Source organism: Microcaecilia unicolor, chromosome 4 (assembly GCF_901765095.1).
Source record: "Microcaecilia unicolor chromosome 4, aMicUni1.1, whole genome shotgun sequence".
Classification (NCBI taxonomy): Eukaryota; Metazoa; Chordata; class Amphibia; order Gymnophiona; family Siphonopidae; genus Microcaecilia; species Microcaecilia unicolor.
Genome location: NC_044034.1, coordinates 217977843 through 218266200, shown reverse-complemented (window position 1 = coordinate 218266200; position 288358 = coordinate 217977843). Strand labels below are relative to the sequence as shown.

At 42.4% G+C, this 288358-nt stretch overlaps 2 protein-coding genes and 1 pseudogene across 2 annotated transcripts; all 3 read right to left on the bottom strand.

Moving 5' to 3' along the window:
- Nucleotides 1-65317: 65317 nt before the first annotated feature.
- Nucleotides 65318-65822, bottom strand: LOC115469012 (annotated as a pseudogene).
- Nucleotides 65823-81472: 15650 nt separating this feature from the next.
- LOC115469672 (mucin-2-like) lies at nucleotides 81473-106067 on the bottom strand. Its single transcript, XM_030202459.1, has 14 exons — nucleotides 104286-106067; nucleotides 104066-104195; nucleotides 103049-103350; nucleotides 100342-100516; nucleotides 96421-96452; nucleotides 94107-94284; nucleotides 93478-93582; nucleotides 93156-93196; nucleotides 90738-90866; nucleotides 88850-88948; nucleotides 87535-87663; nucleotides 86333-86378; nucleotides 85859-85970; nucleotides 81473-82591 (listed from the first exon to the last, which is right to left on the bottom strand). Exons 1-14 carry the CDS (start codon nucleotides 106065-106067, stop codon nucleotides 82342-82344), a joined length of 3510 nt encoding a protein of 1169 aa, XP_030058319.1. The 3' UTR covers nucleotides 81473-82341.
- Nucleotides 106068-106183: 116 nt separating this feature from the next.
- Nucleotides 106184-199154, bottom strand: LOC115469670 (mucin-5AC-like). Its single transcript, XM_030202458.1, has 32 exons — nucleotides 199091-199154; nucleotides 187093-187164; nucleotides 185101-185169; nucleotides 182317-182578; nucleotides 180871-180985; nucleotides 174881-174971; nucleotides 170429-170535; nucleotides 166868-167078; nucleotides 163010-163135; nucleotides 162808-162925; nucleotides 161473-161611; nucleotides 159989-160099; nucleotides 159733-159802; nucleotides 157820-157957; nucleotides 157553-157717; nucleotides 153971-154065; nucleotides 148262-148388; nucleotides 147581-147836; nucleotides 144453-144505; nucleotides 142016-142116; nucleotides 140445-140596; nucleotides 139780-139918; nucleotides 139428-139535; nucleotides 138234-138413; nucleotides 135948-136187; nucleotides 135414-135570; nucleotides 129350-129478; nucleotides 127786-127930; nucleotides 127520-127563; nucleotides 127210-127419; nucleotides 116316-116985; nucleotides 106184-111077 (listed from the first exon to the last, which is right to left on the bottom strand). Exons 3-32 carry the CDS (start codon nucleotides 185159-185161, stop codon nucleotides 106184-106186), a joined length of 9414 nt encoding a protein of 3137 aa, XP_030058318.1. The 5' UTR covers nucleotides 185162-185169; nucleotides 187093-187164; nucleotides 199091-199154.
- Between the last annotated feature and the right edge of the window lie 89204 nt (nucleotides 199155-288358).

Here is a 288358-nt window from a genome sequence, read left to right as displayed (position 1 = left end):
CTTTAAAAATAAACTTTTTCTTGGACTGAGAATTCAGATTTTTCCTGATGTTTCTAAGGAAACCCAGAAGAGGGAAACCAGGTGTTCTTCAATTGGGGGGCTACATTCTTTTTAAGATATCCTTGTAAATGCGTCATTAAATACCAGACGGTTAAGTATGTTTTTTTTTACCCTCCCCAACTTACAGCTTTTTTAGCAGCAAGAAGAATTATTGGGGGGTCCCAATAATAGCTCTCCTTATAGAAATTTTCTGGAATCTTTGGGGTTGTCGGATGTAGCAAATTCCTATACTATATCTTATAATTTGAATTTCCATTGTTAAACACCTTGGATCTAATATAGTGGACTTGAGTAATGTCTGGCGGGAATTCTTCTATGATTTTGTAAAATAAGTATTGATGAGTCAGACTTTACTTTTCTTTAGAAGTTGTAGGCTTGATTGTAATTGAAAATTTGATAAATAAAAAATCAAAATTGGCTAAAGCGCCAATTGTGCTAATTGGGTACTAACAATCAATTATTGGTGTTAATTGGCATCAATTTTGATTTGCACATGCATGTTGCTAAGCGCTATTCTATAAAGACCTGCGTGCAAACCGTATAGCTCGCAAATCAAAATGGGCGTGGCCATGGGAGGGGTGTTCACTAAAGATGCGTACCATATTACTGAATTCCGGGGATCCGTGCTTAACTTATGTGCCAGGATTTACACTAGGTTTCAACTGGTGTAAATCTTCATGTCCACAGTTTGGCATGGAAATCAGCTTTAAGAGCTATTCCTTAAACGGCGTGTAACTTGGAGCACCATCTATAGAATTGCTTCATGCAGATTTTTTGAGGCACTGTTTTTTTAACAGCATTTCCTGAATCTAGACCAAAATGTATTAAGTCTAATAAAGAAGGTATCATCTTATTTTCATTTTTTGTTTTATTTCTATTTACAACCTACAGTGAGTAATTCAGATTCACTCATGGCAGCTTCCCCCTCTGCCCTTTACCTTATAGTAGATGTCAGGATCCACCACATTGTGACACAACGAAAAAGGCCCTGTGGAGTTGACCAGCAAGGAACACCAGTGCTGTGCATAATTCTCTGGTGAGTGAAAGAGAAAATTCACTGGTATTAGTTGATCAGTACTGCACACTATGGGCTAGATTCTATATATGGCATAAAAAAAAATCAGCCCTGAAAAAAGCACTATTCTGTAAGCCACATTTAAAGTTAGGTGCAATTCCCTGGCATAAGCACTAAAGCGTGGCCATTTGCACCAACTAAAATGTAGTGCAAATGTACACGCCTACATAAGACGCGTATCACTGTTATACCACAGCAAAGCACATTAATTTTAGGAATGCCCCCATTACGCCCATGGCCTACTCATTTCCACATCCTCTTTTTCAAATCGCGTGTAAATTTTAGGCATGGATGCCATGCCTAAATTTACACACATAAAGTGTAATTAAATCTAATTAGTGCCAATAATTGTTTGTTAAAAAGCCAATTATTGCAGCTAATTAGCTTGTTATTTAATTAAATTGTGCATGCAAATTGGGCGCATGTCCAAATTTGACATGCAATGTTTGGTATCTTGTACAGAATTAGGGGATATACTGCTATGGGGGGGGGGGGGGCGGTAAATTCTATAAATCCAAAAATGCCCTTATTTGAACCCGATTCTATAAAAATAGACATCTATTTTCTTTATAGAATACTAGCTTAATAGGTCAAAGACGTGCCTATAGTTTAAACACAAGCATGTATACTAGCTGTAGAGCTGCTGTAAGTGTAAGCACCTAGATTGTTAAAGAAGCCACGTAGATTGTAGAGTTTTATAATCTACATATGCAAATGTTTGCCTCACAGATGCTCCGCCCAGACTCCCATGTCAACAACCTCCTGCAAAGTACCTGCCATCACATCTGAGTTCATTTTTCAGAGAATAGCACTTAATGGAAAATATTCATTTGCATACATATTTTTCCATATATTTGACTAGATTCTACAAAACATGCCCAAATTTGAGCACCAAAAAACATGTGTGCTGAACGCTATTCTATATAAACAACACTCCAATTTTGGCGCCATTTATAGAGTAACATGTTGCATTGGGATCTGTGCCTAATTTTGGGCCTGAGGATTTACACCAACTGAAACCTGGCGTAAATCCTGGCACACATGTTAGACGCAGATCCCCTGAATTCTATAATACTGCACACATCTTTAGTGACCTGCTCATGCCCCTCCCATGGCCAGTTGAGTGCTAAAAGATTTGAGCGCGGATCTTTATAGAATAGTATTTGCAAAATGTGCATGCAAATTCTAACTGGAGCCAATTCACTGTAGTAATTGGTTGTTGATGCCCAATAATACTATGCCATACTTTGTATTGTTAGTTGAATGTTTTTTTACTGTTGTAATTGTCTATTGCTTATGTTTGACTTATTCTTGCTGATCACCGTTTTGAATGAATTTCTTCTAAAAGGCGGTAAATATATCCGAATAAATAAATTGCTAGTTATCAGCTTGTCATACAATTAAATTGTGTGCACAGATTGGGTTCACGCCCAAATTTGTGTGCGCAATTGAATCTGGGGGTCAGGGCCGCCGAGAGACTGAACCGGGCCCGGGGCAGAGCCACCGCCCCCCCCCCCTCACTGCTGCGCCCTCCCCCAGGATCATTGCTGCCTGCCCCCTCCCAGATCACTGTTGCCCCCCCCACACACACACAATCCAATTACCTTTGATGGCGTGGATCCCGAGGCCCCGCCAGCAGACAACGTGTTCCTCCAGCGCTGATCTTGCGCCAATTGCCTGCCCCCAGCTGCTCAGCTGGACAGAAGAGCAGCGCTGGAGGTGCTCCTCTGGGTCCTCTCCAGCCTCCAAGGGGGGCCTGGCCACAGCACCAGAGTTTTCTCTCTCCTGCTCAGGAGCAGGAGAGAGAGACCCCGGTGCCAGGCCCCCCTTGGAAGCCCGGACCTGGGGAGATTTGTCTCCCTGCCCCCCATCTCAGCGGCTTTGCTAGGGGTAAGCGCATATGTGACAAGACTACCGCCATTTATATGCAATGCCTACATCTAGGTGGCTTCTTATAGAGTTTCCCCATAATCAAAGGTCCATCTGCTTTCACGAGAAGTAGACTGGAGAAAGTACCTATCCAATTCCAAAAGTTCATGGACTCTTTGCTCATTTATGTGTTAGAAATAAAGGTATCAGAGCCTGAGATAAATGCAGCATTGTTTGTCATGCCATTTTGATAAATCCCGTTTGCTGTGAGGTACTTTAGCATTTTAATGCTGATTTTATGCTACTCATTTTGAGCACTTTTCACTGAAAAGGGATATAAATTGCTTGCATAGACAGGTAAATAGCTTATATACCAGATTGTAACCCATTTGGTTGTGGAAAAGGTGAATAATTAAATCTAAAGTCCAAATACAAATAATACAGGGGTAGATATTGAGCTTCCACCAGAGTTATTCCCGGATATTCAATGTCAGGCACCAGCACTGAGTATCTGGGTTTTTGGGTCAGCTATCTCTTATGCGATTAAGTGCGATATTCAGCACTTAACTGTCTAAGTGAAATTGGATAAAGATAGGTCTGTGTTTTTTGTGGTCTGACATGGCCACTTAACTTAGGGGTCCTTTTACTAAGCTGCGGGAAAAAGGGCCCTGTGGTAGCGGTGGGAGCCATTTTTCCTGTGCGACAGGGCCCTTTTTACCGAAGCGGGTAAAAAGCCCCCCCTCCCCCACATACCATGTGGTTATGCGGGGGAGCATTTACCACCACCCATTGATGTGGTGGTAACTAGGCAACACACGACGATGCCCGATTACTGCCAGGTTAGCACCATGCTATAAAATAAAAACATTTTCCGGCGCATTAGAACTACCTCCAGTGGTCACACTGGGCTAGTGATAATTCCAGGTTAGCGTTGGTAAACCCGCATTGGGCTTACCAATGCTTTGTAAAAGTGCCTCTTAGGCAGTTAAGTGTGGAATATTGGCACTTAACCACATAAGTGCTGACTCCGCCCCTGGACTGCCCACAACTAGCTGGTTATGACTTTAATGGTCTGTGGTGATATTCAGTGGCACTAACTGGTTAAGTACCACTGAATGTCAGTAGACAGCCCCACATGAGTAATTTAACTCACCAGGAGCCATTTCTGGGTAGTTAAATCACTTTGAATATCGACCCCCTAGAGAACAATATTCAGAGTCACTTAAACAGGTAAATAGTAATTTTCCTGGAAAGCACTGGTTTGTCTGAAAGCTGCTCCCTCAGAGATGCTAAAAGTACTTGAAGGGCTCACAGTGCTAAACTTTGCCTTAAAAGAGGCCCCCCCCCCCCCTTTGGTCAGTTTAGGTTGTGCTATGCTATGCTATGCTACACAGTTCTATTTTGCAATACCAAAAATAGTTCAATGCGGATTACAATAATAAGATAACCAGATAAATAATCTGGGAATTTACAAAAGATACAAAAATAGGGGGCGTTACCAAGATGGCGGAAGTGTGAGCGCGTTCGGCGAAACCGCTCCTTGCTGCTCGAGGGTGAAGTGATTCCCTTATTCCACAATGCCGAATACAAAACGAAAAGGAGCTGTGAGGCTTCCACCGCCGCCCGCAGCTTCTTCTTCTCCACTTCGGGGTAGCATGGTCCGCTTCCTGAAGCGCCCGTCACAGAGTGAAGAGACGGGGTCGCCTGCTGCAGGGGCAACCGGTGGAGCGGAGCCCCTGATGGGCCTAGAAACATCTTTATCCCCGCCTCCTGATTCTAAATGCCCTCCGTGTCCGGCTATAGATGTGGTGAGGGGAGCAGGCATCCGAGAGCCCAACAAGGGGAACAAGGAGCCAGCAGACGGAGGATCCATGCCACAGAAAAGTAGCCAGGAGAGAGAGGTCCTTGGGCTTAAAGGACCCGTAACAACTCCGGAGATTAATCTAGAGAGGATCTGGCTAAAGCTGAGTAAAATGGATTCTACACTTCAAAATGCTTCAGAAAAGGTAAATACTTTGTCTTTGAAAATTGAGGATATGGCAAAAAATTTAGAAACGGATAAAGAAGACCTGACGACTCAAGTAAAAGACTTAAAAAAAGATATGGATCAATTGCAAGACTTTAAAGTGACGGTGATAAAAGACAATTTGGCAATTTCATAGAAAAATTGAACAGATTGAGAATTTCAATAAAGGACTAAACCTTCGTGTTCTGAATTTTCCAAAAATTCCTGATAAGACGCCTATAGAGTTATTTAAAAAATACTTGCAAGAAAATTTGAAAATGCCTCAAGAACTTATTCCGCAGGTGGAAAAGAAGGAAAGAAAGAAGGTTTGGATGGTATAGACTTTAACAATCTGTCTGAAATTCTAGAACAATCTATTGAAATAGTTCCGCAAAGAGCCACCCTTTTGGTTTCGCTGGTATTTGAACAAGACCTCAATGCAATATTAAAGTTATATTTTAAATTTTCAAAGGTTCCTTTTTATGGAACAAAAATATGGATATTTCCAGATGTTACTAAAGTAACCCAAGAACGTAGAAAATTATTTCTGGCATTGAAACAGGATGTTCTTAAACTGGGTGGCTCATTTTTGTTAGTTTACCCTTGCAAATGCCTGGTCAGACTCAGTGGGATAAAGTATGTATTCTATGACTCAGAACAGCTAAAATCCTTTCTGGATATGAAACAGCTTAATGTAGAATTAGTTAAATGATATGTGACGAATTACACACTTAAACCGCATTTTCTATATTTGTGTTAATATACCTGTACAAAACTCCACTAAACTGTAATTCTCCCCTCAATTTGAGGTCTAAGGAAGCATGTATAATTTTTCCTTTGTTATTTTCTTTAACGCTTGTATTATGCTGTTTTTCTGTAACAAGTGATATGCTTGCAAGACACTTGGAAACTTTATGAATTTAAAAAAAAAAAAAATACAGAGAATACAGTAATTGTAATATTAAATTACATTATGAAAGGTATTTGTTGAAAAAATACATTTTAATTTCCTTTCAAAAAAATGAAACAATTCAGTAGAATGCGGATCTGTATTGGTAACAAGTTCTACACTGACACTATCTGATAATGTATCGAAGAGTCAAACACTTGCCGCTGTTTAACTTGCTTTACTGAAGGAAAACTGAATAGCATTTGATTGCGATTTGTGCTAATAATTGGGTACACCCAATCAGTCAAGTATAGCGGGGCATTTCCATACATGATTTTATAGGCTAGTGTACAAAGTTTAAACCCTACTCTTGCCTGTATAGGCAACCAATGAAGTTATTTCAACAACTAAAATGCTGAACAAAAGCTTGTAGCTGAAAATATTAACCTAGCAGCTGTATTCTGAACAAGTTGGAGGCGTTTTATCAAAGTTAATGAACAGCCAATATAAATGACATTACAGTAGTCAAGTCTGGACAATATTAACACCTGCACCGGCAAGTTAAATTTCTCTATCTCAAAATACTTTTGACAGTACCATAAATACAGAATAATTTCAAAAGTGTATGTACTATTTACCCCACCTCAGTCACCCATTCATAAGACAAGGTGCTAACTATGCAAGTATATTTAACACAGGACTTTCTGTAAATTTACAAAGGGGAATAGCCATGTGGTTTCCCTTTGAACTTCCGAGCAAAGTGGGAGCATTAAAACTGCACATAAAGGGGCCTTTTTATAAAGATGTGCTAAGCAGTTAGTACATGAATTAGGACATAGTAACTATTAGCACACATCTGTGGTACCATTGCCATGTTGGCATGACAGGGCCCATTCATCCATGCGTTAACTGCATACTATGTTATGCAATAGGAAATGCCCTGCTTTGAAGAAGAAAAGTATCTGCTGAGAAAAGTGGGTTCCAATGTGTGTGGACTCTTTTCCCCTAGGCAAGTAAAGATCTGCAGTTTAAAGTACCCTTGTGTACTTTTCCAAGATACATGCACAGAGTTCACATACATAGATTTGCAGCATCCTTTGAGATACTACAAATCTGGATGTGATCTCTCACCTGAATAGCCTCCCCTGCAGACCCAGACCTCAAAATTACTCTCATAAGTACCCTTTTGTTCTCCCCAAGGTAAACGTGGAAGACCCCTTCTCACCACCCAGACCCCAAAGTACTCTTGAAAATACTTCTCTGCAAGCTTACACCCTGAAGTACCCCTCTCCCCCTATACACACATACACAATGCCTCCGTAGCCCTCCTTGCCTACCCTGTCTTCCTCCCAAATATCTAAGGCAGGATGAAGGATTCAATTCCAAATGCTGTCAATAGAAGGCTCTCCTATTATCAGATCGTAAGACTTAGGGGTCCTTTCACAAAGGCATGCTAGCATTTTGAGCGCACACTAAAAATAAGCATGTGCTAAATGGTAGAGATGGCCATATATTCCTATGGGCATCTCTAGCATTTACCATTAGCTAAAGCTAAAAATGCTACAGCACCTTTGTAAAAGACCCCCTCTCTGTTAGAGCAGGCAGGAGCTAAGAATACTTTCTCTTGCCTTTTGTAGGAGAGCTAGGGAGTCATCACTGAGAGGGTTGGGCTTCCCATCTAAGTTTTTATTTTTTTTTATTTGTACCCTGCACTTTCCCACTCATGGCAGGCTCAATGTGGCTTAGGTACTTATTTGTACCTGGGGCAATGGAGGGTTAAGTGACTTGCCCAGAGTCACAAGCAGCTGCCTGTGTCTGCAGTGGGAATTGAACCTAGTTCCCCAGGACCAAAGTCCACCACTCTAACCACTAGGCCACTCCTCCACTCATGATAAAAATTAAAAAAGAAGCTTGGGGTCTGGGCTTCTGAATTTACTTTGATGTGTATCTGCTATGATGGAGACTTTCAAGTGCACTTCAGGGTCCAATTCTGCGAGAAGGGCAGTAGCTCATGAAGACGAGCCAGCTTTTAAGTTGGAGGTTGCCCGAGGTAATACAATTGCTTCCTTAGTTATCTGAATATCAGCAGTTTACATTTTCAATCTCATTTTCTTTAGAGTTTAAATTTCAGCCAGGTCAATATTCAGGCAGTGGTGGTTGACTTACAACTCCTGGCTAAATTAGATTGGCATATTCAATGCCAGACCACTTCCGGGCACTGCCACTGAATATCCAGGTCATCAGTGTACCCAGAAATTAAGTGGATGTTGGCCAATATTCAGGCTAGTAACCACATAACTAACTGGGAAAAGATAGGACAGTTTTTTTTATGGGGTCCTGTCTGCCTGGTTAGCTATGCAGGTGCCAACACTAAACATCAACAGTGTCTGTATCTCCTTTGGTTCTGCCCCCAGACTGCCCCAGTACTGCCTGGATTGTGCCAGGGCTATCAGAGCTGCTATTCAGTGCACTACCCAGTTAAATACTGCTGAGTATCAGTGGATGGCCAGCTCAGTGTGTTTTAAGGGGTCAGGATCCTCTCTTGCCTACTTAAGCCATGCTGAATATCAACCTCATCACTGTTATTTTTTTTAATGTGTTTTCTTATCAAATGTTTAATTTGCTGAGTAAAATAATCCCATAAGAAAATATAATTATAGCAGTATAAACATAAGTGGAGCATATACAGCAGAACAAATCCACCTACCTGTTTCGATATTGAAGGCACAAGGATCCTCAAAGATATTTTTGATATTGGGACACTTAGCTTGGGTTTTCCAGGAGTTGGCAAAGGCGACTGCAGTCCCTTCCACCACACCACTCATAGTTTTGAAGTCATCTCCTTGAATATTATTGAAGTTTCCACACAGACCTTTTTCCAAAAAAAGTATGCATGACTAAATCATTCATGTACAACTAAACAACAGTAATTCCACTGAAGGAGAGGAAGATAACTAGTTGGATGTTCCTTACCGCACATCTTTGCTCTGTAAGAATGATTCAGTCTTATATAAAGTTGTAGGATGGGTGTAATCTGAACTTGGAGCTGGAGGCCAAAGTTTGTATGCACAACAATAAAGAAGGACGAGGGTTTGAAGATGGTGACATTGGCTATGAACAGAGAACACAATTGACAAGGAAAGAAGAAATGCATTGATCATGAGTCTGGGAAGCATAAGGTCAATCTCAGGTAAATATATTCACAAACAATTAGGGGACATATTTTTGTTGTTTATTTTTTAAATTTGGCTCTTTTTCTTTTTTAATTTTTATCAATTTCTTTCCATTTTTAGCATACATTAGTTTTAGTACATAACTAAAATGAAATAACAGACTCTTAACACAAAATAATACAAATTAAGTGCAACAGCATGCATCATTACATGTTAGCAAGCATCATTTCAATTTAGTGTGCACTAAAACATAATGAACTTGGCCATGGGGTTGAATGGAAGAACTAAGGGTCATCATGTTTTCTAATGATTGGGGGGGAAAAGGGTGTGTGGAGAACCACTTGTTGATTAGTACTCATTGGGATTGGTGTATAGTTGAAAATGGAATCCACCATCTTGTACAAATGAGCCCGCAGACATCAGCAATGAATTTTGAGCTCCTTTTGAAGCGGGAGGGGGGGTAGTTGATTGATACTTTGAAGATTTCTAATTATATTTCAGTTTTGCTAACCTAACTGTATTCTCTGTTGTAAGAGACCCGCAAATCCCTGATACAATGATACGAAATGCTGGCCATTGTTGGATGGTGCAGAATGGAGCTGCTGAATTTGGGCAACAACAATTTCAACTGTATTTAAGTTAAATACTTCTTGCAAGACATATTGAAGATTGCTGTAAAATTATTATCACTGAAAATTAAAAATTTAAGGACTGAAAAGCCTTAATTACGGGAGGCTTTTTACCTATGACTGTGCTGAAGCTGTGCATTAGATAGAATTAAGTAGGTCTTGGCTTACTGAGGCTATTTTCTCCATGTATATCCATGGGTGTGTTTTTTTAAAATGTGGAATGGTTTTTGTAGTCGTATGGTGAATAACGTTGGGTACCTGCACTACCTTCCATTTTTTGAATAGGGTATACTCACAATGACATCTAGTGGCCATACCAAAGTCCATGCTAGCCAGGTTCTGAAAAGAGGCATGCTTTGTGTCTCCTGGCTGAGGACTGTCCCAGCAATAACTGTGCAGAGTCAGGAGATGGATATAAAAAAGGGGGAAATCTCCTAGTATTTGCACATCAAAGTTTATAACACCATAACTCAATAGACACCAACTCTGATTGAGAAGAAAGCCCAAACAAACATGAGGAAACTTATTAGCAAAATTAAAAAAAAAAAAAAAGATGACAGGGAAGAGCTGCCAGCAAAGAAGATCAAACAAGGAGATTGTGAGGAAATAGTGAGAATACATTGGCTTTGAATGGAAAAAACTTACTCAGTAAAACAGGCAGCTGAGTGTCCACCGAGTTCACTAAAACATCGCCAAATTGTTTGATCAAAATGGTCTGGAAAGGAAAGGTGGTTTAATTCTCTATCTATTCAGGCACCACGACCAAATATCAGCATCTTCCCTCCTGGAGGGTTTTGTGCATTTCAGTTCTAGACATTGTACTTACTAGTGATCTAAGTTAAGACAAAACCTGAAAAACTCCAACTCTCTTAACAGCTACTGCTACATACTAAGAGCTAAATTCAGTACACGGCAACAATAAAATGAGCACAGATTGCAAAACAAAATTAGTTGTATTGGCATCTAAAATCCTTTGGCAAAAAGTTCACAAAAAACACCACTGAAAGAGTGTTCAAGCTGCCCACGTATCTGTAAAGTCTACGGGTAATTTTTACCCACATAGTTTGCATTAATGTTCAAAGACAAAATACGCACATCTTTTCAAAGTGAAAATTGACTAAGAATGACATACACAAACACATTTGCACCTTCTTTTTCAGTAAGTGCTTTTAGGCCTCTAGGTACACTTCCCCTTCCTGTGGCCCTATGCACACGTATTTGCCTGCTTATTAGGTAGATAGCTTTCAAAAAAGCCATTTTCATGGGTAAGGCTTTGATTTACATGTAGAAATATAAATTCCCTTCTAAATAGGTAATTTTATAAATGTTTTTTGTGTACATATACAGTACCTTTGTATATATTTAAAAGGCCTCATAAAATTACCCTCTCCACCCATGTACAAGGATACATTATGACAAATAGCCACATAATAGTGCATGACCCAAATGTAGTCAAGTTCAGGGGCGTGCTTTGGGTAGAGTGTAGGCGAAGTCACCAGGTACACACATAGGTTAAAAATGACACATATATTTACGTCTACACAGCTACATTTCCGATGCAATTGTGGTTGCTTTTCTGGCAGAATTTAGAAAGACAACATGTAGGCCCATTTTACATAGTCCCTGGATTCTATATAAGGTGTGGCGAGTAGCATGTGTTAAATTGTGCACATGGCCAATTTACACGCACTACTCAATTGAGTAAACCTCTTGAATAAACTGGATGGGCTGAAGATAGGACCCAAAGTGGTGAACTGGATTAGGAACTGGTTGACGGGCAGACGCCAGAGGGTAGTGGTGAATGGAGTTCACTCGGAGGAGGGAAAGGTGAGTAGTGGAGTGCCTCAGGGATTGGTGCTGGGGCCGATTCTGTTCAATATATTTGTGAGTGACATTGCCGAAGGGTTACAAGGTAAAGTTTGCCTTTTTGCGGATGACACCAAGATTTGCAACAGAGTGGACACCCCGGAGGGAGTGGAAAACATGAAAAAAGATCTGAAGAAGCTAGAAGAATGGTCTAATGTTTGGCAATTAAAATTCAATGCGAAGAAATGCAAAGTGATGCACTTAGGGAGTAGAAATCCAAGGGAGATGTATGTATTAGGTGGGGAGAGTCTGATTGGCACGGACGGGGAGAGGGATCTTGGGGTGATAGTATCTGAGGACCTGAAGGCGACGAAACAGTGCGACAAGGCGGTGGCCGTAGCTAGAAGATTGCTAGGCTGTATAGGGAGAGGTGTGACCAGCAGAAGAAAGGAGGTTTTAATGCCCCTGTATAAGACGTTGGTGAGGCCCCACCTGGAGTATTGTGTTCAGTTTTGGAGGCCGTACCTTGCGAAGGATGTCAAAAAAATGGAAGCGGTGCAAAGAAAAGCTACGAGAATGGTATGGGATTTGCGTTCCAAGACGTATGAAGAGAGACTTGCTGACCTGAACATGTATACCCTGGAGGAAAGGAGGAACAGGGGTGATATGATACAGACATTTAAATATTTGAAAGGTATTAATCCGCAAACGAATCTTTTCCGGAGATGGGAAGGCGGTAGAACAAGAGGACATGAAATGAGATTGAAGGGGGGCAGACTCAGGAAAGATGTCAGGAAGTATTTTTTCACGGAGATGGTGGTGGATGCTTGGAATGCCCTCCCGCGGGAGGTGGTGGAGATGAAAACGGTAACGGAATTCAAACATGCGTGGGATATGCATAAAGGAATCCTGTGCAGAAGGAATGTATCCTCAGAAGCTTAGCTAAAATTGGGTGGCGGAGCAGGTGGGGGGAAGAGGGGTTGGTGGTTCGGAGGCGAGAATAGGGGAGGGCAGACTTATATGGTCTGTGCCAGAGCCGGTGATGGGAGGCGGGACAGGTGGTTGGGAGGCAGGAAAAACTGCTGGGCAGACTTATACGGTTTGTGCCCTGAGAAAGACAGGTACAAATCAAGGTAAGGTTTAACTTGGGCAGACTGGATGGACCATGCAAGTCTTTTTCTGCCGTCATCTACTATGTTACTATGTCTTAATGTAGACAAGGTTTATAGAATAGCGCTATGCAAGTTATTCCGATGCGCTTACATTTTAGACACCATTTACTGAATCTGGCCCCAAATGTGTAGAGCTAATGGTCACCATATTGCACATGTATTCAGCACCACAGCACATAAGGGCAGTTCTACAACTGAATGCCTGTATTTAGGCAACTCTTGTGTGTAAATTTACAGAATACTTGCACTTTCGTGGGTAAGTTAACATTTACGTAGAATCCACTAAAATAATATAACACGTTGGGTGCGGGTATGCTAGTATCCTAGAAACAAATCACAAAAATATCCACTGCCAAAGAAATGACTATAAACAAAACTCTATTCAGAACAATATGTCCTTTGCAAGAAAAAAGGCCTCATAGAGCTCCTAGTTGATGACAAACATTTAATCACATAACTGCCAACTCTAGACTTCGCGCCTTCTGTCTCGCTGCACCCTACGCCTGGAATAAACTTCCTGAGCCCCTACGTCTTGCCCCATCCTTGGCCACCTTTAAATCTAGACTGAAAGCCCACCTCTTTAACATTGCTTTTGACTCGTAACCACTTGTAACCACTCGCCTCCACCTACCCTCCTCTCCTCCTTCCTGTACACATTAATTGATTTGATTTGCTTACTTTATTTCTTGTCTATTAGATTGTAAGCTCTTTGAGCAGGGACTGTCTTTCTTCTATGTTTGTGCAGCGCTGCGTACGCCTTGTAGCGCTATAGAAATGCTAAATAGTAGTAGTAGTAGTAGTAACTGCTAGCAGAGTGCCTTAGTGCTATTCTGTAAGGGAGCATGTAAGTGGCATAGGGCTACATTCTATATATGGTACCTAAAAAATCTGTACGGAAAAGATTTCCACCTAAGTGTATTCTATAAGCGGTGCCTACACTTAGGCTCAGTATATAGAATGCTCTTAGGTGGAAATCCTAGCGCCTTAAACAATGCACGTTCATTTAGGCCAATGAAAACATGGCCTAAATCCCTGCACATCAAGGGCTTAGCCAGACCTGGAGGTAGGAGGGAGCCAGACCTGGATGTGAGAAGGGGGTCAGAGCCCAAAGTGGTGGTGGGGGGGCATATTCTAAATAAAAGGCACACGTAAATTCCAATATGTGTAGCTGAAGAGGGTGCACAGCCATGGGAGGAGTGTAGAGGTGTCAAGAGTGTCAATCACATTTATGCACATTGTTATACAATTCAGGGGAATGTGCATACATTTAGGTGCGGGCATTACACCAGGGGCCCTGTTTACTAAGGCGCACTATTGTTTTTAGCGCATGCTAAATGCTAGAATCGCCAGTATGTTCCTATGAGTGACAGCGTTTAGCGCGCACTAATCATTAATGCATACTAAAAACACTAGCGCGTCCTTAGCACGGCTTATTAAACAGAGCCCCAGGTTTTCAGTGGCATAAATGGTTGTGCCTAAAATGTACATGTGTTCCCCTAGCCTATGTGCTATTCTATAAACTCATGTTATTCTGAAACGCCTACATTTAAGATGCCTTATATACAATCCAGCCCAGAATGCCAAAATCCATATTCAGGTACTGAGGTTAGGCTGTGCTCAGTTCCAGCAGTATGTCACAAAAGGCTCTGCTGAACCTGGAGTCTATTGTAAAATATCTTTAAAGACATACAGGGGTGGGCATGCACAGTGGAAGCAGCCATTTTGAAAATATGCATATGGAAAAGAAAAGTAAGCTGCACAAACCCAGCAACTTCATAATGGAAGTGCCAACTTTCAACAGATTTCTTCCATGATGCCAGGCCTTATCAAGGGCACTCCTGAAACTGTCGTTTCATTTTATTCATAAACTCTGTCTTTTGCTACTGTCATCTGAGTTCTTTCCTAACCTTGCTACATTACCCACTCTCTTGATGTTTTGTGTACTTACAGTTGTTCCGCCGTTGAGATGGAGGATTACGCTGTCCAAACATGTCCTGCTTCCCTTCATTCCACACTTGACCAGTTTTCCCAAAACAATGAATGAATCATCTGTACAAACCTGAGAAATGGAAATTTGTAGCAATCAAAGTTTGCAGCTGAGGAATCCTAGGTAATAGCAATTTGTAGACATAGACTGAATAGTACTAATGTCTTCGATACTGAGTTTTCAAACCTTGTCCAACACGTTTCAAAAATGGGACATTCAACATCAAGGGCTAATCTGCAAAACCCTGTTTCTCAAGAGCACTAACATTTAAAGGAATCACTCCCAAGGATTACCCCTACTCATATGTGGCATGCTTGATTCGCTTCCCACAATCTCCTCAGGACAGTGGTGGCCCTACCATTAGGCCAACTGAAGCGGGAGCCTCAGGTGGCACACTTCACGGAGTGGCATCTTACTCCCTTCCACCCCCTCCCCCACACCAGCTGCGGTCTGGCTTCTACCCCCTTCCTTTCTCAACCACTTTCCCCAAGTCTTCTCTTTTTTTTTTCCGAAAGTCAGCAGTGATTCCTATATGCTGCACTTCTACAGGCACCGGCTTCCTCTCTGTACTGTGGCTGTCCTCTCTGATGTAACTTTCTGTTTCCTCAGAGGCGGGTCACAGTAGAGAGAAGAAACTGGTACCGGCAGTAGGGCAGCATATGGGAATCACTGTCAATGATGACTTTTCAGAAACAAAAAAAGGAATGGGCAGCGTTCTGGGGAAAGGGGAGCCTTTTCCAGAATGATGCATTCCACCTTAATCAAGGTGAGCCCAGGCTGCTGACATCAGCATTTATGATGGATGATTTAAGAATTGCTTTTCAGTTTTACCTTTGATCGATAAGGATGGCCTTGAATCAAACAAACTACAAATTCTGCAGGACACAAAACACATCTTGTAATCCGTATGGATTGAAATTCCATATGTAAAGGGGAAAAAGGTAGTGATAGGAGTGTAGTACCGCCCACCTGGCCAGGATGAACAGACGGATGTAGAACTGTTATCAGAAATTAGGGAGGCTAACAAACTGGGGAACACAGTAATAATGGGTGATTTCAATTATCCCGATATTGACTGAGTAAGTATAACATCAGGGCATGCAAGGGAAGTAAAATTCCTTGACAAAATCAAGGACTGCTTTATGGAGCAGCTGATACAGGAGCCAACAAGAGGAGGAAAAATTCTAGACCTAGTCCTTAGTGGAGCACATGATCAGGTGCAGGAGGTAATGGTGCTGGGGCCGTTCATAATAGTGATCATCAGTTCTGGAGTACGTGCATACAGGAAGTCCAATACGTTAGCATTTAACTTTTAGAAAGGAGACTATGATAAAAGGAGTAGAATGATAAAAAATTTACATCAGGCGTGGATGCTGTTCAAAAATACCATCCTGGAAGCTCAGGCCAGTTATATTCCATGTATTAAAAAAGGAGGAAGGAAGGCAAAACAACAACCAACATGGTTAAAAAGTGAGGTGAAGGAAGCTATTACAGTTAAAGAAAATCCTTCAGAAAATGGAAGAAGGATCTGACTGAAAGTAATAAGAAACAGCATAAGGAATGACAACTCAAATGCAAAGTGTTGATAAGGAAGGCAAAGATATACTTTGAAAAAAAGATTGCATTGGAGGCAAGAAACCATAGTAAAAACTATTTTTAGGTATATTAGAAGCAAGAAGCCAGCAGAAAAATCAGTTGGATTGCTAGATGACCAAGGCATAAAAAGGGCACTCAGGGAAGACAAAACCATAGTGGAGAGATTAAATGAATTCTTTGCTTCGATCGTCACTGAGGAAGATTTGGGAGAGATATCAGTACCAGAAATGGTATTGAAAGCTGACGAGTCAGAGAAACTGAATCAAATCTCTGTAAACCTGGAAGATGTAATGGGGCAATTTGACAAATTGAAGAGTAGCAAATTGCCTGGACCAGATGGTATTCATCTCAGAGTACTGATAGAATTGAAAAATGAACTTGCAGAACTATTGTTAGTAATATGTAATTTATCTTTAAAATCAAGCATGGTACTATAAGATTGGAGGGTGGCCAATGTAACACCGATCTTTAAAGAAGGTTCCAGAAGTGATCCGGGAAATTACAAACCGGTGAGCCTGACGTTGGTGCCAGCAAACGGGTAAAGACTATTATAAAGAACAAAATTACAGAGCATATTCAAAAGCATGGATTAATGAGACAAAGCCAACATGGATTTAGTGAAGGGAAATCTTGCTTCACCAATCTATTACATTTCTTTGAAGGGGTGAACAAACATGTGGATAAAGGTGAGCCGTTTGATATTGTGTATTTGATAAGGTTTGCTAGGAAGTGGAGATGCAGTATTGGTGTGTCTCAGCATGCTGCACATCAGCGTTTTCTGACCGTTAAGGTTAATCAGGCATTGGTTCCTAGGTTTGTCCCGGTAAGCTGCCGTTATGCAAAGTTTCAGAAAGTATTGCACTGATATTTTAAATGCTGCTTATTGCATAATAAGGGTGTATTTATATTTTCTGGTGAGTAGGGTTTAACAAGATGTTTGATGGTGGTGGTTTATGTATATATTTTAGGGTGAACTCTGTTCCTCCTGAAGAAGCCAAGTGGTGAAATATGGATCCGTGAGGACAGACTTTAACCTGAGGATTTTATCACTGACAATAGAAGATTTGGTGGATTTTTATAGCCTATGGAGCATGAATGAGGAGGGGATGTTACCCCTTATTGGCCTTTTACACACAGATTCATCCAGGTTTGATTTTGGATGCTTTGAACACATGGCAAGATTCTGGTTTGCTTAAGCTGGTTTGTGTTATTGAATTTGGAATTTTAAACCATGTGCACTTTATTGACTCCAAGTACATCATTTTCTGGATTTTAGCTTCATTTGTCATGGACTGTATTTAGGTCTTAGAGACTTTTTTATGTGTTAGATTACCTCATTTCATTTCTTGAGTGTGAGATATGTTATGAACAAGTTTTTTTAATAGTATTACAAATAAAAGTATTGTATATTCTATATAAGTGTAAATTACCAGCTCCTTCTTGCCCTCTCAATCTAGGTAACTTCTTATAAAATTACCCCTTAGAAGCCTGTTCCAGTGGATTCCAGTATTTGTTTTAAGTTACTCTTTTTACTTAATTCCTTGCTGCATTATACATTTTTTCTACTACCTCTTTTTGTTATGCAGGTTAGTTTGTGTAAAGGTATTGAACCTTTCCAGAGGACTTTACAGCCTACATTTGAATACAAGTGAATAGGTGACTTGGCCAAAGTCCCAGTGAAGGGTGAACAGCAGACTATATGAAAGATTTTTAGGCCAAGAGCTTTGTTTCTTAACAATGGAATACTTGAAACCAGTTTTGTGAAAAAGTTGAAAGAGGAGCAATTTACCATTTTTACATGCCCAGTAGTGTTACCTTTGTCAGGACATAAACACAGTCTCCATTGAAGGTATAATGAACCTCATCAAAAGTGGTAATATGAGACCCTCCATCCACAGAGCAAAACCCAAAACATGCAAGCTCTTTGCATTTCCACTGGCCTCCAAAGCAGGTGCTAGAGAGAAGGTACATAACGGCTTGAGGGAACTTAAAGAACAATCTTGAACAAGCACATTTCATATATCTCTATGTCTATATAATTTAGGGGTCCTTTTACCAAGCTGTGGTAAAAAAAAAGCCCTACAGTAGCGGCGGGGACTGTTGGTAAAAATCCACCCTCCCCCCCCAAAAGTGGCCATGCAGTAAGATTATGCTTACCATGTGGCCATGCAGCAGGGAGCACTTACGTCACCCATTGAGGTGGTGGTAAGGGCTCCAGTGGTAACGCAGCGCTGCCCAATTACTGCCGGGTTAGCGCCATGGTAAAAATTGCAAAAATAGCTTATGGTGCACCAAAAATGGTGTGCACTTGAGACTGAACTACCACCAGTGGCCTCATTAGACCAGCAGCAGTTCCAGGTTGCCACAAAGGCAACTCTTTTGTAAAAGGGCTCCTTAGTGAACTAAGGGGCACTTTTATTAAAGTTTAGTGCTAATTCCAGTAGCACACGCTAAGCTTTAGTAAAAAGGCCCCCTACACAATAATCACATTATTTTATTCAGTATAACTCCATGTTAACTCCAGTAAGCAATGATGTCTGCGAGGACATGGAGCTATGTGTACACACAGTATATATAAAGAGATGTGGAGCAGGGGTGTAGCCAGACAACAGATTTTGGGTGGGCCTAGGCAAGAAGTGGGTGGGCACCAAGTGTTCTCTCCCCCCCCCCCCCCCCCCCCCCACCACCACCAAAAATATATCTCAGCTGGCAGGAAAATGCTTCTTTCCATCATGGCAGTCTACAGCAGGCATGCGCTGAAAACTGAGCATGCACAGGTGCCGGTATCGTGGAAAGTAGCTTTTTCGTTACCATCAGAGGGAAGTCTTCAGCTGGCGGAGCTTGAGATCCCCACCAGCTACCGCTAAATGTGTGCTACTGTTGGATGGGCCTGAGCTCTAAGTGGGTGGGCCGTGGCCCACCTAGGCCCACCTGTGGCTATGCCACTGATGTGGAGGGGCATTTTCGATAGAATGTCTAAATCAGAATTTGGATGTTTTACAAAAACGACCAAATTCTGAACAGGAAAGAAGGTCATTTTCGAAAAAGATAGATGTCTATCTTTTGTGTTTGAAAATACTATGGATGTCTTGTGATTTGGACTTTTTTTGCTTTTGGTCCATTTTCGAACAAAAAACATCCAAATGCAAAACATCAAAAACAGAGGAGGAGGAGTGGCATAATGGTTAGTGCAGTGGGCCTTGATCCTGGCAACATGGGCTCAATTCCCACTGCTGCTCCTTATGACTTTGGGCAAGTCAAATGCACAAGGGGAACTTTTGGATATGACATCTAAGTCTGAATTTGGACATTTTTTTAAATGTTCAAAATCAGAACAGGACAGGTCATTTTCTACAAAAAATGCTGTTTGGAAAAAACATTTTGTGATTTGGATGTTTTATTTTTTTAGTCCATTTTCAAACAAAAAACATCCAAATGCAAAACGTACAAAATACAAAAGAAAATCCACAATAGAGTGAAGCCATTCACATGTTCTATGTGTGGTAAGAGCTTTGGTTGTAATGTAAATCTCAAAGTGCATCAGAAAGTCCACACGGGAGAGAAACTATTTGCATGTAAAGAGTCTGGTAAAAGCTTTGATCAGAAGGTGAACCTCACAATGCACCAGAGAATATACACAGGAGTGAAATCATTTACATGTCCTGAGTGTGGTAAAAGCTTTGGTTGGAAAGAAAGCCTCTCATGGAATCAGATAATCCACACAGTGATGAAACCATTTACATGCACTGAGGAGGTAAAAGCTTCAGTTGTATTGGGACAGGTAATTAGGGAATGTACACTCTTGCTATGAAGTATGGAAAAATAGCACTCTGGTATTTAGATATATGTAATGAGACCTCCTTTTCATCTATAGATCTGAATTCAAAGCCCAAATCTAATGATAAACAATAGGCACAAGGCTCAGATGTTATAAAAAAAAATAGAAAGCTTGGCATCAGGTAGAATAGTGGAAAAGTAACATCCCAGGAAAGCAACAGGGCATCCTTGGGGGCACTGCAGTGGACTTTATAAAATGCTCCCAGGTACACATCTCACCATTGCTCCCTTACCCCCCAACTGTACACCACTACCATAGCCCTTTCAGGTGAAGGGAGCACCAATATGTGGGTACAGTGGGTTTCTGGTGGGTTTGGGAGGGCTCACAGTTTCCTCCACAAGTGTAACAAGTAGGAGGAGGTAGAAGCCTGGGTCCACCTGTCTGCAGTGCACTGCATCACTACTAGACTACTCCAGGGACCTGCATGCTGTTCTAATGGACCTGAGTATAACATCTGAGGCTGGGATAGAGGCTGGCAAGTAATATTTTTAATCACATTTTTTGGGGTGGGAGGGGGATAGTGACCACTGGGGGAGTAACGGGAGCTAATCCCCAATTCCCTCCAATGATCCTCTGGTCATTTGGGACAACCCTTGTGTGGAGTAGAGTAGTAGCCTAGTGGTCAGTGCAGCAGACTTTGATCCTGGGAAAGTGGGTTCAATTCCCCCTGTAGCTATTTATCATAAAAATAGGTCTAGCTCAAAATGTTTTAGTCTTGGACGTTTTTGTTTTGTTCCATTATGGCTGAAAGATGTCTGAGTCTTAGGAACACCCAAGTCCCACCTTGAGCATGCTCCCTTGAGATTTAGATGTCCTTCTGACGGTCTTCAGAGAAAAACATCTAAAAAGAGGTTTCGAAAATACTGATTTGGACGTTTTTGAGAGATAAACATCCAAATGCAGACTTATGTCACATTTTAGATGTTTTTCTCTTTTGAAAATTAGCCTGATAGACTATGTTCTAGTATAAGCACAGTGCACTAATAGGTTGCTTTCTGTGGAGATCAGGCATGAGGAAGTGTCTGATCATGCTACATTATGGATAAATTGGGAAAAGCAGGTAGAGTCACAGCAGCTGTGGTGCTAGCCTGCCTATCTGGAAGAGGATTCTGACTTTCATGGTTGCCTAAAGAAAAAGTGGGAAGAATGTGTATTATGTAATAGTGATCATATAGATCAGCCTATATTAAGTTGGGAAGGCAATGAGAAAGGTTATCATTGCATATCTCTTATTTCAAATTTGATCTCTTTATACCTGTTTGCTTAATTCTACCATATCACTTATGTTCTTTATGTAATACCACTTGTATCTTTCACTCTGGAATGGCAATCGTCATGACAGATCAATGTAAGCCACATTGAGCCTGCAAATAGGTGGGAAAATGTGGGATACAAATGCAACAAATAAATATGTGGAGAAGAATGCAAACACATGGATCAGAGTATTATCGGGCTAGAGAGGAGCTTGTTAACAAAATCCTCAAAGAGTAATCAGGACAACCCAATGGCAATGCAGGTTCTTAAACACACTATTACTTCACAGAGCTACAATAGCACTGCAATATTATAATCTTATGTTTTTTTTCATTATGGGAATAAGTCTGGGCAATTTTTAGCATGGGTAGTATGGACTTGGGAAGAGGGCTAGATTTGTCAATGTTTTGAGTAGCAGAATTATATGCCATGTTTTGGAAACTTTTATTCCCATCTGTATAAAGTAGAAGAATCAAGTATCTAATAGGGATGTGTCCTTTCAACAAATTGAATTGCCTAGCCTTAATCAGGAGCAGATACAACAGCTTCATGCCCCAATCAGTTATTCATAAGACTCCAGGGCCTGAAAGCTTTGGTCCTAAATGTTATAGTGTTTAGCAACAAGTGGAGACATGTTTCAGGAGATCTTACAGGTGGAGCAGTTTTCTAGGGATTTGTATACAGCTCATATAGTGGTACTGCCTAAGTTAGGCAAAGACCCCTGAGAGCCAGTTTCCTATCACCCCATATCTTTGTTGAACCATGATGTTAAGATATTGGTATCAATACAAGCTGCTAGGCTGTGAACTGTGATCTTAGAGTTAGTTTGAAGGAACAGGTAGGTTTTGCTCATGGAAGGATAATATCAAGTATATACAGGGTAGTAGTAGCTGTGGAGAACTATTAGATACTGAAGGCATGGATACTGCTGGTCAACTATGATGATGAGAAGGTTTTCAAAAGAGTGTCTTGGTCACATATGTTTAATACCATCTGGGTTTGAGGGGGACTTCCATGGATAGATCCAAATTTTATATTCAACACCTCTATCAGAAGATTGGGTCAATTTCAGTTGTATAGGATATGCAGCAGGGATACCCCTCTTCACCCCTTCTTTCATATTGACACTGAAGCCCTTGCTTTTGCAGTTGAAGAAGGGACCTCAAGTCATGGGAGTCAAAATGTGAGAAGAGGAAGAGAAAGTTACTGTATTTACGGATGACTTATTGTTGAGTATGACTACACCACAGAATTTCTGAAATGTACCACTGTGGATGATAGAGAAATATGAGGTCATTTCAGAATTCAAGATAAACTGTTACATGCCCTTGGTGGTAGGGGAAATCCTATTATTATTGCCGTCTGTGCTGTTTTTTTTTTCTTCTTTTACTCTTTCTTGTCCTTATATGAGTATTGCAATTGTTCCTTTTGGGGGGATACATTTTAGCCCCTGACGCAGCCCTCTGTGGGCGAAGCACGGCCTGTGTCGGGCAACTTTCTTATATACGATATCTCTAATAAAATCCTTTGGATGTCACTTTGATCTGCTCGTTTATTCTCCACGTGGCCTTAAATTTACATGTAATGCGGTGATTATGTCGGCACTATCCATTTAAAAAAGGTGCTAATGTTTATGTACAGATTATATGTGTACATGTCATTATTCTGCCAAAGTGCTATTCTATAAACAGGGGTGCATTGTGTAAGGGTGGCCATGTACAAGGACGGAGTCTGGGCAGAATGCGAGCGGGCACACAATTACGCATATAAATTATAGAATTTTGTAATTTATGTGTATTTTAGCAGTTGAGGCACAATCATTTATACTTGCTCCATGGCTAATGTAGAGAGGAATTTGACCTGTTACAATAGTATTCTATAATGCCTATTTTCCTTTATAGAATAGGTACCACATTGGCACCTTCTAGGCACCTAATTATAGGCACACAGTTATAGAATTGCCCTCATAGCATCTGGCCATTTATCTAATATTATCCATACACCATTCAATAGTCAGTCAGCAACAGGAAGAATTAGGCCCCAATCAGAGGCATAGCTAGGTGAGTCGCCAGGGGAGCAGCCACTCCCTCAAACAGACTTATGATGGCACCAGCACCTATTTTTCATGTGATCCATCGCATTTAAAATATGTGCCAGTGCCATCAGCAGTCCACTACCCCTGCGCCCTTAACCTATATATGCTACTGGCCCCAATATTCAATGCTATGCCATGTCCGGACATCAGCACTGGATATCGGGGTCTGGCTGCACTGAAGATAGCCACTGGAACTTATGCAGGTCCCAGATGATATTTAGCCAGGTCCCACATAAGATACTTATATGGGTCCCTCCTGCTGAATATTGGCCAGGACCCACATAAGTGTAGGCCACACTTCCCACAATCAGCATAAGAACCTCCCTCCCACCCCCCTGATCAGCAATGGCACCCCCTCCTGTCCTAATCATGAGCCCTGGAAGCCCCCCACCTCCACCAGGCCTGCCATCATCCCCTCATGTCCATTGGCCCATGGGATAGCAGCTCACTCACTCGCTCCTGCCCCTCATGGTTTTTCTAAGAAAATCACTGCCTTGATCTCTAGCATTAGTACTGCACTACTAGCAGTAGCAATATAATACTACAGCTAGAGAATGCAGTGGTCATTTTCTTAGAGGAACCATGAGGGGCAGGAGAGAATGAGGTTTGCTCCTACCCCATGGACCACTGGACCACCAGGGATGTTAGGTAGGCCTGGAAAGGAGGGGGGGACTGCTAGGATTGGGGTGGAAGGGGATGCTAATAATTGAATAATTTCGGGGGGAGGGGGGGTAATGAACCTGAGGCCACTGTGTGGGTGCCATATGTAGTGCCAGCATCCACAAAGCTAAGCAGGCAAAGTTAAGGGTACTATTTGTACATTCCTATCTGTTTGCTGATCAATACAGGCACCAGCAGTGAACATTCCCAGGACCCTCATAACCCCAGCTCCTCCCTGACTGGAATGCCCTTTTCCTGCCCACTTTTTAAATGGCTGGTTAGTGCTGATATTCAGCAGTATTGCCTGGTTAAGTGCGACTGAACATTGGTGGCTGGCCTGCTAAGTGCAACATAAGTGGACACAAACCTATCTTACCTGGTTAAATCGCTTTGATTGTTGACTGGATAATTTTGAAAAATATAGGGATAAGGGACTTATACATCAGCCACATGACTCCTAATGAATATTGCGCACTTTCAAGCTCATTTTCAAAGCACTTAGCCTCCCAAAGTTCCATAGAAACCTATGGAACTTAGCCTCCCAAAGTGCTTTGAAAATATGCCTCTTTGTGACTATGAATTGCTTAGTACATCTATCCCAGTTCTGGCTCTTGTGCATTAAGTAATACATTTAAAACAAACTGGAGAAAATATTTTTTCATTCAATGCTCATTAAGCTCTGGAACTCATTGACAGAGCAAGTAGTAAAACTAGTTAATGTAGTTGGGTTTAAAAAAGGTTTGGACAAATTCCTGGAAGAAAAGTCCATAAGCTATTATTAAGATGGACCTGTAGAAAGCCACTGCTTATCCCTGGGGTCCAGTGGCATATTTATACAATGTTCGTGTATTGCATGCGCACCGCCTTTCAGACCCGCCCCCTACCTGTACCTTAAACTCATCTCTGCTGCTAGTCTTTGCCTGGCCAATGGCAGAGGCAGTCATAGGGTGCCTTTAGCCTGCACCAGGATGTCCTCTCTGAACCATCCTGCCCCTTTTGATGCAACTTCCTGTTTTTGTGAAGGGCAACACGGTTCAGAGAGGAAGTCCTGGTGCAGGCTGCAGACAGCCTATGAGTGCCACTGCCCAGGTGAAGACTGCAGCAGAGATGATTTTATGGTACTGGGGGAGGGGGGCGCACAGGAGATGGGGGGTGGCATGGGAGATATACACCCTGTAAAAAGAAATCCTGGCTACACCACTGCTGGGGTCGGTAGCATGAAATCTTACTACTTTTAGGATCCTTGCAGGTTGTGAACAGGATACTGGTCTACATGGATCTTTGGTCTGACCCAGTCTGGCAATTCTTATGTTTTATAATGATTTTTCCTATGCTACTGGCGATAATCACAAAAGTGCAAAACAAACTACTTTAGAAATCATGAAACATATGATGATATCTAAAATATTTATCAAATATAGTCAGCTACCAGTTCTGGCATGATGTAGCATAACCTGTCCCTGGTGCATAGACCTTGCCATTGTAAGTACAGGGGCATTGCTTCTGGAGCACACAACCAGAATTGCTGATGTCATCAAATATAGTACCTAAAACAAAAGGGAAAGACATCAACATATTACAAATGAGGCAACCTGGACTCATATCAGGATTCCATCAGTGAGGTTAGACTGCCCTATGTATATTCTTCAAAATGTCAAACATTTCCCTAGATCTCTAATAAATTACCTTGATTCTCCATCAGTTTCAAATTGTCCCCTTTCATAGTGCATTATTGGTTTGCTACACTAGGGGATTTTTTCTATGCTGTGTCCATAGGGACAATGCATAGTTACATCCCATTAACAACAACATTGAATCAATTGAGAATAGGTTTCTATATGGATACCCATATCTATAGTCTACCCAGAGTGCTAGTGCTGCTGGTAATAGGAAATAGCTTTTTTCTAGGGTTTTAGGCAGTGGTGTGTTGGCAAATTTTTAAGATGGGCTCTCTCTCCAGGCATAGCCAGTTCTGCAATTTGGGGGAGGGGCAGGGTAGACTGGGGAATCGATGCATTCCTTTCTCTCCCCTTCCTCCTCCCCCTATGCGGGCATGCAAGGCGTACTTTTGCTGGCAGGGATGTTGAGCCCCGCCAGCCAAATAAATGGACTGCCGCCACTCCCCACTGCATGCTGGGACATCTTGCACATGCTCAGAGCCAGAAACATGAAAATCTATTTATTTGGCTGGCGGGGCTTGGCATCCCTGCCAACAAAGTAAAAGGGAGTTCAGGAGGGGACCCAAGCCCAAATTTTGGGAGCTGGTTGTTAAAGTAGCCACGGGGAGCCTACTTTAACACCTGGCTCCCAGTATTCTTAAAAACTTAACCAATGGCTCCCGTAGGCCAATGCAAGCTGGCTCTAGCACACCACTGGTTTTAGGCCACCATGGTCCCTACTATTCTTTATACCAGCGTTAAACAAAATTCTAGTAGGGGGCTCATAATATGAGGTTCAGATAGGTTTAGATTCATCAATATCATAAGAGATCATTTCTTCACAGAAAGGATGGTGGATTCTTGGAACAGAAGTAAAGAAAGGGTGGGGCAAACAGAGGGGATCTTCAGAAGCAGGGAAGCAGGAGAAAGTCAGAGGCCAGGTATAGTCTGCTTTTTTTCTCTGCTGTCTTATTCTATATTTCTAAGTAAAACCAAGATATGCAGAATAGGGATGGGCAGCCAGAAAGCTTCTGTTTTATGTCATTGTTGCAAATGTTCATTTTATCCATTAGTCTTGGGCCATTTTTCATCACAGGAAGCAAAGACATTAAGGGGCACTTTTACAAAGCGGTGGTAAGCCCAAAGTGGGCATACCGCATTCTACCCCAGAACTACCGCTGGCCCAATGTGGCTGATGGCAGTAGTTCCAGCTCAAGCGTGCCCCATTTCTGGCGCGCTGTAAAAAAATGTTTTTGCAGCATGGCACTTACCTGACGATAATCAGACATCACCATATGCTGCCTGGTTATCGCCAGGTTACCATGGGAGCCTTTATTGCCACCTCAATGGGTGGCGGTAAGTGCTCCCTGCCGCATGGCCATATGATAAGAGTTATCTTACTGCATGACCATTTTTTTAGGGGCTTTTTACCTGCTGTGGTAAAAAGGGCCCTGGCAAGTGGGAAAAAACGGCCCGAACTGCTACCACAGGGTCTTTTTTCACGCAGCTTATTAAAAGGACCCCTGTGTGCACTCTTTTCAAAGAGTGTGCACTATGCACACATGCATAATGGTTCATGCATGCATGATAGTCAATGGGCACCCTCTTTGCAGAGTGTGCACTTTCTTGAAATAGTGCTCACTATTATCGACAAATAAAAAAAAAACAAATGTTCATTTTTTTCTGCTGTTTGCATTTGATAAGGACATGCAGTGACATTGGATATCTGTTGAGATTTTTCATGTCGTTGCAAATGAATGCCCATCCCTAATGCTGACAAATTGATAAAAAAGTCTCTAAAACACAAATTAATGTCTCCCTGCTATTGCTGTCCTACATTCCTTGTGGCCTCTCACCTTACACTTATTCTTTCTTGCTTCATGGGATCTAATCAAGTGAAATACTCCACCATATCATTAGTAGGCTCTCCTGCTTATAATCGAACGAGAAAAACGCCCAAGTTCCGACCTAAATCGGGAGATGGGCGTTTTTCTCACAAAAACAAATAAAGCGGTATAATCGAAAGCCGAACTTTGGACGCTTTCAACTGCACTCCGTCGCGGATGCGGACAAAGTTGACGGGGGCGTGTCGGAGGCGTGGTGAAGGCGGAACTGGGGCGTGGTTATCACCCGAACAGAGATGGGCGCCTTTCGCCGATAATGGATACGTTTGTAGCTAGAATTTAGGGCACTTTTCCTGGACCCTGTTTTTTCACGAATAAGGCCCCAAAAAGTGCCCTAAATGACCAGATGACCCCCAGAGGGAGTCGGGGATGACCTCCCCTGACTCCCCCAGTGGTCACTAACCCCCTCCCACCACAAAAAAATGATGTTTCACAACTTTTTACTTTCACCCTCAAATGTCATACCCTCCTCCCAAGCAGCAGTATGCAGGTCCCTGGAGCAGTTGTTAGGGGGTGCAGTGGACGTCAGGCAGGTGGACCCAGGCCCATCCCCCCCCTACCTGTTACAATTGTGCTGCTTAATGCTTAGTCGTCCAACCCCCCCAAACCCACTGTACCCACATGTAGGTGCCCCCCTTCACCTCTTAGGGCTATAGTAATGGTGTAGACTTGTGGGCAGTGGGTTTTGAGGGGGATTTGGGGGGCTCAATACCCAAGGGAAGGGTGCTATGCACCTGGGAGCTCTTTGACCTTTTTTTTTGTTTTTGTAAAAGTGCCCCCTAGGGTGCCCGGTTGGTGTCCTGGCATGTGAGGGGGACCAGTGCACTATGAATCCTGGCCCCTCCCACGAACAAATGCCTTGGAGTTATTCGTTTTTGAGCTGGGCGATTTCATTTTCCATTATCGGTGAAAAGCAAAAACGCCCAGCTCACACCTTGGCGAATAAAACATGGGCGTCTATTTTTTTTGGAACATACGGTTCACTCCGCCCCTTCACGGACCCGTTCTCGGAGATAAACGCCCATGGAGATAGGCGTTTCTGTTCGATTATGCCCCTCCATATGGCTTACCCTGCACAGTGAGTGATGCCCAGATGCTAGGGACAAGAAAATATATGCTGTGGCTTCCATACTTCACTAGCAAGGAGCCAGTTGAAAAAAAAATCAAATTAAAACATTTTATTAAATCTTATGGTCATCTTGTTCTAATGTGAATTAAGCAATGCATAATGGAACAAAATAAACAGCAACAGGGAAAATCAAAGGATCAGAAACCATATTTCTGCAGACAAATGCTGGTTTATCACTCAGAAAAAAACCCTCTGAAAACTCCTTCCTCAGTGTCTATAGGCAAGAGCTAATCTAGAATCCAAGATGATCCCTAAGATTTTAATCAATGAGATTTCTATTCCTGTCAAGCTGGGAAAACCACTGGGAAATTCACATGATTTTCCTCCTACCCAAAGAACATTTGTTTTCAAAGGGTTTATCTTTAATCGATTTATCTTCATCCATGTATGTACCTGATCAAAAATGTAACTCATAGATCGATGTCTCTATCATATCTGTCCTCTCTCATCATAGAGTCTGTCCACATATGCTTCATGATGAAGACAAATGACGACTGTAGTAACCGCCCTCTGGATGGAGTCCATCCTGTTTCTATCCCTTTGGAGGGGCAGTATCCAGAATTGCACACAGCATTCCAAATGAGATCTCAACAGAAACCTATACTACCCTTTTCTACCCATTTGACTAATATCATTAAATCTCGCTCTTAATTCAAGCATAGAAATACTTCATTCACCCCCTTCTACTATACTACTGCCTTGGGTTTTTGCAGCCCAGTTGCATGACCCTGTCTTTTTATCAAAATATCTTAGCTGTCATACTCTAGATCATTCCTCAATGTTATCCACACCTTTCACATTATACTGTCCTGATAAAATTACATGGAGAGAGGTTGAATTTCACTCTCCAACATATAACATTTGGTTCATCCCAAATTAGACCCCAATTTAAACTACATAACTTTAGCCACATGAATAATGGACCAGATTTGATTTGAAATGCCTATTGATGTTGTTAAATTCTCATTTATATGTTGAATAGAAACAGATACAGAGCTCCGGTGGTGAGATTTCATCAAATTGCCCTGAATTATACTGTTGCGGTCATCACACTGAACTGTTTATGTGTTAGAAAGGCTTAGGTTGCACCAATTTAGAGAAAAGACAGTTTATATGTTCTATCTATACATTTAGAAAATACACTGCACTGTAGGAATTGAATTCACCTGTCCTCTCGAGCTAAAGAATACATGGAAGACAGGAAGAACTTGCCTGGTGGGCAAAAGCAGCCATGAATGCAATGCGAATCGCAGAACTGTGAACGCTGGGAATCAGAACAACTGTCCACACAGGGAAAGCCACATTCATGGTACACCATGTTGAATGGACATATGTAGGCTGCAATTAGAAAATAAAATAAATCATAATTGTTATATTTTGTTTCCATTGCTGCATTTCAAAAGTGATATATATTAAGCATCGGCTATTTGGGATATATTAAATAAGGATGAAATGTGAAATGTAAATAGAAAAGGTGCACCTTCTGCTTCTTTTCAACTTAAAAGGAGAGTTTCCATGGCTCATTTAAAGAGGTAGGTTATCAAGGTGCATTATAGCAATCGTGCATGTTATTTGCCCTTTAATGAGTTTTAAAGATTAATAATGCACATCATATTACCATCATGCATGTTTAAGTTACTGTCGGTTAGTGAGATGCAAAGCACCCAATGCATGCAAAACAGCTCATTACTCTTTGAATTCAATAATGTAGCTTGCAGTGAGCATGGCAAACCATGTTATTCCTGGGAAAATACCACCAGCAAAAGGCTGATGGTATTTTTCCTTCCTAGGAGCATTGGACCTCAAAGCCCTGGCCTGATGCTCTTGGACCTCTGCTTAAAGGAGCCAGTGCTTGCAATGAGTAGCTTTCTTCCCTTCTTCCACCCAAATGTTGCCACACTTATAAATGGAAGATTTTTGAAAATTGCAAATCTAGGACAAGCTAATTAAGGAGCTGAGCTCAATAATTTATTTTTTAATTTGAACATGATTGTACACAGAGGTAAGCACAATGATTGATGCAAATCCCAGATCCTAAAAGACACTTGGTTGACATGCCTGTCTTGGTATGAACATCGACATCTATATTTTGTAATGTATGTATGTATTCCCATTATAAAAATGAAAATTCATACCCACTTTTATTCATCCTGTGGTTTTTACATGTGTAGTGGCTTTGTAAAATCTCAACTTATGGACAGTAGATACTCTGTTATATCTTATTAGATCCGTGTTTCTCAACCCAGTCTTCAGGACATGCCTGGCCAGTCGAGTTTTCAGAACATACACAATGAATATGCATGAAATAGATTTGCATGCAGTAGAGTTATTGCAAGCAAATCTATCTCATGCGTATTTAATGCGGATGCCTTGAAAGCCAGACTTCATTGGTGTGCCTCCAATACTGGGGTTGAGATCCCCTGTATTAGAGCATCACTGCACATACTTACAGCTACAAACCACTATCTTCCTCATTGTACTTGTCTTCTGACCCTCAAAGTTAAACATGCACACAATGACAACTCATATCTATCAAGAAAGAAATCTGATGGCACAGATTAACTTGTATATTACTATTATAAGAACATAAGAATAGCCATACTGGGTCAGACTGATGGTCCATCTAGTCCAGTATCTTGCTTACAACAATGGCCAATCAAAGTCACAAGTAACTGACAGAAACCCAATCAGTATCAGCAATCCATGTTACCAATCCCAGGGCAAGCAGTGGCTTCCCCCATGTCTATCTCAATAACAGCCTATGGACTTTTCCTCCAGGAACTTGTCCAAACCATTTTTAAGCCCAGATACATTAACCGCTGTTACCACAACCTCCGACAAATGAGTTCTAGAGTCTAACTACTTGTTCAGTGAAAAATATTTCCTCCTATTTGTTTTAAAAGTATTTCCATGTAATTTCATTGTCTCCTAGTCTTTGTACTTTTTAAAAGAATAAAAGAATTGATTCACTTCTACTCATTCTTCACTACTCCGGATTTTGTAGACTTCAATCATATCCACCCTCAGTCATCCCTTTTCCAAGCTGAACAGCCCTAACCTCTTTATCCTTTCCTCATATGAGAGGAGTTCCATCTCCTTTATTATTTTAGTCGCTCTTCTTTGAACTTTTCTAATTCCGCTATATCTTTTTTAAAATTATGGCGACCAGAACTGAACGCAATACTCAAGGTGAGGTTGCAACATAGAGCAATGCAGAGGCATTATAATATTCTTGGCCTAATTTACCATCCCTTTCCTAGCACTGAATATCAGCCACTTTATACCCAAATATTCAATGCTGGAATCCAGCTACAGTCCGGCACTGAATAATTCGGGTGCAAGCTTAAACAACAGTCAGCATTTTAAAGCAAAACCAACTTGGGGGGGGGGGGGAGGGAGGAGGAGAAGTACCTAAAAATTTAAATTGCACACAAATAACTTACTTACGTGTATACTTATAAATTAGTGTGCATATAATTGATTGCATGCATTTTAAAGTCTTGTGGCCCTGTTTAATAAGCCACGCTATAGACAAACTAGTGTTTCTAGCGCACGCTAAAAAAGCTAGCGCACTTTAGTAAACAGGGCCCTTGGGCACTTACAATATGCACCTACAAAGCTAACATGAGAAAATGCATGACAATAGGTAAAAATTCATTTTAAATAAGCACAAACCAACCTTTTTTTAATATTAATAATTCTGATTTCAGTCTATTGAGAAATACAGCACATTCTTATAGATCTACTGACAAGGACTAGCATTTGTTTCCTGTAGACTGACGAGTGCAGAGTAATTACAAATTAAGCTCCACCATAAAGACACATACGACAAAAATCTGATGTCCTCCAATCGCCAGGATGTCCTCCCGCAAGAGCACATTCATGGGAGTATTCAGTAAAAGTATCGCACAGGCAGGACGTCATCATATCCGAGGCATGACATAGACACAGGTCCTGGATGCAAGCTTCGATATAGGGGGCAACATTAACAAGTCCGTTGCAGATTGAAAATGCTGAACCAGTCAACACTGCCTCACAAATAATTCCCTAATAATAATGCAAAACAAAAATGGTTATTGGTAAGTTCACAGCTGGTGTTCAGTAACAAAGTCCTTGCAACATACTCAGCTTTCATGGTGATAAATGGGCATCTTCTATCTTTTATTCAAACTCTTTCTTGCCTACCCAGGAAATAAAATCTTTCTTGCCTATAGATAGAATAGTACAAATTTAAGCAAAAGCCAAATAGTCAGACATTAGATTCTCACAGTTTCATTGCAGATCAAGGGGGAAGGCGTTGGCTCCTCACATTCTTCTGGTCCTTCCAGTTTCTGCAGACTTCCAAACTGAATTGGAGACAGAATGATCCCTAGAACAAGCAATAACAGTGCATTTTCCTTTCCTGTAATTGTGCAGTGCTTTTCACTCTGCTCTTAATTGGACACACCCATTCACATCAGCACCAGAAGCTATTACTCTCCTTTCTGAAATAACAATATATAATGCCTGATCCAATCTAGAAAGTTCCAAGAGCCTGAGTTGTCAAAGGCAATCAATTTTAAGGAGAACAAACTCCTTGAGGTTTCACTGTGTACTTTCTCAAGCAAGAAAACCACTGCAGAGCAATTCCTGTATTCATTATGAGTATTTTTTTTTACTAGATTCATAAACCCTCAGGTTACCCCACATCTTATTTTAAAATGGCTGAGCAGGAAAAGGAAGCAGAGCTTCAAGGCTGGTAACTATTAGTGACTGGAAGTACTGTAGAATGGGTGGATATATACTGATAGTAGAGTGAGATTCTGGGAACTGAGTGAAAGATTGTAAAGGGAGGGGGTTTGTCTATAAATGTGCTTATATTGGATGTAATTTAAGCACATTTTTTTGCTGCTTGTGCATCAACATTATATGTTTTGTTTGATTTCCAGCAATCTTTAATTTGGACGCTCTGCAGTGTGGTTCCTGAGGAAGCAAAGCGAAACGGAACCATTGGGACCGGATGTGAATTAACACGCAAGCTGGAGTCAACATTGTAAAGATAAGGCTAGTTAAATTTATCTTTTTTTTAACTCTATAAGATTTGGAGGAACATTGATGCATAAAGACTTGTTTTTCAAGACGTATATATAAAAGAGACAAAATATTTTTTAAACATTTTTTTTTAGTCTATGATGACTTTTTACTGTTCTATCATCCATTGAGTTTTTGCCACAGTTCGTTGAGACTTTTTCCCCCTATCCAGTATAGACACTGTTTCACTTCGAGTGTAATTATTAACTTACCCATGAAAGTGTAAGTATTCTGTAAACTTACACAAAAGGGTTGCCTAAATGCAGACACTCAGTTGTAGAACTGCCCTTTGTGCTGTGGTGCTGAATACATGTGCAACGTAGTCACCATTAGCTCTACACATTTGGAGCCAGATTCAGTAAATGGTGTCTAAAATGTAAGCACGTCGGAATTAATACGCATAGCGCTATTCTATAAACCTTGTCTACATTGAGACGCGGTTTATAGAATAGTGCATAGGCCGGGGGAACGAGTGTATATTTAGGCACGGCCATTTATGCCGCTGGAAACCTGGTATAAATGCACGCGCCTACATGTACACACGTTCCCCTGAATTCTTTAACAATGCGTGTAAATTTGGTTGCTGCCCCCAACACACCTACATTCTTCCCATGGTCATGCCCCCTTTTCAGCTACGCATGTTGGGAATTTACACACGCCTCTTTTTAGAATACACCTAAAAAGAAGCACATGTAAATTCCAATGATGATGATTGTTTTTCATCAGCCACTTATCACTAATTGGCTCATTACTTGAGTAGCGTGCATAAATTGGCCACTTGTACAATTTAATGTGTGCTACTCGCCACACCTTATATAGAATCCGGCCCTTAGTTGAGGCCTGAATAACTTATCTGGATAGCTGCTAAATATCACCACTGTCCTGATCATTTTGCAGCCCTCCCAGAACCCCTTTTCTATACAGATAGCACTGGGCCATTCAGCTGGAGATTTGGCCTGATATTACCACAGATAAGGAAGTTAGATATTCATCAGCCACTGGTGAATGCACTACTTCTTTTGAATATCAGCCCAAAAGATTTGTTTGGGTAATTTGTAAAGTTACTTAGGCAAATCATTAGAACCTCAGAGGTATCATTAGAATATCAGAGGTAGATATTTTAAAAGATTTAACTGTGCAGGAAGGCTCTTACTTGGTTAAATCGTGCTGACCTTCTCAGAACACTTATTCAGCACCGCTTAACCGGGTAGTGCTGTTAAATATGTGCTCTGGTTAATTTTGGGGTGGTCCAGGGGCGGAGTCAGGCAGGGCCACCGAGAGGGGAGGCAGGGTGCAAGATTCCCTGGGCCCAGCCTCCCACAGGGGCCCAGTGCCGGCGTCTGTCTCCTGCTGTTGTGTTGGGACTCAGGTGATTGTGTTAACACGATAACCCGAGTCCCGGCACACAGGAGCACCAAAGTGACAGACCAAGAGAGGAGAAGAGAAGATGCAGGAAGGTAAGGGGGCAGGGGGCGGCATCTGCTCAAGCAGGGGGGGTATGAGAGCGGGGGGCGGTGGCAGCCCGAGTAGGGGTGGGGTGGTGGCAGTGGCCCTGCCCCGGGCCTATCTCACAGGGGCCCTGGAGTCACGGAAGAACTAGGACTTAACCTGGTTAGCAGTGATTTTCAGTTCTTTAACCACATAAGAGCTTACATAAAGTTAGTATAGTAAAAAGGCTGCCTAACGTTATCTAGGCAGTTATCCGGGGATCGGTCTGAATATCAGCTGGGATGTGGATAACTTCTAGTGGCCACTTATGACCTGAAAATTAATGATGGTGCCTGGATTAGGGCCAGCATTGAATATCCAGCTCAGATTGAGCCCATGCTGGTCAGTAGTTTATAGTTTATTAAAAATTTACTATACTTCTCAAAATGACTTGCAGAACTAAGTGGTGTGCAAACTAACTAAAAGCGTTGAAAGGAACTCCAGGTTATAAGACAGAAAGGTGACCAGTCATACTCACAACACAAATTATTGAAAGGAGGAGAAAATAGAGAAGGGAATCCAGATACAGAAATGTACAGTGTCTCTCGAGGGAGACTCTGGGCTTACACATTATTAAACACTTGGTGAATAACCATGTCTTAACTGCTGATTTAAAAGCTTTGAAGGCCTGCTCACGGCGGATAGACAATGGAAGATTATTCCAAGTGAAAGGGGATAGAAAATAAAAGGCACAGCATCAAGTAACTTCTAGTTGTGCACTCTTGGGTCCTGGGAGTACTAGGCATTGATCATTTAAAGAATGTAGAACCCTAGTAGGAGAGTAGGGAATTGGAAATGATAAGTAATCTGGTAAACCTGTTCTAAATGATTTGAAGATGAGGATAAAATCATTGTATATATATATATGTCTTTGTTCTACTGGTAACCAGTGATGTTTTATGAATAACTGACTAATATGTTCAAAACGACCATTGCGGCAAAGAAGTCTAATGGCTATGTTTTGTAGAGTTTGAAATTTCTTCAAAGTAGAATGAGCAAGTCCAGCATAAACAATATTACAGTAATCTAGCCTTGAAATAAAAAGAGAGAGTATAAGAGCATGGAAATGATCATGATCAAATAAGTGTATGATGGAGCGCAGCTGACAGGAAATAGAAAAACGTATTCTAGATAAATTTGAAACCTGGAGTACAAAGGCGAGATTGGAGTCCAAAATGATTCCTACTTAACGGAAACTTTCCACAGGGGTAATTGGGGACCGACATTGAATATCCAGGGTTTTTTTGGCTGGTTCAAACTTAACTTGCCAAGCTGATATTCAGCGCTGGTCAGTTAAGTTTGAATTGACCAAAGATAGGCCTGGTATTCATGCAGCTGAATATAGCCGCCAAACTTATGCTGAAAACTGGAGGATAGCTGGTTATATCGTGCGATATAACCGGCTATCCACTATCTGCAAATTTTCAGCAGGTCATGGCCGGCCGTGTACTGCTAAAAATTCATGGATAGCCAGTTATGGGTGTTTAATCGACCAGGTGCCAATCCTGGCCAGTTAAATGCTTTTGAATATCGGGTGGGGGGGGGGGGGGGTGTTAGTATTTATGCTGTAGCATCATTTAAATATTCCTTTCAGCCTGAAGTACCGGTAAGTTGGGATATGCTTATTTCACAGGTCAACATATAAATAAATAAACAAAGAAAAACAAAACCACAACAAAGGACACAAAATTAGTCCAAAAAAGTCCACTAAGTAATGCCAATGCTAGTGATATAAAGTGAGAGGATAAGGTCTCAGCTCTTGGCAGTTTACTAATAAATCAATACCATACTGGTTGCCGTACTAACTTCACTTCAGTGGTTCTGGCTTTACCGAAAGGCAGTAAAATCTCAATCACATACCATATACCTCTCCATATAAAGTGTCCAATGCAAAGTGCGAATAATACATAACTCAACATATACTTTCAAATTCAAAAAAATATAACAATATATGATAACATCTAGCTGGCACAGAGATAATAAAACGTCACTTAGCTTTACCGCTGGCAGGGTTCCTTCAATTCCTTGTGCCTTTTATTGCCCCTGATATCATGTATTGTTAATTTTTTTGAATTTGAAAGTTTATGTTGAGTTATGCATTGTTTGCACTTCACATTGAACACTTTATATGGAGATATATGGTCTGTGATTGAGAGAGCAGATTTTACTGTCTTTCGGTAAAGCCAGAACCACTGAAGTGAAGTTAGTACAGCAACCAATATGGCATTAATTTAATAAGCTGCCAAGATCTGAAACCTTATCCCTTCACTTTATATCATTAGCATTGGTATTATTTAGTGGACATTATTTGAACCAATATAATTAGAGCAGCATTGAGATGCTATTCTCAGACTGGCCATTATTCAAAGCAATTTAGTTGGTTGCTGACCTGTTAAATCACTTAGTTGGGGCTACTAATTTTCAGCAGCATTTAACCGGCTAAGTGCCACTGAAATTCGCAGTTAGTGTCTAACTCAAAGCTGGCTATGTTGATAGAGACAGCACTTGGCCACTTACTACTACTACTTATCATTTCTACAGCGCTACCGGACGTACGCAGCGCTTCACACTTGAACATGGAGAGACAGTCCCTGCTCGATAGAGCTTACAATCTAATTATGACAGACAGACAGGACAAGTAACGGATAAGGGTTAGGACAGACAGGACATATCATGGATAGGGGACAGTTGAAGGGTTAGGTTTAGGTTTAGGAGTTAAAAGCAGCATCGAAGAGGTGGGTTTTTAGCTTAGATTTGAAGATGGCCAGAGATGAGGCTAAAGCCAAATTCTATATAAGGCACCTAAAAGATTAATGCAGTGTACATTTGTGCTAAGCGTATTCTATAAGCCGTGCCTATATTTAGACTTGATATATAGAACACGCTTAGTCGATATCCTCGCGCCTAAAACTACATGCCTCCATTTACACCAGCGAAAATGTGGCATAAATCCCTGTTCATAGATTTACGTGCACTGGGTCATAGTCTATAACTACACATGTAAATTTTGGAACGGCCACGAAACGCTCCCTCCCATAGCCATACCCCTTTTTTTCCATGAAATATTATTAAAGTTTAAAAGTTATATCAGAGAGAAAACCAAACATGAACAATGTATAGATCCAATTTAAGTACAAAAACGAATACACATCAGAGGCATATATTAGCAACATAAACCACTTTTTGACATATTAATAACCATTGCACAACAACTCATATGACCAACTGGAAAAATTCCAAGCTTTTAAATGAACATTTTTGGTGGCAATCAATCTTATTATAGCCATACCCCTTTTGAACTGTGCACATTAGAATTTAGGTGCAGTTCATTATAGAATACACTTAGCGAGTTGTGCATGTAAATTCTAATTATTGCCATTTAGTGCTCATTATTGCTTGTTAAGTACTTTTATCAATGTTGATTAGCTTGTTAAGCCAATTGAGTTACACACGTTATAGAATACGCTTGGATTTCGGTGCAGATCTCTAAGCACGCTATATATAGAATCCGGCAGTAAGCATCCAGGTTTAGAGCATAAATGGAACCTCATAAAAGTCTATCCTATCTTTATGTGCTACCCCATGGACACTTAAGTGCTGAATATGTGTTAGCCGACTCAAAAATATACAAAGTCAAGGCCTGGACAGGGCCTGGCTTTGAATATCCAGGAATAACTCCGTCGGCGGTGAGCAAAACACTTACTGCTGCCAGATGAATATCGGATCCAGAGTTCTTTATGACTGCATGAGTTTCCAAATGAACACCTGTTGACACTTATAAATGTCAACATTTGGTTTGAAATCCCTTAAAAAAAAACGCCTAAAGATACACAAGGGAGATGCAACATGATGCTGTTTCTGACTCATACCATTTAAAATGAGTTCGTTGTAAGTCTTCTGGCCATTAAAATCTCCACAAAGCCCACAGGTCTGGTTGGCATACTTGTGATCCAGTTTTAACTACAAAAATATGGGAATAAAGAAACAATGAGGCAAATAATAAGGCATACCTAACAAATTAAACAAACAGTATGTCCAATGCATTCGGTGGTCTATATAATAAGGCATGCCATACATTTAAATTATATAGTGCATGATCTACAGGCGAATTCTCATAATAACTGGAAAAAATGTGCAAACTTTTCATTTCAATAAGAAGTGATGGAATGGTGATTGGTTTTTCACTCTGGCCAGTATTCAAAAACACAAATGCAGCTGGCAGCATCACATTTCTTTATGCCATTAAAAAAAATGCACATCCTTAATTTATAGATATGTTAAAAAGCACCTATTCCAGTTCAGATTCCTAGGGCTATTCAGCTTGGAAAAGAGACAGATAAGGGGAGATACGATTGAGGTCTACAAAATCCTAAGTGTTGTAGAACGAGTAGAAGTGAATCGATTTTTTACTCTTTCCAAAAGTACAAAGACTAGGGGACACTCGAGGAAGTTACGTGGAAATACTTTTAAAACAAATAGGAGAAAATATTATTTCACTCAATGAATAGTTAAGCTCTGGAATTATTTGCCGGAGGGTGTAGTAACAGCGGTTAGCGTAGCTGGGTTTAAAAAAGGTTTGGACAAGTTCCTGGAGGAAAAGTCCATAGCATGGAATGTTGCCACAATTTGGGTTTGTGCCAGGTACTTATGACCTGGCTTGGCCGGTGTTGGAAATAGGATACTGGGCTAGATGGACCACTGGTCTGAACCAATATGGCTACTCTTATGTTCTTATGTTATGTACCTTTCTCCGCTGAACCCCCCCCCCCCCCCCCCCCCCATCATTTAGTCCTACTCTGTTTCTTGTCTTCTAGCCAGTTCGCAAACCACAGCAGATATTTGCCTTCTATCCCATTATTTTAGTTTTCTCAGTAGTCTTTCATTAGGGACTATATGAAATCTCTTCTGAAAATGCAGACATACCATGGTCATTTTCAGACGGCTGTTGTTTTACCCATGAGAAAGGTAGTTTTATAACAGGTTCCCTAGGCTGGGAGTCCAAGCAAGAGTCTATTTTGAGGCTATTTTATAAAGACAAATAAGACCATGTGGGGCTCATTTTCAAAACAAAAAAATGTTCATAAAACGTTATACGGTGGCAGAAGGAAGTTTTGCTCTCAAAAACGTCCAAGTTGCAATTTTTGACATCCCACTTTTAGACATTTCACTCCACAGTTCATCCAAATTTCAAGGGGGGCATGATGGGGACATGTTTTGGACTGGACCTGGGTGGGACTTGGGCATCCCCAAAAGACAGACATTTTTCTGCAATGATGTTACAAAATGAAAAACTTCTATGGCCAAAATTAAGACATTTTTGGCTAGACCTGTTTCAATCATGACTAAGGCACTGATTCAATGAGATTTAAGTGGGTAGGAGATGCTCCTGCCCACTTAAATCATTTGTTGCCAGCTATCCCCCAATATTCAATGGCACTAAAACGGGCAGTACCGCTGAATATTGCCTCTGACCGCCGCCAAGAAAAGGGGCAGATCAGGGTCAGCATGGGACGCAGTGTTAGGGAGGAGCCCAGGGTTATGCGGGTACTGGTAATATTCAGTGCTGGCACCTGCATAGCTAAGCGGCCAAATTTAGGACTGTTCAAAAACTATCCTAACTTTGGTCAGCCTAGCTATGCGGGTCCCAGCTTTAAATATTGGACTGGAGCCTGCATAACTTTTGTTTTATTTTTTTTCTTTTTGGAAAAAAGACTCTGAGTCCCCTCCCCCCCACACACAATATGGCCCTCTTTCCTCCCCCCCATCGCCCCAGCCTACAGCAAGAACACTCCCTTCCCGGAATGCCCCCAGCCGACCAGGTAGGCCGTCCTCCCGAGCCTACCTATAACCCTGGTGGTCCATGGTGGCCATTGGGGGCAGGAGCGTAGGCCTCTCACTCGTGGCCCTTGTGGCTGTTGAAGGAAAATGGCTTCCATGACCTCTTGCAGCAGCTCGCAGTACTGTGTGGTACTGCGAGAGGCCATTGCAGCCATTTTCCCTACCCGGAGGGCCACCTGCCCTCCCAGCCATCCAGGTAGGCTAGTAGGGCCTACCTGGATGGTTGAGGGGGCAGGTGGCCATCCAGGGGGGTCATGCCACTGGTTGGGGGAGGGGAAAGGAAAAAGGGCCAATGTCGGGGTCTTGGGGACTTTTTTAACAAAACCAAAAAAAAAAGTTTTATGACCTCTGGATTTGATTCTTTCAGTGGATGACCTTTGGTCCTTCCCTACTCCTTTTCCCTACTCACATATATTTGGAACAGCTTGGAAGCAGGTGTAAATGAATGCTGCTTAAGTTTGGAGGTGAAGGTGTATTTTATAACCTAAGTGTTCACTTCATCACTTCATCCCCGCTTTCCTTTCAATTACTGTAGTTCCACAACCTTCCCGCTCACATGTTTCCTTCTATCTTTCTCTTGTTTCTTATTCTTTCTCTTCTTTTTAGATTAATGTGTAAGCCTCTCGGATATTTTTATTTATTTGCTGCATTTGTATCCCACATTTTCCCACCCATTTGCAGGCTCAATGTGGCATACATTATGCCGCAATGGCAATCACCATAGCAGAATGAAAAGATCAGATTGATTATACAATTAAGGCAGTGGCGTTCCTTGCCTGGATGGCACCCGGGGCGGAGCGCCGATGCGCCCCCCCCCCCCCCCCCCCACTAAATTACACATCCCTCCCCTCCGGCGAAATGACACCCCCCCCCCGGGTGCACGCCGCTGGGGGGGGGGGGTGCCGCGGCGCACGCCTGCTCCGAGTTCGCTAAACTTCTTTGCTCGTTCGCTACAGCTCCCTCTACCCCGGAACAGGAAGTAACCTGTTCCGGGGCAGAGGGAGCTGCAGCAAACAAGCAAAGAAGTTTAGCGAACTCGGAGCAGGCGCGTGCCGCGGCACCCCCCAGCGGCGTGCACCCAGGGCAGACCGCCCCCCCCCCCCCCCCCCCCCTTGGTACGCCACTGAATTAAGGTACTTAAAAATTAGATAATAGGAATGAATGAATAAATAATTCACATCGGGTATATGATATCAAGGACAAGGTATAACATTCAATAATAATAGTATGATTAAAGTATCTTAAAATAAGACTTCAATATTGGTTAGTTCTGGTGTAGTTTTGAAGGTAAGTCGTTTATGTAGGATTCACTTCGTAGGTCTCTTTAAAAAGACTAGTTTTCAGTATCTTCCGGAAGGTTGTCAGATCATGTGTTGCTTTTATGACATTCGGTATTGCATTCCATTTTTTCGTACCAATATAAGAGAAGCTAGATGCATGTATAGTTTTATACTTAAGTCCTTTACAGTTGGGATAGTGGAGGTTTAGGAAAGTGCGTGATGAACTTATTGTATTTCTTGCTGGTAGATCTACTAGGTCTGACATATAAGATGGGGCCTCTCCATGAATGACTTTATGGATCAAGGTGCAGATTTTGAGTGTAATTCAGTCTTTTAATGGGAGCCAATGTAATTTCTTTCTAAGGGGTGTGGCGCTTTCATATTTCGCCTTTCCGAATATGAGTCTGGCAGCAGTGTTCTGGGTAGTCTGGAGTTTTTTGTGTTTGATGGGCAGAGTAGAAGTCTTGAATAAACTTGGTACCCACACTCTGCCCAAATTATGCCCCCAAACTTGCCTACAAATGAGTTGCATAAAAGTATTTCTCTCTTTGGACGGGGTGTCAGAAAGGGGGTTATGCCTTCTTAGTGGATGTTGGGAGTGGATTATTGGTGTGTTGTGTCGACTAGTGAGGTTATTGCTATCTTGGGAAATTGTCGGGGGAGGGGGCTATTGCTGTTTTTTGATACTGCACAAACATCTGTACCAGTATGCATGCTAACCTCAATGCTGTTTTCCTGCCATTTGAAGACCAGGCCCTTCTTATCACTGACAGTCACAAACGTGCCAGTCTTCACAACTTGGATTCCCATATGGCTGTAAGGGAGTTGGACTCTAGAAAGAAAGGAAAGAGCAAGACTATAAGGGGGATCATAGACTATTACAATTTATTATTTTGATCATGCAACATGCATGGAAAAAGCAAGAGTGACACTAGAGATAAATAAAAAAGAATAACCATATGAATGGTGATATTGATTGATTGAATAAACAAGTATTTTAGTGTTCATGGAAGGAAGCCTTTAGTCAAAAGCAGGTAGATTCTTTTTCATTACAACATGGATTAAGACTACCGTAGTCAAAGTACCAACTTGCTAAGAGCTGCTGCTGTTGCTACACAATAAGTGGACTGAACAGATCAGGGCCGCCAAGAGGGGGGGGCAGGTGCTCAAAATTCCCCTTGCCTCCAGGGGGGGGGGCCTGGTGCCGGGGTCTCTCTCTCTCTCTCTCTCCTGCTCCTGACAGGACCCAGGTGATCGCTTCCCGAAAGGAGCAGGAGAGAGAAAACTCCAGCGCCGGGCCCCCCTTGGAAGCTGGGGAGAACCCGGAGAAGCAGACTCTGCAGGACTTCAGTCCAGGGCCTCTGGTTTGGCTGGCAGGGGTCCCCCCAGGCCCTGCCAGCAGAAGAGGTCTTTCTCCAGCGTTGCTCTTCACTCTGCCCATTGCCTGCCAAGCAGCTGCTTTTCCCCTCAGGCCGTGCATACTCGGTTTTGAAACCGAGCATGCGCTGAGAGAAAAAGCAGCCGCAGGGGCAGGCAATGGGCAGAGTGAAGAACAGCACTGGAGGTATTTGCATTTCAGTTGCAGCAGTGGCAGCAGTAGCGATCCAGGGGAGTCAGCAGCAGCGATCCTGAGGGAGCAGCTGCGGCGAAGATCGAGGGGGGCAGCGGCCCTGCCCCCGACCCAGCTCAGTCTCTCGGTAGCCCTGGAACAGATTTGCTTATGTATGGGTTTTTCAGGAGATGGGAAGACCCTGAGTGAGTAATATTTCAACTCTCTAGTGTAAGCCACTTGGAAATGATTTTTAGAAATTGCCCTCATTGTTGCTACTTATTTTATTAAGGTATCTGAACTTACTCGTTGCCATTGCACACAGTGGAGGAGCTTTTGACTTCGATGACCACTCCACTGATTGTTATCAGGATACAGCTGATAGTGGCAGTACCATTCACCATTGTTCGCCTAATCTGAATATTGAAATCTTCATATTCACCACTGCAGTGTGAAGCGAAGAGGTAGTTACAAGTTCCTGGAAAGTAAAAGATGTCTCCATCGAAAGTTTTGAAGTGGAAGTTTCCCCAGCTCGTACAAACTTGATCATTTTCTGCAGGAGGCATGGCTGTAATTTTAATACAAAATAAAAGAATGAACTTTAGTTTCTCTTAGTTGAACAGCCATATATCAGTATGTTTATTATTAATATGCATTTGAATGTATCATCTTTTATTTTGTTTGTGTCCAAACTCTAATCTATATAACCAGCGTTTGGGTTTTACACTCGATGCAGCCACTTTCAGCACAGCGGTAAAATGGCTGCCTTTCCATATTTTTTTGTAATGGCCATGCGCTAATTTCCCCATTAGCACGTGGTCATTACTGCGGGATCCCTTACTGCCACATATTTAGGTGGTGGTAAAGGCCAAGGAAGTTTAATGACAGGAGACAGCTTGAGTTATCTGGCTGATTATCTGGGCTGAAGCCAGTAGGCAGAGCTTGCTGCCATATTAGTTTGATCAGAACCATAGCAAACACTATTGAAAACCATAGAAAACTTATGAAGTTTACATTGCTTTTGTGGGGGCCAAATCAGTGCTGCAGATTCAGTAGATGATGGTGTATGCTGGTAGTGTGCTGATCAAGGGGTTAATTATCTACAGGCAGAGAGCTGTTTTATTTTTTTCACTTCTTTTACTGTGGGATAAACCTGACTGTAAAAGACAAAGGGAAGGAATTCACAGCATGACACCAGAGCTACCTTTCACCCCCCCCCCCCCCCTTCATGAAAGATAATGAAAAAGGTAATGATTCAGGGGCCCTTTTAGAAAGGCATCTACGCGCGTGCAGCATGCACCAAAATTAGACTGCCGCCAGGCTACCATGCTCCCTGGCAGTAATTTCAGATTTGCCATGTGCTGTAATGCCTGGAAGATTTATTTCCTCCCATGCATGGCGTTTCCAGCGGTAATCGGCAGTTGGCATGCGTTGACCAGTCACCGCATGTGTAGTGCGTGAGCCCTTGCCACCAGACCAATGGAGGAGTGGCCTAGTGGTTAGAGTGGTGGACTTTGGTCCTGGGGAACTGGGTTCAATTCCCACTGCATGCACAGGCAGCTCCTTGTGACTCTGGGCAAATCATTTAACCCTCCATTGCCCCAGGTACAAATAAGTACCTGTATATAATATTTAAGCCGGATTGAGCCTGCTATGAGTGGGAAAGCGCAGGGTACAAATGTAAGAAAAATAAAATGGGTAGCATTAAGGGCTCAGGTTGGTTTTAGGCACGTGCTGCTTTCAGTTTTGCCACATGCTCTTTTCCTGTCCCATTTAAAAAAGCCCTTTTTTGCAGATGCAGTAAGGCTTAGTAAAAGGACCCCTCAGTTCCTTGCTATCTACGTCACCTTATGGCACCTGTGAAGCCACATGTGAGGCAAGAGGATGCAAGAGTGTGTCTTTATGTGTTAATTAACTCTGAAAAATGGGATGGGAGGGGTTTGAGGCAGAGACCAGAGAAAGCTTGGGAAGCTTGAAGCAATGGAGAAAGAAGCATCATTTATTACTTGTGGGAGTATACCGGACCCTAAAACTTCTTTCTTGGTATGAAGTGAGATATAAGAAGGTAGCAAGAATGTGTAATTAGGATAGCAGGAAAGAGAGAAACTTTATAACTTTATGTACTTTCAGTTATGCAAGACTTTGTCTTTGTTTTCACTTTGAACTGAGAAAAGAATACTATAAAAGACAACAGCAAGGGACACAAGGGGAGGCCGAACATCTCTGATTACTGGGAAGCTAGTGATCAAATATGCCTCTCTGAGTGCTGGCTATTTTTCCCTGACTGTATCTCCCATCCCTGCTTTTGCTTTGCTACAACAAACTAACTTCTTATTTTTCCTAATTTTGTGTAAAAATAAAACTGTACTAACATCAGAAGATTCTCTTGTTTGCATTTTTCTTTTGTGAACCAGACTGACCAGTTTGTTGCTTGTCAGGGCTCCAGAGCAGCTTAAGGTAGACGAAGGATACTGCAGGATCCTCGGGATTCTCCCTTAAACCTTTAGAAGTTCACTTTTTTGTTTTACAATCATTGAGATGCAGACTTTTTGTATATAGTCCCCTTTTGTTTTGCTTTTTTAAATACCTTTAGATGTTTTTATCACCATGGACTATTCTTCTGGACTCTCCTGTTATCCCGTAGCATTCTTATACTCCTTAAAAGTCAAATGTGGCGACTGTTTTTTGTCATTTGCAATGCTGTATTGTGGATTTCAGTGCTGCACTATATGCCTTTATTTATTTATTTATTAATTTTCATCAAAAAAGACAGTGACTGCAGCAACCCATGGCCTGGGTGATTCTTTCTATCCCAGGACTAGACTACAACCACCTGATTCAAAGCGATTTAACTGCGCAGGAAAGGCTCCTGTCCGGTTAAGTCACTTGTGGTGTGGGCTGCTTATTGACCAGCAAGTTTCTGTCTTCCTTTCTCTCCTCGACTCTGCTCATTGTCTCACACATAGAACCCCCTTCCTCTAGGAAGTCTTTCACCACTTCACATGCTCTCTGACAGCTTTTTTAATTATTTGAAAGCTTCCCATGTGTAGTTCTTCTGTGTACATCCCTAAGCTGCACAAGCTGGCATGTTTCTAAATATAACTGAGATAAAACAATGCACAACAGCAATGTGGATGCAGCAGCTGATAGTTTGTTTTGGACATACCAAGATGGCAGCTGCTGGAGGAACAGGCGTCAACATTTTGACATCATGCCGTCTCCTGTCATTAAACCTCCTTGGTAATGGCTACTGCACTACTCTCGCATTAATCAGGTATCATGCAATAATGTGCCCACGCTACCCGATTAGTGCAAGCACACCTCATCTCCGCGCATGGACACGCTTCCCACGCTAGAAAATAAAAATATATTTTCCAGTGTGGGATTAGCATGCGCTAAGCAGTAAACTACCACGGGGTGCCTCAGCGCCTCCTGCAGTAGTGCGCTTTTAGCGAGCAGTAGGCCCAGTTAGGCCTACTGTGCCTTGGTAAAAGGGCCCCCAAATTTTGGTCATTTTTTGTATGTGCAGGATGTCAGACTCACAGAAACAGAATGAAGCCTTGCAGATTAGTAACGCGGCCGCGCCGGAGAAGAGGACCTCGGCTGGCGGGGGTTGGGGTCCCCCGCTAGCAAAGGTACCCAACAGCGATGGAGGTGGCGGTGGCAGCGGTTTGGCGGCGGGAGGGGGGTCAAGAGGGTCATTGGCAGGGGGGGCCAGGGCCCCCATGACCCCACGTACCTACGCCCCGGCTTAACACAAATAAGTACACTTCTATGTGTCGGCACTTACCAATATATACTCTGAAATACCAGCACACACTTGTAAGTGTCAGCACTTAGATGTGTATCAGAGATGAGCTGTCATTCACAACAACATGGAAAATATCAACATCATATCCCATGTCTTGCATGTTGTTAACAAATGAAAACAAGCAGGAAAAAACCCACAATCTTTTTGTGTTTTTCATTTGCTGATAATAGTGCAATATCTTTGTTCAGATCTCTATCCAGTTCCTCTACATGAGTTGGAGGTCTGAAAACCACATTAATGTTGATGGAAGCACCATCTCCTCTTTCCAAATCTATAGTGATTCCTGTTTTCCCCACATCCCCTGCATTTTAGCTGCATTAATATGATTTTTGATGTTATTCCTCCCCTTTTTACACCATCTATATGTACCTTACTCAAGTTCAATAAAGAGATTTTTGGACAAAAAGAGGGGCATAATCGAACGGGGACGCCCATCTCTAAGGGCGCCCATCTCTAAGGACGTCCCGGTGAAGGGGCGGGGAAACCCGTATTATCGAAACAAGATGGGCGTCCATCTTTTGTTTCGATAATACGGTCGGGTACGCCCAAATCCCAACATTTAGGTCGTCCTTAGAGATGGTCATCCCCGGTTTTCAGCGATAATGGAAACCGAGGACGCCCATCTCAGAAACGACCAAATCCAAGCCATTTGGTCATGGGAGGAGCCAGCATTTGTAGTGTACTGGTCCCCCTCACATGCCAGGACACCAACCGAGCACCCTAGGGGGTATATGCAGTGGACTTCAGAAATTGCTCCCAGGTGCATAGCTCCCTTACCTTGGGTGCTGAGCCCCTCACCCCAAAACCCACTCCCCACAACTGTACAACACTACCATACCCTAAGGGGTGAAGGGGGGCACCTACATGTGGGTACAGTGGGTTTCGGCTGGGTTTTGAAGGGCTCCCATTTACCACCACAAGTGTAGCAGGTAGGAGGGGGACGGGCCTGGGTCCGCCTGCCTGAAGTGCACTGCACCCACTAAAACTGATGCATACTGCTGTCAGGGAGCTGGGCATGACATTTGAGGCTGGCAAAAAAAAATTTAAAGTTTTTTTTTAGGGTGGAAGGGGGTTGGTGACCACTGGGGGAATAAGGGGAGGTCATCCCTGATTCCCTCCGGTGGTCATCTGGTCAGTTCGGGCACCTTTTGAGACTTAGTCGTGAAAAAAAATGGACCAAGTAAAGTCGGCCAAGTGCTTGTCAGGGACACCCTTCTTTTTTCCATTATCGGCTGAGGACGCCTATCTGTTAAGCACGCCCCAGTCCCGCCTTTGCTACACCTCCAACACGCCCCCGGGAACTTTGGTCATCCCTGCAACGGAAAGCAGTTGAGGGCGCCCAAAATTGGCTTTCAATTATGCAGATTTGGGTGGCCCTGTGAGAAGGACGCCCATCTCCTGATTTGTGTCGAAAGATGGGTGCCCTTCTCTTTCGAAAATGCCCCTAAAAGTTATCAATATGCCCTCGTTAGGTGCAACTGCGTTTGGTGAGTGTTTTTAAGGGAATAATGGTACTTACCCTGGTTTTCTGCTTCTCTCTCTCTCTACATACATCCTACAGCATCCTGTACTATACCTCATATTACAGAACACATACATCAGCTTTTCTACTCAGTAACTAAGTCCACAGCCCTTCTTAGTCTGAAGAGTTGGACTGAAGCAACAGACTGTCCTGCTTATGGAAGCATTTCTGATTCTTCTGCACCTTCATTGTAGACATTTATTTAATTTATTTGTATTAAAAAAACAGTTGGAATTAAGAATCGAGGTGTCCTATTACTTAGCTGCGGGAAAAAGGGCCCTGCAGTAGCAGCAAGGGCCATTTATCCCACATGCCAGGGCCCTTTTTACCGCAACCGGTAAAATACCCCCCCCCCCCAAAAAAAAATGGCCATTCGGTAAGATAATTCTTACCAAGTGGCCATGCATTGGGGAGCACTTAACGCCATCCACTGAGGTGGTGGTAAGGGCTCCCACAGTAACCCGGCAGTAACCAGGCCACGTGCGGTGATGCCTGATTACTGCCAGGTAAGCGCCACACTATAGAAAAAACATTATCAGAGCGCCAGAAATGGCAGGCACTCCAGTCAGAATTACCACCGGCAGCTGCATGGGGCCAGTGGCAGTTCCGGATTAGCGAGCGGTAAGCCAGCGTTGGGCTTACCGCCACTTTGTAAAAGATCCCGAGTCTCCTGGTGAAAGTTTGGGATGTTGGTTTAGCTCCTTGGCCATCATTGTACTGGACATATTTGAAAGGGGAGGAAAATTGCCCATACTGCACATTAATAACTACCCCCCCAAGTTAAATACCAGCATTTAACTTAAGCCAGGCTGCACCAAATGAAAATCTACCCCATATGTTCAGTGGCTGAATTTTGCTACCAAATTTATAAAGTTTGCACTGCCTTTGCCCCACCCCAACCCAATCCACTCTACTGTTTTAGACATAGGAATGTGATCTTTTTACAATTTCAAGTTTCAAGTTTGCTTTTCATTTGATATCCCACCAAAGGAAAGCTCCATCATAGTGGTTTACAGTGGTAAAAAGTAAAAAGAAATCAATGAGAAAAGAACTACAATGGTTATAGAACAGGCAAGAGAAAAAAAGTCAGAAAAGGGAGGGCAGAAGAAGATACTTAAAATGAGATAACGCGGGGGGAGATACAGGAAGGGGAGCAGGCCAAAGTTATAAGTCAAAGACCCTGATACATAAAAGTTGCCATTAAACATTGGACACATTTATATCCACCAGTGAACTTGGCAGTTTTGAAACAGCGACTGACACATAAAGGAAACTGCGTGCAAATGAGATGCACAGAAAATTTTTAAGCAGCTTGGTAAGGAAAGCGCCTAGCACACATGCAGAACAGTCTCTGGGTAAGCATTGATGTTCTGCATATGCACTTCCACCTTCAAAGCTCGGCTTTCTACTCCTATGGCACACATGGAGGGGCATCTAAGTCCGACTTTGGATGTTTTGCGTTCAAAATCTGTCCCCTGGTTCATAAAATTATTCACGGCAAGGCCCCGGTATACATGGCAGACCTCATAGACTTACCAACTAGAAACACGAAAAGATCAGCACGCACATACCTAAATCTCCATTATCCAAGCTGGAAAGGTCTAAAATATAAATCAACCTACGCATCTAGCTTCTCCTACATAAGCGCGCAACTATGAAAACACTGCACGATCTAACAAAATTTCCGGAAATCATTAAAAACCAACCTGTTCACGAAGGCATACCCTAATAATCCAATTTAAACGCCTGAACCCTGCAACACAATGAAACTAATACTAGAACTGGACAAAACCTAACTCTTCCTCCTTGATTACCTAATGTGTTCTCACTCATGAACTTTAACACACTACCACTCTGTATCTGTCATACCGGAATTGGCAATCGCCATCACGGTACTATGTAAGCCACATTGAGCCTGCAAATAGGTGGGAAAATGTGGGATACAAATGCAACAAATACATAAATAAATAAATAATAAGAGCTCTCTCTCTTCTCCTGGGCTGAAACTGAAGCAACAGCCAGCAACTGCTGGGTAATTTCAAACTCCAGGCCAATCAAAGCCCAATCAACAAGTTTTAAAAGTATACTGCTCACAGTACTGTAGATTCACTTCTTCATTGAGTAAACCTAAGAGAGCATTCACTTTTCTATAATAGATTTAACATAAGACATGCACCACCTGCTGGCCAAACTAGAGAAATGCATTTCAGAATTAATTTAGGCAGTTTACAGGCTTAAAACACACTGTTTTGTCACAGGGAGGAAGGAGGGGGGGACGTTTACAAAGACAATGCTTTGTCAGATAACAAATGACGTGGTTAATGCCATTTCAGACATAAAAATGACATAGACTAAATGGAGAAGATTATTCATATTTTCCCATCATCTGGAAATCAAATGAACATGTTTAGCATCTAGGAAGGTTAACTATCTGCTTTGGTAACTCCTACTATAGTTTGTATTTATTAAAACAGCTTAGCTAATTTCATCTGGTGCAATTTCCTTTTCACCGCTCTTCGTATACATGACTTACGGGGTTCATCACGTAGAAGCGATCGGAGTCCACTTAAGTCACCCATATGGTCCTCCATCTGGTAACACTGCTGTGCTTGGGCTGTGAAAACAAAAAAGAGAAGGCATGAAAGAAATAATTTAAACAAACCCATCTATAGCTGTTAGAAAGTCAATATTCAAAAGCACGTATCCATTTGGTAGCAGGACTGGCCACAGAAGTGCTTTTCTTAGATATCTCACTGAAAGGCCTTTTTACAAAGCCACAGGAGGGCTAATGTACTGGTAGCGCACGCCAAATAGGCACTACTGCTGGGGTAGCGCATGTGCCCGTGGTAATTCTGAGGTTAGAATGCGCTAAATCCGACAGTAGAAAATATTTTTCTGTTTCTACCACGGGGGGGGGGGGGGGTTCCCGCTGGTAATCAGCAGCGTGGACACGTCGGTGTGTGCTGCATGGTTACCGCGCAGGTAGTGCGTGAGCCCTTACCGCAAATTCAATGGCTGGCGGTAAGGGCTCAGGCTGTCAGTAGGCACACACACTAGTTTTAATTTTTGTGCATGCCCATTTCCTGGTCCATTAAAAAATGGCCTTTTTCTCAGCCATGGTAAAACGTGGGCCCAGCATGCACCCAAAAGATGCATCCACACTACCACAGGCCACTTTTTACCGTGGCTTTGTAAAAGTACCCCTGAATTTTTCTTATCAGGCTGGAAAATCTTGGAATGCACTGCCTTTTGTGATTAGATCTAAATCAAATTATATGGTTTTTCACTGAAAATGTTTCTTTTTTCAAAATATTTAAAAGTTGCCTATTCATGATGAAATCTGTATTTGTTCCCAGAAATGAGTGGTAAATCTTTTTGTGTAAATCTGCAATGAACCAAATATTTGGCAATAGTGATATAGAAGCACTTTTTTTTTTTGTTTGTTTAAATTTAATATTTATTGAACTTTTCAAAAAATAGTCACAATAGAAAGGTAGGAAGGAACTGCCAGTGAAATGCTGGTAACCGTGTTGGGGGGGGGGGGTGAAAATACTAGAAGAAATTATGGTAACCATGGCAGCAGAGGGGTGGGGGTAGAAGAGAAACTCAAATATAAACCAAGACCCCCATTTTTGGGCCTGTTTTGAGTATATACAGTAAATTGCAAAATCACTTTTTATGTCTCTATGCTTATATGTACAAACCCCCTTGTGGTGCTGCTTTTTTAATGTATAACTTTATAAATGGGGTTTTATGTCATGCATGGTATGAAACATACATGTTTCTTTTAAAACCACTTATTTTCTACAGGAGTCTATACAATCAGGCTCTTTTACTAATTCTTTAAGCTTCATATTATCAGATGGTATATGGTATGAATGGGCAGACTGGATAGGCCATATGGTCTTGATCTGCTCTATTTTCTGTTTCTATTGTATAAGTAAGAATATAATGCTATAGATGGGTGGCAGGGTATCCATTTTTAGAAAACATTCGATTGACAGGCTAAGCAAAAGTGTATTTTAAAAATGTATTTATTGCTTACACTTGTAAGATAACATTTAATAAATTAAAAACTTATAATTTGAGTCTTCAACTCTTGCTCATTCTTGTTTCTTGACTACACGTGACCTGAGTATTAGTACCAGGAAAGTGGAGAGCTTCTTAAAAAGGCAACACAGATAGCTTATCGAAGGAAGAATATCATCATACAAAGAAAATTCAGAGAAATGCAAAACATTATTCACATGAACATATGTCTAGTGGACAGAGTTGAATATCTTTCAAGTCAGCTTAAGTATAATATTTGGAAAGGGAAAGTGGATTGGAATTGATATACAGCCTTTCTGTGATTACAATCAAAGCGGTTTACATATTATATACAGGTATTTATTTTGTACCTGGGGTAATAGAGGGTTAAATGACTTGCCCAGACTCACAAGGAGCTGCAGTGGGAACTGAACCTGGTTCTTATCTGAACACTTCTCTTCCACTGCCAGCTCCAGACTCCATTTCTTTCATCTTGCTGCACCATACTCCTGGAATAGACTTCGTGAATCAGTACGTCAAGCTCCAGCTCTAACTGTCTACAAATCTAGGCTAAAAGCCTATCTTTTTGAGGCTGCTTTTAACTCCTAACTCCTATTCACTTGTTCAGTACCCATGTCTATTTTATCATTCCCACCTTAAGTCATTCCCTTATCCCTTATTTGTCCTATTTGTCTATATTGATTAGGTTGTAAGTTCTGTCAAGCAGGGACCGTCTCTTACATGTTTAGTGTACAGCCCTGCATACATCTAGTAGCACTATATGAATAGTAAGTAGTAGTAGTAGTAGTTCCTCTGGTTCTCAAACCACTCACTAACCATTAGACTCCTCCAAACAAAATTGACAAAAAGTATATTAGGTATACAAAAATTTATACATGACATCAGGAAGTGTACTACAATGATATAATCTAATCATGAAAAATCTGAGTCTTCTTCAGGAAAGGTGTGTGAACACCTACCTCTCTGAGAGAAACACACAACAGCAAAAGCCAGAATCCATGAGGGTAGTAGTATCCTTTTTCCTTCTCCCATCCTTTGTAGAGTTCGGCCACAGAAAGCCGAACTGTTTTTCTAAAAGAAAGAACAGATATCGTGAGTTGGTATTGGAGCTTTTATAGAAGTAGTTTTTGGCTAGAAGCCCAGGTTGTTTTACAGATAAGGGGTGGGGCATGGGATTGAGTTTTGCACTGAAGTTGACAGGTAAATAGAAGGGGAGGGTCTTATTTTTCTTTTTTAATGGACTTTTCACATTTTGCTTACTTCAAAGTCTGGTTTCAAAGCAGCACCTTAAATGCTCAGTCCCTTTCCACAAGGTTAGTCAGATGTTATAAATACATTAGTATTGCCAAAATCTGACATAACGCGTAGGTAGGAGGGAGGCTGACAATGATTAAATTTGTCACCATTAAAAAGAATGTACACCGAATGGTGTTAAAGACTATTATAGTGACTGTATGAGACTCTCCCTTTAACAGCTAAGAGTATTTTATGGCACATTAATGACACCATATATATACTTCGGAGATCCTCTCTACTGATTGTAGTATTGAATATCCTAGAAATAAGCAGTGCATTTTCTCCAAGTGCATTTTAATAATGGCTTATGGACTTTTCTTTTATGAAGCTATCCAAACCTTTTTTTAAACCCCACTAAGCTAACTGTTTTTACTACATTCTCTGACAACTAATTCCAGAGTTTAATTACAAATTGTGTGAAGAAATATTTTCTCCAATTTGTTTTATATTTACTACTTTGTAGCTTCATTGTGTGCCCCCTAGTCCTAGTATTTTTGGAAAGAGTAAACAAGCGATTCACGCCTACCCATTGCACTCCACTAATTATTTTATAGTTCTCTATCATATCTCCCCTCAGCTGTCTTTTCTCCAAGCTGAAGAGCCCTAGCCACTTTAGCCTTTCCTCATAGAGGTCATCCTATCCCCTTTATCATTTTTGTTGCTCTTCTCTGTACCTGGTGTTTAGGGACATACAGGGTAATTCTATATAGTAGATGGTAACACTTACATTATGTGCCAGTTGTATATGTAAATGTTCAGTATACTAGCATATATTTATTTATTTATTTAGATTATGCTCACACCTTTTTCGGTAATAGCTCAAGGTGAGTCACATTCAGGTATACTGATATTTCCCTGTCCCTGGAAGGCTCACAATCTAATTTTGTACCTGAGGCAATGGAGGGTTAAGTGACTTGCCCAAGATCACAAGGAGCAGCAGTGCGATATAAAGACGTTACATCCAATGATACCAATATAGTATCAGTAGTTATCCTAATGTCCTCTATCACCCGAAGGAAATGAGTGGTTTCTTGCAAATAGGACTTTACCAATTTAACTTCATTTTTTTTTTAATGATCAATACATTTTCCCAATGGTTCTAAAATAGAGTGCCTCATGGAAACAATTGGATGCCCTGGTGGTTGCTGAATACTTTTGTGCACTTTCGGGACAAAATAAATGACAGGGAGTTTTAGGAACTTGTCTCACACAAAAAAGCCATTTCCTTAGATGCTATCATATTTCTCAAAAAGTCATCACCTACTTTGTCTTTAATGATATGTTGTAATCCTTTAGTCGGATCCTCATCCAATTTTTTATATGCTTGTTAATCAGCCAATTGTCTTTTTCCTTCAGCAAAATAAGCTTTCAGAAGGCGTTTGACAAAGTGCCGCACGAAAGACTCCTGAAGAAATTGCAGAGTCATGGAATCGGAGGTAGGGTATTATTATGGATTAAGAACTGGTTGAAAGATAGGAAGCAGAGAGTAGGATTGCGTGGCCAGTATTCTCAGTGGAGGAGGGTAGTTAGTGGGGTCCCGCAGGGGTCTGTGCTGGGTCCGTTGCTTTTTAATGTATTTATAAATGACCTAGAGATGGGAATAACTAGTGAGGTAATTAAATTCGCCGATGACACAAAATTATTCAGGGTCGTCAAGTCGCAGGAGGAATGTGAACAATTACAGGAGGACCTTGCGAGACTGGGAGAATGGGCGTGCAAGTGGCAGATGAAGTTCAATGTTGACAAGTGCAAAGTGATGCATGTGGGTAAGAGGAACCCGAATTATAGCTACGTCTTGCAAGGTTCCGCGTTAGGAGTTACGGATCAAGAAAGGGATCTGGGTGTCGTCGTCGATGATACGCTGAAACCTTCTGCTCAGTGTGCTGCTGCGGCTAGGAAAGCGAATAGAATGTTGGGTGTTATTAGGAAGGGTATGGAGTCCAGGTGTGCGGATGTTATAATGCCGTTGTATCGCTCCATGGTGCGACCGCACCTGGAGTATTTTGTTCAGTACTGGTCTCCGTATCTCAAAAAAGATATAGTAGAATTGGAAAAGGTACAGCGAAGGGCGACGAAAATGATAGTGGGGATGGGACGACTTTCCTATGAAGAGAGGCTGAGAAGGCTAGGGCTTTTCAGCTTGGAGAAGAGACGGCTGAGGGGAGATATGATAGAAGTGTATAAAATAATGAGTGGAATGGATCGGGTGGATGTGAAGCGACTGTTCACGCTATCCAAAAATACTAGGACTAGAGGGCATGAGTTGAAGCTACAGTGTGGTAAATTTAAAACGAATCGGAGAAAATTTTTCTTCACCCAACGTGTAATTAGACTCTGGAATTCGTTGCCGGAGAACGTGGTACGGGCGGTTAGCTTGACGGAGTTTAAAAAGGGGTTAGATAGATTCCTAAAGGACAAGTCCATAGACCGCTATTAAATGGACTTGGAAAAATTCTGCATTTTTAGGTATAACTTGTCTGGAATGTTTTTACGTTTGGGGAGCGTGCCAGGTGCCCTTGACCTGGATTGGCCACTGTCGGTGACAGGATGCTGGGCTAGATGGACCTTTGGTCTTTCCCAGTATGGCACTACTTATGTACTTATGTACTTATGTACTTACAGTGGGGGAAATAAGTATTTGATCCCTTGCTGATTTTGTAAGTTTGCCCACTGACAAAGACATGAGCAGCCCATAATTGAAGGGTAGGTTATTGGTAACAGTGAGAGATAGCACATCACAAATTAAATCCGGAAAATCACATTGTGGAAAGTATATGAATTTATTTGCATTCTGCAGAGGGAAATAAGTATTTGATCCCCCACCAACCAGTAAGAGATCTGGCCCCTACAGACCAGGTAGATGCTCCAAATCAACTCGTTACCTGCATGACAGACAGCTGTCGGCAATGGTCACCTGTATGAAAGACACCTGTCCACAGACTCAGTGAATCAGTCAGACTCTAACCTCTACAAAATGGCCAAGAGCAAGGAGCTGTCTAAGGATGTCAGGGACAAGATCATACACCTGCACAAGGCTGGAATGGGCTACAAAACCATCAGTAAGACGCTGGGCGAGAAGGAGACAACTGTTGGTGCCATAGTAAGAAAATGGAAGAAGTACAAAATGACTGTCAATCGACAAAGATCTGGGGCTCCACGCAAAATCTCACCTCGTGGGGGTATCCTTGATCATGAGGAAGGTTAGAAATCAGCCTACAACTACAAGGGGGGAACTTGTCAATGATCTCAAGGCAGCTGGGACCACTGTCACCACGAAAACCATTGGTAACACATTACGACATAACGGATTGCAATCCTGCAGTGCCCGCAAGGTCCCCCTGCTCCGGAAGGCACATGTGACGGCCCGTCTGAAGTTTGCCAGTGAACACCTGGATGATGCCGAGAGTGATTGGGAGAAGGTGCTGTGGTCAGATGAGACAAAAATTGAGCTCTTTGGCATGAACTCAACTCGCCGTGTTTGGAGGAAGAGAAATGCTGCCTATGACCCAAAGAACACCGTCCCCACTGTCAAGCATGGAGGTGGAAATGTTATGTTTTGGGGGTGTTTCTCTGCTAAGGGCACAGGACTACTTCACCGCATCAATGGGAGAATGGATGGGGCCATGTACCGTACAATTCTGAGTGACAACCTCCTTCCCTCCGCCAGGGCCTTAAAAATGGGTCGTGGCTGGGTCTTCCAGCACGACAATGACCCAAAACATACAGCCAAGGCAACAAAGGAGTGGCTCAGGAAGAAGCACATTAGGGTCATGGAGTGGCCTAGCCAGTCACCAGACCTTAATCCCATTGAAAACTTATGGAGGGAGCTGAAGCTGCGAGTTGCCAAGCGACAGCCCAGAACTCTTAATGATTTAGAGATGATCTGCAAAGAGGAGTGGACCAAAATTCCTCCTGACATGTGTGCAAACCTCATCATCAACTACAGAAGACGTCTGACCGCTGTGCTTGCCAACAAGGGTTTTGCCACCAAGTATTAGGTCTTGTTTGCCAGAGGGATTAAATACTTATTTCCCTCTGCAGAATGCAAATAAATTCATATACTTTCCACAATGTGATTTTCCGGATTTAATTTGTGATGTGCTATCTCTCACTGTTACCAATAACCTACCCTTCAATTATGGGCTGCTCATGTCTTTGTCAGTGGGCAAACTTACAAAATCAGCAAGGGATCAAATACTTATTTCCCCCACTGTATGTAGGTTAGACAATGGGAATGGGTAGCACCTCCCTTATCAGCTCTCTAAACCATTAAGTTCATGTTTTCTTTCAGTGATTTCAATACTCGCTACACCTCTGATGTCAAATTATGCCATATCTTACTCTCTTTAATTGATTTCTCCACATTTTTCAGATCTCTTAATACTAATTGTTGAAAGACTTGAATAGCAGGATCCAATGACCCTGGGGAATACCATGATGATTTTTTCTTAACTAACGAGCTATCATTATCCAGCGCAAAGTTCTCAAAATGTCTTTTTCATTGAAGCTCGTGAAACAAACGATACAAGGCTATTCTTGTTTTTTAAGGGTCATAATACTAAGTAGGTACAAATCAGAGCCCAAAAGTTAAAACTTGTTGCTGCTGCTCTGACAACTTGACACCAGCTATAGCTATAAAACTGTAGATATCATTGCTGTTGACTCGTCCGGGCACGTGTTCTTGGGCCTACATCTCTTTGCTGCATGTGACCATCTGTGGAAAAAGGTGACTAAGGGGTATGTTTACTAAAGGACATTAAGCTCTTAAGGTGCATAACGGGAAGATTGTTGTTACATTTGTACCCCGTGCTTTCCCACTCAGGACAGGCTCAATGCGGCTTACATGGGGCAATGGAGGGTTAAGTGACTTGCCCAGAGTCACAAGGAGCTGTATGTGCCTGAAGTGGGAATTGAACTCAGTTCCTCAGTTCCCTAGGACCAAAGTCCACCACCCTAACCACTAGGCCACTCCTCCACTGGATGAGCATGATAAGGTATTCTGTGGTAATATGTATACTTCTTAGCGCATGCACTAGGGAATTTTAAGGGAGAAGGCATAATTTGGGTGTGGAAACCTAATCCTGGTAGGATGTCCTCGTTAACACATGTTAATAGAAAAACAGCTCAGTAGCGCCCTCTACATAGGAGTCACTAACTTCTCCCACATTAAAACCTACAGATAACTCATGCTAATGACTGGATTAGTGCATAACCTGCATAAAACATCCACCCCTCCCCCCCCTCAAAGAATAAGGTTAGATTTGTTAACATGTGTTAAAATCCATGCTAGCTGCAATTCTTAACATCCGTTATTAAAAATACCCCTAAAGTAGCAGAACCAAAATGTTCGGAATGGCTGATTTTCCGTGTCTTGGATCCATAAACAGTCTGCAAAAGTTTGAGCTTCTGTAACTTTTTCATTTTTTCTTATAAAAGGATGGGGTTTGGACTGTTGTATTACAAATTGGTTGTTCTAACAGAATTCATTAAAACCTCATTTTTTGTTTCCTAGAGAAGGTCTCATATGTGAATATATGTTGAATATGTGCCTATGTGCTGTTCTGTAAATACACATATATCGTACATAGTATGCATTTGTTGTGATGAACTAGGGCTGATATCAGGCAGACTTGTACAGTATGTGTCCCATACTGTATATGGCAATCTGGTTTAGGATGGGCTGGAAAAGGCTTAGACAGCAACTTCAGTGGCTGAAACAGGAGGGCACTGCTGGAAAGAGTTTTACAGTCTGTGTCCCGCAAATAACAAGACGAATAGGCTGGAGTGGACTTAGAAACTCAAGCATTTGGAACATAAGGACAGGGCCAGGTGGACTTCTATGGTGTATGTCCCAGAAACGCCAAAGAAAGACCATGATATATGATATATATATGTAACACTAACTGTTATCTCCTATTCTACTATCTACCAATAACAAAAAATTGTAAGCCACATTGTGCCTGCAAAAAGGTGTGAAAATGTGGGATACAAATGCAATAAATAAATAAATATATAATATCATGTTCATTGTTGATGTAATCATGAATTAATAGTGAGTGTGACTATTGGGCAGACTGGATGGACCGTTCAGATCTTTATGTGTTGTCACTTAAAATGTGTTACGATTTGGCCCATGTTTCAGGATCTCATTCATCTCGCCACCTGGTGGCTAGACCTGGTGGCCGCTATGGATTGACTGCTGGCTGTTTCCTATGTTCCAGAAGGTACTCAGGTCCGGTCCGGATCTTCCAGCCCTCCGGACTGTCTTGGGAGTTTTTGGAACTAAGCAGTACCCATACCTGCTGACCTCCCTTGTACTTTGCCTTCATTAACCACCTGAATGCTTTCTAGTTTGCCTTGCAACAGAGGTCCTCAGATGAGTTTCCCTCGGCGAGAGTTGTTGTAGTTTGCCTGTGCTACTTTCCGGTTTCAGCTTTGGCCATGCTTATCTCCTGGTTTATTCTACTGTCTGCTGCCTGCCCAAGACCCGGCTTAACTCCTGGTTTACTCTACTGTCTGCTGCCTGCCCAAGACCCGGCTTATCTCCTGGTTTATGCTACTGTCCGTTGCCTGCCCAGGACCCGGCTTGGCTCCTTGTTGGTATCCTATTCCTGCCCTGTCTGGTAAGTCCTGCCGGTGGCCTGCACCCAGAGGCTCAACTCCTGGGGAAGGGCGGTCAAGTGCAGGTGAAGTCCAGCAGTTTTCTGTCAGAGGTCTGCCTTGTCTTGTGTTTTGGGTGATTCTCCTGCCATTGCCGCTCCTCGGCAGGGGTCCAAGGGCTCACTAACCCAGTGGTTTCGCAGGAAGCCTGACAAAATGTTACTATGATACAGGTGGATGTTCACATTGATGGACTTGGATGGAATGTGGGCAGGGGAATATCTAACTGCATAACTTCTAGAATACCAATAAATTATTTTTAATGACACAAGGCAGAAAACAAAGAAAGATGAAAACACACACACACAAAAAAAAAACAACAATAATGGCCGAAGAATAACTTTGAGTCACAAATCACGAAAAAAGTTACAATCATATTAATAAGAATCTCAAAAACCTAAGCTAAGAAAAAGTTCTTGTCTTCTCAACAAATCATCAAAGGCCTTACCTAAAAACATATACCCCAGGATTCTATATATCATATGTAGCGTTCCGCACTGAAATCCAAGTGTATTCTGTAACAATACGTATAACTTAATTGGCTTAACAAGGCAATCAGCGGTGATAACAGCACTTATAAGCAATTGTGAACACTAATTGGCAATAATTAGAATTTACACATATTCTGTAATGAACTGTGCCTAAATTCTAATGTAATCCAAAAAGGGCATGGCTATAGGAGAGGAAATGGGTGTTTCGTGGGCATTCCAAAAATTTACATGCACTATTATAGAATACGCCCCTCCACACTGAAATCTACACGTTGGCATTTATGCAATGTTTTCTTTGACATAAATAGATGCGCATAGATTTAGGCACAGGAATAGTACCTAGGCATAGTCTATATACCACTTAGGGCATGCTCTACATACCGCATATAAATTTAGGTGTGGCTTACAGAATACATTTAGGCAGAAATTTGTTCCCTGCGGTTTTTTAGGTGCCATATATAGAATGTAGTCCATAGTGGGCCCAATATTCCGTCAGCAGTGATCAGTGTTTTGCTGACTGCCATCAATGGTTAAACATGGATATTCAATGCCAGCCCACGTACAGGCACCAACATTGAATTTCTGGGTTTGTGAAGCCGGCTAACATAAAGGAGGTCTTTTATTAAGCGGCAGTAAGCCCAATGTGGGCTTACTGCTCACTATTCCGGAACTACCGCCAGCCCACCACAGCAGCCCGGCAGTAGTTCCCACCCCCAGTGCATGCCATTTCCAGTGTTACAAAACTTTTTAAAATTTTGTAGCACCGGTGCTTACCCGGTGGTAATGGGGTAATTCTGTACGCTTCCCGGTTACTGCCGGGTAAATGCAGAAGCCCTTATCTCCACCTCAATGGGTTGCAGTAAGTGCTCACCCCTGAAATGGCTGTGCGGTAAGTGGTTTACTTACTGCATGGCCATTTTTTTGTTTGTTTTTTTTAAGACAGCCTTTTACTGCTGTGGTAAAAGGGGGCCTCAGCGTGCGTCAAGAACAAATGCTGATGCTGGCGCAGGCCCCCTTTTACCATAGATTAGTAAAAGAGGACCTTAGCCGGTTTAAGTGTGATATTCAACACTTAACTGGGTATGTGTTACCACATAAAGATAATAATGCAGAATAAAGAAAAAATAATTCGGATAGAGATGTCAGTCTTATAGCTTGAATTATAATACATGTTAAGCGTGTTGTTATTTAGGATTATTAGTTTGTTACTAATTTATTGTATGTTAGATTTGCTGTGCTTTCCTATCAACTACTGGATTTCCTAGATGTTATTATGAGTGTTTTAAAATATTTTTTCTTTTATGTCAACTGTTCTGTTTTGCTAGCAATAAGTAACGGTATAGTAAATAATAAACGATAAACAATAATTTATTCAGTTACTCAGGCCAGTTAAGTGCTGGTGCTGGTGTAATTGCTGATAATCTAAGCGCATCCACACTTTTAGATGTGGTTACACTGCTATTGAGATGGACATGGGAAGTAACTGTTGCCCTGGGATTTGTAGTGTGGAGTGGTGCCATGATTTGGGTTTCTGCCAGGTACTTATGACCTGGCTTGATCACTGTTTGAAAAACAGGATACTGCGCTAGATGGACCATTGGTGGTGTACCAAGGGGGGGGGGGCGGTCCGCCCCTGGTGCACGCCGCTGGGGGGGGTGCTCCGGCGCGCGCCTGTCAGCTGAGTTTGCTGACTTCGCTGCAGCTCCCTCTGCCCTGGAACAGGTTACTTCCTGTTCTGGCTGGGGCAGAGGGAGCTGCAGCAAAGTTAGCGAACTCAGCTGACAGGAGCGTGCTGCGGCACCCCCCCCCCCCCCAGCGGCGTGCACCCCGGGGGGGGTGTCATTTCGCCAGGGGGGGGGGCATCGGCGATTCGCCCCGGGTGTCATGCTGGCTAGGATCGCCACTGGTCTGACTCAGTATGGCTACTCTTATGTTCTTAAGCAGAGATACAGGAAAGTAGGCACCTTATATAGAAACTCTGTTAAAGAATTACTTTTAGAGTGGAAGATTAAACATATTTATTTTTTGTTACATTTGTACCCCACACTTTCCCACTCATGGCAGGCTCAATGTGGCAGGCAATGGAGGGTTAAGTGACTTGCCCAGAGTCACAAGGAGCTGCCTATGCTTGGAATTGAACTCAGTTCCCCAGGACCAAAGTCCACCACTCTAACCACACTCTAACCACTAGGCCACTCCTGGCTCCAAATAATAGATTAAAAAATATTAATTTAACATTTTTATTTCATATGTTATTTAACAGAGTCAATAAGTAATAAGGTTTTCTTTAGCCCATAAACATTTTTTTTAACACCAGTGCTTGGAAAATATATCCATGTACCATCCCACTGTAGAAATCAGCTCTTTGAAAAACATTCTCCTTTTAGCTGCAGTTTCAAAAGATATTCATTTATAGTTTTGGAATTTAAAAATGCATTTGTAATACAGCTTTTTGAACTTTAAAAACAAATACCTTTCAAGATTTATTGAAAGGGACAAGATTCCTATTTTTTATGGCCCGAGTATGTTATGAAAGATACCTTACAAACAGAAGCCACTGTATATATAGTAAGTGCAGATCCTGGTGAAACAAAAACACTCAAGGATATTTCAATTCACTGTTTAAAGCTCTTTGTTATTTTTGAGTGATGGTGGCAGTTCATCACAAAAGATCCTGGTTCCTGCACAATATGTCCAGTAAAAAACCTACTTCTGCTAAGCCAGGAAAGGAACGGCACTGACGTCAGATCCCTTTACCAATATATCACCTTTAACCTATTTCTTCAAAACCAAGGTTGAAGTCATAGGTTTCTATGACATGAATTTTATACTTTGGTTGTAACAGTGCAGACTTCACTGGAAAGAAATACCTACCTACCTACAAAAATGAAGCCATATAAACAGTACTTAATGAAGCCTTACTACTACTACTACTACTACTACTACTACTTGACATTTCTAAAGCGCTACTAGGGTTTCACAGCGCTGTGCAATTTAACATAGAAGGACAGTCCCTGCTCAAAGGAGCTTACAATCTAAAGGACAAATGTACAGTCAGTCAAATAGGGCCTTACTGATTTGCATTTGCAATTAGGCTTTGGAACAGACTGCCTTTAGAAATTTGGAGAATAACACAATATTCCTTCAGGAAAGTGTTAAAGTCTTTTTTGTTTGATGAGAAAGGTGTTTTTTAGTTTCAATGCATTAGATATACAACTGTAATTAATGTTTTAGATGTGCAATTGATGAGAAAGCTGGAGAGGGGGTTTTGTTTCAATATATTAGATATGCAATTGTAAATTCTCCTGAAGGAGGACTTATTGTTTGTAATCCACTTAGAATCTCTTTTGAACTTAGCGGAATATAAGAATCATATTTTATTTATTTATGAGCATTTATACCCCACTTTTTTCCACATAAAGCAGACTCAAAGTGGCTTACAATGTACAATTAAAGAGTTAAAAGGCAAGTCTGAATATACTTGGACAGTCAAGTCAGAGCCCAAAGTCTGCACATTCCGGTATCTCCTTCAAGTACAACTTCAGAAAGCCTTCATAAACTTCAGAGCTGATCAGCAAGCCTTGCACAACTGGATCCTGCATCATGGTTTCAAACCATTTTTTGAGCTTTGGAACATCGTTTAAACTCTCTTTCACACCGAACAGTGCCAGTCGTTCAAACCAAGGCCAAACCATGTAGTCAATCATAGATATCGAGTTTCCACCAAGGAACTGTGTGTCAGGTACCAACTGCTCAAACTTCAAGAACTGCTCTTTGAAAGCTGCCTTGTGTGCACCAAGGTCCTCCCCAGTTTTCTTTGCCTTAAGCACCATGACAAGGAAAGAAGCCAACTTGGAAAAGTGTTCCAACAGCATTTTCTGCTTTGCTTTCTCATAAGGGTCTACAGGGTTCAGCTTCTTCCCAGGGTAAGCTTCATCTAGATAGTCGCATATAGCATAGCATAGCATTTTTATGGCTTTTTAATGATAAGTAATAGGAAAGGAAGACAGAAGATAGATATGTAGCTAAGGGTGTGGTTGTTTATGGCTGAGTATGGAAAAGAGAAAACATGGGTCAGGGTTTGTGTTAAGACAATAGTAGTTTATAGTTTATGAAAACTTACTATACTGCTAGCAGACCAGAATAGAAAAGAAAGCAGAAAGGAATTCCATAAATGACAGGACAGCAAGAGTATAAAACTACAGGTAAGATAAAGAGTATCAGAGCAAAGGAACGCAATAACAGAGAAAAAATAATTCTGAATTTTAAATTAGGGAAGGAGGGGTAAGGAAACTAGGAAGTAACCGGGGGCATTAAGAACAACCGGGTCTCGGGTGATCTCAGTTAGCCTGAGGTTTCATATGCTTGGTTAAATAACCAGGTTTTCAAATCCAACTTAAAACTCTCAAATGAAGAAGCATTTTGAAGGAGTAAGGGGAGATTATTCTAGGTGCCAGTTGAAATAAAATAAAATGTCCTATACTTAGTGGATTCAAGTTGAGCGGCTTTCGGACCTGGGAAGAAGGAGGTGGTCATTCAATGATCAAAGAATATGACTAGGTGTATATGGGATTGTAAATTTGGAAAGATAATCTGGTGTACCTCCTCTGTAGGTCTTAAAAATGATGAATGCTGTTTTAAAGATAATCTGCTGTTCAACTGGCAACCAGTATTGTTTATAAATGAACTACATGATCCGATCATTTAGCATGATAAAGGAGTCTAATGGCCGTATTTTGAAAGGTCTGCAGTTTCTTTATTGTAGTTTGAGGTAGACCAGCATAAATGATGTTACAATTATCAATCCACAACAACACATTTTAAGGGCAATTCTATAACTGGGCACCTGCATTTATGTACTCCTTACTTGTGTTTATTTAGACAAGTAGAACTTAAGCCTGTAAGTGCTAGCCATGAAAGTGCTAGCAGAGCGCCCTGGCACTTTTCTATAATGGCACATGTATATGGCCTATCCTATGTAATAATTCTCACCTCCAACAGGAAGTGTTTGGGACCGTGCCTGCTGGAAGTGGTCTGCTAGGCAGGCAGGCACTGACCTCAGTGACATCAGTGACAGACAATTTGGCAAAGCAAAACAATCTGAGTGCTGGCCATTAGGACACAGGGTTGATAGGAGAGTTTTAAAAGATTGAAGGAACCGAAAGTGTTAAATGAGGGGAGGGGGGAGTTCTGAACGACTGAAAAACATGAACATTTGGCAAAGGAAAACAATCTGAATGCTGGCCATTAGGACACAGGGTAGATAGGAGAGTTCTAAAAGACTGAAGGAAACGAAAGTGTTAAACTGGAGAAGGGGGGGGGGGGGGGGGGGGAGTTGTGAATGACTGAAAGACATGCAAATTTGGGACAGGAAAACAATCTCAATGCTGGCCATTAGCACACAGGGTACATAGGAGAGTTTTAAAAGACTGAAGGAACCAAAAGTGTTGGGGGGGGGGGGGGGGGGGGGCAAGTTCTGAATGAATGAAAGAAATGAAAATTTAGGAGAGGAACATAATCTGAATGCCGGGCATTTGTACACAGGGTAAATAGGACACTTTAAAAAAAAAATGAAGGACGTGAAAGTATTACATCTTGGGGGAGGGGTGAGGAGGAAAGCGGTGGGGTATCCGGATACTGGGCGTTAGGGCCATGGGGGTACATAGACTTTTGAAAGCCTTAAGGAACCCAAAGTGTGGGAAGGAGGAGGAAAAGGAGGGGAGGGAACGGGGTGAGGGGCATTAGGAACAGGGGAGGGGGCCCTGTCACACACTCTCATTCTCACACACACACTGTCACACAGACAGTCTCACTCTGTCACACACCCGCACATTCACTCTGGTTCTCTCTCTCAAACATACACACTCCCAGGAAAACCTTGCTAGCGCCCGTTTCATTCGTTCCAGAAACGGGCCTTTTTTACTAGTAGTACATAAATGCAAGGGGGGCATCCACACGAGTAGAGCATGGGCAGGCAATAGTTTACAGAATACTGTAAATTACGTTTAGGCACCTGCAGTTACATCGGGTCTATGGATATTATAGCTGTAGGCATGGGAATGAGGAGAGGACTACTTTAGATCAGGGATGTAAAGCGGGCATTACTTCTTGGGGAACAAAGGGGTAAAGATGTAACAACACGGCAGTGAAGCAATTGGCAACTGCAGATGTGCAGTTTGATGGAACTAAGGCTAGGTTGCCCAGTGATGAGTCTCCTGAGGCGTTCTTCTAGGAATGAAGGGAGGGAGAAGTTGCAGGGAGCTAAGAGAGGAAGGAGTGATGGGTTAAGCAATTGGTATGCAGCATTTTTATAGTAAATGTAAATGTAATTAGTTACTGTTCTTAAGTAATTTACTCATAAAGAAGTAGAGGATAACATTTGTTACTTATACTTTTACTAAAGTAATAATTTCAAAAATTGTTACTACTTTTACTCAGTTACATTTGATGCTTGCAGTTAAAAGTAAAAAGTAAAAGCAGAAGCAAGCCGTAAATGATGATTCCTTGGTAAACCAAGGGGCTCATTTCACTTAGACTTACAAAGTTCCATAGATTACTACGGAACTTTGTTAAGTCTACATGCTTTGAAAATACACCTCCAAATGAAACAGCAAAACCTGGAATAGGATTTTGCTATTGCAAACCTCATCACACAAACAGTGGACCATCTCATCTTACGTTTTGCTGTTTGGTAAATATAGCCTATGAGAACAGTGGAGTTTCATGTTTGTTGAATTGGTTACTTGTCTTCAGTTAAACTGAAAGTGATGAGTTGAGTCACTTTGAAGTGGAGGTACAGCTGAAGCTGGCTACAATTTTTGGTGAACAGACATATGTCTCTATGACATAAGAATGCTGGTCATCCCATGATGGAAAATTTAACATTGGGGTGACTGTCCATTGGATTGATAGAATTCTTAGAGAGGAAGCCTGCTTACTTAGCCTTAAGACTAAAAGATTCCTAAACATCCCAAATTTGAGTGGCAAATATAGCCATATTCGAAACCAAAAAATGTTTATCTTTTTGTTTTGAAAATGGCCATTTGCTAGATGTTTGTGTGCTCTGTGCATCTATCATTTTGAAACATTTAAAAAAAATCATTCAAATAAAAAATGCACAAAATCAAGCCATTGGGATGTAGGAGGAGCCAGCATTCTTAGTAGACTGGCCACATAGACATCCCAGCAGAGAATTGAGGCACCCTAGGAGGTGCTGCAGTGAATGTCACATAAGAGGTCCCAGGTACACATCTCACCATTATCCCCTTATATTGTATGCTGAGCACTCCAAATAATTCCAAAAACCTACTGTCCCCAACTGTACACCACTACAATAGCCATTATGGCTGCAGGGGTCACCTATATGTGGATACAGTAGGTTTTTGGTGAATATAGGAGGGCTCACACTTTCCACCACAAGTGTAACAGGTAGGGGAAGCTTGGGAAGCTTGCCAGGTGCCCTTGGTCTGGATTGGCCGTTGTCGTGGACAGGATGCTGGGCTCGATGGACCCTTGGTCTTTTCCCAGTGTGGCATTACTTATATACTTAGAGTGGGATATGGGCCTGGGTCCCCCTCTCTACAGTGCACTGCATCAGCCACTAGATTATGCCAGGGACCTGCTTGCTTCTCTAATAGGACTGCTTGCTGCTCTAATAGGACTGGTTATAGCATCTGAAGCTGTCATAGAGGCTGGTATGTATTGTTTCTTTCACATCATTGGGGGATGGGAGGGGGTCAGTGACCACTGGGGGAGTAAGGGGCATGCCTTAATCCTTCCAGTGGTCATCTTGTCATGTAGGGCTCTGTTTTGCGACTTAGACATGATAAAATCAGGTCTACTACTACTACTACTACTACTACTTATCATTTCTATAGTACTACTAGACGTACGCAGTGCTGCACACTGGACATAAAGAGTTGGAATATATTGCACTAAATGAAAAATTGGATATAATAGGCATTACTGAGACCTGGTGGAAGGAGGATAACCAGTGGGACACTGTCATACCAGGGTACAAAGTATATCGTAGTGATAGGGTGGACCGGACTGGTGGAGGGGTAGCATTGTATATTAATGAGAGCCTTGACTCAGATAGATTACAAATTCAGCAGGACACAAATCACACCTTTGAATCATTGTGGGTTGAATTTCCATGTATAAAAGGGAAAAGGACGGTGATAGGAGTGTACTACTATCCGCCTCACCAGGATGAGCAGGTAGACGCAGAAATGATAAAAGAAATCAGAGACGCAAACAAAATGGGCAATGTGATAATAATGGGTGACCTCAATTATCCAAATATAGACTGGGTAAATGTAACATTGGGACACGCTAGAGAGGTACAATTCCTTGATGAAATCAAGGACAGCTTTATGGAGCAGCTGGTGCAGGAGCCAACGAGAGAAGGAAAAATTCTAGACTTGGTCCTTAGTGGAGCGCATGATCTAGTGAGGGACGTTATGGTACTGGGGCCGCTTGATAACAGTGATCATAATATGATCAGTTTTGATATCAACCTTGAAGTAACTATACACAGGAAGTCAAATACGTTAGCGTTTAACTTTAAAAAAGGAGACTATGATAAAATGAGAAGAATGGTTAAAAAAAACTTAGGGGGGCAACTGAGAGGGTAAAAACTGTACAACAGGCATGGACGCTGTTCAAAAATACCATCCTGGAGGCTCAGGCCAAACATATTCCGCGAATTAGAAAAGAAAGACGGAAGTCCAAAAGACAGCCGGCTTGGTTGAAAAGTGAGGTGAAGGAAGCTATTAGGGCTAAAAGAAACGCCTTCAGAAAATGGAAGAAGGAACCGTCTGAAAATAACAAGAAGCAGCATAAGGAGTGTCAAAGCAAATGCAAGGCGCAGATAAAGAAGGCCAAGAGGGATTACAAAAAAAAGATAGCATTAGAGGCAAAAAAACGCAGCAAAAATTTTTTTTCGGTATATTAAAAGCAGGAAGCCGGCAAAAGAATTGGTTGGGCCGCTGGATGACCGAGGGGTAAAAGGGGCGATCAAGGAAGATAAAGACGTAGCGGAGAGAGTGAATGAATTCTTTGCTTCGGTCTTCACAGAGGAAGATTTGGGTGGGATACCGGTGTCGGAAATGGTATTTCAAGCGGACGAGTCGGAGAAACTTACTGACTTCACTGTAAACCTGGAGGACGTAATGGGGCAGTTCAGCAAACTGAAGAGTAGCAAATCTCCTGGACCGGATGGTATTCATCCTAGACTACTGCTAGAACTGAAAAATGAGCTTGCGGAGCTACTGTTAGTGACATGCAATTTATCCTTAAAATCGAGCGTGGTACTGGAAGATTGGAGGGTGGCCAATGTAACGCCGATTTTTTAAAAAGGTTCCAGGGGAGATCCAGGAAATTATAGACCGGTGAGTCTGACGTCGGTGCCGGGGAAAATGGTAGAGACTATTATCAAAAACAAAATTACAGAGCACATCCAAGGACATGGATTACTGAGACCAAGTCAGCATGGCTTTTGTGTGGGGAAATCTTGCTGACCAATTTACTTCAATTCTTTGAAGGAGTAAACAAACATGTGGACAAAGGGGAGCCGGTTGATATTGTGTATCTGGATTTTCAAAAGGCATTTGACAAGGTACCTCATGAAAGGCTACAGAGGAAATTGGAGGGTCATGGGATAGGAGGAAATGTCCTATTGTCGATTAAAAACTGGTTGAAGGATAGGAAACAGAGAGTGGGGTTAAATGGGCAGTATTCAAAATGGAGAAGGATAGTTAGTGGGGTTCCTCAGAGGTCTGTGCTAGGACCGCTGCTTTTTAATATATTTATAAATGATTTAGAGATTGGAGTAACTAGCGAGGTAATTAAATTTGCTGATGACACACAGTTATTCAAAGTCGTTAACTCGCGACAGGATTGTGAAAAATTACAGAAGGACCTTACGAGACTGGGCGGCTAAATGGCAGATGACGTTTAATGTGAGCAAGTGCAAGGTGATGCATGTGGGAAAAAAGAACCCGAATTATAGCTACGTCAAGCAAGGTTCCACGTTAGGAGTTATGGACCAAGAAAGGGATCTGGGTGTCGTCGTCGATAATACACTGAAACTTTCTGCTCAGTGTGCTGCTGCGGCTAGGAAAGCGAATAGAATGTTGGGTATTATTAGGAAAGGTATGGAAAACAGGTGTGAGGATGTTATAATGCTGTTGTATCACTCTATGGTGCGATCGCACCTTGAGTATTGTGTTCAATTCTGGTCGCCGCATCTCAAGAAAGATATAGTAGAATTGGAAAAGGTGCAGCGAAGGGCGACTAAAATGATAGCGGGGATGGGACGACTTCCCTATGAAGAAGGATTAAGGAGGCTAGGGCTTTTCAGCTTGGAGAAGAGACGGCTGAGGGGAGATATGATAGAGATATAAAATAATGAGTGGAGTGGAACGGGTGGATGTGAAGCGTCTGTTCACGCTTTCCAAAAATACTAGGACTAGGGGGCATGCAATGAAACTACAGTGTAGCAAATTTAAAACAAATTGGAGAAACTTTTTCTTCACCCAACATGTAATTAAACTCTGGAATTCGTTGCTGGAGAACGTGGTGAAGGCGACTAGTTTAGCAGAGTTTAAAAAGGGGTTAGACGGTTTCCTAAAGGACAAGTCCATAAACCACTACTAAATGGACTTGGGAAAAATCCACAATTCCAGGAATAACATGTATAGAATATTTGTACGTTTGGGAAGCTTGCCAGGTGCCCTTGGCCTGGATTGGCCGCTGTCGTGGACAGATTGCTGGGCTTGATGGACTCTTGGTCTTTTCCCAGTGTGGCATTACTTATGTACTTATGTCCCTGCTCGGCAGAGCTTACAATCTAATTAGGACAGATAAACAGGACAAATAAGAGATAAGGGAATTACTACGGTGGAATGATAAAACATGGGTACTGAACAAGTGAGTATACAGCATCAAAAAGGTGGGCTTTTAGCCTAGATTTGAAGACAGCCAGAGATGGAGCTTGACGTACCAGTTCAGGAAGTCTATTCCAGGCATATATGGTGCAGCAAGATAAAAGGAACGGAGTTATAGATGTTAAAAAGCACCCATTCCAGTTCAGATTCCTAGGGCTCTTCAGCTTGAAAAGAGACAGATGAGAGGAGATATGATTGAGGTCTACAAAATCCTGCGTGGTGTAGAATGAGTAGAATTGAATCCATTATTTACTCATTTCAAAAGTACAAACACTAGGGGACAATCGAGGAAGTTACATGGAAATACTTTTAAAACAAATAGGAGGAAATATTTTTTCACTCAGTAAATAGTTATGCTCTGGAACTCTTTTCCGGAGGATGTAGTAACAGTGGTTAGCGTATCCGGGTTTTAAAAAGGTTTGGACAAGTTCCTGGAGGTAAAGTCCATAGTCTACCATTGAGACAGACATGGCGGAGCTACTGCTTGCCCTGGGATTGATAGCATGGAATATTGCCATGATTTGGGTTTCTGTCAGGTACTTATGACCTGGATTGGCCACTGTTGGAAACAGGATACTGGGTTAAATGAACCATTGCTCTGACCCAGTATGGCTATTCTTATGCAAACAGCTGGTCTAGAGTTCTCTGAATAGGTCTGTCCAGATAACTTTAACCCACTGTAATCAGCAACAGAACTTCTCTAGTAGAGTCCATTCAACATCCATTGTCCAGATAACTTTACATGGTTACTGGCCTGTTGAATATCAGTCCCTCAGACTTGTAAATGTCAATTTTCATATATTGTCTATTCCTGACAGTGCGGGGAAAAGTATGCACACTGTCCACAGTTCTATGTGCACATATTTTTCCTTATTGGGAAAAGGGGCAGGACCAGTGTGGCACCAGGACGTTTGTTTTAAATTCTTCCTGCATTCTTCCTAATGGGGAGTTTGACTCTACAAACTCTGAAGGTACTTACTTACCAGCATTCTCAAAGAGAAACTTCAGAGATTTTTCCTTGGAAAATGAGCTTGGAGGCCCATAAGTCCAAAGAATCTGTGCCCTGCAAATTACATAAAGGCATTGAAAATGCCCCCAAAGTGCATTGGCGATACAAATTAATTTCTACAGTACAATTGGACTTTGCAAACAAATACTTTGAATGCTTTTAGCTGAGGGTCAAGATTCATGTTTGCTGTGATCCAAGTATGTTATGAAATATCTATTATAAAAAGAAGTCAACGTATTTCTCTAAATCTGGAAAAAAAAAGCAAATATAAGTATGTAGGTAGTAGTTAGCACTGATCAGTGGTCAGTTCAGATCCTGGTAGAACAAAAACACTCAAGGATGTTTCAATTTACTCATTAGAGTTCTTTGTTATTTTGACTGATGGTGGCAGTTCAACAGAAAAGATCCTGGTTCCTGCACACATTGGCACAATGTGCCCAATAAAAACCTAGTTCTGCTAAGCCAGGTTGGGGGCACCGAATCTCAATGCCTCACATTTGACCTTTTTTTTTTTCTGAACCAATATGGAAGTCATTGGTCATTGTGACAAGAAAACGAGGCTTTGGTTGCACAGTACACATATTAACTTCCTGGAAATACCTGCACCTGTAACCTTTTTATTAAATCTTCTCTCCGACAACCTCATGCCTAGCTGATTCTCAACTATTTAAGTCCAGAACAATTGTGCTCTGTCTTCACTAGCCAATATAACCGGCTATCCGCTGATTTTCGGTGCATCACTACCTAAGTTTGGCAGCCACATTTGGCCACGTGAATACCTGATATATCTTTGGCCAGTCTGAACTTGACTTCAGTGCTGAATATTGGCTTACTCAGAGCTGTGGGTAGATCTGGTTCAGTGGGTATGAGCAGTTGCATATCATCAGCATAGATGTAGAATTTTATGTCCATCAACAGAAGCAGCTCAGCCAGAGGCTTGAGGTAGATATTAAATAAAATAGGAGGTAGGTCATGTCTGACAAATCTTATTAAGTTCTTTGACTGTGTGACCAGAGAGTTGGATTGAAGGAGAGTGCAAGATGTGGTATACTTAGACTTTAGCAAAGCCTTTCACATGGTTCTGCATAGGAATTTATAAATAAACTGAATGCCCTTAGTATGGGCCCTAAAGTGACTGACCGGGTTATAGTTTATTAGTGCTTTCTATACCACTTAGACGAAGCAGGACTAAGTGGTGTACATACTGCAAACACAAAAGAAAAAGGGAACAAAGGAACTCCATTTTTGATAGGAAAGCGCAAACACTCATTCAATGTCGAAACATAGACATAGGTAGAGGAAGATAAAGGGAAATAAAATCATCATAAAAGGAGGGCAGAGACAAAAAGAAAGAAAAAAAAAACGTAGTCGGCAAACCTTCTGTATCTGGCACTCTGAAAGCCTGTATAAACAGCTAGGTTTTGAGTTCAGATTTGAACTTTTTAAAAGAAGTGTTACAGTGGAAGGAAAGGGGGAGATTGTTCCAGACATGAGGTGAGAGAAAATAAAAAGCATTATGTCTCGTAGATTCTAGATAAGCAAAATTTGGACTTAAAAGAATTAGGCGATGGTCGTTAACAGAATGGAGAACTCTGGCTAGAGAATAAGGAATTATGAGAGAAGAGAGATAGCCAGGTGAACCTACACGGAGAGCTTTGAATGTCAATGTAGCAACCTAGTAAATGGTATGTTGGTGAACCGTAGCCAATGAAACTGATTTAACAGAGAGCTTTGAATGTCAGTGTAGCAACCTTGTAAATGATATGTTGGTGAACTGGTAGCCAATGAAACTGATTTAACAAAGGTGAAGTATGGTCATAGTAAATGAATCACAGTGTTTTGTAGAGTTTGTAACTTTTTTATGATGATTGGGGTAAACCTGCGTAAATGATATTGCAAGAATCCAAATGAGATGTAAAAAAAAGATGTAATTGATTTAAGTTTTTAAAAATGGTGAATTGCCCACAGTTTCTGAAAATTTAGAAAACAGACTTTAGATAGGTGAGAAATTTGTGGCAAGAACGGTAAGGATGAGTCAAGAATGACACCAAGGTAACGAAAACTGGGTAGAGGGGTAATTGGAGTTACAAACAGGTGAATGGGAGAAGAATGGGGTGTTAATGCACCGACAAACCAACAGGCAACGGTTTTGTCAGTATTGAATACTAAATGGTGTTCTTTTAACCACAATGTGACTGAATCAAGACAGGATTGCAAAGGTCAAAGTGAAGGGGATAGTGGGGAAATAGGAAAAGGCAGAAGAATATCATCAGCATATATGTGGACTGAAATATCAAAAGACTGAATCAGAGTGGCAGGGGGGACTTAGAAAGTGATTGAAAAGATGAGGTGAGAGGATTGATCCTTGGGGGACCCCACAATGCAATTCCTGTTTTGCAGAAATAGCATCAGAGATGCGAACCTGAAAAGGCCAATAAGATAGAAGTGAGGTAAACCAAGATAATACTGTGCTAGAAAGACCAAGAGCAGCCAAATATGAAAGAACATAGAAAGATTAACCAGATCAAATGCTGCCGACAGATCAAAAGAGACTGCAAGAACAATTTTATTGACGTTCAAAGTGAGAGTGGAGTTTGCCAAGAAGGGCTGCGACAATTGTTTCAGTACTGAAGTGTCTTCTGAAGCCACATTGCCTAGGGTGAAGGACTAGTGATTTCTCAGCGAAAGAAGTGAGCCGATCAGAAACTATTTTTTCAAGTATTTTTGACATGTATCAAAAATTAGATATGGGACGATAGTGACTACAGATCGAAGGGTCTAATGTTGTTTTTTTTATAAAATAGGAACTGGTTGAGTGGAAGGCGACAGAGGGTAGTGGTAAATGGAACCCACTCTGAGGAAAGGGATGTTACCAGTGGTGTGCCACAAGGTTCAGTTCTTGGGTCAGTTCTTTTTAACATTTTCTAGGCGATATTGCCAAAGGACTTTCTGGTAAGGTTTGCCTCTTTACAGATGATACCAAAATCTGCAATTGGGTAGGCACCCCTGCAGTGGCATAGCTAGCAATTTTCAACAGGGGGTGCGTCTCACACTGTATTTCTCTCCCATCGCATCTCTCCCTTCCCTTCCCTTCCCAGCCTCACAAAGCTCTCACAATTCCCTCCCTCCCTCCACACCTTAAAATCACCTCCATTCTTTGCTCAGGCAGCACCAGCAGCACTCATAGGTTGTCTGCAACCTGCACTGGGGCTTTCTCTCTGAACCATCCTGCCCTTCAGAAAGCAGGAAGTTGTGTCAGAAGGGGTGAGAAGGTTTAGAGAGAAAGCCCCTGTGCAGGCCATAGGCAGCCTATGAGCGCTGGCCAGGTGAACACTGGAGGTGATTTTAAGGCACAGGGAGAGTGGGAAGAGGGAGGAAATTGCAAGAACTTTACGGGGCTGGGAAGAGAAGGGAGAGATGGGGTGGGAGACAGAAGGGAGGGACTGGCAGGGAGTGCATATGGAATGCAAGCACCTTGAATGAATACACCACTGAACCACCTCCACTCTTCCACCTTTCTCTATCTCTGTTAATGGCTCTCACATCCTCCCTGTCTCCTCGGCTCGTAACCTTGGAGTCATCTTTGATTCCTCTCTCTCCTTCTCTGTGCATATTTAATACTTTTTAAGGATTGAGATGTGCCTGCTTTATGAAATGTACATTTTTTAGTTTTGTATTTTGCAGAGTACAGGAGAAAAAAAAACATTTTCTGTTTCTCTCTTATCAGTATTGCCCTGCTTGTAGAGTCTGAGGCTTTCTTAGGGGGGGGGGGGGGTCCTCCATTTTTAGTTTTTATCTGCATGGCTTTTTTGTAGTCCCCTATTTTGTATCAGGTGAGGGTCTGTCCATGTTCTGCATTTGCAACTGAAGTGAAGGATTCTGCTGGCATGTAGTGTCTGTGTCGGAATGTGTAATAGTCCAGTTTGTTCCAGTTTCCCCACAGCAGGTATACTGGTGCTCTAGGTCCCAGTGTAATATTTATTGCACTATGTGGGTTATGGCTGTTATGGTGTGTTAAGTTTTCTGTATAAGTTTTGAGTGTCTTTTTGCAGGGTTTCATGTTATACATCTTGTATAGTCATCACGCCAACAAAAACCCATCTACTTTAAACAAAGTATCTGGCAGTGGAAGGAGAGTGTGCTGTTCCTGAGGTGATAATCACAATTTGAATATTTTTGTCTGGTGAGCTATAAAGGGATAGCTCTTAACCGGTTAGGATAACCACATAAAACACAGTACTATCTTTATGTGCTTCATCCTAGACATGGCCTGGCATTGAATATCTGGGAATAAAGCTGGCAGAAATGCTATAGTTCACTCTGCATCCATTGTTGCATGAGGAAGGCTCCTGTGGATGCAGAATGCATGCTTGCATTTAACACTGACAATGCAGAGTCAGGGGTCAGTATTTTATTTTTTTAATAGTAGAGTTCCAGGCAACATAATTTAACTTAGATAATTTTTGTTGCTTATATGTTGGCATAAATATTTATTTATTTTTTTTTTTTGTATTGCTTGGGAATATATAAATTGCATTTTTTTTTCTTGGGTCAACTGCCTAACTAGTGTTTAATGTGAGGGGAGCTCCTCACCCTCTTTCCTGATCAGAGTTTTCAGGGGACCCTCTCTTTTGGGTTCCTACAGGAAGCAAACCTCATCCCTAGCCTAAGGCTACAGATTGCTATGAGTTGCTCCTGAGGGTAAGTGCTATCAGTAGAGGGGCCAAGAGGAAAAACGTTATGCCTGGGAAGTAAGTGCTGCCTCTGGGGGAGAAGGGCTAGAAAGCAAATGGGGAGGGGGAGAGGAAAAATTGTTGCCTGTGGATGGTCCAAGGAAATAATTTTACCTGTTTGGGTGGGATTAGTGGGGGGAGCTATGTTTTTCTATCCATGTGCATGGTATGTGGAAGTACTGGTAAAAAGGAAGGAGGGGAGAAAGAGCTGGGATTCGGAGAAGGAGAAAATGGGTGGGTGATCTTCCCTGGGGACTGTGATAGAGAGTCCCAATCTTCCTAGCATAGCTTTGTGATCAGCAGTTGTTCAAGGGGCCGACCTCTCCTTAATCTACTGTGATTCTATCAAAATTCTTCACCAATATTCCCACACTGTCCCCTTAGAGTATCAAAGCTTTGGTTCCGGGCCATCTCCTTGCCTCTGAGTTAGCTAGACACAAACTCTGTTCTGCAGAAGTCAACAATTTTTTTCCAAGCAACTGAACTGTAACTTGATTTTCTTTATTTTCTATGATTGCTACATTAAAGAAGAATTGGATTAAGAATTGAAAGTCTACTTTGGGAATGGTTTATGCTGGCTGTTGAAGCTGTGTGACCTCACCTAGCCTAGAACAGCACACTGTGGTAAGCACTAATGTGTGCTTACTGCAGCAAAATGGTGTACCGCACTGAGGCATCCTGCGGCAATTTCACCATGTGCATGGTTTACCCATGTGCTGTGGAGGGCAAAATTAGTGAATGGTCATTAATACCAGAAATAGGAATTTCGGCCATTACACCCCAGTGGTAACCTTGGGGTCATCTTTGACTCCTCCCTCTCCTTCTCTGCACATATTCAACAGATTGCTAAAACCTGTCATTTCTTCCTTTATAATATCGCCAAAATTCGCCCTTTCCTTTCTGAACACGCTATCAGAACCCTCATCCACACTCTCATCACCTCTCACTTGGATTACTGCAACTTGCTTCTCACAGGTCTTCCACTCAGCCACCTCTTTCCTCTTCAATCTGTCCAAAATTCTGCTGCACGACTAATATTTCGCCAAAGTCGTTATGCCCATATCAGCCCTCTCCTGAAGTCACTTCACTGGCTCCATATCCATTTCTGTATAAAATTCAAGCTCCTCATTGACTTATAAGTGCATTCATTCTGCAGCCCCTCACTACCTCTCCACCCTCATCTCTCCCTACAGTCCTTCCCAGGAACTCCGTTCACTAGGCAAATCTCTCCTAATTGCACCCTTCTCCTCTATCGCTAACTCCATACTCCGTTCCTTTTGTCTCGCCGCACCTTATGCCTGGAATGGGCATCCTGAGTCATTACGACTAGCTCCATCCCTGGCTGCCTTCAAATCCGGGCTAAACAACTACCTGTTTGATGCTGCTTTTGACTCCTAACTTGTCACTTGCTCGTAACCTTTATCTTGTCTTCCTCTCTTCAATAGTCCCTTTCCCTATGTGTCCTGTTGTCTGTCCTACCCTTATCCTTATTGGTCCTGTCTGTCTGTCCTGATTTAGATTGTAAGATCTTTTGAGCAGGGACTGTCTTTTCTTCATGTTCAATTGTAAAGTGCTGCGTACGACTGATAGCACTATAGAAATGATTTATAGTAGTAGTAGCGGTAAAAATAGTCTTAGTGGGTGGGAAGGACCCATGTAAGGGTGCACTAAGGCCACTTTTTACCACTGTTTGGTAAAAAGGCCTCTAAATCATTTGATAGTGTTTGAGATCTATAGAACACTTTAATTTAGATAGAACTCCCATCTTTGCACTAAGACAAACTACTGTTCTTTTTTCCTTTCTTGCACACCTACAATTCAATTGCTTTAGGGGCTTAGTTATCAACATGAGCTATCATGAAGACATGTTATTTTACCACTAACGCATGCTATTTTAGCACAGGTCTACTTTAATGCAATGAGATCTAGTTACTAATAACTAGGGTTAACAATAAAATAATATATCTTAACAGTTGGCCATATTAATAACCCCATCCCCCTTAATTAAAGAAAAAAAGAAATGTCTCTAGAAATTGAAATCACTGTTCTGTGTAATAAAAGTGACCCAAGAATAGGACAATCAAGCCATTGTGACATCACTGATGAGGTTGGCTCTTAGGCATTGGTGGAATGATATTATGAGATCATAATATCACCTCCAAAAACTTTTCACACTAAGGGGGAAGTTATCAACCTGGACTACTGTTAAGATGGGTTATTTTGCCACTAACCCATGCTATTTTAGCACAGGTCCCATTTATGCAATGAGATCTAGTTACTATTAATTGGTGTTAACATTTAAATAACCTGACAATGGTAGCCCATGTTGATAATAGTGTTGTCAACTAGATCCATATTAGGGTTTATCCAGTACTGGGCTTACCCCAATGCATGCAGGGACATGTAGCCTTGCTTGTCTTAAGGAATCTTGTGAGGAAAATCAGAACCACAAGTCCCTGCATGCAGTGGGGTAAGTCCAAGATTGGATCAACCCTGGTGGGCAAATCTGGATCTAGTTGGCAAAGCTACTTGATAACTCCCCGTAGTAATGCCATTATTTACAGAATGTGCTACACCATTCATTTTCCACCCATTCTCTCCCTTCTAGATAGATTATAACTTGTTTAAGGATGCCAGGAAATATATGTTATTTCTGTTTGCCTTAGTGAAATCCAGGAGTTTGGAAGGAAACCTTCATTTATCTTAATTATCAACTGAAGTTAATCTAATAAAAGATGCAAAAATTTGTTGCACTACAGCTTTTTAAGTGAAAAAAAAAATGCACCTAATACTAGAATGGAAAGAAACTTGAAATATTACACTGCCAGAGCCAAAGGTTTGATAATGCTGAAAGTTTATTGAGGCATAACTCTAGACAAGATGAAAACATTCAGGAATGGAAAACATGGCAGAGGTCCCCCCCCCCCCCAAAAAAAAAAAAGAAAGTCAAACCCTAATAATGACATAAGCAAACATTGACAAAAAACATTTTAAAAATGTCTATAAATAGAAGTTTGGTTGTCTAGGCATGACTTATTATCATTTTAGATATATCACTATTAACAAAGTCCTTCACATTAACCATATGCCAATAATATATTAATTATATAAGCCTGACCGAGATCTGCTTGCATCTTGTAAACATGTTATGCTACAGCAGTTTTTCACTGCATATAAAACCTCTCTCCCCAACCCTCCCCCTAAAGAAACTCTAACATAAGTAAAATATATTCCACATTCTGGAAGCTATCAAACATCTACAAAGTTTGTAGGAATGAGGTTATAGAAGGCAGAGTTGCAGTCTGTGGATTTTCTGTAATTGTTATGTCTCTTTGAATGGATTTGCACAGCAAGAATCAGACAACACCGGAAGCAGTGTTAACACTCAGGTATAGCTGTGACTCCAAGGAATTGTTGGCCGACATTTTCCAGTGGTGACTTGGCAGGAGCAGGGGAAAGGTTTGTAGATTGGCACAAATAACAGAGAAATAGGTGCAGATTTGTGTTATTTGATATGCAGTTCCCCCACGTAGAACAAAATGTTATGTTCCCAGCACTCAAAGAGGAGGCTGCGACTGTTCCAAAGTTTAGACCATAATCGACTCGCTGGTTAATGGTTTATTTACCCAGTTCCTCTTATATCCACAGACAGTGAGTGAGTCCATTTCAAATATTTTATAGCTCTATCACACTGTAACACTATCCTGACTAATAACAGAAGCTGAAATATGAGCAGGAAGCATAGACATTTTTAGCACATTTACAAAATATTTCGGTCATCTAACTAGGATTCTAATTACTTCTTCATCCATCTTGAGGATCTTCTTCTCCTTATCATGCCTTGCTGGTCTGATTGCTGACTTGATTTCTGAGTGCCTTCTTCTGGGACACACACAGTGCCTTTGCAGCCGCACTCATCCACGTAAATGTAGGAGTATCCGATGCTGCTTCCATCTGGACATGTCAGCTGCACCTCTCTCTTGCTAATCTTCAGCTCCTGGCAACATGTGCATTCTTTCTCCATCATGCTTGTTACATCTGAGTATCTTATAGGACAAAAAAGTAAAGGAAAAACTTTAAACATTGCATTCAGAATTATTAGAAAACTTCTTCTTTCTTTAAATATTATAGGGTAGAGATGCTGAGTTTATTTTCTGGTAGGTTTTCCTTTAAGATAGTACAGTGTAAAGAACATTTACATCAGATTCTGAGAACAGAATCAACTCAGAGCTCCTGACAACCTTTGTAGAACATTACCTAACTTAGGGGCCTTTTACTAAAGTTAGAGGCCGACTGAAACTAATGGTTTTGATTCCATTCAAAACCAAATTTGCGGCTCGATTTTGGCCGTAACCATAACCGAAACTGGCCCTGCCCCTACAACTTCTGCTGCAACCAGCCTTCCCCACCCCCTGACAGAAAACATGTTCCCCCCCCCCCCCCCCCCGGGATGCCCAACCCCCTCCTCATTCCTCCTCTGGGTCTGGTGGTCTTATAGTGTCTTTGAGGCAGGAGCATCCAGCTGTGCTGTAACAATGGCGGCTTCTCGTGAGACTGCTGTGGGAGGTTACAGCTACTCAGGGCACTCCTAATTCGAAATGGCACCTCAACCTCCAGCTTAGAGTTATAAGACTGTGCAGTTAAGCAGACCTGCCAAATCTCCTACTTTATGTGAGAAACTCCCACTTTCACAGGTCACTTCCTGCCGAAAAATCAGGATCTCCCGCTGAGTGGTCTCTCATCCAGTGACAGCAGGAAGCGTCTTCATAAAGCACCATCTCCTGCTACCGCTGAGCCCACACCCCATGACAGCAGATGACATTTTATGAAGGTGTTTCCTGCTACCGCTGGACAGGGAGACGATGCCTATGACCACTGGCCACGAATCAGCTGTTCTGGGGTGGAGAAATAGGCGGAGTTGTGGGTGGAGTTGGGTGGAGCAATGAGTGAGGAGGGCAGAGCTGGGGGCGGAACTGGGGTGTACCTTAAATCTCCCAGAGAGTGGATCGGCCTCCTTGGCAGCGCTGGGTTATTTTAAATAAGTGAAAATGGTGCATGCTAATCATACTACATTAGCTGGATAATGCAGGAGCGCCCACTCTCTGCCAATGGCACTCCTCGGAAAAATATTTTTAGAAACTAGGTAGTGCACAGGATAGTGAGTGCAAACAAGCAAAATATTGCAAAATCTCTTTTAATGAATGTATGTGAGAGCCTGTTCTCAGGCACTAACCTCATATTAAGGGCTTAATCCCTTTAGTAATTAAGCCCCTTAGGTTGCTACATTTGAGACCCCTAAAGTTTAGGTGCATTATCAGAATAATTAGAGAAACAAATTTTTAGCAGAAAGTTCTCCTAAATGTTCTCCTAAAAGTTCTCCTAAAAGTCCTAAAAGTTCTCCTAAATCTACAATTTAAGTATCTAAATTTAGGCCTACAAGTTATCTGCCTAGACTTAACTACTATACATCTGGACAGTGTTTGGTTTGAGTGCAGAGCTGGGTATCTAATTTAGATGCCCCAAACTAGATGTTTCAATCACAGGCCTAGATCTAATCTCTCCAATTTTAGACGCCTAGATTTAAGCCAATTTTCAAACAGAAATCTAGGTGCCCACTAGGTTTAGCTGAAAATAAGCTTAATTTAGCCACCTCAAGTCATTGTGGCTAAATTGACGGATGAGCCACATGCTAGAAATCATCATCCAATAAACTGTGACGTATATAAACTATATAGATACATGTGTAAAATACATGCACACATTTACATCTCAGAGAAGACTAAATCTGTGCATGGGCATTTCTGTGCTACTGGTGCTGAATCTGGGAGCCAATTTCATAATGGTTTACAGAGCTTGGCATTGAATATCCTGGAATAACAGGCTTAAAATAGGCACCTTTAGAGACTTATCACAAAAGCATTCCATTATAAAATTACCCCCTTATTCCCCTCCCCCACACTCCTAATGCAATATATGGGGTAGATATTCAGCTGATGGCACTCAGCGTCTTTCTGACTGCTGCTGGCGTTATCCCCGGAAATTCAGTGTCAGGTCATGTCTGGGCTCCAGCATTGAATTTTTGGGTATATGAGGGCAGCGATAGCAAAGTCAGTTAAGTGCGATATTCAGCTCTTAAGAGGCTGTGGTGAACCACATAAATATAGGACTATGTTTTATTTGGTTCTGTTTATGAAGTTATCCCAGCCGCTTAAGTGCTGATTTCGCCTTGGAAATCCCCACAAAATAGTCAGTTCCAGCCTAGTCACTAACCGTGCAGAAATCTCAGCAGATTCTATAACAACGAGCATAACTTAATTGGCTCAACAAGCTAATCAGTGTTGTTAATAGCACTTAACAAGCAATAATAAGCACTAATTGGCATTAATTTGAATTTACACGCACAAATCCATAAACGTATTCTATAATGCAGTGTGTCTAAATTTTAATGCACGTAGGCAAAAAGGGTGTGGTTTTGGGTGGTGAAATGAGCATTTTGTGGGCGTTCCAAAATTTACATGCGTTGTTATAGAATATGACCCAATGCGCGTAAATCTACACGCAGGGATTTACGATAGGTTTTCGTTGGTGTAAATGGCTGCACATAGTTTTAGTCGCAGTGAGGTCTGCCTAAGCATATTCTATATAAGTACATAAGTATTGCTATACTGGGACAGACCAAAGGTCCATCAAGACCAGCATTCTGTTTCCAACAGTGGCCAATCCAGGTTACAAGTACCTGGAAAGATCCCAAAACTACTTATCCTAAAAATAAGCAGTGGATTTTCCCCAAGTCAATTTTAATAATGGATTATGGACTTTTCATTTAGGAAGCTAGCCAAACCTTTTTTTAAACCCTGCTAAGCTAACTGCTTTTACTACATTCTCTGGCAACAAATTCCAGAGTTTAATTACATGTTGAGTGACAAAATATTTTCACCAATTCATTTTAAATTTACTATTTGTAGCTTCATTGCATGGCCCTCCTGGAACCCCACTATCTACCCTTCTCCATATATCGCGTGTAAATCTAAGCGTTTCTTAGAATACACCTAGGCGGAAATCTTTAATGCGTGGATTTTTTAGGTGCCGTATATAGAATCCCCTCCTCCCCCAACTGGGCATTTCCTGTGGCACTGCCTGATTAAGTGCTGCTGAATATGCCTAGTTAGCCATGGACCAGTGATTTAAAAGGCCTGAAGCTATTTCTGGCCATTTAAATTGTTTTGAATATTTACCCCTATATATACATGTACATAATACTTTCCCCATCTTCTCTACTATGGATCCAATGCTGTTAACATGCTGTCACTTACTTGGAGGAACTGTTACAGACTCCTTCACAAAAGGCCAAATCAACAGTAGCCACACATTCACCGTGCTTCAAAACTGTTGATGACTTCTCAACCCTGCAAGCTACTTGTTCAGCTGTAGTGAACAGTAAAAAGATAGAAAATCCATTATTACATTGCAAATAGCCAATTTGCATATCTAATAAAACATAAATCATATAGGGCCCCTTTTACAAAGCTACACTACTGATTAGTGTGTGCTGAATGCCAAGACGCCAATGGGAATTGAATGGGCTTTTTCACATTCAGGGGGTCTTTTACAAAGATTCGGTAGTGTTTTTAGCATGCGCTAAATGCTAGAGACACCAATAGGAATATACGGGCACCTCTAGCATTTAGCAAACATTTTTGGCATGTGCTAAAAATGCTAGCACGCCTTTGTAAACGGACCCCCTCAGCGCACTGCTAATCGATGGCACCAGCAGTAGTTTTACTCACGTATGCATATCTCACAGCAGCCATCTTCGCTCATTACAATGATTCCCTTTATAGAAATAAGACAAAGAACAAGATATTAGTGAATGGAAGCTAAACACGTGAAACGCAGAGTTCTGTATGTATTTACAGTAGAAAGAATGAATGATAGGATGTGGCCTGGTATGAAGCAGGGCTGATGGGAGCTACTGGCTTAAAGGAAAGGTGATGGTAACCACTCTAGAGACCTTAAAGGGTCAGCTACTGAAAATAATGTCTCGCTTCTGCAGCCCACAAAACCAGTTTTAACCAGAATGAACTAGAAAAACAGAGGGCTCAATTTTCATTGCCGTCTATATTAATACCTACATTCAATGTTGATATAAGTATAGGCATTAGCGTTGAGTATACATATTGTGCAGTGATCATTGCTGCTGGTATCCATTTAGGCCATTTAGGGGGGTCAATATTCATTCATCAGGCAGTCAGCATTTTCTTTTAATTAAAGCTGGATATTCAGCACTTAACCAGCCAGTTTAACCATATAAATGGGACTGCATAAAAGTCAGAGTTAACTGGCTCTACAAAACAGGATATTCAATGCCGAACCCCAGACAGGGCTCGACAGTCCAGGACTAACACCGGCAGCAGTCAGCAAAACGCTGAGTGCCGCCGGCTGAATATCAACCCCTGGGAGATTAAAGGTGTGAACACCTCTAATCGTTCCATTGGTGCACTGCACAAAACAAGCAACTTGAGCAGGTGTAACTCCCAATGTTAATGTAAGTGGACATAAGCGTGCATTTCCCTTCTGAAATGGGGCCTGCACATGTAACTTTTCACCGTGCCCTGGTCCCACCCAAACCATGCACAATCTATGCCCCTTGCAATATACATGTATTTGTGATTTGGACTTTATGTCCCAGCTTTTTAAAATTAGGATTTAGATGCATATGCAGTATGCAAGTGGAAATATCGGTTTATACATGTCCAAATTTTAAACAGGGGTTCCAAAATTAACACCTAAATTACTTGCCCAAGATCAGAAGGAGTAACAATGGGATTTGAACCTGGTTTCCCTGGTTTTCAGCCCACTGCTCTAAACATTTGGCTACTCTTACAAAAACCTTAATTTTGAAAAAGGTAATCCTCTAACGTAGAGCATCTATAGTTTAAATAGTATTGCTGCTAATGAAAAAATACAATTGTATGCAAAATGAACGTACAAACTCGCAGTCCTTGGGTTCAATGAATGTGCATACTCTCTTCTTTGACACCAAAACTAACTGGTCCTCGACATTGTCACAGCTGTAGGAACTGCAGTTTGTATCTGGGGCATGCCAGCTACCTCCAGGCTGAAATTAAGATTTAATAACTTTGTAAAAAAAACATGAAATTAAGCACACACAATAAGAAAATCTCAAATATGAAAGAAATACTTGAAAACTACGTCTTGTCTCCTCATAAAGGTACAGTGTGGTTAAAGATGTCACACCACAGCAATGGTGGGACTCGCCTGAAACATTGTATTCAACTTCTTTGGGTTGTTCATTAATCAGTATTGCCCTTCAAGGATGATACAGTTTTACAAAACCTACAGATAATATTTCCATTTGTATCTTGAAAATTCTGTTCAGTAGTGTTATTATGGTCATTCTGTCTTTGAAAACTGACAGGTCCTTTTACAAAGTCGTGTTAAAAAGTGGCCTGTGGTAGTGTGGGTGGGTCTTTAAGGCACGGACTGGGCCATTTTTTACCATGGCAGGGAAAAAGGCAATCTTTTAATGGGCCGGGAAATGGGCCTGCGCTAATATTGAAAGTAGTGGACTCCTATTTATGGCCTGAGCCCTTACCTTCACCCATTGACTTGGCGGTAAGGGCTCATGTGAAACCCATCCAGTAACTACGCAGCATGCGCCAACATGGGTGTGCTGCCGGTTACCGCCAGGAATGCCCCCTCCCCCGCAGTAGAAAATAGAAAATTATTTTCTACTGTGGGAATCGGCGTGCGGCAAAATCGGAATTATTGTTGGGCATATGCGCTACCTCAGAGGTAGTGCCGATTGAGCAAGCACTACCCATGCGTTAGCCCTCCCGCATCTTTTAAAAGGTCCCCTGAATGTTTTGACTAACAATTTTATGCTCATATAAGAAGTCAGGTAGCAGGTGTGCACTGAGAATTAGTCATTCCGGTCCTACAGCCTTCGATATGAGGTTGCTGTAAGTGGTGGAAGCAAAGGCAGCTACGCTGATTGCCAGGACAGAGAAAAGGGAGACTGTGAGTCTGTAATCAGATGACTATGAAAGGGAAGAGGGATACTGAAAGTAAATTTGAATGGGATACAATTCTGTCCAGTGATTGCTCCTACCCCAATGTGCATACAGTGTTTGCTAAGGGATCATCTCTGACCTGTTTAACAATGACCATTTTTATAGCACAGAAGTTCAAGTACCAATTCTCTGTGCCACAGAGTGAGATATCCATACTGAAACTTCCTAAGAGTAGAAATCTAGAGGTAGACACCAAAAGCGGTAAAGTACCTGGATCACTTGAGTGGTGTTATCTTCCAATTTCATCACACATGCCACCTGAACACATTCTCCACAGCACTGACCAGCTTTCATCCTGTACTCAAAACCCTGTGGTTAAAAATGGGGTAGGAGGAGGGGAGAAAAAAAGGATAACATGTCAGGTCAATGAGACTAGATTCCATATGTTGCCTGTCTCTGTTCACATTCTATGAGGTCAAAATTCAAAATGTACTTAAACATTTGATGCTGTGCCAAACTTACAAGCGTTCGTTAAAAACTGTTCCGCTATCAAGAAAGTTTCAATATAACTGGTCACCAATAAATACTACCAACAATATAACAAACATTCAGACTAATGCTGTGATGCCAAACTAATCTAAAACATAATAAGATTTATGAAATGCCCTCAGAATAGTCAATTACTCATACAGTATCTCTTATTTTAGACACTTTAAGGTGAAAATGATTTTTTTATTTTCTTTCATCAGGCCTTTTCATTTTTCCATAATGATATGCATTTAAAACATAATTTGTATTCAGCAAAATTTCCTAAGTTCTTATATTCAACAAACATCTAGAAAACCACCACTTATCTAATATGTGCTCTTTCTGACATGCTGGTTGCACAGTCAGGGCCCTTCATATAGGTTGAGCTCTAATGAGTAGCCTCATTTAACTTTGGGCTGTCTCCAGATGCCCCTTGAAAATTCTATAAATGCCCAACTATGGATTTTATCACAAACGACTTTCTCAAGGACTCAGGTGACATCCTGAATATCTCTAACAACAGCCAAGCAGCTTTGAAGTTTCAAGAATACTCAAACTTTTAGGATGTCTCCTAGATTCTTACATATTTTACATGCATCACTTGGCACACTTAGCCAAGCCAACTTATACCTACCACTGACATGGCATAAGAGGGCATGCCTAACATGACCCCCCCCTCCCCGTCCACTAAGCTGCACTAGTGGCTGCTATGCGCTAATGCCGACACAGCCTATTCACTTTGAATGGGCTGTGTTGGCCTTGCCTCGTGGCAGCTGCTAACACGGCATAGTAAACAGGGGGGATGAGTGTGCCAATGCTGACATATGCTAAAATTCTATACCAAAATCTTAGTGCCAAGATGCCGTTATCGAAATGATGCTAATTGTATGGCAATGGGACACCTACACTAAGCCATCAATTTATATAATTTTATATATATATATATATATATATATATATATATATATATATATATATATATATATATATATATATATATATACACACACACACACACACACACACATCTAATATTGCTGGAGCATTCCATGTAAATATTGACCCACTATCACGACTCACTCTCTCTGGTTTAGGTTATTAAGACATTTTCCATGCTGCCTTTAGAAAACAAATCAATAAGGCAGTGTACAATAGAAGACAAAGTCAACACGAGAAAATAAATTTTAGGGGAACAGGGAAGAAATTTAGGGGGAAAATAAAGGAAGAAAGTAGACAGCAGTTTGGGCTGATCCAGGTGGTGTCAAGGGCCTGCTTGAAGAAAGAAGTTTTAAGACCAGACAGACTGCTGGTGGATATAGAACCACCATGACAGCTAGTATGCAGTACAGGCTTCTGGTGCGGAGAAGTGCAGTGCCATGTGAGCAGATGAGGAAAGAAGGGAACAGAAAGACAGTGCCAGGGGATGGGGAGGGGAGGGAGACAAAGAGAGAACATTCTGGGAACAAAGCAAGAGAGAATGTGGAGGGGGGAGAGGAAGAGAGAAAGAGTGTCCAGGGAGGAGGAACCCACTTCCTAGATCAGAGTTTGGGAGCAAAGATTGGGACCTACACAAATATTTTATAGTAGTCTACTAGCTGACCCATCTTTTGAAATTTAAAAAGAAACTCACCAGTGGGCATTCTGTTTCACAAGTGATGAGCTTACACGTCACAAGATTCAGTTTCGTCTTTGGATCCATTTCATAACTACAGCCACATTTCTCACAACTTTCTTTGCTTGTGGGAATAGACACTCCGGGCTAGACAAATCAAGGAAACAACACATATATTAAGTAACAGTGCTGCATCTTACAAAACTATAAAAGCAAATCTGATGCAGAGACTAGGAGAACAGTCTGAATACAGCTAGAGACCAGTAGAGATAGAAGGAGACTGTGGAAAGTCTAAGAACAGGACAAAGTAAAGCATAGTAGCCACATGGTTTCATATTCCCCTTTCAATCCTATTTAATAAATAATAAAACTTTATTTTTAACCTGCTATATCTAATACAATGTAAGCAAGGAACAAAAAAACATACATAATAAAATCTAAATCAACAAACAATAAATAATAACAAAACATACTTAATTACTGTTTAATACAAACTTGTCCATACTATAACACAATACTATAACTCCCATTTTGTGTGTTGTGGTGCTTGTTGTGAGATGTGTGAACATTTCAAGTTGTATTGTTTCCTTCATTAGTAAACAAAACAACAACAACAAAACATTTTATATACTGCCCTGATGTTTAGCTCTGGGCGATTAACAATTACAACCCCCCCCCCTGCTTACTAAGCTGTGCTAGTGGCCGCTGTGCAGCAATGCCAACATGGTCCATTCAAAGTGAATGGGCTGTGTCAGCATTAGCGCATGGAAGCCGTTAGCATGGCTTAGTAAAACAGAGGGAGGGGGAAGTTTGTGGCCAACCACAAGCATAGCAAAGTATATAATATAAATCTAATGGATGAAGAGAATGTGTACAAAAGTCATTTTTAAAAATAACAAATGTATATCAACACAAAATATTGTTATGTATAATGCTTGGCAAATAGCTAAGACTTCAAAAATTAGCATATGGTTATGACAATCTTCATTTTGTGAATTTCTGTGCACTGAATATCTGGGTTCTAATTCTGCTGATGGTGGTCAGTGTTTAACGGCAAACACAGAAGAAAGCGGACCTCCGCAATGGAAAAACCAAGAAAAGAACACAGCGAAGGTGACAAGATGGATTACACCAAACAAACTTCTACTGGACTCAGAAAAAAGTTCACAGCAAGAGTTTATTCTTAAAAAAACTGGACTCGACACGAGTCGCGTTTCGGCCGTTCAGGCCTGCCTCAGGAGTCCCTGTATGGCAAAGTGCTATTGTTTCTCATAAGGAGAGTCTTGTGCAAACACTGGATTTCTCTAACAACACCTTAGGAAAACAGAGAAAGAAAACTTCTGAGCTTCTTGATGAGAGTGTGAGCGTCACTGTTCTCGAAGCATGAAAAAGCTTCGACTGCCTCTGGCTGAATTTTGGCTTAGGTAATTTATAAATTTCATCCCTCAAACACTATGGGGTCCTTTTACTAAGCTGTACTGAAAAGTGGACTGTGCTAGTGTAGGTGTGTGTTTTGGACGCACGTAGATCCATTTTCAGCGCACCAGTAAAAAAATGCCTTTTGGGGGGGGGGGGGGGGGCTGAAAATGGATGTGCAGCAAAATGAAAATTGGAATGCATCCATTTTGGGTCTGAGACCTTACCCCCACCCACTTACTTAGTGGTAAGGTCTCACGTGTTAACCGGGCGGTAATACTATACACCGCCTTAAGTGAATTCCTTCAAAAGGCGGTAAATAAATCCTAATAAATAAAGGATTAAATAATAGTCAACGCGTGTTCGAATGCCGATTACCGCCCGCATGCCGGAAAATAAAAATATTTTCTGGAGCATGTAGTGGACGCACGTAAAAAATGAAATTACTACCCAGGCCACATGGTAGCTGGGTGGTAATTCCAAATTGACGTGCATTGGGCACGTGTAGGTGTCTACACAGCTTAGTAAAAGGGCCCCTATTTAAGGCACATAAATGAGCTCTTTTAAAATTAGGTCACACCTAAAAGAACGTGTGGTGCAAGTCAGTGCATACTTTTCCTCAGAGGAGGAGTTAGGACGAAGCATGGGTGGAGCTCTAATTTGTGTCTGTATTCATGCCTACTCTTAAGCAGGTATAAATCTGCACCTTAAAGCCCCATCCCTGGAACTCCTCTACTCTCACTTCACTTTGAAGAGAAAACATTGGCCGAATTGTGATTTATACGGTCAAAATTTAAGAGTTCCGTGGGCAAGTAGACTCAATCAAAACGTGGTCTGCACTTGCTGCCAGCCATACAAGGCCTTCTGAATACTAAGCTGCCTATGGTTTTCTTGATGGCAGCCACAAGGCAAGGAGCATACTGTACAAGAACACAGAGGTTCTCCTTAAGAAAATACAGAGAGGAAAACGAGGGAAAGGCCCTGGGAAGGAAATGCCCTGTTTCATAATGATATCCTTACCTGGTATACTGTACTGTTGACAACACAGACATTATCGGGCACTGTTGGGAAGGAAAATAAAATAATGTATAGGCTTCTTGCAGTAGATACATATTGTTCAATTCTGCAATGGTAATAAAATACAGACAGAGGCGTGTGCTACTTACATGTGAACAATGTATTGAAGTCAGAAATTTAAAAAGCTGAGATAATAAACAATAAAATGATACAATTCTCCAGAATCACTGAGACGATAAAAGCCATATGATGTCATTACTTTTTTATATATGCTTCCATGTTCCAAGCATTCCTTGATCTTTCACAGATAGAATTCAGAACTTACCACAGATAAGAGTAGCGCAACAGTCCCCAACAGAAAGGACTGATGTTAGTGTGTAACCTGGATCACATTTTCTTACAGTATTGTTGCAAAGTCTGGGGTTACATCCTGCATACGAGTAATAAGGAAGAGGTTAGAGAGAGGACAATGTGTTCATGTAAATTTAAGCTATATCCTTATTCATTAGCTACTCAAAATGGATCTGGATCTCAATCTCGGAGAAACCTTTCCTACCTAAAAACATGAATCTAGAACCCTCTCTTCCTTCAAGTGAAATTCAAAAGTGTAAAGCCCTCACAACACATTTTATTCTGTTTCTATGATTTCAAAAGAAGTGGAAGTCAAACAAATTTTGCAACTTTATACAGATAAATTTCTCTCCTAACTTAATCCACTTAGCTATCTGAATAGTGGTTTGAACATTGCCATTATCTGGATAGTGGTTAGAGTGGCCACTCATTCCTCTGTTTTGATATTCAGCACTGGCCACAGTCCAGCTATCTTTAGTATTTTTCACCGCTCCAGACAGTGCTTCGAAAAAACACTGACCACAGCAGCTGAATAGTGGCCTGATAGAATTTACCCACAATGCTCTGTTTCTTTCTCGGTGAAGGAAATTGGAGGGCACTTACTGCACACAAGCTCAGAACAGCATGGGTCATCTGGGGTAAGCTCACTGACAAGTTCAAAGCCTTCTTTTTCACAAGTCTCTTGCTGTTGCTGTTTACATTCAATTGGTTTACATTTCACGGTGACAGTGCTCATGTCACAACTACATTCTTGGCAATTGCTCTTCCAAGTTTCTCCAGGCTGTAAAATAAAGAGGAAGTTCGTAATTTAGCGAAGTCACCATTGAACTGGACTGAGCTTTTGATATTTGCAATATATTTTAACTAGACCACTCAAAGCATTCACAAAAAGCTAGCACTTTCTAAATGTCAATCCATGTTAATGCAATTTTAGCTCCTGCACTTTCAAGAGTGAAATGCATTCATGGAAATGTGATACTAAAGCCTCACTGAACACCAGCTTGACTATAAACTAAGGCATACATGTCTGCTGCTTTAACTGGCTTTTTTTCCACTTTTAATTTTTATTAATTTCAAAAAGAAACAAAGGAAAAACAATAATAATGTTATGATGACATACATAAATGACATCCTACCCACAAATATATTAGCCCACATCATGAGAGGATTGAAGTCAAATTAGAACAACAACAAAAATTACATCAAAAACAAGATACAATTTACCTAGCTACATTAATTAGCCTTGTTTTCCTTTCCCTATCAAAACTCATTAACCCAACTGAGGCTTCTTATTCTCTGTGAAAAACATCTCTCAGATCAATAAAAAAAATACAAAATATTCAAAGCAATTGAAATGGCAAAGAGATAGCGCCACTGAATATATCTGATTATCTCCTAAGCCAAAACCAGCTATCTTGTGCATGGTCCAATGATGGAGTCAGTGCTTGCTTATTTATTTTAAAATGTATACTCCGCTCTATCCATAGTCTTCTAGGTGGAGTACAACAAATGCAGTCATAATAATGACATCTAATACATAACAACTAAGCCATTAACATAAACTCAACCTAGACAAGACAGAAATACAGTTCATAATTAAAATATAAAGTAAATACAACTAAGACCCCATCACAAAGACTCCCCTCTGTAAATAGCAGTCTGCATTGCATGCCTGATGAAGCAGAAATGTTTGTAACGATTTCCTGAACCCACTCATCTCCTGCAATTCTCTAATACATGAAAGAAGCTGATTCCAAAGTTGCAGCCCTGCGATATAAAAAATTGAATGCCAAAATTCCTCCAACCTAACATCCCAATAATTGGGTACACACCCTCTGCATTCTTGGAAATTTTCTTAGATGGCAAATAATAGAAATTGGAAATAGAAATCTGTTCTACGCTGGGTATTGATAAAACTTCCTTGAAGTAATTACAAAACAAATTCTCTAGAGAAAGTAATCGAACACAAGGAAAATGTAAAGATCCTTTGACTTGCAATAATTTTCTAAAGCTTTACATTTTCTGTGAAGCAACAAACTATCTTTAATGCTTGAAACTCCTGTAACTTGCAAGGTATTAACTTTTGTGCTCTAGGGTCTGAAGGCAATTGTCCAATGTACCAAGCCTAGAATCTACATCTTGAAACTTAATGGAGACTTGACTGAGTTCTTCAACATAGTTCCCACTGTTGTGATGGATCTCCAAATAATTATCAAAAATATATCCTGAGACATTTCTTGATCTTTAACCCCCAACTCCAATGCTCTAGACAAAGCACAGGATTAGGAATGGGTCAGGAGATCCCCAAACTTAAGGTATGCTAATTGGAGTCACTACTGTCCCAGCTTCAACCAATCTGATGACTGGAGTCTCCAATAAGGTAGACTCCTGCCTAGAAGCAAATAAGGAAGCCACCTGTATGGGATGGGCAAAGGGACCCCCTGAACTGAGAGTAGTACCAGAACTAATAGACAACCCCAAAGGAGCAGGAGTAGTTGGTAAAACATTAAGAATAACTTGGAGATGTCTATCCACGGGCTTTGGACTACAAGACCAGGCAACACTAGAAGGAAGAAATTAATAAGATATGGACAAAATACCAAATGTGCATCTTTTTTCCCCACAAATAAGAAACATAAGGAACAAAAAAATGTTCATACAAGAAAGCAAAATAATGGATGCTGATATGTTCAAAATTAGGGATGTGCACAGCCAAAAAAATGTCAGATCTTTTTCAGCATTTTCAGAAATGTTCTCAATTTTCCTTCAGTTCATTTCACATACTCAGTTTAATAAAAAATCTTTAACATGCATTAGAACTTTCTAATGTCCCTATGTGCATTAATATGTAGGTGGATGCTTATTAAATTGATTGCGAGCTAAAATCTTCCTTTTCTTTAAAGAGTAAACTACTCACCATTCTAGATTTTCCATCTGGTCCAATGCAAGCTAAATAAAAGAACAAAATAACACATTTAATATTCAATTATTTCTCAGTACTTCTATGACATTCAGGTCCAAAGTGTCTTACAATAAATGGCAACACGAAAGAGTTAAAATGGTACAAATGAATTAGGCAATTGTGATAATTTAGGGGTGTGGCTATCAACATGGGCCACACTGAGAAGGGTGATTTTACCACTAACTCGTGCTATTTTAGTACAGGTCCCATTTTATGGCACACGGCCTTTTAGCCTCTTCCCATACAATTACCACACAGGAAAATACTCACAGATGCACTTACCATCTCCTGGTTAACTGTCATGCCAGCCCAGTCACAGTTACTGTAACAGTGCACTAACAACTACTGCACACTCATTCATGAGATAACTGCTTTCTGCAATGCTAGAAAATGGGCAGTCTTGAAATCTGATTGGTTAGGTGTGCTTCCAGCTGAGGGTTGAGAAGCACTAGTCCAGTTATAGTAACGTAGAGGGGGATAATCTAACCGGGGAGCCCATCTCTAAGGACGGCCCTGTAAAGGGGCGGGGCAACCCATATTATTGAAACAAGATGGACGTCCATCTTTTGTTTCAATAATACGGTCAGGGACGCCCAAATCATGAAATTTAGGTTGACCTTAGAGATGGTTGTCCCCGGTTTTCGGCGATAATGGAAAGCAAGGATGCCCATCTCAGAAACAACCAAATCCAAGCCATTTGGTCTTGGGAGGAGCCAGCATTCGTAGTGCACTGGTCGCACTAACTGAATGGAAAAAGCCCTTCCCTTGCCGATCCGGAAAGGAATGGGCATGCTGCAGCATGAAGGAAATAGCATGCAAACGAGCAGCTTGCTGTTAGCTCATTTGCACACGATTTCCTTCCTAAGGCAGTTGAGGACGTCCTTCCCTGTGACAGCAGTTGAGGATGTCCAAAATGTGGATGTTTCTGTGAGAAGGATGTCCATGCCTTTGCTATGCCTCCAATGCACTCTTTATTTATTTGTTTGTTTGGATTTTGGATCACAAGTAGTAGCAGTGGGATTTGAACCAACCACCTCTAGATTTTGCAAGACCAGTGTTCTAACCACTAGGCCACTCTACTCTACTCCACTCCCTTGAAATTTGGCCATCCCTGTGGGGGGCAGTTGAGGACGTCCAAAATGTTTGAAAGAAGGACATCCACACCTTCCTTATGCCTCCGCTAACACACACATACCTCCCCCCCCCCCAGGGACCTGCATACTGCCCCCCCAACAGGGATGGCCAAATTTCAAGGGATTAAAGGAGCAGCATGGTGGAGTGGCCTAGTGGTTAGAGCACTGGTCTTGCAATCCCAAGGTGGTCAGTTCAAATCCCACGGCTGCTACTTGTAATCCAAAATCCAAATAAATAAACAGGGTATCAAAGGCATGGCTGTCCCTCTCATAGAAATGTCCACATCTTGGACATCCTCAACTGCCGTCACAGGGATGGAGGCATAGCAAAGGACATACTTTAAAAAGAGAAAAGTTTTTGAAGTTGTTTTTTTCAGGGTGGAAGATGGTTAGTGACCACTGGGGAAGTCAGGGGAGGTCATCCCTGATTCCCTCCGGTGGTCATCTGGTCAGTTCGGGCACCTTTTTGATGCTTGGTCGAGAAACAAAATGGACCAAGTAAAGTCGGCCAAATGCTCGTGAGGGACGCCCTTCTTTTTTCCATTATCGGCCGAGGACTCCCATCTGTTAACCACGCCCCCGTCCCGCCTTCGGTACACTGCCGACATGCGGAAAGCAGTTGAGGACACCCAAAATCTGCTTTCGATTATGCCGATTTGGGCGACCTTAGGAGAAGGACGCCCATCTCCTGATTTGTGTCAGAAGATGGGAGCCCTTCTCCTTCGAAAATAAGCAGGATAGTAACATAGTAAATGACGGCAGATAAAGACCTGAACGGTCCATCCAGTCTGCCCAACAAGATAAACTCATGTTACATGGTATGTAATACTTTATATGTGTACCCGAGTTTGATTTGTCCCTGCCTTTCTCAGGGCACAGACCGTTAAAGTCTGCTCAGCACTGTTCCTGTACTAAAAATTCTGAAGCTAACGTCGAAGCCCCTTAAAATTTACACTCCAGCCCATCCATATCTATTCAGTCATGATCAGACTGTAGAAGTCCGCCTTGCACCGGCTTTACTCTCCAAATACCGGCGTCTTCACCCAATCTCCACTAAGATTCCGAGGACAAGTAGGTACCTATTTTATGGGGGACAAGTAGGTACCTATTTTAAGCCTATTTTATAAAGAAATGTGGAGGGGCATTTTTGATATGAGGTTTAAATCTGACTTTAGATGTTTTACTCTAAACGTCCCAAATTCAAATGAGAAATATAGGGATCCTGTTACAAAGGCGCACCATAAGTACATAAGCACCGCCATACTGGGAAAAGACCAAGGGTTCATCAAGCCCAGCATCCTGTCTCCAACAGCGGCCAATCCAGGCTTCAAGAACCCGGCAACCCCTCCCCCCCAAAAAAAATTAATAATGTTCAATGGACTTTTCCCTCAGGAATCTGTCCAAACCCCCTTTAAATTCCATAAGGCCAGCTGCTGTCACTATATTCTCCGGCAACAAGTTCCAGAGTCTAACTACACGCTGAGTAAAGACAAACTTTCTCCTATTTGTTTTAGCATAGGTTTTAGACATGCCTATGTATTCCTATGGACGTCTCTAGCATTTAACGTGCGTTAAAAATGCTACTGCGCCTTTGTAAAAGACCCCAATATTGATTTTCGAAACAGAAAAATGCTTATCTTTTTGTTTTTCGAAAAAGGCCGTTTGCTAGATGTTTTTGTGCTCAGTGTATTTATCTTTTTGGTCCATTAAAAAAAAAAAAGTCTAAGTGAAAAATGTACAAAATCAAGGCATTGAGATGAAGAAGGAGCCGGCATTGTTAGTAGACTGGCCACACAGACATCCCAGAAGAGCTGTGGGATACCCTAAGGAGCACTGCACTGCAATACAAGGCCCCCTTAATCCCTCCAGTGGTCCTCTGGTCAATTAGGCAACTTTTGTGCCTTATTCGTTATAAAACCAGTTTGGACTGTAGCCCTGGATGTTTTTGTTTTGTTCCATTATGGCGGAAAAATGTCCAAGTGTTAGTAACGTCCAAATCCCGCCCCTGCATGCCCCCTTGTGATTTGAATGTACCGCTGATGAATTTGCATACCAGAACATTTAAATAATGGGTTTTAAAACTACCAATCTGAATGCTTTGGCAAGGAAAATGTCCAAATGCTGCTTTGTGAAATGTTTTTCTGTTTTGAAAATGAGCCCCATAGGCGCCTACATGTCTTTGTAAATGACTAGCACTAATCTAGCAGAAATTGTGTCTACTCTTACTATGGGTTTATTGTAGCTTATGATTATCAGAAAGAACATTCAAGATTCAAAGCTTATTTTAAAATCTTCTAGGTATTAATGCTAGGCCAATATTCAAATGCTCTATATCCAGCACAGCTATTAGTATAACAAACAGCACATAGAGTGGCACAGACTATGAATAGCAGAATAGCAATGATAGTTAACTGGTATTCTTTTATCTCTGTGGTTTAATGAAGAACAGCCTTTTCACTGTCCTAAATTAAACCACACAATAAAAAAGATTTCAGTAGAATACTATTGCTCTCTGTAGAATTGGGTAAAACATCCATGTTCTGCTTTTGCTGTGCCCCAAACACTATCCAGATATCGCTGTGGAGGTCTGTATGAATCTGCAGCAGTACCATCTGGGTAGTGCCACTGAAAATTCAAGGATAGGGCACTTAACCATTTAGCAGCTTTTGAATATCGAGCTGTGAGATGCCAATATGTTTGATTGTCACAAAGTCACAAGAAAGTACATTTCTGCAATACTCACATTCACATTCAAAGTGGTAGCAGCAACCGTCATCATCGTAAATTTTTTTGGGTTTTAATCCACTTTCACAAGTAATATTTTCCACAGTTGCACATTGCACAGAAGTGATAACAGTGTAGTTGTTTCCCAAGCAGGTTGCATTAGCACATCTGGTAAATTCCCAGGTTTCATTTACCTACAGTCAAAAGGACACAGACATGTCAGTGGTTTGTAGCTTCTGCTGATTTAATTCAAATCAGCCAAATGCAAAATTTGTAAGGGGGGAGGGATTTTAAGGGGGGGGGGGATGTAAGTGGGAGGTTTGGGAGTATGTTAATATATAAACAATAAACATAAAACTTTTGATTTGAATGCTGTAGTAATGGATAATTGCGTACATGGTATTTGTAAACAAAAATCCTTGTTTGTATTATACCGAGGATCCAATAAAAGGCGAACTATATATTTTTTAAAAGTTTATTTTCATCATGTCTTGCAAAACAACTTGAGGCAGGCAAATGAAAAGCAATGCATAAAATATAACAGCCAATACATTTTAAAGATATACCAATTCAACAACAATGCAAGTAGACTGTCCACCTTATAATTGAAAGAGAAAAACGCCTAGATTTCGACCCAAATCGGGAGATAGACGTTTATCTCACAAAACGAATAAATCGGTATAATGGAAAGCCGATTTTGGACATTTTCAACTGCACTCCATCGCGGAAGCGTACAAAGTTGATGGGGGCGTGTCGGAGGCGTGGCGAAAGTGGAACTGGGGTGTGGTTATCGGCCGAGGAGAGATGGGCGCCTTTCGCCGATAATGGAAAAAAAGTATGCGTTTGTAGCTAGAATTTAGGGCACTTTTCCTGGACCCTGTTTTTTCACGAATAAGGCCCCAAAAAGTGCCCTAAATGACCAGATTACCACCACAGGGAATCGGGGATGACCTCCCCTGACTCCCCCAGTGGTCACTAACCCCCTCCCACCACAAAAAATGATGTTTCACATCTTTTTATTTTCACCCTCAAATGTCATACCCACCTCCCTGGCAGCAGTATGCAGGTCCCTGGAGCAGTTGTTAGGGGGTGCAGTGGACTTCAGGCAGGTGGACCCAGGTCCATCCCCCCCCTACCTGTTACAATTGTGCTGCTTAATGCTTAGTCGTCCAACCCCCCCCAAACCCACTGTACCCACATGTAGGTGCCCTCCTTCACCCCTTAGGGCTATAGTAATGGTGTAGACTTGTGGGCAGTGGGTTTTGAGGGGGATTTGCGGGGCTCAACACACAAGGGAAGGGTGCTATGCACCTGGGAGCTCTTTTACCTTTTTTTTTGTTTTTGTAAAAGTGCCCCCTAGGGTGCCCGGTTGGTGTCCTGGCATTTGAGGGGGACCAGTGCACTACGACTCCTGGCCCCTCCCACGAACAAATGCCTTGGATTTATTTGTTTTTGAGCTGGGCGCTTTCATTTTCCATTATCACTGAAAAACAAAAACGCCCAGCTCACAAATTGTCGAATAAAACATGGACATCTATTTTTTTCGAAAATACGGTTTGGTCCGCCCCTTCATGGACCCGTTCTCGGAGATAAACGCCCACAGAGATAGACGTTTTCGTTCAATTATGCTCCTCTGTATGTTTCTTATGTAATGATCAGGATAAATTAATATTAGTTATCAGGATAAAACTGTGGTTAATTCATTTAAGAACATTTTTAAATAGCTTGATTAGAATGAGAGTTCATAGTATGTCAGATAAGTTTAATGCGCTGTAGCTGTTGCCTCAGATTAATCATAGATCGTGGAAATATTAGAGCGGTGGAAGAAACACAGAAAATGACATCATCACACATGCTTACAGAGGGGACGATATTTAGCAGGGACATATATCCGGTTACCTTTAATGAGACATTCAACTGACTTATTATGATTAAAAGGGTTAGTTATTAAGGTGAAGTAAAAGTCAGGCTTTAACTTCACCTTAATGTTTCATGGGAGTCACCAACCTGGGAGCATCTTAAAGGGGCTGGGCAATCTGTGATATATCACCCTCGTGCTGAGCCAACCATTTAGGCAATCTAGGTGACCGCCTAAGGCAGAAGCTTATGAGGGGCAGCACAGCACAGCAGCAGTCAGAGCAAAACTATAGGTCCTGACAACCACACAAACTGAGGGGCCCTTTCACAAAGGTGCATTAGGGTCCACACGCGTGCAGTGCATATCAAAATGAGACTTCCGCCAGGCTATCACGCCTCCCTGGTAGTAATTTCAGATTTGCCTTGTGCCCGTAACGTCTAGATGATTTATTTATTTATTTCCTCCCACGAGTGGTGTTTCCGGTGGTAATCAGTCACCGGGCATTTAGCATTTGAGCCCTTACCGCTAGTTCAATGGGTGGTGTTAAGGGCTCAGGCCGGTTACAGGCACGTGCTGGTTTCAGTTTTGCTGCATGCCCTTTTCCTGTCCCATAAAAAAAGCCTTTTTTTGCAGACACGGTAAAAACTGGCCCACTGTGCACCAAAAACAAATGCCTACACTTTTCTACCACAGGATTTGGCACGTGCCAACCTTGGAATTACCGCTGGGCACTGGCACTATCCCGGCGGTAGTGCCAATTGGGTGCGCTCTACTCGCATGTTAGCCCTCCTGCACCTTTGTAAAAAGGCCCCATAATCTCCAAACCTAAACTGAGTTACTCAAAAAATGAATGAGATGATTATATTACCATTCTTGGTGGTTCAACGTTGAAACAACCATCTGTTGGAATGGACGTGGTGGGAGGAATGAAGGTTGAGCTTGCTCTGCTGGTGGGTGGAATTGTTGAAGATGATACGCTGGTTGAAATGACTGTTGGAGCTGAGGAAGGAGCTGGTGTTGGCACTGAAGATGTTGTCCCAGCTGATGTGCTTATAGAAGGTACAACTGTTGGAGGGCAGCCACCCTGGAATCTCTCAGGTTGACAAGTTTTACCACAAATTGCAAAAAATACACAACCAGCACTGTCTGTTTTATTATAAATTGTTTCACCTGTGAGAATATAACAAAAAAGTAAAACTGACATTTCATGATTACGAAGAAATTAATTCATCAAGAGGAAAGATTGGTTATAAAGAAAAATAAGACTAAGGGAGAAAGTTATCAACTTGGACTACCTTAAAGATAGGCTATTTTACTACAACTCACGCTATTTTAGCACAGGTTCTCTTTTCATAAAATGGGATCCTGTGCAAAAATAGCACAACGTGAAGTAAAATAACCCATCTCAACAGTAGTCCATGTTCATAAATCCCACTCCCCTAATTCACAAAGCTTTATTTTATAAATAGATTCCCATATCCTGAAAGTAAAGCTAATTTTAAATAAAAACCCAGTCGGGTAATACATGCTACTGATTCCACCCAAAAGGTCAATGGTTTATTTCAACACCAGGTCTAGAGCGGAAGATACTATGGAGGGAGTGTTCAGAGACCATGAAGGCAGGGAGTTCTCATCATTATTAAGGCTGACATCACTTGGCCAAATTCAGGGGGGGTCTAAGATATAGGGCTCCAGGAGGTGCTCAGTACATGGCTCAGAACCACTGGTGCAACTATTCAACAAAGGAAAGTAGGATAAAAGTAAAGTAACTTAAAAGAAAACAAAAAGAAGAAAGAAAAACTACTGGAACAATCACCAAGTATTTTTCTTAATTACATTGCATATTGCCTTCATTATATATTGAAAAAAGTCAGTCTATACATACCAGGAGAATAAATTGTGTTATTAAATTGACAAAAGCAGGGGGTAGTAGTAGCAAAGGAAGTCATTGGCGTAATAATTCTTTCAGTGGTTGTTTCAAAAGAAGTAGTCACTTGTAAAGGTGTTACAGTAATCTTTGAAAAAGATGAGATATATATTATAAAAGCAGCTGGTTGAAAGAGATTAGCATGTCAATTTATTATACATTGCATGCAAATACTCACTGTTGATACGGTAGTTCCAGGAGAACTAGTCATATAAGCACCTGTAGTTCCAGGTGCTGCTGTAGTTCCTTGTTGAATAGTTGTAATCTGTTGTGTGGTAGTTGCAGGTTGAGCAGTTGTAATTTCTTCTGCTGTGGTACCTGATGGTGATGTACTGACTTTGCCTGTGGTGACATGTGCTCCAGTAGTAGCAGGTATAGCAGAACTAGCAGGTTGCACTGTAGTAGAAACCTGAGATATGGTAGTCACAGGAGGAGAAAGGGTAAGTGGTGGTTCTGTGGTGCTTGGTACTGAGGTACTGACTTTGCCTGTGGTAACAGCAGGAGCTGGAGTGGTAACATGAACTTGAGTGGTTCCAGGCACAGAAGTAGTTGCCAGTGAAGTGGTAGTTGCAGGATGGGGACTGCTAGTTGGTTGTTCTGTAGTGCTTGGTGCTGATGTACTGACTTTGCCTGTAGTAACACCAGAAGCTGGAGTTGTAACATGTGGTTGTGTAGTTCCTGGCACAGAAGTAGTTATCTTTGAAATGGTAGTTGGAGGGTGAGAAGTGATTGGTTGTTCTGTAGTGCTTGGAGCTGAAGGACTAATTTTTTCTGTTGTTCGAATTTCTGAGGTTGTAGTTGTAACATGTGGTCCAGTAGTTACTGGAGCAGTAGTAGTTATAAATGCACTAGTAGTGGCAGGCTGAGATGGTGTAGTTTTTATACAATGACTGTAGTCATCACAGCATTTGACCCTTATTTGATAGTTGTAACACATCTTAAATTCACCTTCCTGATCTTCATTTTCACACACCAGTCCAGATCTTACATCACATTTTACAATTTGCCCAATTTCACTAATGCTTACGTCGGGATACACATCTGCTCTACATTCTATATCCTGTATATCTTCTGGTCGATTGCAGATTGTCTTCCCTGATGCAATGATTTTATCAAATGTTTCAATATCCCCACTCTCAATTTCAGAAGAGGGAAAATTTTCATCAAACCATGTTGTCCAACGACATTTTGGCTGGCAGACTGTGGAGCTTGGAACTGTGACTGTGGTTTTTCCAGGAAGTGAAGTAGTAACAGGTGCTGCTGTAGTTCCTTGTGGAATTGTTGTAATCTGTTGTGTGGTAGTTGCAGGATGAGCAGTTGTAATTTCTTCTGCTGTGGTACCTGATGGTGATGTACTGACTTTGCCTGTGGTGACATGTGCTCCAGTAGTAGCAGGTATAGCAGAAGTAGCAGGTTGCACTGTAGTAGAAACCTGAGATATGGTAGTCACAGGAGGAGAAAGGGTAAGTGGTGGTTCTGTGGTGCTTGGTACTGAGGTACTGACTTTGCCTGTGGTAACAGCAGGAGCTGGAGTGGTAACATGAACTTGAGTGGTTCCAGGCACAGAACTAGTTGCCAGTGAAGTGGTAGTTGCAGGATGGGGACTGCTAGTTGGGTGTTCTGTAGTGCTTGGTACTGATGTACTGACTTTGCCTGTAGTAACACCAGGAGCTGGAGTTGTAACATGTGGTTGTGTAGTTCCTGGCACAGAAGTAGATATCTTTGAAATGGTAGTTGGAGGGTGAGAAGTGATTGGTTGTTCTGTAGTGCTTGGAACTGAAGGACTAATTTTTTCTGTTGTTCGAATTTCTGAGGTTGTAGTTGTAACATGTGGTCCAGTAGTTACTGGAGCAGTAGTAGTTATAAATGCACTAGTAGTGGCAGGCTGAGATGGTGTAGTTTTTATACAATGACTGTAGTCATCACAGCATTTGACCCTTATTTGATAGTTGTAACACATCTTAAATTCACCTTCCTGATCTTCATTTTCACACACCAGTCCAGATGTTACATCACATTTTACAATTTGCCCAATTTCACTAATGCTTACGTCGGGATACACATCTGCTCTACATTCTATATCCCGTATATCTTCTGGTCGATTGCAGATTGTCTTCCCTGATGCAATGATTTTATCAAATGTTTCAATGTCCCCACTCTCAATTTCAGAAGAGGGAAAATTTTCATCAAACCATGTTGTCCAACGACATTTGGCTGGCAGACTGTGGAGCTTGGAACTGTGACTGTGGTTTTTCCAGGAAGTGAAGTAGTAACAGGTGCTGCTGTAGTTCCTTGTGGAATAGTTGTAATCTGTTGTGTGGTAGTTGCAGGTTGAGCAGTTGTAATTTCTTCTGCTGTGGTACCTGATGGTGATGTATTGACTTTGCCTGTGGTGACATGTGCTCCAGTAGTAGCAGGTATAGCAGAACTAGCAGGTTGCACTGTAGTAGAAACCTGAGATATGGTAGTCACAGGAGGAGAAAGAGTAAGTGGTAGTTCTGTGGTGCTTGGTACTGAGGTACTGACTTTGCCTGTGGTAATAGCAGGAGCGGGAGTGGTAACATGAACTTGAGTGGTTCCAGGCACAGAAGTAGTTGCCAGTGAAGTGGTAGTTGCAGGATGAGAACTGCTAGTTGGTTGTTCTGTAGTGCTTGGTGCTGAAGTACTGACTTTGCCTGTGGTAACACCAGGAGCTGGAGTAGAAACATGTACTGGAGCACTTCCAGGCACAGAAGTAGTCGCCTGTGAAGTGGTAGTTGAAGGAAGAGAAATGCTAGTTGGTTGTTCTGTAGAGCTTGGTGCTGATGTACTGACTTTGCCTGTGGTAACAGCTGGAGCTGGAGTTGTAACATGAACTTGAGTGGTTCCAGGCACAGAAGTAGTTGCCAGTGAAGTGGTAGTTGCAGGATGGGGACTACTAGTTGGTTGTTCTGTAGTGCTTGGTGCTGATGTACTGACTTTGCCTGTAGTAACACCAGGAGCTGGAGTTGTAACATGTGGTTGTGTAGTTCCTGGCACAGAAGTAGTTATCTTTGAAATGGTAGTTGGAGGTTGAGAAGTGATTGGTTGTTCTGTAGTGCTTGGAGCTGAAGGACTAATTTTTTCTGTTGTTCGAATTTCTGAGGTTGTAGTTGTAACATGTGGTCCAGTAGTTACTGGAGCAGTAGTAGTTATAAATGCACTAGTAGTGGCAGGCTGAGATGGTGTAGTTTTTATACAATGACTGTAGTCATCACAGCATTTGACCCTTATTTGATAGTTGTAACACATCTTAAATTCACCTTCCTGATCTTCATTTTCACACACCAGTCCAGATGTTACATCACATTTTACAATTTGTCCAATTTCACTAATGCTTACGTCGGGATACACATCTGCTCTACATTCTATATCCCGTATATCTTCTGGTCGATTGCAGATTGTCTTCCCTGATGCAATGATTTTATCAAATGTTTCAATATCCCCACTCTCAATTTCAGAAGATGGAAAATTTTCATCAAACCATGTTGTCCAACGACATTTTGGCTGGCAGACTGTGGAGCTTGGAACTGTGACTGTGGTTTTTCCAGGAAGTGAAGTAGTAACAGGTGCTGCTGTAGTTCCTTGTGGAATAGTTGTAATCTGTTGTGTGGTAGTTGCAGGTTGAGCAGTTGTAATTTCTTCTGCAGTGGTACCTGATGGTGATGTACTGACTTTGCTTGTGGTGACATGTGCTCCAGTAGTAGCAGGTATAGCAGAAGTAGCAGGTTGCACTGTAGTAGAAACCTGAGATATGGTAGTCACAGGAGGAGAAAGGGTAAGTGGTAGTTCTGTGGTGCTTGGTACTGAGGTACTGACTTTGCCTGTGGTAATAGCAGGAGCGGGAGTGGTAACATGAACTTGAGTGGTTCCAGGCACAGAAGTAGTTGCCAGTGAAGTGGTAGTTGCAGGATGGGGACTGCTAGTTGGGTGTTCTGTAGTGCTTGGTGCTGATGTACTGACTTTGTCTGTGGTAACACCAGGAGCTGGAGTTGTAACATGTGGTTGTGTAGTTCCTGGCACAGAAGTAGTTATCTTTGAAATGGTAGTTGGAGGGTGAGAAGTGATTGGTTGTTCTGTAGTGCTTGGAACTGAAGGACTAATTTTTTCTGTTGTTCGAATTTCTGAGGTTGTAGTTGTAACATGTGGTCCAGTAGTTACTGGAGCAGTAGTAGTTATAAATGCACTAGTAGTGGCAGGCTGAGATGGTGTAGTTTTTATACAATGACTGTAGTCATCACAGCATTTGACCCTTATTTGATAGTTGTAACACATCTTAAATTCACCTTCCTGATCTTCATTTTCACACACCAGTCCAGATGTTACATCACATTTTACAATTTGCCCAATTTCACTAATGCTTACGTCGGGATACACATCTGCTCTACATTCTATATCCCGTATATCTTCTGGTCGATTGCAGATTGTCTTCCCTGATGCAATGATTTTATCAAATGTTTCAATGTCCCCACTCTCAATTTCAGAAGAGGGAAAATTTTCATCAAACCATGTTGTCCAACGACATTTTGGCTGGCAGACTGTGGAGCTTGGAACTGTGACTGTGGTTTTTCCAGGAAGTGAAGTAGTAACAGGTGCTGCTGTAGTTCCTTGTGGAATAGTTGTAATCTGTTGTGTGGTAGTTGCAGGTTGAGCAGTTGTAATTTCTTCTGCTGTGGTACCTGATGGTGATGTATTGACTTTGCCTGTGGTGACATGTGCTCCAGTAGTAGCAGGTATAGCAGAACTAGCAGGTTGCACTGTAGTAGAAACCTGAGATATGGTAGTCACAGGAGGAGAAAGAGTAAGTGGTAGTTCTGTGGTGCTTGGTACTGAGGTACTGACTTTGCCTGTGGTAATAGCAGGAGCGGGAGTGGTAACATGAACTTGAGTGGTTCCAGGCACAGAAGTAGTTGCCAGTGAAGTGGTAGTTGCAGGATGAGAACTGCTAGTTGGTTGTTCTGTAGTGCTTGGTGCTGAAGTACTGACTTTGCCTGTGGTAACACCAGGAGCTGGAGTAGAAACATGTACTGGAGCACTTCCAGGCACAGAAGTAGTCGCCTGTGAAGTGGTAGTTGAAGGAAGAGAAATGCTAGTTGGTTGTTCTGTAGAGCTTGGTGCTGATGTACTGACTTTGCCTGTGGTAACAGCTGGAGCTGGAGTTGTAACATGAACTTGAGTGGTTCCAGGCACAGAAGTAGTTGCCAGTGAAGTGGTAGTTGCAGGATGGGGACTACTAGTTGGTTGTTCTGTAGTGCTTGGTGCTGATGTACTGACTTTGCCTGTAGTAACACCAGGAGCTGGAGTTGTAACATGTGGTTGTGTAGTTCCTGGCACAGAAGTAGTTATCTTTGAAATGGTAGTTGGAGGTTGAGAAGTGATTGGTTGTTCTGTAGTGCTTGGAGCTGAAGGACTAATTTTTTCTGTTGTTCGAATTTCTGAGGTTGTAGTTGTAACATGTGGTCCAGTAGTTACTGGAGCAGTAGTAGTTATAAATGCACTAGTAGTGGCAGGCTGAGATGGTGTAGTTTTTATACAATGACTGTAGTCATCACAGCATTTGACCCTTATTTGATAGTTGTAACACATCTTAAATTCACCTTCCTGATCTTCATTTTCACACACCAGTCCAGATGTTACATCACATTTTACAATTTGTCCAATTTCACTAATGCTTACGTCGGGATACACATCTGCTCTACATTCTATATCCCGTATATCTTCTGGTCGATTGCAGATTGTCTTCCCTGATGCAATGATTTTATCAAATGTTTCAATATCCCCACTCTCAATTTCAGAAGATGGAAAATTTTCATCAAACCATGTTGTCCAACGACATTTTGGCTGGCAGACTGTGGAGCTTGGAACTGTGACTGTGGTTTTTCCAGGAAGTGAAGTAGTAACAGGTGCTGCTGTAGTTCCTTGTGGAATAGTTGTAATCTGTTGTGTGGTAGTTGCAGGTTGAGCAGTTGTAATTTCTTCTGCAGTGGTACCTGATGGTGATGTACTGACTTTGCTTGTGGTGACATGTGCTCCAGTAGTAGCAGGTATAGCAGAAGTAGCAGGTTGCACTGTAGTAGAAACCTGAGATATGGTAGTCACAGGAGGAGAAAGGGTAAGTGGTAGTTCTGTGGTGCTTGGTACTGAGGTACTGACTTTGCCTGTGGTAATAGCAGGAGCGGGAGTGGTAACATGAACTTGAGTGGTTCCAGGCACAGAAGTAGTTGCCAGTGAAGTGGTAGTTGCAGGATGGGGACTGCTAGTTGGGTGTTCTGTAGTGCTTGGTGCTGATGTACTGACTTTGTCTGTGGTAACACCAGGAGCTGGAGTTGTAACATGTGGTTGTGTAGTTCCTGGCACAGAAGTAGTTATCTTTGAAATGGTAGTTGGAGGGTGAGAAGTGATTGGTTGTTCTGTAGTGCTTGGAACTGAAGGACTAATTTTTTCTGTTGTTCGAATTTCTGAGGTTGTAGTTGTAACATGTGGTCCAGTAGTTACTGGAGCAGTAGTAGTTATAAATGCACTAGTAGTGGCAGGCTGAGATGGTGTAGTTTTTATACAATGACTGTAGTCATCACAGCATTTGACCCTTATTTGATAGTTGTAACACATCTTAAATTCACCTTCCTGATCTTCATTTTCACACACCAGTCCAGATCTTACATCACATTTTACAATTTGTCCAATTTCACTAATGCTTACGTCGGGATACACATCTGCTCTACATTCTATATCCCGTATATCTTCTGGTCGATTGCAGATTGTCTTCCCTGATGCAATGATTTTATCAAATGTTTCAATATCCCCACTCTCAATTTCAGAAGATGGAAAATTTTCATCAAACCATGTTGTCCAACGACATTTTGGCTGGCAGACTGTGGAGCTTGGAACTGTGACTGTGGTTTTTCCAGGAAGTGAAGTAGTAACAGGTGCTGCTGTAGTTCCTTGTGGAATAGTTGTAATCTGTTGTGTGGTAGTTGCAGGTTGAGCAGTTGTAATTTCTTCTGCAGTGGTACCTGATGGTGATGTACTGACTTTGCCTGTGGTGACATGTGCTCCAGTAGTAGCAGGTATAGCAGAAGTAGCAGGTTGCACTGTAGTAGAAACCTGAGATATGGTAGTCACAGGAGGAGAAAGGGTAAGTGGTAGTTCTGTGGTGCTTGGTACTGAGGTACTGACTTTGCCTGTGGTAATAGCAGGAGCGGGAGTGGTAACATGAACTTGAGTGGTTCCAGGCACAGAAGTAGTTGCCAGTGAAGTGGTAGTTGCAGGATGGGGACTGCTAGTTGGGTGTTCTGTAGTGCTTGGTGCTGATGTACTGACTTTGCCTGTGGTAACACCAGGAGCTGGAGTTGTAACATGTGGTTGTGTAGTTCCTGGCACAGAAGTAGTTATCTTTGAAATGGTAGTTGGAGGGTGAGAAGTGATTGGTTGTTCTGTAGTGCTTGGAACTGAAGGACTAATTTTTTCTGTTGTTCGAATTTCTGAGGTTGTAGTTGTAACATGTGGTCCAGTAGTTACTGGAGCAGTAGTAGTTATAAATGCACTAGTAGTGGCAGGCTGAGATGGTGTAGTTTTTATACAATGACTGTAGTCATCACAGCATTTGACCCTTATTTGATAGTTGTAACACATCTTAAATTCACCTTCCTGATCTTCATTTTCACACACCAGTCCAGATCTTACATCACATTTTACAATTTGCCCAATTTCACTAATGCTTACGTCGGGATACACATCTGCTCTACATTCTATATCCTGTATATCTTCTGGTCGATTACAGATTGTCTTCCCTGATGCAATGATTTTATCAAATGTTTCAATATCCCCACTCTCAATTTCAGAAGAGGGAAAATTTTCATCAAACCATGTTGTCCAACGACATTTTGGCTGGCAGACTGTGGAGCTTGGAACTGTGACTGTGGTTTTTCCAGGAAGTGAAGTAGTAACAGGTGCTGCTGTAGTTCCTTGTGGAATTGTTGTAATCTGTTGTGTGGTAGTTGCAGGTTGAGCAGTTGTAATTTCTTCTGCTGTGGTACCTGATGGTGATGTACTGACTTTGCCTGTGGTGACATGTGCTCCAGTAGTAGCAGGTATAGCAGAAGTAGCAGGTTGCACTGTAGTAGAAACCTGAGATATGGTAGTCACAGGAGGAGAAAGGGTAAGTGGTAGTTCTGTGGTGCTTGGTACTGAGGTACTGACTTTGCCTGTGGTAATAGCAGGAGCGGGAGTGGTAACATGAACTTGAGTGGTTCCAGGCACAGAAGTAGTTGCCAGTGAAGTGGTAGTTGCAGGATGAGAACTGCTAGTTGGTTGTTCTGTAGTGCTTGGTGCTGATGTACTGACTTTGCCTGTGGTAACAGCAGGAGCTGGAGTTGTAACATGAACTTGAGTGGTTCCAGGCACAGAAGTAGTTGCCAGTGAAGTGGTAGTTGCAGGATGGGGACTGCTAGTTGGTTGTTCTGTAGTGCTTGGTGCTGATGTACTGACTTTGCCTGTGGTAACACCAGGAGCTGGAGTTGTAACATGTGGTTGTGTAGTTCCTGGCACAGAAGTAGTTATCTTTGAAATGGTAGTTGGAGGGTGAGAAGTGATTGGTTGTTCTGTAGTGCTTGGAGCTGAAGGACTAATTTTTTCTGTTGTTCGAATTTCTGAGGTTGTAGTTGTAACATGTGGTCCAGTAGTTACTGGAGCAGTAGTAGTTATAAATGCACTAGTAGTGGCAGGCTGAGATGGTGTAGTTTTTATACAATGACTGTAGTCATCACAGCATTTGACCCTTATTTGATAGTTGTAACACATCTTAAATTCACCTTCCTGATCTTCATTTTCACACACCAGTCCAGATGTTACATCACATTTTACAATTTGCCCAATTTCACTAATGCTTACGTCGGGATACACATCTGCTCTACATTCTATATCCCGTATATCTTCTGGTCGATTACAGATTGTCTTCCCTGATGCAATGATTTTATCAAATGTTTCAATATCCCCACTCTCAATTTCAGAAGAGGGAAAATTTTCATCAAACCATGTTGTCCAACGACATTTTGGCTGGCAGACTGTGGAGCTTGGAACTGTGACTGTGGTTTTTCCAGGAAGTGAAGTAGTAACAGGTGCTGCTGTAGTTCCTTGTGGAATTGTTGTAATCTGTTGTGTGGTAGTTGCAGGTTGAGCAGTTGTAATTTCTTCTGCTGTGGTACCTGATGGTGATGTACTGACTTTGCCTGTGGTGACATGTGCTCCAGTAGTAGCAGGTATAGCAGAAGTAGCAGGTTGCACTGTAGTAGAAACCTGAGATATGGTAGTCACAGGAGGAGAAAGGGTAAGTGGTAGTTCTGTGGTGCTTGGTACTGAGGTACTGACTTTGCCTGTGGTAATAGCAGGAGCGGGAGTGGTAACATGAACTTGAGTGGTTCCAGGCACAGAAGTAGTTGCCAGTGAAGTGGTAGTTGCAGGATGAGAACTGCTAGTTGGTTGTTCTGTAGTGCTTGGTGCTGAAGTACTGACTTTGCCTGTGGTAACACCAGGAGCTGGAGTAGAAACATGTACTGGAGCACTTCCAGGCACAGAAGTAGTCGCCTGTGAAGTGGTAGTTGAAGGAAGAGAAATGCTAGTTGGTTGTTCTGTAGAGCTTGGTGCTGATGTACTGACTTTGCCTGTGGTAACAGCAGGAGCTGGAGTTGTAACATGAACTTGAGTGGTTCCAGGCACAGAAGTAGTTGCCAGTGAAGTGGTAGTTGCAGGATGGGGACTGCTAGTTGGTTGTTCTGTAGTGCTTGGTGCTGATGTACTGACTTTGCCTGTGGTAACACCAGGAGCTGGAGTTGTAACATGTGGTTGTGTAGTTCCTGGCACAGAAGTAGTTATCTTTGAAATGGTAGTTGGAGGGTGAGAAGTGATTGGTTGTTCTGTAGTGCTTGGAGCTGAAGGACTAATTTTTTCTGTTGTTCGAATTTCTGAGGTTGTAGTTGTAACATGTGGTCCAGTAGTTACTGGAGCAGTAGTAGTTATAAATGCACTAGTAGTGGCAGGCTGAGATGGTGTAGTTTTTATACAATGACTGTAGTCATCACAGCATTTGACCCTTATTTGATAGTTGTAACACATCTTAAATTCACCTTCCTGATCTTCATTTTCACACACCAGTCCAGATGTTACATCACATTTTACAATTTGCCCAATTTCACTAATGCTTACGTCGGGATACACATCTGCTCTACATTCTATATCCCGTATATCTTCTGGTCGATTGCAGATTGTCTTCCCTGATGCAATGATTTTATCAAATGTTTCAATGTCCCCACTCTCAATTTCAGAAGAGGGAAAATTTTCATCAAACCATGTTGTCCAACGACATTTTGGCTGGCAGACTGTGGAGCTTGGAACTGTGACTGTGGTTTTTCCAGGAAGTGAAGTAGTAACAGGTGCTGCTGTAGTTCCTTGTGGAATTGTTGTAATCTGTTGTGTGGTAGTTGCAGGTTGAGCAGTTGTAATTTCTTCTGCTGTGGTACCTGATGGTGATGTACTGACTTTGCCTGTGGTGACATGTGCTCCAGTAGTAGCAGGTATAGCAGAAGTAGCAGGTTGCACTGTAGTAGAAACCTGAGATATGGTAGTCACAGGAGGAGAAAGGGTAAGTGGTAGTTCTGTGGTGCTTGGTACTGAGGTACTGACTTTGCCTGTGGTAATAGCAGGAGCGGGAGTGGTAACATGAACTTGAGTGGTTCCAGGCACAGAAGTAGTTGCCAGTGAAGTGGTAGTTGCAGGATGAGAACTGCTAGTTGGTTGTTCTGTAGTGCTTGGTGCTGATGTACTGACTTTGCCTGTGGTAACACCAGGAGCTGGAGTAGAAACATGTACTGGAGCACTTCCAGGCACAGAAGTAGTTGCCTGTGAAGTGGTAGTTGAAGGAAGAGAAATGCTAGTTGGTTGTTCTGTAGAGCTTGGTGCTGATGTACTGACTTTGCCTGTGGTAACAGCAGGAGCTGGAGTTGTAACATGAACTTGAGTGGTTCCAGGCACAGAAGTAGTTGCCAGTGAAGTGGTAGTTGCAGGATGGGGACTGCTAGTTGGTTGTTCTGTAGTGCTTGGAGCTGAAGGACTAATTTTTTCTGTTGTTTGAATTTCTGAGGCTGTAGTTGTAACATGTGGTCCAGTAGTTACTGGAGCAGTAGTAGTTATAAATGCACTAGTTGTGGCAGTCTGAGATGTTGTAGGTGGTATACAGTGACTATAATCATCACAACATTTAACCCTTATTTGATAGTTGTAACACATCTGAAAGCCATCATGCTGATCTTCATTTTCACACACCAGTCCATATGACACATCACATTTGACTGCTTGCCCAATTTCTGTAATATTTACATTGGGATACATTTCTGCTCTACATTCTATGTCTTTTATGTCTTCTGCTCTTTCACAGATTGTCTTCCCTGATGTTATTATTTTTTCATATGTTTCAATATCTCCATTGTCAACTCCCGAAGTAGGATAGTCTTCATCCAACCATGGAGTCCAATGACATTTTGGCAGACAAACTGTTACACCACTTGTCATTGTTGTACTTGTGGCCGTGGATCTTCCAGGAATTGGCGTAGTAACAAAAGGTCTTGTAGTTCTCTCTGGAGGACTAGTAACTTGTTTTGTTGTGTCTGTAGGTAAAGAAGTGGTACCTTGTGTTGAAGTACTGATTTCCCCTCTTGTAGTTCCTGGAGGTGAGCTTGAATGTTCTGTAGTTCCTAGTACAGTAGTACCTGGCCCTGAGGTAGTTAGTGGTTGAGTGCCAGGTAAAGGTTTAGATTCTGTAGTTTGTGGTTGAGTGCCAGGTAAAGGTTTAGATTCTGTAGTTTGTGGTTGAGTGCCAGGTAAAGGCTTAGATTCTGTAGTTTGTGGTTGAGTGCTAGGTAAAGGCTTAGATTCTGTAGTTTGTGGTCCTATACTACCAGTTGGTGATGTACTGATTTTTTGTGTGGTAAAACCTGGAGATGGAGTTGTAGTATGTAGTTCAGTTGTTTGTGGCACAGTGGTAGTAATTTGTGGACTGGAAGGTATGGATTGAGTAGTAGCTATTTCTGGTCCTGTGGTTCCTTGTGATGAAGTAGTGACTTTTCCTGGGGTAATTCCTGGTGTGGAAGTCATAATATGAGGTTCTGTACTTCCTTGTGGAGTAGTAGTAACTTGCCATGTGCTAGTTGCAGGTTGAGAAGTTGTAATCTGTTTTTCTGTGGTACCTGATGGTGTAGTATTGATTTCCCCTGTGGTAACTGCTGGGGGCAGAGTTGTAATAATAGGTAGTTGTGTTGTCTCTGGCACAGTTACTGTAGATTGTTGACTGGAAGGTACAAATTGAGTAGTAGTAATTTGTTTTTCTGTGGTACCTGGTGCTGAAGTACTGGCTATGCCTGTTGTGATTTCTGGTTTTGAAGTAGTAATGTGTGGTTTAGTAGTTTCTGTGACAGTGGATAGTGTAAGTGTAGAACCTGTTGTTGCTGCTGCTGATGTAGGCTCTGTTGTTGAAATTATCAGAGGTGTTGTAGTTCCACAGGGCTCATAGTGGCAACATTCAATCCTGATCTCATAGTTGTAACATTTTGGTGGAAACTGTTCACTATTGTAGCATGTCAGTCCAAGGTTTTTGCTACAAATGACATTTTGTCCTAGATCCTCAATGGTATATTCAGGATAGTCTTTTGCCCTGCATTCAATGTCTTTTGGTTTGCTGCAAACTACATGTCCTTTATCTTTTATGTTCTCAAGTGTTTCAAAATCTCCACCCTGAGGTTCTGATTTGGGATAGCTGGTGTCATACCAATTTGACCATGTACAAACTTCATGAACACACAGTTCAGTTGTCACTATATGAAAATGAATATTTTAAAATGAGGGTATTAGTTTAGAGCAATCCATTTTAAAAGCAGTCATTCAATTCAAAATAAATTATTTGAAAATACAAAATTATTATATTTTGTACACTCATTTATCATATTGATTGTTATTGTTTGTAGGTATTTTTAACACTTGGGGGGGGGGGGGATTTTATAACACCCTAGAGCCTCATAAAGCGAATGCTACATACCTGTAGAAGGTATTCTCCGAGGACAGCAGGCTGATTGTTCTCACTGATGGGTGACGTCCACGGCAGCCCCTCCAATCGGAAACTTCACTAGCAAAGTCCTTTGCTAGCCCTCGCGCGCCCGCGCGCACCGCGCATGCGCGGCCGTCTTCCCGCCCGAAACCGGCTCGAGCCGGCCAGTCCAGTATGTAGCAAGACAATACACTTCAAGGGAAGACACAACTCCAAAGGGGAGGCGGGCGGGTTTGTGAGAACAATCAGCCTGCTGTCCTCGGAGAATACCTTCTACAGGTATGTAGCATTCGCTTTCTCCGAGGACAAGCAGGCTGCTTGTTCTCACTGATGGGGTATCCCTAGCCCCCAGGCTCACTCAAAACAACAACATTGGTCAATTGGGCCTCGCAACGGCGAGGACATAACTGAGATTGACCTAAAAAATTTACCAACTAACTGAGAGTGTAGCCTGGAACAGAACAAACAGGGCCCTCGGGGGGTGGAGTTGGATCCTAAAGCCCAAACAGGTTCTGAAGAACTGACTGCCCGAACCGACTGTCACGTCGGGTATCCTGCTGCAGGCAGTAATGAGATGTGAATGTGTGGACGGATGACCACGTCGCAGCTTTGCAAATTTCCTCCATGGTGGCTGACTTCAAGTGGGCTACCGACGCAGCCATGGCTCTAACATTATGAGCCGTGACATGACCCTCAAGAGCCAGCCCAGCCTGGGCGTAAGTGAAGGAAATGCAATCTGCTAGCCAATTGGATATGGTGCGTTTCCCTACAGCCACTCCCCTCTTGTTGGGATCAAAAGAAACAAACAATTGGGCGGACTGTCTGTGGGGCTGTGTCCGCTCCAGATAGAAGGCCAATGCTCTCTTGCAGTCCAATGTGTGCAGCTGACGTTCAGCAGGGCAGGAATGAGGACGGGGAAAGAATGTTGGCAAGACAATTGACTGGTTTAGATGGAACTCCGACACAACCTTTGGCAGAAACTTAGGGTGAGTGCGGAGGACTACTCTGTTGTGATGAAATTTGGTGTAAGGGGCCTGGGCTACCAGGGCCTGAAGCTCACTGACTCTACGAGCCGAGGTAACTGCCACCAAGAAAATGACCTTCCAGGTCAAATACTTCGGATGGCAGGAATTCAGTGGCTCGAAAGGAGGTTTCATCAGCTGGGTGAGAACGACATTGAGATCCCATGACACTGTAGGAGGCTTGACAGGGGGCTTTGACAAAAGCAAACCTCTCATGAAGCGAACAACTAAAGGCTGTCCTGAGATCGGCTTACCTTCCACTTGGTAATGGTATGCACTGATTGCACTAAGGTGAACCCTTACGGAGTTGGTCTTCAGACCAGACTCAGACAAGTGGAGAAGGTATTCAAGCAGGGTCTGTGTAGGACAAGAGCGAGGATCTAGGGCCTTGCTGTCACACCAGACGGCAAACCTCCTCCAATGAAAGAAGTAACTTCTCTTAGTGGAGTCTTTCCTGGAAGCAAGCAAGATGCGGGAGACACCCTCTGGCAGACCCAAAGAGGCAAAGTCTACGCCCTCAACATCCAGGCCGTGAGAGCCAGGGACTGGAGGTTGGGATGCAGAAGAGCCCCTTCGTCCTGCGAGATGAGGGTCGGAAAACACTCCAATCTCCACGGTTCTTCGGAGGATAACTCCAGAAGAAGAGGGAACCAGATCTGACGCGGCCAAAAGGGAGCAATCAGAATCATGGTGCCTCGGTCTTGCTTGAGTTTCAACAAAGTCTTCCCCACCAGAGGAATGGGAGGATAAGCATACAGCAGACCTTCCCCCCAATCCAGGAGGAAGGCATCCGACGCCAGTCTGCCGTGGGCCTGAAGCCTGGAACAGAACTGAGGGACCTTGTGGTTCACTTGAGATGCGAAGAGATCCACCAGGGGGGTGCCCCACGCCTGGAAGATCTGTCGCACCACACGGGAATTGAGCGACCACTCGTGAGGTTGCATAATCCTGCTCAACCTGTCGGCCAGACTGTTGTTTACGCCTGCCAGATATGTGGCTTGGAGCACCATGCCTTGACGGCGAGCCCAGAGCCACATGCTGACGGCTTCCTGACACAGGGGGCGAGATCCGGTGCCCCCCTGCTTGTTGACATAGTACATGGCAACCTGATTGTCTGTCTGAATTTGGATAATTTGGTGGGACAGCCGATCTCTGAAAGCCTTCAGAGCGTTCCAGATCGCTCGCAACTCCAGAAGATTGATCTGTAGATCGCTTTCTTGGAGGGACCACCTTCCTTGGGTGTGAAGCCCATCGACATGAGCTCCCCATCCCAGGAGAGACGCATCCGTGGTCAGCACTTTTTGAGGCTGAGAAATTTGGAAGGGACGTCCCAGAGTCAAATTGGAGCAAATCGTCCACCAATACAGGGATTCGAGAAAACTCGTGGACAGGTGGATCACGTCCTCTAGACCCCCGGCGGCCTGATACCACTGGGAGGCTAGGGTCCATTGAGCAGATCTCATGTGAAGGCGGGCCATGGGAGTCACATGAACTGTGGAGGCCATGTGGCCCAGCAATCTCAACATCTGCCGAGCTGTGATCTGCTGGGACGCTCGCACCCGCGAGACGAGGGACAACAAGTTGTTGGCCCTCGCCTCTGGGAGATAGGCGCGAGCCGTCCGAGAATCCAGCAGGGCTCCGATGAATTCGAGTTTCTGCACTGGGAGAAGATGGGACTTTGGGTAATTTATCACAAACCCCAGTAGCTCCAGGAGGCGAATAGTCATCTGCATGGACTGCAGGGCTCCTGCCTCGGATGTGTTCTTCACCAGCCAATCGTCGAGATATGGGAACACGTGCACCCCCAGCCTGCGAAGCGCCGCTGCTACCACAGCTAGGCACTTTGTGAACACCCTGGGCGCAGAGGCGAGCCCAAAGGGTAGCACACAGTACTGGAAGTGGCGTGTGCCCAGCTGAAATCGCAGATACTGTCTGTGAGCTGGCAGTATCGGGATGTGTGTGTAGGCATCCTTCAAGTCCAGAGAGCATAGCCAATCGTTTTGCTGAATCATGGGGAGAAGGGTGCCCAGGGAAAGCATCCTGAACTTTTCTTTTACGAGATATTTGTTCAGGGCCCTTAGGTCTAGGATGGGACGCATCCCCCCTGTTTTCTTTTCCACAAGGAAGTACCTGGAATAGAACCCCAGCCCTTCTTGCCCGGGTGGCACGGGCTCGACCGCATTGGCGCTGAGAAGGGCGGAGAGTTCCTCTGCAAGTACCTGCTTGTGCTGGAAGCTGTAGGACTGAGCTCCCGGTGGACAATTTGGAGGTTTTGAAGCCAAATTGAGAGTGTATCCTTGCCGGACTATTTGGAGAACCCACTGATCGGAGGTTATGAGAGGCCACCTTTGGTGAAAAGCTTTCAACCTCCCTCCGACAGGCAGGTCGCCCGGCACTGACACTTGGATGTCGGCTATGCTCTGCTGGAGCCAGTCAAAAGCTCGCCCCTTGCTTTTGCTGGGGAGCCGCGGGGCCTTGCTGAGTCGCACGCTGCTGACGAGAGCGAGCGCGCTGGGGCTTAGCCTGGGCCGCAGGCTGTCGGGAAGGAGGATTGTACCTACGCTTGCCAGAAGTATAGGGAACAGTCTTCCTTCCCCCGAAAAATCGTCTACCTGTAGAGGTAGAAGCTGAAGGCTGCCGGCGGGCGAACTTGTCGAATGCGGTGTCCCGCTGGTGGAGAGACTCTACCACCTGCTCGACTTTTTCGCCAAAAATGTTATCCGCACGGCAAGGCGAGTCCGCAATCCGCTGCTGGATTCTATTCTCCAGGTCGGCGGCACGCAGCCATGAGAGCCTGCGCATCACCACACCTTGAGCAGCGGCCCTGGACGCAACATCAAAAGTGTCATAAACTCCTCTGGCCAGGAATTTTCTGCACGCCTTCAGCTGCCTGACCACCTCCTGAAAAGGCTTGGCTTGCTCAGGGGGAAGAGCATCAACCAAGCCCGCCAACTGCCGCACATTATTCCGCATGTGTATGCTCGTGTAGAGCTGGTAAGACTGGATCTTGGACACGAGCATAGAGGAATGGTAGGCCTTCCTCCCAAAGGAGTCTAAGGTTCTAGCGTCCTTGCCCGGGGGCGCCGAAGCATGTTCCCTAGAACTCTTAGCCTTCTTTAGGGCCAAATCCACAACTCCAGAGTCATGAGGCAACTGAGTGCGCATCAGCTCTGGGTCCCCATGGATCCGGTACTGGGACTCGATCTTCTTGGGAATGTGGGGATTAGTTAATGGCTTGGTCCAGTTCGCAAGCAATGTCTTCTTCAGGACATGGTGCAAGGGAACAGTGGACGCTTCCTTAGGTGGAGAAGGATAGTCCAGGAGCTCAAACATTTCAGCCCTGGGCTCGTCCTCCACAACCACCGGGAAGGGGATGGCCGTAGACATCTCCCGGACAAAGGAGGCAAAAGACAGACTCTCGGGAGGAGAAAGCTGTCTCTCAGGAGAGGGAGTGGGATCAGACGGAAGACCCTCAGACTCCTCGTCAGAGAAATATCTGGGATCTTCCTCTTCCTCCCACGAGGCCTCACCCTCGGTGTCAGACACAAGTTCACGGACCTGTGTCTGCAACCTCGCCCTGCTCGACTCCGTGGAACCCCGTCCACGATGGGGGCGTCGAGAGGTAGACTCCCTCGCCCGCATCGGCGAAGCTCCCTCCGCCGACGTAGTCGGGGAGCCTTCCTGGGAGGTGGCCGCGGTCGGTACCGCACGCGGTACCGACGTCGGGGACCTCAACCTGGGCGATGGGCCAGCCGGCGCCACGCTCGACGGTACCGGTGGCGCAAGCACCGCCGGTACCGGAGGGGTAGGGCGCAACAGCTCTCCCAGAATCTCTGGGAGAACGGCCCGGAGGCTCTCGTTTAGAGCGGCTGCAGAGAAAGGCTGAGAGGTCGATGCAGGCGTCGACGTCAGTACCTGTTCCGGGCGTGGAGGCTGTTCCGGGCTGTCCAGAGCGGAGCGCATCGACACCTCCTGAACAGAGGGTGAGCGGTCCTCTCGGTGCCGATGCCTGCTGGGTGCCGAATCCCTCGGCGACCCAGAGCTCTCGGTGCCGACACGGGGAGGAGACCGGTGTCGATGCTTCTTCGATTTCTTCCGAAGCATGTCACCAGAGCTCCCCGGCACCGACGAGGAGGACGTCGAATCCATCCGTCGCTTCCTCGGGGCCGAGACCGAAGAAGGTCGATCTCGGGGGGGCTGTACCGCAGGAGCCCTCAGGGTAGGAGGAGACCCACCCGAGGGCTCACCGCCACCAGCAGGGGAATGGACAGCCCTCACCTGCACTCCACCCGATGCACCACCGTCCGACGACATCAGCAGACGAGGTCCTGGTACCACCGACGTCGATGCAGCTATCCGATGTCTCGGCGCCGATGCAGAGGCCCGATGCCTCGATGCACTCGATGCAGGGGCGGCCGAGGAAGATGGTCTGGACGCTGACGACGTCGATGCACTCGAAGATCCCGGTGCCGATGCCGACGAAGAGCCCGAGAACAACACGTTCCACTGGGCTAGTCTCGCTACCTGAGTCCGCCTTTGAAGCAGGGAACACAGACTGCAGTTCTGAGGGCGGTGCTCGGCCCCCAGACACTGAAGACACGACGAGTGTCGATCAGTGAGCGAGATAACCCGGGCGCACTGGGTGCACTTCTTGAAGCCGCTGGAAGGCTTCGATGTCATGGGCGGAAAAATCACGCCGGCGAAATCAAAAGCCGAAATGGCGAAATTTGAAGCACCAAATTTAGAGGGAGAAAAAATCTCGACCGAGGCCGAAAAGAGGCCTACCCCGACGACGAAAGAAAACTTACCGGGGCAAAAAAGCTGGAAGTACGGGGAGGATTTACACGAAACCCGGCGGGGGGTTTCCGGAGCACTTCCCGACTAGGACAAAGCTTTCCCGAAGGAAAAAAACACGTTCAAAACAAATTGGACGCGCGAGGTCGACTTTCCGGGGCTCGACACGGCGAAAACACGACCGTACCGAGTGCGGACAAAAGAAGACTGGCCGGCTCGAGCCGGTTTCGGGCGGGAAGACGGCCGCGCATGCGCGGTGCGCGCGGGCGCGCGAGGGCTAGCAAAGGACTTTGCTAGTGAAGTTTCCGATTGGAGGGGCTGCCGTGGACGTCACCCATCAGTGAGAACAAGCAGCCTGCTTGTCCTCGGAGAAACCCTGTTAAATGCATGTAAAAGGCTTCTTATAAATTTATTTCATATGTAAAATACATGTGGTAGCAAGACATTATGTACTTTTATGTAACCTAAGTATAGGCTTGTTAAGGGGCATAGTTTGGGTGGGTTGTCCGTATAGTTGTGAAGCAGGCGTGCATGGCCCAATATTCAAAGCTAGCTATCCAATAGCAAGTGCTCACTGGAGCCACCTATTGATTATTTATATAATGCAGCTGAAAATCATCCCTAACTCTCTTAGAATTATCCAGGTTGTGCCGGCGTGGTCCAGGGGCAAAGTCGATATTCAGTGCCAGTTACCCAGATACTTAGTGAGATAGTCGTCCTGACTTAACCTGGCTCTTATCCAGAGACTAGCACTGAATATCACCGGTATCTATATAAGTTTCCATGGATCGATTATAACCAGACATTCAGTGCTGGTATCTGGATACTGGCCAGTGCTGAATATCTGGGTATAATATTAAAAACTGCATTCAGGTGTTTTAATTCCACACAACTAAGGTGTTTAAGTATTAGTGGGGTAAATTATCCATTACTTTGGTTGATTTTGTGCTGCTGTTTTATAAAGAAATTCAAACTTTGTTGCATATGATCCACTTTACTCATGACTCACCCAATTCTTCATCAGTCACTTTTCCTACAGAACAAAGTTTTAAACTATGCTTATATTTTAACATTTTTAATGTTTAAACTGTAACACTTATCTTAGGTCCTCTTTTACAAAGCCGCGTTAGCAATTCCCGTACAGCAAATTATAGGAAGCCCATAGGAATTGAATGGGCTTCCTCTTATTTACCACACATGAATCACTAGTGCAGCTTTGTAAAGGAGGCCTTTAAGTATTCTTCATATCACACCAGGACCATCATCCAATATGGGCCACGTTTCACTTTAAAGCTGCTTCATGGGCAGGTCCTTAATTCTGCACGGGTGATTTATCTACTCTTAAGTAATATGAGTAAAACAGAATGTTTAAAAGTGGATACATCACCCATGAAGAATTAAAGACCTGTACATGAAGCAGCTTTAAAGTGAAACATGGCCCATGTCGGACGATGGACCTAGTGTGATATGAAGAATAATTAAGATAAGTGTTATAGTTTAGACATTAAGGGGCCCTTTTACAAATGCACGGGAGGGCTAACGCATGGGTAGCACGTGCTAAATCGATACTACTGCCAGGGTAATGAGTGCACCCTGTGGTAATTCCGATATTGGCACGCATCAAATCCCGCAGTAGAAAATAATTTTTTATTTTCTACCGCAGGGGGCATTCCTGGCGGTGACTGGCAATGTGCCCACATTGGCGCATGCTGCATGGTTACCACGTGGGTAGCATGTGAGCTCAGTCATGCTAAGTCAATGGGTGGCAGTAAGAGCTCAGGCGGTAAATAGGCTTGCGCTAGTTTTAATATTAGCGCAGGCCCATTAAAAAATTGCCTTATTCCCATCCACGGTAAAAAGTGGCCCAGTGCATGCCCCAGAAGATGCGCCCACACTATCGCAGGCCACCCAGGTGCCACCCTTTGTAAGACTGGAGGGGATCCCCAGTCTCACCAGTTGAAGAGGGCCAGCTGGAACAATCCTGTACCTTGCAGTCAGTGCCCGTAACACTACCATGTGTTTATGTTTATTTGTTGCTTAATATACCACCTTTACAAAACGAGTTCAAATTGGTGTACTACAAATCAAAAATATAATAATAAGAACAAAAAAAGGAACTACATGGGGTATGGCTGGAAGGGTTTTGGTTGGGAGTATTTTGTTTGGATAGATGAGGGTTCCATTCTATTTTCCTTTTATGTGATGTTGTACATTGTCTACAATTTAATGCGGTTTGTTAACATTTTCAAATCTTCAATAAAATTTAAGATGAAAAAATGAAAAGAACTACACATGCGAATAGTAAAGAAATCAAACACACAAAGAACACACATTCAACAAATTACTAAATAAAACAAAAGCGAACTAAGCACTGAGTCACCACAAAGGATCCCCTGCTGGTGGCATTAGTCCAAAGAGGCATTAAAAGCAATTCTAAAGAAGTGAGCTTTGAGGAGAACTTTAAATCGGGGGAGAGATAGTTCAGATATAAGAGAAAGGGGAAGATCATTCCAGATTTTGGGGGTGAGGAAAAGATTGCAGTAGAATGAGTGAAGTCGTAATGAGCAAACTTTAAGGAGGGAAAAATAAGCGGTGCGCATCATAGGAATGGAGGGAAAGGTGGGTGTGTAAGGGAAGAGCGGGTGGCATAGGGGCACCAGTATATAGAACTTTGTGAGTGATGACAAGGATTTTGAACCAAGGCCTGCAAAAGATAGGTAGCCAATGTAATTGAAGAAAAAGAGGGGTGATGAGATCAAACTTCTTGGTTTGGAAAAGTAGACGGGCGGCTGAGTTCTGGAGTGTCTGTAGATGATGTATCTGGGTTTGCAAGATGCCAGCATAAACAGAGTTACAATAGTCAATACACAAGATAATAAAGGCATGAAGTAGGAGGTGCAATGAGGAGACGTCTAGGAGCTTACTGATAGAACAGAAGTGGCACAACCAAAATAATTCCTTCTCTACTATGTGGGACACCTAGTGCTCAAATGACAGGTCAGAGTCAAAAATAACCCCTAGGTAGCGGAACAAGAAAACTGGGTTCAATGGAGAATTGAAAAAAAAAACAAAGGAACAGAAGGGGTAGGATACGAGCAGGCAGTGAATCACTGAGGACAAATTCATGGGCAAGGAGCCACTCTGAGAGTGCCTGGAGGGCCTTCTGCGATGGGCCAAGGCCAGGGGTTGAGAAGGAGATAGGAAAGATAAGCAGGATTTCATCAGCGTAAAAGAAGAAGTGGATATTGAAATCTTGGAAGTGGGTAGCTGGTAGCTAAAGGACGGAGAAAAATATTGAACAGTAGAGGTGAGAGAATGGATCCTCGAGGGACTCCACAGAGAAGGAGGAAATTTCTGGAAGTGGAGGATTTAGTAGAAACAGAAAAAGAGCAGTCGGATAGATAAAAGGTGAACCAGCTAAAAAACTTGCCCTGGGTCCCAACAGTCTTCAGTCGATGAAGAAGAACAAAGTGATTGACGAGATCAAAGGCTGAAGATGTCAAGAGACACCAGGATTGAATGAAGTTCACTTAGCAGACAAGTGACAGTGGTTTCTGTGCTATGATTTGAACGGAACCCAGTTTGTCTAGGGGGTGGTGCTGCAACGGCACATAGAGAATGCCACCGGTTGCAGAGAATACAGGATTTTTCCAACTGCCAGCAGAGGCCCTCATCAGCTGGCAGGGCTGGGGGATCCCCACCAACTCAGGAATTTATTGAGGTGGGGGTTGTGGATTGCAGGGGGCAAGGGTTGTGGATTATGGAGGGAGATGGTGAGGGAAAAATTGTGTGCCCATTCAACTTGGGCTCAGGCCCACCTAAAATACCACATTTGGCTACACCCCTGGTACCAATAAGTCTCCCATAGCCAGAATTTGTGGAAATATCTCCAGTGTTAAAACATACATTACAATTAAAGAAGCTGTTGCATTTCACTGGTGAATGACATCACTGTTTTGTTGTTCTAACTTTCCCACACTCGGAACACAAATGATGGGGTTAATTTTCATTGGTGGTGGTGACCAGCATTTAAATTTATCTATATCTTTATATCATATCTATATATGTTTTCATTAACATGTAGGTGGTATCTATTTATTTGTAATAAATAAATTAAATAAATATGTATTTGGACCATCAAAGATTGTAGACAATGAGTAAATTCTATAATTACATACCTGTAGTGGAAACTGTAGTCGTTGCAGGTGTTGTACTAAATGTGAAGGGTGTGGTAGTTATGGGGGATGTAGTGGTACACATTTCAATGGATCTGATTATTGTCCCATTGGCACCACACACAGCACTGATACACCCTCCAATGCCATCTGTGGTATGGTAGATGGTGTCATTATAGTTGTACATCTTCCCATCATATTCGCAGTGGCAGGCTGTAAGTCAGAAGGTAAAGAATGGCACTGTTATACACCATGGAAAGTGAATCTGACAGTGCCTAGGTTACTAACAGAAAAGTGAACACTAGCTCCATACCTTGGTTATCATACTTGCAGTCTATACCCTTCATTGTGCATTCACTGAAAACAAAAAGAAAAGTGTAACTGAACTTACAAAAAATGCAAGGTTTTCAGTTCTTTCATGAAGGAAAGCAGAATGCAGCTATGTTGTTAGCTGGTTCTCAAGAAATTAGAAATCCATAGCAATGATTAAGGCCTGGCATTCCCTATACTATAAGTCAGGCACAAATTCCATTGTCCAACCCTACAGTAATGAAGGATATTTTTGGAATATAAGCTCACCAGGACTGGCAGTTTATGGGTGAATAAACCTTAGCCCCTGGCTTGTAGTGGTTTCCTTCAGCGTCATAACAGCCACACTGCGCTACGCAGTCCATGTCATCCTCATCAAAATAGGGCTTGTCTGCAGGACAACTTGGGTAGCAGCCTGAAAGAAGACAGGAAGATTCACTCAAAAAGAGTGTAAAGCCCAAGTTAAACAAAGTAATCTTTAGTGGATTTTAACAGCAAAGAAGGAAAGGATTTTCAGCTGCAGCCATTTTTTAGAGCTCCTTAGCAATGGCGTGTATACAACACAATAGTGCCTGGCCATTTACCGGTGTAGTTGCTAATTTGTGGTGCCGATCACTTGCGTAAGTGCTATTATTCTAGAACATTACACACACAACTGGTGCCTCTCTTTAGGCGCCAGCTTATAGAATTGCCCTTAATGTGCTAACCTAAACATTAATAGAATTATTTTAATTTAAGCCAAAAATGATTCTGTTTTCAGAGAGGATATGGGTGGTGGGGATATTTCTGTAAGGGAAGGAAGGTAGAGATGCAGCAATCAAATAGGGATGCAACTTTTCTCTTTTTTGCCCCAAATAACAGGGAAACCCCTACATTTTTGTTTTTTCCCCTTTGTCGTAAATAGTGTGGAAAGAGTACATTCTATTGGGAAAAAATTCCCTCCAATATTCAAAACTATTTAACCAACCAGGAATGGCACCTGGCCAGTTAAATGGCACTTAGCCAGCCATCAGGTGATTTTCAGTGTACCGCCGGCTAAGTTTGGCAGCTAGATCTGGTCATTAATACCAGGGCTGGTTTCAAATTAGTCGGCCAGAGCTGAATATCCACTTGGCCAGTTAAGTTGGAACCGGCCAAAAATAAACCGGATATTCAATGCCAGTCACCGGAAACAGCCTGGCATTGAATATCCTGGCTCAGTGTTGACCATGGGAGGCAGTCTGGCTACCTCCCATGGTCTGAATATCGGCCCCATTGTGCCCATATCGGCTCCCAAAATGCAAAAATGTTTAAAAACCTGATATGACATAAATGACATGGGAAACTAAACAAAATGAACATTTTAGGCTGTACACCCTAGTAATCAAAATTTCTTCTAAGGGAGTTATGCATGAATATCATGCTTTCAATCACAAGGAACAGGCAGGGACTTGTCCCTCAAGATTGAAAACAGGTTATCCAAGCATCATCCTTACTGGAAAGAACACCAGTGAAAGACATCCATGCAGCTTTGAGCTGCTTAGGGGGACACTTTGGCAGAAATGACACAAGAGCACAATCATTCCCCACGTCTTGTGGGATGCTCTGGCATTATATATACTAATGCAGAGAAATTCTCTACTATAAAACAATATTTGGTTATAAAACACTATTTAGTGGATCCCTAAAATCATAACGTTGTTGAGGTATTTTTGACTAATAAGCATAATGGCAGACATAAATTCCAATCTCGTTTGCAAAATGTGAAAACAACAGATGTCTGAAGAGACTATTCACAGTTTCTGCTCAATGGCCTACAGATGAAAAGAAAGCAAACGTGCAGAGATTCTCTTACCTTCTAAACCTGGTACGTCATAAAGACATTTTCCACTCGGATTCCTGCAGGTCTTCATACAAGGGGCTCCACAGGGCTTATAGTGCCACTCACATTCCCCACCATGATTGTAGAAATCACAGAACAGAGCTACATGAGAATAAATATAATAAGAGCAGGTTATTTTAGGTATCATAAGCGACTGCACGGGGGCGGGGCAATTCTATAAGTGGGCACCTCCTTTTAGGCGCCCTGATGCTGTGAAGTGAGAATCTATTCAATAATGGCATCTGAGTGCCCAGATTCTGTTACAGAATATTAACATAACTCGATATCGACACACCTATCATTTACATGCCCACAGTTACACCACTCATAGGCCTGGAGGAACTGCGGGCACTTAAATGCAGCAGAGATGTGCGTAGCTTCCAGTACTCTGTAAGTTGAGTATGTAAATACAGTCCTATCCATGCTCCTCCCCCTTTGCCCCCTTACAGAATAGCACTCAGTTGCATTGCTGTCACTTAGGTACATAAGTATCAGTTGTCTCTACATTTACGAGTGCAAGTGACGCAAAACTGTAAGCATGCTCCCAAGTTCTCACTCATTACATTTTAGAAGAGCAGAACAGCGTCAGGGGTCTTGAATCTAGAGCACCAGTTTCACCGTTCCCAGAAACAGTGGCATGAGGGGGGTAATTTTATAACAGAGTTGCCCAGGTGGAGAGGCAGAGTAGGCACCTACTTAGCCTCTATTTTAGAAAGGCACACAGGTAGCAGAAATTGCACCTTGAAGGCAGGCACAGGGATTTACAGCTGTTCGAGAGCAGGTGCAAATATGTAATGTTTGCAAGTATGTTTACAGTTCACATATTTTATGATCAATGTGTGCACTTGTGAACTATGCCCATGGTCCCACCAAGACTGTGCCTCCAGCAATGCTTACAACAAAAGTACACATGGTCATGCCATTGCACATATGCTTATACCTGTCACTATTCTATAAAATCCAATTCATGCATGCATATTGCCACATATACTTGGAAATTACTTCATAAAATTGTTCCCCAAATGTCCCTTGGCTGAAACATTTGCAAAAAATTAAAGGGGTTCATATTCAGTAGGACTTAGCTGAGTAGGAATAACTTATTCATACCACTCACCAGGTCCATAACAGGATTTTCAGCAGCATCATCTGGACAATGCTGCTGAAAATCCAGACAGACCAATTCAGCCCTATCCAAGTAGTGCAGGGAGTCCAAGGGCTGAGCCCAATAGAGTTGGCATTTATCTGGTGAGTGGCAATATTTAGTCCACTAACCGGGTAACTGCCTGGACAGCAAAACATTCTCTCAGGCATAGGGGGGACTCACTATTCAGCTGGCGGCGATGAGCATTTTGCTGACTGCCTCCAGCACTAAACCCGGAAATTCAATGCTTGGCCATGTCCAGACACCTGTATTGTGTTTCCGGGTTTACAGAGCCAGCTAACACATATCCGGTTATGTGCAATATTCAGTACTTCTTAACTGGCTATGGGTTACCATCTAAAAACAGGACTGACTTTTATGCGGTCCTATTTGTTACTACTACTACTACTACTACTTAACATTTCTAGAGCGCTACTAGGGTTACGCAGCGCTGTACAAATTAATAATTAAGGACGGTCCCTGCTCAGAAGAGCTTACAATCTAAAGGACGAAATGTCAAGTTGGGGTAGTCTAGATTTCCTGATTAGAGGTGTTGTGATTAGGTGCCGAAAGCGACATTGAAGAGGTGGGCTTTGAGCAATGATTTGAAGATGGGTAGAGAGGGGGCCTGGTGTATGGGCTCAGGGAGTTTGTTCCAAGCATGGGGTGAGGCGAGGCAGAAAGGGCGGAGCCTAGAGTTGGCAGTGGTGGAGAAAGGTACCGAAAGGAGGGATTTGTCTTGAGAGCGGAGGTTACAGGTAGGGACATAAGGGGAGATGAGGGTAGAGAGGTAAGGAAGGGCTGCAGATCGAGTGCATTTGTAGGTTAGTAGGAGAAGCTTGAACTGTATGCGGTATCTGATTGGAAGCCAGTGAAGTGACTTGAGGAAAGGGGTGACATGAGTATATCGGTCAAGGCAGAAGATAAGATGTGCTGCAGAGTTCTGGATGGACTGAAGGGGGGATAGGTGGCTAAGTGGGAGGCCGGTGAGGAGTAGGTTGCAGTAGTCAAGGCGAGAGGTGATGAGAGTTCGGGTGGTGTGCTCAGAAAGGAAGGGGCGAATTTTGCTAATGTTGTAGAGGAAGAAGCGACATGTCTTGGCTTTCTGCTGGATATGCGCAGAGAAGGAGAGGGAGGAGTCGAAGATGACACCGAGGTTGCGGGCGGATGAGACAGGGATGATGAGGGTGTTATCAACTGAGATAGAGAGTGAAGGGAGAGGAGAAGTGGGTTTGGGTGGGAAAACAATAAGTTCAGTCTTGGCCATGTTCAGTTTCAGGTGGCAGTTGGACATCCAGGCAGCAATGTCGGATAAGCAGGCCAATACTTTGGCCTGGGATTCCGCAGTGATGTCTGGTGTGGAGAGATACAGCTGGGTGTCGTCAGCATAAAGATGATAGTGGAAACCATGAGATGAGATCAGGGAGCCTAAGGAAGAGGTGTAGATTGAAAAAAGGAGGAGCCCAAGGACAGATCCCTGAGGAACTCCAACAGAGAGCGGGATAGGGGAGGAGGACGAACCATGAGAGTGTACTCTGAAGGTACGATGGGAGAGATAAGAGGAGAACCAGGAGAGGACAGAGCCCTGGAATCCAAAGGAGGACAGTGTGTCAAGAAGTAGGTTGTGATTGACAGTGTCAAAAGCGGCGGATAGGTCGAGGAGGATGAGGATGGAGTAGTGACTTTTGGATTTGGCGAGGAACAGGTCTTTGCAGACTTTAGATAGTGCCGTTTCTGTCGAGTGTAGGGGGCGAAAGCCGGATTGAAGCGGATCGAGGATGGCATGAGAGGAGAGAAAATCAATGCAGCGGCTGTGAACGGCGCGTTCAAGTATCTTGGAGAGGAAGGGCAGGAGGGAAATGGGGCAGTAATTGGAGTGACAGGTAGGGTCAAGAGATGGTTTTTTGAGGAGTGGTGTGACCACAGCATGTTTGAAGGCGTCAGGGACAGTTGCAGTGGAGAGAGAGAGGTTGAGGATATGACAGATGGTGGGGGTGATAGTAGGAGCGATGGTGCGAAGTAGGTTGGTGGGGATGGGGTCTGAGGAACAGGTGGTGGATTTCGAGGAGGAGAGGAGATGGGCGGTTTCCTCTTCGGTGATATCAGGAAAAGAGGAGAAGTTGGTTGGTTGGTTGAGAGAGTGGGTTATAGGATGAAGAGGAGGAGAAGGTTTGGTGGTGAATTCAAGGTTGATCTTCTGGACCTTGTCACGGAAGTAGTCAGCCAGAGATTGAGGAGAGAGTGAGGGGGGGTGGGAGCAGAGGGCACTTTGAGGAGGGAGTTGAGGGTGGCGAAGAGACGATGAGGGTTAGAGCTGAGAGAATTAGTCAATTGGGTGTAATAGTCCTGCTTGGCGAGGAATAGGGAGGATTGGAAGGAGGATAGCATGAATTTGAAGTGAATAAAATCAGTATGGGTGCGAGATTTCCTCCAGAGGCGTTCAGCCGAACGGGCGCAGGAGCGAAGGTATCGGATGCAAGGGGTCAGCCAGGGCTGGGGATTGGTACGCCTTGTGGGACGGGAGATGGACGGTGCAAGGGTGTCTAGAGCAGAGGAAAGAGTGGCATTGTAAGTGGAGACAGCTTTGTCAACAGATTCGGAGGACAGGATGGAAGGGAGGAGATCAGAGATACTAGAGGATAAGGTGAGGGGGTCAACAGCCTGGAGATTTCTGGAAGTAGTATTTAGTGTTGGGCGAGATTGAGGGGGAGGGTGCTGAAGTGTGAATGTGATTAGGTGATGGTCAGAGACAGGAAGAGCTGATGCGCGGAAATTGGAGGGTGAGCAAGTAGAAGAGAGGACGAGATCAAGACAGTGGCCAGATTTGTGAGTAGGGATGGAGGAGCTCAGTTGGAGGTTGAAGGAGGAGGTAAGAGTGAGGAACTGAGAAACATATGAGTCGGATGGGTTATCAATGTGTATGTTGAAGTCACCAAGAATGAGGGATGGGGATGAGGGCTCAAGAAAGACGGAGAGCCAGGCACCAAAGTTGGTAAGGAAGGAAGGGAGGGACTTATTAGGGGGGCGGTATATGACTGCAACTCTGAGTGGCAGCGGGTGGAATAGACGGATGGAGTGGACTTCAAAGGATGAGAAGCAGTGAGACTGAGGTAGGTGGAGAGGTTGAAAACTGCAGGAGGGCAAAAGTAGTAGCCCTATGCCGCCTCCGCGACCAACTGGGCAGGGTGAATGGGAGAAAAGATAGCCTCCGTGGCATAGGGCCGCAATTGAGGCAGAGTTGTCAGGGGTGAGCCAGGTTTCAGTTAGGGCGAGCAGTTGAAGGGAATGGGAGATGAAGAGATCGTGGGTTAACCTGGCTGGTTAATTTCTGAATACTCCGCCCCAGAACGTCCCCAAAAGAGCCGGTTTTGAGTTCAGCGCCAGCTGGTTAAGTGCAGCTGAAAATGACCGGTTAGCCTCAAACAGGTGATTTAACTGGCTAGGAACCATTTCTGGCTGTTGAGATCACATTGAATATCGGCCCTGAGGAGTTTGCTTTTAACTTCTTTTGCATACTTCACAGTGTAAAGTGTTTGCACCTGTAAATTCTGGGGTTTCTTTTGTACTCATGATCCCTGCTGGGTCATAAATGTTTCCCTTTGAAAATAAGCTTGCAAGCCCACAGTGATTTTCAAAATTGATCTCCCTTATTTAAAATTCCCTACTGTGAGTAAGTCTGGTTAAGTATATACTCTTGCTTCAGAGGTAGGATCCCTAGTCTAGAGCTGGAAGGTTATAACACATGTAATATTCCTTTTCTTTGATTTAAACTTTCCTTGCAACTCAATCATTCTCCCCTCTCATTCCTAGCCCCCCTCTAGTTATCCCTTCAAAAGAACATAAAGGTCCTTCAAGCCCAAAATCCTATATCCAACAGTAACCAATCCTTGTCATAAGTACATACGTATTGCCACACTGGGACAGACCAAAGGTCCATCAAGCCCTGCATCCTGTTTCCAACAGAAGCCAATCATCACATATACCTGGCAAGATCCCCAAAAAAGTACAAAACATTTTATGCTGCTGATCCCAGAAATAGTGGATTTTCCCCAAGTCCAATTTAATAATGGTCTATGCACTTTTCCTTTAGGAAGCCATCCAAACCTTTTTTAAACTCTGCTATGCTAACTGCCTTTACCACATTTTCTGGCAACAAATTCCAGAGTTGAATTACACGTTGAGTGAGAGAAAAGCTTCTCCAATTTGTTTTAAATTTACTACTTTGTGGCTTCATCGCATGCCCCCTAGTCCTAGTATTTTTGGAAAGCGCAAACAGATGCTTCACATCTACCTACTCCACTCCACTCATTATTTTATAGACCTCTATCATATCTCCCCTCAGCCGTCTTTTCTCCGAGCTGAAGAGCCCCAGCCACTATAGCCTTTCCTCATAGGGAAGTCATCCCATCCCCTTTATCATTTTCATCACCCTTCTCAGCACCTTTTCTAATTCCACTATATCTTTTTTGTCATTCAGATGTATCCAGCAGATCTGAAAGAACACAGCCATTCCTTCTAATTCCCTCCCAGAAGTAGCATTTCGAGGTCTACTTAGTAGACCTGGGAAACTGCGGACCTGGGGAATGGTCAGCAGTGGGTTGAGATCATGGGAAACTGGGTTCGGTTCCCTCTGCAGCTCCGTGTGACCTTGGCCAAGTCACTTAGCCCTCCATTGCCCCATGTACAATATAGTACTAGATTGTGAACCCATTAGGGACAGTACCAGTACCTGAAAAAGAACTTTGTAAACCGCTTAGGTCTAGGCAGTATATAAAAACTGAAAATAGATAAATAACTGTTTATAGATTTCTCTTCTAGGAATTTGTCCAAACTCCCCCCATGTTAGACGCTTTGACTGAATCCTAGGTGTCTCTTAAGTTACAGAATAATACTTACGACAGATTGTAGGGGTTCTCCAAGCCACACAGACCCCGACCTCACTACATGCCTGGGCATAGGAAGCAACTGCTGTGCAGAAGCATTCACAGTCTCCTCCAGTGTCACAGGCACAAGCATCAGTCACACAGGCATCATAATATTTAATTGGATCAACCTGAGGAAAGGAATACAGCAGTTTATCACTCTGAACCTGAAATGTTTGCATCAGCATGATTGCATTCTTCTCAGATGTTACTGCAAAGCCTTAGAACGTGACTTTTTTCATTTTGAATGAAATGGTAGCAGCACCTATTATGCTTCAGACATGGAAAACCACAAGATCATCAATAAAAACAGCAAAGTAACCAAATCCTCTAGCAAACTATGAAGAAATCATATAAATATTTTAAATACCCACTCATAGGCCACTGACAAGCTGGTGTCATTGTGGTTGGTGTGTTTACTCCTTACCAGCTACGAAGCTTCTCTTAAGCAAATACAGATTTCTCCCAAGTGAGGGGAAATGTGCTCAGAATATTTGGTGAATAGTACCTGAGTGTGGCAAGTAGCGAATGCTTGACTAGTAATGATGCTACACTGCTTCTGCGCCCAAGATTTTCTGTAAGGGTTCTTAGAACAAGGGTCCTTGGGTTCCACTGCATCTGGACATGTTGGAGAGAATTTCCAGCTGTTTCCAAATTCTAGTACATCTCCAACAACAGACTGGCTTCTGGTGGTAAAGTCATTGTTGCCATTCTCATCATAGTTTCCACAAAGACCACAAACCTTTCCCTGTGGGACAATAACCAAAATATTTAACAAAGCTGCAGTAAAAATTGATAACACATTCTTGGTTTCCGCAGGAAATGCCATTGTCCTATATGCAGTCTGTATGGAATTTCAGGGATAAATATTCCCCTGGTGGGGTTGAGTGTTTTTTAGCTGCCAGCAGCTTTATGCTCCAATTTTCAATGCTGGGCCATGTCTGATATTTTTTTTGTTACATTTGTACCGCACGCTTTCCCACTCATGGCAGGCTCAATGTGGCTTACATGGGGAAATGGAAAGTTAAGTGACTTGCCCAGAGTCACAAGGAGCTGCCTGTGCCTGAAGTGGGAATTGAACTCAGTCCCCCAGGACCAAAGTCCACCACCCTAACCACTAGGCCACTCCTCTGCATTGAATAGTTGAGTTTGTATGGCCAGTTATTCAGCACTAAACCACCTAAGTGAAACCAGATAAAGACAGCACTGAGTTTTATGTGGTCCAATTTGTCCAGTTAACTAAGGAGGTTTAGTGCTGAATATCGTCACCTAACTGCATAAGTGACAACTCTACTGTAGGACCACTCATGAAATAGCTCTTTAACTGGCCAGGAACCTCTCCCGGTTGCTTAAATCACTTTGAATATCGACCCATCAACTTATTGCCTTTCCCTCATATACATCTTTTTTCTTTCATTGGGTCTGGTCATTTCTTCTAGGGATGGGCAGTTGTTTCAGCTGAATGTCATTTGCTGATAGGAGTGCCATTATATGCACATAGTGAGTGCGTTCCTTAAAGAGTGCGTGCTCTTTGCATATAGTAAGCCCTCTTTCCTGATAGTATGTGCATGTGTGTAATATTGGGACCAGGGGAGGACTGAGAATGGTCAGGGCCCCCTGGTCCTGCTGCTGCCCCCTTCCCCCAGTCCAGCTGCCTCCCTCTCCCCCTGCCACTGACCTTTTCCTTTGGTCCTGCAGCTAAATCGGCCATCTACACAGGAACTCCTCTCTGCCATGGCCCGCGCTTTTGGAAGAAGGAATTGACATCAGAAGGGGGGGTGGGCTGCAGCAGAGGGAAGTTCCGGCGTCAGCAGCAGATGGCTGATTCAGCTGCTGGTACCCCTGCCTGCAAAGGGAGGGGGGTTGGGGGATGGGAGCACAGGAGGGAGAGGAGATGGGGCATCTGAGTCCCGGTCCCGTTAGAGATAGAAGGACATTGCACATCGGGCATGTGGGAGGGAAGCACTGCCCCCCCCCCCCCCACACACACACACACACACAGCCCTGGGCCCACAGGCACTGCTCGGATGCCCATATGGTCAGTCCGCCCCTGGTGCGCACTGTATACAAATAGCACACACTCTTTAAGGAAAGTGCACACTATGTGCACATACCTCTGGATTCTATATATGGTGCTCAAATTTCTCCCAAGACGCAAATCAATTGGCTAATGAGCTGTTAACCATCAATAATTGGATGCTAACAACCAATTACTGATGTTAATTGGCACCCATTAGAATTTGCACACTCATCTGGCCATGCACTATTCTATAAGGCAGTGCATCTAACTCCCATAGAGTGAATCTCAAAAGGGGGCATGGACATGGGCATGTTGAGGGTATTCCAACATGTTGCGCGCACAGTCATAGAATACTGGATCTGTGCACCCAACATGGGCACCAGCCTTTACACTTGGTTGCAGCAGGCATAAGTGTGGCACTTAAAGCTTGGGTGCAGGAATTGGTATTAAGCTAGATTCTTTAAAGGGCACTGACTATCACTATAATCACTGGAACCCTTTCCTTCGCAAGAACTATGAACACTTCATCTGTAGCATCCTCTGGTGCAACCAGCTCAGGAAACAAGATCTTACCTGAGAAACAAATCCAGGTCCTCCACATGTAGCACACAGCCACAGGGCCAGCCAGGACATGTACGTTTAACTCTATGTATTGTGCAATTTGGTCTACATGTCACTGTGCAAATCCTCCTAAATTACTATTGCAATTTCTTTTAAGTTTTGTGTCTCCTCTTCAATGCAAATGAACAAAAACTTCTATCTTCCAAAGCTAACCTTGAAATTTGCAGTGAGTTTGATGAATACGGTGGTCTTCTTATCCCATGTAAGTATGAGTCCATTTTTGGCCTCAATCAATAGGTAGATGCCCATGTAACGGACTGTGTAGGGTACCTCTACACCAGTGCCTCTCTCGACCACCTCAAAGTTCTCATCACTAAGTATCAGCTCGTAAGTCTAAAAAAGGGAACATTCCAAAAAAGATAATTACCATAAGTCACAAAGTACCTCTAAACTATGACTTAATTTCACTTTTGCTTGTAGGGCATTTATCTGCAAATTAACAAAGCAGACATCTGTATTTGTACTTATAAATAGTGATTCTACTTTCAAACAGTAACTAGAAACTTCTTTAATGTATCTAATGTAACACTATGGGAACCTGTCCACTGAGGAAGAAAAAGTTTGAGAGTGAGTTTCACCAAAATGTCTTAAATTATTGAAGATGACATCAAACATGGTCACTGGTAATGAGAAAAATACAGTAGAGCACCTTAAAATCAAAAGGATTGGGACCAGGGGTATTCCAGAAAATGAATGTTTATTGATAAATGGAGATCCCCCACAAATTTTGGATGATAGACATCTTTCCAGATAAAATAGAACTAGTTGAGAATTTTTGGATAATGACCTTTATTCTAGATAATGGAACATGAGCTGAAGCCCATGATTGGTCCTAGCTAATAGGAATCTTTGGATACTGGAACTCTAGTTGTTCTTATATGAAGAAGATCTAGTTTGAATAGAGCAAGTCACACAAACATGAATATATTTAAATATGGAGATGCACCATAAAAATATGTTATGAAAAAAAGCTAATTTAAAAGAGCTTGGACAGTGGAGGCATTTCTTAGATGCAAATTGTAATGGACAATTGGTGCATCTTTTGGCAACTCCACTGCTGTACATGTAGCTGATCATGGGATATCCATAGATTACAACAAAAACCTGCAGCTTTGGAGTACTCTACATGGCAAAAATATATATATAATCCCTAGGAGATCTGTACATCATTACAGATGATGCTTCGCTAAACTACTACAGAATCTCTTCATCTATCAATCATCTATCTATCCATCTATCCCATCTTGCCAACTCTCCTAGAACGTCTATGAGCTGTACTTAAACCTTGGTCTTTGTGGTGACTAGATGGAGATTTACCTTATCCAAAATAACTGAAAAGCTACTCACCCCCAGGAAGAGTTTAATGGCCTTGGAGCATGTGGTTCCAGTGGTGCCACAAGGGATGTTCTCAGTGATCACTCTGAAAGTGCCCTCAGAAGGGTTATTACAATGGTCCTAGAAAGAAAAGCGAATTGTCACTGATCATTTCAATATCAATATCAATTTATTGTTTGTATACTGCCATCTCCCCAATAGGGTTCTCTACAGTTTACATCCTAGGACTTCATCAGTGGTTTGAATATGTTTCACAAAAGAGACATAACATACATGCATACATACAGTTATATGTAACAACCCATTATAGATTGCTACAGGATATGAGTTACTTCTAAATCAGTAGGAAAGTGGAGCTATCTACCTGGACCAAGGTATATTCACAGTCTCCACTGAAGCTGTAACGCTTGGCATCGAAGGTGATATAATGCCCATCTCCATAGACAGCACAAGTTCCCAGACAGGGGTTATTGGTACACTGCCACATTCTGTTCTTACATGTACTGTGAAAGGGAGAAAAATCTTAATGGAAAGAACAGCAATTTCCTTCTTTTTTAAATAAGTATCACTTCAATGAAATGTAATTCAAATGGGACCAATAAAAATATATGTATTAGCTTTTCTGTAATTAGTCTTGGTACTATCGCAAATAAAATATTAACACAAATTCTGATTTATTCTACAAATCAAGATAGCAAAGTACAGAATTTGAGGACTAGTCTAATGGTTAGTGCAGCAGACTATGATCCTGGGAAAGTGGGTTCAATTCCCACTACACCTCCTTGTGACTCTGGGCAAGTCACTTAACCCTCCAATGCCCTGCGTACAAAATAACTACCTATATATAATATGTAAACTGCTTTGGTTGTAACCACAGAAAGATGGTATATCAAACCCCATCCCCCTTCCACCTGTTTTTTCTCATACATGGGATGGAAAGCAGTAAAGTTTCTGTACATAAATGAATAACTCCTAGAAAAAAAGAACCACATCCATCCGTGCTGTATAAAATACTCTTCATACACATACCAAGTGTTACAGTTGACCTTGATGTTCTCTCCAGGCTGATACTTGATCTCATTGTGAATGCAGGGACACTGTTCCTCAGGGATACAGCCACCTTTGCTATCAGACACCAAGCCCTCAGGGCACACACAGCCAGAGACACACTGTGTGCTGTACTGTAAAACCATGGAAAACCCATCAAAAAGGTATAAACTAGACTCGCAGCATTTTACAAAAAGAATGGAACAAGCAACCTTTGAAACATTCTGCACTTAAAAATCTTTGTAATCTTTGGTTTTCTCCTTATTAAACCTTCATTCCCCCTTAATAGTGGACTTTTCAGAAGGTTCTATATAATGTTGGATTTTCTTTATATGTTACTTCATTTTGCCTTAAATTAATACTGTTACCAACAGAACCTGATGTTCCTTGCCAAGTGTATGTTTCACTTGCAGAATAATTTGTTTAAATGCATAAAAAAATAAAATAAAATAAATCTTCAATCACATCACTTCTCTAATAGCCAAGAGCAGGAAGTCAGGAGTAGAGCATTACCCACTACCCTGTGATATTTATCCACACTCTTTACAGTACAGCTTAGCCAGTTCAACCCTGTGTTCTTTGAGTACTTCCTCACTGGAAGCTTATTCCATAAATACATTTTACATCAACTGTTACTACCACACATCGGCTGAGAGGAGGTATGATAGAGGTCTATAAAATACTGAGTGGAGTGGAATGAGTAGATGTGAATTGCTTGTTTATTCTTTCCAAAAATACAAGGGCTAGGGGGCACGCAATGAAGCTACAAAATAGTAAATTTAAAACAAATCAGAGAAAATATTTCTTCACTCAACATGTAATTAAACTCTGAAATTCATTACCAGTGAATGTGGTAAAAGTAGCTTAGCAGGGTTTTAAAAAGGTTTGGATAATTTCTTAAAAGAAAAGTCCATAAGCCACTATTAAGATAGACTTGGGGAAAATCCACTGCTTATTTCTAAAATCTGTTTTATTGTCTGGGATCTTGCCAGGTACTTATGTCCTGGATTGGCATCTGTTGGAAACAGGATACGGGGCTTGATGGACCTTCAGTCTGTCCCCATATGGCAACGCTTATGTTCTTATGTAATGCCAGTGCCCGGACATGCCCTAGCATTGAACATCCGAGGATACTGCCAGTGATGGCCAAAAAACGCAGGCTGAATACTGACCCCTCAGTTGTTCTTTGACTTTTATCTCATGTTCGTCCATTCAAGCTAAAATTGAGTAATTTGGCAGTTAACATTTTCAGAAGCTGCTGTGGCACTGGTCAAACAGCTCATTTTAGACTTAGGACTCTGTTTACTAAGGTGCACTAGCGTTTTTAACGAGTGCACAAAATTAGTGTGCGCTGTGTAGGCGCCCGTAGGAATATTGTGGGTGCTTACACAGTTAGCGCATGCCAAAAGCACTAATGTGCCTCTAGTGCGTCTTAGTAAATGGGACCCTTAGGATGGTCTGGAGTGAAGCTCTGCCTTAATCCAGTTTTTTTCTGAACTGTAATGCATCTCAAATCCTCCGATTGCAGTTGATCAAAGCTGTGTAAAACTTACACATTCCGTAGCAAAGGACTGGCAAGTTCTTTGACATTCAGATCCTTTAGTTCCTGCAGTGGCATTAGAGCAATCAAAGTAGAACATTGGAGCAAGGCATTCTGAAAGAGAAAATAGGCAGGGACATTTTGTGAGATAAGGGTAATGCCAACTGTAGGACCATCAAGACACCTCTGCCAGTCTGATGTATATTCCAAAGATATTCTTCAAAACACACATTTAGAACCACATAAAGTGAATTAATAGGTTCAGGCCTTCTTTACAGAGCTAGGGATACCAAATAGCTTCCTGTTACATGGGCCAGGCTAAACCAATTCTGAATTTGTTCTATGGAGGAGCCTTTTCACTTAGCCATGTTGCTGACAGTAAACTCAGGTACCACGGGTGCCAATATTCCAAAAACAGCGAAGCATCTAAATTTATGCTCCCAAGTTCAGCTCCTAAATTTAAGCCTATTTAGGAGCTAAAAATTATACTTAGAAATGTAGAACTACTATTCATTTGCCTAGATTTGTAAATCTAATTTATAAGCTTAGTACTGTAAAGCAATGCTGAGTTCCTAAATGTAAGAGTTTAGTGAAATTATGAGTCTGAAGTTATGGACTCAGCCCTAGTACATTTTCAAAGATGTCAATTTATAAGCTGAACTCAAATTTAGGAGCATAAATCCTTTGAATATCGGGTCTCATGTTAACATGGTACCTTAGCACTTATCACATGCTAATTTCCATGTTAATAGCTAACTGAGAGTCCCTATTCTAAGCCGCATAAGCGTCTACAGGCGCCAAACGTGCACCAATTGGGAATTACAGCCCGGCTACTGCTTGGCTTTTGCGGTAGATTCATTTTTGGCACACGTCAAATTTTTATTTTCTGGTGTGTGTCCGCTATGCGCGCCAAGTGGCATTTGGCATGCGTAGGTCATTAACACGTAAGGCCTTACTGCTAAGTCAATGGCTGGCGGTAAGGTCTCACATCCAAAATGGATGTGCGCTGGTTTTAATTTTGCCATTCATTTTCAGCCACAAAAAAATGCTTTTTTTCCAGGCACATTGAAAAATTGACCTGTGCGCATCCAAAGCACGTGCCTACACCAGTGCAAGCCACTTTTAGGTGCGCCTAAGTAAAAGGGCCCCTCAGTTTTCCCTAAGCGTATTCTATAAGATTTGCATGCGGTATATAGAATACGCTTAGTCGATATCATTGCACCTAAATCTGCGCACATCCATTTACATCAGTGAAAACCTGGTGCAAATCCCAGCGCATAGATTTAGACTGACTGGGCTGTATTATATAACTATACATGTAAATTTTGGAACACCCATAAAACGCCCATAAACATTGTCCATAAACACACCCCTTTTGAACTGCATGCATTTATTTTGATCTTTGCACTTCATCATTTAGGCACAGTTCATTACAGAATGCACTTACTGAGTTGTGCGCATAACTTGCAATTATTGTCAATTAGTGCTCATTATTGCTTGTTAAGTGCTATTAAAAACGCTGATTTGATTGTTAAGCCAATTAAGTTATACATATAGTTTTAGAATGCATCTGGATTTTGGCACGCAAATCAGGCGTCATATATAGAATCTGGCCCTATGCACTAACCCCCAGATTCTATATAGCGCAGCTAGAGGATTCCAGCACGGATTCTACAACAATGCGCGTAACTTAACAAGCTTAACAAGCTAATAAGCACTGATAACAGCACTTAACAATCAATAATGAGCACTAATTGGCACTGACTAGAATTTAGGAACACAAGTTTGCAAAGCGTATTCTGTAACGATGTGTGCTGAACTTTTAATGAATGCAGGGAAAAGGGGGTGTGATTATAGGCAGAGAAATAGGTATTTCATGGGCGTTCAGAAATTTATGCTCCTAGTTATAGAATATGGCCCAGGGTGCCTAGATCTACACATTGGGATTTATGCCACATTTTTGTTGGTGTAAATAGATGCGTGTAGATTTAGGCGTTGAAATATCAACTAAGCATATTCTATAATCGTCAACTAAATCTAGGCACTGATTATAGAATACGCTTAGTCGGCACTGATTTCAGCTCCAATTTTTTAGGCACCATATCTAGAATCTCCCCCTAAGCGCTAATATTCAGCAGATAAAACCGGCTATTTTGCGCTGAATATTAGCGCTAAGCCAGCTAAGAGCCTCTGTTACAAAGCCGCACTAGCGATTCTCAGTGTGGCAAATGAAAGGAAACCCATTCAATTCCTTTGGGCTTCCTCTCATTTTCCGCGTGGGAATCACTAGAACGGCTTGGTAAAAGAAGCCCTCAGTGCTTTTTAACCGGCCAGGAGCTGTTCCTGGCCAGTTAAATAATGCTGAATATTGGTTAGACATACCGTCTTTATTGTTAAAGAGATAACATTCAATGAGATAAATTGAGCATATGCGAGCAGAATTCAATTACCAGGCTTTTTAGCTACGTCTCCAATGCACTGTAGATTTCCACGTGTGCAGGTACTGTAAAAGAAAGTAAGATATTAGTTTTACAATCAGCCTATTTATTTGTTTGTTATGTTTCTCAGCTAAAGAAGGGGCCTGTGTGATCTCAGAAACTCTTGTACAACTTCTTTTTTTGTTTGTCTTTGAAGAGATCTTGCAGCCTGTAAGTTATCCTGTTCACTTCCTCCCCAGTGCTATAGTGCCAACTTGTGGTGATATGTAGGATTTTTCTTTTCATCCTTATTTTCCAGCAAAGGATTAGCAATTGAGGCATAATTTTTCTGGTAGGTCCCAGAACATATGCTTTCCTCTGTCAGTTATTTTTTTAACTCATCTCTGAGAAAAACATAGTTCTATTTTCTCAATAGAAAAAGAACTACAAACTAAAAAAGTATTTGCAATGAGATTTAGAATTTTAGAGAAAGAAAAATATTCATTTACATACCAACCATAAAGGATCTGAAAATGGTGAATATGTATATCATAGATATAGACGTAGACTTTTGGAAGCATTCCTCAAAAATGGCAGGCGGAAGAGGCAGGCATAGGTGTACCTTCTCCCCTATTCCTGGGAATCCACCATCTCTCATACATACATTATATAACACAAGGGGGTAGATATTCAAAAGGATTTAACTAGGCAGCAGAGCTCCTGCCTAGTTAAACCCCAATAAGCTCTCCTGTCACTGATATTCAGTGACACATAACCAAATAGTGCCCCTGAATATCACCACTAACAAGGCATCCACTAACTGGCTAGGTTAGGAGCAGGCCGGGATTGGAGTTAGTGCAAGAGTATTAACTTAGCTGGTTAGTGGCCATATTCAATCCTCTAACCGGCTACGTGAGTGAGCAAATTTATGACAGCAAAAAGGCCTAACCTTTTGCGTCAAGATAACTGGGTGCCAGTCTGAATGTCAACTGGTACTCCGTTAACTTCCGGGTCAGCAGACATACCTGAATATTCAATGCTGGTTGCTGTGCAAGCCCAGCATTGAATATCTGAGGTTAGCCTTGTAGCGCTATAGAAATGATAAGTAGTAGTAGTAGTAGGTTAGCCTGTGGTTGGAAGCAGATTATAAGTCACTCACTGCTGCAGACTGAAAATCGATCCCATACTGTTTGTATAAAAGAGGAAACTCATTTAAAATTGCATGGCTCCTTTAATCATAATACCTAAGGAGCAATTTTAAGTGGGAAACCAAGAGGAAAGCGTGAGAAACCCAAATCAAATGCAAATGGCCAAAACAGCCCGAATACATATATCTGCTAGTGTGACCGACATAATTACAAGAACACTGAGGAGTTCGTTTTAAAAGGGCTTTACTCCAAGAAAAACTTGTAGAAATGACCTGTTTTAAAATTGTCTGAGGTCTATGCTTATTCCCCAGCTGTTAACACTAAAATAAGTAAGACACTAGTAATACACAGTATCAATGCTAAAAATGCGAAAATGTGACCACCAGTGTTTCTCTATTGTGTATACAGTAGCAAACTGCTGACAAGTTCACACGCTATGGACTGAGGCAACTGTGACTCTATAGCAGCACAGTTTGCAAATGCGTTCACATCACTGGTCTCGTATCCCAACAGGACCAAATTAAATAGTGTCCATCACAGTCTCCTCAACTGAGTACTATCTTGAAATGCCCATCAATGTGTAGCCCATAAGAAATTCAAACAATAATCAGTATAACAAGTCTTTTATAAATCATGCACTTATCTCAAATTGTCCATCACAAGTTGGGCGGTATACGACAGGTGCATGAGTTAGGGGAGTAATTATCAATGTGGGCTACCATTAAGATGTGCTGTTTTACTACTAACGTGTGCTATTTTAGCATAGGTTCCATTTTATGCCATGAGATCTAGTTACTAATAACTGGGGTTAACAGTAAAATAAAACGTTTTAATGGTAGCTCACTTGAATAACTTCCCCCCTTAGTGTTAAAATAACACATTTTAATGATAACCCATGTTGATAACTATGCCCCTTAGCTACCTCTCATTTTTAGTGGCAGACAGCTAAGTTACGGTTCCTTTTACTAAGGTGTGCTAATGGATTAGCGTGTGCTAAACGATAAGACATAAGAACATAAGCATTGTCTTACTAGGATAGACCAAAGATCCATCAAGCCCAGTATCCTATTTCTAACAGTGGCCAATTCAGGTCACAAATACCTGGCAAGATCCCAAAACAGTAATACATTTTATGCTGCTTATCCTAGAAATAAGCAGTGGATTTTCCTCATCGTGATAATGGCTTATGGACTTTTCTTTCAGGAAATTATCCAAACCTTTTTAAAATCCTGCTAAGCTAACTGCTTTTGCCACATTTTACTCCCATTATAGTCCTATGGGCATCTTATCATTTAGCATGCATTGAATCTGTTAGCACACCTTGGTAAAAGGACCCCTTAGGCAGCTAACTCAGAAAACGTACTCAAGCCTAGTTGTATATGTTTTAGCCTGCTAGATGTGGGCAATATTCAGCTGCAATCTAACCAATTAGGTTACAGCTAAAAATATGCTCAGTAATTACCACTCATCATGCCATGGAATTTTTACTCCTTGGTTCCCGTTCATGCACGTCCATATTATCTCTCTCTTTCTCTGTGATTCATTTTCATAACTGCCCACATCGGTGAAAAGTCTTTAAAGACTTTTTACCTTAGGACTTTGCTCCAGTTTTCCCAGTGAAAGTAAGCACGAACTATCACTTTGAAAATTATCCCAGGAAATCTACTGACCCACATTTACACTAGGAACAGGCTGTCATTCGAAACAAATGCCATCCACTGGTAATAGTGTGCCCTTTTTTCACCCTAGGGTACATGCACAAACTATTGCCCAGAAGTGAGCCATTGAGCATTTGCACCCTATCAGGAAAGAATGCGCAGTATTCCCCAGATTGTATACAGTCGGGCACCCACATTTCCGACTAGTGCGCAAACTTGGCCATGCAAAGTTGCACATGTAATGTAATTGTTAAATTAGCTGTCACTTAGCTTTATGTACCGATAATAGCCCTTATGTGGAGTTAATTGGTACTAATTTGTAGTTATGTGTGTAACTGCACTTAGGCCGTCTTACCACATGGCACCATTTTCATGGACAGTCTCTCCAGAGGACACAACAGTTCCTTTGTGGTAACAGGGGCAGCTGGCAGCATCCACGCATTTGCCATCCTCATTCATGTAGGTGCCTTCTGGGCAGACGCAACCATCAACTGGAAGAAACTTGATGTCGCAGGTGACGTCATGCTCACTGAGAGAGCGGCATGTGCGTTGGCAGGAAGTAATGGAGTAGCTGTATGTCAGGGATTCTGAGCATGTCATTGCATATTTACCTTGGGAAGGAAAGAAACAAATATGTAGATATGTATATACACGTGTGTGTGTGTGTGTGTGTGTGTGTGTGTGTGTGTGTGTGTGTGTGTGTGTGTGTGTGTGCAGGGGGACATAGGGTGTGTCTTGCTTAAATCTTAAAGAAAAACAATGGATTTATTTACACAACACAGTTATCCCTTTTGGTCTAAATGCAGAGATTGAGTGGGCAATCACTGATTAGAATTAGAATTAGATATATAAATGAAGTTTGAGGACACCACCACTATCTTTGTCCTGGAAAGAGCTGGAGTTTAGAGGCGAGTTTGTCATTTCATGGGAATTGTATATCTTTTGAGAGAGTCAAAGAGTTTTATGCACCACTTATTTTTCCTGATTCATGTTCTCTAGTTATACAGAGAACCCACTGATCAGCTTCAGAACTTACTGCAGACACTGGTCCTCCATCCACTCAGCACGACTTTTTCGGCAGCACAGGCATGCACGTAAGAAGAGAGGGCCGCACACATGCAGTCTTCACTCTTCTCGCAGTTACAGGTGTCAAAGAGGCAGTTCTGCAGGGGTACAAAATAAACCTCTTTCATTGGCACTGAGAATGGGGATGGCTGGGTATCACAATGGGCAAATGCTCCTATATTCTGTCTGTGGAATACAAGCAAATAAAGGAAGAACCCTAGATTATTCTTTTATTTCATTCCTAAACTAAGCTCACATTTTGTAAAGCCATCTCCACTGGCTGGCAACCCTTGCTCCATCTCCTTGAGTCCCATAAACACTAATGAGAATTGATGGCTCAGTATTTACAGAGCAAGGCTAGTCACCAGCAGGGTAATTTTATAACTGGGTGCCTGGTTTAAGGGAATAAGTAGGTGTCTACCTAGATGCTATTCCATAAAGACAAGTGAGCACATATTTTGGTTGTTAAATCTGCAGTTTGAAAACAGCATACTAAAAATTACAATAAACAACCGACAGCTTAAAATTCACTCTTTGCAACAGGCAGAGACATTTTTAAGGACACTATCAATGTTAAATCTAAATTGGGACTCTAAGACAAAATGGTATCGCAGTACTCCGCATCATTCAAATCACCGAGCCCCCAGTTCTAATGTCACTTTGGGGCCCTCTTAGAAAAGTGTGGTAAAATTTGCAGTTACCGTGGCTTAATGTAGGACTTTGCGGTAGCTGCAAATTTTAAGTGGCAACTGGGAGGGAGGGAGGGAGGCAGACCCAGCATTTTCATATGCAGGTCCCGCATAAAAGTGCTAATTAGTGCATGTTACCTGGCTGCAGTTAACGCAGGAAGACTTATTTAAGAGGCAATAAGTGGTCCACATTAACTGCTTGTAAGCCAGGTAACATACAGTAAGTGCACCATGCTAACTGGCAAGTACTTTCATGCCCTTTCCCTGCTCATGCCACTCCCCAACAGAAAAAGCACTTAACGCTCGGGTTACCACATGCCCCTTAATGTGATTCTATGCTAGCAGTCACCTTGCAGTAAACTCTGAATTAACAGTGCAATCCTTTACACTGGTGCCTAGAGGTACACACTACTAAGATGCATCAAAGATGCCATTAATTTACAGTTACAAAACCAGGCCCCCAATGTAACTTATGAAAACAAAATCTATGTGCATAAGTTAAACGACATCAATTATAGAATAAGAACCTACTGTAATGACCTCAGTGATGACTTGTTTCACACGAGGAACTCGCCCCATGATTCATCTCACTCTTCATGCAAAAAAGCAAAAGAAACCAGTCTTCGCAAAAAAACAACAATAGACAAAACAGCGAAGATAACTAACAAAAATGAAAAAAGTAAAAAAATTAAAATAAATATAAAAATAAAAACATAAATAAAAAATAAAAAGATATATGTAATAAAGACGACACTTCTGATGTGAAAATTTAAAAATCTAATTTATTAACCATAAAAAATACAAAAATATGGAGAACTGGACTCGACACAGCTGTGTTTCGGCCGGTCAGGCCTGCGTCAGGAGTCTTCTCACCATATAGTGGATTCTTACTCTATTTATACATTGGATGGTTTTGTGCATTAGTATGTAGAAACCCTTATGGGTAAACAGTATTGGAACGTTTACAAAAGCAACTCTCCGGTTATCTCTTCTGGAATTTTGTAGCGCTAAAATTCACTCTAAGCAGTGTAGACTGGAGATACTCAGATCAGCGTCTCGGAGAGTTGCTTTTGTAAACGTTCCAATACTGTTTACCCATAAGGGTTTCTACATACTAATACACAAAACCATCCAATGTATAAATAGAGTAAGAATTCACTATATGGTGAGAAGACTCCTGACGCAGGCCTGGCTGGCCAAAACACAGCTGTATCGAGTCCTGTTCTCCCTATTTTTGTAGTTTTTCATGGTTAATAAATTAGATTTTTAAATTTTCACATCAGAAGTGTCGTCTTTATTACATATATATTTTTATTTCTTTTTATTTATGTTTTTATTTTTATTTTTTATTTATTTTTATGTTTATTTTATTACTTTTTTCATTTTTGTTAGTCATCTTCACTGTTTTGTCTATTATTCATCTCACTCTTCATCAGTCTATAATGTGGTGTATTTAATTATCTTGATATTCCCACATATTTATTTCTTTAGTTCCTCATGTAAAACAAGTCATCACTGAGGTCATGGCTGTAGGTTCTTATTCTATAATTGATGTTGTGTAACTTAAGCACGTGGACATAGATTTTGTTTTCATAAGTTACATTGGGGGGGTCTGGTTTTGAACTGTATTAATTTACAGGCACTATGGGACCTTTTTACAGAGTGGCTTGTGCGCTGGTAACCCGGCAGTAATCATTACCGCTGGGATAGCGCGGGAGCTCTTATCGCCACCTCAGTGGGTGGCGGTAAGGGCTCCCCGTCGCATGGCCATACGAGTTCTCTTACCGCATGGCTATGTGTGCTGGGGGCTTTTTTACCCACTGCAGTAAAAAGGGCCCTGGTGTGCAGGAAAAATGGCCTCCTCCCCCAGCGTAGGGCCCTTTTTCCCACAGCTGCACCTCACGCCTGGAATAGACTTCCAGAGCCTGTGCGTCTAGCCCCGTCTTTGGCCTTCTTCAAGTCCAAACAAAGCCCACCTCTTTAACACTGCTTTTGACTCCTAACCTCTACTCACTTGCCCTGTCCTTTATCCTCACCTATTTATTCCCTTACCCTTAATTGTTCTGTTCACCTGTCTTACCTAGATTGTAAGCTCTTTGAGCAGGGACTGACTTTTTTGTGTATGGTGTACAGCGCTGCGTATGCCTTATAGCGCTATAGAAATGTTAAATAGTAGTAGTAGCTTGGTAAAAGGGCCCCTATGTGCACTTCAAATCAGCACTGAAAATTTAACACTTAGGGCCAGATTCTATATAAGGCGCTTAAAAATCCGTGTGGTAAACACTTCTGGCTAAATGTATTCTATAAGCAGCACCTACATTTAGACACGGTATATAGAATACACTTAGTTGATATCCCAATTCCTAAAACTATGCGCCTCCATTTACATCAATGAAAACGTGGCGTAAATCCTTGCATGTAGATATACATGCACTGGGCCATATTCTATAACTCTGCATTTAAATTTTGGAACACCCATGAAACACCCATAACTATGCCCCTTTTGAACAGCATGCATTAGAATTTAGGTGCAGTTCATTACAGATTATGCTTAGTGAGTTGTGCGCTTATTAAGTCAATTGAGTTACTCGCATTGTTATAGAATATGCTTAGATTTCAGTGCAGAATGCTAGGCATGCTATATAGAATCCAGGGGTAAGCGTGATTCTATAAAGAGTATGTGCCCTTTATAGAACCATGCTTAGGCAAAAACTGTGCCTAACTGTAGGCGCCTACAATTAGGCCTACTATGAGGAAGCTTAAATGTTGGCGACTACAGTTAGACATCATTTGACCATATTCTATATCTATCCACAAAACATTTGGGAATGCCCCCCAAAATGCCCCTATCTGTGCCCCCAAATATGAACGTGCATTAGGATTTACACGCACATCATTATATAATACGATATGTACGTAAATCCTAATTATTGCCAATTAGTGCTAATTGGTTATCACCCAATCAGCATTGATTAGTTCGTTACTCAATTATGTTAGGTGCGTTAAATTGGGCCCATGTCCAATTTAACGCACGTAACTCATAGCGTCATATATGGAATCTGGCCACAGGTGCATTTCTATAAGGTAGCACCTAAGAGTCAGAGCATCTAACTGCAAAGGAGGAGTACAAGTGGGAGAAGAGTATGAGCAGGCCATGGGTGTGTCTCCTAGTTACACGCGTAGCTTATAGAACACTATACATTAGGAAAGCCAACTTATACCTGCCATGGACATGGCATGAGGTGTTGCCTACATATGGGCTTGTCAATACCGACAAACACTAGTATTCTATAAAACAGAATCCTGGTTCCAAGAGGCCACTATAGAATTGGCCCTATGCACATGTCATTTGGCACCTAAACTTGGGCACTTATTTCTAGAATTGTCCCCTAAGAGGTAGATTCAGTACATAGTGTGAAAAAATTGGTCCTGAAAAAAATTGGCACTGAATGTCGTTTTATAAAGGACACTCCAAGTTGGGCACCCTTTACAGAATAGCGCTTAGCATTGGGATCTGCGGCCAATTATTTTATAGCGTGGCACTAACCCAGCAGTAATCAGGCATCACCGTGTGCTGCCCAGTTACCACGGGGTTACTGTGGGAGCCCTTGCTGCCACCTCAATGGTTGGCAGTAAGTGCTCCCACCTCCCCCATGCTCACGTGGTAAGAGTAATCTTACCGCATGGCCATTTTGTTAGGGGCTTTTTACCCTCTGCTGTGAAAAGGGCCCTGGCGCATGGGAAAAACAGCCTTCACCATTACCGCAGGGCCCTTTATCCTGAAGTTTAGTAAAAGGACCTCAATGTTAGGTGCCATATATAAAATTCCCTAGTAAGTGTTTAACGTGGTTTAGAAAATGGGCCCTTTTCTGTCCTTCATTTTTTTTTCATAATACTCCCCTCTGTTGTATAAAGAGTGAATTCTAAGTGGTCAACTGCTTATTGTCAGCATGACTGAGTTCTGACTAGGGGACCTTTTTACTAAGCCGTGGTAGGAACTAGCAAGTGAATACAAGTCGCCAAAAAGCACTGCCACGGATGCACTGAGGCATCCAGCAGTAGTGTACCCATCAGCATGACCATGGGCAGAGAGTAGGTGTGACTTGCACTAATTGGGTAGTGTGGGCACATTGCTGCACGCTGCCCAATTACCATGGGGTTAGTGAGGGAACCCTAAGCCCCTAAAAAATAGGTGATGGTAAGGGCTCCCGCGTAATGGACATGCACTAATTGGGAAATTAAACTGTGGCCATTAAAGAAAAATATACAAATGTGGCCATTTTGCTGCCATGCTGAAAGTGGCACAGTGTGTGGGAAATCCACGCACCAACAATAGCACCAGACACTTTTTAATGTGGCTTAGTAAAAGGGCCCCTAGAGAGTATAGAGCCCTAAAATTGTCATCTCATTTAGTTTCCTGTGTGATTTAAGGACATTTTCATTTTGTTTGAGCTATTTTGTTTTTTAATTTCTTTCATTTCAGGAGCAATATTAGTAGTGTACGCTCTTTCGTATACAGTCTTCTGAAACAGCGCCCACTACTGGCAAAGTGTGTGCATTATTTGCAAACAGCATGCATTTTTTTCAGGCATTATCATGAAAGTGCTTGGCCTTGCATGCACTATTGGGGAAGAGGCATGCTCTTTCAAAAGAGTGTGCATTGTTTAAAACAGGAAAAATTGGGGGTTTGTTCCTACTGTTTCAGGCAAAAAATGACACAAAACATCATTTAAATGTTTCCATATTGTTTCAAATGAATGCACTAGTAGTGACCCATCAGGTTTTTTTTAACATAGCGGGTTAATAATGTCCAGTGAAATTAAAAGGGAATCAAAGAGAGCAAAATAGATAATATATTGAAACTGGACCCATAACAGAGTTGAGAGAAAGAGTTCAGTGTCAATATATTATATATTATATGTTACCTCATTTGTTCTGAGTTCATGACACTAGCTTATTTTGTCATTAATGAGAAGACATTCTTTACGTACGTCATAATAGGACCTAGGATTCACCAATCCATGACAATCAGCAAAAGGTCCCGTGGTGCTGGTCAGCAAATTGCACCAATGTTGAGCGTATTTCTCTGCAGAATGGAATAAGTGAAACACACTGATGTTATAGTTCCTCAGTGCTGTACTTTAAACATGCACCAACCAGAGAAATTTCTACAGATCCACATTATCTATAAGCAGTTCAGCCAACCTGGCTTTTGGCATTCACTGCAGTCATAAAATTGCCAACATTCTGTGAGTAGTTCATTTTCCTGATTAATGAGCATTGGGGGAAATTCTATAACAATGCACCTAAATTGTGGCTTCTCCTTCCTTTATAAAATATTAAGTATATACACGTATATACATGTATATGCCAACCATAAAGCCAATGCAAGTAGTCGCGTCTAGTTGCCAGCGATGTAAGTTTGGGCATTTCCAATGCACCACCCTGGCTCCACCCATATATGTAGCCTGCCTGTGAAATATTCGCTCTACAAGACATGAGCGGAGTTACAGAACAAGGCTTAGATGGATTTTGGGCATTTATACATGTGCTCACATATGTACATAATCCAGAATGCTAATCATTTATGTGTGTATCTAGTAATGTACATATTATTTCCTTCATTTTAGAATGATCCCTAAATTTTAGAAATATGAATCCGGGTCACCTAGGATCTGGAAAAGGTCACTATTTGGCAGAGAGAAAAATGCCATTTAATGTCAATGTCTGAGCTGTTGTACCACATGTTCAAAACATTCCTGTCTAGACTGGATCATTGGAATGTTTCCTCTCTCTTCTTACAGGATAGCTCATATCACCAAGCCTGGATTGTGGAATAAGCAACATAGGCAAGTGCCTCCAGGGCCAACTTCTGATAGGTACTAGCATTTTGCTATCACTGGCACACTTCTATCTGAGCCAGCACTGCTGTCTCCTTCAGTTGTCAGGTCCTGAAGCAGTGGCAGCAGCAAATATACATTAGAGATTCAGTGTGAGGCCTGCAAGCCCTCATGCTCTGGATAGTCCCTGTTGTGCTTCACTCCCTTGTGTGAGAGGAGGAGAACAGAACATGGAGCTCTACAGGGCCTGTCCACAATACAAGGACTTACAAGCCCCAGACTGAATCTTTGAAATGCATTTGCTGCTGCCACTGCTCTGGGTCTGAGGAGAAGGTAAGAGGAGATGCAGGAAGAGTGCAAAGGCAGAGGGTGGAGAGAAAAGCAGACCACTTCTTTCTCTCATCCTTTCCCTACTGCCAAAGGACAGACTCAGAGGGGACTGGAGCACTTCTTTCCTATTCCCCATTGCCTATATGTGCTCAGAAAGAAAATATGATCCTGAATATCATCAGGTTGGATTTATACTAAACTTTTTATGCACATTCTTAACATACACCACATTTTACCCATAGTCTAGTCTGAAAATCCAGACAGTGTATATTCTTTAATTCATTTGTAATTCTTATGTTATCACATACATTCTTTGTCTAGGATTAATTTAATTTAACTCTGACATTTATAATCTGCTTCACCATCAAGTTCTAGGAGGAGACAAATTCAGATTGAAAAAGTACAATTGAGTAAATAAGGCCAAGAATGCTATAATGGCTGTGTATCGCTCCATGGTGCAACCTCACCTTTAGTACTGTGCTCAGTTCTGGTTGCCGTATCTCATAAAAGATACAGCAGAATTAGAAAAAATTCTAAGAAATGCGACCAAAATGATAAAGGGAATGGAACTCCTGTCATATGAAGAAAGGCTGAAGAAGTTAGGGCTCTTCAGTTTGGAAAAGAAACAGCTGAGGGGAAATATGACGGAGGCATAAAAATTCCTGAGTAACGAGTGAAAGTGAATCGTTTTTTACTCTTTCAAAAAGACTAGACACTCGATGAAGTTACATTGAAATAATTTTAAAAACAAATATGGAGAAAATATTTTTTCACTCAACAAATAGTTAAGCTCTGAAACTCGTTGCCAGAGGATGTGGTAACAGAGGTTAGAATATCTGGGTTTAAAAATGTTTGGACATGTTCCGGGAGGGAAAGTCCATAGTCTGCTATTGAGATAGATATGGGAGAAGTCACTGCTTGCCTTGGGATTGGTAGCATGAAATGTTGCTACTATTTGTACAGATTTGTACGCACAAATTTTTGTGCATGCCTGAGATGCGTACGCAAATTAATTGAATAATGAGCTCTGAACCATCAATAATTGGGTGCTAACAACCAATTATTGATATTAATTGGCATCAATTAAAATGTGTGCGCACATCTGGCTATGCACTATTCTATAAGGCAGGGTGCCCAACTCTCATAACGCATATCTCAAAAGGGGGTGTGGCCATGGGAGGGACATGGGCATATTAGAGATGTTCCAAAAAGTTACCCGTGTTGTTTTGAAAAACTGGGCACCAGCATATACACCAGGGTTCAGCAGGCATAAGTAAGCCTGGTGCCCAAAGTTAGGGCATGGACATCAGTTCTAAGCACTATTCTATAAAAGGCACACACCTTTTATAGAATCTGGCCCACGGGGGTCGTATGCGTGCAATTCTATCTTATGCATATTCATTATACATTACAAATAATAGGGTAAAATGTTGTACAATAGTCGTATTATTTGTAGCTACCACAATTATAATAACAACTATTTCAAAATATTAATCTTTATTATATTCAAACCATCCCTTCATATAAATATTACAATCTTAAAATTTTAACACTTTGCTGTTCTAATAAATATGATTCCAACTCACAATAAACACCCTCATTTCAACCCCCCTCAAATCAATCCTTCACAAATATGGGACCACAAAATGGAGTATTCGTCTCTACATTTCTTTTGAGAATAGTTCAAACAACAGCACCACTGCTGAACATATATCCAAATGTCTCATGCAATTTTCCAAACACTGCGACTTCCGATTACTACATCCCACATAAAGGGTTTCAAAGCTGAAACTTTAATTACTCACGTTCTCTTCACTTCAATATTGTCGGTGCCACACCTTGCAACACTTGAGAGGTAATCCTTCGGCGTCAACGACAGATGACAAGCATATGACTATACTCCAAAATTGTTCCTCTCTCTTTTTTGTGAGTTGAAATCATATTTAGAACAGCAAAGTGTTAAAATTTTAAGATTGTAATATTTATATGAAGGGATGGTTTTGGATATAGTAAAGATTAATTTTTCAAAATAGTTGTTATTATAACTGTAGTAGATGTATATTCATTAGGGATATTTTAAACAGCTGACTCATTTGTGGCCCTCAACAATCATGAATGACTATCACTGAACTAGACAGTAGTATTTCTTTTGGATTTGTTGCTTGATGCTTGTGTTTTTGGTTCTGCCATCTTTTCTTTACAGCTTGTTTACTGTTATGTTATTGTGTGTTTTATGTAATGCGTTTAATGATTGTATATCATCTAGAACTTCTGGACAATGGATTTAGATACAGAAATGAAACTTAATTCCTTCAGAGTTTGTTGGATCACAATATGAACAAAAAATGGAATTAAAAAACAAATACACATTTTGCTAGCCTCCAGCGTCTACTGGACTCTTACCATTTTCTATACTAAGACTGCAGGGGTTTTCAAAACTGTTTTCAATGTTACGGCAGTTAGACTGGGTTCTCCAGCCATTAGCAAACGAGGCCCCAGTTCCTTCAATTACTCCATTGTAGGCTGTGAAATCATCTTTTGGAATATCGTTGAAATTTCCACAGAGACCTATTAAGAAGAGCAAACCCACTGTTAGCATTGACATCCAATGAAAGGAAATTCTCTTGTACGAGATGAAGAAAAATCTGTAATTATGTCAATCACCCTTACCACATGTCTTTTCTCTGTAAGATGAGTCCAAGTTCAAGTAGACTTGCATGATGGGTATTAGTTGGATCTGTAATTGGAGGCCTATATTAGTCTGTACAATGATGAAGAAGTTTGAGGGCCTGAAAATGGTGAAGTCAGCTATGGATAGAAAAGGAGCAAAAAATCAGATATTTCAAGGTAAACAAAACTGCAAAAAAAAAACCTTTGTATTATATCAAGTTACCACATGTTAATAACTCCAGTGATAAATTAAGTTATGGTAAATTTTTACCACAGCTTAGTAACTTCCCCCAAGTCTGATTATATGAAAACTCATGGCCGGCTCGCAATATAGAGAAACTTTATGTTTGCATGTTATATTAGCTCGTGGTGAAGACCCGGTTTTGCATCAGATTGCAGCCATCTCAACGCACCTTGGTTCCACACAATTTGATTGAGGTATGTGGTGCATGTGACCCCTGAGGCAGTCTGCTTCCTATTGAAACATGGTCCCGTGTCAGATCTCTTTCATGTGAGGTGTTTTATCTACTACTACTACTACTACTTAACATTTCTAAAGCGCTACTAGGGTTACGCAGCACTGAACAATTTAACATAGAAGGACAGTCCCTGCTCAAAGAGCTTACAATCTAAAGGACACATGAACAGTCAGTCTGATAGGGGCAGTCAAATTGGGGCAGTCTGGATTTCCTGAAAGGTAAGAGTTAGGTGCCGAACGCAGCATTGAAGAGGTGGACTTTAAGCAAAGACTTGAAGATGGGCAGGGAGGGGAGGTATTTTATCAATACATATTTTACATCACTCACTGGCTGCTAGAGGTTTGTTTGGTCTACCCCTGCTACTCTATTGTCTGGGTAATTTTATAAACCATCTATGTCTATTCTAAGTGTGAAAATGGCCTCTTATAAAAATTAGGTCATGCCTAAAAGTACGAGTGTGGTACAAGTGGGGGCAGAGGCATGTGCAAGCGCAGAGTTTAGGCAAACTATGACTAGGGGACGCAACATATGAATGACTACATTTACAGTGCATGCTAATATTTACACCTGCTCTCGAGCAGGCGTAATGTCTGAGACTTGAACGTAGGCTCTATTGCTGATGGATTGTCTCTACTATTTTACAAACCATATACGGAGGTGCTTATGTGCCTTTATAAAATAGTACCAAAACAGGCATCCATCTTCCTGCTCACTGTACCTAGGGGCCCTGTTATAAAACTCCCCCTATAAAGCTAAGATTGTCATAGATATATGTGGCTGTTTAAATGATACAATATTGGTTTACGATAATGACACTGTGACACTGTGAATGATCCACAATACAGGTAAATAGTCTTTACTGGACTGTGCACTGTTTGACTGCAAGCAACAGGGGCCCTGTTTACTAAGGTGTGCTAGCGTTTTTAGTGCATGCTAACACTAGAGACACCCATAGGAATATATGGGTGTCTCTAGTGTTAGCGTGCGCTAATTTTTAGCATGCACTAAAAATGCTAGCGCACCTATAGCACAGCTTAGTAAACAGGGCCCTAGGCTTTTTAAAGTGGATTAATTTGTTTGCTACCCCAAAGTTCAATCCTAAAATACAACAGGTACATATGTTGGTCTGCAAGATGAAAATGAGAAAAATGTAGGGAAAACACCAAAACACACATAGAGGAGGAAACCTGGTGCAAAAAGAATTCCTCTATGGGAGAAAAAGGACTTATCCTTAAAATAAGAATTTCAAACATTTAATAAACGTTCAGTACACAAAATAAAACTTCTCATATGTTGAAACAAAAATCCTTGCTATATTTTCAACAGATAAAAATGAGGACCAAATAAGAAAATGAATCACTAAATTCACTGCAGAAGGCTTGAGAGAACTGAGTTACAGTGATAATCCAGACAGGTTCTAGTAGCAGAACTCACCAGTAGAGATGGGAAGCTGGATATAAACCATGTTCATGAATACACTGCCACTGGATTGAATAAGAAGAGTCTGGCAGAATATGGAAAGAAGACAATTAAAATACCTGGCAGAGAAATGCAAGTGAATGTATATTATTCTTACATCCTTGACTATGCAGAAGAAGGCAGGTTTATTATGTGGCACTACAAACATTATTTCTTAGTGATCCATTGCATTTTTCTGCATGTGTGATTCCATTAAGTTTCAGTCACTTACTGTCTGTCCTTTGTTGAGAATGAGTGCAACACTCTTCAAGCATGTTTCTGTGTCTGTCACTCCACATGGATAAAGTTCTCCAATAACAGAAAATGTGTCCCCATGGCAATGCTGAAAATTCAAACATATAACATTGCAAGTTAATAGCAGTGAACCCAAGGTACTGAAAATTTACAGCAGGGAATCAAAGGCATTGGGATCATAAAACACAGAGCCAAAGATACCAAGAGGGGCATAATCGAAAGGGACACCCAGGTTTTGCTGAGGACGTCCTTGTAAAATGTCCCGGCGAAGGGGCGGGGAAACCTGTATTATTGAAACAAGATGGGCGGCCATCTTTCGTTTCGATAATATGGTCGGGGACGCCAAAATCTTGACATTTAGGTCGTCCCTAGAGATGGTCGTCCCTAGATTTGGTTGTTTCTGATTTTCAGCGATAATGGAAACTAAGTACGCCCATCTCAGAAATGACCAAATGCAAGCCCTTTGGTCATGGGAGGAGCCAGCATTCGTATGCCCTGGTTCCCCTGACATGCCAGGACACCAACTGGGCACCCTAGGGGGCCCTGCAGTGGACTTCATAAATTGCTCCCAGGTACATAGCTCCCTTACCGTGTGTGCTGAGCTCCCCAACCCCCCCAAAAAACCCACTACCCACAACTATACACCACTACCATAGCCCTTACAGGTGAAGGGGGGCACCTACATGTAGGTACAGTGGGTTTCTGGTGGGTTTTGGAGGGCTCATATTTACCACCACAAGTGTAACAGGTAGGGGGGATGGGCCTGGGTCCGCCTGCCTGAAGTGCACTGCACCCACTACTACAACTGCTCCAGGTACCTGCATACTGCTGCGATGGACCTTATGACATTTGAGGCTGGCATAGAGGCTGGAACGACATATTTTTAAAGTTGTTTTTTGAGGGTGGGAGAGGGTTAGTGACCACTGGGTGAGTAAGGGGAGGTGATCCCCAATTCTCTCCGGTGGTCATCTGGTCAGTTCGGGCACCTTTTTGTGCCTTGGTTGTAAGAAAAACAGGACCAGGTAAAGTCGTCCGAATGCTAGTCATGGACGCCTTTTTTTCCATTATGGGTCGAGGACACCCATGTGTTAGGCACGTCCAAGTCCCGCCTTCGCTACGCCTCCGACATGCCCCCGTGAACTTTGGTCCTACCGCCTGGATAGCATGTGAGACCTTAGTGCTAAGTCAATGGGTGGCGGTAAGGTCTCAGGCCGAAAATGGACGTGTGCTAGTTTTTATTGTGCCGCACGTCCATTTTCCGGCCCCTTTTCTTCCAGGACGCGGTAAAAACTGGCCCAGTGCGCACCCAAAAGACACTGCGGCTTAGTAAAAGGGCCCCTTAGTGTATGTAAGAGGAAAGAGAAATCTGCTTTCCCATGCAGTGAGTTTTCCCTTCCCTGACAGCTCTATTCCCAAAACCTGCACAGCTAAGACCATAGTGAGAGTCACATTTTTGTTCACCTTGGATATGACATAGCTGCATTGTCCATGGATGGTGTAATGAGTGTCATCATAAGTCGTGATGTGAGAACCTCCTTCTATAGCGCAGGTTGCAGAGCATGGAAAGTCCTGGCAGTTCCACAGGCCTCCAGTACAAACACTGAACGGAAATGATAGAGGCAGTAATGAAATGGCTAAGATAAACACAAGTCTTGGTCCATACATATTACATTAGGTGTTTGTTAGCTGAAAGATACAACTAATGATCTCTAAGGTAACAGATCAACATTCCTTTTTTTCTTCTATGTTGAAACAAGAAGAAATATGACTTATGCTGAGGCTACTATCTATACACCCCAGGAACCACATTTTCCAAGATAACTGCACATATATACTAATTACTGGGAAAGAAAATATTACTTCAAATTTATCCAGCACAGTTTCACAATGGTCTTCTGAGGGTTCTTCCTGTGCGCTAAGGCCATTTATACCACAGCAATAAAAAGGTTGATTTTTTTACTTGTTGTATTAACGGCCATGCCTTAATGTTGCCATTAGTGCATGGCCATTAAAAAAATTACCATGTGAGTACTCACCGCCACCCATTTCATAAGCAGTAAGGGTAATCCTGCACTAATCAGTGCATTTATATTACTGTGTGCTAATTGATTAGTGCAGGAAAGCCTATTGCCCGCTCTCCACCCCCTGGCATGCCCCTCAAAATCAGCATGTGGTTAGCATGCGCTGATTTGACACTTATCATAGGATGCCTGAGTTTGTCCTGTGGTACGCCATTTTAAGCTGTGTTAGGCACACGGTAACGCCTAATGTAGCTTAGTGAAAGGGCCTCTTAATGTTTCTTGAATTTCTGTTCCAAAGGTGCAGTAAAAACAGAACATACTGGACAGTTTTACTCTGATAAGATAAGACAAATAATTATTAATCCAAATACCTGAAATTACTCAAAGCAACTGTGAAATCAGTTACTTATTCAAGTCTTTTCTATTTAGGTTTACTAAAGGTGATTTTTTTCAATCAATTAATTTTTTTTTTTAGTGGACATTGCATCTGTTTAGACTTAAATCTGAGGCAAGCGTCCTATAAGGTTTTTCTCATTTTCACCGTTATTGGCTAATATTTTGCATGCATGAATACCATTCATGTGCATCATTTGCACAGGGCCCATTGTATAAAATGGGTCCTGAGGCAAATAATACCCATTAATGGTGTTTTCACATGCAGATAGTAATTAACCCTGTGTCTGCTAGATTAGGAGGAAATGAAATATAAAGAAACTGATTCGATATTAGCAAGATAAAGCAACCAAGCATGAAAACACAGCAGAAGGGGATTTACCAGGAGCGGCAGGAGGTAGAATATCCTGCTCCTGGAGCAAAACTCTCGCCATTGTATGTACAAAAGCACTCCTCAAGGGGAATGCAGCCCGCATCACCGATGTCATCATATACAGTCCCTAAGGCAAGAGAAAAGATTCACTTCAATGATAAGCAGTTTGTGTGCCTCACACAGGGCATTTAGGCCTTGAGCTTGGACTTGCCTTGGGGACAGAAGCAGCCATCTATGCAGTGACTCTCACAGACATCCTGTCTCTCATGGTTCAGGCAAGTATCAGCACAACTGGAGCCACATTCCTGATACTGCATATTCATCGGGCATTGTTTAGCTGAAATGTAAAAAATAGCAACTGGTCAGAATTTAAGGAAAGGGTTTTCTACTCTGCTGAAACCAAGTTCTTCCTGTTCTCTTTAACCTGAGATTGATGCATCATATCTCAAAGTCTTATAGATGCAATACATAAAGCACTCAATTCTATAAATGGCGCAAAAGCACGCTAAGCTCTATTCTATCAACGGCGCACAAAGTTGGGCACTATTTATAGAATAGTGCTTAGCGCCGGGTCCACGCTAAATTTTAGGTGTGAGGATTTACACCAACTGATCCATGGTGCAAATACTCACACCTAAATTAAATTCTATAACACTGCACAAAAATCCTAGAAATGTCCCTGACCCGCCCATGTCCCTCCCATGGCCACACCCCCTTTTTGGAACCACACGGAAAAATTTACATGACAATACACGTCTTGTCCTTCCCAGCCTTAAACATCCCCACTACGAATCCATCAGGAACACTGCATTTTTCTTTCTCTCCCCCCCTATTTGGAATTTGCTTCCAATTTCTCTTCGGAGTGATTCTTTAAAATACTTTAAAATTAACTTGAAAACCTTTCAACAAGTTTTGAAGACAAGTGATGGGCCAGCTAGTATGAGATTTCTGTCTAATATACTATCCAGACCCTGCCCTTCTCTTCTTAAGTATGAATAAGTAAACTTTTCTATCATTATTTTGGCATTCTTTTTCCCTCAGTTTTTATTATAAGTATTAGTAGTAAATGTAAACCGCTGTGCTCTGCCTTGGCAGTTAGAGCGGTATAACAAGTCTCAATAAACACATAAATATATAAAGATGTGCACGTAAATTCCAATTAGTGCTGATAATTGATTGTTAGTGTCCAATTATTGATGCTAATTAGCTCATTAAGCAATTAAATTGCACACACAATTTGGGCAAATGCCCAAATTTGCACATGCAATTTAGATTTTTTTTCCTCACACCTTTGAGTGCTATGCATAGAATTAGGAAGAAACTGCTCAGGATGAGCAGCTCCTGCTGTCACCTGCTGCTCACTGGAGAGTTCTGCATTGAGAAAAGCCCCTATCTTCTCACTCCCTTCCCAAATTCCATCTCCCTTACACTGAAGGAAACCTGATTACCAGAACATGACTAGAAGACAGCAAATGCTATAAAATCAAAATGTTAGCGTTAAGTGCAAGAAGGATATGGTCCCAAGATGGCAAAGGCCACCTATGCAGGACATTTTCTTTCAAAAGTGTTTCTGCAGATAGTCTCAAACCTAGTCCTGTAGGTCCCCTAGCCAGTCAGGTTTTCAGGATATCTGCAATGAATCTCATTTCTCTCATGAATATTGTGATAAACACAGTGGTTGCCCTACCCTGAGGAGGCCGCCAGAGGGCGCTCTTCTACCAGAACCATGAAAATGGTTCCCTAGAGGGCGCTCCAATTGAGACATCAGGGTAATGACCTAAAGGGGCCAGCAGAGGGAGCTCCAGCTAAGGCCTGTTAAGAAAAGGGCACCCAGAAGGCTCTGGACTCTTCCAGAATGGGGAGGAGGGGCCCAGAAGGGGTGGGGTGGGCTATTAGCAGCCCTATATAAACAGTACCTCCTGAGAAGCTAAGGAGAGAAGAGAGGGGAACCTGGTGCCTGGGAAGCCTGCTGGAGGAGGAGTACCTGGAAGAGGGAATAGAGAGCGAGAAGGAGACCCTAAAAGTGAAGGTACTTACTAGGCCATATGGTGGATGGACTTGTGAACCGGGCCACGTGTTGATGGACTTGTGACTTATTTAAAATGAACTAACAGCCGTGGGGTGGAGGATAGGACTGTAAGGTCAATGAGAGTGAAGAACGTCCTATCCAGGGGTATTGGCTGTTTTACACTGAGACCCCTGTCTCACAAAGTAAAGGGGCTCAGTCAGTGTATTTGCAAGTGAATGATACTTGGAGAGGTGTTGTTCCCCCACAAGACTGAATCCAAGTCCTAATAAATTGAATTTGCATATGTTGACTGCCAAATTTGCATATTTGTGAAGTCTGGAGAATCCGTTTGAGAGTCCCAGGGAAAGTACCGTGGGTCACTGGTCATGAACCAGAGGAGTGACTGAGGCACATGTGACATAACGGAGAGGGATTTCAAGCAGGAGGAAAGTACGGCAGAGCAGTCACCCTGAGTAAGGGAGGAGCCCAGGATATTGAGGTGGGTGCTTGCCAGTGAGCAGGAGAAGACCAGCTGGAGTCCTGCTCAGGAGCCTGGGGGTAAGTGAGGCCAGGGTAAGAGCAGGAAGGGCATGAGTTTTACAAACTGTTCTGAAGCCAAATGCTAGAAAGCCTCAAGAGGGCTTAGCTTAAGAATACCCTGAGGGGGATTATAAAAGAAACCACTTTGTTTTGAACTGTTTGCTTCTAAGCTGTTTTCCTGGAATTACCAGGGATTTACAACTGGTTGTTTTGAACTGCTTTGGTTGGAACTGCCTGGGGCTGAGCCATTTGCCTCATCAATAGCTTGGCTTGGGAGCCAAGAGAACTCCGAGGAGACTGGCAAGTGAGACCCCAGCCAGCAGAGGGCTGCATTTCAGAATCACCCAGTGGCCGGGAGCTTTACAATATTCATTGTGGATATCCTGAAAAACTGACTGGCTGGGGGGCCTCATAAGCACATAAGCATCACCATGCGGGAAAAGACCCAAGGTCCATGAAGCCCAGCACTCCGTCTCCGACAGCGGCCAATCCAGGCCCCAAGAACCTGGCAAGAACCCCAAATTCAATAACTATCAATGGACTTTTCCTTCAGGAATCTGTCCCGGACCAGGTTTGGGAACCACTGAGTTAGACGATGGTATACCAGTGCTCATGGAGAAGTTAGTGTGATAAGTCAGCTTTACACATCTATCTTGATAGATATTAAGGGGTCCTTTTAGAAAGGCATGGTAATGTTTTTAGTGCACGCTGATTAGCGTTCCCTAAATGCTAGAGACACCATAGGAATATATGGGCATCTCTAGCATTTTGCGCATGCTTATTTTTAGCGTGCGCTAAAAACGCTATCACACCTTTGTAAAAAGATCCCTTAGTGATGTATCTGGGTAATTGTGATTGTGATGCAGGCACTCCATCTGCATCACTTTGCTTTACTTTCTGCATTGTCTGTGCATATTGGGATTTTTTGCCTTATATGAGACCATATTGATGTTTTCTAACTGAATATAGCATTTCCATAAAAACAAAGTTGGGAAAAAATATTTGTGACCTGATATTTGATTTAATCAGCTAGCAGAGGGTCCTGGCCATTTAAATTGCCTCTCTAGGGCTAACCGTGCATTTCAGTGCCACTTAGCTGGATAGTGCTGCTGAAAGCGCCCAGGTAGCACCCAAGCCAAAACCGGCTACTTTTGCGGCATTCCAGGGGTGGAGTCAGAACTTAAACCGGTTAAGTGTGATATTCAGCACTTAACCTGTTAAAATTAACCACATAAATAGGACTGATTAAGTGCCCAATATTGCACTTAACCAGCTATATTTTGGCCAGCGCTGTATTCCAGGAAAATTCAGTGCCAGAGCCTAGACATGGCTCGGCATTGAATTTTCAGGTATAATGCTGACAGCGGTCAACAAAACACTGATCACCACTGGCTGAATATTGAGCCCTTGGAGTCCATTATTCACAAACCTCCAGAGAAAAGCAAAATGTAGAGCATTCTAATTGCACATGGGCTAGTTAGCACTGCAGTAGCCCTGCTTCTCTGGAAGGTTCTGGCTTACCACAGAAGTTTGAGGTTCTCCAGTTTGGAGGGCTGCCACTGGCATGAGCACACTGACGAGAGTATTCAGCCATGGTGTTACACATGCAGCTTGTGGGGTCCTTGCAAAGACACATATCCTGGATGCAAGCCTTGATATAGGTGGTGGGATCAACAAGGGAGTTACAGCCGGAAAAGTCGGGACTGGTCAGAGTGGTCTCACATTTCTGTCCCTATTAAAGTAAATTAGAAAATAAAAAATAGCATTGTTGAATCCTTGACTGCTGTCTTAATACTTGCAATAGTCACATACCATTACTTTCACCCTGTTACATACAAGGGTGTGTGCGGCAATTTTCAAATTGTCCACATTCAGTCAAAGTCTGTGGATGTTGGGCATGGAAAAAATGTTATTTCATTTTTGGGACATTTTTATGTTTTTTTTTTGTTTTTGTTTTTACTGATTTTAGATTATTTTTTTCTAGTTTGCTTCACACATTAATTTTAATAAAACAATTTTTAACATGTTAATTCACAGGTCGATGCACATTAAATTGATTTAGCATGCAGCAAACTTTTAAGGTGCATTACCAAATCAAGTGTTTGCTAACAACTGCACAGTGTGGAGGTGTAACCTAATGATTAGAGCAGTGAGCTGAAAACCAGGGACACCCAATTTAAATCCCACTGCGGCTTCTCGTGTTCGTGCGCGAGACACTTAACCCTCCATTGCCTCAGGTGCGAGCTTAGATTGTGAGCCCTCCAGGGACAGGAAATTACCTTCTGTACCTGAGCGTAACTCACCTTGAGCTACAACTGAAAAAAAAGCTTGAGTTAAATCCAAATAAACATCTTTACCAGTGACTTTGCACCAATTTTCAAAACAAGCCTTCACGTTCAAACTTGCGGCAAGTATAAAGCACCCACAGATGTTTGCATTTACTTATGTGCAGGCAGAATTTTGTTGGGAAGTTAACACACATAAAAGGCAATTCTATAAGAAGGCGCTAACAGTTACACACCACTTGAGTGTGTAGTTGTACAGAAAACCAGCACTTACGTGGGAAAGCCGCAGCAAAGTGAATGAGTAATATCCTGTGAGGAAGCAAGTAAGTGGAATATGCAAGGGGTGTTCATATGGGCAGAGCATGGGAGGAAGATGGGTGGGGCTGCCACTTACGCACTTAACTCACAGAATACATTAACCTATGGCTACTGTAGCTGTGGGCACTTAAATATAAGGTGTGCAGATACTGGGTTATGCTAGTATTCTATAAAGCAATCTGGTGCCCAGATGCCGATATAGAAAAGGCTTTTGCCATGTGGCTTTGGTGCACCTCTAAGGAGATGCCCACTTATAGAATTGCCCCCATAGAGTTTAGAATACCATCTACATGTGTACCTCTCATTCCTTATTCTAGATATACCCCTGGGAATGTCTTCACAAGAATGCATGCATTTTTAACTACATCGAAGGAGGAAAGCTTTCATATAGCTGATCTGTGTGCATAAATGGCTTTGAAAATGTTCTTCTAACATTATGCAGCAGTTCATCTGTTCTGGTATAACATTTTCCCTGGCAAGCTTTCTTGGGCGGGTGCTAAGCATACTGGGGCCCTTTTACTAAGCCATGTAGGCGCCTAAACGCACCCAACACGCTCCAAATTGGAGTTACTGCCCGGTTACTGCGTAGCCCTTGCAGTAATTTCAATTTTGGCGTATGCTCACTACGCATGCCTGAAAAATATTTTTATTTTCTGACACGCATAGACCAGTACCGCCCGATTACCACATGAGACCTTACGGCTAGGTCAATGGCTTGCGGTAAGGTCTCAGACTCAAAATGGACATGCGGCAATTTTCATTTTGCCGCATAAAAAAGGCATTTTTTGTAGGTGCGCTGAAAAATAATTCTGCGCGCGCCCAAAACACACATCTACACTACCGCAGGCCATTTTAAAGAACACCTTCATAAAAGGGCCCCACTGTGCACTACATAGTAATACAATCTACCTTTCCAGCTGAGCATCTCGGGAACCTGAGGGCTTTTCACCTAGGCTAAGGATGCTGATAAAATTCTGCTTGTGAAATATTAACCAAGTACTAGGAGCATCATAACGAAGTATTATGCTATGGCTACCCTAGTTACTGCAGCATTCAGTTATGGTAAAATTTGTTTAAATGACTGACGAAGGCTGGTTCCATTTGAGAGACCTGGGCTTAGTTCCTGGATCTAATTTCCATTTTTCAGGCTAAACAGGGCTCAGGTGCAGCAGAGGCAGCAGTCGCAAGCCACCGAGAACAAAGAGTGTCTCATTCATCGCTCAGCATTAATACCTGTGGACCAGCTGGAGCAAATTTCGGCAAGGTTCTAGAACAAGGGTTGGTAGCCTTTTTGCTAAGGAATGTTGGATTTATTGTATATAATGTTTTTAAGATGCTATACAACTTTCTAAGATTTTGTGCTGCTGTTCTGGACTGGTTATTTTCAATATTGAGATTGGTGGGGTACCTCTATTTTCTCACTTAGATTTACTCTTCTGTTTTATTTTCTCCTTTCCCTCCCCCCTTTTTTTATTTTTCCCCCATCCTTTCCCTTCCTGCGATTTTTGAAATGGTAAATACCTTAATTTGTTTGCTATGAAATCAATGTTGATATTGTTTCTTTTCTATGATGTATCTTGTACGTTGTGTTCATTTTTTGCCTCGGTTGAATAAAAAAGATGCTTTTCAATCTTTAAAAGTGCACTGAAATGCACTATTTATTACATCTAGCATTTTTTTTAGGGGCCCTTTTGCAAAGCTGCACCAAAATGTGGCCTGCAGTAGTGTGGGCATGTGTTTTGGATGCTCGCCAGACCATTTCTCCACCGCGTCCGGAAAAAGGGTTTTTTGGAGGACCTAGGAAATGGACATGTGGCAAAATTTAAACTAGCATGCACCTGAGCTCTTAATGGCACCCATTGACTTAACAGTAAGGGCTCACACATTACCCATGCAGTAACCATCCAGTGCACGCCAACTGCTGATTACCACTGGGAATGCCCCTGCGGTAGAAAATTATTTCCTACCTCGGGTTTTTGGCGCATGCCAAACTCAGAATTACTGCCAGGCGCACATGCTAGCCAGGTGGTAATGCCAATTTGACAGACGTTGCACGTGCTTAGGCCCTTCTGCGCCTTCGTAAAAAGTCCCCACAGTTATTTATTTCCAAATTACCTTATCCCTCATTTGTCCTATTTGTCTGTCCTGATTAGATTGTAAGCTCTGTTGAGCAGCAACTATCTCTTCATGTTCAAGTGTACAGTGCTATGTACATCTAGTAGCGCTATAGAAATGATAAGTAGTAGTAGTACTAGTAGTAGTAGTAATAGAACTGCTGCACTAATGGTGATTGTAAAAGAAGATACCTATTAATTAAAGCTTCATCACACATTCCTCTTTCCTCCTTCCTTCCTTCCTTCCTTACCTACCCTAGACAGCTCCTCTCCTCTTTCCTATATCTAGGTCCCCAGAATCAAAAATAAGGAGAATGGATGGTTAATCAAATACAATCAAATGGAGAAAGAATAAAAATACATACGACATCGGTGCAGTTGTCCGTAGAGACTGGGGCTTCATCTACACATTGTTCCATGGGCCCATCCATCTTCTGAAAGCTCCCAAATTGTGCTGGAGTCAGCTTAACATCTGCAACAATCAATTAAAAGAGCAGGCTCTTAGTTTGTCTTATTGGTCGATATTTATTACCCATGTCCTTGTTTTCTGGAACAGCATAAAAGGGGGCTATCAAAACTCTCCAGTAAAATGTTCACCCAACTCTGTAATAGTAATCACCACGTGAAGTCAGTCACAAGCACAGATCACATGCTGCAAGAAACGTTGAAGACTGAGCACTGAATAAAATAATAACACCCAAAAAGAATAGGAATGAAGTGTGATGAAGCAAAAGGGGGAATTTTGAATGAAGATTATCTGGTATATACTCCTCGTTTAAGTTTCCCACCATGACTTTGAAACACAATTATATTTGCGCTTCAAATGAAGGCAACGTTCAAACAAATCACGTTGTGGAAAAGTCTGTACTTTTTTGCCTATATTTTACATCAATTTTTGAAGGGAAAATGTCCACACGTAGAATGGCAGCTGCCATTTCTCTGTGAAAACTTATGCCCGTGTTTTTGGAAATCCGGAAGAATGCCCAACTTAGTTTTATGTGCACAAATGCCTTTGAGAATTGCCCTCCCCGTGTATTTAGTGCTTTGCTATAACCTAGAGGTGTGCTTCAATTTAAAACAAAAACGGAAATGTCCTCTTCATTTTTTAATGAAATGAAAGAAAGCTGTGAAGAAAACAAAAGAATAATCCTCCCCAGCTCCTCCCCCCCTTCCCAACCTTGTTATGCTGTCAATGATCTCTTCACAGGGCAGGAGTCAGTCCTGCACTGCTAAAATGGTAATACAAATGGCATTAGTCTTTAGATAACAACCTTTCAACAAATTGGTGATATTTTATTTATTGAGGGCATCTTTTACTAAGGCACGCTCAAGTTTTAGCGCACGCTAAAATTGTGGGCGCGCTAAACATTAGAGACGCCCATTGGAATGCATTGGCGTCTCTAACGTTTAGCGTGCCCACAATTTTAGCACGTGTGAAAAACGTGAGCGCGCCTTAGAAAAAGACCCTCCTAGTTATTTATTTACAAACACTTGATAATAATACTATTTACACCATGGCATCAAGGCAGTTTACAAGATTTAAAAATAAAATAAGGAAGAAAAAGAGAGGAAAAAAAGAGCTAAGGAGAGAAGGTTTGTCCAAATAGCCAGGTTCAAAGGGATTTTTTTAAAAGAGAGAAGGGAAAACTGTAACTTAATAGTGACAGGTAGACTGCTCCAAAGTTTAGGAGCAGCATGTGAAAAAGCAGTTTCATATGTGATGTCCAGTCGTATAATGTAGGGGAAAGGAAGGAGCGTGAATTACGGGTTGGGGAATGTGGGATTAGGAGATCTGAAATGTAGTTGTGCACCTGGTTGTAATCCTTTATAAACAAGGTAAAGAAGTTTAAACTGAATTCTTGTAGAGACAGGCAACCAATGTTCTTTCTTGAGTAGAGGTGCGACGTGGTCAAATTTGTATTGTGATAAAGTCACATCCAGGATAGTTGGGTTAAGGCAGTGTCAGTTTGAAATACAAGTCCCAGAAGGCATTGCAGGCAAGGAGCCAGGGGGCGAGATGAGGAACCTGGACTGGACTCCTAGCTGCAATAGGGGAAGACATGGGTGTAAGCTGGCAGGATGTGTAGATTGGCTGCCACTAGGGAGAAAGAGAATTAGGAAACCCTGTGTGCAGGAGCTCATCATTAGTCCAATGCTCAACTCAGCTGGTATGGGTGTGGGGGGAAGCTAATGGAAGGAGAATGATTGGTTGTGAGAGCAGAAGCCAGGGATTGATTAGGCAGGTGGGAAGTAGTCCCAGAGGAGAAGAGAAGCAGGCTGAAAACCCTTGGGTAAGAGAGGTCCCTAAAGTACTGAAGCAGGCTGAAATCCCTTGGGTGTGAGGAAGTCCCAAAAGTATTTGCAGGCTGAAAATCCTTGGGTAAGGGAGGTCCCTAAAGTAATGAATTTACCAGTGAAGCTGATGCAGGGTGAAATCCCTTAGGTATGAGGAGTCCCTAAAGTATTGAACTCTCCTGAAGGTAAAGAGAGTAGACGGTAGAAACTGCTGCTTGGTGATTTAACTGTGATGATGAATTGAATGAACTGCTTCTATTTGGAATTGAACTACTGCTTATTGTGCACTGGATAAAGAGCCCAGACTGGAGCTGACTGTGAGCCTGTATTGAATCCTGATATGTGCTGATAGCCTACTGCTTAAAGGGGACTATTTGCCACACACTTTCAGGTGGCTTACATGTGCTTAAAGTTGAAGGTGAATGCTGCTGTTGGAACTGTGTATCAGGTCTACTAGAAACCTGCATGGAATAAAGTCCTTAAGATTGAAGTTGCTGGTGGACCTTTATTTCTTGACTGTACCGGGAGCCTGTGGCTGGAGGAGATTGTTCTATCCTTGGCTGCACTAAGAGGTACCTGGTTACAGTATACACCATGAAGGAGTTTTACTGCAGTTGATTGTATTAGTTGAAGACACTTGAGGAATGAGAGGGGGAGACCAGCAAAGAGAGTGTTACAGTAATCTAGATGAGATATCATTAATGAAAGTCATAGAAGATGTAAGCAGGAAAAAGGTAAATAATATTTCAGGGAATTACCATGTCAGCAGAGCAAGAGCAATTGTAGATTGTACCTGCCCTGTGAAGAGATTTTAGACCCACGAATGAGATAATAGGTTCAGGGAAAGATTCAGAGGAGAGGAATGGGGAACAGAACTTGGTAGAGAGTTTCTTTCATGATGGTAGTGGCAGAAAGCAGGGGCCCATCATTGGGCTTACGTTTTTTTATTTTTGTATATGATTTATTTGCTGTATTCTTTTTTAGTTCTATAGAAAAATAGCACAAACAACAAACAAAATGAATAAAAACAAAAGGGTCCTTTCACTAAAGTGTGGTAAAAAGTAGCTGTAGGGTGGCGTTACTCGGGTTTTTCAGAGTTTTCCATTAATGGCCATGCATTCATTTTCACATTAGCATGAGAGCCCCTACCGCCATTTTATAGGCAGTAAAGACTCACTCACTAAGGGGTCCTATTACAAAGGTGCGCGAAAAATGGCTTGCAGTAGTGTAGGCGCGGGTTTTGGGCACGCGCCAATTCATTTTTCAGCACACCTGTGAAAAGGCCTTTTTTTGCCAAAAATGGACGTGCAGCAAAATCAAAATTGCTACGCATCCATTTTAGGTCTGAGACCTTACTGCCAGCCATTTACCTAGCGGTAAAGAATCCAGGCGGTAATGACCTAGGCACGTCAAATGCCACTTGGTGCGCATCCATTATGCGCATCAGAAAATAAAAAATGTTTTTCAGATGTGCGTATCGGATGCGCGCCACAAATGAAATTACCGCAAGAGCCACGCGGTAGTCAGGCAGTAACTCCATTTTGGCGTGCATTGGGCGGGTGTAGATGCTTATGCGGCTTAGTAAAAGGACCCCTAAGTTAGTGTGCCAATGGGATAAATGATTTGCATAGATACTCCCACTCTTAGTAAAAGGGCACCAGAATGTGCACCCCTCTACTTTAACCCTGGGATTACCATACTTACCACAGATGACCTTTAACCAGTCTAGTTTTCAGATATCTGCAATTGATATGCCCAAGACAAATTTGTATGCAATGAAGGCAGTGCATCAGTGGCGTAGCAGGGGGGGCTGCCACCCGGGGCGGGGCGGTTCACCGTTGCACCCCCCCCCCCCCCCGGGTGCAGCACGATGACATACCCCCCTCGGCGCATCGACACCCCCCGACCAGCTCCCACACCCTACCTTTAAAAAGAATGTCGGAATCCGAGGCAAGGCACAGCCCCTCGCGCCTGCCCTGCACGTAAAAGAAATGTGGACCGTCGGGCCTTCTCTCGCTCTGTCTGTCCCGCACTTGCGGAAATAGGAAGTTGCGTCAGTAGAGGGCGGGACAGATAGAGCGAGGGAAGGCCCGACGGTACACATTTCTTTTACGTGCAGGGCAGGCGTGAGGCGCTGCGCCTCGCCTCGGATTCCGATATTCTTTTTAAAGGTAGGGTGCGGGAGCTGGTCGGGGGGTGTCGATGCGCCGAGGGGGGGAGCTGGCAGGGAGCCCCCCCCCTGAGCTGACACCCGGGGCAGACCGCCCCTCCCCCCCACCCCACCCTTGCCACGCCACTGCAGTGCATGCAGATCTATCTCCTGCAGCTCTATCTCATTCATATTCATTGCAGATATCCCGAAAACTGGATTGACTGGAGATTCCCTCAGAACAGGTTTGGAAATCATGACTTTAACCACTAAGCCCTCTTGGCAGCCTGAACCTCAACTGCTCTTTGTCTAGAAAGCAAATAAAATCAATCGAGCGAGCGAGCGTCTGAGCTTAATGTGTTCTGATCCTTACCATTTGAGATGAACTCGTTGAAAGTGGGGATGCCGTTAAAGTCTCCACAAAGACCGCAGGTCTGATTGGCAAATTTATTATCCAGTTCCAGCTAAATTCCAGAGAACAGGGGAAAAGGAAGGAAGTTAATATTCAAACAACAGGATATTATTTGATGGCTGTGATTGGTGGAAGCATATACTTTTTTATTCAGAAGCTCTTTACAGTAAGGTCAAAGCAGCAGAACACTGTAATGGGAATGAGAGAAAAATATTTTGTCAATTATTTCCCTTTTATTTTCATCACTGAAGGTAATTTCATAATTTGGTACCCTGGCAGAGAAGGCAAATAGAATAGATACATATGTTGGGTCTATGTTATAAAGTCAAAAATTTTAGATGTGGTAAAGAGGGTTTATTTATATATCTATATCTATTAGATATATATATCTATATATATTAGATATAGATAGCTAGATAGCTAGATATGAAGAGGGACATTTTTGAAAGGACATCTAGCTCAATAAGGACATCCAAGTTAGAACATCACAAATGGATGTCCATTTCACATGTTTTTTCAAACAGGATATAGCCTGTTCAAAAATAAGTGAGATGGACGTCCATGTACTGGAAAAGTTCAGCATGAACATCAGTTTTACAAACTGAAATGTCTACATATTGAATAAGGCAAAACAAGGGACATGGACTTCTATATGGCAGCATAGGAACATCCATCTTCTAAAATGGCCCCACAGAACTCCATGGAGAGCACAGCGGTGGTCTAATAGTTCCAGCAGTGGGCTGAGGATCAGGGAATCCAGGTTCAAATCCCACTTCAGCTTTGTGAATTTTATTTTTAATTGTGAGCCCTCCAGGAAAAGAAAATGGCTACTGTACCTGCAGGTGTCTTATATATTTAGGTACAGTAGGTATTTTTCTGTCCCTGGAGGGCTCACAATTAATTGTTGAAAATTAAAATAAAATTTGAAGTGGGATTCAAACCTGGGCCTTTTGGTTTACAATCCACTGCACTAACCACTAGGCTACTCCACAGACACTCCTGCTGCTCTACAACGAATTTTATAAGTGGTGCTCAAAAACTGGTACAGAAAAAATTATTGCTAATCACTATCTTTAAAGGATGCATGCCCTTTATAGAATGGTGCATAGTGCTGATTCCTGGACCTAACTTTGGGCTGCAGACTTACACCTGCTGAAACCTGGTGTAAATTGTGGCACACAAGATAGGCACCCAGTATTCTTTGACAATATAGGCAACTTCTTAGACTGTCCCTGACATGCCCATGCTCCTTCCATGGCCACATCCCCTTTTGAGATAAGCGGTATCGTAGGTAAATGCCTGTTGTAGAATAGCATGAAGCCAAATGTGCACTCAAATTTTAAGGGGTGCCAATTAACACTGATAATTAATTTGAGTATGCATCATAGGCATGTGCACAAATTTGGGCACCATATATAGAAGCCAGGGGAATGGCCCAAATACTTGGAGCTCTCATGGAGTCTGGTATTCTTTTCTGGTTTCACTTTTAGGGGAGAGGGAGAAGGCAGCAGCCACTGGAGAATTAAGGAAGTGTCATGCTTTTATCCCTCCAGTAGATAGCCTGCTCAATCAGAGCACCTTTCTTTTTAGACATGGACATCCCTTCCCCTTCCGTAATCACTGTCAGATGTCCATATTTTGAGGCTTCCTTAATCCCACCCAAAACATGCCCAAACAACACCTCCTTGCTATATGAATGATCTGCAGTGTTGGACGTCCATACCTTATCTTTGTAAAATAAGGATTTGGACAGCCCTGCAATAGGGATATCCAAAAAATTCCAGTTTTCAGACATCCAAAACATGAACAGAGCTTCAAAATTAAATGCCATAACTACAATATATAGATAACTAGTAAAAAAGGCCCATTTCCGAAACAAATGAAACGGGCGCTAGCAAGGTTTTCCTTGGAGTGTGTATTTTTGAGAGAGTGAATGTACGAGTGTGTGTGTGTGACAGAGAGTGAGTGAGTGTGGGTGTGAGTGTGTCTGTGAGAATGAGTGTGTGTGCGATGTGTGTGGAAGTGCGTATGTGTGACACAGTGAGTGTGAGAGAGTGTGTTTCACATAGATACAGTGATTGGGAGACAGAGAGTGAGACTGTGTTCGAGTGTCTGTGTGAGAGAGAGAGAGTGAGACTGTGCGCGAGTGTCTCTGAGAGAGAGAGAGTGTGTGTGTGGGAATGAGAGTGTGTGTGAGAATGAGTGTGTGCCAGGATGGTCCCCCCTCCTGCAAGGTGCCCCCTCCCTGTCTCCCTGCCATGTGTATGTGTGTATTTGTGAGAGAGTGAGTGTGTTTGTGAGAGAGTGTGTGTGTGGGAATGAGAGTGAGTGTGAAAATGAGAGTGTGTAGCAGGATGGGCCCCCCTCCCTCAGATGTGGCCCCCTCCCTCTCCTCCTGCCAGGTGCAAGTGTATGTTTGTGAGTGTGAGAGAGTGAGACTGTGTGCGAGTGTCTCTGTGAGAGAGTGTGTGTAAGAATGAGAGTGTGTGCCAGGGTGGCCCCCGTCCGCCAGAGTGGCCCCCTTCCCTCCTAGGTGCAAGTGTGTGTTTGTGACAGAGAGAGAGAGTGTGTGTGAGGGAATGAGCGTGTGTGCCAGGGTGGGGCGCCTCCCTTCCCTCCCCTCCCCCTCCCAGATTTAAGTGTGTGTTAGTGACAGAGAGAGAGAGTGAGTGTGTGTGAGTGTGTTTGTGAGAGAGAGAGAGAGAGAGTGTGTGTGTATGAAGGAGAGTGTGTGCCAGGTGAAGGTGAGTGTGTGCCAGGGTGGCCCCCCTCCCTCATTGTCTGCTTCCCTGCCAGGGGCCCCCCTCCCTCTCTCCCCACCTCCTCCTCCTCCAGCCCTCCCTGCCACTTGATCCCGTTCTTCGGTACTCCTCCCCCTGCCTGCTAGCACTGATGTTTACCTCCTCCTCTTCTGTCCCTCCCTGCCTCTTGATCGGCGATCTTCGTGTCTCCTCCCCCTGCCTGGTACACACCCACCTTCTCCTCCTCCGGGCCGCCCTGCCACCTGATGTTGTATCTTTGGTACTCCTAGGGCTGGCGCTATAAAAAGAAGCGCTCAGCTGTTCTGAGCGCTAACTACAAAAAATGTTTAAGAAAATGTAAAAACGCGGCACCGCAGGCAGCCTTAAGGCATTGGCTGCTGGCTGTGCAGGCTCCTCCCGTCTCTTACGTCACTGCCCCCGGAGCGACGTAGGGGCAGTGACGTAAGAGACGGGCGGAGCCTGCACAGCCAGCAGCCAATGGCTCAAGGCTGCCTGCGGTGCTGTGGTTTTTTTTTTTGTTTTTTTTTACATTTTTTGTTGTTTGCGCTCAGGTTAGTCAGCTGATTGTTGTTTTTTTTTGTAGCACCGGCCCTGCTGCTGAACATGAAAAGCAGCAGTGGCCGGCAATGGGAGCTGGGGCTGACGCTGTCGCGATGGAGGAAAAGTGGGCTGGCAGGGCCCGTCTAGGGCCGGCCGTGGCTACACCCCTGGCAGAAGTCTTGAGCGATTCTACTCCTCCCCTGCCTGGGTTGGTGTTTGCTGGGGTGTGGCGTTCAGTGTGTTTGCGGTGTCAACCTTGGGGGGGGGGGTTTGGTGACGGGCGGCGACTTTGGTGGGTGGGGGACGTGCTGGGGGGTTTTGTTCCGTGTGTTAGCGGTGGCAACCTTGGGGGGGGGTGTTTTGGTGACGGTTGGCGACTTTGGGGGGTGGGGGAAGTTGGGAAGGGCAGATAGTGTGTTTCCAACCTTCTAATGGGACATCATTTTACGTTGAGCGCTGTTATTTGCTGAGTGTCATTGCTCCGCCTCGACGTCATTACGTTTGACACGTGGGTGGGGCAGACACTCATGGAGCAAAAAAGTGGTCTCAGCCGCCTCACTTTAGAAATTTGGGAAAATGAGGCTTCATTAGAATGTTGGAGGTGCATTTTATATAGAGAGATATTGGACTATCAGAGAGAGCCGCGTGCCTTAAATGCTATGACAACATATGGAGTGATATTGGAAGTTTCTTTATGAATAATTTTTGAAAAATTATGGTTCCAAGAGACTCTTCCCTGATATAGTACAATGAAGCATGATGTCATGTCAGAAAGAAACCTACTGGATTGCGTTGTGATAGCACCTTTTCCAAGATAAGTGCACAGTTGCAAACTTTTTAAGAAAATTTTGAAAAATTCAAACTAGAGAAAAATGGAATGATGATGAACTATAGGTAATGATATATCTAGAAATCTGTGAGATTTCACCTCCTGATGGTCTGACATTATCCATCTAATTCTATATATGCCACTATAAATTGTGCATGCAAATCTGGGCACAATTTAATTGCATAATGAGCCAATTAGTACCAATAATTGGGCACTAACAATTATCGGTGCTAATTGGCAATAATTTGAATTTATGTGCACATCTTTTAGTCACTATTCTATAAATATGTATGTATGAATTTTTACATGTGGATCTGAAAAGGGGCGTGGCCATGGGAGGAGCATGGGCAGATCAGGGGCGTTCCTGGAATTCACATGCAGTGTTACAGAATTAGGCAGATTGATGCCTAATTTAGGCACAAAGATTTATACCAGGTTTCAGTTGGTGTAAATGCTTGCGCCAAATCCTGGCACCAAATGCTATTCTATAAATGGTACCTAACTTAGAGTACTATCAAAATTTTGCTGCTAATTCATTTGAAGAACTACTAGACTTTAAATCAATATGTTTAAGAAATAAAGCCTCAACGTCTCTGAGAAATTCATAAACTTAAAAAAAGCACAGACTTTTAACAAACCCACAAATGAGCTACTACCACTGCCTTCTATTCAGAATGACAAAACAGCAATGTAAAAACTCCTAACGGAGAAAAAAACCACTGCTTCAAAAATCATTCTCTAATACTGGTTCTCTACATGTCCATAACTTTTGCAAGTTCTCAAATAAAGATCAAAAATAGAAGAAAACCAAAACTCAAAACCATTCCACAAGTGCACTTGAAACAAAAAAAATCAAAAGTCACTTACCAGAAACTAATATATGTGCTATTAAAGCAAATGCGCAATCTTCCTGCTGATTCCAAGTTGCATACATATAAGACCTCAACAAGGATTAACGCCCCCCCCCCCCCCCCCCTTGTTTCGGAAACCTGCTTCAGGTGGAGGAATGTTCAAATGACTCAGTTTTTTGAAGTTTATGACGTTCCCTCAGCAGTTGAGGATTTATTTCTTAAACATATTGATTTAAAGTCCAGACTTTTGGTAGTTGTTCAAATGAATTAGCAGCAACATTTTGATAGTGATTAGAACATTTTATATTTTCTTATCCAATAGTATTTGTTTACCCAACTCGGAAGAACATTTATAGAATACTGCTTAATGCTCACTTTTTTGGCGCCAATTTATCGGCTCCATATACAAAATTTAGCCCTATGTATATGAGCTTTATGATGAAGGAGTGTTTGGATTATTTTATAAAGTCAACGTGTGTGTCTATGAGTCTTTTTTTAATAACATACCTGAAAGCTCCCACACAAAGTTACACCTGCTCCAAGGCACAAATAACTTTGTCCTTGTATGTGCTGTTAGACATTGGAGCATTTGTGTGCGTTTTTTGAATATCAACTAGGTTGATATTCAAAAATTTCCATGACCCTCTGTAATAGACAATGGAGGTCATTTTAGAAGGCTTGTGTAAGTTTCATACAAGTAAATGACCGATATATGTAAATAGCTATTTTAGAAAATTACACACGTAAAAGCCAAAGATATGCTCATAGATAATGGTATTATAAAAGTTACAGGCATGTGAACCCAATATTGATTATATTACCAGATCTGGTCTATGTCCCAGAAGTCAAAACTAGTTTGTTTCCTATTTCTGACTCTAATTACCACATTTAGAGGAGCAGATCTACCTGCAAAATAACATAGTTGTCTAAATCTAATTGCATGTCTAAAGCCTTTATTAAAATTCTTACCAAGAGTGCATCCTCTTGATTCCACATAATGACCAAGCCAGATTTGGAGCTCACTTTTATATACATAGCACTTTTCTCTATCTTGACACCTGAGTAGCTGTGTGGTGGCATAACACTGGAAGAAAACAGTAGAGATGTTAACTCATGCCAGGGTCTATATTTATTGCTCTGCACATTTCTGGGCACATTAGTGTAGTCCAGCAGGATATTATATTTTAATAAATAGAGAAAGAAAGACATAGAATAGACTGTCCCCCCCGATATTCAAAACCATTTCACCGGCCAGGATCAGCACCTGGCCGGTTAAATTGCACTTAACTGGCTATCTGGTGATATTCAGCGGGGGATATCTGGTTATCCCCTGCTGAATATTCCCAGTTAGCGCCTAGGAGATAACCAGCTATATTGCATAATACAGCCAGCTATCCATGAATATGCAATTCATTTCCAGCTATTGTAGGTAGCAATATTGGGCCGCTTAAATAGCTGGTATATCTTTAATCGGTTTAACGGTAACCAGCTGTCTTTGAATATCGACTTAGCCAGCTAACTTTAAACTGGCTAAAAATAAACCGGATATTCAATGCCAGTCCCCTCCTGTGCTTTGAATATTGACCCTTGTAACTTTTCAAGTCTTCTCTGACTGCATCATAGAGATGATAGGTGTGACCACTGCACAGAACAGATGGCGGCCTTCATGGATCTCTACTATGGAAAATTTAAGAACCTTCTCTAACAGCATTTGATGTCTGTTTCTTGAGAGACCCAGGTTCAGTTTTAGATCCAGTTGTTTATCCTTGAGCCAGTCAAGAGATTCTGTGGAGGCAGAGCCTCCATGAAGGGAGGCAGCCTGGCCACCACTTAATTGTAATATTTACCAGCCAACAGAGTGCATATTTTAACCAGGTTTGAAAAACCTGGGTTTCTAAGCTGAAGTGATTACTGCAACAGCCAGACCTAGAGCAAAAGATGTACAACAAAGAACCCCCACCCCCACCCCACGCTAACCAGGCATTTTCAGCAGCAATAACCATTAAATGTTGCTGAAAATGACCACATCTGCAGAAATGTGAGTTAACTAGTTGGCAGCCATTCCCGGCTGGTTAACTTGTGCTGAATTTTGGCTGGCCAGATTTTTTTTAAACCACTGTGGGAGCAGCCTTTTAAAAAAAAAGCTGATCGCATGGCTAATATTGAGCTATTTCTAAACAATAACAATAAAGCAATATAAGACATATTTTTCCAGTATTGTACACAATGAGATATATTCTTCTTACTGGTTTACCTGTCCATATGAGTAAAATCGATACTTGAAAATATCATGAACTACATGATGGAGATTTAGCTAGACTTCCCATTTCCTCAGGTCTAGACTTTTACCATGCTTCACAGTGTCTAACATTTATTCACTATCATTACACTCTGCATTAAGACACTTAAACTTACGGATTGCCATTGAATGTAGCAGTGTTAGCCTTGAGTTCAATAACCGCTCCATCAAGCTTCATCACGATGTGGCTGATAGTTGCAACATTGTTCACCTCGCTGCGCCTTATCTGGATGTTGAATTCCTCATAGGCACCCTTGCAGTGTGAGGCAAAGACGTAGTTGCAAGTCCCCGGGAGCTGGTAGACATCCCCATCAAAGTTCTTGAAGTGATAGTTTCCCCAAGTGCTGCAAACTTGGTTATTGTGAGCCGTGATCATTGCTGTGAATCCAACATAGACTGTCAGAATGAGCTTCAGTTTCCTTGACCTGTGTATTAGCTTATTACATCTTCCTGCCTGCTTTCCTTCCATTTATCAGTCTACCTTTGAACTCTGCACACATTGGGCCAGATTTTATATATGGCGCCTAGATAATCCGCATGGAAAACATTTCCACTTAAGCGTATTCTATAAGCAGTGCCTAGATTTAGGCATGGTACATAGAATATGATTAGTTGATATCCTAGTGCCTAAAACTACACGCCTCCATTTACACCAACGAAAATGTGGTATAAATCCTTGCGTGTAGATTTACGCACATTGGGCCATATTCTATAACAACACACATAAGTTTTGAAATGCCCACAAAACACCCATTTCCCTGCCCATAACCACACCTCTTTTTGCCTGTGTGTATTAAAATTAGGCGCAGTGCATTACAGAATACGCTTAGGGAGTTGTGCGTGTAAATTCTAATTATTGCAAATTAGTGTTCATTATTGCTTGTTAAGAGCTGTTAACAACGCTGATTGGCTTGTTAAGCCAATTAAGTTACGCATGCTGTTACAGAATACTCTTGGATTTTGGTGCAGATCTCGAGGCGTGCTATCTAGAATCCGGGGGATTGCGGAGAAATTCTATAAATGGCGCCCAGTTAGGAACTGGGAAGATTCGCACTGAGCACCAATTCTATAAAGGTTGTCCAGTGCTAAGCAACCTTTATAGCAGGGTTGTTCAACTTCGGTCTTCAAAGGCCGCAATCCAGGTGGGTTTTCAGGATTTCTCCAATGAATATGCATGAGATGTATTTGAACGCACTGCCTCCTTTGTATGAATATTCATTGGGGAAATCCTGAAAACCCGACCTGGTGAGGGCCAAGGTTGGACACCCCTGCTTTATTGACAAGCACTTAGTGTGCATTCCCGTGGCCAACTTTGGGCAGAAGGACATACACCTGCTGAAACCTGGCATGCAACCAATGGCAGTGCATAAATGGCCCTATTCTATAACACTGCACCCACATTTTTGGAACACCCCTGACCTACCCATGCCCCTCCCTGGGCCACATTCCCTTTTGACTTGCATGTGAGACAATTTATTGGCATAGTGTTATAGAACAGTGCATAGGCAGATCTGCATATAAGTCCTAATTAGGGCCAATAAGCATCAATAATTGGTTGTTAATGGCTCATTAACTAGTTTGCGCATGGAACTGTGATCTGTGCCTAAATTTAGGTGACCTCTCTAGGATTCGGGAAATCATGTGTTCATATCTTCATCTATTTCTTTATGTATACATCAATATATTACCGTTATCAGCAAGTCTACTCTCCCATCTAGCCATTTGTCAATCTACTTGCCCAGCTATGGAACCTTTATATTCTTATTTAATTCTCATTGATCATTCTATGGGGGACATTTTCAAATAGCCAGATAGTTGCAAACTTCAAGGGTGGTGTTTGCATGCAGACACGGGGGCTATTTCAAAGAGACATTTTCCATGTTGTTTCTTTTTGAAAATTAACAAGTGCAAAGTAGGGGTGTATTAACAGCATCCACATACTTTGTACCTGCTGTTTTCCTCTCCTGACTTAAACACACCCAAAAGATTGCTTCTATTCCTCCACAACTAAAAATAAGCAAGTGATGGTGGGTGCACTGACTTTTAGTCACATTTAAGGGCAACAATTTTCAGTCAGACCATTTTACCCAGGTAAACACTTTGAAAAGTGCCCTTTATGGCTCCTGTGTGGAACTGTTGAAAAAGTATAATGCTGTCAGAAAGTCCCATACCTCAGGCCAGCCCAATGACACAGTAGCATTGCTGTGCTCTGCCACATGGGACATTGGAGTTCAATTCCCAGCTCTAGTCTCTGCTCCTTGAGCCAGCTGAAGTTGTGATTGCTAATATAATATTGTTCTCAATCCTTGGCGGGGGAGTGAGGAAGGAAGCAGTCCTAACCATTTAACAATAGTGACACCTAGTGGTCAGACTCAGGGTGCACTACAGTCTACAGACCATGGCCAATGGATTATCACCAGAATAATTAGAACAACCCCCCTACTTAAATAGAACTGTTGATCCCCCCCCCCCCAAAAAAAAATAGAGAAATCAAGAATATTCCATGTTCTTGGCATAGTATGAGAAACAAACTTACACAGTGTGACAAGAATACTCAGCTCTGAGGATAATACAGTAAAATGGATCTTATTTTATAATGTTTGTATTTTTACAGGTAGACATTTTAGATTCCATGATAAACTACAGTAATTGTTTGAAACCTTGGAGAATTATAGTTACCCAGAAAGGACTAGTCATTAGCCAATTTGATTATTTTATTTCAGAATTCCATTTTATTATTTAAAATGTATGTATTTTCCCATTTATTTCTTCTTCATTTGCCTACTCAATTAGGCCAGTTTCTACTGGCACATCCTTCTTGTTGTCACCTCAATTGACTTTGTGTCAATCTACTGAATCTCGGTGTTAATATCGAAAATTAGCTTGTCAGTTTAACTTACGTCTAATGTCTTTCATAGTCATTGTTGGGATGATGGTCACTGTTTTGGAACCAGACTGCATCTGGGATTCTATGGATAAAAGGAAAAGAAAATCAGAGTTTGTCTGAAGTACAGCCTCTAATAACTATTTTTGCTTCCTTGGGATTATTGACTATTCAGGTCATGAAATGGATCAAGGGGAAGACCAATGGCAACAACAGTAGATAATGAACACAATGTGCTTTGGAAAATCATGCCAAGAGATTTGTGAAGTGGCCTCTGTTTAAAACATAACAAACATGTAGGCCTTTGAACATCCTGCAAAAATGCACATGCACGTTTCTGCACTGTAGGCATTTATAACATAGCTCCCCTAAGACAGAAATCTTCACAGCTTTTCCCATGGATAAACAGATATTTACCTTCTCAAAGCAAGTAAAAGTTCATGTGTTGCCCATTTTTCATGTCCAGAAAAATGTGGTTTTGGATGGAGGGAAAGCTTAGAAGAGATTTTTATTTTGACAGCCCTATGCACACTTTCGCGGGTACATTTGCAGCTGTGCATGGTTTCCCTTTAACATGTCCTTGCAGGCACCACAGGCTCTCTAAAAATTGCCTATAAAGGTTTTTTTTCCTATGATTCCTGTTATTTTAAAGACTTTTTTGATATCCTGCATTGGGATATTGTAAAATAAATGACTGGTTTTAATTTACACTTTGTTGAGATGCTATTAATTGTCTGATTCTTAATTTACTGCCTTTCTGTGGTACAACCATGAAGGGCAATTTTAGAATGGCACCTAAATGAAGGCACCAATTGCATGCACAAATTTATAGATTAGGGACACTTATGCATGTGAGTGATGTCACAAATGGGCATTTATGCACGTGCTAGGCGATATTCTATCAAACTGGCATCTCCAATAATCAGGCAAATATTTTTGTTGCAGGGAAAACCGTCTAAATGAAAAAAATAATAACCCAAAGCCTTTGACACAGTTATGCATAGACAACTAATAAATAAACTGAGTACCCTCACTATAGGTTCTAAAGTGATTGACTGGCTTAGAAACTGTTTGAGTTGAAGATTGCAAAGGGTAGCAGTAAATGGAGCTCATTGTGAAGAAAAGGATGATACCAGTGGGCTGTCTGGTAAGGTTTGCCTCTTTGTTGATGATACCAAAATTTGCAATAGGGTAGACACCCCTGATGGTGTGTATAACACAAGGAAGGACTTAGCAAAGCTAGAGGAATGGTCTGGAATTTGGCAGCTAGGATTTAATGCTAAAGAATGCACGGTAATACATTTGGGCTGCAAAAACCTGAGGGAATGGTACAGTTTAGGGGGTGATGAAGAACTTTTGATCACAAAAGAGGAGTAGGACTTGGGTGTGATCGTATGTGATGATCTTAAGGTGGCCAGATAGGTAGAAAAGGCGATGGCAAAAACTAGAAGGATGTTTGGGTACATAGGGAGAGGAATGGCCGGTAGAAGAAAGGAGGTGATAATGCCCCTGTTTAAGACTCTGGTGTGTACAATTCTGGAGACCGCACCATCAAAAAGATATAAACAGGATGGAGTTGTTCCAGAGGGTGGCTACTAAAATGATCAGTGGTCTTCGTCATAAAGCATTTGGGGACAGACTTAAAGATATCAATATGTATATTTTGGAAGAAAGATGGGAGAGGGGAGATATGATAGAGACATTTACATATCTATGTGGCATGAATGCACAGGAAGAGAGTCTCTTTCAACTGAAAGGAAGCTCTGGAATGAGGGGGCATAGGATGAAAGTGAAATGGGGATAGATTCAGCAGTAACCTGAGAAATATTTCTTCACGGAAAGGGTGGTGAATTCATGGAACGGCCTCGCAGTGGAAGCAGTAGAGTTTTGTGTCCATTGAGTCCTGAAAATGAATTCAATCACCAATCATTGTTGTTATGGATTTTCTAAACTTATGTAACACTGCAACATGCCAAATATTTCAACAAAGCAATGTAAATATGGTTACCTTGTTGCTGCCGAACTTCTTCATATCCATAGTATACAGTCTGCGCTTGGTAATTCTGAGTCTGTGCATTGACTGTGAAGAGATAAATATGAAACATGATATGTGAATTGGGTTTTACCTCTGAGTAAACCAGAGCAAGTGGGAAAAGAGAGACAGAATCAGCAATTTTAAGGCATGGTTTCATCAGTGCACAAATAGGAGCCCTCTATTATTCAGTTTCTTCAAAATCTCAGCATGAAATCGAAATTCAGCCTACGGGAGTGCTAATATTATAGTTGGGTACAGTAGATTTTTGGTGGGTTTTGGAGGACTCACCATATAATATAAGGGGTAACGATGAGATGTGTACCTGGGTCTACTGCAGTGCCCCCTAGGGTGCCCCACTGCTCTTCTGGGATTTTTATTTGGCCAGTCTACTAAGAATGCTGCCCTTCCCCCATACATTCTATTGGTTGTTTTTGTGCATTTTTTCCTTGGACATCTTTTTTTCAAAAATGGTCCTAAAAGAGAGATGCATTGAGCACAAAAACATCTAGCAAATGGTCATTTTCAAATCAAAAAGTTGGTTTGAAAATGGCGATTTTCCCTTCTGGATTTAGACATCATATCAAAAATGCCCCTCATAGTGTTGGATTACCCAGTTTACTTGTCTGTGCTGTTTTCCTGCTTTTATTACACTTACATAAGGATCATTCAGGATTGGCTTACTGGGACATGTTTTCTAAAGGACACTTAACTTGGGTTAACAATCAAAACTAAAACACCTTAAGTGCAAAAGCTCTGCAGTAACTGTGTGTGTGTGTGTGGGGGGGGGGGGGGGGGCGGGGACATGTCCAGCATTTCATCTGCAGTTTCCACTCAGATAAATGCTCTAACATTACATTACAATCTGTTCTTGCATTACGCTAATACCCAATGAGTTCAGAGCGATCACAAACAAGAAACACTAGGTAAAACACTTAGGACCATACAAGCATTTTATTTTTCAACTTCTGAAAATCAGATTACATCAATTTAGATGTGAAATTTACAAAAAAAGCGTAGGTTTTATCATTTTCATAAATAACACCACTTTACCCTAAATAACATAAAATTATTCTCTATTCTTAAATTCCAAGCTTTAGCTGCCTGATAAGAAAAGAGAGAATTAAAAAGTCTCTTTGATCTTATCCCTTTAGGATCTGGAAAACATAGTTGCTTCAAAGATCATAAAGAATGTTTGCAGAAGACACATGAAAAGCCAAGTAATATACACAGGAGCTATTCCTTGTTGAATCTTGAAAATCATGCAGTAAATTTAAACAATACTCTGGCCACTATAGGCAACCAATGAAGCTGAACATACAAAGGGGTCACTCTATCAGATTTCCTACTTGAGTAAATCAGTTTTACTGCAGCATTCTGCACTATCTACAATTTTTTAAAACAATCATGATGTTGCAATAATCTAATTTAGATAAAACCAAGGCCTGCACAATCAATCTAAAGTGTTCTTATGTCAAAATTTTCTCATTGTCCAGAAACAATTTATTAGTTGATGTACATGTGATTCCAATGTTAGATTACAGTCTAAAATTACCCCTAGGTGGATTCCAATTTATAACTAACCTTCTCAAACGCAATGGAATCCATCTTGTCTTTTGATCCTATCAGAAGAAATTTAGTCTTATCCTTGTTTAGTTTTAGTAAACCGTCTGATATCCATTTAGCAATTAATGAAATACAGTGTTGAACCCTAAGAGTCACATTTGCTAAGCCTGAACGGACTGGAATTATGACAGTAATGTGATCAGTGTATATAAAAATTGTAAAACCTTCAGATTCAAGTAGCCTCCCAACAGAGGCCAACAGAGCATTAAATAAACGAGGCAATAATGGAGATCCCTGCGGCACATAACATCTTTCATACCAACTACCAGAGAAGGAGCCATCCATTTTAACTCTATAAGATCACATCATCAGAAAACCCTGAAACCAGGATAACACTGTTGGTCAGACCAATATCATTCAGTAGATGCAGCAGTAATACATGGTCCACCAGTTCAAAAGCACTTGATAAATTAAATTGTAAATCAAGTGCCTGTTGACCTGTAGCTAGCAAAAGTCTAATTTTAGATAAAGGTGCTCCAAATCCTGTCTCAGTACTAAAATTACATCAAAATCCTGATTGCAAACTATGTAGAATATCAAATTTGTCCAGATGATCCCATAACTGTAGAGCAACCAAACCTTCCATCAACTTTGCCAAAAAAGGAATACACACAACCAGTCTGTAGTTGGACACCAGTGAAGAAGAAACTTTTAAATCTTTGACAATAGGGGTGAGAATAATATCTCCTATAGATCCAAGAAACCTGCTCAATGCAAGCGAAGCTCTTAGCTATTCAATTAACCTTTGTTTAAAATTAAAGGGGGGGGGGGGGTGTTTGCATAAAATACATAAGACAGTGATCTAGGAGACAGTGAGATCTTACAAATCTACTAATTTGTATTTCCATGTCAGATCATTTAACCTCATGGAAATCTGACAACAGTTAATGACTAAAATTCCAGAGTACTGCAAGTACTTCATTTAAGTATCAAGATCATGATGTTCCGATGCAAAATTACTTCTGAACTGATCTATTTTTTCACAAAAGTAAGTTCCTAACTGATCAACAGTAGGTGATATGTCTTCTTTTGTTTTGATCCGAACATTAATATCTAAGAAATAGTGGGATACCTCAAAACATTTTTTTCAATTCTGATTTATTCTTGCTGATCAAATTGTTCTAATATTTCCTCTTGTCATCTTTATTTTCCTTTTCTATTCTGATATGGTTTTCCTCCAAAACAACCTGATTTATCTCTATACCATGAGTTATTTGCAAGCTGAAGGAATGCGGGTTCGTGTAACACCACCTAAAACCCATGCTAACTGGTTAATGCACCTTAGTAAACATGCCCCATTGACTCAGAGAGATTGCACCACATGGAGGAGGAGATGGAAAGGTGTCCTAGCTATTGTGCAACAGAGACACCTACTGGCTGTCTCCACACTTCCACATTCCAGAAAAAATTACCATATGTATCTCTTAGTCAAGAGGTTTTGAAAACTGATTCATGACTGAATAATTCTGATGTTAGGCCAATAAAAGGAATCATAGTCTACACAAAATCCAGTTCTCTCCAGAACCAGTACAGTCACTAATACACTGCACATTAGAAAACTTGGAATGCTGGCCTTTTCTCTTCCCCTATTGTGAACAGACTGAGATTACAGACAGGAATTCAGGAACATACCTTTTTTTCCCCATCTGTACCCCAGAGCTAGCTTTAAAAGAGTGTTTGGAACAAAAGAATCTTTCAAGGGCTGTTAATCTGTCTAATATTAATTATAAGGTACACCATATCAATCTCTTTATTTCTATTTCTAGAAAAAAATAGTGAATTTATTGTGCATTTCACTGATATGACTGAATTAAAAGAACATTTTTAAAGAGGAACCCAGCATACTCAACCACAGAATTTACTAGAAGCCTCACTGGGCAACACCATGTGCTCTGACATTCAAGAAGAAAACCACTGATCAAAAGAATAAATGATGTCTGCAAAGGCAGAGATCAGGATGATTAATGAAGGGTAATCTATGTTATTGAGGAGCCCTTTTACTAAGCCACCTAAGCATCTACATATGCCCAATGCATGCCAAAATGGACTTACTACCTGGCTACCACGTGGTGCTTGCAGTAATTTCATTGTTGGTGCACGTCCGAAAAATAATTTTTATTTTCAGACACATGTATTGGGTGCATGCCAAGTGGCATTTGATGTGCATAGGTCATTACCGCCCGGTTACCGTGTGAGACTTTACCGCTAGTTCAATGGCTAGTGGTAAGGTCTCAGACCCAAAGTGAACGCGCGGCAATTTTCATTTTGCCGCACGTTCATTTTCGGCAAAAATTTTAAAAAGGCATTTTTTTCAGATGCGCTGAAAAATGATTCTGCGCACGCCCAAAACACGCGTCTACCCTACTGCAGGCCATTTTTCAGTGCGCCTTAACAAAAGGACCCCTTTGTTAAGTTGCCTTTAGTAAAGAACTACCTTATATAAATAGCGCCCAGCTAAAAATAAAAGAACCAGGGGTTTCACGACAGATTACTGTACTCCAATAAACTACTTCAGGGGCCCTTTTACTAAGGCATGCTGAAAAATGGCCTATGGTAGTGTAGACACGTGTTTTGGGCGCACACAGAATCATTTTTCAGCAGGCCTATAAAAAATGCCTTTTTAAAATTTTTGCCGAAAATGGACGTGTGGCAAAATGAAAATTGACACACATCCATTTTGGATCTGATACCTTACCACCAGCCATTGACCTAGCAGTAAGCTCTCATGCGATAACTGGGCAGTAATGGTCTACATATGTAAAATGCCAATTACCACCTGTGCAACAGAAAATAAAAATATTTTCCAGCGTGTGTAACTTGGAATTGCCGCGCTTTGGGCGCAGGTAGGCACTTACGCGGTTTTGCAAAAGGGCCCCTCAATACATTAAAAGTTCCTACCCAGGATCAGCCAAATTGACAAGGGGGATGCCAATGTTGCTGTTCACAGAAGCGGCAACAAATCCCTGCTTCTAAAACAAAAGAACTGGACCAAGAACTTAAATGGTGCCAGAAAATGCTCACCATACCCAAAGGATGTAAGCTGCAAGATGGTGACTGCAGCCATCTTATTAGAATGCCCAAAGCACGTCAAACAGGCTTATTTCTGATTGGTTAGAAGTCAAATGCCGACTCTCATTTGGATGAGACAAAATACTTGAGACACATTCACAATAATAAGTGCTCTGGCATTTTGAAGTGGAATCCTGCAACTGTGCTAGGATGATAGTTCAGTCCAAACCTTGAACTGAATATTCTCCTCTAAATGCAAGCTAGCATCTATGTCTATTGGGTTTTTCCCCTACTCTTTTTATGACTTTTGGATCAACCCACAGACCCTGTCTGACCTAAAATCCTGCTTCACCAAGAAAAGTATGAGACAGTCAATTTCCAACAAATTGTTTTGCTAATATCATCTAGTTCAATCATAAGAACATAAGCATTGCCATACTGGGACAGACTGAAGGTCAATCAAGCCCAGTATCCTGTTTCCAACAGTGGCCAATCCAGGTCATAAGTACCTGGTAAGTTCCCAGAACAGCAAAACAGATTGTATGCTGCTTATCCTAGAATATGCAGTGGATTTTCCCAAGTCCATATTAATAATGGCTTAAGGACTTTTCTTTTAGGAAATGATCCAAACCTTTTTTAAACCCTGCTAAGCTAACTGCTTTTACCACATTCTCTGGCAATGAATTCCAGAGTTTAATTACTCATTGAGTGAAGAAATATTTTCTCTGATTCAATTTAAATATACTACTTACTAGCTTCTTTGTGTGCCCCCTAGTCCTAGTATTATTGGAAAGAGTAAACAAGCAATTTACATCTACCTGTTCCATTCCACTTCGTATTTTATAAACCTCTGTCATATCTCCCCTCAGCTGTATCTTCTCCAAGCTGAAGAGCCATAACCATCCCCTTTATCATTTTTGTCACCCTTCTCTGTACCTTTACTGATTCCACTATATGTTGAGATGCAGTGACCAGAACTGAACACAGTATTCAAGGTGCGGATGCACCATGGAGCAATACAAAGGTATTATAACATTCTCAGTTTTGTTTTCCATTCCTTTCCTAATAATTCCTAACATTCTATTTGCTTTCTTAGCTGCTGCTGCACATTGAGCACAGGGTTTCAACGTATCATCAATGATGACACCTAGATCCCTTTCCTGGTCGGTGACTCCTAATGGTTTAATGTCCTCTTTCCACAGGCATCACTTTGCACATGCTCACATTAAAAGTCATCTGCCATTTGGATGCTCAGTCTCCCAGTCTCATAAGGTCCTCTTGCAATTTTTCACAATACTCTTGCAATTTAACAACTTTGAATAACTTTGTGTCATCAGCAAATTTAATTACCTCACTAGTTACTCCCATCTCTAGATCATTTATAAATATGTTAAAAAGCAGCAGTCCCAGCACATATACTACATCTGCTCTTACACTCACTTACAGAATGCAAAGCAGAGCAAAGTAAATGGTATGAAGGGCAGTTCTACAGCTGTGTGCCAGTGGTTAAGCATCACATGCATGTGTGAATGGTGTCTTGATTGCCTCTTACATGCACACTTGCCCTAAGCATTAATTATTATTATTATTATTATTACATTTGTACCCCGCACTTTCCCACATAATGCAGGTTCAATGCGGCTTACATAGTAATTTGAAATACAAAGTTAATAGAATTTTAATAAAACAGTAGTAAAATAATGTAAAGTTGGGCTTAGCAGTGTATGATAAGTTGAGCTAGATAAAATATGACTAGGATAAAAGAGGGTAGACAGAATAGGATAGTGTAATTTGGGAGAAAGGGTAAGGAGGGATAAAATTAAGAAGAGGTGGAAAGAGAAGGATGGGAGGTTGATATTTAAGTCAGAACAGAATCTATAAGGGCCCATGTAAGTGTTATCATACACATCTGCAAAAGGGGCATACACATGGGTGGAGCTTGGGCAGGATATGAGCATGATGCCCATTGTCAATCATACCTTACAGAATACAATATGATGTACACAAAGCTTGCAGCATTTATACACCTTCATTTTCACCACTCACTGACCTCCTGTAAGTGGGCACATATACATTTTGGCTCATCATTGCTGGTTTGTGCTGCATTTTAGCACCAATTTATAGAACTGCACCATACTCTTTAACTTCTTAGGGGGTCTATTACTAAAGCTTAGCTCAAGTTATCTGCAGCAGGGCCCATAGGAATAAAATGGGCACTACTGCAGAAAACTCGAGCTAAGCTTTAGTAAAAGACCCCCTTAGTTTATTTGGCTTGTGTGGTCATTTTTTAAGTTACTTGTAAGCCATCCTGGAAAGGATGCCCACTATCTATCGATAGATGAATAGATAGATATAGATATTCATTAATTAATTAAATTGTAGTGATTCCCATCCTGTATCAATTAAACATTTTACTCTTCAGTTGTACATTCTGTAGGTGGCTTCCTTCCCATTCCCCTGAAACTTAGTGGACAATCACGGCATGAGCTGTGTCCCAGTCATGCCAGATAGAATTCAGTCTGTTTGGTTCATGCTTTGCCTGAAGATCATAAACATTTACCAATCAAATATGTTCCATTAAGGCAGTTATTTTAGAAGCCCTATTCAGGATTTGGACATGCAGAAACCAGCATTTAGATGTGATTATCCCATACATGTTTAAATCCTGATTTTAGAAAGCCAACATATACATGTCCAAATCACAAGTATGGTTTATGGTTATAGTTTGTTTTTCTTTATATACTGTTTTGTCTGCAGACTTGGAAAGTGGTTTAGAATTACAATTAAAATTGAAATAGAAATAGAACGCCAAAAAAACACTCATTCCAAATTCCAAAAGCCTGTACAGGGGAATTCTATAAATGGTGCTTAAAATTGTGTGCAATGTAATAGAGTAACGAGTCTATTAGTACCAATAATTGGGTGTTAACAATCATTGGTACTAATTGGCAACAATTTTGATTCACATGGGCATCTTGCTAAGCGCTATTCTATAAAGATGTGTGTGCTAATTCTTTAGTGTGCAACTGAAAAGGGGTGTGGCCGTGGGAGGGACATGGGCGAATCAGGGGCATTCAGTTGGTGTAAATCCCCACGCCCAAAAGCTGGGCATGGATTCCAGCACTACACTCTATTCTATAAATGGCACCATTTACTGAATTTAGTCCATAATGCATAAAATAAAATTGTTAAAACTCCATGTGGTAAGGGGGCATGACCTAGAAGTGTTTTAAGCAGGACTAAGGTGGGGCTAAAAATACACATGCATTTCCCTTTTCAAAAGAGTTATGAACGTTTAAGTCCTCTAGGTTATTTAAAGGTGATTGTTTAATGCAGTGCTCTATTGGAGAGATTAGGGGAGGTTACCCTCTTAATCCTCCAGTATTTTTTGTCCCCTTTCCCTTGAAAATGATACTGGCACATGATAGCGAGCTCTATGACAGCATGGGGAACCACAGATGTGTAGGTTTCTAGCATGCAAACATACACATGTATGTTCTGAAATACCAATATGTACCTGTATGTGCTGGCACATAGACATCTAAGTTGCTGAGCTACCTCTATTGATATTGTAGACACTGATTTTTGCAAAATGGGTGCTGCCGCAACACATTGCCTGCACATACATGTCCATTCCTACATACGTTTTAGAAAAGATTCATTTCCAAAATGCTGGCTGCATTTGAGACGTCTTGACCTGGATGACTCAGTTCTGATATTTATGTTCTATCTACAATCTGCCTTTAAATATCCTCAGTGATACAGTTGTGAGCAACAGTTCACAAGAATTACAGGGGGGCATGCCAAGTATAAATTTATTATTCCTTACAAAATATGTAAAATGTCCTTGGTGAGTGCAGCCTTCTATGAATACCATCCTGAAAAATATCAGCTCGGTAAGAAAAAGGCAGCATAAACGTCCTTTGGTAATCCAGCAGCTCTGAAAGGGAGAGTGATTCCTCTATTCCTGTGTTACTAATATGTGTTTTATTAAGTTCAAAAACAGCACACAAATGCCTAATGTATAATCCTATATAAACCTCACAATCTGTGGAAAGCTGCTAATTGCTTGGAATGGGTTGTCCTGTCCTTTCCCTAAATCACCCTCAACATTACCAGCCTAACATCAATACTAAAATGGAAACAGCAGAAGGGTATCCCTGATGTGAAATGTTTTAATTAAAGCACAAGTCTGACAACTTGTAGCTCAGTAAACCTGCTGTTTCTTGGAAGGACCTAATCATTCTTTGTTGCGTCTTAGTTTAATATTTCATTAAAGCAAATTGATGTGAGTGGTTTTCTTTTTCACTTCCTGCTAACTTAAATGCTAGGTTAAGAATTTCCAGCATAGGTTCTGCCAAGTCTATTTTAACCCTGAGGGAGAAAATTTTGTATGCTGATAACATTTCTTTATCTATGTACATCTCATAGATGCTAACTTCACGAATTAAAGAAGCATTCCTGGGTATGGGAGTAAGTTGTGCACGGACTGCAAAGCTTGGATGAAACAGATCGATCTAAATCGCTGAATTCACAGCATGACCATGTCACCCCTCAGCTTACATTATAGACCAACAAAGGAGCTAAAGGCTCTCTCAAACTTGTAAACTCATGCAAAGGTATTGTTTACTAGTAACAATAATTCTTTTGAGTTTCCAATCCCATAACAGGGATGTGAATTACTTAGTGTGCATTCATACCTATGTTTACTAAGCAGGGCTATGGGTGTGTTAGCGTTTTTAACATGCATAAATGGTTTACATGCGTTAAACGCTAAAGCACCCATAGAAATATATAGGTACGTTAGCGTTTAACGCGCCTTAAATTTACAGGTGTGTTAAAAACGCTACTGCACCTTTGTAAACATACCCCTCAGTTTGTTAATATACCTTAAAAATTTAGCACACACAAATTTGTTAATTAATGCATGTACAATAGATTTCCATGCATTAAGGAATTTCAGTATGCACTGAAATATTTTTATTAACACAAATGTGTGAAACAAACTGAAAAAATTCATGAAAATAAAAGGAAAAGCCAAATTTTCTGAAAACAAACTGAAATTGTTTTGGCTGTGCACATCCCTGTCCCACACAGAGTATTTATTTGTATGCAGTACACTAGGTCTGTGAACGCTCCAAGATAAGAATTACAAATTACATCTGCCCTTGTTTCATGGGAGCTTTAACAAATCTCAATGATATTTGTGAGTTGTTTTGTTTTAAAGACACTCTCTCTTATTACAAAAATAATACTGGTGCTCTGTAACTGCTGTAGAAAGATGCCCAAAGGCTTCCAAACCTAGGACATACCAGAGTTCATGATAATATTACCCACTACCACTGTCTCTCTAAATAAGGGGGTTCTCAACCCAGTCTTCAGAACATACCCAGCTACTCGAGTTTTCAGGATACCCACAATGAATATGCAGGAGATAGATTTGTACACAATGGAGGCAGCGCTTGCAAATTTATCACATGTGTATTCATTGTGGACATCTTGAAAACCAGAACGGCTTGGTGTGTCCTGAGGACTGGGTTAAAAACCCCCTACTCTAAATGGAAACAAGTAAAATAGCTGCAATATACTTAGATATTTAAACACCTTCGAAGGGGCAGCAAGGTTAGTCTGGTGTAACAAAAATGACAGAGTCATATGGTACCTTAACACATTTATTCAGGTATTGTAAGGGACAGCAGGCTCTGTTCCTTGACAGCACATCATCAATAAACTGATTAGTCTATAAATGCACTGTCTCTGTCATTTAGGTATTTAAAGTAGGCATCCACACAACTCTCCTTGTATGTCAGCTCAATTCCCACTGCAACTCCTTGTGACTCTGGGCAAGCCACTTAAGCCTGCATGACCCCAGGTACAAAAGCTGAGATTGTGAGCCCACTAAGTAAATCACATTGGATATACCACAGAAAGGTGGTAAATCAAATCCATGACCCTTGACCCCTTGATTTACTAAAGGTGCCCTTCAGAGTACGAATAGCAAGGTGTAACCATGAGACAGCGAACAGGACTAGATGGCAGGGCCTTTACATCACTGCCAACAAACTCAGACCATACCGAAAAGACTAAGAGCTAGATTTACTTTCATAATTCTCCTCCCAGTGATTTATTATCTGTAAACCCTATTTTTTATGGAAACTGCCTTGCTCAGAGATGCTTTAATACTGATGGCACTAACCTTACCATACTGAACTGATTTCAATAAAGAAATGTGAGAAGACGTAGATAGATGAGGTGCATTATTACTCTGTTGATGCTGTACTTAAATTCACCTTATTTATTGATTCCCCTTCATAAACCTGATTTGTACATGTATTGCACCAGCGTGTGACTGACTGCAAAGTGATCAAAACATATTTTATTCTGCCATATTTCTGCAATAAATCAATGGACCACTGCCTGAAATTCTTCAGGTGATAACTGAGAACACAAAATGCCCTGTGCCAGCATCAACCACAGGTCTTGCTGAGATACGTTGCCATGGTTAAGTCCAAGTACATCAAACACATCAGAGCTTTTGATTTCACACATGTTAGTCACAGCAGGTGGATGAACTAAACATCGCTTTTTCCACTATAGGGATTTAACAACTGGAATGGGATATCTGAAAAGACCAGTTTCTTTAAATGCAGGGTCTTTTTCTTCATCTCACCCATTAGCAAACTATTCAATAAATCTTTTCCTACAGCAATTTGGTAAGGGCTACAATGTCAGATGGTCACTTTTCAAAATATAGTTTTAAACGGTTACATCATAAGGGACAGATTCCTCGTATCAGCACTTCCTACTGGTTCTTGAGGTGATAACTTGGTAATAGAAATTGTCAGTCACTCATTAGGGATGAGTCTGGGTCCAATGGACAAGTGACCACCATGTTAAAACCACTGGGTATTAATTGGCACCTGCATTGGTGGTCTCAGCAAAGAGGCAGAAACAAGAACGGAATAGCCACATAGCGCATACCTCCCACTGTATTGCAGGAGACTTTCCTTCAAAAATGGCTTAAAGCACATTAGCAGGGCAGTGTTTGTGTGTGGTGGATGGCAAAGGGGCAATGGTGGCTGGTATTTATACTCCTTCCAGAGAACTACAGGCTGCCTTTAAATCAATGGAGCCTTTGGTCTTCTGTCCTCTCAAACTATTGCTGTTCAACAGCCACAAAACACATTAAACTAGCGAGCATACAAAATAAAGCCATGTTAAAAAAAAAAAACAAAGATTTTTGCTGACCAAATCTGCTGAGAATCTACTGGTAATATTGCATTCCAGTTGAGAAAAGTTTTCATAAACTTAGTAAAATTAAAAGTGAAGTCGTTCCTACCTGTAAACTGGACAATGGATGCTATTACCAGGATCCATACTGGTATCCGCGTCCCCCTACTTATGCCCATCTTGTCCGAGGTTCGGACACAGAGTATCAAGCTGAGGGCTTGAGAGGAGGACAGTTTACCTGTGCATTCAACTAGCTTTTTATAGAAGGAAATTTTGGCTGCAATCCCAGATTGCTTCACACAGGCTCCTGGATAGGTGGAGTTTCAAAAAGACAAGCTTCCCTTCACAGGTGACAGGTAAATAGAGCATCCTCATTCCACCTTCTAGGGACCTGTTTGTGTTTTGGGAAGGGTGTGAATTCTTCTTTCCATAGCGTATGTATCTTGCAACAAAAGAAATCCAGAGATGTCAGAAGTTATAAGCAGCTCCCACCCAGAAGCTTGGTCACTGCAGATCCTGGTAGAAACAAATACTCAAGGATCTTGCCATTCACATTGTGGATTTTATTTTCCTTTTGCGTGTGCAGTGATGGTGTTCATCTCAAGGGATCTTGATTCTTTCAGATAGCAACAGCACAGTACATTCCTGAGAATTCGCTAATCCCATGCTGGGTGTCCAAACTCAGAAGGGCTAGATTTACTAAAACGTGCTACCACATTAGCACACTGTGAATTTACGTTATTAATAAATAGATCCCACTGCATTAATGCATGCTAGTGTGCAGTAATGCAGATAGTACTGTAAATCTAGTCATATTGAGGTCCTTTTGCCAAGCCCTGCTAAAAAGTGGCCATCTATTGTAAGTATGTGGGTTTTCCACACACTGCTGCCACTTTCAGTGTGGCAGTAAAATGGCTGCCTTTCCATATCTTTTTTGTAATGGCCATGTGCTAATTTCCCAATTAGCATGTGGTCATTTCCGTGGGAGCCCTTTCCGCCATCTATTTAGCAGGTTGTAAAGGCTCCTGCGCTACTCCTGTGCTAATCAGGGCCGCTGAGAGGGGGGAACAGGGGGGCAAAATTCCCCTAGACCCGACCTCCAAGGGGGCCCAGCCATAAGCATCCTTCCCTCAGCAGTGTTCCTGCAGGCTACAGGCAGCATCAAAAAAGAAAGCAACCTGTCTCCAGCTGGCCTCAGATGTGTTCTCTCTGCTTTGTCCCACTTGCTCTGATACAACTTCCTGTGTCCACACAGGCAGGACACACAGCAGAGGAAATACGTCAGAGGCAAGGCATAGGTAAGTTGCTTCTTTGTTGATGCTGCCCACAGCCAGAACACTGCCGAGGGAGGAGGGAAAGAAGAGAAATATTGAACGCGGGTGGGGAAGTCAGCGTCAGGCAAGCAGAGGCAAACAGTGGGGGATGCATTTTTTTATCCCGAGCAAGGCGGCATCTCTTGGCAGCCCTGATACTAATGGGGTAATGTACAGTAATTTACCCATGCTACCTGATTAGCGCAGGGCACTCCTACTCTCTGCCCCAGACACAACTCCCACACAAAAAAAAAAGTAAAATATTTTTTAACGCAGGAGTAGCACATGGCCAAATTACCGTGGGATGCCTCAGCATGTGCTACTCTTTTACTGTGCGGTATGCACACACTACTGTTTACCATGGCTTACTGTTTACCAACCACACCACCAAGAAGCTTATGGATTGTTCTGGGTAAAATTCCTGTCAAATATCAATGGGGTTGATATTCAAAGCCAGACAAAACAATAGCCTCCTGGCTCACAGGCTCTCGACAAATGTCATCTTTAGAAACTACACTTTTAGACAGATTATCCTTGTATCCTCATTTAGATATTTTGGAATTATCAGTGGAGGAGTGGCCTAGTGGTTAGGGGGTGGACTTTGGTCCTGAGGAACTGAGTTTGATTCCTGGCATAGGTAGCTCTTTGTGACTCTGGGCAAGTCACTTAACCCTCCATTGCCCACCGCATTGAGCCTGCCATGAGTGGGAAAGCGCGGTGTACAAACGTAAAAAAAATAAATCATTGATTTCGCCCTACTACTATTATGTCCTTCGACAATTGTGATCAGTCAGAAATATGCTTGATTTGCATTCTCTGTGTATTTTATCATATGCATATATTAACACACGATACGATTATTGTAATATTAATTATGCTGGTATTACAAAGGCTAATCTAAAACGGCTACAAATGATTCAGAACACCACAGCTCTCATTATTTGTCATGCCTTAGATATGGCAGGGCTACTCCTCTCCTTCAATGCTTACATTGGATTCCTATTGAATTTAGGATTAAGTTTAAGATTCTAACTTTGACACATAAGGCACTCCATCTTATCTTGCTGCTTTGACAATCCGCTTAAGTGCAAGGGTCTGGGACCAAAGAAATACATGCAGTTAACCGGAGCGTGCACTTAACCGTTGTGACCCAAAGAAGCTTGACATCTGATAAACATATGTACAGTACTGTTTATTATACGTACAGTATACAGACTCTGTTAACTGACGTTATACAGTCTCCATTAACTGATGTAAGACTTACTTGAAGTAATCATAGTCCTCGGTACACTCTTGTGTCTGTGAGTTCCATAGACTACATCTGCCAGACGGTAAAAACTGTCATAGCACTGACATCCAGTGGCCTCCAGATAGGCCCGCACGGTGTTGAGACTCTACAGCGCTCTTGCAAAAGTGACAGGAGGAGTTTGTTGAATTTCGTAAGCATCTGCCTTGCTGCTCATTTCATCATCTGTTTCATCATCAGCCGTTGCCTGCGTTTAGGCGCATATCTTGACATCAGTGCTGTCGTCAGCTGTTTGTAGATCGTAATCAGCAGCTACGTAGTGATGAAACTCCTCTTCAGTAACACCGGCTGGGATGTCAATAGCCTGTTCTTCTGACGCGTTTGCAACAGCTGCATCTGTTTCGTCCCTCTCCACATCCCTAATAAAGCTTGCCCGCTTGTAGCAGTTCACAATGGTTGCCTGTGTAACATGATTCCAGGCTTTTTTCTGCATATGTAGGGAATCCAACAGTGATAGATTACGAGCCAGTTCAACAGCACGTTTATCCTTGCCAGTCTGGTCATCCATAACGCTCATCAGACGACGTAGCACAAGAGCCCAATAATGTTGTTTGAAATTGACTATTATGCCCTGATCCATAGGTTGGATCAGAGAGGTAGTGTTTGGTGGCAGGAAGACCATCTTGACGTTAGACAGCCTGACATCATCACTGTGTGCAGTACAATTATCACAAAGCAACAAAATCTGATGCTTTTGTGCCCGCATTCTAGTGTCTAACTTCTTTAGCCACTGCTTCCAAATTTCCCCAGTCATCCATGAATTTGCATTAGCCTCGTAAGACACAGGAAGTCGCTTAACATCCAATGACGAGTGGTTCCAACTTCTAACTCCCATCCATATTGCAGCAAAGGAGAAATGTCAGTCAGCCCTTCAACGTTTTACTTCCTGTAGTTTCGGCTTGTTTGAATGCAAGTGTTCCATCAGGAATTGCTCGCCAGTAGAGACCGTTTTCGTCAGCATTGAAAATGTCACGAGGCGTAAACTCATTCAAGATGGTAGGAAGAACTGAAACAACCCAATTTTTCAGCACCAAAGTCATCAGCGTCTTGTTTTTCACCATGCTGTTTCTTGAATTTTATGTTGTTCCTCTCCTTCCATCTTTCCAACCATCCAACAGTGGCTTTGATTTCAGTTAGTCCAAGACTTTCAGCTAGCTGGTTAGCTTTCTCCATAAGCAGTGGACCACTGACAGGAAACTGTCTGCTCTTGACTCAAGAAAACCACCGAAGAAGAGCATCTTCTACCTCCTCAGCTTTTCCCGCCCATTTTTGTTTCTGTTGTGGATTTGTATTGTTTTGCCAGTCTTCCAGAAGCTGGTCTCTCTGCTTCAAGACACGTGAAATTTGACTGGGAATGACACCATATTCTTTAGCAATAGATGCTTGACTTTGTTTTTTTCTAATTTTTTAAGAACTTCTATTCGTTCAGCCAGTGTTAAAGTCTTCAGTTGTGCGATGACGACAACGACGACAACTCCAGTGTACACTCTAACAACATTCTTTCGCTTATTCTGCCTGTGGCAGTTAACCAACGAGATTTCAAATGTACTGTCCCTTTGTCATTCGCCAATCAGCTTCCATATTCCATGCGTGCGCATATGCAGAGTCTTTCCTGCAGAGTAGTGGTCTTAAACCATGCATATAAGTGAATCTTGCACTTATCAGTGGTGCGCTAAACCAAAGTTTGTCCCCATAGAAATTGATGGCACCAAAAACAGGACCAAAGTACGGCATGAAGTTAAACAGAGCATGCGCTTATCCGACGTGCACTTAAATGGAGTGCACTGTATTCCTTACACACCAGCTCATAGTCTGTACTCACTTTTTGACAACCGATTGGTTTTACTGTCACCTTACAGTGCGAAATGGGAATCTACACGCGCTTCAGCCTTTGATTTTCTTTCACCGGTATTGTGGAACTCACTGCCATAACCAATTAGACTGGAAAGATCTCATCCCCTTTTCTGTGCTGCTTTCAAGACATTACTTTCAACTAGCTTTTGGCTCTTATGGACGATAAAATACTACTACTACTTATCATTTCTAAAGCGCTACTAGACGTACGCAGCGCTGTACACTTGAACATGAAGAGACAGTCCCTGCTCGACAGAGCTTACAATCTAATTAGGACAGACAAATGGGACAAACAAGAGATAAGGGGATATTAAAGTGAGGATGATAAAATAAGGGTTCTAGATATAAAACTGCATTGCTTGTTTGAGCTAGTGTGATTGAGAAAATGAAAGGATGTTTTCCAGTGTTTTGTTTGTACAAAAGGTATGTCAGTCTTCCATCCTATTTTAAATTGGAGTTCTTTTAATCATACACTGTTTTTATTGTATACTGTTACTATTAATTTGGATTTTGCTCACATCTTTTTCAGTAGTAGCTTGAGGTGAGTTACATTCAGGTACACTGGGTATTTCTCTGTCCCTGGAGGGTTCACAATCTAATTTTGTACCTGAGGCAATGGAGGGTTAGGTGACTTGCCCACAGTCACAAGCAGCAGCAGCGGGATTTAAACTGGCCATCTCTGGAGGTCAAGACCGGTGCTCTAACCACTAGGCCACTCCTCCACTCACAATTGTACTTTGTGAACTGTTCTGATTTGCTTCGCAATAACTTATGGTATAGTAAAATAATAAGTGATAAACAATAAAGTGATTTAACCAGCCAGAAATGGCTCCTGGCTGGATAAATCCCCTGTGCAAGGCTATCTGCTGCTACTACTACTTATCATTTCTATAGCGCTACTAGAAGTACGCAGCGATTAATGCCACTGAATATCACCACTGATAACTATACTGAAATCTGGCTATTTTGTGGGTAGTCTGGGGGCACAGTCAACACTTAAGTGGTTAGGTGCCGATTTTCAGGACTTAAACACCTAAAGAGGCCCTTTTACTAAGTGATGGTAAGCCCACTGCACACCAATCTGGAGCTACCGCCAGCCCAATGCAAGCACCAGTGGTAGTTCCATCCCCAGTGCAAGGCATTTCAGTGTAGTGGAAATGTTCAAAGAATATTTCCACAGGGGGGTACCCGGCAGTTATCAGGCATTTTACCACACAGCCATGTCTTTTTTCGGCCTTTTTACCTGCTGCTGTAAAAAGGACCTTAGCCTGTGGCAAAAATGGCCCCAGTCGCTAGTGCAGGACCCCTTTTAAGGCAGCTTAGTAAAAGGGCCCCTAGGTTAGTCAAATCAGGCAGCAAAAAAGTCAGTGCTACCTTTATGCAGTGTCACTTAGGCGATTATGAGCTGAATATCAAACATAACCGCATAAGCTATAGCCAACTGTATAATCCCAGATATTCAAGTTCACTGCCTGCACATGGCTCAACATTGAATATCCAAGGATAATGCCGACAGTGGCTAAAAAATGCTGACTGCTGTTGCTTGAATTTCTATCCCAGTATAATTATCATAGTTAACCACATTGTCAGTTTTAATATCGGTTGTGTGTTAGGCAGTGGCATCCAGTGGACCTCACTAAACGAATAATATGCAAAACATGGCAATACTACCATGGCTGCATTAAAGATAATAGGGATGAGCATACAAAAAATTTTTATTTCATGCAAATATGTTGTTTTGTCATTTATTTCATTTAAGTATGTTGTTTACATTAAAGCTTTGACTATAATATTATGATTTTCCATTCCAGTTATATGCAGGCCCGCCTGGTCCAAATCATTGTGCAGCCTTTTATTTATTTATTTATTTATTTATTGCATTTGTATCCCACATTTTCCCACCTCTTTGCAGGCTCAATGTGGCTTACAGTACATCATGAGTAACAGAAGTACATGAAAAAGTATACATTTAGTGATAACTGAAGGATTTTGGGTAGCATGATAATGATAAAACATGATAGTGTATTAACAAGCAAACATATTAAGAAGTATTTAGGAAATATATAAGAGTTATATAAGAAAATATACATTTAGTAGTAGCTAAAGGATCTTGGGTACCATGATAGTGAGAAAACATGGTAGTGTTTTGGCAGGTAGACATAGTAGAGGCAGTTTTGGATATGCATATAGGAGTTTATATTTGTTGATCATTGTTGTATGCCTCATTAAAGAGATGAGTCTTCAGTAGAACTCGGAAGTTAGCTAATTCATAGGTCGTTTTTAATTTGCGCGGCAGCGCATTCCAGAATTGTGTGCTCAGGTAGGAAAAGGTTGACGCGTGTGTTAGTTTGTATTTGAGACTGTTTTTAATTACTATAATTATACAAGACCCACAAGATCTGCTCTTCCTACAGAGTTCCCCATTCTCCATGACATTGCCATGGGATGCTGGAAGCTGCATCAGTAGTCCTCATATGTCTCGTCTCAAACTCAAGCCAATCCTGCTTGTTAGGGGGAGAGTAGCAGTGCAATGCCTCAGGCCATATCTTCCTCCTATGCTGCTGGGCCAGAGTATTGTGCTTTTGACTGTTCAGTATTACGACATCCTGCACAGATCATAAAAGCAACATCAGCTCCAAGCAGTAGAGGAGGAGGATGTGACTCAAGGTGCTTTACTGCACTATCCTCCTCCTTTAGCTAAGTTGAGAAGAGAGAAAGAGTGAATGAGAGGATGAAGGAGGGACAAGAGAATGAGTGAGGGGATTGGAAATGTTACAGAGTTTGAGGGAGATGAAGGGAGAGAGTGAAGGGATCAGAAGTATGGAAAGATTGGGGAGAGAAAGAGAAGAGATTGGAGAAGATAGGGGAATGTGGGAAGTGAGTTAATGAAGTGATCAATGGGATATAGGATAATAGGAAAAGAGTCAGTAGTGGATCAGAGGTGTGAGTGAGAGGACTGAAGGGTGGAAGAAGGTAGAAAGAGAATGAAAGGATCAAGGGTGTGGGAGGGTATAAAAACTGGAGAAGCTATAAGGTGGGAGGTCATTCTCTTTCCCTTTCCCTCTCCTGATCTTGAATCTCCATCCATGATCAAAGATCTTTTTATCTCCTCCTTTCACCATGATCCCCATCCCCTTCCTCCTCTGGTACCATCACTCCTTTTCTCTTTCCTTCCTGTGCTTCCTAATACCCCCATATCACCTCCCTTCCATGTCTCTATTTCTTTTTCTATCCCTTATTTCCCTATCCCTTTGCCTCTCCTGTCTTAGATCCCTTCTTTTTTACCTCTTCTGAAATAGCAGCCCCTCAGATCTCTTCTCCTTTTCTATTCTCTGTCCTCTTCCTTCCTTCCAAGCTTTAAGCAGGACTGACAGAAAGGGGGTGATTTTATAAAGTCATTTTAGTGTGTATGCAACAATATAAATTACTTTTATAAAATGAGGTCAGACATAAAAATGCACCTTGGCATGAATGTGCATACTTTTATTGTAGACATTGCTGGGCATACGATCTTTGTGGAGTATGGCCAGAGCTATGAAGTACACATATTGATTATAAAATATACAAATCTATATGTGGCTACAGATATGAAGACTTGTTTTTATTGGCTACATGCGTTGATGCCCATGCTTTCTACATGTAGTTCAGAGCTTAGTATTGACTAGATTGGATTACTGCAATGGTTTACATTTGGGCCTTTCTCAATATCCTGCAAGGCATTACAAGTTATACAGCGTCCTACAGTACATTTCATAGGTTTAACGTTATTTCATCAACATGTCACTGTTTCGATGAAAGTTTTACATTGGCTGCCAGTGCAATTTAGGGCACAGTTTAAACCTTTGATCCTGATTTTTGAAACCCTGTCCAGTGTATTTTAAGCAAGCCATACAGATTATTGTTCCTGTCCACTTGCTTAGATCTGTAGGATCACGACAACTGGTACTGACTTCACTAGCAAAAATTCATTACACAGAAACTTGGGACAGTGCCTTGTCCTTCAATGTGCCTTTACTACGGAACAAGCTGCCAGGCACTTTACACTTTTCATCAACTGTTTCTGAGTTTAAGAAGAATTTAAAACACATATGTGCAGTTCAATAGGGAGTGGAACACAACTTGAATAGTAAGTTGAATACTGTTGGCAATACATGGGGATGAAATGTGGGTATAACCAAGACTACATCATGTTTGGCTGCCTATATGATTGGCATGGTGGAAACTTGACAACCAGCGTTTAAGCATGGGTGACTATGGCCTGCAGAGTGGCATGCACAGCTCTTACCACCTTGTTTGGCAGACTGGATGGACCATGAGGGTCTATATCTGCCCTCATTTACTGTGTCACTGTTTGTTACTGTGTTTGTAACAAGCCTATTGTTGATGAGAAAGCTGCTTGATGGCAAAAGATTCAGTACAGAATGTTTGTGTTGTACGTCTGTTTACTGATTTTACTGTTTACTGTGGATTGAAATTCCATGTGCAAAGGGGAAAAGGATAGTGATAGGAGTGTACTACCGTCCGCCTGGCCAGGACGAACAGACGGATGCGGAAATGTTAAAGGAAATCAGGGACGCAAACAAACTGGGCAACACAATAAAATGGGGGATTTCAATTACCCGCATATAGACTGGGTTAATGTAACATCTGTACACGCAAGGGACATAAGATTTCTTGATGAAATCAAGGACAGCTTCATGGAACAGCTAGTTCAGGAGCCGACAAGAGAAGGAAAAATACTAGACTTAGTCCTTAGTGGTGCTCATGATCTAGTGCAGGGGTAACGATACGAGGGCCGCTTGATAACAGTGATCATAATATGATCGGTTTTGATATTGGCATTGAAGGAAGTGAAACTAGGAATCAAGTACGCTAGCGTTTAACTATAGAAAGGTGATTACGACAAAATGAGAAAAATGGTGAAAAAAAGACTGAAAGGAGCAGCTCGCAGAGTAAAAAAACTTGCATCAGGCGTGGATGCTGTTTAAAAACACCATCCTGGAGGTTCAGGACAAATATATTCCACGTATTAGAAAAAAGGGAAAAAAGACTAAACGTCAGCCGGCGTGGCTAAACAGTAAGATAAAGGAAATCATTAGAGCCAAAAAAACAATCCTTCAGAAAGTGGAGAAGAGAACCAACTGAAAGTAACAGGATAGATCATAAGGAATGCCAAGCCAAATGCAAAGCGGAGATAAGGAGGGCAAAAAAGGACTTTGAGAAGAAATTAGCGTTGGAAGCAAAAATACATAGTAAAAATTTTTTTAGATACATTAAAAGCAGGAAACCGGCCAAAGAGTCGGTTGGGCCGCTGGACGAAAATGGTGTTAAAGGGGCGATCAAGGAGGACAAAGCCGTAGCGGAGAAATTAAATGAATTCTTGCTTCGGTCTTCACCGAGGAGGATTTGGGGGGGACACCGGTGCCGGAAAGAATATTTGAAGCGGGGGAGTCGGAGAAACTAAACAAATTCTCTGTAACCTTGGAGGATGTAATGGGTCAGTTCAGCAAGCTGAAGAGTAGTAAATCACCGGGACCTGATGGTATTCATCCCAGAGTATTATAGAACTAAAAAATGAACTTGCGGAACTACTGTTAGAAATATGCAATCTGTCCCTAAAATCGAGTGTAGTACCGGAAGACTGGAGGGTAGCCAATGTTACTCCGATTTTTAAGAAGGGTTCCAGAGGAGATCTGGGAAATTATAGACCGGTGAGTCTGACGTCGGTGCCGGGCAAGATGGTGGAGGCTATTATTAAGAATAAATTGCAGAGCATATACAAAAACATGGACTGATGAGACAAAGTCAGCACGGATTTAGTGAAGGGAAGTCTTGCCTCACCAATCTAATGCATTTTTTTGAGGGGGTAAGCAAACATGTGGACAATGGGGAGCCGGTTGATATTGTATATCTGGATTTTCAGAAGGCGTTTGACAAAGTGCCGCACGAAAGACTCCTGAAGAAATTGCAGAGTCATGGAATCGGAGGTAGGGTATTATTATGGATTAAGAACTGGTTGAAAGATAGGAAGCAGAGAGTAGGATTGCGTGGCCAGTATTCTCAGTGGAGGAGGGTAGTTAGTGGGGTCCCGCAGGGGTCTGTGCTGGGTCTGTTGCTTTTTAATGTATTTATAAATGACCTAGAGATGGGAATAACTAGTGAGGTAATTAAATTCGCCGATGACACAAAATTATTCAGGGTCGTCAAGTCGCAGGAGGAATGTGAACGATTACAGGAGGACCTTGCGAGACTGGGAGAATGGGCGTGCAAGTGGCAGATGAAGTTCAATGTTGACAAGTGCAAAGTGATGCATGTGGGTAAGAGGAACCCGAATTATAGCTACGTCTTGCAAGGTTCCGCGTTAGGAGTTACGGATCAAGAAAGGGATCTGGGTGTCGTCGTCGATGATACGCTGAAACCTTCTGCTCAGTGTGCTGCTGCGGCTAGGAAAGCGAATAGAATGTTGGGTGTTATTAGGAAGGGTATGGAGTCCAGGTGTGCGGATGTTATAATGCCGTTGTATCGCTCCATGGTGCGACCGCACCTGGAGTATTGTGTTCAGTACTGGTCTCCGTATCTCAAAAAAGATATAGTAGAATTGGAAAAGGTACAGCGAAGGGCGACGAAAATGATAGTGGGGATGGGACGACTTTCCTATGAAGAGAGGCTGAGAAGGCTAGGGCTTTTCAGCTTGGAGAAGAGACGGCTGAGGGGAGATATGATAGAAGTGTATAAAATAATGAGTGGAATGGATCGGGTGGATGTGAAGCGACTGTTCACGCTATCCAAAAATACTAGGACTAGAGGGCATGAGTTGAAGCTACAGTGTAGTAAATTTAAAACGAATCGGAGAAAATTTTTCTTCACCCAACGTGTAATTAGACTCTGGAATTCGTTGCCGGAGAACGTGGTACGGGCGGTTAGCTTGACGGAGTTTAAAAAGGGGTTAGATAGATTCCTAAAGGACAAGTCCATAGACCGCTATTAAATGGACTTGGAAAAATTCCGCATTTTTAGGTATAACTTGTCTGGAATGTTTTTACGTTTGGGGAGCGTGCCAGGTGCCCTTGACCTGGATTGGCCACTGTCGGTGACAGGATGCTGGGCTAGATGGACCTTTGGTCTTTCCCAGTATGGCACTACTTATGTACTTATGTACTTATGTACTTAGTTCAAAGGAGAGTCATAAATTAAATGAATAAATAAAATACATGTGTACTTGCATAGTCTACACATGGATATTTACACCTGCTCTTGATCTGGCTTAATGTCTGCATCTTTAACATAGGCATTACTGCTGCTGGGTTTGTATTGCTATTTTAAAAAGACACATAAGAGTCTATGGTGATTATTTTAGAAGCGCTACTCACCTTTTAGAGGCGCTAATGCCGACTCTGCCCATTCACTTTGAATGGACTGTGCTGGCATTGCAGCGTGGCAGCTGCTATCACAGCTTAGTAAACAGGGGGGGGGGGGGGGGGGGAGGTTGATGTCAAATATGTTTCTTTGAGCCAAATCAGGTGGAAAGATTATTAATCAGATGGGAACCTAACTATTTGATATTCTGGAAAATACCATAAAGCCTCACTGTTTAAGGAATTTCTCACGGATGATCGCAATTAATTTAAACCCCTAATTCTACAGTTATTCAATTTCTCAGTTCCATTCTAATTGTTATTATACATGGATGACTATAAATTGTTACCTTTTTGCATCTAGCATTTATTTCCATATTACATATTGTAATACTCAATCCTCAATTAGGAGTCCTTTTATAGAGCAGCGGTAAATCCAACATGGGTTTACCGTATGCTAATCTGGAGCTACCGCTAACCCATCGCAGGTGCCAGCAGTAGTTCCAGCCCCAGCATACGCCATTTGCCGCACTAGGGAAAATAGCTATTTTCTAGCATGGCGCTAACTCGGCGGTAATCGGGTAGTGCTGCGTGCTACCCAGTTACCACGAAGTTAGTGCAGGAACCCTTAATGCCACTTCAATGGGTGGTGTTAGGTGCTCCCCCTGCATGGTCACATGGTAGGTGAAATCTTACTGCATGGCCATGCCATTTTTTGGCCTTTTTACCCGCTGCGGTAAAAAGGGCCGCAGCATGCAGTAAAAACAGTCCCACCACTAGTACAGGGCTCTTTTTAACGCAGCTTGATAAAAGGACTCATTACTTTATTATTACTACTTAATGTATACTATCCTGCATCACTCTTTGTATGGAATGTTGCCACGATTTGGGTTTCTGCCAGGTACTTGTGTCCTGGCTTAGCCACTGTTGGAAGCAGGATACCGGGCTAGATGGACTATTGGTCTGACCCAGTATGGCTACTCTTATGTTAATTACAATAAGTTGTGTAGCCACATTGAATCTGATCTATTGTGGTAATGTGGGATATAAATGAAATAAATAAATAAATAGGTGTAGTGATATCGCCTAAAATATGTCTAGACTTCTTGCTTATTATTCAGATTCATTATTCCTTTTCTTTTCCTGTGATGTGGGCTGTATTGGTTTCTTGACATAGTGTTTTGGATGTACTTTTATAAAAAGTTATTAAATAACAAAATATCTTTTTTTTAGTGCAGGGGCATATTTGGAGGTGGAGAGTAGATGTGCCCTCGGCTAATTGGCAAATCACCTTTCCAGTCTAATTGGTTATGGTAAGGGCTCCTGAGCTAATTGGGAAATTAGCATGTGGCCATTAATGGAAAAAAAGATTATCTCAGTGTGCAGGAAAACCACATGTTAAACATAGCACAGGCCACGTTTTAGCATGGCTTATTAAAAGGGCCCCGATATTTCTTAAATGGCTAATATAAATGTTATGTTCCGTGGCCATTTTGAGAGAGACAGAGTAATGCTGCAGTTGCACTTGAGACAGTTACTTGAACTGGTGACTCCCCCTTGAAAAAGTAGCCACGAAACGGGGACCTGTCAGGGTTTTAAGAGCACCAACTTGTTCAAGCTAAGTGCTGCATAAAATTAGATGATAGCATATTGATAAACAGAAATATATTTTCATATATAAGATTAGCAAAGGGTGGTGGAGGTTAAGTCAATGATTAGACAATACACACAGATAATACACCCAGTCATTGGGTGAAAAATCAAATAATTTTTATCGTGTGTTATATATGAGACTACTCCACTCTCAATAAGCTGAAGAAGCAATACACTTGTATTCATGTGTGTTTAAATATTTTGTTACATGTGTATGTTGGCATTTCAGAACAAAAACATTTATATGTTGGGACAGAAACGTTTATGTCTCTATTTTGGCCCTTTGATATTTTAGAGATTTAGGTGCCCTTTTACTAAAGGGTTGACGTGCAGCAACAGGCTTGCCGTGAAGCAACCTGAAATTACTGCCAGTCCAACATGGCTGCTGGCAGTAGTTCTGTCTTGAGCACACACCATTTCCGGTGCTATGAAAAATACCTCCATAATTTCTAGCATGGTGCTAACCCTGTGCTAATCAGGCAGTGCTGTGCGCTGCCTGGTTACCACCAGGTTACCACGGGAGGCCTTACTGCCACCTCAATGAGTGGCAGTAAGTGCCCCCCTCCCCCCACAAAGAGTAAACTTACCACGTGGCCATATCTTTTCTAGGGACTTTTTACCAACTGCAGTAAAAAGGGCCCTGGCGCGTAGCAAAAACAGCCCCCACTGCTACTGCAAGGCCATTTTTACTGCAGCTTGGTAAAAGGACTCCTTAGGTTCTAAATTGGATATTCCGCCCATATAAAACTGGGACATACGTGTCCAATTCTCCAAGATTCTTAGAACAGGCTCTATGTTGACAGATCCTGTTGTAAAATACTAGAGGAATTTGACAGGTCTCAAACTATATGTGTCAGCGATGCCAGTGATAGAAATTGATCCTTATTGTTTTCAATTTTGCATGAGCAAATGTGAGTTACAGGATTTTGAAGATCCTGTTCTCTCTTTCTTTTGTATTTTGTTGGGTTTTGTTTTGTTTTGTTTTGTAGTAAATTTGGAATGATATTTTTGTGAAAATGTATATCATTCAGCACTCCCTTTATGACAGATCTTTTTAAATAATTTGATATTTTGATTATTTTCTGTCATTTTCCCTTGAGTGTGCTCAATTTCCTCTCACTCTGTATGTTGCAGGGAATACAGTAGTCGCTAATGTGTTTTCTGTTGACCTGCAATACCTGGCTGAAATGTCTACTCACTACAGCCATTACAGTTTGGAATGATCCAGTAGTGAGGAGCTAAATAGCTTCCCCAAGCTTAGTGCACCATGCTGACAATCAGTAAGAGCTTTATATCATTAAAATCAGCTAAGAATCTGAAGATTGGAGGGTGGCCAATGCAACGTCAATCTATAGACTGATGAGGCTGATATGGCTCCTAGGTAAAACAGTAGAAGCTATTCTGAAGAATAATATTTCTAGTCATATGGTTAACAAAGCTTAATGGGGTACAGTCAACATAGATTTAGCAAAGGTAAGTCTCATCAATCTATCAGCTTTGTTTGACATTGTCAATAAAAATGAGGATTAGTGTGAGCCAGCTGATAAAAATGAGGAAATTTAAGTGGCGAGAGTGGAGGAGTAGCTCAGTGGTAGATTGTGAACCAGGACAGAAATCCTGTTCCCCCCCCCCCCCCCCCACACACACACACACACTAAATCTCTTTGTAACTTTGGACAAGTCACTTCACCCTCCATTGCCTCAGGTACAACTAGACCAGTCTGGACAGGGAAATGACTCATGTGCCTAAATGAGCAAAGAGTTCGAAAAGGTGAGAAAAAAATCTACTGGTCAATATTCAGCAGGCAGTGGTGTTTTTTTTTAATGTTAACTGCCACAGACAGAATTAAAATCCAGGTACTAAAATGTCATGGGATAGAAGACAGTATCTTATTGTATATTGGGAACTAGCTAAAAGATAGATAACAGAGAACAAGACTTCACAAGGAGATAAGTAAATAGTGAAATGTCCCAGGAATCTATACTGGGACTGGTGTTTTTTAGCCATTTTATGAATGATCTAGAAAAGGGATTGACAAGTGAAGTGATTAGATTTGCAAATGGCACAAGATTAGTCAAAGCTTTTGAAATTTAAAGAAGTATTTATTGAATAACAAGAGAATTTCCAAAAACAGAAATGCTGAGAATACATCATCATAAACAAATATGACAGAATATCACTGTAATATCACATCCCAGTTACACAAAACATCGTGAAAAATGAACAAAATGAAAATCTCTTATAAGTAGCCAAATACACCTCAAAAGAAACTCCTATATTTTATTTTTTGAATGATTAAAAGTACACCCAAACACCAAAAGAAAATGAGAAAGGTAAGAAAAGAATGGAAAAGAAAAAAGAAAAAAAACCAAACAAACATCCTCTCCCTCTCATCCCATCCAATCCCCACATCCTAAAAGGAACAATGACTGATAAAAGGCTCCCAAATATCCTCCCACTTAGAGAAAGTGTGATGACTGATAGCCCACAATCTTTCCATTTCACAAATATACCACAGCTTATTCAACCATGATATCAAAGAAGGAACTTTCAAAGACTTCCAATGAGCAGCTAGACAAACCACTCGCAAACTGAAGTTAGATATTTTCAAACTTCTTAGAGGTGTTTCATAATTGTTTAGTGAGTTTGAATTTCTCTGAATCATTTAGAAATTTCGTTTAAAAAAATGAGCCATAAGAACTTAAGAATTTCAAGACTTTGTTAAACCAAAAGCCTTAAGTACACTGGATTTTAATGCACCTTCCCGGATTGGTAATAATTAATCCCTTCACTGCCTTGGAATTTACATGGAGACATGTAAGTCTTAGCACACATTTTAACTCATGGCTTAGTATACATTTTTGAGTACTGAGGAACCTATTTACTGAAGTGCATTAGATATTTAAAGTGGTTTAAACACATGTTAAACAGTTAGTGTATGTTCACAAAATTGTACATAAGTAATAAATACTGGGCTAGATATTAAGCCAGCAGCAGTCACTGTATTTGTGACTTCTGGTTGGGCAGCCATGCAGATTGGACGTGGGTAAATGTGCTTCATTTCCCCCACCTTGCCTACCTGGTAAATACCCCTCTGAAAGGAATAATCAGTTCATGAATGTCTGGAGAATTTAAACTGGCAAGATGAGCTGAGGAAAAGAAAATGAATGCCCTGAATTTGGAGGAAAAATCGGCCCCATCTCTTAAGAAAATGTTTGTGAGTAAGTCTATGGAACCTAGCTCTTTCCCTCCTGAGTATATGAGCTATTTCAAAGTATGTGTATGTACATCCACAATTCTAATGTAAAATCTTATGAAAACGACCTTCTTGCAAAACAAATACAGATTAAACAATAAAAAACTTTCCCAGGGAAAGTTTAAACCCATGGTGTCTGGCCGCAGTTAAAGCAGTACATTTCTTATGCCAAAGGTGTGTAATAGAGACGTTTAAATACCTCAGTGGCGTTAATGCACAGGTGAGTCTTTTTCAAATGAAGGAAACTCTGAAATGAGAGGGCATAGGACGAAGTTAAGAGGAAATAGGCTTAGGAGGAATTTGAGAAAATATTATTTCACGGAAAGAGTGGTGGATGTGTGGAATGGCCTCCCGGTAGAGGTCGTGGAGACAAGGACTGTGTCAGAATTTAAGAAAGCATGGGACAGGCATGTGGAATCCCTTAGGAAAAGGAGGACCTAGTGGTTACTGAGGAAGGGCAGACTTAATGGGCCACTTGACTCTTACCTGCTATCATGATTCTAGGAGTGGCTTAGTGGTTAGTGTGGTGGACTTTGGTCCTGGGGAACTGGGTTCAATTTCCACTGTAGGCTCTGGGCAAGTCACTTAACCTTCCATTGCCCCAGGTACAAATAAGTACATGTATATAATATGTAAGCTGCATTGAACCTGCCATGAGTGGGAAAGTGCAGGGTACAAATGTAAGAAAAATAAATTTGTTTCTATGATATATATAGCAAATAAAGGAGCCCCCTTATTAAGGTGTGCTAATGATTTTAGCACGCGCTAAGGGGGAATTCTATATATGGTGCCTAAAAAATTGGTGCTGAAAAAAGCACTATTCTATAAGCCGTGCTTAAAGCTAGGTGCAGTTTATAGAATGGCACTTACGCGCAGGAGTCACGCGTACATTTTGGCATCTCCATTTGCACCAATGAAAATGTGGTGCAAATGGAGATGCCTGCACCTAAATTTGTGTGCGCTGCCCCAATTACATGTGATCCGCCCTGAAATGCCCATCACCCTCCTATTTCCATTCCCCTTTTTGGGCCATGTATAAAATTTAGGCACAGATATATATTTTCAAAATGAATTGTTAAAAAAGGAAAAACGTTGCATGCGCTAACCACCCATTACATATTTTTTATTAAAAAAATATTTTTGGAAGGGGCAGAGAGTGGGCATTTCTGAGTTCTCTAGCTAGCATGTTATAATTGGTGTGTGTTAACTGGATGATGCAGAGTTAACAGAGGAGCACCTAGTGCCTCCTAAAATGTGATAAGCCCAGATTTTACACACTTTAGTAAAAGGGTCCTATATCCCTGGTAAGAAGATTCAGGAGTGTAAGCAGGAGGGAGCAACTGATACTACAGGTACAGAGCAGGCGCAAGAAGCTGGTATGAGTCGCTGCTCGCTGCTGGTCCAGCTCTGAAGGATTTAAAAGGTACTGGGAAGAGTTGGGGGAGTGAAGTTAGATGCTGTATCACCTGACGGGGGGGGGGGAGAGAGATGACAGGTGGGGTTCCCATGCCCAGGGCTGCTGAGAGGGGGGGCAGGGGGGACAAAATTCCTTGGGCTCGGGCCTCCAAGGGGGACCCAGCGCCGGGGTCTCTCTCCTTCTCCTGCTTCCAGGCCACCGGTGCTGCAGTCCCCGGGCTCACCTGCCCACCCTCAGCTCCGTCAATAGCCCCCCTCCATCCCCCACCATGACTGGGTCCCCTGCATTCAAATTGGCAGCGCCTCACCTCCGTGTGAAGGCAGCAGATTGCCTCCCTTCAGGCCCTCCCTCACTGTGCCCCGCCCTTGCGGAAACAGGAAGTGATGAGGGCGGGACACAGTGAGGGAAGGCCCGAAGGGAGGCGATCTGCCACCTTCACACGGAGGTGAGACGCTGCCGATTTGAACGCAGGGGGCCCGGTCACGGTAGCGGCCGGAGGGGGGCTATCGACGGAGCCGAGGGCAGGCAGGTGAGACCAGGGACTGCAGCGCCAGCAGCCTGAGAGAAGGAGAGGGAGGCGACAGTGGTAGGGATTGGGAGGGCAACGGCGGAGCCCCTTTGTTACTTAATAAATCAGATAACACTGGCAGAACTGTTATGAAAATGAGAGGAGTCCAGCAATATATTAGGAACTAAGATCATTTGTATGTAGGCATACTTTAGCAGAGCTCCCACCCCAGGCAGAAGACATTTTAGCCAGTCTTGATTTTGAATTTCACTGAAATGATGTCTGGTATTTGTAGTCCTTTATTCTAGCCATTGAAGTGCTGCAGGAACCGTGGAGGGGCATAATCAAACGGAAACGCCTATCTCCATGGGCGTTTATCTCCGAGAACGGGTCCATGAAGGGGCGGGCCGAACCGTATTTTTGAAAAAATGGACGTTTTTGAGCTGGGCGTTTGTTTTTTTTTGCGATAATGGAAACTAAAAATGCCCAGCTCAAAAACATCCTAAAACCGAGCCATTTGGTCATGGGAGGGGCCAGGATTCGTAGTACACTGGCCCCCCTGATATGCCAGGACACCAACTGGTCACCCTAGGTCAGTGTGGTGGACTTCAGAAAAAGCTCCCACATGCATAGCTCCCTTACCACGGTTGCTGAGCTCCCAACCCCCCTCCCCCAAAACCCACTACCCACAAATGTACAACACTACCATAGCTCTTAGGGGTGAAGGGGGCACCTACATGTGGGTACAGTGGGTTTTGGAGGCCTCCCATTTATCAGCACAAGTGTTACAGGTGGGGGGGGATGGGCCTGGGTCCACCTGGCTGAAGTGCACTGTGGTACCCACTAAAAGTGCTCCAGGGACCTGCATACATGTAGGCCTCTAGAACTTGTTACTGCTGTATAACATTGACACACCAGTTTACACCTGAAGACTAATCTCTCTGAAAACGTCCTTTATTGGAATAAGCACGCTTACTCACAGTTAACTGCAGATCAGAGGTTGTGCCCCACTGGCAATGAGTCTCCCTGGTAGTGAGATTAGCAGTAGGTCAGAGCTGGCAGAATGCTGTACAATGCCCTCTTTCAGCCACATTCAAGGTAAGAACTAAGTTCTCTAACGTGGCTAACACATGGAAGGGATCTAAAACTGGCTTACAAAAAATGGCCACTACCTCATGGACTACCGGAAACAAACTGGACACACTCTGACCCAGTAGGCAGGGGGAAAAGCACCATGGGAGAAGAGCCTACCAACTACCAACATCGTGAGACTGTAACACAAGCTAATGAAATCACGGAGCCCAATACCCTACAACCCACACAATGCAATGCTGATGTGACCCTGTAGTGCACCCGAGAGCCACATCTGACCCAGGGAAAGGCTGGTGACAGGATCGAACATATTCTGCTGTCATGGAGGTGGGTACGGCATTTGAGGCTGGCAAAAATGTTTTTAAAGTGGGGGTTTTTTTTGGTGGGAGGGGGTTAGTGACCACTGGGGGAGTCCGGGGAGGTCATCCCCGAATTCCCTCCAGTGGTCATCTGGGCAGTTGGGGCACTTTTTGGGACTTGTTCATGAAAAAAAAGGGTCCCAAAAAAGTGACCCCAAAATTGCTAAAAGACGCCCATCTCTCCTCAGCTGATAACCACGCCCAGTCCCGCCTCCACCACGCCTCCGACATGCCCCCGTCAACTTTATTCGTTTCTGCGACGGAGTGCAGTTGGAAACACCCAAAATCGGTTTTCGATTATACCGATTTGGGCGCCTTTGCGAGAAAAACGCCCATCTCCCGATTTGAGTCGAAATATAGGTGTTTTTCTCTTTCGATTATAAGCTGGTTAATGCATCAGGAAAGAGTTGTCATAAATTCAGGACTGCCTTAAAATCTCCTTGCTAGAACTGAGCAGCTTGATAGCTCTGCTTCTGTTAAGTGAAAGAAAAAACTGCATTTATGTCTACATTCTGATGACCTTGAATAATGGTCCAGGAACACTGCAACAAGAGGTGTTAACTTCCACTGTGCAAAACAAAGGCTTCAAACAGTGAACACAGGTATTCAGCACAGCAGGCATAGCTCTGTTTGTTTTTCCATTTTTCTTTCCTGGTCCTCTTGTTTGACCCTCTGCACTCAAGCATATTATGTAGTTCCTTCTGCTCATTCTTTTGTAGACTCTCAAGAGGGATAAGATCAGAGCTATAAGACCTTTTCTGCAGGTTGTGCAAATACTTTTGTTCTAGTTTAATGTCTTTTTTTCTAGGACTGGTTAAGTCAGTTGTGACTAGGGTGGGGACTAGGATTTAGATTAGATTAAAATGTCCTCCAAAGTTGGGGTGTCAACCATTGAGGAAGGGAAAATGTGCTAGAATTAAAGATGGTTTACACTTTGGAAAGAATAAGTTTGAGTATTTTTTTAGCCATAAATTTTTTTTTATTAATTTCAAAATTCACTGCACATCTCAATCCGAATCTTCATATAATAAGAAATATACAGAAATATACTAGAGTCCGCAAAATCCTCAAATCGTTCCTATTCAAACAAACCCTCACAAAGAACAGCCATATCTCAAACAACTAATTATTACATGAATTGGTTATTACTCTATTTACCGTTAAGCTTCTCTTTGCTTCATGTCAATTTCTCATTCATAATAGATTTTCTAAATGTTAAAAATTAATAGCTATCCCAGTATGTTTATAATACTGTATTGTTACATTGGATTCTTATAACAAATTACTTTCTTATGCATTATTCTTTGTTATGTATCCTATATTGTTTATTGTAAGCCACATTGAACTCAAACTTGTTTGGGATAATGTGGGATATAAATGTCACAAATAAATAAATATTTATCCATTATCTCCAAATTTACCTTTGTAGTCAAACCAGTCAATATTCAGCCCCCAGCGGTCAGTGTTTTTTTTTTTTAACACTGACCACGATGTGCAGAATTAGCTCTGGATATTCAATGCTAGACTATGTCTGGGCCACTGTTCCCTCTAAGCTCAGCAGGAATCCTCCAACTACACTGCTGCCAGTAGGGGTGCCCCAATATTGTGTTTTCAATTGCTAGAGACAGGCGGGTTCCCTGGAGTCCTACAGAGCTTGCCTGTCCCTCACTATTGAAAATGTGATACTAAAACAGCACCACCCACTGGCAGGACTGTAGGTGGAGGACTCCCGCTCAGCTTTGAGAGAACAGTGGTCTGGGCACCAGCACTGAATTTCCGGGGCTAATGCAACTTGTGCTGACCGCCAGAGCTTATGTGGGTCCTGGATGGTATATTGTTGGGACCTGCATAAGATATATATGCATGCCCGGCCTGAATATTGCCCACATACAGAGTAGAATTCACTTCACTGCTATACCTAGGATCCAAATTGAGCAGGAGTGCAATGCAATGGCACTATCTGACCTTAGACTGCTGCCATTTTGAAGTATGTCTATGCTATGGTCTCAAATGGTGCCAGTTTCAGGTCAGTTATTACCATTTTAGAACAAGCCGTTGCAGGGAGGAAGTGTCTAGGAATAAGTCCAGCCCCTTTGGATCATGGGAATAGCAGGTAAACTGGAGGGGGATATGAGTGAAAGTACATGATGCAATTTACAAGTTACAGTCTACCCTTTGTGATACATTTAGCCACAGGGGTGGGGTTTGAAAAGTTTTGGTGTGCACCCATCTGCAGAGGATGGGGCTTTTTCAGTCCCCAATTTTACCTGGACAACTCTTGTGTTACCCATAGAAAATCTTTTGAAAAGTACCTTCTATAACAACAACACTCTTGGTTTATTGCCATTAAAAACTTTTATCAAAGAAATATTTAAAATCAAATTTATAGAAACAAGTGAACCAACTTGGTTTCTCTTCTTTCCTTTTCTTCCCAAATCAGTTTCCTCTGGTATTTTGGTCAGTTTCTCTTCCCCTACCTCCATCCAGCACCTCTCCTTTCCTTTCCTTTCCTCACCTCGCTCTTCTAACACCCAATAGGATGCTGTCACCAGTGCCTTCTTCCACTGCATTTCCATTCTGCTCAGGGAATGTGGGTGTATTGGTACTGAAGGAAGAGTGTGGAGCATTAAGGAAGGACATTTGGAAAATTCTTTTAGGGTTTAGGATGGTGCAACCTCTCTTGGCACTAGTCCTATGACCGAGTGTCTACAGATTTCCACAGATGTTGTCCCTTTAATACTAAGAGTACATATTTTCTTTTAATGAAGTCTACCCTAATGATGAATGTTTGACCTCTAGGTTTGGAATTTGAAATGTTCACACTTCTTGTTCCAAGTAAAGTCGGCCAAATGCTCATCAGGGCCGGCCTTCTTTTTTCCATTATCGGCCGAGGCCAGCCATCTTAACCACACCCCCGTCCCACCTTCGGTACACTGCCGACATGCCCCCTTGAACTTTGGCTGGCCCTGCGATGGAAAGCAGTTGAAGCCGGCCAAAATCGGCTTTCGATTATACCGATGTGGCCGGCATTAGGAGAAGGCCGGCCATCTCCTGATTTGTGTCGGAAGATGGCCGCCCTTCTCCTTCGAAAATAAGCAAGATAGTCATATACAGTGGTGGAAATAAGTATTTGATCCCTTGCTGATTTTGTAAGTTTGCCCACTGACAAAGACATGAGCAGCCCATAATTGAAGGGTAGGTTATTGGTAACAGTGAGAGATAGCACATCACAAATTAAATCCGGAAAATCACATTGTGGAAAGTATATGAATTTATTTGCATTCTGCAGAGGGAAATAAGTATTTGATCCCCCACCAACCAGTAAGAGATCTGGCCCTACAGACCAGGTAGATGCTCCAAATCAACTCGTTACCTGCATGACAGACAGCTGTCGCAATGGTCACCTGTATGAAAGACACCTGTCCACAGACTCAGTGAATCAGTCAGACTCTAACCTCTACAAAAATGGCCAAGAGCAAGGAGCTGTCTAAGGATGTCAGGGACAAGATCATACACCTGCAGCAAGGCTGGAATGGGCTACAAAACCATCAGTAAGACGCTGGCGAGAAGGAGACAACTGTTGGTGCCATAGTAAGAAAATGGAAGAAGTACAAAATGACTGTCAATCGACAAAGATCTGGGGCTCCACGCAAATCTCACCTCGTGGGGTATCCTTGATCATGAGGAAGGTTAGAAATCAGCCTACAACTACAAGGGGGGAACTGTCAATGATCTCAAGCAGCTGGGACCACTGTCACCACGAAAACCATTGGTAACACATTACGACATAACGGATTGCAATCCTGCAGTGCCCGCAAGGTCCCCCTGCTCCGGAAGGCACATGTGACGGCCCGTCTGAAGTTTGCCAGTGAACACCTGGATGATGCCGAGAGTGATTGGGAGAAGGTGCTGTGGTCAGATGAGACCAAAAATTGAGCTCTTTGGCATGAACTCAACTCGCCGTGCTGGAGGAAGAGAAATGCTGCCTATGACCCAAAGAACACCGTCCCCACTGTCAAGCATGGAGGTGGAAATGTTATGTTTTGGGGGTGTTTCTCTGCTAAGGGGCACAGGACTACTTCACCGCATCAATGGGAGAATGGATGGGGCCATGTACCGTACAATTCTGAGTGACAACCTCCTTCCCTCCGCCAGGGCCTTAAAAATGGGTCGTGGCTGGGTCTTCCAGCACGACAATGACCCAAAACATACAGCCAAGGCACAAAGGAGTGGCTCAGGAAGAAGCACATTAGGGTCATGGAGTGGCCTAGCCAGTCACCAGACCTTAATCCCATTGAAAACTTATGGAGGGAGCTGAAGCTGCGAGTTGCCAAGCGACAGCCCAGAACTCTTAATGATTTAGAGATGATCTGCAAAGAGGAGTGGACCAAAATTCCTCCTGACATGTGTGCAAACCTCATCATCAACTACAGAAGACGTCTGACCGCTGTGCTTGCCAACAAGGGTTTTGCCACCAAGTATTAGGTCTGTTTGCCAGAGGGATTAAATACTTATTTCCCTCTGCAGAATGCAAATAAATTCATATACTTTCCACAATGTGATTTTCCGGATTTAATTTGTGATGTGCTATCTCTCACTGTTACCAATAACCTACCCTTCAATTATGGGCTGCTCATGTCTTTGTCAGTGGGGCAAACTTACAAAATCAGCAAGGGATCAAATACTTATTTCCACCACTGTAAATGAATAGGCCCACTGAACATCAATCATCTGCCTTTCTTTATGCATGGGCCACCTTTTGAATGTAGTCCCCTGAGAGAATTACTATTGCTTGTGGAACTCAGATTTCATTTAACTTAATTTACAATTTTATATTCCACACTTTACAACCACACAGGACGAGGAGAATTACAGCAATACAATTAAAAAACATAAAAGCTAATCCTCCTTAGACCACCCATATAGCCTGACATCTCAGAGAGAAGCCTGAAGGGGGACAGTCACTATTCCCCTAAATGTTTAGCATTTGCAACCATATCAAAAAGAACAGGGGGCCAATATTGCTAGTACAGTGGGCTGAGAACCAGGGGAACGGGGTTGAATTCACACTGTAGCTCCTTGTGGCCCTGAGCAAGTTAGTTCTCCCTCCATTGCACCCCCACCCCCCCCAAGTAGAGACAGCAAAAGTACCTGGATGCAATATGTAAACTGCTTTGGTTGTCCCTCAGAGAGGCAATATATCAAATGCATGACCCATACCCAATATTGAAATAGAATTATACATTCACCAGTGGCCAGTGAACATGTAACTGTGCTATCCAGAGATTTTTTCAGCCCTTATATGGATAATATTCGGCTGAAAATCCAGTTAAACAGGCTGACAGAAGAGCAAATTAAGGATGGAAAAATTAATTATCCAGATAGCGGTGATTTTCAGCTACTGTCTGGATAAGTGATGCATTTAGTTTGGGCCTATCACTTCTCCAAATCCAGAGATGAATATAGTGAGGTTCATTAGTTTGGACACCAAACTCTATCCAAGACTCCAACCTTAAGATGCACCCTACCCACAATATCCCTGGTCTGATCCTAATCTAAACACAGTATAGGGCTCATTTTCAAAGCACATGGATGTCCAAAAAAAGGTCCATCTGCCAAAAATGTCCAAATTGTGATTTTGGAATGACAGGATTTGGACATCCTACACTGCAGTTCATCCAAATAGCAAGAAGGCATGTTTTGGTCGGGACTAGAGAGGGCCCAAAATTAGGACTTCCAACTGCATGTATGAAAGCAGTGTGCAGCTTTATTGTTGTTGTTGTTTTCAAACTTTTTTTTCTTATCGCCGCCAGACCCTCTGCAGAAGTACAGTGAAGGGCTGCCTGTGTACATGCTTGGTGAGCCAGAGGGAGGGATCTAGAGATGCCACAGCTCTCCTCAGCCATCCAGCAACTGCTATATCAACTATAATGGGAAGGAAACAGCAATACCGGCAGCTCCTGAACACCTATAAAAATTTCATCATAAAGGTAGGTGGTCCTTTTTGTGCATCGCTAGGGAAACGGTTGTGCATCACTCGGAATGCACATTTGAATAGTAATTAACTCATTAAAATAACTTTGCATACAATTTTCGTTAGCTGCTACTGTAACAGGAAAAGAGTCCACAGAATAGAGAATGACACGGGGACAAAGTTTGTCCCCAACCCTGCCCCGTCCCCATGGGTTCTGTCTCCATCCCCACCCCATCCCCACAGGTTTTGTCTCCATTCTGTCCCGGTTCCCGCCCAATCCCTGTGGGCTCTGTCCTCACTGCAGAAGCCTCAAACACTTATGATTTTATATTTAAATCTTTTTATTAAAGTATAAAAAGAAACAATATGCTGTGCAACTCTTATTTATAAATCACAAATAGAAAACAATAATAATGAGCAACTATAGTAACCTCCCTCACCACCACCCTTCTACCCTTCCAACCCCAACAATAGCGGACTTCTACTACCCCAAGAAATCCTAATCCACCCTGTTAAAATGTCCAGGGTACAAAATATAACCTGATCTGTATGCTCTAGCAGGGAAGAAATATGCCCTATGAAGCACTGTTATGTTTTTTTAATCAACAATCTCATTATTCAGTCTAGCTCTCCTGTCTTCCACAGTCCTTTCTGCAATAGAAGATGTCTTCTTAGATGCGCTTGTAGCAGGAATGTACAGGATCCCCCATACAAATTTTGCTAGTTGTGGCCAGCATGTTTGCTTGTTTTTCCAAAAAATCAAAATATCATCATCTGCATCATTCAAACATAAATAACAGTCCAGTTGATTATCAGGCTTCAAAGTAGAGAATGACAAGGGGACAAAGTTTGTCCCTGTCCCTATCTCTGCCCTGTCCCCCATAGGCTCTGTCCCCGTCCCCTTCTCTACCGCAGAACCCTTTTGTACATGTCTTGCTGAACTCCATGCTCACTAAACTGGCTAGAACCAGTATAGAAAGCACGTTGCTGGCTCATTAAGTTTTGTGCATCTAGGCCTGCCTTTTCCTCCTCTGCTGGTTTTTCTCTACAGTCAGAATCGCATGTGGGTCCATCTTTTGGAGCTTCAAAATGTACAATGTTTACATTTCAATGGGTGCCCAACACGGTTGTTTGCCTAGAGCCCAACAAGATGTTTATCCTGCCGTAGTGTGCTTAGTTTTGGTTACTTGCATAGTAACATAGTCGATTTTGAATTTACGCTTCTATTCTATGTGAGTTAGATTTTTGCCATTCTAATAATCCTAAAAAGCATTTATAAAAATAAAATACAACTAATCAAAATCAAGTCATATTAAGGCTTCTGTTTTACAGATCAACATTTATTTCCAAAGAAATGCCCTAAACATAGGTGTAATTTACACCCCTTATCATTTATGGCCTCTTTTATCAAACCACGCTATCAATTCCCTTGCAGCAATGCCAACGAAAGCCCATTCAAAGTGAATGGGCTTTGTCAGCATTGCCATGCCAGGAATCACTAGCACATTATAGGGCATTACAGGGAATGTTCTGAATTGGTTCCAAGTTTTTCTTATACCGTGAACTTACTCGGTGAAGCTGGGAGGAGTTTACTTTGAGAAATGGGACACAATTTGTGGGGTCCCCTAGAGTTCCCCACTATCACTGGTTCTCTTTAAGGTTCCCTGGCATCTTTTATCAATTAGAAGCAGCTGGTTATAAAGGTCCCCCCCCCCCCCTCCAATATTCAAAAGCATTTAACCAGTCAGGATCAGCATCTGGCTGATTAAATGTCCCATAACCCGGCTATCAGGCAATATTCAGCAGGAGATAACTGGCTATCTCCCACTGAAGATCACCGGTTATCAGCTAGTGGATAGCCGATTATATCAGCTAACAAAACTGGCTATCCGCTGATTTTTAGCCCCACTTTAGCGGCTATATTTGGCCGCGTGAATATGTGGCATATCTTTGATTGGTTAGAAGATAACCGGCTATGTCTACATAGCCAGGTATCTTGAAAACAGCCAAAAATAAATCAGATATTCAATGCCAGTCACCAGAAATGGCCCGGCATTGAATATCCGGGTTTAGTGGTGATCACGGGAGTTAGCCCAGCTAAATCCAGTGGTCTGAATTCCGGCCCCTTTATGTACGCGGATGATACTACAATCTTAATTCCAATAGAAACAGAAGTTGAACATGCATTCCCGCAGATCGAGAACTGTATGATTGATGATGGCCAAATGGATGTTCAATAATAGTCTTAAACTTAATAGTGAGAAGACTAAATTTTTTTTGAGTTGGTCATAAAGATTCCCCATTGAATTCATCTTCCATTATAAATTGGAAACATCCCTAAAAATTCTAGGAGTTATGTTAGATTATAGTTTGTCATGGGAGTCTCAGATAAATGGCTTTGTAGAAAAATGTTTCTGGTTGATGAATAATCTAAAACATATCTGAAAATATTTTACCAAAGAAAAATTCAAGTTGTTAGTTCAAGCTTTAGTCCTGATGAAACTCGATTATTGCAACATCATATATCTTGCCTGCGCAAAACATCTACTGCGAAAGCTTAGAACTACTCAAAATACAGCAATTCATCTCATATGTGGTTTGAGCAAATTCAATAGTTTCCCCTCATCATGTGAACTTCCATTGGCTGCTGGTGGAGGTGCGTATTCTTTTTAAATTATGTTGTTTTGTCTTTAAGACTCTGAAGGGCCTAGTTCTACTTTATATATGCTTATTGATCAATATACTGGCCTCAAAATACAATACTCAAAATAATCTAAGATTGTCTTTTCCGTCTTGTAAAGGATCACGTTTTAAGAGAAATTTTACAGCCTTATTCTCTTATCAGGCCACAAAAATGTGGAACTCCTTGCCAACCTCTGTAATCTCATTAACTCATTATGGGGGTCTTTTACAAAGGCACGGTAGCATGTTTAGTGACTGCTAATGATTAGCACACGCTGAACACCAGAGACACCCATAGGAATATATGGGCGTCTCTAACCATAGTTTATTTTGATTGTAAACTCCCAGTTATATTTTTGAATATAATCCACTCCAAACCTATGTTAGGTGTTGAGGGGAATATAACTCCATGGTAATATAATGTAATCTAATAGTAAGTATTACACTGCCTATCTCCTACTGAACAGTTGGTCAGAGAGCTATCCAGAGGGAGTTATAATTCCATTTTCCAATAAATAGGTGTGGTTCATACCATAAATAATATATAAGCTTTTCCTATTAGGAACACACTGTGTAAACTATTTCACCACTGCAAACCACAAAACAAACCATTTATTTTGAAGGCAAATTGTGATATGGCATTGATGTACTCCACCCAAACACAAAATAAATATTGATTCTGAGGCTAGATGTCTTCAGCTAAATATATTCTCGGAAAATATCTCGTAACTATTCACTACAAGAAAATCAGATTTGGTAGGTTGTACAATGAATGCTAATACTTTTATAGCATGGTTGTAAGTGACATTTACTCAGGAATAATTACTGGGTATCTTAGAGATTCAGTAAAACTGAGCCTTGCTTGCTTGATAAATATTTTTAAAATGATAGGGGCCCTTTTACTAAGGCACGTAGGCACCTACATGCATCAAATTAGAACTACCACCCAGTTACCGGGTGCCCCAGGCGGTAATTCTATTTTTGAAGCGCATCCAAAACGTGTGGCAGAAAATATTTTGTATTTTCTACCAACTGGCGCTAACCGGGCGGTAATTGGCAGTGTACACAAGCTGACGATTACTGCCTGGTTAACGCGCGAGACCTTACCATAAATCAATGGGTGGTGATAAGGTCTCAGGCCCAAAATGGACGTGCTCTCATTAAAATTTTGCTGCATGTCCATTTTCGGCCACAAAAAAGGCCTTTTTTTGCAGGTGCACTAAAAAATGGACCTGTGCGTGTCCAATACATGCGCCTACACCAGCGCAGGCCATTTTTCAGCGAACCTTAGTAAAAGGGCCCAGTGGAGGGGCATTTTCAACTGGGGATGCCCATCTCTAAGGGCGCCCATCTCAGAGGATGGCGCCACAAAGGGACAGGGCCGACCGTATTATTGAACGAGATGGGCGTCCATCTTTCGTTTCGATAATACGGTTGGGGGCGCCCAAATCTCAACATTTAGGTCAACATTAAAGATGGTCAACCTAAATGCTGAGATCACCGGATTTAGAGATGGGCGCCCTCAGTTTTCGCCGATAATAGAAACCGATGGCGCCCATCTCAAAAACGAACCAATCCAAGGCATTTGGTCATGGGAGGGGCCAGGATTCGTAGTGCACTGGTCCCCCTCACATGCCAGGGCAACAACCGGGCACCCTAGTGAGCACTACAGTGGACTTCGCAAATTGGTCCCAGGTGCATAGCTCCCTTACCTTGGGTGCTGAGTCCCCCAAAACCCACTCCCCACAACTATACACCACTACCAGAGCCCTAAGGGGTGAAGGGAGGCATGTGGGTACAGTGGGTTTCGGGTGGGTTTTGAAGGGCTCCCATTTTCCTCCACAAGTGTAACAGGTAGGGGGGGATGGGCCTAGGTCTGCCTGCCTGAAGTCCACTGCACCCACTAAAACTGCTCCAGGAACCTGTATACTGCTGCGATGGACCTGAGTATGACATTTGAGGCTGGCATAGAGGCTGGCAAAAAAAGTTTTTAAAGTTGTTTTTTTGAGGGTGGGAGGGGGTTAGTGACCCCTGGGGGAGTCAGGGGAGGTGATCCCCAATTCCCTCCGGTGGTCATCTGGTCAGTTCAGGCACTTTTTTGGGACTTGGACCTGAAAAAAAAGGGACTAAATAAAGTGGACCAAATTCTCGCCAGGGACGCCCTTCTTTTTTCCATTATCGGCCGAGGGCGCCCATCTCTTAAGCATGCCCTGGCATGACCCTGTCCCGCCTTCACTACCCTTCCGACACGCCCCCGGGAACTTTGGCCGTCCCGGCGACAGAAAGCAGTTGGAGACACCCAAAATCGGCTTTCGATTATGCCGATTCTGGCGCCCCTGAGAGAAGGACCCCCATCTCCCGATTTGTGTCGAAAGATGGGCGCCCTTCTCTTTTGAAAATGAGCTGGATAGTGTCCTGTTTGTGGAATCAGTAATATAAAAATTCATTTTTAGTTTAAAAATCTGATGTCCTGAAAGTTTCCTATGACTGCTCTGGCTCTTTGTATTATCCCCCAGATTCTACATAGCACGCCTAGAGTTATGTGCTGTTCTGTGCGTAAATCTATTTGTATTCTATAATTATGTGCATAGATTGTTTTAACAAGCTGTTAAGCATTAACAACTCTTAACAAGCAATGATGAGCACTAATTGGCAAAAATTTGAATTTACGTGCTTACATTGCTCAGCGTATTCTGTAATGTACTGTGCCTAAATTCTAAAGTGTGCAGGCAAAAAGGGGCATGGTTAGGGGGTGTGGAAATGAGCATTCCAAAATCTATATGCGTTGTTATAAAATATGGGCCAGTGCACATAAATCTATGCACAGGGATTTACACCAGCTTTTCATTGGCGTAAATGGATGCGTGTAGATTTAGTCGCATGAACTACGCCTAAGTGTATTCTAAATACTGTACATAAATCCACGCATGATATTTAAAATATGCTTAGGTGTGATTGCCTAACATGCGTTAATTTTAGGCACCATATATAGAATCGGGCCACCTGTGTGAACTCTGCTACATATTCATTGATTTCAGTAGAACCATTGGTGTTCTGCTGTTGAGTTTTCCCCCAATTCTTAGGGGTAGATATTCAGCTGGCACTGAGTGTTTTTTTTTTAACCTCCATTGGTGTTATTCCCAGTTATTCAGTACCAGGCTATATCCAGGCACCGGCACTGAACTTCTGGGTTTATGAATCCAGCTATCTTTTATGCGGTTAAATGCAACATTCAGCTCTTAACTTCCTAAGCATTACCACATAAAGATAGGACTGACTTATAATGTAGTCTGATTTGACTGCTTAACTTAGGAGCCCTTTTACAAAGCTGGAGCAGGAGCCCTCACCTATTTTTGTAATGCTGGAACTTTACCGGCAGCTATTGCCAGGTTAGCACAGGAGACCCTACCACCATCTCAATGGGTGACGGTAAGGGCTCCTACCCCTCCCCGAAATGGCCGAGTTTTTACCGCACAGCTATTTCTTTTCCTCAAAAAAGAAAAAATACAGCCTTTTACCTGCTGTGGTAAAAGGGGGTCTCAGTGTGCATCAAAAACACGCTTCAAAAGTGCAGACTCCATCCCTGGACAACCCACAAATTAGCCCGCTTTCAATTTAGTAGTCTGTGGTGATATTCAGCAACACTAGCTGGTTAAGTGCCACTGCATATCAGTGGACAGCCCTATACGAGTGATTTAACCAGCCAGAAACAGCTCCTGGTTAAGTTCCCTTGAATATCGACCCCTTTCTGCATAATATTGCAATTCATTCTTTAGAGCTACTGCAAACAAGGAATACATGTTGCCTTTAGAAGACACTATTTTTTTTTTATTTGTTACATTTGCATCCCACATTTTCCCTCCTATTTGTAGGCTCAATGTGGCTTACATAGTACCGAGGTGAATTCTATAAATGTCGCGGTTTATAGCATAGCACTTAAACGCAGGGGTCACGTGTAAATTTAGGTGTGCCCATTTGCACCAACAAAAATGTGGTACAAATGCTTGCACCTAAATTTACACGTGGAACCCCCTTATTCTATAATTGTGCAAATAACTGGAATCCATGCCTACTCTCTACCCTGAAAAGCTCATGACCCTCCCATTTCCGTGCCCCCTTTTCCGGGATGTGTGTAAAAGTTAGGTGCAGATCATGTGACTAAATGTATGTGCGTGCATATTAATTGAGTATAATTAGCGCCAATAATTGTGTTCTTTATAGTAGTCTCTACCATTTTCCCTGGCACCGATGTCAGGCTCCCCAGTCTATAATTTCCCAGATCACCTCTGGAACCCTTTTTAAAAACTGGTGTTACATTGGCCACCCTCCAATCTTCTGGTATCATGCTTGATTTTAAAGATAAATTACATATTAATACCAATAGCTCTACAAGTTCATTTTTCAATTCTATCAGTACTCTGGGATGTATATCATCCAGTCCAGGTGATCTGCTATTCTTCAATATGTCAAATTGCTCCATTACATCTTCCAGGTTTACAGAGATTTGATTCAGGTTTTTGATTCATCTGCATAGAATACCAGTTCTGGCACTAGCATTTCACCTACATCTTCCTCAGTGAAAACTGAAAAAAAGGATTCACTTAATCTTTCTGCTATGACCTTGCCTTCCTTTGCGCCCCTTTTACCCCTCATGCATCTAGAAGTCCAACTGATTCTTTTACTGGCTTCTTGCTTCTAATATACCTAAAAATGTTTTTATTATATGTTTCTGCCTCCAACGCAATCTTCTTTTCAAAGTCTCTCTTTGCCTACCTTATCAGCACTTTCCATTTGACTTGCCATTCCTTATACTGTCTCCTATTATTTTCAGTCAGATCACTCTTCCATTTTCTGAAGGATTTTCTTTTAGCTCTAATAGCTTCCTTCACCTCACTTTTTATCCATGCCAGCTGTCACTTGGCCTTCCTTCCTCCCTTTTTAATACATGGAATATATCTGGTCTGTGTTTCCAGGATTGTATTTTTGAATAGCATCCACACCTGATATAAATTTTTGACCTTTGCAGCTACTCCTCTAAGTTTGGGGGGGGGGGGGGGGGGGGTTACCATTCTCCTCATTTTACTGTAGTCTGCTTTTTGAAAGTTAAATGCTAATGTATTGGATTTCCTGTGTGTACTTACTCCAGAAATTATACCAAATCTGATCATACATAGTAACATAGTAGATGATGGCAGAAAAAGACCTGCACGGTCCACCCAGTCTGCCCAACAAGATAAACTCACATGTGCCATTTTTTGTGTATACCTTACCTTGATTTGTACCTGTCTTTTTCAGGGCACAGACTGTATAAGTCTGCCCAGCACTATCCCCGCCTCCCAACCACCCGCCCCGCCTCCCACCACCGGCTCTGGCACAGACCATACAAGTCTGCCCAGCATTATCCCCACCTCCCAACCACCAGCCCTCCCTCCCACCACCGGCTAAGCTTCTGGGGATCCCTTCCTTCTGAGGAGGATTCCTTTATGTTTATCCCACGCATGTTTGAATTCCGTTACCATTTTCCTCTCCACCACCTCCCGCGGGAGGGCATTCCAAGCATCCACCACTCTCTCCGTGAAAAAATACTTCCTGAGATTTTTCTTGAGTCTGCCCCCCTTCAATCTCATTTCATGTGCTCTAATGGCAGACAGGATACAGTGCAAAGCAGGAGGTTAAAGCACTGAAGTGTCACAGAACAATGAAGACCTCAACATCCAAGTGACAGCCAATGCAGGTTTAATAGCTCCGAACTTTTATTTTTCATGAAGTAAAAAGCAAGTACTGTTTTGATCACTGTTATCAAATGGCCCCAGTACGTTACCTCCTACAGCAGGTTCATGCACTCCGCTAAGGCCTAGGTATAGAATTTTTCTCTCTCTTGTTGGTTCCTGGACCAGCTGCTCAATAAAGCAATACTTGACTTCAAGGAATTTTACCTCCCTAGCATGCCCTGATGTTACATTTACCCAGTCAATATTGAAGTAATTGAAATCACCCATTATTATTGGTTTCCCCAGTTTGTTGTTATCAGAAATTAGGGAGGCTAACAAACTGGGGAAACCAATAATAATGGGTAATAATTTTCTGCATCTGTCTGTTCATCCTGGCCAGGTGGATGGTAGTACACTCCTTTCACTATCTTTTTCCCCTTTACACATGGAATTTCTAGCCATAGGGATTCCAAGATGTATTTTGTGTCCTGCAGAATTTTTAGTCTATTCAGTTCAAAGCCTTCCTTAAATGCTACCTCTCCACCAATGTTACCTCTCCACCAATTCAATTCACCCTATCAGTGAGAAACAGTTTGTACGCTGGTATGACAGTATCTCATTGGTTATCTTCCTTCCACTAGGTCCCAGAGATGTCTATTATATCTATCTTTTCATTTAGTGCAATATATGCTAACTCCCCATCTTATTTCTTAGGCTTCTGGCATTTGTATATAGACATTTCAAACAATGTTTATTGTTCTTATTTACAGTTTGCTCAGCAGTTGACAGTGCTAATTTGCAATCTTGAAAATCTGTCTGCTCTTTATGTAAAGACACCTGGAGGCTCATTTTCAAAGCTCATAGACTTACAAAGTTACATAGGTTACTATGGAGCTCATTTTCAAAGGAGAAAAACGTCCAATAAAGTGGCATAAATCTGCATTTGGATGTTTTTCTCACAAAAATGTCCATATTAGTATTTTCAAAGCCAATTTTTAGATATTTTTCCATGAAGTCCATCAGAAGTGCGCTCATATCACAAGGGGGCGTGCCGGGGTATGTTAAGAGCGGGATATGGGTATTCCTAATAATTGTTCAGCCATAATGGAACAAAACAAAAGTGTCCAGGACTAAAACTAAGATGTTTTGAGCTAGACCTGTTTTTATAATGAATAAGGCACAAAACTGTGCTCTAAATGACCACTGGAGAGAATGATGACCTCTCCTTAATCCCCCAGTGGCCACTAACCCCCTCCCACCCCCAAAAAATGTGATTTAAAACATTATTTGCCAGCATCATATCGAAAATGCTCTTCCATGTAACTTTACAAATCTATGTGTTTTTAAAATGAGCACCCTGGTCTACTGTGGTCTCTGTTGCAACCTCGCTATTGGGATGCCCTATCTGCCCTGTTTTAGTGATAGCTTTTAAAGCTACCTTGTTCCGAACCACGCCCTTCTAGTTTAAAAGCTGCATTTTCAAATGGAAATTCAAGTCAGACTAGGGACATCTAAGTCAGAACATCCCAAACCGATGTCCATCTCACATGTATTTTGAGCAGGATGTCCATGTGCTAGAAACGATCAGCATGAACATCCATTTTACAAACTGAAACATCCAAATTTTGAACAGGGAAAAACAAGGGACATGGATATCTGCATAGCAGCATTCTTAGAAAATGGCCACACAGACATCCATGTAGAGCAGCGAGGCAGTCTAGTGGTTAGTGCAGTGGACTTTAAACCAAATGACTCAGGTTCAAATTCCACTTTAACTCTTTGCTTTTGCAATTGTGAGCTCTGAAGGAACAGAAAAATATCTAGTATACCTGAAATGTACACCACTTCAATCATAGGCGCCGACTCTGTGGGTGCTGTGGGTGCTCGAGCACAACCAATATTTCACCCACCAGAAGTTCGTTCCCTCCCTAACTCCTCCCTTTGAGTTCCAGGCCCTCTTCCTCCGAATTTTAAAAGTCATCTAATTTACCTCGTTGGGGTTAGGGTGGCAGCAGCAGTAAAAAGCATGCAGGCTCGGCTCGGTGCTTAGTTCCGTTTTCCCTTCTCTCTCAGCTCTGGTCCCGCCCTTGCGGAAACAGGAAATGAGGGTGGGACCAAAGAGAGAGAGAAGGGAAAATGGAACTAAGCACCGAGCCGAGCCTGCATGCTTTTTACCGCTGCTGCCGCCCTAACCCCGACGAGGTAAGATAGATGACTTTTAAAATTCAGAGGGAGGGGGCCTGGAACTCGAAGGGAAGGAGGGAGGATGGGAGGGATGATGACCCTGGAACTGGGAGGGAGGGAGGGGGGACCCTGGAACTCAGAGGGAGGGAGGAGGCCTGGAACTTGGAGGGAGGATGAGGGAGGGGGGACGGGTGACAGGGGAGGGGGGATGAGGGGAAGGGGGAGGGGGACAGGGGAGAGGGAGGGGTAGGGGAGAATGCACCACCTGTAAAAAAAAAAATTCAGCACCCTCAATCATTTTGAAAAGTTGGCTCCTATGACTTCAATAGCCTTCTGCTGTTCAGATTTCTGCACTCTGTGTCTCACAAATGGCAAAAGACAGATGAAGTCTCAGCAACTCCAATGTTGTAGATCATTTTATTGTTACATGCTGCGAGTGAGGGTGAAGTGCAACTTGGGGGGGGGGGGAGGGGAAGACATCTTGACTGATAAGTTGAATACTGTCAGCAATATTTGGAGTCTTGGTTATAGCCTCATAACATCCCCATCATGTTTGGCTGCCCATATGGTTGGCATGTTGGAGACTCGATAACCAGCATTTAAACATGGGTGACTGGGGCCCACACAGAATGGCAGGCATGGCTGGCCACCTTGTTGGGCAGACTGGATGAACCGTGCGGATATTTATCTGTCATCATTTACTGTGTTACTGTGTGTTCAGGCTTGCAGATGGTTTTTATTTTTAGGTACAGTGGGTATTTTTCTGTTTCTGGAGGGCTCACAGTTAAAAAAAATGGTTGAAATGGGAGTTGAACCTGGGTCTCTTGTTTTGCAGCCCACTGCACTAACCGCTAGGCTACTCTTCAGACCTGCAGTGCAGGCTACTCTCTTACAAAACGCCCATAATACCTGAAGCTGTCATAAAGCCTGGCATCCCCTTCCCATTTCACTTTCATGGGAGAGAAAGGGGGACAGCAACCACTAGGAGATTAAGGAGGTATCATGCCTTAATCCCTCCTGTGGACAGCTGCTCATTCAGAGCACCTTTCTATAGCCTGGTTGTTCCTTACACAGGTCTAAATGACGTCCTTCTTTTTAGACATGAACTTTTCTTTCTTCTTCAGTAATCACTGTTGAAGGTCCAGATTTCAGGCCCTCCCTAGTCCTACCCAAAACATACAGAACATGCCCCCTTGCTATTTGGATGCAAAGTAGTGTTGGATGTCCCTATTCTGCCTTTGCAAAATCAGAATTTTTGAGGTACATCAGAAGCAGAAAGCCTGCGAGTAAATCCGTGGGAATGTTAGATCACAAAGGGAAAAAAGGGGCACTCAGGGAGGACAAAGCCATAGTGGAGAAATTGAATGAATTCTTTGCTTCAGTATTTATGGAAGAAGATGTCAGAGCTCTTCCTGTACCAGAAATGGTTTTCAAGGATGATGATGTGGAAGAACTGAAAGAAATCTCGGTGAACCTGGAAGATATACTGAGCCAAATTAAAGAGTAGCAAATCACCTGGACCAGATGGCATACATCTAAGAATACTCAAAGAACTCAAGCATGAAATTTCTGATCTGCTGTTAGTAATATGTAACCTGTTATTAAAATCGTCCATAGTACCTGAAGATTGGAGGGTGGTCAATGTGATGCCAATTTTTTAAAAGGGTTCCAGGGGTGATCCTGGAAATTACAGACTGGTAAGCCTGACATCAGTGCTGGGCAAAGTAATGGAAACAATTATAAAGAATAAAATTACAGAGCACATAGACAAACATGGTTTAATGGGACAGAATCAGCTTGGGTTCAGCCAAGGGAAGTCTTGCCTCACCAATTTGCTTCATTTCTTTGAAGCATAAATAAACATGCTGATAAAGGTAAGCCAGTTGATGTAGTATATACAGATTTTCAGAAAGCTTTTGATGAAGTTCCTCATGAGAGACTCCTGAGAAAATTAAAGAGTCATGAGATAGGAGGCAAGGTTCTGGTGTGGATTAGGAATTGGTTATTGGAGAGAAAGCAGAGGGTAGGGTTAAATGGTCATTTCTCTCAATGGAGGAGGGTGAACAGTGGAGTGCCACAGGGATCATCAGTACTGGGGCCAGTGCTATTTAACATATTTATACATTATATGAAAATTGGAACGACGAGTGAGGTGATTAAATTTGCAGATAACACAAAACTATTCAAGGTTGTTAAAACACATGTACATTGTGAAATATTGCAGGAAAACCTTTGAAAATTGGAAGACTGGGCATCGAAATGGCAGATGAGATTTAATGTGGACATTGGAAAGAGTTATCCAAATCATAGTTACCTAATGCTAGGATCCACCTTGGTGATCAGCACTCAAGAACAAGATCTAGGTGTCGTAGATAATACAAAGACTAGGGGACACTCAAGGAAGTTACATGGACATACTTTAAAAGCAAATAGGAGGAAATGTTTTTTTTTTATTCAACTAACAGTTAAGCTCTGGAACTCTTTGCTGGAGGATTTGGTAACAGCAGTTAGCATATCTGGGTTTTAAAAAAGGTTTGTACAAGTTCCTGGAGGAAAAGTCCATAGTCTGCTATTGAGACAGACATGGGGAAGCAACTACTTGCCCTGGGATTTTCATCTCCACCACCTCCCGCAGGAGGGCATTGCAGGTATCTATTAACCTCTCTGTGATAGAGAGGGTGGTAGATACCTGGAATGCCCTCCCATGGAAGGTGGTTGAGATGAAAAATTAAAGTCAAGTAACATAGTAACATAGTAGATGACGGCAGAAAAAGACCTGCACGGTCCATCCAGTCTGCCCAACAAGACAACTCATATGTGCTACTTTTTGTGTATACCCTACTTTGATTTGTACCTGTGCTCTTCAGGGCACAGACTGTATAAGTCTGCCCAGCACTATCCCCGCCTCCCAACCACCGGCTCTGGCACAGACCGTATAAGTCTACCCAGCACTATCCCCGCCTCCCAACCACCAGCTCCGCCTCCCACCACCGGCTCTGGCACAGACCGTATAAGTCTGCCCAGCACATATGACATATCCAGATCAAGTATACATATGTAGTATCACATCATACATAATGCTATGAATTTATCACATTGGACAGACTGTATAGGTCTTTATCTGCTGTAATCTACTAAGTTACTCATGTTATCTCCTGTTAGATGTGAAGTAGATTTATTAAATCATGATTTACATGGAACAGGCAAGGTTATTTATGCTTTCAAATTTTACCAGGACTAGGGAACACTCCATGAAATTAACAGATTATAGAAAGAAGCATTTTTTTTTACTCAATGAACAATCAAGCTATGGAATATCTTGCTAGAGACTGTGGCCCAAGTAACTGGGTTTAAAAGGGATTTGGACAAATTCCTAGGAAAAAAGTCCATAACCAATTATTAGCAAAGTTGGCCTTGGAAAGTTAGCAGTCATCCCTGAGAGGGACCTCCAAAACTTAGAGAGTGGCTAGTCCAGGTATTTGTGACTAAGGATATCAAATTCAACAGACCTTGCTCTGACTCACCATAACATTTTTGAATGCTATGTATTAAGAGGCGTGTTCAGGTCAGGGGAATAAAACAGCAAGCATACATTCTATTTTGCTTCCACTTAGCTATTCATAGATTGCATGTGCAAGATACCCAGCTTATATATGCAGTTTGTGGGGTTTTTTTCATTTTCAAAGGGAAACACTGGCTTTATCTGGCCAGTTAATACGACAAACTATTCAAAACTGAGACATGAAAGGGAATGGGATTTGATATACACTTCCTTTGTGTGGTTACAATCAAAGTGGTTTACATATTATATACAGGTACTTATTTTGTACCTGAGGCAATGGAGGATTAAATAGCTTGCCCAGAATCACAAGGAACTGCATTGGGAATTGAACCTAGTTGCGGTGGCTCTCAGGCCACTCCACTAACCATTAGGTTACTTCTCCATAGCAAAGCATATATGTTCAGAAACTGTACACGTAACTCTAAGCTCTGAGAAAGCTGTTCTGTCCAGCTGAATGTTACCCTTTGTGTGGCTGACTCAGTTCTGCTTGCACTACATTACTCAACCCTATTGGCCTTAGCCTTCAGAACCAACCAATGCCACATTGCTGCAGCAGCTGATTAAAGTGTTCTCTGCCAAGTGTTAAAATAATACACTGCTGAAAAAAAAACATGTATGTATGACTTTGAGCTGGGGAATGTTCTAATGAAGGTTACCCCAGTACGAACAAGAGAATTATTTCAGCCGGACAGAGTTTGAAAAAGAAAATGGAAACATAATATGCCAATTTCGATCCTCCCACCACAGATTATCTAGAGGATCCAGTACCTGCAAACGTTATAAACTCTATTTTTCAAAAGAATACCTTTAGGACTTTTGTCCTGGGGAGAAAGCTTGAAAAGGTTATTATTTTTAATGGAGAATGATATTTGTTTAACCTGCTGATCAGTACTAATAATTAAAAGTACAGTATTTTCTAAATATGACAAAAAGAAAAATCCCCAGTGTTGAAATCCTAACTAAAGAACCTGTGGGAAATGGCAGAGTTGACTCATACTCTTTGTAATTAAAAGGAAATTGTGTAACAAAGAAATATTCAGTCTGATGGCAGATAAGGACTGTTAGGCCCATCTAGCCTGCCCAATTTACTTCCTTTTCCATTACCATAGAATCCACTTCATCTTGCACTTTCTCTTTATATCTTCACACACTTATCCCAGGCTTGACATCTCTAATTGCTTCGCTATATGCATCCATCCCCAGATCTGTGAAGAAATATTATCTAATGTTATTCCTCAGTTTTCCTCCTTTGAACTTTAGGTCATGACCTCTTGCTCTATAGGTTTCTGCTTCTGCACTATGAACCAGATTCTATATAATGGTGCCTGAAAAATTGCATGGGGTAAAAAAATATACCTAGACGTATTCTCTAAAGTATGCCTAAATTTTTTAGAATGGGCATAAATTTCCACACTATAGAATATGGCAAGTGCCTCTCCATGTGATCAAAGTTGGTTGCGTCTATTTAGGCCACATTTTACTTGGTGTAAATACTGGTGCATAGATTTAGATGCAAAGGGCCATATTCTATAACAGTACGTGTACATTTTGGAACGCCCATGAAACGGCCATTTCCCCGCTTATAACCATACCCCTTTTTGGTTGCGCGCATTAGAATTTTGGTGCTCTATGTTAAAGAACATTAGACGCAATATATAGAATCCAGGGGAATGGGGGTAATTCGATATAGTGCACCAAACGTTAAGCACCAACAAGTCACATAAATTTTGATTCTAAAATTGAAGGGTTCTAAAACGTAACTGAAAAGGGGGTGGTCACTTGGGGGGAGCATGGTGGGTCATGGCATTCTGACTATTTAGCACACACTTTTTTTAATACTGTCAGGTATGTAACTGCTACATTTAGGCGCTCACATTTACACTTACCATAGAGCAAGTGTAAGTGGTGGGACATACATTAGGGTTCTTTCCTTCCCTCAAAGAAGCCTCTAGACCACCAGAACCCTTCAAGGTAGGGCCGGGAAGGGCCCACTAAGGCTAGGGGGAACTGTGGTGCTGGAGGGGGCAGCAGTTGCGGTGGTAGGGGGGGCAGCAGAGCGGCGGTGGGGGGCCCAGATCACTATAAGTTCACTCCTAACCTGTGTAAGGGCATGCTAAGGCCACTTTTTTGCCACAGCTTAATAATAATTCTATAATGGATTAGATGCAGAAATTGTTGTTACAGAAGACTAGCTTAGCTTCACACTGCAGACAATCCATCATATCCTAACGGAGCCCCGACCTACATGTCAGACCTTATAGACTTGCCTACTAGGAACGCAAAAAGATCATCACACACATTCCTCAACCTCCACTATCCTAACTGTAAAGGGCTAAAATATAAATCCACATACGCGACCAGCTTCTCATACATCTGCACGCAGCTATGGAACGCACTACCGAAGGCTATAAAAACAACGCAAGACCTAACCATCTTCCGAAGTCTAATGAAAACAGACCTTTTCAAGAAGACATACCATAAACATCCATCGTAAACACTAATAATAACACTATACACAATCTATACAAAACCGAAATATTATCACATGACTGACTAACCATTCTGCTAGTAATGATCAAGCACTACCACCTTAAACCTCATACCAAATAGGATTTCTCTATAGTCGATGACCTAATTGATGTTATAATCCAATTTATTACTTAGGAACCTTCATGCAGAACCATAATGAATTCTTCTTTAACATGCATGTATGTACATGATGTATATATATAACATGAACTGTTCCGTATATGTTATGTTCCATGTATGCACCTTAATGCAATACCATTTGTAATGCCGCTACCCGGAAATGGCATCTGCCATTACGGCAAATGTAAGCCACATTGAGCCTGCAAATTGGTGGGAAAATGTGGGATACAAATGGTACAAATGATAATAATAATAATAATAATCCTACTCAATATAGCCTTCTTTCATCAATCCATCTCTACCAAAACTGATATCCATCTTGCTTTCACCTTCCTTGCCTTTACCCCCTTACCCTGTTGTACTGTTCATGGCTACAGTTGCCTGCTTGTGTGGTTTCTATGGAACAACGTGTGAACTATTAAACACAAAACAGATGCAGTTTACTGATACAGTATCCTGTACCAGTTTCATAGAGTTTTTGGTCCACATGTTCCAACATTCTGGTAGCCCTTCTCTGTACTGTATCGTCTACCCTGTCCCATATCATTTCAGAACTGGACAAAATATTCTAGATGAGATTGCCCCAGTGATTTATACAGAGCCATTATAACCTCTTTTTTTTTCTCAGTCCTGTATGTCCCTATTCACCTTAGCATTCTTCTTGCACTGATCATTCCTTTCTCATACTATTTTACAACCTTGAGACCACCAAGTGTGATCACCCCCAATATCTCTCTATTGTTTGGGGCACATTAGTAGTTTATCATGCGTTGTTCCCTTGGAAGTATAAATCTCAAAATATTTTAGTTACGGGCAGTTACGCCAAGTAAAACAGTGTACATGCTGACGCCAAAATTATGAGCGGACCAGATATATTCTATAATCACACGCATAGATTTCTTAAATGCCCATGACCCGCCCATTCCATGCCCATGGCCACACCCCCTTTCAACCATGTGACTTAGAATTTACGCTTATCACGTTAAAGAATACTCTTAGATAATTCATAGTAATAGTAACATAATAAGTGTCAGCAGATAAAGACTTGAACAGTCCATCCAGTCTGCCCAACAGTCACACTGATTAAATCCACAATGAATATAATATTATATATTTTCACAAGACTTTCTTTGGCATTTCTGGGACATAGACTGTAGAAGTCCGCCAGGCTCTATCCTTATGTTCCACCTACTGGAGTTGTCATCAAAACCCACTCCAGCCTATCCAAATCCATTTTGTCATTTGCGGGATGCACGGGACAGATAGACAGTACAGGGGCCTATGTCAAAAGCAGATAGCACATATCCAGGTACCCATGCTATTCCCAAAGCATTTGATACAGATTTCCATGCCATCTGCAAACTGTTCAGTTCCCTCTCCCAATGTCCTCCTCCATCCTGATGAAAGCTCATCAGATGAGGCCCCTGTTAACCAAAGACCCCCCATCCTTGAGTCATGATTTCCCTTCCTAGGGTTACCATATGGCTCCAGAAAAAGGAGGACACATTGATCCAGTACAGGTTTTGCTTCCATTGAAAGCAATGGAAGTAAAAGCCAGACTCGCTCACTCTCTCCTCCTTTTTCTGGCGCCATATGGTAACCCTACGCCCTTCCAAACCCCCTCCCTAAGATGAACCCTTATTCAATGAAGCTCTATCCCTAGAGAAAACCCTCCCTCCTCCAAGTACCATATCCCATCCCTTCCCTACCCCCTGACCCCCAGGTATTTATCTGTGGATGTCTCACATTGTATAGTGGATGGGGCAGGAGCAATCCCTCTCTGCTCCTCCACTGTTACCACCCAGGTTCAAAATGCCGGCTCTAATCCCAAGCAGTAGTCTCACAGGGGGTCAATCTGCCAAATAAGGGTTGGAGCAAAGTGTAGCCACGTTATCAAAAGTCAAGCAGTACAGCAGCTGTCCAATTGTCCCATACAAATGATCACTAGCAAGAACTCATCCCCCACCCATCTGATCCCACAATCATATACAAGCACTATCAGCAGTTGTGACAGCTACTATGTGGTAAAGTACTATACTATAGCTGTTACTGGGAGCCATGCCTGATCTCCACCCAGACCCCACTAGGGTCTCACCCTAACCGATGGTCTCACCACAACCCATGTTAAACCTAGACCTACCACATAGTAGTTTTACTGCATGGTAACTGGTTAGGATATGCCCATGTTAAAACCCACTGTAAGTGCTTAACACATTTTAACAAACATGACCCTTATTTGTCTTCTTTGTATTCCCTAATGGAATGTATGCCAGTTTCCTTACACATGATGTGACTACCCCTCTTACCCATTCCAGGCAACTTTCTCTCCTAATCTCCCTCACATGTGGCAGAGCCGGTGGTGGGAGGCGGGGCTAGTGGTTGGGAGGCGAGGTTAGTGCTGGGCAGACTTCTACGGTTTGTGCCCTGAAAATGGCAGATACAAATCAAGGTCAGGTATGCACAAAAAGTAGCACATTTGACTTTATCTTGTTGGACAGACTGGATGGACTGTGCAGGTCTTTCTCTGCCGTCATCTACTATGTTACTATCCTGCTTATTTTAGAAGGAGAAGGGCGGCCATCTTCTGACACAGATGGGCGGCCTTCTCCTAATGCCATTTGATCAAATCGGTATAATCGAAAGCCGATTTTGGCTGGCTTCAACTGCTTTCCATCACAGGGCCGGCCAAAGTTCAAGGGGGCGTGTCGACAGTGTACCGAAGGCGGGACGGGGGCGTGGTTAAGAGATGGCCGGCCTCGGCCAATAGTGGAAAAAAGAAGGCTGGCCCTGACGAGCATTTGGCCGACTTTACTTGGTCCCTTTTTGTTCACGACCAAGTCTTGAAAAGGTGCCCAAACTGACCAGATGACCACCGGAAGGAATCAGGGATCACCTCCCCTTACTCCCCTAGTGGTCACCAACCCCATCCCACCCTAAAAAAAATTTAAAAACATTTTTTGCCAGCCTCTATGCCAGACTGAAATGTCATACCCAGCTCCATGACAGCAGTATGCAGGTCCCTAGAGCAGTTTTTAGTGGGTGCAGTGCACTTCAGTCAGGTGGACCCAGGTCCATCCCCCCCTACCTGTTACACTTGTGGTGGTAAATGGGAGCCCTCCAAACCCCCCCCCCCCAAACCCACTGTACCCACATGTAGGTGCCCCCCTTCATCCCTAAGGGCTATGGTAGTGTTGTACAGTTATGGGCAGTAGGTTTGGGGGGGGGATTTGGGGGGTTCAGCACCCAAGGTAAGGGAGCTATGCAGCTGGGAGCAATTTGTGATGTCCACTGCAGTGCCTCCTAGGGTGCCTGGTTGGTGTCCTGGCATGTGAGGGGGACCAGTGCACTACAAATGCTGGCTCCTCCCATGACCAAATGGCTTGGATTTGGACAGGTTTGAGATGGCCGCCATTAGTGTCCATTATTGGCGAAAACCAATGGTGGCCCTCTAATGCCAGCGATCTCTAAGGGCGGCTCAAATGTTGAGATTTGGCCGGCCCCCAGTGGCTTAGCAAGGGCGGGGCGGTGGGGGCGGTCTGCCCCGGGTGTGAACGGGTGGGGGGTGCTCTGTCTCCCCCCCCCCCGGTGTGGCACGGCACCCCCCCTGGCGTGGACTCCCCACGGCGCAGCGCCTCTCACTCCCCCCCCCATCGGACAGTCCCCACCTGCCTATCAGCTGAGCTCCGTGCACCCGGCAACTCGAATCTGCAGCGCTGCTGACTATAAAAGAAGAAAATTGTCTCGTCGTTGGCCCTTCCCTCACTGTGTCCCGCCCTCGAAGAAATAGGAAGTTACATCAGAGGGCGGGACACAGTGCGAGGGAAGGGCCAATGACGATCCGCCCCGGGCGTCAGCCAACCACGGAACGCCACTGCCGGTCTTGTTTCGATAATACAGTCGGGTGCGCCGCTTGATGGGGCCGTCATTAGAGATGGCTGCCCTTATAGATTATGCCCCTCCACGTTACATTGCAGATAACCTAACATACTTTGTCCAACATATCCGTCATTGTCAAGCTCATCCCAACTAAAGTCAACATCTTAACTTGCCTTATGTGTTTGTGCCCTTACCTTCACAACCATAAGTAAGGTTGACAGCTCGTGTGGTTTCTATGGAACAATGTGTGGATTAATAAACATGGAAGAGATACAGTTCACTGAAATAGCATTCTGTATCAAACTTTTGTTTTGGTCTAGTTGGGATTGTTCAGCAGGTAACAGGATATGCAGTGGTTTGATATGTAGCTGACTTTGTCTGCTTAGCAGGTGGAGCAGCACAAGCCACCCACACCCATCTACCTTCTGTTTGCTCTCTTTAGGCCTTGTAATTTATGTTAGCTCAAGTTTACAAGTTGCGTTTATTATACATATATTAGTAGAGATTTAATAGAAACTTTGTCAGTGGCATCACTAGAGTCAATGAATCTTGTTAAGGAAAGCCAAGAAAGAAAAAGGGCAACGAGGCCTCTTCATAGCCAAGTTGACTGAGGAATCCATCACACTGAGTTTAATACACCCATTACACTGCACATTACCATAGTTCAAAACAAAAAGCTCAAGATTTCACACTGAGATTAGTAAGCAAGCCAAGGTTTAATGGTCATATTTTACCTAGCAATTATTTGCTGATATGCTTTGATTCTTTTCAGGGGGTATTCTCAGTGAGCCATTTCACTTTAAGGGACTCTTAAAGCTTATACCTCCACAGGTACACAACACTAAAAGGCAGTATTATCAACTCTCAGCAGGAAAAATTGACCATTAAAGTACTGTCAGTACACATTCATGAGACAATTCTATAAAGGGGCATTAGATTTAGCGCAAGGAGCGCCTGTTCTAGAATGGTGTCCGGGTGCCCTGATTCCATGCTAGAATACAAGCTTAAACCTGTACTAGTGTGCCTAAATGCAGGGTCACCCACTTATGCTAGGTCTATGGCTGGTGTAGATGGGCCATCTAAGTGTGGCATGAATTGTGCATAACTTACAGGGCCCTGTTTACTAACGTGCACTAGCATTTTTAGTGTGTGCTAAAAATTAGCACACACTAACCGTGCAGATTCCCATAGGTATATTATAGGTGTCTACATGGTTAGTGTGTGCTAATGCTTAGCATGCGCTAAAAATGCTAACGAGCCTCTAGCGCAGCTTAGTAAACAGGGCCCTTAGTATTCTATATTCATTCATTTATTTAAACCTTTCTAAATTGCACTATCCAATTGTCCTAGGCATTGCACAGCTGGAACATACACAGTGAAGGACACAGAACACACACAACTTCAAGAAAGAATCACTAAATGAACTCATTTTCACCAAGACTAATACCTTACGGCAGTAAGTAAACTACTCAGACTGAGAAAGCCTGAGCAAAAAGAAATGACAAACTGTTTCCTAAACTGAAGGATCAAAGTTATCAGACATAAGCTCACAAGCAAAATATTTCAAATAGCTTGTGACACAAAGATAGCCAATAGAGCGGATACCCTGGAGGGAGTAGAAACGATGAGAAGGGATCTCCGAACCTTAGAAGAATGGTTGAGGGTCTGGCAGTTAAAATGTACAACTCCTCTTAGGGTTCTATTAAATGAAAACTGGTCTTGGATGTTGTAATATAAATATACTCTTCACACCAGTGTATGAGTCACCTTCCACTCTTCAATTACTCGCTGTTATCATTTATTAATATTTTTTTATTTTTAATATGCAGTGCTCAGTGTTTGCTATTGTGCCTAATTTCCACAATGTGCGTTAACAGCATGCAGCACAACAACCCTCAACCATCATAGCACTGCTCTTGCCTTCCTTCCTAGCTCTTATAGGGTGAAAATCACCATCGCTATGCTTTAAATCTTACAAATCAGTATAATACTTATCTGTTAGGCATGTTCTATCCAGTGCAGGGTCTTGTCGTGCTGTTGCTGTTTGCACCCTTGTGAAAGTGCTTAAAATTGATGTTCCATTGTTATTCCCAATGTGGGGCCACGTTTCACCATGGCGGCGTTCTCAAGGGAACTTATCTACAAAACTAAAACACAAAACATTTGGCACTTGATTTCTTTCTTCTTTGCGTCTGTTCACGCTTTCCAAAAATACTAGGACTAGGGGGCATGCGATGAAACTACAGTGTAATAAATTTAAAACAAACCGCTCGGTTACTGCCGGGTTAACATGGGAGCCCTTACTGCCACCTCAATGGGTGGTAGTAAGTGCTCCCTCCTGAAATGGCCACACGGCAAGTGTGAACTTACCACATGGCCATTTCTTTTTTCAGCCTTTTTACCCTCTGCAGTAAAAGGGGCTTCAGCGTTCAGCAAAAACGCACACTGCCACTAGCACAGGGCCCCTTTTACTGCAGATAAAAGGGCTTGGTTAAAGGGCCCCTAAGGCACTTATATGCTCCTTTATAGAATAATGTGTGGTCACTTATGCACAGAAGTGCCAATTTTCTCAGCACTTACATTGACAAGGTGTGTATAATTGCACATACCCAATTACAGTGAAACCTCGGTTTTCGTTGGCGTCGGTTTTTGTCGGTTTCGGATTCGTTGATTTTTTTTCGACTAGAAATTTGTCTCGGTTTTCGTCGGTTTGCCTCAGATTTCGTCAAAAAGAAGAACGTCCATCTCCCGATTTGTATCGGAAGATGGACGTCCTTCTCCCGATTTTGGCCGTCCTCGTTAATTGCCTCGGCTTTCGTCGGTTTCGGATTTTGCCGATTGTTTTCGGACAGATTATCGACGAAAACCGAGGTTTCACTGTATAGGATTGCCCTTCCTGGAGGTAATTCTATAACAATGTTGCTTATATATATAGGTGCCTATAAGGACACCTTATAGGATCATATTCTATACAGGAAAGGAGGTGCCTTCTTTCCTTTTCAGAATACTAGCATCAATTGGTATATACATGGGCAAGCTGGTGTAAGTGCTTGCCTAACTGCCAGAGATACATGCGTAACTCATAGTATCAATAAGTTATGAGCATGAGTGAGAGCCCCCCCCCCCCCCAAGACTCCACTCAGGGAATGCCTACATGTAAGAAATGTGCATTTTCATCCACAGGAGCACATATGTTTGTATTCTAAACATTTACATGCATAATTGGGGTGCAAATGTTAGCACAGACATTATGGAATCACCCCCTTAGAGCACGTTTTTGACTATCATTCAACCAAATGTCTGGAAACTCCCCTCCCATTCCCCCACAAGCATATGAGAGAAGAACTGAGGGAATGAGGAGCTCTTAAAAGACTCCTTGGCAATTTCAATTTGGTTTTTCAGATGCAATATCCTATTCAGACTGTACATGTCTCACTGTAATGCCTCTATGGGGTACAGTCAGCAGACCAATATTCCATCAAGAGGTGTCTAGAAACGACTGTGGTTTTTAGAATATCCATAGTAAATATTAGGGGTGCGTATTCATTAAAAATGAGGGGCCCAATATTCAGCTGGTGGCAATCAGTGTTTTACTGACTGCCACTGGCGGTCCGGGCACCGGCATTCAATTTCTGGGTTTCCCGTGGCCGGCTAACACATAGCTGGTTAAATGTGATACTCAGCACTTAACTGGCAATGGGTTACCGCATAAATCCCACTGTTTACTGGGTTGTGTCGGCATTGCTGTGCAGCAGTCACTAATGCAGCTTAGTAAACAGGGGAGAAAGCCAGACCTGGCTTTTATATGGTCCTATTTATGCTGTTAACCTGGTGGTTAAGGGCTAAATATCAGCACTTAACTGGTCAAGTGCTGACTCTGCCCTCAAAACGCCACCAAAATAGCTGTTTTCCGTTCAGCGCTAACTGGTTGTTTTCAGTGGCAAAAACCAGTTAAGTGCCCCTGAAAATTAAAGGTCAATTAGCCCTGAAGGAGCAATTTAACTGGCCAGGAACTGTTCCTGGCTGGTTAAATCACTTTGATTGTCAACCCTGAAATTGTTCAATTTGTCATTTGCATTTCTTTCATTTACTGTGCAATAGCACAGCCAGCCCCTCCTCCACCCCTGCTGATTTTTTTTTTTTTGATGGATGATTTCTTAGTGTGTTTGATAGAGGTCTTTCCTATATGAACTGGTGTTTTTTTCTTTATATATTTTGTAGATTTATTGTAAACCGCTGTGATCCGTTTAGGCCTGGCATTATATAAAATGTTAATAATAACACACTGTCATACTGTAAAAAAAAGGGACCCTGTCTTCTTCCCCTTCATTAGACTCCCCCAGACCTCTACACATTGTATCCCATTGCTGTTGGGTTCTAGGTCATATTTCAAAATGACACTGCCTGACTCAGGGTCAGCACTATTTTGGAGTATAGGCATATTTTGAAATAGCACTCACTGATATGAAGCAAACAAAACCAAATAAAATATGTTTCTGTTTAATGAAATTGATTAAGTGCTTTTCAAAAACAGTACAACAAATACAATATAGAGCGAAATGTCAGAAACAAAAAAACATTAAGAGCCCTGTTTACTAAGCAGCGTTACAGGTGTGTTAATGTTTTTAACGCGCATTAACCATGTAGGTGCCTACAATATCCCTATAGGCACCTACATGGTTAGCACGCACTAAGTGTAGGCGCGCTAAAAACACTAACGCATCTTAGTAAACAGGGCCCTAAAAATGAAATGGCACTGAAAGATTTTGCCTTCACACCCCTAACGGATATTCATCACACACATTTACATAGATTGTTTCCAGGAGTCAGGTTAATTTACTATCACTTAGGTTTACTAAGGTGCACTATAGGCACATTAGCGGTTTTAACGTGTGTAAATGGTGGACACATGTTAAAAGCTAATGTGCCCATAGGAATGTATAGGCGCATTAGCGTTTAATGCGCCTTAGCATTTTTATCATGCCTTTAAAGTTAACGTGCCTTAGAGAACATACCCGTATATGTTCTTTTACCTTGAAAATCATTTCTGTTTGCAGACCTCGAAGGACCATAAGAATAAAGCATCCCTGTAGATTCATAACAGTAATTACATTGAAGATCTTTTAATAAAAACATTCTGATATCTCCTCGGGAAGGAAATAAAACTCAGAACAAAAGTGGCTCTTAAGAATTTTGCATAATGTGGCTGTCATCTAAACTACAGTACTTTTTTTCTAATCATTGAAGCTGGTATATAAAACATAATCATTTCACATGAATACTTGACAAACAAATCAGAACTACAAAGTATTTATTTATTTTTAAAATGTATACCTTGCCTACCACTAAATACCTGCAAACATTAACCAACTGCAAGTAGACATTTGTGCTATGACTGAGACAAGATTAAATCAGAAAGCATGATGGTGCTATGTTAAGATGATTCATAATCTATTGAATTGCATGTGGGCCTCCTGCATATAACACAGACACTACATATCTTTATAGTGAACAATTTTGTAATCCATGTTCTGTATGTAGATTATATAGATCATGTAGTTCTCTGTATGGTTTTTGTTTGAGTCTGAGTGAGCTGCCCTTCCATTTAGCTGTGGTTTCTAGCATAGCCCTGAGCTGCCTGTGTGGTATCCCTTTTACCCTTGACTTGCTGAATCTGAGTGAGCTGCTCTTTTATTTAGCTGTGCTTCCTAGCACAGCCCTGAGCTGTCTCTGTGGTTTCTGTTTGAGTCTGAGCTGCTGTTTTGTTTAGCTGTGCTTTCTAGCACCGCCCTGAACTGTCTCTCTGTGTTGTTTCTGTTTGAGTCTGAGTGAGCTGCTATTTCGTTAGCTGTGCTTCCTAGCACCACCCTGAACTGTCTCTCTGTGTGGTTTCTGTTTGAGTCTGTGTGAGCTGCTCTTCCATTTAGCTGTTTTCTAGCACAACCCTGAGCTGTCTCTCTGTATAGTTTCCCTTTAACCCTTTACTTGTTGATTCTACTATGTGAGCCTGTGTGAGTTGCAGTTTTGTCTGACTGTGCTTTTAGGCACAGTGTGAGCTATTTCTTTGCATGGAGTTGTCTTTTACCCTTCAGTTACTGTTTGTGCCTATGTGTAAGGGTCTTTGGCCTTTTGTTTGTGGCTATGTTTTGCACAGCATGCGCTGCTTGGTTAGTATTTTCTTAGGGGATCTTGTTCTGTTCCTTTCCCCTTTCTTTCTGTTGGTTTGGGTTCCAGTGTGGCCTTGCAGCCCGTGTGCTTGGACTCTTGTTATGTGTGGTTCCAATTAGGCCCTGCGGCCCATATGAGTGTTCTACTTTTTGATCCTGGTTCCTGCTACAGCCAAGCTCCATTCCTGGTCCCTGTTACAGCTAAGCTCTGTTCCTGGTTCCTGTTACAAGCAAGCTTCATTTCTGGTTCCTGCTACAGCCAAGCTCCATTCCTGGTTCCTGTTACAGCTATGCTCCGTTCCTGGTTCCTGTTACAAGTAAGCTTCATTTCTGGTTCCTGCTACAGCCAAGCTCCGTTCCTGCCTTGCCTTTAGTTTGCACTGCTTTATTTGCCATGTTTTGTGTCTTGTCTTGCTGTGTCTGAACCCAGTTGTAGTCTTGTCCTGTGTCTTGAAGGGTTCCTGACTGGGTTCAGTTTTAGCCCTTTGCCTTGTCTTGTCTGGATCCAGTTTTTGTCCTGCCTCTGCTTTGTCCAGTGTGCCCTATGCCATTCCAGAGGACTTGTCTGCTGTAGCTCTGGCTGCAGTCCAAGGGCTCACCATCCCAGAATCCGTGACAGCATCTCCTTTAAAGGATTGTGTCCTTCAAGGGGGAGATACATTTAATGAGGATAATGAAAGAATTATCCTGGAAATTTACTACTATTTCCATATCTACACTATCCAGATCAAGCTCCTCCAAGAATATAGTGAATTTGTGGATGCTGAATATAGAAAACTGCTTTCCCACGGTAAGACATGCTGGCCAGCCTTGTTTTCCCATAACTGAGCCAGATGTTTACATGTTTAAAGTCTTTCTTCTTGTTCCAAGGAAAACTACCTAATCTGTTCCAGAAAATTTTTGATGACCACTTCATTAAGATGTACAGTAAGTCTAGCACATGCACTTTCTCATAAGTATATTCCACTCCCACAATGAAGAAGTGGAATGGGTAAAGAATTCCATTGTAGTAACAACAGAAGTACTGAACTTAATGCACAGTGTCCTTCTTTATCACATAACCAAGAACTTCATGCTGCTGAAGGTCAAAGAAATGGCCAAAAAGCAATGGATGGGCTGGATACAGAATCCACCATATCCTATGACAGAGTGTAAAATTTGTGCAACACATGTATAGAGCATGTGGGAATTTGCATGGAATCTCCTCAACACTTCATTTGCTTCATGTGAATTGCTCTGAGACATCAAATTAAATGGACGTGGAAAGCCTATGTCAAATATCCAGTAGGTGAAAGCAAGGATATTGATAACATCAAAAGGGTAAATTTATAAAAGGTTAACAGGGCAGGAAGGTGCCCATTTTTAGCCTATTTTAGAAAAACACATATGTGCCTGTGCATTTTTATAAAATACTAGCACAAATTCTGCAGAAATAGCATCTAGATGTCGAGAATCCTCCAATGTTCTGGAAAATATAAGTGGCACAAAATGTCAAAAGACAGTACTCTGTTAGAGCCACTAGAGGTCTCTGCCATCTACACAAGGCCACATCCTTAGGGGTCTTTATACCCGCAGTTGCGATAGAGAGTTCAAAAAGCTTCTGTCCCACCAAAAATGGACCAAGTATTTTGAAAAATCAAAAAATACTGAATGTTTACTTGGAAGAATTGAAGATCACACAGTTCTTTGTTCTCCTCTGTCATAATGCAATTCAAATGAAGAGCACATTCTTTCACTGATATAAAGCTAGTGGGCAACAGAAAGGAGCTCACTGAAATGGATGATTCTAATTTTGTGGTGCGACTTCAAGAAACACTTCTTGCAAAGACTTAAACCTTGGAGCCGGGACCCGTTCGACCTGGCATACCCCTCCACTCCCACTCCCTTCTCCCTTTTCCCCATCACCTTTCCCATCACCAATAACTCACTTCACACCTGAGGTGGGATAACCTAGCCGCAGTTTGATTTATTATTAATAATCCAACTTAACATTATAACAGAGTAGCCCCACTCCCACCCCGAGCTACAAGTGTCCAGGCATAACATCAGCAGTCGACCCCCCTCCGCCGCTCGCCATGTTAGCAAAGTGGCACTTCCGGCTCTGTCCGCCATCCTCTGGGCTCTGCCTTCCTAGCAAGAGCCCCGATCCCGTGTGGACCTCCACAGCATTTCCGGGTCACCCGACCCACTTTTCAAGCCTGGCTCAGACCCCCTGATCCCACTCTCCGTAGCTCGGGGTTTGTTTTTGCCGCTGTGACAACTCCACTGTCCTCCATCTGAAAGACACAAGAACAAGACTTCACCGCAACCCCCTCCCCGCCTCCCACGCCCGCCAAGAGGGTGGGCAAACCTCCTCTGCAGGTGAGGAATGCCCTGAGCCTAGAGGAGCCCTGAATTTACTTTCTTTCTTTAGCCCGCCCCCGAGCCACCTCTCCTCCAATGGGCAGCTCTGCTGTGTTACTAAGGCACACAGCATCCTCTGCTCAGCCAACCAAGCTCTCCTCCTTCCTTCACTCATGTTGTACCTCCCCCTGCCCGATTTCCCTTTCTTGAGCCCTTCTCGAACGGGCCCAACCCTCGTTTAAGGGGGGCCCCTTCGAGACAAGCTCTCGGCTGCTTTTCATGAGTACTTAACTAACAATCAAGCCCTGTTCTGAAAGATGTGCTCTTGAGTCAAATACACATAGGACTGGGTACAACAATTGTGACCAACCGATTTGTGTAGCTTGTTAGTTTGCTGTAATATTTGACATTTTAAGTAATGACTAGGACAGTCCCCCAGGTATCAGAACAAAGGGGCACTCACATATGGATGTGGTAAAGTGGGACAATCCGTTGAAACCAGCACCCAGGGCTCCACAGGCCAGATCTTCCACACTGACAGTCACCATTCCATTCTGCTTATTCTTCATCAGCATGGTTAAAAAGTGAAGTAAAAGAGGCTATTAGAGACAAAAGAACATCCTTCAAAGAATGGAAAAAAGGTTCCAAATGAAGAAAATAAGAAACAACATAAGCATTGGCAAGTTAAATGCAAAACATTGATAAAGAAGGCTAAAAGAGAACATGAAGAGAAACTTGCCACAGTGGCAAAAACTCACAGTAACAACTTTTTCATGTACCTCAGAAGCAGAAAGCCTGTGAGGGAATCTGTTGGGACCGTTAGATCATGAAGGAGCAAAAGGGGCACTCAGGGAGAGACTGAATGAATTCTTTGCTTTGGTCTTTACAGAAGAAGATGTAAGAGATCTACCTGTACCAGAAATGGTTTTCAAGGGTGATGATGAAGAGGAACTGAAAGAAATCTCGGTGAACCTGGAAGACAATCTCAGCCAAATCAACAAATTAAAGAGTAGTAAATCAACTGGACTGGATGGCATGCACCAGGGTACTGAAGGACCTCAAATATAAAATTGCCGATATGCTGTTATGATCTATAACCTGGCATTAAAATCATCCATAGTACTTGAAGATTGAAGTGTGGCTAATGTAACGCCAATTTATAAAAAGGGCTCCGGGGTGATCCGGAAATTACAGACCAGTAAGTCTGACTTCAGTGCCAGACAAAATAGTAGAAACTATTATAAAGAATAAAATTACGGAGTACATAGATCAACATGGGTTAATGGAATAGAGACCACATGAATTCAGCTAAAGGAAGTCTTGCCTCACCAATCTGCTTCATTTATTTGAAGGCATGAATAAGCATCATGGGATAGGAAGGAATATTTTGTGGATTAGGAATTGATAATTGGACAGAAACAAAGGGTAGGGTTAAATGGCCATTTTGTTCAATGGAGAAGGGTGAATAGTGGAGTGTGTGAGAGTGCAGGTGAAAGGGGATCCGGGAAGGCACGAAGAAAGGGGGTACAGGGAGCCGGAGAATCCCAACGGGGCAGATTTCATGTGCACAACACCCACATTCAGAAAGCTGGACTACCGGAGGCAGAGAGGTTGGCTGGGTTAAGGAAGAAGGGGAAGAACTACCAGTCCCAGAATCCTTCTCTTCCCCACCCGGCTGTGCAAGAGTTAGGGGAGGAGATAGAAGATTGGGAAATGGTCTCTGAGGAAGGTGATGAGGGCCAGCTGGAGAGATTGGGGGCGGGGAAGTTGGAGAGGAGGATAAAATGGAGATTACTGAAGGGCTAGGGGAGGAACAGATGGAGATTGGAGCCCTGGCTCAAACCCAAAAAGCTGCTGTAAGAGGGTGGCTAGCTGTACCTTGGAGAGACTGGTGGAAGACCGGAGGAGAGAGGCTGAGGCACTGGGGGAAATCCCTACTAAAGAGGAAACAGGTGCAGCCAGTGGGAGAGAAAGAGAGCTGGGCACAATTGAAACCCAGCCTGAACCAGGTGGGAATAAAGCAGTGTAACCGTGCTGTAAGAAGGTGCAAGAAAGACTGTGTAAACTGTTGCATACTAAAAAGGTCTGGGCTGCAACCTACCAAGCTATTGGGTTTTTCCCTCTGATAATGTACTGTTCCCTAAGTGACGTAATCTGAGCTAAAGTGAAGTGAAGTTATATGGACTGTTTTGAACCTGAATTGACTGTGTTGAACCTGAATTGTGCTCTGGGCTGCTGGCCTAAACAACCTGGAGTGAAGGGTGTTTTGTTTGATTTGAAGCAAGAAAATAAAAGCTCTTACTTATAAACATTGGGCTTTGAATGTGCCTCTGTGAAAGGAACGGAGGGAGGAGGAAGTCCTGGGAGTTCGCAGGGCCTGGAGCCAAGGCTCAGAGCAGCCAGATTGCTGTGGAGTGAAGGCAATAGTTGTGTGGAGGAAGAGACAGCTAAGCAGGGTTGAGCCTGGCTGGGTCCTGGATGGATGACCCAGCTACAAGTGCCACAGGGATTTGTACTTGGACAAGTGCTATTTACCATATTTATAAATGATCTGAAGTGAGGTGATTAAATTTACAGATGACACAAAACTATACAAAGTTGTTAAAACACATGTGGACTGTGAAAAATTATAGAAAGATATTGGAAGACTGGTCATCCAAATGGTACAGAAAATTTAATGTGGACAAATGGAAAAGCATATTGGGAAGAGTAATTCTTTTTTTTTTTACTTTTTGTTTATTGATTTTCATTTATGTCTACAGACATAAATGTTTGGAAATCTCAGAAATAAAAAAAGGCAAAGGCAATGTAAACATATCAAATACTGACATAGTTTGAAAAGAAAACCTCATTTTTTAAGTTTGTCCACAATATTTTCAATCAAAATACTAGGAAATATAATAAAGAAATATGTAATAAATTGAATTATTACTAACGGTAGGGACACAGCAGATATCTACAGCCAATGTAACAGCATTTCTAACTAGGGAGGCAAATCCACAGGTGGTCTAACCATTTCCTTCGATTCAATAAATTCTACCAATTTCTTGGGAGTAAAGAATACATAATTAACCAATTCAAAAGAGATATAGCATTTACAGGGAAATTTTAACAAAAAGGTACTATCTAATTTAGGAATTCTTGATTTATACATCAGGAATTATTTTCTCCTCTTTTGTGTACTTCTTGCCGTATCAGGAAAAACCTGAATCTTTTGTCCCAGGAAAGAGTCATTTATATGGCGAAAATATAACTGTTTCTGTCTAGTTCAAGAGCAAAAGTTACAATTAAAGTTGTTCTTTCTGCTATAAGTTCCAAAGAATTCTCAAGAAATTCTGTTAAATTTAAACTCTCCAATGTCGCTTGGCGTCGGCGGTGGCACCAGGGAGGAACCACCGTCTTCCTCTTTCTCTTCCCCATCCAGAGGTTGGAGAGACAAATCCTCTCGCTAGCGCAGTGTTAGGTCTAAGGAGCTTTGAGACCACACAACCGTTCCTGACGCCATCTTGATTCAGGAAGAGTAATTCAATTCATAGTAATCTGATGCTAGGGTCCACCTTGAGAGTCAGCACCCATGGAAAAGATCTAGGTGTCATTGTAAACCAGTGTTTCCCAACTTCTTCAAGCCAAGTATCCCCTAAGTCTAACAAATTTCAACCGAGTACCCCCAACCACCAATCAGCAGAGATTTTGAAATGGATAACATATATAACATGTACAGAACACACACAGACACACACACACTTAATGGAAACTGACATTTTTAAATCTAGTTACATTATCCCATCTCTTAAACTTGATCAGACAATCTTGATGCACAGTATCCTGCAAAATAATTACAGCAATGACACATATCCTTCAAATTTTGCTTATAACAAACATAAATTACAAGGGCATCCACGCAAGACTTCAGCTGAAGTCTGGCAAAGGCCGCCGCTGGAAGTCTCGGCAGCCATTTTTAAAGAGTGATGCGGCAGCGGGAGGGTCAGAGCCAGCAGCGGGCGGAAAAACTGGCGATTTTTCCTGCTCCAAAGAATCCACTAGACCACCAGGGTGGCTGCCTTCAGGTATGTGCTGGGACCCTGCAGCTCAGGGGGAGGAGAGGCAAACCAGCTCGCCCTGCCTCAACAACCGTCTCACAAAATGTCACAAAAGTTATGATCAGCTCTTGTGAGCTGGTGCAAGCCAGCTCCAGCACACCACTGGGTGTACAACAGGTAAAAGTGAATCAATTTTACTCTTTCAAAATGTACAAAGACTTGGAGACACTAAATGAAGTCACATGGAAATACTTTTAAAACAAGTAAGAGGAAATATTTTTTGACTCAACGAATAGTTAAGTTCTGGAACTCATTGCCAGAGGATGTGGGTAAAAGTGGATAGTCTATCTGGGTTTAAAAGTCTATTGTCTGTTATTGAGATACACATGGGGAAGCCACTGCTTGCCCTGGGATCAGTTGCATGTAATGTTGCCACTATTTGGGTTTCTTCCAGGTTCTTGTGACTTTGTCTCATTTAGGTGTCAAAAGCGCAGAAAAGGCAAAAAAAAAAAAAAAGAGTGGAAGATATAAGACAAGCCAGGGAAGGAATGGAAATCCTAGAGACAGTAGTTGTTTTCCAGTGTTTATCCAATAAACACCTATGTTAATTTTGGTTTTGTTTTGCATTCGGAAACGATGTATTGTGTTTATCAGAGAAGACTTAAAATCAAAATAAGCAGTCATGTACCAAGGAAGAGGTGGTGGGGGTGGTCCGTCCGGGTGCATGCTGCAAGGGGGGTGCAGGGCGCAGTCGTGCGGCTGTTGGCTCCGCAGGTTCCCAGCTCCCTCTGACGTTACTTCCTGTTCTGGGGCAGGAAACCACTGGAGCCGACAGCCACACGGCTGCTCACTGCACCCCCAGGAAGTAATGCACCTGGGGGGGGGGTGCGGAGATGTAATCCACCCCGGGTGGCAGCTGACATAGGAATGCCACGGAAAATAAGAAATGCCGGGGGTCACATGATGCCTGCCTCCTAGCAAGCAGCGTTTGTCTGGGGCTCTGTGGAAGCCCTGCTCTATATCTGCTTAAAAAACTTCTAATTTGGGAATTCTTGCAATAAAACGTGCTGGAGGTGCAGCTTGCAGTGCCAGGGAAGAAACTGGTGATCCTGAACTGGCAAACGAGTGGCATGCCCATAAAAAAAATCGTAAAACACATCAGAGCAAACCGGCGATTAAAATATGGTACAGCAACAGCCAACAAACTTACATAAGTACATAAGTAGTGCCATACTGGGAAAGACCAAAGGTCCATCTAGCCCAGCATCCTGTCACCGACAGTGGCCAATCCAGGTCAAGGGCACCTGGCACGCTCCCCAAACGTAAAAACATTCCAGACAAGTTATACCTAAAAATGAGGAATTTTTCCAGTCCATTTAATAGCGGTCTATGGACTTGTCCTTTAGGAATCTATCTAACCCCTTTTTAAACTCCGTCAAGCTAACCGCCCGTACCACGTTCTCCGGCAATGAATTCCAGAGTCTAATTACACGTTGGGTGAAGAAAAATTTTCTCCGATTCGTTTTAAATTTACCACACTGTAGCTTCAACTCATGCCCTCTAGTCCTAGTATTTTTGGATAGCATGAACAGTCGCTTCACATCCACCCGATCCATTCCACTCATTATTTTATACACTTCTATCATATCTCCCCTCAGCCGTCTCTTCTCCAAGCTGAAAAGCCCTAGCCTTCTCAGCCTCTCTTCATAGGAAAGTCGTCCCATCCCCACTATCATTTTCGTCGCCCTTCGCTGTACCTTTTCCAATTCTACTATATCTTTTTTGAGATACGGAGACCAGTACTGAACACAATACTCCAGGTGCGGTCGCACCATGGAGCGATACAACGGCATTATAACATCCGCACACCTGGACTCCATACCCTTCTTAATAACACCCAACATTCTATTCGCTTTCCTAGCCGCAGCAGCACACTGAGCAGAAGGTTTCAGCGTATCATCGACGACGACACCCAGATCCCTTTCTTGATCCGTAACTCCTAACGCGGAACCTTGCAAGACGTAGCTATAATTCGGGTTCCTCTTACCCACATGCATCACTTTGCACTTGTCAACATTGAACTTCATCTGCCACTTGCACGCCCATTCTCCCAGTCTCGCAAGGTCCTCCTGTAATCGTTCACATTCCTCCTGCGACTTGACGACCCTGAATAATTTTGTGTCATCGGCGAATTTAATTACCTCACTAGTTATTCCCATCTCTAGGTCATTTATAATACATTAAAAAGCAACGGACCCAGCACAGACCCCTGCGGGACCCCACTAACTACCCTCCTCCACTGAGAATACTGGCCACGCAATCCTACTCTCTGCTTCCTATCTTTCAACCAGTTCTTAATCCATAATAATACCCTACCTCCGATTCCATGACTCTGCAATTTCTTCAGGAGTCTTTCGTGCGGCACTTTGTCAAACGCCTTCTGAAAATCCAGATATACAATATCAACCGGCTCCCCATTGTCCACATGTTTGCTTACCCCCTCAAAAAAATTCATTAGATTGGTGAGGCAAGACTTCCCTTCACTAAATCCGTGCTGACTTTGTCTCATCAGTCCATGTTTTTGTATATGCTCTGCAATTTTATTCTTAATAATAGCCTCCACCATCTTGCCCGGCACCGACGTCAGACTCACCGGTCTATAATTTCCCGGATCTCCTCTGGAACCTTTCTTAAAAATCGGAGTAACATTGGCTACCCTCCAGTCTTCCGGTATTACACTCGATTTTAGGGACAGATTGCATATTTCTAACAGTAGCTCCGCAAGTTCATTTTTTAGTTCTGTTAATACTCTGGGATGAATACCATCAGGTCCCGGTGATTTACTACTCTTCAGCTTGCTGAACTGACCCATTACATCCTCCAAGGTTACAGAGAATTTGTTTAGTTTCTCCGACTCCCCCGCTTCAAATATTCTTTCCGGCACCGGTGTCCCCCCCAAATCCTCCTCGGTGAAGACCGAAGCAAAGAATTCATTTAATTTCTCCGCTACGGCTTTGTCCTCCTTGATCGCCCCTTTAACACCATTTTCGTCCAGCGGCCCAACCGACTCTTTGGCCGGTTTCCTGCTTTTAATGTATCTAAAAAAGTTTTTACTATGTATTTTTGCTTCCAACGCTAATTTCTTCTCAAAGTCCTTTTTGCCCTCCTTATCTCCGCTTTGCATTTGGCTTGGCATTCCTTATGATCTATCCTGTTACTTTCAGTTGGTTCTCTTCTCCACTTTCTGAAGGATTGTTTTTTGGCTCTAATGATTTCCTTTATCTTACTGTTTAGCCACGCCGGCTGACGTTTAGTCTTTTTTCCCTTTTTTCTAATACGTGGAATATATTTGTCCTGAACCTCCAGGATGGTGTTTTTAAACAGCATCCACGCCTGATGCAAGTTTTTTACTCTGCGAGCTGCTCCTTTCAGTCTTTTTTTCACCATTTTTCTCATTTTGTCGTAATCACCCTTTCTATAGTTAAACGCTAGCGTACTTGATTTCCTAGTTTCACTTCCTTCAATGCCAATATCAAAACCGATCATATTATGATCACTGTTATCAAGCGGCCCTCGTATCGTTACCCCCTGCACTAGATCATGAGCACCACTAAGGACTAAGTCTAGTATTTTTCCTTCTCTTGTCGGCTCCTGAACTAGCTGTTCCATGAAGCTGTCCTTGATTTCATCAAGAAATCTTATGTCCCTTGCGTGTACAGATGTTACATTACCCCAGTCTATATGCGGGTAATTGAAATCCCCCATTATTATTGTGTTGCCCAGTTTGTTTGCGTCCCTGATTTCCTTTAACATTTCCGCATCCGTCTGTTCGTCCTGGCCAGGCAGACGGTAGTACACTCCTATCACTATCCTTTTCCCCTTTGCACATGGAATTTCAATCCACAGTGATTCCAAGGAGTGTTTTGCTTCCTGCAGAATTTTCAATCTATTTGATTCAAGGCTCTCGTTAATATACAATGCTACCCCTCCACCAATCCGATTCACCCTATCACTACGATATAATTTGTACCCCGGTATGACAGTGTCCCACTGGTTATCCTCCTTCCACCAGGTCTCAGAGATGCCTATTATATCTAATTTTTCATTTAGTGCAATATATTCTAACTCCCCCATCTTATTTCTTAGGCTCCTGGCATTCGCATATAGACATTCAAACTATGTTTGTTGTTCCTAAGTACATCATGCTTAGTACTTGACAGTATTAATTGGCAATCTTTTGTCTGATTTTTATTGTTATTTAAAGATACCCGATCTACTACAATCTCTTTTGCAACCTCACTATCAGGATACTCTATCTTCCCTGTTATGGTGATATCTTTGAAAGATACCTTATCCCGAACCATGCTCTTTTGAGCGACTGTCGGCCTTCCCCCCATTTCTAGTTTAAAAGCTGCTCTATCTCCTTCTTAAACGCCGTTGCCAGCAGCCTGGTCCCACTCTGGTTAAGATGGAGCCCATCCTTTCGGAATAGGCTCCCCCTTCCCCAGAATGTTGCCCAGTTCCTAACAAATCTAAAGCCCTCCTCCCTGCACCATCGTCTCATCCACGCATTGAGACTCTGGAGCTCTGCCTGTCTCTTGGGCCCTGCGCGTGGCACAGGTAGCATTTCAGAAAATGCTACCCTGGAGGATCTGGATTTCAGCTTTCTACCTAAGAGCCTAAATTTTGCTTCCAGAACCTCTCTCCCACATTTTCCTATGTCATTGGTACCCACATGTACCAAGACAGCGGACTCCTCCCCAGCACTATCTAGAATCCTATCTAGGTGACACGTGAGGTCCGCCACCTTCGCACCAGGCAGGCAAGTCACCAGGCGATCCTCACGTCCACCAGCCACCCAGCTATCTATATGCCTAATGATCGAATCACCAAGTACAACAGCTGTCCTAACCTTTCCCTCCCGGGCAACATTTGGAGATATATCCTCGGTGCGAAAGGATAATACATCCCCTGGTGGGCAGGTCCTGGCTACAGGAGTACTTCCTACTTCACCAGGGTGATGCTCTCCTTCTAGGAGACCTCCCTCCTCCAAGGTAGCACAGGGGCTACCTGACTGGAGGTGGGACTTCTCTACAACATCCCTGTAGGTCTCCTCTATGTACCTCTCTGTCTCCCTCAGCTCCATCAAGTCTGCTACTCTAGCCTCAAGGGAACGGACACGTTCTCTGAGAGCTAGGAGAATGGGCACAGGAAATGTCCAGGGCCGTCACAGCAGCATTGGAAGATCACTTAAACAAGCTATAATCCGCAGTAGATGAGATAAATGAAAAATTTGACTCGCATTCACAACGGATCAAAGAGGACGAGACCCGTATCTCTGGTTTAAATATTTTATTGATTTGGTTACAAAAGAGAAAGCAACAACAAGGTAACAATGCTAACCTATTACATAGCTTTCTTTAGCTCTGAAAGTAGTTTTCTCACACTGGAAGACTCTGCATCTAGCTTCTCATCAGGAATGATGGAATGGTGGAATTTGTTGCTCCAAACTTACACATTTGAAATGTACCTGGCTAAAAAATCACCACACTTTGTCAGATATAAGAAAAAGTGGTCTGTGTTAATGTCATATCTGTCATCAGTAAGATGAGCAATGGTGCAAACCCTTTAGTATTATATGTATGAACTATTCTGTATCCTGAATATATCCTCAACCAATATACATCCCCCTCCCCCTTTTTTTCTCCTTTCTTTTTCTCTCCCATAATACATGAGACCTGTATCTCTGACTTAGAAGATGAAGCACTGCATGTCCTGACACAGCTGGGTGCCTTACAGAAGGAAACAGCAGAACTTCAAACCCAGCTTGAAGATCAGGGTCCATAGAAACAATCTGCGGGTGGTAGACCTCCCAGAATCAGTAATGACTCTGAACTATATATATATTTTTATTTTTGTTACATTTGTACCTCGCACTTTCCTGCTCATGGCAGGCTCAATGCGGCTTACATGGGGCAGTGGAGGGTTAAGTGACTTGCCCAGAGTCACAAGGAGCTGCCTGTGCCTGAAGTGGGAATCGAACTCAGTTCCTCAGGACCAAAGTCCACCACCCTAACCACTAGGCCACTCGTCCACTGTTTCTTTAGTATTTGCCTGCCAACACATTTGGGCCTAGGCTGCAATGCATCCTCCTTCCAATGAGAAAGGGTGCATTGGATAGGAACACGAGATGAAAAGGAAACAAAGCCTCATACATCCACTGCGAGATTTGTCCATTGGGCTGAGAAGGAAGCCATACTCCGAGCTTACAGGAAACCTGGGGAGCTGATATATCAACAACAAAAACTACTTTTATTCAATGACTACTCACCCAGAGTGGCACAACAGTGCAAAAAACTAACACCCATCTGCAAGACACTACACCGCAAAGGGGTCCAATTTCCATTAGTATACCCAGCATGACTATGCATCTGGCATAATGTACAATCTTTGCTTTTTACGAGCAGATCCGACGCCACTAAACATCAACATACAGCCGGGGCAGAAGGAATGACCCTGGGGAGGGGACCTGGCACAGGATCATAATGATCATTAGTCTGTCATAACCTCACTTTACATTTGTTCATGCCGGTATTGGCGACTGCCACTACTGCATAATGTAAGCCACATTGAGCCTGCAAATAGGTGGGAAAATGTGGGATACTTGATCATCCTACATCTCTGAAAAGAAGCCTCCCCTATTCTCCTTTTCTGAGGTTTCTCCGAGTGTTTACTGATACCTCAGATTTCAAATCACAATCTAAGATTTTCAAAACCCGCCTTGCACAGCGGGGTTATCCGAAATCAGTGATTCATGAAGCATACAATAGAGCTTGCTTCACAGATCAGGAACTGCTTTTAACTTCTAAACCAGCCTCGGATGCCCTTGAAGACAGCATCACTTGTGTGTTGAGACATACCCCAGGCATAATGAAAGTATGTAAAATTATCAGGAAGCATTGGGAAATATTGAACTTGACCTCTACTTTTTCCCATTTACATCTACGCTTTGCATCTACTAGGAATTCTAACTTCAAGGAGTTGATGAGCCCCTCAGATATTTCCAGGAACAGGATTGGTCTGGCACCACAGGGTGCTCATCTCATGTGTGCCCAATGTTTTCTTTGTACTAATACTTTGGAACTTAAAGACTTTTTTATTCATCCAGTTACAAAGAAAAAGTTCTTTTTGAAATTTAGGACTACTTGTTTGTCTGGTCATATAATCTATCTTATCATTTGCCCATGCCCTAAAATCTATGTTGGAGAAACTACACGTCCATTAAGACAACATATGTCTGAACATAAGAGTTACTTGAAACTACGGAGGGAGGAAGCTCCCATTGTCTCCCATTGTCTTCAAATGGGTTATGATTTTTCTTCTTTGCAGATTTGTGCTGTTGACCATATATTAAAGGATTGTCCTAATAGACTTAGGAAGCTACTCCAACGTGAACAATTTTGTATCTTCTCATTAAATACAGAAGAACTACACGGTTTGAATTTGAAATCAGATTGGCGAATATTCCTATGAGATATACCTTTAATATGTCCTCCCTCTTGAGGGTATCCTGGTACCTGTAGTAATTTTTACTATAGGAAGTGACATCACTACTACTACTACTACTTAGCATTTCTATAGCGCTTCTAGGGTTACGCAGCGCTGTACAATTTTAAACAAGGGGAAGGACAGTCCCTGCTCAAGAGAGCTTACAATCTAAAGTTCTAAATCCGGGCCTCTATATTAGGAGGACGCAGCGGCCATTTTGGTGGGGACTAACAAGCAGGAATTAGACCTGTGTTTAAATTTGTGGCAAGTACTTTTATCTTAGACCTTAATTTTTGATAGCAGTTACTAACTGAACCTACTGGATCCTTTTCTACATTTAAAAATTTGTCTTTTACACTAAAGTATGTCTGCACTTTATGGTTTTTTATGCACATGATATGTTTTTGTTTGTTTTTAATTTTACACTTTTTGATTATTTTGACGGTAAATACGCGCCTTGATACAGTGATTTTTTGCGAAACTGAGGCCTGAGTCGGTGTGTTTGGAACCTATGACACTTCTTTATCCATACCTGCATGTGAAAAAGTTAAGTTTAATTTGTTAATATTAGTTCTTTTGAGATAGATCTTCCCCCGTTTTTTTGATTCTGTGGATTCTTTTAGTATCCTTTACTTTTTGAAGCACAAGGGTTTTTCTGTCTATGATGACAACCCCCTCCGATATTAGAAGAGCATTACAGCTCTCAAAGTGAAGCCTTGTATATATATAGGCTGGAGGTTGAGGAATCCTGAGACTTTTCCCTTGTTGCACTTTCAAAATTAGAACTGATACATTCCACAGAATCTTTATTGGGTCAGATTCAAGTACTTTTTTCTGTGCCACAGTTATCGTGAGAGTTTTCCTTTTTTTGATTACTTGCTAGTTTTGCTCTCTTTCTCTTTTGTGATATATAGCTATTTTAGAAGTATACACATCTGATTTTCCTAGTGCTGTCACACAGCCCAATATTCTTGACCAGTATCACTTTTGGGGAACAGCAAGAAACAGTGGAGGATTAAGGGGTTGATCTTCCCTAATCCCTCCAGCAAGAACTTTTCTAAAATCTAAATGTCTTGGGGAGCAGGTGTAAGTCCTGGCATTAATCTTTTTGGTCATAGAGGTTAATCCTCCTTCTGAAATGAGGAATGCACAATTATCTTTTCACCGCTACTACTAATCATTTCTATAGTGCTACTAGACCTAGGAAAGAGCCAAAGACCTTAAATGCATTTGGGAGGAAAGTTTACTCTGCTGCCATCATGCTAGCTTCTCGAATTGCAGCACACCAACTCCAGTTATTTTGATAATTTATTTGGAGACAAAGTGAAGGATGCAGTATCTACTACTACTATTTAACATTTCTATAGCACTACAAGGCATACGCAGCACTGTACACCAAACATAAAAAAGACAGTCCCTGCTCAGAGAGCTTACAATCTAGAAAGACAAGTAAACAGACAGAACAATTAAGGGTAAGGGAATAAACAGGTGAGGATAAAGGACAGGGCAAGTGAGTAGAGGTTAGGAGTCAAAAGCAGTGGTAAAGAGCTGGGCTTTAAGTTTGGACTTGAAAATTGCCAAAGATGGGGCAAGACGCACAGGCTCTGGAAAAATATTCCAGGCGTGAGGTGCAGCAAGACAAAAGGAACAGAGTCTAGAATTAGCAGTAGAGGAGAAGGGGATGGATAAGAGAGATTTATCTACAGAACGGAGAACCCGAGGGGGGGCGTAGGGAGAGACGAGGGTAGAGAGGTACTGGGGAGCAGCAGAGTGAATACACTTATAGGTCAATAAGAGAAGCGAATGGAATACGGAAACGGATGGGGAGCCAGTGAAGTGACTTAAGGAGAGGGCTAATGTGGGCATAGCGACTTTGGCAGAAAATGAGTTGTGCAGCAGAGTTTTGGATTGATTGAAGAGGAGAGAGATGGCTAAGAGGGAGGCCGGTGAGTAGTAGGTTACAATAATCAAGACGAGAGGTGATAAGAGTGTGGATAAGGGTTCTGGTAGAGTGCTTAGAGATGAAGGGACGGATTTGCTAATGTTGTAAAGAAAGAAACGACAGGTTTTGGCAATCTGCTGAATGTGAGCAGAGAAGGAGAGAGAGGAGTCAAAGATGACCCCAAGGTTACGAGCAGATGAGACAGGGAGAATGAGAGTGCCATTACCGAAATAGAGAAAGGGGGGAGAGGGGAGGTAGGTTTAGGGGGAAAGATGAGAAGCTCAGTTTTGGCCATGTTGAGCTTCAGATGACGCTGAGACATCCAGGCAGCAATATCAGACAGGTAGGCTGAGACATTGGTCTGGATGGTGGTGGAGATTTCAGGGGTAGAGAGGTAGATTTGGGAGTCATCAGCATAGAGATGGTATTGAAAGCCATGGGATGATAGTAGATTGTATCCCAGGTCAAAGAGGATCACTCCACATTTAAAGAACTCTCCAACTCACCACCAGATTCTGCCACCTCTTCCAAAAAGTGTTTTCTTTTTTTTATTGCAAAAATGCAGTGCTGTATCTATGCAGCTACTTTCTCTGTCTCTAGTGGACTCACCATTTAAGTTTTGTACCTGGGGCAATGGAGCATTAGGTGACTTGCCCAAGGTCCCAAGGAGCTGCAGTAGAAATTGTTTAAATATAAATGAAATGAATTTTCCACATAAAAGCTGATTATCACCATTATTTGGATAAATGTTTGGCCACCTTCACTTCATTTGAATTTACACGCACAACTCGTTAAGCGTATTCTGTAATGAAGTGTGCTAAACGTCTAACACATGCAGGCAAAAAGGGGCGTTGATATGGGCATTTTGTGGGCATTCCAAAATTTATGTGTGTAGTTATAGAATATGGACCAGTGAGTATAAATCTACATGCTGGGACTTACGCCATGTTTTCGTTGGTGTAAATGGATGTGCGTAGCTTTAGGCACTGAGATATCAACTAAGTGTACTCTATATACCGCGTCTAAATCTAGGCACTGCTTAAGACTACGCTTAGTCTGCACTGGTTTCTATGCTGATTTTTTAGGCACCACATATAGACTATCCCCCATATTGCTTTACAAAAACAAATCGTCACTTATCTAGTGTGCAGTATTCTAATAGACCATCCAAGCTCAAGTGGTATATATAATGGATTCTTTAATATTTTTACTCTTATGAAAGAACACAGTATATATACAATTCGAGCTTGTTTAGTCTATTAGAATACTGCACACTGTAAAGTTGTTTTGTTTTTGTAAAGCGTTATTATCCACTTCACTCCTTTTCTGAAATATTTGAGATATGCACATATTTACAGAGTAGCACTTTTAGGCTTTTTTTGCCATTTACAATACGCAGGCTTGAGGCTCCTTCTGGAACTCGGGGTGGGGGCAGGAGGGTGGATCAGAGGTCTTTGGGGGACAGGAGGGGTACTGAAGGTCCTCAGGGAGAGTGGGAAGGGGAAGGGGAACCCCCTTCAATCCGTTCAGAACTCTGCTGTGCGTCTTATCTTCCGCCTAGATCGATATGCTCATATCACCCCTCTCCTCAAGTCACTTCACTGGCTTCTGATCAGGTACCACATACAGTTCAAGCTTCTCCTACTAACCTACAAATGCACTCAATCTGCAGCCCCTCATTACCTCTCTACCCTCATCTCCCCTTACACTCCTACCCATAACCTCCGCTCACAGGACAAATCCCTCCTCTCAATACCCTTCTCCACCACCGCCAACTCCAGACTCCGCCCTTTCTGCTTCACCTCACCCTATTCTTGGAATAAACTCCCTGAGCCCATACACCAAGCCCCCTCCCTACCCATCTTCAAATCCTTGCTCAAAGCCCACCTCTTCAATGTCGCTTTCGGCACCTAACCATTGTACCTCTATCCAGGAAATCTAGACTGCCTCAATCTTGATTGACTGCACTTTTTGTCCTTTAGATTATAAGCTCCTTTGAGCAGGGACTGTCCTTCTTTGTTAATTGTACAGCGCTGCGCAACCCTGGTAGCGCTTTAGAAATGTTAAATAGTAAATAGTAGTAGTAGAACAGAGGTCCTTGAGGGAGGCGGGAGAATCAGAGGTCCTTGGGGTGGGTGGGAGGGGGTTCAGAAGACTTTGGGGGAGCGGAAGGGGGTACTAGAGGTGACAGTTATATATTCTAAACATTTACATGCATAATCTGTGAACGGTGGTGCCTATTTTAAAGAATTACGCCTTTATGACTATGCCTTCTTATCACTGTGCCACTTTTTTACATGGATGCCCGTTACTCTAAATAATATCAATTTCCCATTCATGGAGCATTCTTCTGAATGCAGCACCATTTCCTTTGTTACCACTGCTGCCTTTTATGACACTGAGAAAAAAAAAACCTTACTATTCCATGATTAATACGTTCAGAATAATTCCAGTATCTGCTTTGCTTCCTTGTGCAGAATATTTCCTGATACACAAAAAAGAATGTCATACACAATAGAACTATCCATCACATATGCAACCTCAAGACGACTTACAAACAAGAGCAAACCACAAGGGATGATGCCAAGAATTCAACTTGGCACTACTAAAATATGAAAAAGCAAAGTAAATACCAGCTGGCAAGCTGACGGAACAAGGCACCTACTAAAATCATCAGTGAAAGATCCAAAAACAGCAGTCCTCTGTAAAAGGACAGGAAAGTAAAATGCTAGAGGCTTTTATTACCGTTTACATAAAAACTCTGCTTTTATTACTCTGATTAATGCCAATGCTTTTTACTTCTTTGCTGATAACCTTTTGGGGCAAGCACCGTGATTCCAGATTTTTCAAACACCCATTTTGCAAACTCAACTCACTAAATGTCTAGCTGATCTCTCTAAAATCTATTAAAAATTCCAAGACTGATGCACCTTGTGATCTTGGGCAAGTCACTTAGGGGCCCTTTTACAAAGCCACACTAAAAAGTGTCCCCTTTTCCATTTTTCCTATTAATTACCACATACTTAATTTCCCCATTAGCACGTAGCCATTATTGTATAAGCCCTTACTGCTACCAATTTTGTAGGTGGTAAGAATCACACACTAATCCTGCGTTTGAACTACTGTGGGATGCCTGAGCACACCCCTAGTAGTGATTTTAACCTACAGTAAGCACGCATTAGTGCTTACCACCGCTTAGTAAAAGGACCTCTTAACCCTCCTTCCCCACAGATACAAATTTATCCTTCAGGAACAAGAAAATACCTAATAATACTTCACTGTAACTATGACTGCACAGCTTCAGCAGCCAATCGGGTAAGGAGCCTGCTTCCCGCTCAATGCATGTCACCAGTCTCCTCAGTTCTTTCTTTTCCGCGTTCTGCGTCGGACGTTGTTCTTCGTGCAGAAAGGAAAAGCCGAACCCGGTTAAGAAAAAAAGAGGAGAACTCAAAACGGATTCTACACCTTTCCTGCGCGTGGCACAACCATCCAGCGCGGCTCCCCCACAGCAGAAGAAAGAAATTTTAAAAAGTGAGTAAAACTAAATATCTCTCAACGGAAGTGCACCTTTCCCGTTTACACATGGCTATGCTTTCGAATTCTCTACCTACTCCTCCACAAGCCACTCAAGACACTGCGTCCCTATATCTTCAACTTTTCCAGAAGGTTTTACAACAAACTCTCCACTTCTTGTTTCTCTCCGCAGTAGTATTTGCCTGCTCCTCTGCCACTGCCTCATACTCCTTCACTGGCTGCATCTTTGAGGCCTCACAGTCCCTCGCCACCGCCTCATCATTGCCAATCTCCTTCGCCAGGCCCTATAGATGTTTTCTCTTCAGATGAGGTACCATTAGTGCAGACAGATTTGGAACAACTGCCACGTCCTCTAATCCAGCACCTAGATATTACTAAACCTGATACTTCTTCAGAGGGTGTCAGTTATGCTAAATTCACTCAAAAAACTGCTCGGGGAGCTGGTCATAGTTGCAGAAACATCTTCTATGAACAAAAAAGAAGAATCTGCCACATCTTCCAAAAAGTGTTTTTCTTCTTTTTATTGCAAACATGATCAGTACCGACCTTCCTACAGGAAGCGTTTCCAGCTCTATTCATGGCAGCCATAACCCAGGCTTTTTCAGCAGTCTTCTTTTCCACGATCTAGACCACGAGAATGGAAGACTCCTTTTTCTTCAAACACCATCATTTCCAAATCAACCCCTAGCTTTTGACACTTTACCGTTAAGGGGCAGGATCCATTTCTTTTTTCCTGCCTGGCAAAACATCACAAAAGACGAATGGGTTATCAACATGGTCAGGAATTATTACAAGATCGATTTTATCCAACTTCCTCCTTTCTCTCAACCACTTATCACCCGCCCATCCACTGGTCACTCACCCATTCTCTTACAGGAGATTCAATCTTTCCTAGCAACCCAGGTGATAGAACTTATGGATCCATCAACAGCAGATCAAGGATTTTACTCCCGCTATTTTCTGATAGCAAAAAATCAGGAGGCATTTACTACAGGCAATTTTGTCTCTTATCCCCAAAATGCCTGATTGTCAACTCTGGACTTAAATGATGCTTATATTCATATTCCAATACATCCTTTTCACTGGAAGTATCTTCGATTCCAATTTCAACACCTACATTTCAGTACAAAGTCCTTCCATTTGGTCTGTCTTCTGCTCCCAGAGTGTTTACCAAAACCTTGGCAGTAGTAGTAGCTTATGTCGGAGAGAAATCTTTGTCTTTCCCTAATTGGAAAATTGGCTTATTTTTGGGCACTCTCTCCAGATCACAATGTCAACACTACAATTCCTGGGATTCATCATGAACGTTACAAAATCTTGTCTAGAATCAACTCAGACTCTTCAGTTCATAGGAGCAGTATTGGATACATTGCAACACCGAGTCTTCCTTCCAAAAGACCACATTCAAAGCCTACATCACATCACACTTCAACACCTTCACGCAGAGAGGTGTACTGCAAGATTCCTTCTCTGTCTACTGGGCCATATGTCAGCCACAAGAGTGATGGTTTCTATGGCAAACCCAGTGGAATCAGTATAGACAGAAACTGAATCACAAAGTTGCTCTTACCTCACAGATGAAAAAAAAAGCTCTCAGCTGCTGGCTCGACACCACCAACCTGACAAAAGGGGAACCTTTTATTCCTACTTCTCTTGATCTTGTTTTGACAATAGATACCACACCACATGGTTGGGGAGCTCACCTTCAACACTTTTGCACCCAGGGTCACTGGACACCACTACAGGCCTCTTCTCACATCAATTTTCTTGAGCTTTGAGCAGTCAATTATGCCATAACATCATTTTCTCACTACATCAAATGAACTATTATAGTACTACAAATGGACAATCAAGTCACAATGCTTTATCTCAACAAGCAGGACAGTATGGGCTCCCTGATTCTTTGTCAAGAGGCCTACAGAGTCTGGATAAAACTTCTTCACCTCCAAGCATTTCTTCAGGCCTCATACATTCCAGAACATTCGCTTTGCAGAGTGTTAGCCCCTCATGAGTTGTCTCTTTCTATGCAGGTTGCTTGTCGACTGTTCCAACACTGGGGTGACAGACCTCAACACCAAAAACAAGTGATTCTGCTCCAGACTTCTGACAAAGAACAGCCTCTTGACAGAACACAGTCTCTCCTTTATGCATTCCCCCCTTTTCCCTTGATCTCCAAATTGATTCAGAAAGTGCTTCCGGAAACAACAGATATGATTTTGATATGCCAAGATGACCTCGTCAACCATGGTACCAATGGCTACTTAAGTTATCGATAGACAATCCCATCAGGTCTCACCCACTCCTTCTAACCCAACAGCATGGTCTCCTTCTCCATCTCAACCTCAACAGTTTGGCTATCACAACATGACAGTCCATGAACTTCTCACAGCAGCTCATAGACAGTCTACTCAAAAATAATATACCCTAAAATGGAAGAGATTGTCTATTTGGTGTTCTCAACATGATTGCATTTCTTCTACCTCTTCAATTCATACTATTCTTCTCCATCTTGCCAACTCAGGTCTAAAATCATCCATCAGAGTCCATCTTACAGCAATTTTGTATCATGAAACCAATTCTTAACAATCATTTTTTACTTCACATTCCTTAATCCGCAGATTCTTCAAAGAGCTCATATATCTACACCCACCAGGTCAAGTCCCTCCTCCCTCTTGGGATCTTAGTCTAGTTTCAACTCAATTACTGCAACCGCCTTTTGAACCTTTAGCTTCTACATCACTCTTGTATCTAACTTGGAAAACTGTATTTCTTGTGGCACTGACATTAGATCATCACATTGGCGAACTACAGGCTTTGTTACATTACTCAGCACATACTCAGTTTTTCCCTACTAAAGTAGTCCTATATACTTACCCTAAGATTTTGCTGAAAGTAGTCTCTGCTTTCCACCTCAATCAAGACATTGTCTTTCCAGTATTTTTTTCTAAATCTCACCTGTCCACTATGGAGGCCACTCTTCATACTTTGGACTGCAGAATAGCTCTTCCCATCTATCTTCACAGGACACATAACCACCGAAAGGCTTCTCAGCTTTTCCTTTCTTTTTATCAAAAATACCGTGCATTACCAGATTCTAAATCTACACTTTCTCTCTAGATTGCAAATTGCATTGCCTTCTGTTACCAGCAGGTTAATATCCCTCCACTTTCTAAACTTGGAGCTCATTCAGGCTTCCACAGCACATCTTAGAGGTGTCACCTAAATAGACATTTACAAGGCGGCTACCTGGTCCACTGCTCATACTTTCTTGCGGCATTACTGCCTTGACAAGGCAACTACCTCTGATGCTACCTTTGGGCAAGCCATTTTTCAGAATTTATTCTCTTAACTTCAGACTCCTCCTCCCTCACTGCATTTACCACAGGTTGCAACATCTTAAGTTCCTGCACTTGCAACCCTCAGTTTGGGAGTCATCAAATGTGTCTGCATTATCCTGCTCACGGAGAAAGCATAGTTGTTTACCTGTAACAGGTGTTCTATGTGGTCCTCAGGATAATGCAGACACCTTCCCACCCACCATCCCTACTACAAAATTAAAACAAAAATACAACAAAAAGTCCACAGTATAGCTACAGGTGAACAACAAGGAGATTAGTCACAATACCTATGTTGTACTGCTTGTTATTCTTGGAACTGAGGAGACTGGTGACATGCACTGAGCGGGAAGCATGACTCCACACCCGATTGGCTGCTGAAGATGTTCAATCATATTTGAGAGAGTAGATCCAGGCAGGCAGTCTGCAGAGGGGCCTACCAAGTGTGTCTGCGTTATCTTGAGGAGAACATCTGTTACAGGTAAACAACTACGCTTTATCAGGACAGAAGATTCTCCTACCTGAATAAGGGACCCTATTACTAAGCGGTGGTAATTTTTGTAATTTGAATTCTTAATTTTTTTCATTTTATTGCCTATTTTGTACACAGCATTGAACCCTGAAGTGGGAATACTAGCAGTCAACAAGTTAGTATTTGATTTGATTCAGCAGCTCTGTCCCCCCTCCTGCAGGTCAGGCAGCTGAGAGTGAAGCCTGGAACAGAACAAACAGGCCTAGGAGGGTGGAGTTGGATTCTAAACCACAAACAGATTCTGCAACACTGATTGCCCAAACCGACTGTTGAGTCAGGTATCCTGCTCAAGATAGTAGTGAGATGTGAATGTGTGGACTGAAGACCACATCGCAGCTTTGCAAATCTCTTCAATGGAGGCTGACTTTAAGTGAGCCACCAACAAAGCCATAGCTCTGACATTATGAGCCGTGACATGACCCTCTAGAGTCAGCCCAGCTTGGGCATAAACGAAGGAAATGCAGTCTGCTAGCCAACTGGAAAGGGTGCATTTACCAATGGCAACTCCCATCCTGTTGGGATCAAAAGAGACAAACAACTGGGCGGACTGTCTGAAGGGCTTCATCCACTTCATTTAAAAGGCCAACGTTCTCTTGCAGTCCAAGATGTGCAAGCGGCTTTCACCAGGGTGGGTATGAGGACGGGGAAAAATGTTGGCAAGACAATAGACTGGTTCCGATGGAACTCCGACACCACCTTCAGCAGGAACTTAGGGTGTGGAGGACTACTCTATTGTGATGAAACTTAGAATAAGTTGCATCCACTACTAAGGCATGAAGCTCACTGACTCTACGAGCTGAAGTAACTGCCACCAAGAAAATGACCTTCCAGATCAAGCACTTCAGATGGCAGGAATTGAGTGGCTCAAAAAGAGTTTTCATCAGCTGGGTGAGAACGACGTTGAGGTCCCATGACACTGGTGGAGGTTTGACAGGGGGCTTTGACAAAAGCAAACCTCTCATGAAGCGAGATATGCTTACCTTCTACCCATTGATGATAAGCACTAATTGCACTAAGGTGAACCCTTACAAAGTTGGCCTTAAGACCCGACTGAGCTAAGTGTAGAAGGTACTCAAGCAGGGTCTGTGTAGGACAAGAAAGGGGATCTATGGCCTTGCTGTCACACCAGATGGCAAACCTCCTCCATTTAAAAGAGTAACACCTCTTAGTGGAATCTTCCCCGGAAGTCAGCAAGACTCGGGAGACACCCTCTGAAAGACCCAAGAAAGTGAATTCTAGGCTCTCAATATCCAGGCCATGAGATCCACAGACTGGAGGTTGGGATGTAGAAGTGACTCCTCGTTCTGAGTGATGAGGGTTGGACAACATTCCAATCTCCACGGTTCTTCGGAGGACAATTCCAGAAGAAGAGGGAACCAAATCTGTCGCGGCCAGTAGGGTGCAATCAGAATCATGGTTCAGCAGTCTTGCTTGAGTTTCAACAAAGTCTTTCCCACTAGAGGTATCAGAAGATACGCATACAGAAGGCCTGTTCCCTAATGAAGGAGAAATACATCTGACGCTAGTCTGTCGTGGACCTGAAGCATGGAACAGAACTGAGGGACCTTGTGATTGAGAAGGAGGGAGGTACCCCACGCTCAGAAGACCTTGCGAGCTATGCCCATATTCAGAGACCACTCATGAGGTTGCATTATGCAGCAGCTGCAGCACAGAAAGTTACGGTCATTCGTCAAACAAGGAAGCAGATGGGTTTCCACAACACTACAGCACCCCAGTAACTGTGAATCAAGCCAAGTGGCTGAGCTCGTGGACACTGGCTCTAGCATGACTTTATTACGACCAGAGCTAGTGCCAAAAGATGCTATTATACCAGGGCGCACTGCAGATGTAGTGTTACCCATGGATCCAGAGAGACTGTACCCATTGCTCGAGTATACCTGGCTTGGGGTAACAAGCCTGAATACAGAGAAGTAGGAATAATGAAAAACATGCCGGTACCAATGCTGTGTGGAACCGACATGGGCCCAATGAACATTACCCTTGACAGTGGAGTCAGCCTTTCCGCTGTGGTGACCCATAGTCAGGTACGGGTGGCCCAACAGACAGAAGCAGCAGACACCACCTCTTCAGTTCCAGATCCTGACCCAGTCCATGCAGAACCAGCTGACCAAGCATCAGGAGGAGGCGCTCCAGTGCTTCAAGCAGAACCAGGTCCTGAGGTGACCGAGGACGTGAGTATGGGACAGCTTGACTTATGTGACACACCTATTGATCAGGCTGTTGATCCTCATTTGTCAAAGTCACGAACAGAGACCTTTCCAGCTAAGGATACTGACATAGGACAGAGACATGCTTTTCAGGAAACACAGCATTCTGACCCTGACCTGGAAGCCCTGAGGGAGAGGGTTGGTCGGCCAACTGATGAGACCTGCAAAGATTGTATCCTATGGAAAAAGGGCTTGCTGTACAGAGACTGATCCTGTAGATCCTAACAGGCCTTGGCAGCAGGCAAACAGCTCGTAGTGCCCAAAGTATACAGAGAACAACTCCTACAGATTGCACATGACATTCCTCTAGCAACCCATCAGGAGGTGACACGTACACACACTAGATTGACCCAGAACTTCTTGTGGATGGGAGTATCTCGAGCTGTAGCTGACTACTTTCAAACCTGTGATGGTGTGCCAGAGAGTGGGTAAGCTCCAAGGTCATCCCCAAGCACCCTTGAAACGTTTACCCATTATCAGTGAGCCATTTGAGAGGATAGCTGTGGATATAGTGAGGCCTCTAGCTGTCCCTAGCAGGATTAGAAAAATATATATACTGACAGCAAGAGGAAGGAGGACACGGGGGAGCCAGAGAAAGGGGGGGAGGAACAGGAAAAGGGGCAGGACTGGAGGAAGAACAAGAACAGAGAAAGGATGCTCTATTGGGGAAAAGAGGAGGGATGGGAGATGGTAGGAACATGGAGGAGGAGGAGGGAGAAGAAGGGACAGCAGGAGGAGGAGGAGAGGGCAAAGGGAGAGAGGACTGGGAACCCATTTCAGGGTTTGGAAGGGTTAGAGAAGGAAGGGATGGAGACACAAGAGGTCATGGAGAGGAAGGGGAGGGAGCAAAACAGGGTGAAGGCAAGGGGAGGATGAGCTGGTGGCCATGGAGAGAGGAGAGAAAGAAGGAGAGGAGAGGGTCAGGAGGGATAGTGGGAACCAGAAGCACAGGGGGGGAAGGGAGGGGGAGCAGAGCAGAGAAAGGAAGGAGAAGGGGAAGCTGGGAGGTTAGAGGTAGAATGGATCTTTGGGGAAGAATTAAGCTCGGAAGTGGGGTGTCACTGGGGTTGGCTGCCAAGAGGGAAGCAGAGGAAAGGGAAGAGGGGCACAAGAGGAGGAAAAAATGATGATGGAGGGGTGAGGGATGTGTACCCTGACTATTAATGTCAACAGCATTAGGTCAGAAAGGGCTAGATTGGAAGCATACAAGAGGTTGGAAGGGAGGAACATTGACTGCGTGCTCATTCAGGAGACAAGGATTAGAACTATTCAAGGGATGAAGGGAGACAAGAGGGAATGGAGGTGGGGCCCCTCGATGTGGGAGCTGTCACAAGTGGGTGGCAATATTCTTCAACACATGGGAAGTGCACATGGTGGGGGGAGGTGTCTGGTGGTAGATCAGGGGGCAGAAAATGAGGTTAATAAGCATGCACAGACCTCAGACAAAAAGAGCAAGGAAGAGGCTCCTACAGAACATTAGACCATTCCTGTATACAGGTAGACAGCTAGTCTGGGTGGAGGATTTTAACCTCATCAGCAGGGAAGGGGACAGTGGGGCAGGGGATCAGGTACGATGGGATCCTATTGGATGATCTCATGACAGCAGCGGGGTTGGAGGATGTGCAGTGAAGGCAGAAGATACAGGGACATGAGGGTTACACATTCTGGACAGGAGAATAAAGGAGCAGAATTGACAGGATCATCGTTAAGAAGGGATGTGGAGGGTTTAAGCTGCAGCACGTTCCCTTTTCGGACCACCACATGCTGACGGTGGAAGTGGGGAGGGCAAAAGGGAGCGAGAGAGGGCCAGGGTTGTCTGGATATAAAGACTTCAGAATAGACTAATTACTTGAAGAACTGGTCCTCTTTAAGATTTAATTTAATTAACTGATAATCTGCATTTTCAAGCACTGTTCTTATACAAGGCAAGAGATACTAACAATGATAAAACATCATACAAGTATTGCTATAAAATAATATTCAATCCTGAATTACACTGCAGTTATCATATGATCAGTTCCAAATATAATTATCAAGCAGCATCCAAGACTTACATCACTCTTCAAAAGAACCAAGTGTGAAATAGAAGAAGGCTCACATCAAACAAAGGAACTCATGATGTCTTAAAGTTTAATAGATGGGGGAGATGCTAGACACACTAGGGCAAACTGTTTAGATGTAATTATGATGGGCAGCATATTAAAAAAAGGAGAAAACATGAAACTAAGGAAGGGAAGAGGAAACACTGAACTACATGGTAGGGCTTTGAGCCACTCTGGGAGGGAGAAGGGTAATAAGGCTGTACATTGGAATTAAACCTTGAGCCACACTGGGGAGGAGGGGGGGGGGGTAAGATCTTGATCCACCCTGAGGAAGAGGGTACATGACTGAAAGTTCACCTAAGGTGTCAGACACCTCAGTTCTAGCCTAACTGTGAGCCTGCTTATTGATGGAGGTTGGGGGAAGAAAGAATTAAAAATAAATCTGCCCATTGCCCCTATTTCAAAATGTAAGAAAATATGAAGTATCAGTTAATAAAATGTGTAAATTGTGACACCTACACCCAAATTACATAAAAGTACATAGTTTCTTATCATCATGCACAGTTTTACACATAGGTAATGTTATAAAGGGAATTTACAACATATACTGTCAGATACATGTGAAAAGCCTTTCTAAAATTACCAAGTTATCCATATATGTGCCAACGTTTTATTTTTGGTGGTTTTTGTTTTCTAAAGCGCTCATGTAGTCAGCACTCGATATCAATGGCTTAAGTGCTTTTGAAAATCAAGCTCACTATATTTATGTAGTACAGATGTAGCAAAGCACAAGGAGGAGGACAATCTTCAAGGAACTTTAGGTGGATAAAGACACTGAACCATGTAAAAATTCCTTTTGAAACATGCTAATTCACAACGCACATTCTTTCACCCACTGGGAAAAGGGGATGTGACTGGCTTACGAAAATAAAGAATGCACCTGATGTCATTTTGAATTTCCATGTGCATTCCAGCGTATGCACACTTTGTACCCATTGCAACGTAGGCAAAAAGCCCATTGGGTACTTTTCTTACTTGAAGTGGGGCCCATGCAGAAATCTATGCTGTAGAGCAGCACGCCCATACCTGAGTCTGCAGTGTTCTACAGTAAAGTTAATGAAAAAATATACCACAGCAATGCGGTAATCAATGACCCTGCAAATTACTGCCAAATTAAAATCACAACAGTAATCTACAGCTCACTGCAAAATATCCCCTTTCTGTCAGTGAGTGAGCAGTGACTGGTTCACGCTCTTAGAGAAAGGGGGACATTAAAAAAAAAAAGTTACCAGGTGTGCACTCCAACTCAAACCCCTGCCCCTAAAATATCTTTCTGCATCAGTCTATAAAATCTCTGGTAGACTAGTGACACCCTTCCCTTGAACAGAACCAATCCAACCCTCCTCCCTAACAAAAGCTCAAAATCCCTGGTAGTCTAGCAGCTCCCCCCTCCCCCCAATGACCCAACCTAACCCTCCAACCCCCAACATTATAAAACTCTCTGGTAGTCTAGTGCTGCCTCTCCTTTCCACCAGCCTGACCTTCCTGTGCACAACATTACAAAAATTTCCATGGTGTCTGGCAGCAGCTCCCATCCCCAATCCTGCCCCACACCCAGGCCTCTTATACTCCCCTCCAGCAGCCTTAATGAGGCAAGAGCAATGTCCACTTGCCCCTGCCTGTGCTAACTTGCAAAATGGTGGTGCCTGCTACAAAACGGTGAATCCTGGGCCAAATAAGGGGAATTTTCCCCTTATTTGATAGTCTAGATGGAGATGATGGTGTGGAGGCAGGAGTGAGTGAGTGAGTGAGTGAGTGAGTGAGTGTGCATCGCTCCTGCCTCTTGAAGGTATGCTGAAAGGGTGGTCTGGTGGCTGGGGTGACAGGGTGTCAACTAGGGAGTGTTTTTTTAATGTTGGGGAAGAGGGTTGGGTCAGGGGGAGAGGGGGGGTCGTTTCTCAAGTATATTGGGGACAGGGGGAGGGAGAAGGGCTGCTAAACTACCAGGGCTAGTGGTTTGGGGGTCTGGGGTAGGGGTGCCACTAGACACCAGAGCTATTTTTTTAAGGGATTGGAAGGTCAGGGAGTAGGTGACAGGAGGATCAGGGATCATCTCGATGTGCGCAGGGGGGGGGGAGGGGGATCATGGGTCTGGGACCCAAAGGTTTTATTAGTTTTTCTGCCCCAATGCAGAGGGCAAGCTAACCCTTCCACACCATCTCAAATTTGACAGCAATTTTCGTGTGTTGTGCTTGCATTGGTCTTCATTTAAAAAGCACTGGGGCAGAATAGCTAATAGCCTTCTTACCACAATATGCTGTGCGCTGATATCTATTGTGCAAGCGAACTCCTGTGCCAGACCCACTTCTTCATCATTTGCATCATAAGTACATAAATATTGCCATACTGGGACAGACTGAAGGTCCATCAAGACCAGCATCCTGTTTCCAGAAGTGGCCAATCCAAGTCACAAGAACCTGGCAAGATCCCAAAACAGTACAATATATTTTATACTGCTTATTCTAGAAATAAGCAGTAGATTTTCCCCAAGTCCATTTTAATAATGGTCTATGGACTTACATAGTAACATAGTAAATGACGGCAGAAAAAGACCTGCACGGTCCATCCAGTCTGCCCAACAAGATAAACTCATATGTGCTACTTTTTGTGTATACCTTACCTTGATTTGTACCTGTCCTTTTCAGGGCACAGACCGTGTACGTCTGCCCAGCACTGTCCCCGCCTCCCACCACCGGCTCTGGCACAGATCGTATAAGTCTGCCCAGCACTATCCCCGCCTCCCGCCACCGGCTCTGCCACTCAATCTCAGCTAAGCTCCTTAGGATCCATTCCTTCTGAACAGGATTCCTTTATGTTTATCCCATGCGTGTTTGAATTCTGTTACCGTTTTCATTTCCACCACCTCCCGTGGGAGGGCATTCCAAGCATCCACTACTCTCGCCGTGAAAAAATACCATACCATCCTCGTAGCTTTTCTTTGCACCGCTTCAATTCTTTTTGCATCCTTAGCAAGATACGGCCTCCAAAACTGAACACAATACTCCCGGTGGGGCCTCACCAACGATTTGTACAGGGGCATTAACACCTCTTTTCTTCTGCTGGTCACACCTCTCTCTATACAGCCTAACAACCTTCTAGCTACGGCCACCGCCTTGTCACACTGTTTCGTCGCCTTCAGAGCCTCAGATACTATCACCCCAAGATCCCTCTCCCCGTCCGTACCTATCAGATTCTCCCCGCCTAACACATACGTCTCCCGAGGATTTCTATTCCCTAAGTACATCACTTTGCATTTCTTCGCATTGAATTTTAATTGCCACACCTTAGACCATTCTTCTAGCTTCCTCAGATTCTTTTTCATGTTTTCCACTCCCTCCCGTGTGTCCACTCTGTTACAGATCTTAGTATCATCCGCAAATAGGCAAACTTTACCTTCTAACCCTTCGGCAATGTCACTCACAAATATATTGAACAGAATCGGTCCCAGCACCGATCCTTGAGGCACACCACTACTCACCTTTCCCTCCTCTGAGCGAATTCCATTCACCACCACCCTCTGGCTTCTGTCCGTCAACCAGTTCCTAATCCAGTTCACCACTTCGGGTCCTATCTTCAGCCCATCCAGTTTATTTAAGAGCCTCCTATGGGGAACCGTGTCAAAAGCTTTGCTAAAATCTAAGTAGATTACGTCTATAGCTCGTCCCTGATTCAATTCTCCTGTCACCCAATCAAAGAATTCAATGAGATTCATTTGGCATGATTTCCCTTTGGTAAAACCATGTTGTCTCGGATCTTGCAACTTATTGGCTTCCAGGAAATTCACTATCCTTTCCTTCAGCATCGCTTCCATTACTTTTCCAGTAACTGAAGTGAGGCTTACCGGCCTGTAGTTTCCAGCTTCTTCCCTATCACCACTCTTGTGAAGAGGGACCACCTCCGCCATTCTCCAATCCCTCGGAACCTCTCCTGTCTGCAAGGATATATTAAACAAATCTTTAAGAGGACCCACCAGAACCTCTCTGAGCTCCTTCAATATCCTGGGGTGGATCCCATCCGGTCCCATGGCTTTGTCCACCTTTAGCTTTTCAAGCTGTTCATACACACTCTCTTCCGTGAACAGTGCTGTATCCACTTCAATCTCATTTGTACTTTTTACAGTCCATCGCGGTCCTTCTCTAGGATTTTCTTCTGTGAAAACAGAACAAAAGTATCTATTTAGCAAATTTGCTTTTTCTTCATCATTATCCACATAGCGGTTAGCAGTATCTTTTAGTCTCACAATTCCCTTTTTAGTCATTCTCCTTTCACTTAAATACCTGAAGAAATTTTTGTCACCCCTCCTTACATTTCTAGCCATTTGTTCTTCCGCTTGCGCTTTCGCCAGACGTATCTCTCTCTTGGCTTCTTTCAGTTTCATCCTGTATTCCTCCTCGTGTTCCTTTTCTTGAGATTTTGTGTATTTCTGGAATGCCAACTCTTTAGCCTTTATTTTCTCAGCCACTTGCTTGGAGAGCCATATCGGTTTCCTTTTTCTCTTGCTTTTATTTACTTTCCTTACATAAAGGTTCGTGGCCCTATTTATAGCTTCTTTCAGCCTGGACCACTGTCCTTCCACTTCTCGTATTTCCTCCCAGCCCATCATCTCCTTCCTCAGGTATTCCCCCATTTTACTAAAGTCAGCATGCTTGAAATCCAGAACTTTGAGTTTTGAGTGGCCGCTCTCCACTTTAGCTGTAATATCAAACCAAACCGTTTGATGGTCACTGCTGCCCAGGTGGGCACCCACTCAGATATTTGACACGCTATCCCCATTTGTGAGCACCAGATGCAGCATCGCTCCCTCCCTCGTGGGTTCCGTCACCATTTGTCTGAGCAAACTGCTTTGTAAAGCATCCACGATCTCTCTACTTCTTTCCAATTCCGCAGACGGAACCTTCCAATCTACATCCAGCAGATTGAAATCTGCCAGCAACAGCACCTCTCTCTTGTTTCCCAACTTTTGAATATCTGCGATCAGGTCTTTATCTAATTCCTCCAATTGTTTCGGAGGTCTGTAGACAACACCCACGTGTATAGAGGTTCTATCCTCTCTTTTTAAGGTGATCCATATCGCTTCTTCCTTTCCCCAAGTCCCTGTCATTTTGGTCGCCATGATATCATTTCTCACATATAGAGTTACTCCTCCACCTTTACGACTCTCTCTTTCCTTCCTAAACAGATTATAGCCTGGTATGTTTGCATCCCATTCATGGGAACCATTTAGCCACATCTCCGTGATTGCAACAATGTCCAAGTCTGCCTCCAACACCAGGGCTTGAAGGTCATGAACTTTATTGCTTAGACTGCGAGCATTTGTGGTCATCGCTTTCCATATACATTTCCTGGTATGTGCTTCAACATTTGTGATTTGGGGTTGTCTTTTCTCTTTGGGTACCTTCATATCCTTTTGTTCCAACTTCATTTCTTTCTCTTCTGCCTCAGTTCTATTTTCAGGATCATCACCATGCTGTAATGGAGCAAAAGAATTCTGTAGGGGCAACACTTGTGAGGGCGGATGCCTCTGTGTCACATAGCGAAGTCTGCCTGAGCCTACTGTGAACCATCTATTCCTAGGTGGTTTTATCCTTGGAGGCAGTGGTGTGAATTTGGCTTGATTCTGTGCTGCATGGTTTTGTGTAGTCTTAGAAGCTGCTTTAAGTGCATCTAATTCCTGTTTTACCTTACTGAGCTCCTGTTTTAAACTAGCAAGCTAATGACAGACAGGACAAGCCTTAAGTCTCCAGATAATTGGCCTTGAAACTGAAACACCACAATTATTACAGAGAATAAAAGTCATCCTGTTTGTTGGAATGGGAATGAACAGGTATGCTATGATGGGGTTAATACTGTGCAAGATTAACTTTACTCCTCAGTCATACATAGGCAACCAGAGGCAGTTGTAATTTTTCCTTCCTTTAGGTAGCCATCCAAACCTCTTTTAAACCCCGCTAAGCTATCTGCTTTTACTACGATCTCTGGCAACAAATTCCTAGTCCTAGTATTTTTGGAAAGTGTAAACAAGCAATTCACATCCACTCCACAGCCACTTTAGCTTTTCTTCAATACAGCATTTAAAAACATGCTATCATGCATTATGGGAAATTGTACATACTGGGTTGATTCTATATATAGCGCCAAAAAAGATATATTCTATAAACCATGCTTAAAGTTAGGCGTGGATTATAGCATAATACTTATGCCTGTAAATTGTGCCTAACTTTAGGCGTGGTCATTTGCACCAACTGAAATTGGATGCATATTTCCCCTTATTCTATGTGTAAATCATAAAAACTGCCCTGTTCTGCCTATATTTATCTTTTCGATAACTGAGTTTCTGGTATGTGCTCCATTGCATTTTCAAGGAAGTTTCTCTTTATAAGTTAGCTTTCTTTCAAGTCCACTGCAAGAGAAGACTGATCCATCCAAAAAGGGTTGCAGAAGCTAGATGTATGGTTTCTGTGTCAAATGATTATTTTTATTTATATATTTCAAAAAATTCCCAGATTATCTTTCCACCAGGCTTATTAAGATTGCTCAAGAAAGCATAACAAACTTTAACAGACATGAATGAATGTTTTATGAAATCAGTTCATTAATCTGTTCCATTTGTTCGTCTAATGGTCAATCGGTGCCAGTGGACCATAGAAAATGAATTCCATGTCCTGTTTCACTTATCTAAACATGTAATCCCAAAATCATATAAATATCTCCACAGTGAATTCTTGTCTGATTGACTTGCTTTTTAACATGGAATTTAATTAAAGTAGATCTCATTATGCTCGACTCTCCCTTTATCACTCTGTTTCCAGTAACCACAGCTCAGAATTTAGAATTTCTTGTCTGTGTAACTCAGGTAAATGCAACTGGATTAAGGAAACAGACTTGGTTATAATACCTAACATTAGCACAGCTGAAACAGGAACTCGGTTATCCTAAAGATAAATATAGGAAATCAACTGGTAATGCCAGGAAAGCAAGGTCTAGCAGGAACATTGCTGAGTTACCTGTTTCAAAGTTGGTCACTGCAAGACAGAATTGAATATGTCAACCTTTCCAGCTGGCCTTTGAAACCATGGCTCAGCAGAATGGTAGCCTGACGTCGGTGCTGGGCAAAATGGAAGAGACTATTATAAAGAAAAAAATTACAGTGCATATTCAAAAGCATAGATTAATGAGACGAAGCCAACACAGATTTAGTGAAGGGAAATCTTGCCTCACCAATCTATTACATTTCTTTGAAGGGGTGAACAAACATGTGGATAAAGGTGAGCCGGTTGATATTGTGTATCTGGATTTTCAAAAGGTGTTTGACAAAGTACCTCATGAAAGACTCCAGAAGAAATTGGAGAGTCATGGGATAGGAGGTAGTCTCCTATTGTGGATTAAAAACCGGTTAAAGGATAAAAAACAGAGAGTAGGGTTAAATGGTCAGTATTCTCAATGGAGAAGGGTAGATAGTGGGGTTCTTCAGGGGTCTCTCTTGGAACCACTGCTTTTTAACATATTTATAAATGATCCAGAGATGGGAGTAATTAGTGAGGTAATTAAATTTGATGACGACACAAAGTTATTCAAAGTTGTTAAATAGCGAGAGGATTATGAAAAATTACAAGAGGACCTTACGAGACTGATGGCAGATGACATTTAACGTGAGCAAGTGCAAAGTGATGCATGTGGGAAAGAGGAACCCAAACTATAGCTACGTAATGCAAGGTTCCACGTTAGGAGTTACAAACCAAGAAAGGGATCTCGGTGTTGTTGTTGATGATACATTGAAACCCTCTGCTCAGTGTGCTACGGTAGCTAAGAAAGCAAATAGAATGTTAGGTATAATTAGGAAAGGAATGGAAAACAAAAGTGGGGTTGATTCCAAGATGGCGCTGTGACCAGACGCACCCGGGTTTTTCTCCTGATGAGGCTCTGAGATTTTTTTGAATCATTCGCGTTCCCGGACCTGTCCGACGTGATGGGAAAGCGGAGGGGAAAGGTGAAGGAATTCCCCTCAACTCCTGGAGCCTTTCCAGCGATGAAACAAACAACTTTACAGTTTCCGACGAAACAACCGGGACCTCTAAGCGCTTCATCTCCTTCTGCAACTCTCGACGCTTTGACGTCGATAGAGAGCGGAGACGGGGCTTCTCTGAGCCCTGTGGAACGTACGGCACCACGTCAGCCGGGGAGCGAGATTTTCGCAGCAGCCCAAGCAGCAACGGACACCAGAGTAGTGCAACCAGCGCTGCTTGAGGGGAGGTCTTCTGCGAATTTGAACGGGACTCAGGAACATTTTTCTACGGCCTCGCAGGCCTTAAAGGTATTACTCCAAGAAATTGTTTCTAAGTTATCCCGCCGGGAGATCTTATCTCGCTCCCCTCCATTGGCAAGTGGTATAATTAAACCTGCCGTTGTGACATTAGAGTCACTGTGGGACATGGTCTACAGCACTCATTCTTCCATGCAGGCCATGATTCATGAAAATGCTAATGATATTGAAGTTATTTCTTAAGCCGTTCTGATCCAAGCACAAGAGACTGCACAACAGTCCTCTAAGATAGGAAATTTGGACTCTAAGATACAAGAAATGGGGACTTTGGAAGCAGCCTTAGTTAAAGATAATAATTTCCTTAATAAACGCTTGGAATACCTGGAAAACCAGGTTAGAAGACTTAATCTAAGGTTTCTCAATTTCCCCAAGTCTCCACTAATTTCTTCTGTGGACAGGGTTAAAAAATATATGAGTGAGATTCTGGGGATGGATAAGGAATCATTACCTCCTATCACACATGCTCAATACATCTGGAGCCTTAAGGGGAGGGATGGAGAGCCCCCCCTTACCAGTAGTGGGAGAAGTTATGAA

Excerpts from the sequence above, each read along its gene's own strand:
- LOC115469672 (XM_030202459.1), bottom strand. The coding sequence starts at position 106,067 with ATGTGTTACAACTATCAAATAAGGGTCAAATGCTGTGATGACTACAGT. Across the intron at positions 94,285-96,420 it reads CAGATGGAAAATCTAGAATG|CCTGGAGAAACTTGGAAGAG; the intron begins GTGAGTAGTTTA and ends TTTATTTTACAG. Across the intron at positions 86,379-87,534 it reads AACCCAAGGACTGCGAGTTT|GGAATCATTGTAATGAGCGA; the intron begins GTACGTTCATTT and ends ATTTCTATAAAG.
- LOC115469670 (XM_030202458.1), bottom strand. The coding sequence starts at position 185,161 with ATGCAGTCTGGTTCCAAAACAGTGACCATCATCCCAACAATGACTATG. Across the intron at positions 170,536-174,880 it reads CAACGAGTTCATCTCAAATG|ATGTTAAGCTGACTCCAGCA; the intron begins GTAAGGATCAGA and ends TGATTGTTGCAG. Across the intron at positions 157,958-159,732 it reads CCAGCTTCCCATCTCTACTG|CTGACTTCACCATTTTCAGG; the intron begins GTGAGTTCTGCT and ends TTCTATCCATAG.